General features: G+C 39.3%; 1 protein-coding gene across 1 annotated transcript; it reads left to right on the forward strand.

Annotated features, from left to right (window-relative positions):
• The first annotated feature begins 37,362 nt into the window (after positions 1 to 37,362).
• On the forward strand, positions 37,363 to 233,075 carry AR (androgen receptor). Its single transcript, NM_001308584.1, is given in 8 exon segments — positions 37,363 to 38,891; positions 155,548 to 155,699; positions 196,684 to 196,800; positions 218,909 to 219,196; positions 225,294 to 225,438; positions 231,142 to 231,272; positions 232,096 to 232,253; positions 232,920 to 233,075. Coding segments are annotated over 8 exon segments (2,676 nt in total).
• Positions 233,076 to 288,358: the final 55,283 nt, after the last annotated feature.

Raw genomic sequence — 288,358 nt, forward strand, 5'->3', positions numbered from 1 at the left:
TCCTCTATGATCCACCTCCCAGAATTCTGGAAATAAAAGCAAAAATAAACAAATGGGATCTAATTAAAATTAAAAGCTTCTGCACAACAAAGGAAAATATAAGCAAGGTGAAAAGACAGCCTTCTGAATGGGAGAAAATAATAGCAAATGAAGCAACTGACAAACAACTAATCTCAAAAATATACAAGCAACTTATGCAGCTCAACTCCAGAAAAATAAACGACCCTATCTATATAGTTCTGTTGAGGAGTCCAATAACTAATTGCATGAGATGGCAGGAAAATGATGCTTTCCAGCAATACACACTAAAAGACTTGGTTTTGGTGAATAATGGTAAACTGCTTGTTAATCAACAATGTGCTATTGTCAGCAAATGTAATGTGATGTTAGGCCATTTCAAAGGAAACAGTGTCCAGAAAGAGAGCTGACACCTATATCTTATGTGTTAATCTGCCCATGAAAGAAAAGAAAGTGAAAGTGAAGTCGCTTAGTCATGTCTGACTCTTTGCAACCCCATGGACTGTAGCCTACGAGGCTTCTTTGTCCATGGGATTTTCCAGGCTGTACCAACATTATATGCTTAGTTCTGGGCCCCAACCTCTAAGAAGGAAGTCGCATGACTGGGAGTGTGGCTATGGCTACAGTTCTTCATAGCCACAGTTCTTCATAAACATAAACTCATTTTTGGAGACGAATAACCGTTTCTTCATTTAACTTTTACAAGTTAAGATTGTCATATCCTTTCTTTTTCTGTATAATAGCAATAATAATAGCACTCCTCCATATAGGTGCTATGAGGACTAAATGAGATCATATTTGTGGAACACTTTTGCCCATGCCTGGTTGTCTGACTCTAAAATTATTAAACACTACCTTGTATAACACAGATACATCATATTATTTGATTGTCACACCGCCTTCAATTGTCACAGCACATCTGTGAAATGCATCTTTTTTATGGTCACTTTTGTTGCTATTGTTCAGTCGCTCAGTCATGTCCGACTCTTTGTGACCCTCACGGACTGCAGCATGCCAGGCTTCCCTGTCCTTCATCATCTCCCAGAACTTGCTCAAACTCATGTCCATTGAATCAGTGATGCCATTCAACCCTCTTGTCCTCTGTCTCTTTCTCCTCCTGCCTTCAATTTTTCCCAGCATCTAGGTCTTTTCCAATGAGTTGGCTCTTTGCAGCAGGTGGCCAAAGTATTGGAGCTTCAGCTTCAGCATCAGTCCTTCCAATGAATGTTCAGGACTGATTTCCTTAGAACTGACTGGTTTGATCTCCTTGCAGTCCAAGGGACTCTCAAGAGTCTTTTCCAACACCATAGCTCAAAAGCGTCAGTTCTTCGGCACTCAGCCTTCTTTATGGTCCAACTCTCACATCCACACATGACTATTGGAAAAACCATAACTTTGACTATACAGATCTTTTTTGGCAAAGTAATGTCTCTGCTTTTTAATATGATGCCTAGGTTCATCATAGCTTTTCTTCCAAGGAGCAAGTGGCTTTCAATTTCGTGGCTGCAGTCACCATCATCTGCAGTGGTTTTGGAACCCAAGAAAATAAAGTCTGTCACTCCCAGTAAAAATTGGTCATTTTATTGATGATAAAACTGAGGATCAAAAAACACAAGGACACTCTAGTAAGTGACATTAAGTGATAGCTCTGAAATTCAAACCCAATTCCAGAGTCCATGCCCTTTCCACTAAACCACACTGTCACCCTGGCAGATATGTAAATTGTCATTTAGAAATCCATTATGAAGGAGATAGAGAACATGTGCACCTATCCTTCATTCTCCAACTGAAAAAAAAATTACAGCTCTATAAAGAATCACTGCCTTTCATGAGTGAACAACATATCTATTGAGCAACTAGGAAGTCTCTTGCTTTTGAGCATATGGGAAGATTACTTTTTGGTCTCTAGCCACAGGTATTCACAGAGTATTTTTTCAACAGTTAAACTGCTCTAGGCCTTTGTTCCAGGAATCATACACACACACACACACACACACACACACACACACACACACACACTTACACACACACATAAGCCCCTTCACCTTCCCCTCATTGGAACTCCTGTTTCTCAACAGGTCACTACTTAAGTTTTGGAAGTGTAAATCAATCTTGAGGAATCCTTGGGCCAAAGGAGTTTTTTCACTGAATAAGTGTTATTCAAGTCACTGCTAGTCTACACCCTTTAATATAACAGCATTGATTTTAAGTCCATAAAAGAGAGACTTCATTTATCCATCCTTTTATTTATTCAACAAATATTAATAATAATAGCTAATACAGATAGCACCTACTAAGTTCCTTTTCACCATTCTATGGACTTTGCACCTATTAACTCATTTATTTCATATAACAACCCTATGAGACAGGTACTATTATTATCTTTGTTTAAAGATAAAAACCTTAGGCATAAGAGAGGTTATATAAATCATGTAAGGTCACACAGTTAAAAAAATGGTAGCTAGGATTAAAACGCAGGCTGTCTGGCTTTAGCACATGTCTCTCTAAACTTCCCTAAATACATGCTGAGCACTAGAATAGTTTAAGTGTTCAATTGACTCCAAAATAAATATTGAACACCCAATATGTGCTTTACACAGTGCTAATCACTACATTGAGGATAAAAGAAACATTAGACACTGTCTTCATCTTCAAAGATTCTACAGACTATCAAAGGAGAAAAAAATGAACACATGTAAAACAACATATAAAGACATGGTCATTAGAGTACTGGAATTCAGGATAACACTGACTGCGAATAGTCTCTCCTAATATCTCTATAAACCCTTGAATTGTACCAGAAATTCAATATTTTATCATCCAAATTGTACCACCCAAACCACATGTCAACCCTTTCTCCCACATCTGAAGTGGCATACAGCTTTGGTGACACATACATGCTCAAATACATCAGTAACCTTATTTTGACTAATTTTGAGATAAATTCACAAATCATTTCCTGGACTGACCCTGGTGAGCCTCTCATAAGGAAATATAAAGCATAGTATTGCTATTTGGCCCGAATGAGCACCAGGAAATACCAAGGGTTTTTTGAAATCGATGTTTTTCTTCTACTTTCACTTGGCATTCTGTGTAATTCATATATACAAGAGCCTACAATAACAGAAGGATCGTGACACACAAGGCAAGACTAGGTATGGGTATGTAAACTTTATCATAAATTACACCCTTTATCAGGAAATTGTGTCAGAAGATAATTTAATTAAAATGCAGAATTGTTTCCAAAACTATACATTTAAAATATTTTCCCTTTTAAATGTTTAAAACTAAAAGACTTTAATGGTATTTATAACTACTGAGCATTTTTCTAAGTAGTCTATGTTTTTAGAGTTTATTATCAACCATTTCAGGGTTTGGTGATCTACAGGCACTGCTTGTTTTATACATAATGGTTCATTGGAATACAGCCACACTCATTTCTTTACATATTGTCTCTGACTGCTTTTGTGCTGCACTAGTAGTGCTGAGTAGTTGAAACAGAGACTGAACAGCCCAAAATATTCAAAGCCTAAAATATTCATTATTGAGCCCTATACAGAAAAAGTTTGCCAGCTACAGAACTATTTCATTGAAAGTGTTACTATAAATCTAATAGTAACAGAGTTCAAGGCAGAAAAAGCATTGAAAATTTATCAGGATATATATACACACACACATGTATATATTGACAGCTCATTTTTATTAAATAAATTTATTTGAAGGTTAAATCCTATAATATTGAACTGGGCAAACATTACAAAATGTGTCCATAGATGTTCAATTTTATTTTTTTTTAATATTATTGTACACTTAGGAAAAAAGTCTCAAATATTTTGAACACAGTTATTTAAATCAGTCTGAGTCCTACTCTGATTCTGGGAAGTGCTCGCACATACACATTTACAGAATTACTCATGTACAGGTGAATTTTATGATCTACTTTCTTCATTTAACATTACTGCACAAATTCAAAGGATGTCAGTGCTTAGAGGTATTCATAGATTCTTGAGTTCAACCCAACCCCACTCCCACTCCAGTGTCACAATGAAGACAATGAGGCTCAGAGAGGGGAAGGGACTTGCCCAAGATCTAACAGTAACAGACTGAAGTCAACTCCATGTTTCCACTGCAATTACCTTAACTCTGTTTTATATATATATATATATATATATATGTTCCTTATATTGATAGATCATTTGAATTTAGACTTTAATGAAATTTCATGCTTAACCATTCTCTTACTTTTGTAACACACTTGGTTTCCAGATGAGAAAAATAAAAGACCCAGAAAGGCAAAGTATCTTGTCCAAGATCTCACAATAAATTAGAGGTAAAATTGGGACTAATTGCATATCTATTATCTGCAGAAAATGACAAAAGGTGACATTTGGTCCAAGCCTGCTGAGAAGAAACTAGTGGCACTCTGGGACCCATCATGTTCACAAATGAATGTCTATTTTTCATGTGATATTAAGAAACTATAGATTGTACTACTCAACCTGGCTTCTTGCCTCCTTGTGGGCAGAGTACATGAGGAACAGGTAGTTCCCAGGCAGTTTCTCTTGACAGACATGAGTGAAACAGACAAACAGAAGACCTGATGACTATAGGAATCATGAGATGGTACAGGATTACTATTGCTCCATGTTTTCTCTAAAGCCAGGGCTTCTTTCATAGCTAGTTGGTAAAGAATCTGCCTGCAATGCAGGAGATCCTGGTTCGATTCCTGGGTTGGGAAGGTCCCCTGGTTAAGGGAAAGGCTACCCACTCCAGGATTTTGGCCTGGAGACTGTGTAGTCCATGAGATTGCAGAGAGTTGGACATGACCAAGTGACTTTCACTTTCACTTTCCCTAAAGCCAGGGATCCAGACAGTAAGAGAGAAAAAACTAGGTAGTTGAAGAGTTTTTGACATATTGGCTTTGGCTTTGGGACTTGGAACAAGTCTGGTCTTTCACTTTGTGCTCTGTTAGATCTGAATTGCCCAGTATTTCTCCCCACCCCACCCCCTCTCTCCCTCTCTCTTTCATTCTCTCTCTCTCACATACAGACACACACACTATCTGCGCTTTCCAGAAGAGCCTACTCTTTCCACAGTTACCCCTTGCCCCATCTTCTCCTGGATAACTCTGATCATTTTTCAATGTCAGCTTTAGTCTTCTTGTTCATGAAACCTTCCAAGATTCCTGCAGCTAAAAATAAGCTCTACTTCATGTGAAGCCTCACAGCTCTTTCTTCTATAATTCTTTATCCTTCAGCCCTATATTTCTAAGATTGTATCTTGTACATGTGCATGTGTGCTCAGTCACTTCATTCATGTCCAACTCTTTGCAGCTCTATGGATTGTAGCCCACCAAACCCCTCTGTCCATGGGATTCTCCAAGCAAGAATACTGGAGTGGGTTGCCGTGCCCTTCTCCAAGGGATCTTCCTGATCTGGGGATCTAACCTGCGCCTCCTGTATCTCCTGCATCGCAGGCAGATTCTTTACCACTGAGCCACTGGGGAAGCCCCTGTATCTTGTACAACTAGGTCTAAATGTTTATTGAAAAACATTAATGATAGTATTTCATCTTTACAAATACTGACGTCATAGGTAGTACAAGGGTCATCATTCCCATCTGATAGATAACAAATTTGAGGTTTTGAGAGGCAAAAAGCCACATAGCTACTATGGGGCAGAGACTAGGCACAAGCCTAGTTTTTTACTTTTCTTTATTGCTCTATCTGGAGATGAACAGAAATAAGGTTTTTCTCTTCAGCAAAACCTTTGTCAAGATTATCCCAGAACTCTGAACACGCACTAAATCTCTTAAAATTTTGGAAATATGGCTTGGAACCCAAAGCTTGGGAATGGACTCAGGGATTTTTCAAGCCAGGTTGTGTTTTCTTGTGATTCTTTTTTACAGATAATATCAGGGTTGCATGGCCTGAAATGACTCTCAAGGTTATCTGGGACAAGTTTGTAGACAGAAAAACTAAATTAAGACTGACAAAAACTGAAAGTTGTGAGAGTGTTAACTGACTCTCCTCCCCCTTCCTGCTACATGTAATAAAGCCTATATAACTACACTCCCAGGAGAAAATACCTTCAAACTTCCACATGAATTAATAGTTCCACTCCAAGAGATGGGGATACCAGACAAGTTTACCTGCCTCCTGAGAAATCTGTATGCAGGTCAGGAAGCAACAGTGAGAACTATACATGGAACAACAGACTGGTTCCGTATAGGGAAAGGAATATATCAAGGCTGTATATTGTCACCTGACTTATTTAACTTATATGCAGAGTTCATCATGTGAAATGCCAGGCTGGATGAAGCACAAACTGGAATCAAGATTGCCAGGAGAAATATTAATAACCTCAGATACACAGATGACACCACCCTTATGTCAGAAAGTGAAGAAGAACTAAAGAGTATCTTGATTAAAATGAAAGAGGAGAGTGAAAAAGTTGGTTTAAACAGCATTCAGAAAACTAAGATCATGGTATCCAGTCCCATTACTTCATAGCAAATAGATGGGGAAACAATGGAAACAGTGAGAGATTTTATGTTTGGGGGTTCCAAAATCACTGCAGGTGGTGACTGAAGCCATGAAATTAAAAGATACTTGCTCCTTGGAAAAAAACCTATGACCAACCTAAACAGCACATTAAAAAGCAGAGACATCACTTTGCCAATGAAGGTCCGTCTAGTCAAAGCTATGGTTTTTCTAGTAGTCATATATGGATATGAGAGTTGGACTATAAAAATAGCTGAGTGCCAAAGAATTGATGCTTTTGAACTGTGATGTTGGAGAAGACTCTTGAGAGTCCCTTGGACTTCAAGGGGATCAAACTAGTTAATCCTAAAGGAAATTAGTCCTGGATATTCATTCAAAGGACTTATACTGAAGCTGAAACTCTGATACTTTGGCCAGCGAAGAACTGACTGATTGGAAAAGACCGTGATTCTGGGAAAGATTGAAAGCAGGAGGAGAAGAGGACAACAGAAGATGAGATGGTTGGATGGCATCACCGACTCCATGGATATGAGTTTGAGCAAGCTCTGGGAGTTGGTGATGGACAGGGAAGCCTGGCGTGCTGCAGTCCATGGTGTTGCAAAGAATTGGACACGACTGAGTGATTGAACTGAACTGAACTGAAGCCTCTCATGCTGCTGCTTTGTTGCCCTAGGAAATAAGCCAAGCAGCACTAGTTTAACTAACAAGTTTAGAATGAACATTTTCTGATGAAGAACTATCAAACATTGAGGGGTCTTGTGGTCAGGAACTAAAAGCTATGCAACTGATTTCCCAGGTACCTCTTTCTTCTGAGGCCTGTTTAGAATCAGAGCTGCATACTTGACAAAAACTAATTTTTGCAGCTGTTAGAAGCGAGGACAGCTGTGAAAAGAGTGAGCTGGATTGGGTTCTGCCTCGCGTACCACATTAAAACTCTGCCAACACCAGTTTCTAGAACCTTTCCCACAAATGAAAGTACAAAGAGGAAAGAGTCATGTGTGCTTTTCACAGGCCTGGCAGAGACTAGAAGCTTGGCACTTAGGTACTTCTTGTCTCAACATGTACCCTGAATACATTCAAAATGGAATGGCTAGAGGTTAAATGTGAGGCACTGGGTAGTTTGTTTTTTTAAAAAAACATCCATTTTTTTGGCCATCACTTCCCTAAATTGTATCTAAATTCAAATCACCAACACCTGTTCTCTTGGCAGCATGCAATTTCGGAGAGATTTGCAGTGTCCTTAGACATGTCTTTAAAGTTTCATAATACCAGTTCCTGTATTTACCATGCTCTATGGACTCAGAATTGTCAGTGTATGTTTTCAGAAATGCAGAATGGAAATGGGTCAGAGAGGATGTGAAGCTGCCAGGAGTGGCAGAAGCCCAGTATTATATAAAAATGTGTGATCCTTTCCTAAAACTATTACAATTTCATGATTGGGACTACAGATCATTAAGCCAATCCTAGGTCCTTCTAAATATAGGGTTCTTTGTGACTGCACAGGTCACACACTCATGAAGCCATCCTTCAGTTCAGTTCAGTTCAGTTCAGTTGCTCAGTCACGTCCGACTCTTTGCGACCCCATGAATCGCAGCACACCAGGCCTCCCTGTCCATCACCATCTCCCGGAGTTCACTCAGACTCACCCATCGAGTCCGTGATGCCATCAAGCCATCTCATCCTGGGTCGTCCCTTCTCCTCCTGCCCCCAATCCCTCCCAGCATCAGAGTCTTTTCCAATGAGTCAACTCTTCGCATGAGGTGGCCAAAGTACTGGAGCTTCAGCTTTAGCATCATTTCTTCCAAAGAAATCCCAGGGTTGATCTCCTTCAGAATGGACTGGTTGGATCTCCTTGCAATCCAAGGGACTCTCAAGAGTCTTCTCCAACACCACAGTTCAAAAGCATCAATTCTTCGGCACTCAGCTTTCTTCACAGTCCGACTCTCACATCCACACATGACCACAGGAAAAACCATAGCCTTGACTAGACGGACCTTACTCGGCAAAGTAATGTCTCTGTTTTTTGAATATACTATCTGAACTGGTCATAACTTTTCTTCCAAGAGTAAGTGTCTTTTAATTTCATGGCTGCAGTCACAATCTGCATTGATTTTGGAGCCCAAAACAATAAAGTCTGTTTCTACTGTTTCCCCATCTATTTCCCATGAAGTGATGGGACCAGATGACTTAAATCAAATCCCTTATGATTATACAGTGGAAGTGAGAAATAGATTTAAGGGTCTAGATCTGATAGATAGAATGCCTGATGAACTATGGAATGAGGTTCATGACATTGTACAGGAGACAGGGATCAAGACCATCCCCATGGAAAAGAAATGCAAAAAAGCAAAATGGCTGTCTGGGGAGGCCTTACAAATAGCTGTGAAAAGAAGAGAGGTGAAAAGCAAAGGAGAAAAGGAAAGATATAAGCATCTGAATGCAGAGTTCCAAAGAATAGCAAGAAGAGATAAGAATGCCTTCAGCATTCAGTGCAAAGAAATAGAGGAAAAGAACAGAATGGGAAAGACTAGAGATCTCTTCAAGAAAATTAGAGATACCAAGGGAATATTTCATGCAAAGATGGGCTCGATAAAGGACAGAAATGGTCTGGACCTAACAGAAGCAGAAGATATTAGGAAGAGGTGGCAAGAATACATGGAAGAACTGTACAAAAATGATCTTCACGACCAAGATAATCATGATGATGTGATCACTAATCTAGAGCCAGACATCTTGGAATGTGAAGTCAAGTGGGCCTTAGAAAGCATCACTACCAACAAAGCTAGTGGAGGTGATGGAATTCCAGTTGAGCTGTTTCACATCCTGAAAGATGATGCTGTGAAAGTGCTGCACTCAATATGCCAGCACATTTGGAAAACTCAGCAGTGGCCACTGGAAAAGGTCAGTTTTCATTCCAACCCCAAAGAAAGGCAATGCAAAAGAATGCTCAAACTACGGCACGATTGCATTCATCTCACATGCTAGTAAAGTAATGCTCAAAATTCTCCAAGCCAGGCCTCAGCAATACATGAACCGTGAAATTCCAGATGTTCAAGCTGGTTTTAGAAAAGGCAGAGGAACCAGAGATCAAATTGCCAACATCTGCTGGGTCATGGAAAAAGCAAGAGAGTTCCAGAAAAACATCTATTTCTGCTTTATTGACTATCCCAAAGCCTTTGACTGTGTGGATCACAATCAACTGTGGAAAATTCTGAAAGAGATGGGAATATCAGACCACCTAACCTGCCTCTTGAGAAATCTGTATGCAGGTCAGGAAGCAACAGTTAGAACTGGACATGGAACAAGAGACTGGTTCCAAATAGGAAAAAGAGTACATCAAGGCTGTGTATTGTCACCCTGCTTATTTAACTTATATGCAGAGTACATCATGAGAAACGCTGGGTTGGAAGAAACACAAGCTGGAATCAAGATTGCCGGGAGAAATATCAATAACCTCAGATATGCAGATGACACCACCCTTATGGCAGAAAGTGAAGAGGAGCTAAAAGCCTCTTGATGAAAGTGAAGCCATCCTTACTTCTTTTTTATACAGAAACCAAAACGCGTGATTCTCACATTTTAAATGTCCCTTGACAGAAAACCTGATAGACATAATGGTTAATAAACTATCATCTCCTATGTGATGATTATATTTTGCAATGTTGCAAGAAGAGAAAATACAAGTCTCCTAATGATGCTAAAGAACCATTCAGAGACTTTGCTAGTTGAGACGGTGACTTCCTAGAGACAGAGGAATTGATTAAATGATCTTTTATCAATCTTTTAAAATGATACTATTTCTGTGACCCTCGTTGACTTCTGTGATACTGACAAAGTCCAGAATCTCTTTTGAACATAATTAATAGCTCATATTGGCTTCTTGCCACTTCACATTTATTCACTGGATCAGTGCATGACTGCTCCTCTCATCCCACACAGTTGGGTCAAAGCCTTCACTAGTTAATATTTATAAAAATACTTTGAAGATGAATCCTTGGTGAAGAGAAGAAACACTAGAGTTGGATAGAACAGAGAGTTTTGGGGTGTGGACCTCCTCACAGAACTGCCTCTACCACACAATGCAATCTTTGACAGATTTTTTGTAGCTGAGTGGCTGTACTTTCCTTTGGGTGAAATAGCAAAAGCCAAGTAAAGAGACTATAACAACTTGTGAGACTTTCCCCAGCTCCGATACTGAATGCCTGGGTTGCTTTAGAAGAGGAATGTTGGCTGTCTTGTCTCTCTGGCCCATAGTACCTACCCCCTCCCTTCCCCATGCACACACCATACTCTGAAGATGGTTCTTAGTAGGGAAATACTTCATATTATTAAGTGAAGTATACTCAGCAATACTTTGTCTGTGGGCTGGCATTTAGTCTTTGTCTACACACAGAAACTGGTTTGACTGAAACCTGAAAAAAACAAACAGACACAGATCAAAAATAATAATCACAGTAGTTTTATACATACCTTTGGTTTTGATGGCTAAATAATTGATTTAACTGATTTTGTTAGCATTTTCTATCTTATTATTCTGATGATGTGAAGGCACTTGCTAGAAGTGGTGCTTGTGGGGGAATTAAGAAGTTGATTCTGAGCTTATTTTCCCCCAGGGGACACTATCTTCTCCCCTGAAAGGAAGTAAAAGGGGATCTACACTTTTAACTCCATGTAAGGTATGACTGTGGATTACTCAGAATGCCCCTCTTTGCATTAGTACCCTAACAGCGGAGAGCTGCAGCAGTATAAGCTAGACTGGGCTCTGTTTGGGGCTCTAGCTTCAGCCCAAGCCTAGGACTGGGAATATGTCCACTCAACTCTGGCTTGTCTCACCTCCCTGACCTGCCTCCTGTGTGAACTGTAGGCCAGGTTAAACCAGGCCACCTCAGTACTTGTGTCATGGGGCAAAGGCGAGGAATCTTTGTTTCTTCAGCTTCTGGATTTTTAGCAATGTCTGGCTGCCTGCATACTGTTGAAATTCAGCTGCTAGCTGTACCTTAACCAAAACCAGTTGATGCTCTTAAAATAATCTGATTTCAGAAGCTCCTCGGGCATGGCTTAAGGTCTTGTTTTGCCTTTGGCCCTTGGCTCTGGGGCACTGGAGACCTGAATTGATTTCAAAGTCATGAGAGCCTAAATAGGCTACTAAAGGCTTTTAACTGGCTAACTCACAGCCTAGTTCAACATGCACTTATGGAGCCAATTGCTCTGTGCCAAGGTCAGTACCAAGAACTAAAGGTACAAAATGGACTGGACCTAGTCCTTGCCCTTCAGGAGTTCACAGCCTATTTACAAAGCCAGAGGAGTAAACAGATTATTTCAATGTATTGTGATTAATGATAGTCAAGAGATGAGAACTTGATGTCTTGAAAGCACTGAGGAGAAGCACTCAAACCAGCCTAGAGGCATCAGGAAAGATTTCCTGAAGGAAAGTTCAACATGTAGGTTTCAGAGGAGTTAGTGAGAAAAAAAGATGAGAAATAAATATTAAAGAATGGACAGCAATAGCAATGGCAAAGGAGTGTCCAATAGCACTCTATGCTCAGGGAACCATGGAGAGTCAAGAAAATTAAAAGTACAAGATTTAGAGTGGTAAGAAATGAGAGTAGAGTGGGAGATGGATGGGGAAGTAGTCATGGAGTATTGAATATCACATTAAGGAGTTTAGCTTATATCCTAAAGGCAAAGGGAGTTAGGAGTTCTAAGCTGAGAAGATTTGTCAAAGATCACTTGGAGTACACTGAATATATGAATGAATAAACACATCTATGTCACAACTTTACCTGAAAATGTGCAGTTTTCCCAGGAGCCCACAGAATAAAGCCAGAATTCATTTGCTTTCATTCAGTTTCTATTCTCAACTCACCCTGTTCTCTAGCCACATGAAAGTCAGTCTTTTTACTCATTTAAAGCTAATGCTATTCGTTATTACTAATTGGTACCTTTATGCTTCCCTTCTCGGGTGAATTCATAATAATTCTTTGAGAATAAGGTCAATTAATATTTTCTCTAAGAAGTATTCCTTGACTATTACTCTATTTTTCCTCTGTCTTCCTGTAGGACCCTACTCATACTTTATAGCTTTTAACACAAAGTGTTGTAACATCGCTGTTCCCCTGAGTATTCCCCACTTGGCATGAGCTTTCTGAAAACAAAGAAGATGCCTTAATTATTTCTACATTCTCGACTTTACATAATTATCACTCAATAAATGTTGATTGAAAGAATGTAAAAATCAACCAGTTAAAATAGAAGGTTAGAAACAGACCTTTCTAATCACTATGGCACTGAAAGGATTTAATTGTGGGGTGTAGCAGAAAAAGCACCAATCACCAAGGTGTAAGGTGTGAGATAGGACTTGAGATTTCACTCCAAGTCCTGATGTCTACTAATTGTAGTCGTCTTTTTCTATCTCTGCACCTTGGTACTCCCAAGCTATGTATGTACCCCCCAACTGAATCCCTAAAAGTTTATCAATCTCTCTCCCAATCCAGATCCAATTCTCTAGGATTATATTACTCATATGATCCTCATTCCTATATCTTAGAGATCTAGAGAGGATATGGCAAGAGGATATATAAAACACCTGGGTTGAGAAGAAAAATGTGAAGTACTGTGATAAATGAACACTAGGAAAAATATCTAAGAGATACTTTAGAAAGCCTCACTCAGAATGGAAACAGCTTCCTCTCCCTTCTTTTCTGTCACATCTAAAGAATGATGCACAGTGGCATTTAGAGTTGTGTTGAGTTGACTTTGCTTAGCTGCAGTAGCCCATGAAAGCCCATACAAAATAGTGTACAAAGTGAGTCTTGTAAATTAAATTCCAATAGGGTACATACTTTTTCATTTGCAGTTTTTTTACATCAAGAGATCTGCTGATATACTCCAGTCTAAAAAAGCTAGATGTTTTCCTGGATTTGGTTGTGAAATCAAAGCCACAGTAACACAAGCCAGGCAAGAAAAAAAGGAATTAAACATATTAACAGGACCTTTCCTAGCTGCCTGGAAGTAAAGGGGAAAAGCTTAATAACATTTGCAAAAGGATGGCTAATAGAATGTGTTGTTATTTAATTTGCATATTTTTTATTTAATGTAAAAATGGAGTCCTGATTCTTTTCTGATTCCTTTATCACTACTTCAAACTGTAACTCTAGCCCATTTATCCTCCCAAGTTTAGACAATATTGGTTTGGCTGAGCCCAGAGAAGTGAGTGTCAGGGTTCCAGGACAGAGTGTGAAAATAAATAATAATGACAATTTAAAATGATAATATTTGCATAGTGCTTTACTATGAAAAATCCCTTTTTTGCACAAATTATCTTAATTGATTCTTATAGTAACTATGCTCAAGTGAACCTCAGGGCTTTTGCACCTGCTTTTCTTTTTGTTTGAATAGTTCTTCCCACTTATTAATATCTTTGCCTAGTTGTACTAATGCTTCAGGTCTCAATGATTACTTTAAGGTAACTTTTCTTGACTTCATTGTTTATGTTAATCCTCTCTGTTACACATTCACGACAACTGGTATCTTTCTTTGTTTCTCTATCATAATTGCAATTTTACATGAGTGGGCATGAGTATTTAATTATGATAGCTGTATAATATAAAGTTGTTGAGAGGTGGCTGCCTAGCCAGAGACTATATTTATCAGCTCTCCTAACATCCTGGAGAAAGGACAGGTTCGTATGACCAATTCTTACTAATGCAATATGAACAGACATATGTCATTTCTGGGCCACAGAAGTTAAAAAGCAGGTATGCCTTCTTTATCTTCTCTGTACTGTTCCTGCCTAGATTCTTCTGAGGCCCTAGGGCAGTGGTTTTGAAAGTTGACTGCAATGTTAGAATCACCTAGAAACTTAAAAATTTCTGATAGCCAAATCAATTCAATCTCTGTATGTGAACAGCCAGGCATCAGTGCTTTTTAAGCTCCTTAGGATATTCTAGTGGGTAGTCAAAGCTGAGAACCACTGCCTAGACATGGCTTCTGAATCACTGAAACACTTTGGAGAAACGCTGTCTGTTGAGTAAGAATATCTGTATTTCTCTCTTATGTGAACAAAAAGTAAGCTTATGTTGGTGGTGGTGAAAGTCACAGAAATTTGGGTAGTTTGTTATATCAGCTATTTTACTGTAGCTAATATATTCCTCATTGTATCTCTAGTGCCTAGTACAGAGCCAAATATAAATTAGTGCATAAGTTAAGTCGCTCAATCGTGTCCGACTCTTTGTGACCCCATGGACTGTAACCCACCAGGTTCCTCCGTCCATGGGATTCTCTAGGCAAGAATACTGGAGTGGGTTGCCATTTCCTTCTCCAGGGGAACTTCCCGACCCAGGGATCAAACCCAGGTCTCCAGTATTAGAGGCAGACGCTTTAACCTCTGAGTCACCAGGGAAGCCCCTAAATTAGTGCATAATTACTATTTATTGAAAACAGGGTATTATCTTTCTCACCTTTACACTCAAGCTCAAAGTGGTTGAATAAGTTACCCAAGTTTGCACAGCTAGAAAGCAGAAACCTGATTTTGAGCCCAGGCAGGTCTCCTTGACTACAAAATGGATATTCTTCCCACTCTATTATGATATTCCATTTTGCAGATGAGGAAACCATAAGTTTTCAGAAACACAGGCACTAACTTTACTATCCCTTATAAGCAGCAATTAGTGATGGCCTCAGGGTGGTGGGGCTACTAGTACTTAATTAGTGGTAAAAGAACAAAAAGACACTGATGGGAGTTGGCAGAAGTTGGTAGGTGTTAAGACCCTTATCTGGATCTTAGGTTGCCTGTTTCAAGATCAAGCCTGAAACTTCAAGACCCTTTTTCATGAGATGAAAAAAATTAGAATATAGTATTTTGTGGTAGAAAAACAAAGACCTTGGACCTAGGCCAAATTAAGATCTGCTTAAATGATCTCATTGACTTCAATTTCCCTGTATCTTCCAAAGTTGTCTAACGTGGCTTTCTAAAGACCATGTGCATCCTATCACCTCCATAGCTCAAAAATAAGTAATAACTTCCTTTCCCTCCCCATATCAATTCCACATCATTCTGCCCAAACCGCTACAAGACTCTCCATAAACTGTCCCTGTCACATCCAGCCAACTTTTTCTGTCAGCCCTCCTCTACACAGACTTTTCTTAAGCAAAGTGCCCTTTTCACACTTTGTACCCCATCCATACCAACTTCAGCATTCCTTCAAACTTTTCTTTATGCTGAGGCTTGCTATCTACACCACTTTGCTGATGTTCCATAACTCCAAGAAGTCATTTTATACTACTCTGGACCATATAGTATTTTTCTAGTTGCTACGTTTTGTGTGTTAGTTCCATCTCCCTGAACGAGTTTATCAACAACTTCGTTAGCCGAATACCATACCAAGTCTTCTTCATTTATGGAATTGTGGTCATTGATAATTTTCTTTACAAAGGTAGTTAGCAAGGCACTCTTTAGTACATGATCCCATTTGACAGTTACACTCATCCTATGATATATATATATTGATTCCCTATTTTGCAAAATAATTACTGCAAGTCCTCTACCTGCCAGGCACTATGCAAGGAAATTATTTCTAGCCTCTGTTTATAGATGAAGAAGCTGAAAACTTTGATTCAGACAGATACATTCACACAGTTGAAAGACAACTGATTTAGGCCTCCTCAGGTTTATCACTGTACATGCTCTATTACATGTTAGATCTCCTCTAGAGTAAGCATTCAGTATTTCTTACTTGAAATGAACTAAATTTTATTTTTATACATTTTAGGGATCTCAGTTCAGTTCAGTCGCTCAGTAATGTCCGACTCTTTGTGACCCCATGGACTGCATCACGCCAAGCCTCCCTGTCCATCACCAACTCCTGGAGTTTACTCAAACTCATGTCCATTGAGTCAGTGATGCCATCCATCCATATCATCCTCTGTTGTCCCCTTCTCCTCCCACCTTCAATCTTTCCCAGCATCAGGGTCTTTTCAAATGAGTCAGCTCTTGGCATCAGGTGGCCAAAGTATTGGAGTCTCAGCTTCTGCATCAGTCCTTGGAATGAATATTCAAGACTGATTTCCTTTAGGATTGACTAGTTGGATCACCTTGCTGTCCAAGGGACTCTCAAGAATCTTTTCCAACACCACAGTTCAAGAGCATCAATTCTTCAGCACTCAGCTTTCTTTATAGTCCAACTCTCACATCCCTACATGACTACTAGAAAAACCATAGCTTTGACTTGTTGGTAAAGTAACATCTATGCTTTTTAATATGCTGTCTAGGTTGGTCATAACTTTTTGTTGGGGGGAAAATTAATGGTATATTATTAGGAGCATTAGCAATATTGGACACCAATTGCTTGCTGGGTAGGAAGGATGTATACATAAAAATTAATAACATTGTTTATGCTCTGTTAAGTTCCAACTGAACGGCAGTTTCCCAGGCCTTCTGTAAAGAAGAAGAGCACTGTAGGAGCTTTAGAATGAATGTTCAAATCCTTGCCCTGTCACTTACTAACCATGAGAACTTATACTGAGGCTTGGAGAGAAAGAATAATCCCTACTTTGTAGAATTTTCATGAGGATTGAATAAAGTATGTATCTATAATGCCTGGAATGCTTCTCGCATGTCAATTCTTGTTTGGTTTGCTGGCATTATAGAGTGTACTTTTGAGGGTCAGAGAAGATATAGACCCAAGTGAAGAGAAATTCATTGAGAAAATTGCAATTGAGTTCCTCTTAATTGTCAGGCTCAGTGCTAGGAGCTGGAGAAAGAACAGTGAACAAAGCAAACAATACTTTTATTTTTACAGAGTGTACAAGCAAGGGCTTCATTAAATATAAGCTATGTGCCTATAATATTTAATTCCACTGAGCCTCAGTTTGCTCAATGGAATGGTAGTCATTCCCCAATATACTATATCAGGAAGTTGTGAGAACCAGATTAGATGATGTACATGGAAGCATTCTTGTGAACTGTAAATTATTGATTATTAGTATTTGTGTTCCTATTTGATAGCAAGAGGGGCTAAAAAAAATAATAATAAGTTGGTAGGTATAGATACCAGAGAATACGTTATCACAAAATCCTGACCAGACTAGCAAGAGTTGCTACTTATGCATACCAGAGTGCATATTGTCATAGAATCCTGATCAAGAGCCTGACCAGACTGGAGTGACTATGAGAAAGTCATCAACATCAAGGGCCAGCTGTTGGAGGTACTCAGGCACTTTGTACAGGCAGGGAGGTCTGACTGTCTGTAATAGTGAAAGAGAAAGCCTTTGTCCTGGCATCTAGCCACTGTTTCTTATACTCATGTTCCCACTTTCCCTGTCAGAAAGTCTATATCCCCATTGTCTTCCCAATTTTTCCCCTTTTCCCCACTCTAAGTGAATCTGCTGTAGGGACAATATCTGGTCAATGAATTCATATCGATGTGTCAATGACTGAAAGGTCTTCATGGATGATCACTTGCAAGGAAAGGGACATTGAGTTGGGGGCTAAGTCTTAAGATAAAGAAATAGAATACTAATTGGTAGAATTCTCAGGAATATCAATAAAGCTGGAGTTCCTCTGAAATCAGGTGTATAGGAGACTTAACAATAATAGAACCAGAAAATATAGGCACTAAAAGATTTCTCAAGTATGTTCACTAGAACACTACTCATTCATCTCTTCTTCTAGAAGAGAATGGGGAAGTGATGCCTAATATCCCTGGAAATCTTCAAAGCATACGTCTTTCAGGAATCATTGTTAGCATTGAGGAAGGACACAGATCTGTCAGCACATAAAGAGAGAACCATCTTTAAATATCACTAGTAAGGAGAAGGCAATGGCAACCCACTCCAGTACTCTTGCCTGGAAAATCCCATGGAAGGAGGAGCCTGGTAAGCTGCAGTCCATGGGGTTGCTAAGAGTCGGACATGACTGAGCATCTTCAACTTCACTTTTCATTTTTTTTGCATTGGAGAAGGCAATGGCAACCCATTCCAGTATTCTTGCCTGGAGAATCCCAGGGACGGGAAAGCCTGGTGGGCTGCCATCTATGGGGTCGCACAGAGTTGGACATGACTGAAGTGACTTAGCAGCAGCAGTAAGGTCCTCAGGCTGCATTAGTTGGCAAAAATGTATATTCATTACTTCTGTAGAAAAATATATTCATTTGATTGCTTTCCTGGAAACCCTCTTTGAAGGAAACTGTCACTTTTTCCAGAAGGAATGTCCCAGGCACATGTTATTGAGAGCTACCATGCTCCTACAGTGTGTCTTCTCCCTGGTAACATTTAACTGACCAAAGGATGGACATGCAACACAAGTTTTTACAACCAACCTTTATCTTGTTTTTTGTAGATTCCAAGCCAGTTTGGCTCTTAACTCTAATTGTAGAGATGTTATCAGTATCCATTTTCTCCAGGGTGGACTTAGAATGAAGAAAGTGATTTATAGAGAGGAGGAGGAAGAGGAAACATGGCAAAAGAAGCAAAGACAGTAAAAAGAAAAGAGACCTGATAGTACTGAGTCTCTTGTTCTAATTGTTTGAGGCCCAGAAGAGTCCTGGTTCTGTAAGACATCCCTATACACTTAGTTATTAATATAAATAGTTCTGTTTGTTAAGTTATTCAAATTCTCTTTTTTTCCTTATTTACCTTAACTAGGTTTCTATTATTTGCAAACATACTCCTAAACTAGTAAAGCCTCATACTTATCAAAAGCAAAGGTAACTCATTAGTGAGCTTTTATATTTATACAATTCTACCACTGTATAGGCCTTTCTTGCTTTTATTTGCCTTTTTATAACTTAATCACATTTTTAATAGTTTTTATTCTTCAGTTTTTTGATGCAGTGTATCATAGTGATTGATTTTCAGATACTGAAAAATACTTGCTTCTCTGGGATAAATTCCACTTAATCATGGTTGTATGATAATATTAATGTATTATTAGATTCAGATTGCTGGCATATTATTGAGGATTTCTGCATCTATGTTTATTAGTGATATTGGGCTATAATTTTCTTTTTTGTGGTATCTCTGTCTGGTTTTGGTATCAAGGTGGTGGTGGCCTCATAGAATGAGTTGGGGAGTTTTCGTTCCTCTGCGATTTTTTCGAATAGTTTCAGAAGGATAGGTGCTAATTCTTCTCTAAATGTTTGATAGAATTCACTTTTGAATCCATCTGGTCCTAGGCTTTTGTTTGTTGGGAATTTTCAAATCACAGTTTCAATTTCAGTCCTTATGATCAGACTGCTCATATTTTATATTTCTTCCTGATTCATTCTTGGGAAATTTTACCTTTCTAAGAATTTATCCCTTTCTTCCAGGTTGTCCATTTTATTGGTATACAGTTGCTTATAGTAGTCTTTTATGATCCTTTGTATTTCAGTGGTGTCAGTTTTAACTTCTTTTTCATTTTTAATTTTATTGATCTGACTTCTCTACTCTCTCTCTCTCTCTCTCTCTCTCTCTCTCGCTCTCGCTCTCTCTCTCTCTCTTTTTTTGGTGAGTCTAGCTAAAGGTTTATCAATTTTGTTTATCTTTTCAAAGAACCAGCTTTTAGTGTCCTTGATCTTTGCTATTATTTTCTTTGTTTCTATGTCATTTATTTCTGCTCTGGTGTTTATAATTTTTTTCCTTCCACTAACTTTAGGTTTTGCTTGTTCTTCTTTCTTTAGTTGCTTCAGGTGTAACGTTAGGTTGTTTATTTGAGATTTTCTTGTTTCTTGAGATAAGACTATATTGCTGCAAACTTCCCTCTTAGTACTGCTTTTGCTGTATCCCAGAAGTTTTGGATCATTGCACTTTCATTTTCATTTGTCTCTAGGTATTTTTTAATTTCCTCTTTGATTTTTTCCAGTGATCCACTGATTGTTTTGTAGCATATTGTTTAACCTCCACATGTTTGTATTTCTTAGTTTTCTTCTTGTAATTTATTTCTAATCAAATACTGTTGTGATCAAACTAAGCCAAAGCCTTTGATTGTGTGGATCACAACAAAGTGTGGAAAATTCTTAAAGAGATCAGAATACCAGACCAACTTAACTGCTTCCTGAGAAATCTGTATGCAGTTTAAGAAGCAACAGTTAGAAGAACTGGACATGGAACAACAGACTGATTCCAACTTGGGAAAGGAATATGTCAAGGCTGTATGTCACCCTGCTTATTTAACTTATATGCAGAGTACATCATGCAAAATGCCAGGCTGGATGAAGCACATGCTAGAATCAAGATTGCCGGGAGAAATATCAATAACTTCACCTATGCAGATGACACCGCACTTATGGCAGAAAGCAAAGAACTAAAGAGCTTCTTAATGAAAGTGAAAGAGGAGAATAAAAAAGTTGGTTTAAAACTCAATACTCAGAAAACTAAGATCATAGCATCTGGTCCCATCACTTCATGGCAAATAGATGGGGAAACAATGGAAACAGTGAGAAACTTTATTTTGAGGGGCTCCAAAATCACTGCAGATGGTGACTGCAGCCATGAAATTAAGACACTTGCTCCTTGGAAGAAAAACTATAACCAACCTAGATAGGACATTAAAAAGCAGAGACCTTACTTTGACAACAAAGGTCCATCTAGACAAAGCTATGGTCTTTCCAGTAGTCATGTATGGATGTGAGAGCTGGACTATAAAAAAGCTGAGAGCCAAAGAACTGATGATTCTGAACTGTGGTGTTGGAGAAGACTCTTGAGAGTCCCTTGGACTGCAAAGCAATCCAACCCGTCAATTCTAAAAGAAATCAATCCTGAATATTCATTGGAAGGAATGATGCTGAAGCTGAAACTCCAATACTTTGGCTACCTGATTTGAAGAGCTGACTCACTGGAAAAGACTCTGATGCTGGGAAAGATTGAAGGCCGGAGGAGAAGGGACGACAGAGGATGAGACGGTTGGATGGCATCAGTGACTCAGTGGACATGGGTTTGGGTGAACTCCGGGAGTTGGTGATGGACAGGGAGGCCTGGTGTGCTGCAGTCCATGAGGTTGCAAAGAGTCAGACATGACTAAGCAACTGAACTGAACTGAGCTGTGATCAGAAAAAAAGCTTGATATACTTTCAATTTTCTTAAATTTACCAAGGTGTTATTTGTGGCCCAGTATGTGGTCAATCCAGGAGAATGTTCCATGTGCAATTTAGAAGAGTATGCAGTCTACTGCGTTTGGATGGAATGCTGTATAAATATCTAATGTGTCATTTAAGGCCTGTGTTTCCTTATGGATTTTCTGTCTGGATGATGTATCCATCGATGAAAATAGGGTATTAAAGTTCCCCAGTATTTGTGTGTTACTGTCGATTTATCTTTTTATAGTTGTTAGTATTTGCCTTATGTTCTTATGTTGGGTACATATATATTTATCTTCTTTTATTGATCCCTTGATTATGTATTTTCCTTCTTTGTCTCTTATAACAGTCTTTATTTTAAAATCTATTTCTTCTGGTATGAGTATTGCTATGCCAGCATTTTTAAGTCTCCATTTACATGGAATACCGTTTTCCATCCCCCACATATGGTTTTAATGACTAAACTTGTAGACCAGGTGCTATTTGAACAGTTAAGAAACCTATAGAAACTGAGGCACATAGCAAGGCTAAGGTTTATCAAGGGTCAATATCAGAGCTAGAACAGATATAAAAGTGTTATGATTTTGGATTATTCATTAATTTCATTATCTTAGCCCAAATTTAAGGGGCTAGGGTTTGCACTGGTGAAAAATGCCATAGAGGTGGCAGAGTAAAGGCCAAAGATTTCCTCTAAACACCTGAGTGACAATCTATGAGCCTAAAGCTGTTAAAGCATGTGAGTATAGTCATTCTGAGTCCACAGTGGTTGGCATGTTCATTTTATGTACCATGGCACACAGTAGTTAAGAGATCATAATTTGTTGAATCAGAAGATCTTTGAATCTTGTCTATATAGCTTTCAAACTGTGTGGTTCTAAGCAAGAAACAAACCCTCTGAGCTCCAGTTCTATCATTTGTGAAATGAGATGAAAAATACCTTCTTAGCTAAACTCACAGAGTTGTTATTGTTAAGCATAGGAAAAAACTCTAAAAGTTCTAAAAGTTAAACATGTCCTAATTGTTCTGACTTTTTAACAAAATAAAAGTTCATTCAACTAATGCTGAAAATAATATGTTTGGTTATTTTCTATTGAATATTTCTTGAGGGTATGCCTAACACATAGTTGAGTACTGAAGAAAAAGTCAGTTATTTATTAAGACTTTCTGGGATTTTATCAATGGGAAAAGGACCATACAGATGATATACAAATATCATTTAGTAGTCAGGATAACATAAGCAATGGTGCCAGGTTTCTAAACCTGACTCTATCGCTTGCTAGCTGTTTGATCTCAGATAAGTTGCTGTATTTCTCCAAGCTTTATTTTTCTTTTCTAATCTGTAAAATAAGAGTAATAATAGTAGTTTTCTCATAGGATTGTTGTGAAGATTAAATGATTTAATTCACATAAAGCTGTTAGAAGAATGGCTGAATGCAGAGTAAGTGCTCTTAGTACTAAATGAATTAGTTCATGGAAGCTCTTTTAGAAGGATGGCTAGCACATAATAAGTATAATAAATATTAGTGGTATTGTAGTCGATTCCATAGACTTCTCTCTGGTGAAGAGAGCCACAACCCAGTTGTTACTAGATGAGGCCCTTTTGTTTCCATTTGAACACACAATCCAAATGCTCTTGCAATACTATATTCTTTTAGGCCTATATCCCTGTCCTGGTTTACTATCTGTGATAGGGGATGCTTTTAACAGGTTTGCAGACAAGTTTTCCAGGCACTGCCATAGCACATGCAATTGCATTTTGGCCAGCATTGGAAAGCAGGTGACTAAGGAATGATAATGTTGGATAGGAGACAAAGGACATATTGCTGATAAGCTAGTATTTGATCTTTGGTTTTGAATTTTCTTTAGTCCCAGGTTTAGGTTGATTCACAAAGGAAGACAACCAGAATTGGTATAGTTTGCAATTCTATGAGAATGTAATCTGTTTTGGTCTGTTGGAAAATAGTTTGCTTTTCTTTATGGCTTTGATCATAATAACTCATGATTCCAGTATACACAAACCTGAATCATCTATCTAAATAAAGTAATAAAATTTCAACTGACAAATATCAGAACACTATTTGTGATTCATTCAACAAAGTATAAGAATTTCTGCTAATAACTATTTACTTTCCAAAGTAAAAGAGAATGATATCCTTTCCTTTCATTTTTTATTGATTTGCATTTAAACTCAGCCAAAAAATAAAGAAACTGTTGATGTTCACAGATTGATTCATGATGGCCTAAGGAGTTAACTTCCCTGGTCAAAGGTAGAACTTAATTGGTTAGGACATTTTCTGAGGGACTTGTGAGATAATTCACACTTATCTGAAAGGGAAGCGTGTTGCAGAAGGCAGTAGCAAAGGATTGTAGAACTCTATCTATAACACAACCTCAGCTCTACCCCCTTGGGTCTTCACTCTCACTCATGCCCCAGAGAAGCTGCCAGGAAAGTGGACTCCAGAGAATTTGTCCCAGTTTCAAGACAGAGCTAGTCCAACTCTAACCAAAGTTTTCAGTTAGCTACAAATAATGTATGTCTCTGGGAAAAGGGGATCACTTGTTTATCACTGAAAATTCTGGTGTGGAAGAAAGAACTCTGACAAAGGAGAATGCTGTTCCCACATTTCTCTGCATCTGGATAGCTGAATGACCTTTGACCAGGTCACTTCAGGTTCAAAGGGAAGACTCCTTTTCTAATTAACAAAGTTAATTGTGCATGCTCTGCTTAACTCCAAAAGTTTCTATGAAAACTGGGGTATTATATGCATATATTTTTGTGAATCATATTTTCCTATGTAAAACTCACTGCTGTCAAGGCCTGAAGCTGCAGAGATATCATGAAGATAGGATGAAGACACCCCTCTTTTGTTAACTACAGAAATAACATGAATATATGATAGCTGTCGTTCAGTGGTCCATCTTTTCTAGCTTTAATCTCTATATGGAAGCTCTGCTACTATGAAAGATAGCAACGATCTCAAGCACATCTTTTGGTCTTACTCTGATTTCCCCAAAACATTCCATTCTTAAAGGCCTATATGTGATATATGTTCTCTGATTGATTGTCATTTTTCCCTTCTGGCAGCTATTGATTCCCGCCTCCTTACAAGGTAAAGCAAAAATAAATTTGAGCAAAGATTCCCTGTATATTGCTGTCTACAAATGTGTCTTCTACAATAAAAGTTGTCAAGGACATTTCTAGAGTAGAATAAGATCAGGCCTTTTTGCTGGAGAAGGGTGAGATGTGAGTAGGAAGAAAGAAAGATCTAGCTGAAATGATTTCCAACTGTTGACCTCTGCCTCACATATTTTGAAACCTTTTAAATATGGAGTTTAAACTTTGAATCCCAAGTGTTGTCCCTGGCACTTGAACTTGGGGTCAAACATCCTTAGGCATTTTGAAAAGTAAACAGAAGTATACAGATGATACCAGTAATTAACTGTTGCCTAATGCATGAGAGGCAATATGACATTCTGTTTTGTGTCTTAGAGAGTAGGCTTCAAGTTCTAGGTCTCCCTAAATATAGTCATCTTTAAAATGGGAATAATAACAGCAGTGTTTCTCTTGAAGAGCTCTTGTAAGCACATAATGGACAGATTATTATAATAATCCTTATTGCATATTCTCTTTGAGGTTTTTTTTGTTGTTATTGTTTTCACAGCAAACTGTGAAGAATAAAATTATTATTTTCTCCATTCTAGAAAAAATAAAAGGAGGCCCAAACTGGAAGATTACCAGAGGTCACATAGCACATAAATAGGAGTAGAAAGTATTTTTATTCTTCATCAAATGTTGCTATGAAACCTATTATGAAATGTCTTGCTCTACCATAGATTCAGTACTGTTCCAGCTCATCTAATGTTTGGCTTGCATACTACGGATAGATAGGGCACCTCTTCAGAGTATCAGAGAGGCCACTGAGGCATAGTGGTAAAAGATCAGTTGCTTTGTGATAGAACATCTAAATTCATAGCTGTACTGACCCTACCTGTTATCAGCTGACTTTGGAAAAATTACTTAATATTTCTGAGCCTCAGTTTCCTCCTCTAGGAAATAGAATTAACTCCTAGTCACCTGGTTTATTACACAAAAGTGATTAACAATGTCTTGTAAAGCCAGTGGATTTCTACAGAATTATCATTATTAGCAGTTAAATAGCAGATGTGTGGAAAAACCTCTCTCTTTCTATGCTACTTTTGTAATCTGCATACATTTAAAATTTTATACCTATATTTTGGCTAAACAGAACATTTAGAGCTCTTAGTCATAGTGCCTGGTAGAGTGTCTGGCACGCAGTAAGAGTTCCACACATTTGTTGAAAAATTAATGAATGGGAATGTACAAGGAGTGGGATACTGCCTGATGGAGGAGGAAGTTTTTATATCAGATATATGATATGTCAGGCTGTGATAAGTGTTTTAAAAGTGAAATAATAGAGTTATATAAATTAGTTATGATTAATAAATCAAAAAATGCTTCCCATAAAGCTCAAGATTTGAGCTGTGCTTTGAAGTTAAGTTGGATTTAGTCATGAGAGAAGCAAAGGAATAACATTTTTGTAAAAGCCAACAGCATGATCCAACATAGGCTGGCCTGAGAGTATAGGATATTTTCAGAGAGAGCCCAGGATGTCTGATATGGTTGAAGAGGTGGGGGATTGGCAGGAGAATGAGATTGTGAGAAGGTGCAGCAGAGAGAGATTAGGACCTAACTGTGATAAATTTTAAAGGTTAGGCTATGAAACTTGAACTTGAACCTGCAGGTCAGAGTTTGCAGATTGGCAGTCCACAAACTAAATTTTGTCCACAGACATGGTTTGTTTTTTTTTTTTCCTTTTGGCTGAAAACAGTTGGCCTGGATGGCGTTTTTAAACCAACTGAATTAGTTGCCAACTTTTTAAAAAATGAAGGAGATTTTACATTAAAGTCTGGAATGCTATTCTTAAAAATAATGGAACATCTGGAATACTGAGGTTTCATTCCTGCTTGGCAACAACCAGTTGGAGTTGAGTGAAGGCTGCCTCCTTGAGTTGGGACATATTTTTTCTAGTTGGCCACACTCTCCACCACCACAACCTTTTCTCTCTCTAATACCAGGTTCTCTTCACTCACTTTTGTTTAAAGAGGCTTTCAGGTCTGAAATCCCTCATATAGGCAATTAAAGTTTATAGAGAAGAGAAGCAATGCTATCAGAGTTATTTTTTAATAAAGAACCCTCTGATTCTGATTCTATTGAAGATAGCCTCGAAGAAGGTTGTCAGGGGAGAACTTAGGGCTGGAGCTGTGGGGAAAGGTAAGATGGAGGCGTCACCATTTAGGGAGGAAGAAGAAAATATGAGTTGAGAAAGTAGTCTCTTATAACTGTCTAAATGGAGAAAACAGTAAACATCTACAAATCAGCAGAAGGAAAAACTCTGAGCATTTATTCATAAGCCCCACTCTTTCCAGCCTAACTCAAATATAGATATTTAAATGATTTTTCATTCTTGTTTTAGACTGTGAATAAGCTCCTCAAAGACACAGTCCACAGTATCTCATTTATCAGGGAATCCCAAGCACAGGGCTTGTCAAGCAGTAAATGTTTAATACCCCTTCAATGCATGAATTAGAGAGATTCTCTGCTTGTAGGTGGAGAAAAGGCTTACTGCATGCCTAAGTATGCTGAAACCACAAGGGTTTCTGCAAACCCCCAAAGCCAAGCTATCTTTGGAAATAGGATTCTATTTCAGCGGAAATAGATACCATCCATTTATTCAACAGATATTTATTAAGTAATGACTATGTGCCATGCCAGATTGAGTCCTAAGGATTGGATGATGGACAGAATCAACAAGGTCCCTGCTATCAGGAAACAAACTTATAGTCTAGTGAGGAAAATAGATATTAAACAACTGAATGCACAATTAATATAATTGTATTTGCCTGAAGAACTATGGACAGAGGTTTGTAATATTGTATAGGAAGTGGTGAACAAAAAGAATCCCAGAGAAAAAGAAAAGCAAGAAGGCAGAGTGGTTATCTGAGGAGGCTTTATGAATACCAGAATAACGAAGAGAAGCAAAAAGTGAGGGAGAGAGAGAAAAGTACATCTAATTAAATGCAGAGTTTTAAAGAATAGCTAGAAGAGACAAGGCCTTTTTGAATGAGCAGTGCTTAATAACAGGAAAAAAAAAAAGGGCAAAAACTAGATATCTCTTTAGGAAAATTGGAAACATCAAGGGAGAATTCCTCCCAAAGATGGGCAAAATAAAGGATAAAAATGGTAGAGACCTAGTAGATGCTGAAGAGATCAAGAAGAGATAGAAAGAATACTCAGAAGAACTACATAAAAAAGATCTTAATGAATGGGATTATTATGATGGTGTGGTTAGTCACCCAGAACCAGACATTCTGGAGGGTGAAGTCAAGTGGGCCTTGAGAAGCACTGCTGTTAATAAAGCTAATGGATGTGATAAAATTGCAGCAAAACTATTTAAATCTCTAAAGGAGGATGCCATTAAAATTTTACATTTATTATTTCAACAAATCTGGAAGACTCAGCAGTGATCACAGGACAAGAAAAGGTCAATCCTCATCCCAGTTCCCAAAAAGGTAGTACCAAAGAATGTGCCAATCACAGGACAATTGAACTCACCTCCCATGCCTAGTAAGGTCACGCTTAAAATCTTACATGCTAGATTTCAGCATTATGCAAACCAAGAACTTCCAGATGTCCAAGCTAGGATTAAAAAAGAACTAAAGATCAAATTGCCAACATTCACTGGATTATAGTGAAAGCAAGGGAATTTCAGAAAAACATCTATCTCTATTTCATTGACTACACTAAAGCCTTGACTATATAGATCATGACAAACTGTGGAAGGCTCTTGCTGCTAAGTCCCTTCAGTTGTGTCCGACTCTGTGCGACCCCATAGACGGCAGCCCACCAGGCTCCCCCATCCCTGGGATTCCCCCGGCAAGAATACTGGAGTGGGTTGCCATTTCCTTCTCCAATGTATGAAAGTAAAAAGTGAAAGTGAAGTCACTCAGTCTTGTCCGACTCTAGAGACCCCATGGACTGCAGCTTACCAGGCTCCTACATCCATGGGATTTTCCAAGCAAGAGTAATGGAATGGGGTGCCATTGCCTTCTCCAGTAGAAAGCTCTTAGAGAGATGGAAAACTAGACCATCTTACCTTTCTTCTGAGAAACCTGTAGGCAGGTTCAAGAAGCAATAGTTAGAACCTGTATGGAACAAATGATTGGTTCAAAATGGAGAAAGGAGTATAGCTGTTTGCTGTCACCCTGTTTGTTTAACCTATACACTGAGCACATCATGAGAAATTGCTGGGTTGGGTGGGTTACAAGCCAGAATCAAGATAGGTGGGAGAAACATCAACAGCCTCAGGTAAGTGGATGATACCACTCTAATGGCAGTGAAGAGGAACTAAAGAGTTTCTTGACAAGGGTGAAGGAGGAGAATGAAAGAGCTGGCTTAAGAGTAAATATTTAATAAAACTAAGATCACAACATCCAGCCCCATTATTGCATGGAAAATAGAAGGGGAAAAGGAGGAAGTAGTGACATGGCAAATAGAAGGGGAAAAGGAGGAAGTAGTGACAGATTTCCTCTTCTTTGCATTCCAAAGTCATTGTGGCTGGTGACTGCAGCCATGAAATGAGAAGGTGATTGCTTCTTGGCAGGAAAGTGATGACAAACCTAGACAGTGTGTTGAAAAGCAGAGACATTACTCTGCCAACAAAGGTCTGTATAGTCAAGGCTATGGTCTTCCCAGTGGTCACGTGCAATTGTGAGAGCTGGACCATAAAGAAGGAAGAATGCCAAAGAATTGATGCTTTCGAACTGCAGTGCTGGGGAAGACTCCTGAAAGTCCCTTGGATGGCAAGGAGATCAAACCAGTCAATATTAAAGGAGATCGACCCTGAAAATTCACTGGAAAGACTGATGCTAAAGCTGAAGCTCCAGTATTTTGGTCATCTAATGCACACAGATAACTCATTGGAAAAGTCTCTTATGCTGGGAAAGATCGAGGGCAGAAGGAGAAGAGGGTGTCAGAGGATGAGATAGCTGGACAGCATCACCGATGCAATGAACATAAACATGGGCAAACTCCGGGAGATGGTGAGGGACAGGGAGGCCTGGCCTCCTGCAGTCCACAGGATCACAAAAAGTCGAACATGACTGGGTGACTAAACAATTTGTGAGAAAACTTCTAACAGATAAATACTGGGTACTGTTAAAACATGTAAAAAGGCAAATGAATGGAGAATTTGAGGTAGCCCAAGAGGTCTAGGATGTCTTTCTGGAAATGCTCTATGCATAGGCATTAGCTAAATGAGTAAGGAGAAAGATAAGCCAGCATTTCAGGTACAGGGAACAGCATATGAAAAGGCATGAAGAAACTACTGGGCCTTTGAGGAACTCTGAGTAAAGGCCAGTGTGAGCAAGGCTCAGAAAACAGGAGAAAAAGTGGTATGAGATAAAATCAGAGAGGTTACAAGACACCAGATCGTATAGCATCTGGTTAAAGATTTGGACATTTATACTAAGAGGAATGGAAAGCCAGAGACAGAATTTAAGTGAGTGAATGATTAGACCCAACTTAAAAACAACTCTCTACAGAGACATATATTGACAATTGATTATTAAAAAGGTTTAAGGGCAATTAAAAGGAGAAAAAGTCTTTTCAACAAATGGGGCTGAAACAACAAGACATTGATATAAAAATAACTGGATATCCATATACAAAAATCAACTGAGAATGGATCATATTGAGTATAAAACTGAAAACTATACAACTTCTAGGAAAAAAAAAAACACAGGCTTTTAAAAACATAGCTTGTGATGCTGGGTTAGAAAAAAATATCTTAAATTTGACACCAAAACCATAATCCATAAATAAATTGATACATTGAATGAGATGATGAAGACAAACTATAAATTGAGAGAAAATATTATTTCTCTTTGGAAATATCAGTCATATTTCTGATAATGAACTTGTATCTAGAATATACAAATAACTCTAAAAACTTCATAAAATACAAGTAGCCAAATATAGAAAAAAAATTGAGCTGTCTTTACCCAATAAAAAATACAAATGGCAAATAAGCACATCAAAAACTCTCTACATTATTATTCATTGGAGAAATGCAAATTAAATGAGAATTGCTTACATATCAAATTAGAAGGCTAAATTTAAAAAACTGACCATACCGAGTGTTGGTGTGGATGTGGAGGAAATGCTGGTGAGAACATAAAATAGCACAAACACTTCGGAAAACAGCCTAGCAGTTTTTTTTTTTTTTTAAATAAGGTAAATATATCCCTACTCTATTGAACATAGTGATTCCACTACTAAATATAGAGACAAGGGGGAAAAAAGTATACATCCATACAAAGATGTATGTATGTATGTTCATAAAATCTTTATTTGTTATATCCAAAAATTGTAAAGAACATCAGTTTCATCAACAAGCTAATGGGTAAACAAGTTGTGGTACATCCAACACAATGGGATAATACTTAACAATAAAGAAGAACAAATTACTGTTACACATAAAAGCTTGGATGGATATCAAGGGTATTACATGCATGCATTCTCAGTCTCTCAGTCACTCAGTCGTGTCCACTCTGTGTGACCCCACACACTGTAGCCAGCCAGGCTCCTCTGTCTGTGGGGATTCTCCAGGCAAGAATGCTGGAGTGGGTTGCCATATCCTCCTCTAATCAAGGGTATTATGCTGAGTGAAAGATGCCAAACAAAAAAGATGATAATTTCATTGATGTGAAATTTTGGAAAATGAAAACTAATCAAAATGCTAATAATTGCTTGCCAAAATGATAGTGTGTAGAGGGGTGGAGTGAGGAAGTAAAAGGGGCACAAAAAATTTTAGAGGTGATAAATATTTTCACTATCATGATTAGATGGTGATTTCATGAGTGCATATATGACAAAAGTTATCAATTTACATAACTTTAAATACGTGCACCATTTTGTATGTCAATAATATCTTTAATATGGTTGTTTTAGAAAACCCCTCTGTAATAGAAGGCCCAGAAATAGACCCATATAAATGTAGTCAACTGATCAGTGACAAAGGAGCAAAGGCAATAAAATGGAGTGAAAATAGTCTTTTCAATAAACAGTGCTAGAACAATGGTGATCTACATGTGAAAAATGAATCTAGACAGTCTTCACAAAAATTTACTCAAAATGGATCACACCTAAATGTAAAATGAAAATTATAAAATCACTAGACAATAACATAAGAGAAAACCTAGATAACTGTGTGTGTGGTGATGCCTTTTTACATACAACACCAAAGGCACAATCCATGAAAGAAAGAATTGATAAATTGGACTTCATTAAAAATTAAAAGTTCTGCTCTTGAAAGGGAGAAGGCAATGGCAACCCACTCCAGTACTCTACTCTTGCTTGGGAAATCCCATGGACGTAAGAGCCTGGTAGGCTGCAGTCCATGGGGTCGCTAAGAGTCAGTCTCGACTGAGCAACTTCACTTTCACGCATTGGGGAAGGAAATGGCAACACACTCCAGTGTTCTTGCCTGGAGAATCTCAGGGATGGGGGAGCCTGGTGGGCTGCCGTCTGTGGGGTTGCACAGAATCGGACACGACTGAAGCGACTTAGCAGCAGCAGCAGCTCTTGAAAGACAATGTCAAGAAAATGAGAGGACAAGCCAAACACTGGGAGAAAAGATTTGTAAAATATATATCAATAAAGGACTGTTATCCAAAATATGTGCTTCCCAGGTGGCACAGTGGTAAAAGAATCCGCCTGCCAATGCAAGAAACACAAGAGATGCAGATTTTATTCCAGGATCAGAAGATCCCCTGAAGTGGGAAATGGCAATCTGCTCCAGTATTCTTGCCTGGAAAACTCCATGGACTGGTGGGTTACAGTCCATAGAGTCACAAAGATTCGGACTTGACTGAGTACAACAACATACAAAATATAAAAACAACTATAAAACTCAACAAAGAAAACAAACAACTGGATTAAAAATGGACCAAAGATCTTGCTGCTGCTGCTGCTACTGCTGCTAAGTCACTTCAGTCGTGTCCAACTCTGTGCGACCCCATAGACAGCAGCCCACCAGGCTTCTCCGTCCCTGGGATTCTCCAGGCAAGAACACTGGAGTGGGTTGCCATTTCCTTCTCCAATGCATGAAAGTGAAAAGTGAAAGTGAAGTCACTCAGTTGTGTCTGACTCTAGGGACCCCATGGACTGCAGCCTACCAGGCTCCTACATCCATGGGATTTTCCAGGCATAAGTACTGGAGGGGGGTGCCATTGCCTTCTCTGAAAGATCTTGACAGATAGGCAAATAACTGTAGGAAAAAAATAGCACAGGGAACTCTACTTAATGCACTGTGGTGACCTGAATGAGAAGGAAGTCCAAAAGGGAGGGTTAAGGTTAGGGTGTATGTATGGTTGATTCATTTTGCTGTACAGAGGAAACTAACACAACAAAAAGCAACTATACTTCAATAAAACTTAACTTAAAAAAGATGTTACACATCATAAGACATGAGGGAAATGCAAATTTAAACAGAAATGAGATACCACTACCAGAATGGCCAACAATGGAACACTGACAACACTGGATGCTAGATGAGGAGCAATAGGAATTCTCATCCTTTGTTGGTGGGAATGCAGAATGGTACAGCCACCTTAGAAGACAGTTTGATGATTTCTTATAAAACCAAATATACTCTTACTATATTATCCAGCAATTATGCTCTCTGGTATTTATCCAAAAAAAAAAAAACAAAAAACTGAAAATGTATATCCACACAAAAACCTGCACCCAATGTTTACAGTAGCTTTATTCATAATTTCCAAAACTTGGAAGTAACTAAGATGTCATTCAGTAAATGAATGGATAAATAAACAGTGGTACATCCAGACAATGGAATATTATTCAGTATTAAAAAGGAACAAGCTATCAAGTAGCACTGCCTTTAAAAATAAAACATAATGAGGTGATCTTTCAGATTTATACAATGCTTTCCTGTTTAAATTTGTACATACATATAATCTTTAATTATCAGCCTTTCAAAGGTATGTATTATTAGCTGGAATTTTATAAGAAAATTTTGGAGATAATTTTGGTGCTGTGAAAGCAACATGAATTTTGGAATTTCTTCAGACCTAGGTTTGAATGTCTGTTAGAATGCCATTTATTCAATGGGCAACTCTGAGGAATTATTTCTCAGTTTATTTTTTTTTTCAGGCTTCTTTATTTATAACTACCTTCCTCACTTCTGTCCACTGAGTTTTTCACTATCACTAGTAGCCCCTTCCATACTCACCCTCTATGGAATGTAGATAAGAAGAAAACTCAAGTGAGTCACAGCACTCTAAATTGTCAGTGTTTGAAAGACTGTCAGATCCAGCATCTACCTTCTCCCCATCCCATTTCACAGAGCAAGAAATTAAGCTTACTGAGAGGAAGAGATTCATTGTCAATCTTAAGACAAATTTCTGGCTTTGAGACCTACGTTATTTCCATTCCACTTTCCTTCCCAGATAGCTCAGTTGGTAAAGAATCCACCTGCAATGCAAGAGACCCTGGTTCAATTCCTGGGTTGGGAATATCCGCTGGAGAAGGGATAGACTACCCACTCTGGTATTCCTGGGCTTCCCTTGTGGCTCAGCTGGTAAAGAATTCGCCTGCAATGCGGCAGACCTGGGTTCGATCTTTGGGTTTGAAAGATCCACTGGAGAAGGGAAAGGCTACCTATTCCAGTATTCTGGCCTAGAGAATTCCATGGACTATAGTCCATGGGGTCACAAAGAGTCAGATACCACTGAGCGACTTTCACTTTCACACTTCACTTTCCTGCCAGTCCAATTTACTTTATTAACTTTGAGCAACCTTCGTTAAAAGCTTTAATGGAACTAAAGGTTGTGTTTATTATTTAAGTAAGGTTTTCAAAGTATCTGTGCATTTCAGTTACACACTCCCATTTTCCATTACAATAAAGAATTGAGAATTTCCCTGTTACAACTGGACATCTTTAAGAATAAGACTGTGCCTTAACCATAAGAGTATCTTGTGAGACTCTTTAACAACAAAGGGGGTATATCTGGGATGTTCAGTCATTGAAGTCCCAGAAGACAATTTTTCACTTCTTCAGATAAAAAGCTCCTCAGGCTTCATTTATAGAAGTTTCATTTATAGCCCTTTTCCAAGTTCCCTTGATACTGATGAGTCAAGCTCAAATAGCAGTGAGATGAAAGACTAGTTTAGGTCCTACTAAAGTGAAACATAGAACAAATTATGTCCTTGCTTTACTGTCTTCATCTGGGAAATAGAGCAGATCATGCCCACTTATCCCTGTCTTTAATATTACTTCCTTTGGTCACTGTAAGTAAATTCTCATGATGCTTGGCTGTGAACAAGACTCTGTAGAAACCTGCAAAAAGCAGAATAGGCTCATGTGAAAAACTCCACTAGTTCTCTGGGACAGACAGACCTGCCCAGATCCAGAAGTCTAAGGATTTTAAAAGCTAGGAAGGCCCAGAGACCCTGCTGACACCAAGGGACACCTCCTTCTCTATAGATCGATCCTTTCATTTTCTCTACTCTTTGATTCCCACTTGCCTCTCCACCTTTACCCAGAGAAGATGAGACCTCTTCCATAAAAGAACAATTGTGATAGCCCACATCAACTTCCACTTCTGGCTGTCTATAAAAAGGAAGAAAAGCAGTCTTATACAGGTTCCATTCCTTGAATAATGCAGTTTGCAAGCTTAAAGTATGAAAAGGCAACTTGGAAAAGCAAGTGCCTGTATATAAGTAAATGTCTGCAAAACCCTGGACAAAATTGAGGTCTCTGTGTACATGACAAGTATTTCTAGTGTTCGGGTGTTTGCCTGCTCTTCTGAGTGATTTTCCTTTGCATATCTGGATGAGTGAGAAGTGTGTGCTTAGAAGTAACTCTAGACAGGAAAAAAGGAGGAGAAGAGGGTAGAGATTACCTTTGGTTCCCAGGCAGAGGGTTCCTAGAGCAACTGATACCACCCCACAAGGCCCAATCTACCCCTATGGAGAAATCTGAAAGGTTTCAACAAGTACAGGCTGACTTGGCCATCATAGCTAGTTCCTCAGTTTATAGGAGACCTCCTATTTGCACTTCTTGGTGGGCCTGCCCTGAACATAGTCGCTCACTGAAGGAGATCCTCCTCGTATTTCCTCTATACTTCTATCTCCCTTTCCCACTCCCTCCGCCCCCACACGTGCACAGGGTCTGTTTTGAGATTGGACTTCAGAACCAAATCTGGTAAATGCTGGCCTCTGAGAGCTCAGTGGCCCTGTCTTCAAAATAAAGCTCCAAATTAAAGCTTAAAGAGTCAGCCCAGTCGCTTAAAATCTGGTCCAGAAAAGCAAGAGATAATCGGGGAGCTGGGGTTCTCCTAGGCTAGACCAATCCTTTTCTGCCCTCACCCACGCTGCGCCAGCACTTGTTTCTCCAAAGCCACCCGGCTTTCCTGCGCGTTCAGGGGAGGGGAGAAAAGGAAAGGGGAGGGGAGGAAGAAAGGAGGTGGGAAGGCAAGGAGGCAGGCCCGGCGGGGGCGGGACCCGACTAGCAAACTGTTGCATTTGCTCTCCACCTCCCAGCACCCTCTCCGAGATCCCAGGGAGCCAGTGTGCTGCGAGCGCCGGAGGGTCCGGAGCAAGCCTGGAGGCAGAGCCAGCGACCGAGGGAAAGCGAACGAGCTAGCTGCTTCCGTGCGGGACAGGAGCCTAAGGGACGCACCGCGTCAACCCCAGCGGGCTCTGGCGACAGCCAACGCCTCTTGCACCGCGGCGGCTTCTAAGTCGCCGCCCCGGAGCTGCCCTTTCTTCTTCGGTGAAGTTTTTAAAAGCTGCTAGAGACTCGGAAGAAAGAAGGAAAGTGCCGGGTAGGACTGACGGCTGCCTTTGTCCTCCTCCCCTCCCCCTGCCCCCCCCCAGGGTCTCCTCTACGGCTGCGGCCTCTGTCTGTTCCTCTCAGCCCCCTCAACCTCCCCCGCCCCCCGCTTCCAGTCAGTCCCGCGCGGCCAGCCCGAGTTTGCAGAGAGGTAACTCCCTTTGGCTGCGAGCGGGCGAGCTAGCTGCACGTTGCAAAGACGGCTCTGGGGTGCCAGGAGACCTGGGAGCTGCTTCAGCGCTGCAGCCAGAATCTGGCTGGTTAGGCGGCGCGCAAGTCAGACCCCCTGGTTCCTCTTACTCCCTTTCCACCTCCCTTGCACGCTGCTCCTCCTTCCCACCAGTTTGTGTGGCCAGAGATCAAACGATGAAAAGGCAGTCAGGACTTCAGTAGCCAACCCCCCCGCAAAAATAAAAAAGAAAGAAAAGGGACAAAACATAACAAAGCCCCAACCAAAACCAAACAAACGAAACCCAACAACAAAGCCCAAAATAAACCAAAGAGAAATTAACCAGGCTCCTATTTGCACCTGCTTCAGTGGATAACAAATTCAGAAGGCGGAGGGTCCCCCCTACCTTCAAGAAGCATCTTTTGCCTCTACCCTACAAGTATTCAGGAACAGATTGTGAGCCTACCAGGAAAGATCGTGTTCAGCGCGTGTTTCCTCTGCACTATACTTTGAGGCTGTCAGAACGCTTTGGAGAGCTTATTCCTGCAAGTTTCCTTACCAGGAGCTTCCCGCAGGTGGGCAACTAGCTGCAGGAACTACGCACTGCAGCCTGTTGAACACTTCTCAGCAAGAAAAGGGGAGCAGGATAAAGGAATTAGGTGAAAGATTGAGCCAAGCTTCAGGATGGAAGTGCAGTTAGGGCTGGGGAGGGTCTACCCCCGGCCACCGTCCAAGACCTATCGAGGAGCTTTCCAGAACCTGTTTCAGAGTGTATGCGAAGTGATCCAGAACCCGCTCCCCCGGCACCCTGAGGCCTCGAGCGCAGCACCTCCCGGCGCCCGTTTGCAGCAGCAGCAGGAGACCAGTCCACGGCGGCAGCAGCAACAGCAGCAGCAGAGAGAGGATGGCTCTCCCCAAGTCCAGAGCAGAGGCCCCACAGGCTACCTGGCCCTGGAAGAGGAACAGCAGCCTTCACAACATCACTCAGCCCCCGAGGGTCACCCGGAGAGTGGCTGCGTCCCAGAGCCCAGAGCTGCCTCGGCTGGCGGCAAGGGGCTGCAGCAGCCGCCGCCAGCACCTCTGGATGAGGATGACTCAGCTGCCCCATCCACGTTGTCCCTGCTGGGCCCCACTTTCCCCGGCTTAAGCAGCTGCTCCACCGATCTTAAAGACATCCTGAGCGAGGCTGGCACCATGCAACTTCTTCAACAGCAGCAACAGCAGCAGCAGGAGGCGGTATCCGAAGGCAGCAGCGGGAGAGCGAGGGAGGCCACTGGGGCTCCCGTCTCTTCCAAGGACAGTTACCTAGGAGGCAGTTCGACCATCTCGGACAGCGCCAAGGAGTTGTGTAAGGCAGTGTCGGTGTCCATGGGCTTGGGTGTGGAGGCATTGGAGCATCTGAGCCCTGGGGAGCAGCTTCGGGGGGATTGCATGTACGCCCCGCTCCTGGGAGGTCCACCAGCCGCGGTGCGTCCCACTCCTTGTGCCCCCTTGGCTGAATGCAAAGGTTCTCTGCTGGATGATGGCCCGAGCAAGGGCACTGAAGAGACTGCTGAGTATTCCCCTTTCAAGGCAGGTTACACCAAAGGTCTGGACACTGACAGCCTGGGCTGCTCTGGCAGCGGCGAAGCAGGGGGCTCTGGAACACTTGAGCTGCCATCCACCCTGTCTCTCTACAAGTCTGGAGCACTGGACGAGGTAGCAGCTTATCAGACTCGCGACTACTACAACTTTCCGCTAGCCCTGGCCGGGCCGCCGCCCCCTCCACCACCTCCCCATCCGCATGCCCGCATTAAGCTGGAGAACCCGCTGGACTACGGCAGCGCCTGGGCGGCCGCTGCAGCGCAGTGCCGCTATGGGGACCTGGCGAGCCTGCATGGCGGGGGTGCAGCAGGACCGGGCTCAGGCTCACCCTCAGCCGCCGCCTCCTCTTCCTGGCACACTCTCTTCACGGCCGAAGAAGGCCAGCTGTATGGGCCAGCTGTATGTGGCGGAGGCGGGGGCGGCAGTGCAGGCGAGGCAGGGGCTGCAGCCCCATACGGCTACACTCGGCCACCTCAGGGGCTGGCGAGCCAAGAAGGTGACTTCTCCCCACCCGATGTGTGGTATCCCGGCGGCGTGGTGAGCAGAGTGCCCTATCCAAGTCCCAGCTGTGTCAAAAGCGAAATGGGCCCCTGGATGGAGAACTATTCTGGACCTTATGGGGACATGCGGTAAGTCTCTCCTCCTAAAAATGTTTTTAAGCCTAGAGTCAGCCCTCTCCTCCCCTCGCAAACATTCTGTTCCTGGGCGAGCTTAACAGAGTTTCACAGAAAGGGCCTCTTTAAATCTGGAGCCTTCCCTGGACTCTTGGCCTGCCAAAGATTGACCTTTGCTCTCTGAACCCCAACTGTGTGCCCCAGCCCACACCGCTGTGAGTCCTGGATGCTGGTGCAAGCCTTTCTAGATTCCTTGACTTGACAACTCTCTACTAAGCCTCCTAAAATCTCACCTGACACTTGTTACTCCATGTCCTGCCGGCTCCAAATTTAAATCCAGTTCCAAGGGCCATTTTATGAAATAAACCCTTTTAAGCCCTCCACTAATTTTCCTCTCCCCTCCCCCAATCAGAGACCCTAGACAAGAAATGTGGGCACTTTCTCCTCTTAAGGTCTGTTAGGGTTTGCCCCTCCAGCTTGTCTTGGCAGGTTAGAGGCAAAATGACTGGCCCAAGCTTTTCTCAACCCGCTTCCTCCAAAGAGATGAAAGGAAGAATGGGATTATGGGAACAAGGTGGTCTCTGGGTTGGAAGGCCCGCTGTGTGGGAAGAAGAGGTGAAGTCCCTTTGCTGGCAATAAGGAGGACTTGCCCCAGGGTTGGAGGTCAGGAGACAGACTCCAACCAGCCACAATTAGAGCAGGCAAAGGTAGGGGAAAACCAAATGACAAATTTCCTCATAAACGATGGGTAAGATTTACCCTCACAGTTTGACTATGTTGGAACTAGATGGAAGAGTTGGATTTCTCTTGTAAAGTGTTTATTTTCTGTATGGATTACAAAAAATCCACAATTCATACTTTGAGTTTGCATCAGATCTATAAGGAAGAGAATGTTCTTTTAATGAACAATTTAACCAGACTTGAGTCTGACTTACAAAAGTGTTGAGGGAAAAGTTTAAAAGGATTTCCTGCTATTGCTCAGAAATCTGCTTTTGTGAAGGGAAATATTCTTCACTGTATTCCTTCATTTTAAGGATATACTTGCATTTTAAAACATAATAACAAATTGGGTAAGAACTGTTAAGGATCTGTGAGCCTTACTCTTGCCCAAGAGTTTTAATTAGGCTATGAAAAAAGTGGCAGTCAGTTTCATCTTGCCTGTTACAGTTTCTTCCTTACTACAACTGAGCTTTTTGGAGACCAAGAAGCTTTTTAAATTTTATAAAAAATTAAAGATTTTTTCCTGAGCAAACTAAGATATTAGTTTATCTCTGTGAGGGAGGGAATATTAACTGGGGAACTAACTCCTCAGAATTTCTGGGTGTTGATGTCTTATGGACTTGAGTCTTGTTCTGAGTTTCTGTAGCTATTTTCTTTACCTGTGACATTTTCAGTTTATTAGCCTTTAGCATGTTTGTTTGGAGACTTAAACCAACAGCTTGCTTCCTTTCGCTGATGCTTCTGTTCTTGGAAGATTGATAGCACAATGTTAGAAAAGAAAGAGGAGAATAGGGTTTCATAAAATATTATTTCCTGGGCTAGTGAAGAAACAGCTTCTAACCAGGCTTTGCATTTTTTAGGTTTTTAAGGTTTGGCTTACAAGATTTTCAAAGGGTTCATTTATATTCTCAGTCTTTAAAAAATTTTTTTGCAAAGTGGGCATACTGTGGGACAAAAGGTCTTCATTTTATAAGAACAGATTCACTTGCTAGAGTATTTACCTACCCCCCCCCAAATGCCCCAAGGCTGTTGCTTGTCGGCAGAGCTTTCTTTTTGATGTGAACGGTTTGTTTGTTTTGTTTTGTTTTGTTTTGTTTTTGGCGGGGCGGGGGAGGGGGTGGAATGTATAAGGTGCTTCATGACTTGCCTAGTCACTGGAACCGTCCCTTTTCTGTATGCCTCCCACAACATCCAAGTAAGTAACTCAATTAACAGGGAGAATATGAATGATTCCACGTTAAGGAACGTGTGTGTTTTCAAAGGCATAACCTGAAATTTTCAGAAAGTGGCTATAGAGAGTTTTTAAAAAGTTCTTCCCATCAGGTGTGCAGTAAGCTAGGTGATTTTATCTCAGATCTTCATGGAAAAACTTCTCTATTTCTAAAACCTGCATGAATTAATGACCTCAAATCGTGAGAAATCAGTAGTAACCTAAGAAAGCACAAGATTATTTATTCTCTCCTGGTTTGTGATTGCTGCATTGGTTATAGGAGTCTAGTGAGAGGTAAAACTGGTGTTTCTGTCTTGTGAGTTGACAAAGATTTTTCATTTGTAAGATATAGAAAATCCTCAAATTGGGTTTTTGAAAATTTATCAATTTTATCATAATTCAACCAGCCCCAATCTAAAAGTTGATATTTTTTTACTTTCTCTTTCTCTCTAACATTTTATAGGGCACAATTTGGTGAAGGGAAGGAATTTTTCTTAAGTCAAAGCTGGAGCTTCCACTCTCTTTGTATTACATACATTATATGCCATCTTTCAGTTAAAAATCTCAACATTCTAGAGACTTTCAATAATATGTTGGATTCCTCCCTTTTCCAATTGTGTGTGAACTTCTGGAATAATTCAGTGTTCTTATATATCTACAATGTTTCTGTCAAGAGGAGAACGGTCTTAGATGGTCCCTTTTTAAAATATATATATATATACATATATATATATATATTTTAGCATGTGGTTTGAGCTGCGGAAGGAATAATAAAAAGTGATAGGGTTGGTATGAAACCCTGATAATATTTTATGAAGTTTTCTTCTTTCAGAGATCAAACAAGACTACAACTTTGTTAATTGACCATTGTCTCACTTGACAGAAGTAAGGCCCTTTATATCCCAGCAAATAGCATAATAATATGACAAATATTTGTTCTTGGAGATGAAACCAAGGGAAGCCTATGTAGGAATTAAAGTTGGGGTTTAAATAAATTATCCAGATGCAAAAAGAACGTTTTAATTTTTCTGTTGATAATTTGTTCTGGTCTTCATAATAGGTAGAATTTTAGTAATGCTTTAAAACTGGCAAATCCTGCCTTTCTCCATTAGTTATTTCAAAAGAGGTCATTTTATTAATTCCCCTTTCTATCTACTTTCATCCCTGCAGTTATCAAGCAGCTTTTTTTTTTTTTTTTTTGCAAGGAGCAGTTTGTCTGTTTGGTAAATCTGAGTTTTGCTTTGGGAATGACGCTATCTGTCTATAGACCTTCAGAAGGGTCAATATGTTGGGAAGAAGCATCCTTTCTTCATAGTCAGCAAATAACTGGTGAGATCTCTCTGGGTACCAGTAATCAGAACTCAAGCACCAGATAGTCACACAGGGTGGTACCCCATTTAGAAATATGTTCAAGATGTAGTGATAGAATTCTCTTAGTTGTCTACAGAGTATCTCAGCTCTGCCGAAGGTTAACATCAGTGAGAGATATTTTTGAAAAAGCTGTCCAGTTGCAGGGTCACTTAAGGGTGCTTTCTTGCCAGTGTTAATTTTATGTCGTGAGACTTCCATTCTTTTTGAGCTGTAAACTTGGATATTAATATATTTAATTTGCTGGCACATATGATTTTCTTTTAAAATGTTTCCCCCACCCTTACCCCAGTGGTAATCTTCTTATCTGGTATACATATGTGCATTTAAACCAAACAAGTCTTTAGTCTCCTGACTCTTACTTGTACTGTGTCTGCTCTTGGTGGGATTATGTGAGTTGGAGTTAGGGACATGGGCAATTTTACTATTATTGATATTTATGGTGATATCAAGACCACCAGTTTCATTCGGAACTCTGCTAAGCAGGGAGCAGAACACTGGCTCAGTGTGGTAAGGAAGGAGCTTATTTTATAACCAGACCTGAAATCATGATTCTGAAAAAATAGAGAGCAAATAAAAATCAAGTTTTGTGAGGTTGGTTGGAGAGGGAAAAGGAAACCTCTCCCCACCCACTACCTCCACCATTTTCTCTTTGTCTGCAGCTTCCTTAAGTGCTGCCTGTCCCTGATTTTCTTTCATTCTACTCCTTTCATGCTTTTGACATTGAAATATAGACTCTTCTTTCTACTTTTCAGGATATTTTTCTTATTATACCTGTGGCATGCTCCTAAAGAATATTTTTTAATCTAGAGAGTAGCAGATCAGATCAACCCCAGCACCTTTCTTTTAAGACTAGATGACTTGAGGAGATTGCAAAATGAATTACCTTGAGGTTAGAGCCTAATTCAACAGTTGCTGAGGGAGCTGAACTAGATGCTTGAGGACTTGGTGATTTAATGAAGAAATTTGCTGGCTGCTCTTTGTCTTTTGTTCCCTGTCTCTGTCTACTGGCTATTTTGGCAACCTTTTCTCAAAACTTGAGAAAAGCTGGACCTTCCCACCTCTGAGACAGGTCTGTGTGGGTCAAATTTCTGCAGGGCTTTCACACGCCAACACCTAATCTGTATGTGATGGTGCTTGCTAAAGGTGTCCGGCAGGGATAATGTGGTGAAGCTATATGTAAATTAATCATTTAAAACAAAGAAAGGTATTAATAAAGTAATCTGCCACGGAATTTGCCTGCCAGCATTACATCAAGTTCTGAAATGTTGAACTCAAGAGTAAGTTACTGTCATCCGAGACATAAAGTTGACCTTTTCCCCCCTCATTGCTTGTAAAACTCCATACAGTTATCAGTACTTATTGGATTTTGTGATATTGAAGAGAATTATGAAATCTCACATTTATATAGCACTTTTTTCAGAGAAAAGGCCCAGCATCTTCCAGTTTATAAACTAGCACTCATGTAAGTTTGAGTAAGCCAGAAAGGTGCTTAGTGAACATCCCTTTATTAGTTGAGGGAGTAGAATTTGTTGCATTTTCTATAACATTTGTTTATCATGTAGATAAACCTCTTTAGAGTGACACTTCCCAACTTTTTTTCTTAAAGTTTCCCACTTGACAGATGATATTTTTACTCAGTAAAGTCTACATTTGGTGGCTGCTGCATAGAGATTTATGTCCAATTTCTGTGTTTTATGCATAATTTCTTGCACACTCATGAGTGTTGCCATCCCTTCTCTCTCACACCGATTCCCGCTGCCATCTGACAGGGCAGAGCAGTGGTGAGAGTGGCTAATCTGGACAAGCATATGCTGGTTACTTGAGAATGCTGCCAATTTAGATCATGCAGTACTTGAGTTTTATTTTTTTAATCAACATCTTTATTGAGACATAATTCACAATAAATAGTGTAATTCACCCAAGTATATAGTTCAGTGGTTTTTTTTTTTTTTTAAATATTCGGAGTTGGGCAACCATCACCACAATCAATTTTAGAACATTTCAGTCATTTACCAGTCAAACCCCACCCTAACCATGAGCAACTATCAACCAATTGTCTACTTTCACTCTCTATGGGTTTGGTTACATTTCTTATAAATGGAACCATGTAGTACTTAGTATTTTGTGACTAGTTTCATGTAGAATAAATATTTCAATGTTAACCTATGTTGAAGCACATCTCAATACTTTCCATTTTATGCATGTACCATACTATCTATGATGGACATTAGAGTTGTTTCCACATTTTGACTATTATGAATAATACTGCTATGAACATTTATGTACAAGTTTCTTTTTGTGAACAAGTTTTTAATTCTTTTGGCTATATACCTAGGAGTAAAGTTTCTGGCTAATATGATAACTCTTTGTTTAACCTTTTGAGACTCTCCCAAACTGTCTTCAAAAGTGGCTATACCATTTTACAATCTCATCAGCAATGTATGAGGGTCCAATTTCTCCACATCTTGCCAATTATTTTTATTTTTCAAACTTTAAACTTTTTACTTTGTATTGAGGTATATATAGCCAATTAACAAATATGTGGTGGTTTCAGGTGAATACTGAAGGAGAATAGAGAATAGGGAAGTGAATAGATACATGTGTATATATGTATTATCCCCCATATATTCTCTGGATATATGCCCAGAAGTGGGATTGCAGGGTCATATGGTAGCTCTATTTTTAGTTTTTTAAAGAGCTTCCATGCTGTTCTCCATAGTGGCTGTACCAACTAACATTCCCACTAACAGTGTGGGAGAGTTCCCTTCTCTCCACACCCTCTCCAGCATTTGTTTGTGGATTTTTTGATGATAGCTTTTCTGGTTGGTGTGAGGTGATATCTCATTGTAGTTTTGATTTACATTTCTCTAATAACTAATGATTTTGAACATCTTTTCATGTACCTGGTCATCTGTATGTTTTCTTTGAAGAAGTGTCTATTCAGGTCTTCTGCTCATTTTTTGAGTGGGTTGTTGGTTTTGATGCTGTTAAGCATCCTGAGCTGTTTGTAATTTTGGAGACTAATCCCTTATCGGTCACATCATTTGCATTTATTTTCTTCCAATCTGTGGGTTATCTTTGCATTTTGTTTATTGTTTCCTTTGCTGTGCAAAAGTTTCTGAGTTTAAGTAGGTACCAATTTTTTAATTTTTGTCTTTATTTTCATTATTCTGGTAGATGGATCATAAAAGATGTTGTTGTGCTTTATAAATGTCAGTGTTCTACCTATGTTTTCCTCTAGAAGTTTTACAGTGTCCAGTCTCACGTTTAAATCTTTAATCCATTTTGAGCTTTTTTTGGTGTGTATATGGAGTTAAAGAATTATCTAATTTCATTTTTTACATTTGGCTGTCCAGTTTTCCCAGCACCATTTGCTGAAGAGACTGTGTTTCCAATATGGTGTAGTCTTGCCTCTTTTGTCGTAGATTAATTGACCATAGGTGTATGGGCTTATTTCTGGGAGTTACTGTCTTTTTAATCCCTGTGTGAAGTGGATGTCAAGAAGTATCTCCGAGTGGCTTTGATTTGCATTTCATAATGACTAATAATATTCTAATAATATTAGGCATCTTTTTATGTGCATATTGACTGTATATACTCTTGTCTTTGGTCACTTTTAATTAGATTATTTGTCTTACTCTTATTGAGTTGTAAGGGTTTAAAAAATATATTCTAGATACAAATCCTATAACAGATTATGATCTGTGAATATTTTATCATATATGTTCATTGTCCTTTCACTTTCTTGATGGTATTCATTAAAGAACACACAAACTTCTGAAGCCCAACCTATTTTTTTGTATGTAGCTTATGATTTTTGTATCATGCCTAAGAAGGCTTTACTTAATCCAAGGTCACAAAGATTTACACTGAGGTTTCCTTCTAAAGAGTTTTATAGTTTTGACTGTTAAATTTAGGTTTTTGTTCACTTCTGACTTAATTTTTAATGTAAATATCTAGCCACTACAGCACCATTTGTTGAATCTTTCCTTATGTAACTATCTTGGCACCCTTTGTGTAAAATCAGTTGACTGTAAATGTGAAAGGTTATTTCTGGACTGTGGGCTATATTACATTGATCCTATACCAATACCACAGTGTCTTAATTACTGTAAGTTTTTAATAAGTTTTGAAATTAGTGTGAGTCTTCTAATTTTATTATTCTTTTTCAAGATTGTTTTTGAATACTGTGAATTTTTAAAAATTTCTCTATGAGTTTTAGGATCAGCTTGTCAATTTCTACAGAAGTCATTTGGGATTCTAATAGAAGAGGCCAATAGAAGAGGTAGATAAATTTGGGAAATGTTGCATCTCCACATGAAGTCTTCTGATCCATGGCCACAGAATGTCTTTCCATTTATTTATGTCATCTTCACTTTTTTCAACAGTGTTTTGCAGTTTTAAGAGTATAAATATTGCACTTCTTTTGTTTAATTAATTCCTCAATATTTTAATTTTTGATGCTATTATGAATACAATTTTCTTAGTACCTTTTAAATTGTTCATTGCCAATGTATAGAAATATAATTGATTTTTTGAAAATTGATTTTATATATTGCAAGCTCCCTGAAACTACCTGAGTTTTGAATACCTCTAGGATTTAAGAGGCAAAAGGTTTCTGTTGCTGTGCTGAAAATTAAAGCATACTTTGTTTCATCTGGTATGAAGGATGCATAAGGACACTGTTCTCAACTTTCCTCAACTGTGAATTAGAATCTAAAATTTTCAGGTCATTAAAGAACAGTAGGAAAGGAACATATTAATAAGGTTTATGCAGTTAGTAGTTCTCTTTTTTGTATTTGGATTTGGGAACTACTAGCATTTGGATTTGGAGAAGGCAATGGCACCCCACTCCAGTACTCTTGCCTGGAAAATCCCATGGATGGAGGGGCCTGGTGGGCTGCAATCCATGGGGTCGCAAAGAGTCGGACACAACTGAGTGACTTCACTTTCACTTTTCACTTTCATGCATTGGAGAAGGAAATGGCAACCCACTCCAGTGTTCTTGCCTGGAGAATCCCAGGGATGGGGAAGCCTGGTGGGCTGCCATCTATGGGGTGGCACAGAGTCGGACACGACTGAAGCGACTTAGCAGCAGCAGCAGCATTTGGATTTGGGAACTACAAGCAAGGGGGTGAGGAATAATAATTTCTATGCAGAAAACTAACATGAAGAGGTAACAGATGCAAACTAAACCAAAGAAATCACTAGCTAACTATATTTGGCTTATGTTTGAGTTTGTGTATTTATGTATTTATATGTTGTCCCTTAGATGAAGTAAATGCCACCACTCCTTCTAGTGTGTATTTGTAGATGAAGAAGTGATTCATTTACTCTCATATAATTTGGACTTTTTTTTCAGGAATGCACTCCATAACCATAAATAAGAGATAAAATTTACCTATAAAGGGATTGAACTTTGGTCTCATTAACACTCTGGGCTAAGGGTCATAACTAATCAGCTATAGCTATTGTGTCCTGAAAATGGTAAGTAAACTGCAGGCCACTTAAGAAGAGGTCCTATTGTGACCTAGTTGTCTTTAGAGATGACCTTAATAAACTGATTTTAAAAAGTATTCATCAATCAACTACTTTTCATTAAACACCTGCTATATGCCCATCTGTGTACTAGTTGGAGATCATGGTAAAGGGAACATAATTCAGTGAGAATCTCAAGATTGCTGCCCTCAAGGAGTTTATAGCTATTAAAACCAAAACAAAGAATAGCAACCCATGATACCAGTATGATGAGATGTTGGATTATGTGTTGTGTATTTTTTGAATGTAAATATTCAAAAAAGAAATGGATCGCCATAGGTGGAAGTGGTTAACAGTATTATCTATCATTGCTTCTTATCCTATATGAATTAGGTTGGGATATGGTTAAACTCAAGCAATAATTATAGATCTTGATGGATATTTCAGATACCAGAAGGTAGTATTTCTGGAAAGACAATGGTGAGTGAACTGGAGTAAGGGGTTGGAATCTATTTCTGTTTTTTCAATAGTGCCACACCAGTCAAAGTTATTTACTAGTTTCTTTCTCATTTTGGGCTATTTTGTTGCACTTGCTGAGAACATGTTTTAATGTCTCTAACTGCAATATATTAGGAATTAATTAAAATTGAGGGTGATGAAAAGGTCTAACTTTGGCATGAGAGGCAATAAAGATGCCCAGTGTGGTGATCAGATCAAGAATTATTATTCGGTTCTCAAGTTTCACATTGATCATGGTGGCTTGCTTTGAGGTTCTGTAGAAATGGAGTTTCAGGGTACTGGTTAAGGGAGGGAAGCAAGAAGCACAAATCAAACAATTCTGGGAGTAAGGGGAATATGAAAATTTTTTTTTAATAAGGCTTTTGCTAAATCAGATGATGTAGTTTTAAAATGACACGCTTCTTAATTATGGGTTTTGTTTTCTGCAAGTTGAGTAGTTTCTTGCTTGTGGAAGTGTAGTCCCACTATCTGGACGCTTGGGGGACTGCAAGTGTCCTGTGACAGATTTTCCCTGGAAACAGTTGGACTCCTTTGGTGGATTCAGCATATCACAGGAAAACTTGAGCCAGAACCTCCTGGTACCAGATAATAAATAAGCTACAGTGGTACTTATTATTTAATTTGGGATGTTCTTTTCCAAAGTACAAAACATTTTAGTAGCACTATTTAACTCCTGTCACCTTTCTCTGAATGTGGAACAGGAAGTAGTGACAATGGACATATTCCAATAACATTTCACAGTCTACAGAATGGTTTCATATTCCATTATTGCATTTCATTCTCATTTCTATCCTATACAAGGAGTCAGATTTACTTTATTTTAATACTCTTCATGCTATTATAATTCTATCATTCCCATTGCAAATATTATGTTCAGAGAAGTTAAGTAACATGTCTAAAGTCAAACAGCTGCAAGGTAGCAGAGCCAGGATTTTGGCCCCACTCTTTGTTCCTCAAATCAAGTGTTCCTTTTTTTTCTACCACACAAATTGCTCACCTCATAGATAGGAAATAGGAGAGTCAGAGAGGCAAAATAACTTTAACTAGTATCACTAGAAATTCGTGAAGCTCATAAGGCTCCTGGGTCTTTTATCCACTTGCTGGACTGATAGGTTGGGTTGTATGGGCATTTAAGTCGCTGACAGTCTTGCCATCCTACTTTATAGACCGCATTATTTGACAAATACTACACTAGGCACCATTGACACAACAATGAACAAGGCAGATGAAAATTCCTCCCATCATGGAGTTTACAAATTAGTGAGAGGAGACATGTAGAATATATCTGATGGTGATAAATGTCATGAAGAATAATTTAGCAGAGTGTGGGGAACATATAATGATAGTGGAAAGAACTATTTTACATTTCTTAGTTAGAAAAGGCCTTACTGAGAAGGTGATATTTAAGCAGTGACCTGAAGGGAATTAGGAAGTGAGCCATAGGGATATTTGAAATTAGAACATTTCAGGCATAGGGAACCACAAGTAGAAAAGGTCAGAGGCAGGAGCATACTTTGTATGATGGAGAGTAGCATAGAGGCCTGGATGGAAGTTTAAGTACTAGAAAGTGATGAGATGAGATCAGAGTTAATGAGAGATTTCTCAGGTCTTGTTTAGGACTTCAGTTTTTACTCTGACATGGGGAGTCATTGGAAGGTTTTGAGTAGAGGCATAACATGAACTGACTAATACTTTAACAGATCCCCTTCTTCAAAATATCTACCATTCTTTGATATTTTATACATTTGTTTGTTTACTTATTGTTCCTGTGGAGAAAATACCGAAAAAATGAAGGGGAAGCAAGGAGACGAGGCTGCTGCAGTGATCCAGGTGAGAGATTATGGTGGCTTAGACCAGAGATTATTGGTAGAGGAGTTGAGACACTGGATTCTTGATTGGTCTTCATGGTAGAGCCTACAGTATTTACTAACAGATTAGATACTCATTGTGAGAAAAAGAGAAAAGTCAATGCTGATTGTCAAGCTTTTAATCTGAGCACTTTGAAAAATGTGACTACCATTTACTGAGATGATGCAGATTGTAGGTAAAGCTGCTGTATGTGTGTGTTGGTGGGGTAGGAATCAAGAAGTTGATTTTTGATGTACAAAGTTTGAGTTATTTGGTGAACATCCTATTGTCTTCTTTTCAGTTTTCATGCAGTGCCCTTATCTTTCTGCTTCTCAAGAAAATTAAAAGAGATCTTAGAAATCATCTTTTTGGTGATGGACAGGGAAGCCTGGCATGCTGCAGTCCATGGGGTTGCAAAGAGTCGGACACAACTGAACGACTGAACTGAACTGAACTAGAGATCACCTCGACCTTTGTTGCCCCATCCCTTCTCCCTTTTACTTTATACAGGGCTAGAGAGGAGTGGAGTCTTGTCTAGGGTGAAACAACAAGCTGTCAGGATAACTAGATCGTAGACTCAGTTTTCCTGGATTCTAGCTTGGTCCTTTAATAAGTGTTATTCTGAGACCTCATTTTGGGGATACAGTGAGTTTCTTCTCCTTGCCCAAATGTTATACCAGGTAATTAAACTAAATAATGAATAAAACCTAGAACATCACACAAGTTGGCTGCTGCCTCCAATCAAACCAAAATATTGCTATTATGTTTTTATTGAACCACACATGAAAATAAATTATCTATGGTAAACACAGTAAGCAGATTTTAAAGGTCTTTGAACTTTGATCTGAGATGAAACTTACAGAGATCTGGAACATAAATGGCCTGAGATTGTAGGATATTAGAATTTATTAAACATGGGAGGCCATCTTGTCCAGTTTGGTCATTTTATGAATGAGGTTCCTGAGGCATAGAGATGGGAATTAATTGACCAAAGTCACACAGAAAGCTCATTTCTTTGCTCAGAATCTATTCTTAGGGTTGGCTGTCTGTTGCTTCTTTGGAAAATTCTATGTTGGAAAAGTGCTTACACACTCAGAACAAAGAATTATAATAGCAATAATAATGATAGTGCTTACTATGTGCCAAATTTTGGAGGCTTACATGGGTTAACTAATTCTCACAAAAACCTTGGCAAATAAGCTCAGAGAGGTTAAGTGACTTGCCCAAAGGTCATGCAGCTAGGAGTTAGCAGAAGTCTGGCTTGTAACTGTGAGGTTCTAACTACTGTTTAGTACTAACAGCTTCTCAAATTAGCTAGTCATTCACCTCAACTATCACAAGAGACTGGTGACTTGTCATTACGCACTGACCCTATTATAGTCTGCTGATCCTCATGGAATAGCTAAGTCCTGGAGATTAAAGTGGAGGTGGAGGGACATAAAGAGGGTGATGGAAAGGGGCTAATCATTTATAATAAGGATTGGAAAGCAAAACAATAGAAATTATTGAAAAAGCTCAAGGTGGTTAAAAATCTCAGAACCTACTAGAAACCTGGACAATTCAATGCCTGCTGAAATAGGAGAGAATCTGACGTAAGAAAAATAAAATAGTTGATTTTTTGAAGTCAGGAGCTCTTTTATGTGTTTTACCTGTGTTGATTCATATAATTCTCAAAATAACTTTCTGAAGTGAGTATGATTATCATTGTCATATTACTGGTGAATGAATAGGAACAGAACAATTAAGTAACATGCCCAAGGGTATAGAACACGTAAGTAAAGGAGCCTATATTAGAAGATAGGTAGCTCAGCTCCAAATTTATATAATTTTTTACTACATTTAGGGAAATGAGTGCTAGTCATATTATAAAACTTTTTAATGCAGAAACATTGTGCCTGAGCTTTAAACATTTGAGCAACTCGTCCTTAGAATACATTAGCTTCTTTTAAGGACTTTTAGGGGGAAAGGAACTTATCCAATGGTACATGGTAAGTAATTAGGGGAACCAGAGCTTAAAGTTGAGACTCCTGACTGCCAAACCTCTTTGCATTTTATCACTCTGTTTCCATTTTCGGGCTGACTTGTCTCCCTCTATTCTACCTTCTGTATTGCCCTGCTTCTCACCTTTCTTTAAAAATTAACTTTCTGCATCAGCAAGATTGGACAGAGAATAGGGAGAATGATCAGAATTCATGTCCTACCAGACACTGGACAAAAGGAACAAAAGCATCAGGAAAAAATGTCAGCACATGGAATTTGCCCTAAGTAAGAAAGGGAACTTCCCAGTATGAAAAAAAATGCTGCCTCTGTTCTTTTAGCCCAAATGGCTTGTGCAGGATCCCATAGGAAATCATGAATGTAGTTGTCAGGTGACTTTTTTGTTACCGTGGAGATGAAAGGATACTGTGAACGTCTGCTTCTCTCCAGATTTTTTTTAAAGGAAAATACAACTTTCCCACTCGTATAAATGACAACCAGTTAGGTATTTCTCTTGAAAATTAGCATTACATAAGAGAAAGCATCTTTCCAAAAGTGTCTTATTGGTCCCCTTCTCTGAAGCATTGACCAACTTCTAATTAGGTGATGAGATCGCATAAACTGAGAGTTGGGAGTAAGATGGAAATTCTTGATATTTAACGTTTGGGTACAGATAAGATTCCAAAACATATTTTGAGTCTGTTTACCTATCCCTCTTTCCCTTTCATTTTTGTTTAAAAATACAAAGGTTAGCAAGTGGGTAGTCTGTTGGAGTTTCCAGTTGTTCACTTGAAAGATTTGTTTAATTAGCCCTTTTTTAGACCAAGTTAGACTGAGATATTTAAGTCATCAACTACTTAACTACTTAACCACAAACCTTAACCATACTCATATTTTCATGCTGTTTGCTTTGGACACCTGCTAAGCCTTGCTGAGGTGCTAGATTGAGTTGAAATATTATATCATCAAAGATGACCCCACAGTGTCTGGGAAAAACTACACTGGATGCTTTGGGGATTAAGGTGGTGAAATGATGTGTTGTTGTTTCCCAAAGCTTTCTCTGTCATTCCCCCTCCCTGAGTTCCAGTCTTTATCACCTTTTGCCTTGACTAGTGCAACAACCTCATGCATGCTCTCCTTAGTCCTCTGTGCTGCTCTCTGATTCATATTGTATTCATCCTACCAGGTTAACCTTCTCAAAGTTCAGTTATAACATTGTTAGTATCTTCCTTTAAACATCCATTAGTCTATAAGCTCCTTGAGGGTTAGAACTCTGTTTATCTCTGTATTCTCAACACTTAGCACAGAGGAAATCTTGCTGAGAAGTTATGCAATGCATGTTTGAAATTGCAGCTCCTCTCCATTTGCTTATAGGTTAAAATACAGATGCTTTAAGTCTGGTGTTCAAAGCTTTTCATGATCTGGATTGCTTTTCTAGCCTCAATTCTTATAATTCCCCTGCAAAAATCTTTTAACTCCAGCCAAATAGATCTGTCACCTTAAACCATCCTCACTCTTTTTTTTTTTTTTTTTGAATTTTTTTGTTTTTCCTTTTATTCCTTTGGCCTTGAAGGCTATCCCAACTCTAATACTATCCATTCTTCTAGCCTTAGCTCAGAAACAGTGTCATATGAGATGAAATTTCTCATCCCATAATCCATTGAGAATGTTATCTATATGACATAATATGGTTAAAAGAACATAGGCTTCAGTTTTCTTCACCTGTAAACTAAGACTCAAAATGTGTAAATTGTAAGACTTTTGTGAGGAGAGAATCAGATGACATGGGGGAGGTCAAGTGTAAGTCAATAACTAGTACTTACTATCTTGTAGATTCAGCCCTTTATCCCTTCTCCATTGATATGGTACTCAGTTCTTAAATTATAATTATTTTTGTGTTTCTCATATATCTTTTCAAATTGTGCCCTCTTTTAGGGCAAAAGTTGTTTCATGGATATATTTGTGTAAGTTATACAAAACACATAGCTTAGAGCTTGTTACATAGTAGGTATCCATAAATATTTATTTATTGAGTTTCAGTCAGTCAACCTAAATGCCAAAAACAAATATGGTTCATAAGTTCGATTAATAGAAATATAGAATCCAGAATAAAGGAAGTGAATTATGGTCAGACCATATTTACAATGTAGTGTTTAACCCCATTATTCATGGGACATCTCCTCTTGTAAAGCATGGAGAAGCTGAGATGCTGAGTTGGATGTGGGAAAGGAGGCAGGGAGCAATGGATATAAATATTGTCTCAGTATATATAAAGAACTGTCATGGAATAAAAGGAGTTCAATATTTTCTGTAGTATCCCAAACGGCAAAACCAATGAAGATAGACTACAGTTCAGTCAAAGGAAGACATAGTAGATTCACCCTATATCAGAAGTTTTCAACAAATACCAAATGAGTTTTGGAGTGTGTGTGTGTGTGTGTGGGGGGGCGGTTTATCAAGTTAGTTGCTAATATTTCACATAAAGATTCAGGTTTCCAGCTTTGGAAATGAAGATCTGGTATTATTGGAACCACATTCCTGCATGGCAATGACCAGCTGCAGGTGAGGAGTGAGGTACTCCTCTAGATGGAGCATGCATCCATATACTTTTCAGTTTGCCCAGACACTAGCTTTATTCATTTAGGTTACTTGTATTAAGTAACTCCTAGGCATTTGAATTTGCTATCTCTGTGAGATCAAGGACATGGGCAAATTTTTACATCCATCCTTACCCCAAGGGCTTTTCCTCCTCATTTAAGAGGAACTAAAGAAAAGTACAAGGGACGCTGCAATCAAATCTGACCTGGCTCTCAGTTCTGCCACAGCCATTTTTCACATGTATGACCCTGAGTGAGTAACTTAACCTCTGAACCTCAACTCCTTCATTTGTATTATGCTCTCCTCACAGTATAGGGGCCTCACTGGTAACTCATCTGGTAAAGAATCCTTCTGCAATGCAGGAGACCCCAGTTTGGAAGATCCCCTGGAGAAGGGAACAGCTATGCACTCCAGTATTCTGGCCTGGAGAATTCCATCGACTGTACAGTCCACGGGGTTGCAAAGAGTTGGACACAACTGAGTGACTTTCACGCCTCACAATACACCATTAAGACTAAATAAAACAGCTTAGATAAAGGGCATGTCATTTAGTAGGTGCTGAAATATTAGCTCACTTTTCCTTATTCATCACATTCTTTATGTCCATTGGGAGTATCACTCTTAAGTAGTAAATTCACTCTTATTGAAGGTGTACAAGAAGAAGCTGGAATCGGTGGAAAGCATGTAGACAGGGAAGAGGTTGGGACTCACATTAGATGACTTCCACAGTTGCTTTCTAGCAATTTTAAATTTAAATATAAAATCCCTATCAGTAACTCCGAAATGTCCATCTGGATTATTGTAGACATACCTCACAGAGGTAGGGATTTTTAATAAACAACAGAGAGGATTAGGACTCTTGAGGAAAAAGTTGGGGTCAGGGTTAAAGTATAATATATTGAGGTTCAGACATAGGTTTTGGCATCTGACAGATTTTAGTTTAAATCTCGAGCCTGACAGTTACCAACTTTGTGTTCTGGGCCACTTAATTTTATTTTCAGTTTCCTCATTCATATAGTGAAGATGTTAATACTTCTCTCTTTGGATTCTTGTGAAGATAAGTGAGATAATGCATATAAAAAATCTTGATCAGTGCCTGGCCCAGAATGAAAACTTGATAAATGGTTCTCCTCCTCCTTGTCATTATTATTATTATTTCATTAGACCAGGAAAACTTGGGAAAACGTGTAGCTAGACTCTGACTAAATTATATGAACCTTTCCTCAGGCCACTGCTGCCCCTTCTTCCCCTCCACAAAGCTCTGTCTCCAAAATGCTTTGGCTGGAATGTAAGTGTGAGGTCATTGCAGATAACGGGAGCATGATTTGCTTTAGTAATGAGTTATTCAGTTACTTCCCTCAGCCCAGCTGAAATCTTTTACTAGTTGACACTTGTTTCAAAGTGCAAGACTGAGCTGGTCTGAGAAGACAGGGAAAGTGAGAAGAACCCCCCTCTCAGCTAGAGGTCATGGTCTTCCACAGGGAACAGGACGACCCAGTGCAAAGGGTCTGGGCTCTTGGTGAGTTTGGAGCCCTTACATTAAACCATTTGCCCACATAGGTCCCCATCCCCCACATAATCACTGGGCAGGAATTTCCTTGACTCTTTCCATGGCCTGGAACCATCCCCCTTCTCATCCTTGTGCTCTACACAGCTGGCAAACAGCAGACAGCAGAACAAAAACAAGCCTCTTACCATACAGAGCGAGCTCATAGCAATGCTGACTTTGCTTGGGAACCCAGTGTTAACAAAGGACCTTCCTGACTGCCTCTCCAACACCCCAAACAGATTAAAACATTTTTTTTTACTGTGTCTCAGAGCAACTCCTTGCCTGGGTATATTTAAAGATATGCTGAGTCACTGAAGAGCAGGCTGGCATATCACAGGAGGCAAGGACTATACCCTAGTTTATGGGGGAGTAAGTTGAGAGGTGAAATCTGGCTTCCTCCAATGGGGATGGGCAAGATCACCCACTTCTAGCCCCCATGACTCTAGAGAGCATCTATTAAGACTTCTTAGTCTATCACTTTGGGTTTCCTTCTCAGTTTATAAAAGCATAAGGATGAGAAGGAGGGAACACAGGTACCAGTGCGTCAGCTACCTAAAAATCATAAAGCTTCTTTCTGCTATAGGTAGCTGAAAGCAATGTATATCTGAAAACACCATTTTTATCTCATGACTTACATAGCCTCCCCCTCTCCTTCTATCATGCCTTCTCTCTCCCATCAGAATCTTCCTTACAACCCTTCGCTTTGCTGGTCATAGGAGCCAGAGTGGATACAAAAGGGCTGCTTCTTGGATGAGCTTAAAAGGTTAGCATTAAGATTTTTTTAATCAGTGGTAGCAATAGCTTGTTCAGGCAGCCATATCCAGAACATATAAGAAATCAGGTAAGCCAAAGTTTGTTTGAAGCTGACAGCAAACCTAGGCCTCTGCCTTCCTCCCTACCACCTTCTATTACTGGGGTATAATGTATTTATGCCCAGTTGCTCAGTCATGTCCAACTCTTTGTGACCCCATGGACTTTAGCCTTCAAAGCTCCTCTGTCCATGGGATTTCCCAGGCAAGACTACTGGAGTGGGTTGTCATTTCCTTCTCTGGCTGATCTTCCTGACCTAGGGATCGAACTTACATCTTTTGTGGTTTCTGCGTTAGCAGGCAGATTTGTTACCACTGGGCCATCTGGGAAGCCCCTAATTTATACAGTTCAGTACAGTTTAGTCACTCAGTCGTATCTGACTCTTTGCAACCCCATGAATCACAGCACGCCAGGCCTCCCTGTCCATCACCAACTCCCAAAGTTCACTCAAACTCATGTCCATAGAGTTGGTGATGCCATCCAGCCATCTCATCCTCTGTCGTCCCCTTCTCCCCCTGCCCCCAATCCCTCCCAGCATCAGGGTCTTTTCAAATGAGTCAACTCTTCACATGAGGTGGCCAAAGTATTGGAGTTTCAGCTTCTACATCAGTCCTTCCAGTGAACACCCAGGACTGATTTCCTTTAGGATGGATGGACTTGTTGGATCTCCTTGCAGTCCAAGGGACTCTCAAGAGTCTTCTCCAACACCACAGTTCAAAAGCATCAGTTCTTTGGCGCTCAGCTTTCTTTACAGTCCAACTCTCACATCCATACATGACCACTGGAAAAACCATAGCCTTGACTAGATGGACCTTTGTTGGCAAAGTAATATCTCTATTTTGCAATATACTATCTAGGATGGTCATAACTTTCCTTCCAAGGAGTAAGCGTCTTTTAATTTCATGGCTGCAATCACCACCTGCAGTGATTTTGGAGCCCCCCAAAATAAAGTCTGACACTGTTTCCACTGTTTCCCCATCTATTTGCCATGAAGAAATGGGACCAGATGCCATGATCTTCGTTTTCTGAATGTTGAGCTTTAAGCCAACTTTATTATTATTATTATTTTATTTAAATTTATTTATTTTAATTGGAGTCTAAGTGCAGGATACAGGATGCTTGGGGCTGGTGCACTAAGCCAACTTTTTCACTCTCCTCTTTCACTTTCATCAAGAGGCTTTTTAGTTTCTCTTCACTTTCTGCCATAAGGGTGGTGTCATCTGTATATCTGAGGTTATTGATATTTCTTTTGGCAACCTTGATTCCAGCTTGTGCTTCTTCCAGCTCAGCGTTTCTCATGATGTACTCTGCATATAAGTTAAATGAGCAGGGTGACAATATACAGCCTTGACGTACTCCTTTTCCTGTTTGGAACCAGTCTGTTGTTTCATGTCCAGTTCTAACAGTTGCTTCCTGACCTGCATACAGGCTTCTCAAGAAGCAGATCAGGTGGTCTGATATTCCCATCTCTTTCAGAATTTTCCACAGTTTATTTATATATGTTAATTTCAGGTTTACAACATAATGGTTCTATACTTGTATATCCTTTCCCTTTTGGATTCAGTTTTAGATGGTTTTCAGAGGATAACGTAGCTGGCTTTGTTATATCCAATTGATATGAGAAATGGTAGAGGACTGAAAAATAGGAATGAAGCCATTGGATATGTTTGCGATTAAATGAGTCCAATTCCTAAGTAGTATAAAGTGCTTGAAATTTCACGAAGTACTTTCAAGCACATTGTCTTCTTTGGTTCTCAAAACCAAATTGGAGGTAGTCACAACATGGATTAACATCCCCATTTCACAGATGAGGAAACTGAGGCTGGAGGCACTTGAGGGACATTCCACAGTAATTTAGACAGTAAACAGAAGAACCCAGATTCGGACCATGATAGAAGAGTCTGGTGGGCTACAGAACATGGGGTTGCAAAGAGTCAGATACAAGTGAAACAACTGAACACACACATTTCTGGTTGTAATTTTTTTCAAATTCACTGTAGAGATTTGCTATTGAATAAGTGAATGAATGAGTACATATTTGATTTGAAGCATTATTTTCAATTAAAAATTTTCCCTATTATTTGGGGATCAGCATTTTAATTCTCAGTAATCTCAGTGTGGTCAAATGAAAAATATTTCATTCATTAAATTGCTAATTTATTAGTTTACTCACTAATATATTTCCTGAATGCCAACTTTGTAACAGACCCTGTGCTGGATTCTGAGGATAAAAAGAGAAATGAGCCAACATCTCAGATTTCAAAGATCTCAGACACTGGGGACTGATATCTCAATAGTAAACATAAGAGCAGATACTTACAAAATGCTATTACCAAAATTTCAAGTCATATCCCTCTTGCATAGTGAGTATGGCCCTCCTAAAAATGGGCATGTCTTTCATTTTGAGTATTGAATATGAAGCTTTATGACTAACTACTTTTTAATCTAATACTATTTTCCTAAGAACAGAAGTGACAGTTTCAGTCTGCGTGTGTGTGTTGGGGGGGGTGGGGTTGTGGGTTGGTGTGTGATGATAGATTGAAACTTAGGGATTGCTACCTAAGGGCTATGAAGGTGCTTAAGTTGTTATAGTGAGTTCCAATCTTGTATGTATGTATTATATAGAGGATTGGGGTGACAAGGATTGTTGTATGAGAGTTGATCTTAGTTTTTTTTTTTTTTAAGTAACTGGTCAGCAGAACTAGAGCATCACTATTCCACTTGTTTTGACAACATGATACTTAAGCCTGTTTTCTAGCATGAATAAACTAATTATGATCAAATATTATATTTTTGAGCATCTTCCTCTCAGTGCTAAGTGTATGTTAGATGTTGTCAAAGTATTTTCTTATTTAATATTTAAATTAAATCTTTAAAGAGCTGTCTGATCCTAGAGAGTTCTTATTAATTCCACTTTATAGATGAGGTTAATGACTTGTTCAAGGTCACACAGTGAGTACCTTGGTGGATTTGGGATTTGAATTTCAATTTTCAGCCTTTTGTTCTCTGGCCTCACTGCTGTTTTCGCTATTCTACAGACTTCAGTTTTATTTTTTTAGAGACCATTAAATCTACTCTCCATTAGCCAAAGCTTCTTGCCTCCCTTCAACATTATTCTTCTCTAGAATATTCTTAAGAAATCCTCAGAAAATGGTTTACAGCCTTCATGGATACTGTGACCCAGAGCTTAATCCAGGCTCTTAAGTGCCTTGGTTAACTGTAAAATGGAAAATCAAAGTCATAGCTAATTCAGGAAAAATTAGTCTGGGATGTGAATTTCCTGGGCAGCTTGTCATCTCTATTTTACTTCCTTAGCTTCATAAACTTACCCACAGTGTTCTCTTGAGAACTAACTGCAATGAAAATGATGGAGAAAGGCTTCCTTCCCTTCTTTTCCAACAGCCCTTCAGCCAAGTGCCACATCCTCTCCTGCTTCCCTATTTTCTGTGCAGACCTGATGGTGGGAGTTAGACATGAGTTCCTTTCAGCCCTGAGTTGATGCCAGAGTTTTCTTTTCCTCTTGCTGGACCAAAGTGGAAGAAGACATTGAATGATTTTCAGGAGGACTATGAATGAAGAAAAAGGCAGAGGTACATGAAAGAACAGTGAATGTATGTTTCAAATACCACGATTTGTATCCAGACTTTGTTGGTTACTATCTGTGTAACCTTGGACAGGTTAACAGTTGTGAGTCAGAATTTTCTCATCTATAAATTAGAACATACATTCTAAGTTTATAGATGAAAGGGTAAGTCTAAAATTGTTTCATATACTCAGAAATGGCTTATATATTCGAAGTGTTGCTTTTTATGATCACAAAATAATGCTATTCTTCAGTCATGAAACCTTGTCCTGTTTTTTTGTAAAACCCTGAACACATGTGGCTTAAGGGGTGAGTCTGCCCCTGTACTAGCCACATTATAATTGGAGTAACTATGGGCTAAAGGCAGTGGAGTACTTTAGCACTGAGAAAATATAAAAAGAGAGTTACACATTCAGGGGTCAGCAAATGGCAGGTAAAGAAGATCAAGTCCGTCTCTCACTCTCCAAAGCCCCTCTTTATTTATTCAGTCTTAACATTTGAAGCTTGTTTCAAGCAGGCATATCTATCCGGGCTTTTTTTTTTTCTTATTTAGTATATAACAGGCATTTGTGGACTTGGTGAAAAACATTACTCTCCTTTCCATTTCTAAGGATTAACTGTGCTTCTCCTCTAAATATCAGTTAAAAACAGTGAGTTCAAGGGGGTGAGCTTATCTCAAAGAATCAGAGATTATCAGAATTTAGAGGGGACTCTCAAAAGTCAGTATCTTTTTTTATGGATTGGGAAGGAAAAAGGATTAGACCTAGTTCACAAAACTTATTGTAATTCATTCAGGTTGGAAATCAAGGGGTGCTACTCCCACATCAGTACTAGATACACTTTAAGGTCCTTTTCAGCTCAGATGTTCTGTAATCTCCAGATGTTCAAGCTGGATTTAGAAAAAGCAGAGGAACCAGAGATCAAATTGCCAACATCCGTTGGATCATTGAAAAAGCAAGAGAGTTCCAGAAAAACATCTGCTACTGCTAAGTCATTTCAGTCATGTCCAACTCTGTGTGACTCCATAGACGGCAGCCCACCAGACTCCCCTGTCCCTGCGATTCCCTCGGCAAGAATACTGGAGTGGGTTGCCCTTTCCTTCTCCAATGCATGAAAGTGAAAAGTGAAAGTGAATTCGCTCAGTCATATCTGACTCTTAGCGACTCCATGGACTGCAGCCTACCAGGCTCCTCCGTCCATAGGATTTTCCAGGCAAGAGTACTGGAGTGGGGTGCCATTGCCTTCTCCAGAAAAACATCTACTTCTGCTTTATTGACTATGCCAAAGCCTTTGATTGTGTGGACCACAACAAACTCTGGAAAATTCTTAGAGATGGGAAAACCAGACCACCTGACCTGCCTCTTGAGAAATCTGTATGCAGCTCAGGAAGCAATAGTTAGAACTAGACATGGAACAACAGACTGGTTCCAAAAAGGAAAAGGAGTATGTCAAGGCTGTATATTGTCACCCTGCTTATTTAACTTATATGCAGAGTATGTTATGAGAAACGTTGGGCTGGATGAAGAACAAGCTGGAATCAAGATTGCTGGGAGAAATATCAATAACCTCAAATGTGCAGATGACACCACCCTTATGGCAGAAAACAAAAAAGAACTAAAAAGCCTCTTGATGAAAGTGAAAGAGGAGAGTGAAAAAATTGGCTTAAAGCTCAACATTCAGAAAACTAAGGTCATGGCATCTGGTCCCATCACTTCATGGCAAACAGATAGGGAAACACTAGAAACAGTGGCTGAATTTATTTTTCTGGGCTCCAAAATCACTGCAGATGGTGATTGCAGCCATGAAATTAAAAGACACTTGCTCCTTGGAGGAAAAGTTATGACCAACTTAGACAGCACATTAAAAAGCAGAGATATTACTTTGTAAACAAAGGTCCATCTAGTCAAAGCTATGGTTTTTCCAGTAGTCATGTATGGATGTGAGAGTCAGACTATAAAGAAAGCTGAGTGCTGAAGAATTGATGCTTTTGAACTGTGGAGTTGGAGAAGACTCTTGAGAGTCTTGAGAGTCCCTTGGACTGCAAGGAGATCCAACCAGTCCATCCTAGAGGAAATAGGTGCTGAATATTTATTGGAAGGACTGATGCTGAAGCTGAAACTCCAATACTTTGGCCAACTGATCCGAAGAACTGGCTCATTTAAAAAAAAACCCTGATGCTGGGAAAGATTGAAAGCAGTAAGAGAAGGGGATGACAGAGGATGAGGTGGTTGGATGGCATCACTGAGTCAATGGACATGAGTTTGAACAAGCTCTGGGAGTTGATGATGGACAGGGAGGCCTGGCGTGCTGTAGTCCATGGGGTTGCAGAGTCAGACACGACTGAGTGACTGAACTGAATTGAATATCCATGATTTTGACCCTTGCTGTAATACATTGGGTATGGTGGGATCTGAGATTCCAGCTCTAGCTAAAGTGGAAATACGTCCCTCTCCTCCCCTTTGCTTTTTACAGGGACCTGGAAGTTGGAAGAACTGTGGTTATCATATGTAATAGTTTCATATCACTATCCTCATTAAAATCACATTTGTGAATTTTGAATTAGCAAAGAAATGATTAGCATGGGGAGGGCATGTTTGTTTATCTGCTCCCTTCTATCTCTCACTTTCTGCATAACAATAAGGTTTTTCAGCTCTAATTTTCCAAGCTACTCTCTTTTCCTCTGGGTTAAGAGCAGAGAGGGATTCCCCAAGGTTATCTGTTTCATCTTATTGCCTATGCAAAAGCCTGCCTACAAGGTGCTTGAGGCCTCCTTTTAACAGGACCTTGTACAACTACATCAGGGAAATGAATGCAGAATGGTCCTGATATTTCTTTTCACTTCCTGGTATGATACTCTGGCCTCATATGTGCAAGGTTTTTGGCTGAAAACTTGAAACACAATGGTGAGTGTTGTAAGTTTTGGACCATGACCTGTAAGATGCAGCCACATCATTACCCATTAAGTGCACAGATCAGCTTGCTTGTTAAGCTATCTTAGCATTCAGTGGTTTGAGGAAGATCTTCACCACCAAGATAATCATGATGGTGTGATCACTCATGTAGAGCCAGACATCCTGGAATGTGAAGTCCAGTGGGCCTTAAGAAGCATCACTACGAACAAAGCTAATGGAGGTGATGGAATTCCAGTTGAGCTATTTCAAATCCTGGAAGATGATGCTGTGAAAGTGCTGCACTCAATATGCCAACAAACTTGGAAAACTCAGCAGTGGCCACAGGACTGGAAAAGGTCAGTTTTCATTCCAATCCCAAAGAAAGACAATGCCAAAGAAGGCTCAAACTACCGCACAATTGCACTCATCTCACATGCTAGTAAAGTAATGTTCAAAATTCTCCAAGCCAGGCTTCAGCAGTACGGGAACCAAGAACTTCCAGATGTTCAAGCTGGTTTTAGGAAAGCAGAAGAACCAGAGATCAAATTGCCAACATCCGCTGGATCATCGAAAAAGCAAGAGAGTTCTAGAAAAACATCTATTTCTGCTTTATTTGCTATGCCAAAGCCTTTGACTGTGTGGATCACAATAAACTGTGGAAAATTCTGAAAGAGATGGGAATACCAGACCACCTGACCTGCCTCTTGAGAAACCTATATGCAGGTCAGGAAGCAATAGTTAGAACTGGACATGGAACAACAGACTGGTTCCAAATAGGAAAAGGAGTACGTCAAGGCAGTATATTGTCACTCTGTTTATTTAACTTATATGCAGAGTACATCATGAGAAAGGCTGGGCTAGAAGAAGCACAAGCTGGAATCAAGATTGCCGGGAGAAATAGCAATAACCTTAGATATGCAGATGGCACCACCCTTATGGCAGAAGGTGCAGAGGAACTAAAAAGCCTCTTGATGAAAGTGAAAGGGGAGAGTGAAAAAGTTGGCTTAAAGCTCAACATTCAGAAAACTAAGGTCATGGCATCTGGTCCCATCACTTCATGGGAAATAGATGGGGAAACAGTGGAAACAGTGTCAGACTTTATTTTTCTGGGCTCCAAAATCACTGCAGGTGGTGATTGCAGCCATGAAATTAAATGAAGCTTACTCCTGGGAAGGAAAGTTATGACCAATCTAGATAGCATATTGAAAAGTAGAGACATTACTTTGCCAACAAAGGTCCGTTAGTCAAGGCCATGGTTTTTCCAGTGGTTATGTATGGATATGAGAGTTGGACTGTGAAGAAAGCCGAGTGCCGAAGAATCGATGCTTTTGAACTGTGGTGTTGGAGAAGACTCTTGAGAGTCCCTTGGACTACAAGGAGATCCAACCAGTCCATCCTAAAGGAGATCAGCCCTGGGTATTCTTTGGAAGGACTGATGCTGAAGCTGAAACTCCAATTCTTTGGCCACCTGATGCAAAGAGTTGACTCATTGGAAAAGACCGTGATGCTGGGAGGGATTGGGGGCCAGAGGACAAGGGGACGACAGAGGATGAGATGGCTGGATGGCATCACCAACTCAATGGACATGTGTTTGGGTGAACTCCGGGAGTTGGTGATGGACAGGGAGGCCTGGCGTCCTGTAATTCATGGAGTCACAAATAGTCGGACACTACTGAGTGACTGAACTGACTGACCGTGTAGGTTGGGGATTGTGGTGGAGAGTGAGAAATTCATTATTATTAACATGAAAAAAGCACTTAATCTCCTAAACCAAGGCTACTTTTCTCATGCATTTTGGCCTTGCCTGCAGGCCCCTTAGGGGCAGTAAGCAGCATACTTGTCTTCCAGTTTTCAGCCTTTGTGCACAGAATAGGTATGAGTTTCTGCCCATGTACTCTGACTTGATGATTGTATATAATTTTGTCTCTTTATGTGAATTCCTTTCTGAAGAGTTGTGGCACAGAAACCTAGAAGCAGCATCTAACTGTGCTTTGCTGGTGGGACCCTGTCTCTTCTTTTGTACTTGTGTCTACAAGTTAATCATGCATCTTACTGAATCAATGTGCCCCTGTCTCTTTATCCATTCTTCTGTTCTTGTGTCTCTGTGCTTTCTGTATTTTTTCCTTCTGGGTTTGGACATGTATCTATCTTTGTGGGCATCTCTGACTCCAAGCCCGTGGGTCACTGCTTCTATGTATAGAGCTCTTTGTTTCTGTCAGTGTATGAATATCTATCTCTGACTATGTTGCCAGAAGGGGGCCCTCTTCCAGGGCCGGAAAGTGGGCTCCTGTCTAACACTCAGAAATGAATTGTCCGAGGAGACACATGTGCTGACAGAGCAAGATATTTTATTGGGATAGGGCACCCGGGCAGAGAGCAGTAGGATAAGGGAAACCAGGAGAACTGCTCTGCCATGTGGCTCTTGGGTTTTATGGTGATGGGATTAGTCTCTGGTTATCTTTAGCCAATCATTCTGACAGAGTCCTTCCTGTTGCTGCACACTTTGTTCAGCCAAGATGGATGCCAGTGAGGATTCTGGGAGGTGGTCGGACATGTGGTCTCTTTTTGACTTTTGCTGAACTCTTCAGGTTGGTGGTGGCTTAATATTTCCATGTTCCTTACCAGGAACTCCTGTCATAAAACAACTCATGCAAATAGTTACTATGGTGCCTGGCCAGGGTGGGCAGTTTCAGTCAATGTGCTTCCCCTAATAACTGGGATTTCGAGTGCCTATGCAAGCTTGTTATTGAGATGACCATTTCTGTTTGTCTATTGGCCCTTTTCAAAAGGCTAACAGAGTTCTGCAAAATTCAGACTTAAAATAGAAGAAAGTAGGGAAAACCAATAGATGGAGAAACAGTTCAAACAGTGTCAGACTTTATTTTTGGGGGCTCCAAAATCACTGCAGATGGTGACTGCAGCCATGAAATTAAAAAATGCTTACTCCTTGGAAGAAAAGTTATGACCAACCTAGATAGCATATTCAAAAGCAGAGACATTATTTTGCCGACTAAAGTCCATCTAGTCAAGGCTATGGTTTTTCCTGTGGTCATGTATGGATGTGAGAGTTGGACTGTGAAGAAGGCTGAGTGCAGAAGAATTGATGCTTTTGAACTGTGGTGTTGGAGAAGACTCTTGAGAGTCCCTTGGACTGCAAGGAGATCCAACCAGTCCATTCTGAAGGAGATCAGCCCTGGGATTTCTTTGGAAGGAATGATGCTAAAGCTGAAACTCCAGTACTTTGGCCACCTCATGCAGAGTTGACTCATTGGAAAAGACTTTGATGCTGGAAGGGATTGGGGGCAGAAAGAGAAGGGGATGACTGAGGATGAGATGACTGGATGGCATCACTGACTCGATGAACGCAAGTCTGAGTGAACTCCAGGAGTTGGTGATGGACAGGGAGGCCTGGCGTGCTGCGATTCGTGGGGTCTCAAAGAGTCAGACACAACTGAGCGACTGAACTGAACTGAACTGAACTGATTCAGCTATGAATTAAGTCAAATCCCTTATGATTATATAGTGGAAGTGACAGACAGATTCAAGGGATTAGATCTGATAGAGTGCCTGAAGAACTATGGATGGAGGTTCATAACACTGTACAGGAGGTGGTGATCAAAACCATCCCTGAGAAGAAATGGAAAAGGAAGAATGGTTGTCTGAGGAGGCCTTACAAATAGCTGAGAAAAGAAGAGAAGTGAAAGGCAAAGGAGAAAAGGAAAGACATACCCATTTGAATGCAGAGTTCCAAAGAATAACAAGGAGAGATGAGAAAGCCTTCCTAAGTCATCAGTGGAAAGAAATAGAGGAAAACAATAGAATGGGAAAAACTAGAGATCTCTTCAAGAAAATTAGAGATGCCAAGTGAACATTTCATGGAAAGATGGGCACAGTAAAAGACTGAAATGGTACGGACCTAACAGAAACAAAAGATAATAAGAAGAGGTGGCAATAATATACAGAAGAACTATACAAAAAGGATCTTAATGACCCAGATAACCATGATGGTGTGATCACTTCCCTAGAGCCAGACATTGTGGAGTACATAGTCAAGTGGGCCTTAGGAAGCATCACTAGGAACAAGGCTAGTGGAGGTGATAGAATTCGAACTGAGGTATTTGAAACCTTAAAAGATGATGCTGTGAAAGTGCTGCATTAAATATGCCAGCAAATTTGGAAAGCTCATCAGTGGCCACAGGAATGGAAATGGTCAGTTTTCATTCCAATCCCAAAGGAAGGGAATGCCAAAAGATGCTCAAACTACCACATAATTTCACTCATTTCACATGCTAGCAAAGTAATGCTCAAAATTCTCCAAGCTAGACTTCAACAGTATGTAAAATAAGAACCTCCAGATGTTCAAGCTGAATTTAGAAAAGACAGAGGAACCAGAGATCATATTGCCAACATCCACTGGATCATAGAAAAAGTAAGAGAATTCCAGAAAAAGAATCTGCCTCATTGACTACGCTAAAGCCTTTCACTGTGTGTATCACAACAAACTGGAAAACTCTTCAAGAGATGGGAATACCAGACCACCTTACCTGCCTCCTGAGAAACTTGTATGCAGGTCAAGAAGCAACAGTTAGAATCAGACATGGAACAACAGACTGGTTCCAAATTGGGCAAGGAGTACGTCAAGGCTGTATATTGTCACCTTCCGTATTTAACTTATAGGCTGAGTACATCATGTGAAATGCTGGACTTGATGAAGCACAAGCTGGACTCAAGATTGCTGGGAGAAATATCAATAACCTCAGATATGCAGATGACACAACCCTTATGGCAGAAAGTGAAGAGGAACTAAAGAGCCTCTTGATAAATGTGAAAGAGGAGAGTGAAAAAGCTGGCTTAAAACTCAACATTCAAAAAACTAAGATCATGGCTTTGACTCCCATCATTTCATGGCAAATAGATGAGGAAACAATGGAAAAAATGACAGACTATTTTCTTGGGCTCCAAAACTGCTGCAGATGGTGACTGCAGCCATGAAATTAAAAGATGCTTACTCCTTGGAAGAAAAGCTATGTCAAACCTAGACAGCATATTAAAAAGCAGAGCCATTACTTTACTAACAAAGGTCCCTCTGGTCAAAGTTATGGTTTTCCCAGTAGTCACGTATGGATGTGATAGTTGGACCATAAAGAAAGCTGAACACCAAAGAATTGATGATTTTGAACTGTGGTGTTGGAGAAGACTCTTGAGAGTTCCTTGAACATCAAGGAAATTAAACCAGTCAATCCTAGAGGAAATCAGTCCTGAATATTCATTGGAAGGACTGATGCTGAAGTTGAAGCTCCAGTACTTTGGCACCTGATGCAAAGAGCTAACTCACTTGAAAAGACCCTGATGCTGGCAAAGATTGAAGGCAAGAGCAAAAGGGGATGACAGAGGATGAGATGGTTGGATGGCATCACCAACTTGCTGGACACGAGTTTAAGCAAGTTCTGGGAGTGGGTGATAGACAAGGAAGCCTGGCATGCTGCAGTCCATGGGGTTACAAAGTCCATGGTTGTACAAGACTGAGCGAATGAGCTGAACTGATTAGTCCTTCCCTGTGTATTTGCTTCTCTGTATGTCTTTTTCTTTGCCTCTAATGTTCCTGTCTTTGCGTGTCTTTTTATGTATATATTTTGGTGCATCTGCCTACTTAGTTCATGCTTCTCTGGCCTTGTATACCTGTGTTTTGCTTTTCTTGGTCCTTGTATGTTTCTGTATGCATCATTTGGAATTGGCCTCATCTTTTTGTGCATGTGCCTTCATTTAGTTTCTTTGGAAGAACTGTCTTTGTCATCTGTTGTCTATGGTTGTCTCTGTCTGTGTCCCTGGGTGTATATCTGACTGTATGTTTAATGGTCCATGTATCTTTCTGTTTTTCTGTGACCAGACATTTCCATGTATCTCTCCGTGTTGGTGTCTGTTTCATGTATTTTAGCTATATGCCTGTTCATATGTACCCATTGATTTCACAAGATGCCCATCTGCTTTCTGAGGAATCTACTAGACTATTTTGTGAGATATCACAGATGTGCTGAATTTACTTACTGCTTATTTTTGGGCTTGACAGCCACCATGGTACATAGGTGTGCATTGTTCATGTATGATGTAATTGTTCATGTGTGATGTCAAATTGGTTCTCAAGGCAAGAATACTGAAGTGGTTTGCCATTCCCTTCTCCAGTGGACTGCATTCTGTCAGATCTCTCCACCATGACCCGTCCATCTTGGGTGGCTCCACACGGCATGGCTTAGTTTTTAACCCAGGTCGGTAGGTGCCCAATATGCTACTGGAGATCAGTGGAGAAATAACACCAGATGAGACGGTTGGATGGCATCACCTACTCAGTAGACATGGGTTTGGGTAGAATCCGGGAGTTGGTAATGGACAGGGAGGCCTGGCATGCTGTGGTTCATGGGGTCGCAAAGAGTTGGACATGACTGAGCTACTGAACTGAACTGAACTGATGTCAAAGATTCATTTAAGAATTGTGCACGTTGTTTCTTTATTGACAGGACACCTTGTCTGGAGAATTATTGGTAAATGAGTGGTATTTAAATTGCAAACCTTTTCAAGCTAATTTCACTGTGTCAGTGAAGTAAATTTGAAACGAGTGGCTATATAAGATATTATGTCCTTTCAGAAAAACTCAGCATACTGATGCTAGAGAAGGGTTGTATTTGTACTGTGAAGTCTTATTTGTGATGTTAATTATTGGGTTAGAAGGTGTTACTTTCCTGGTTTTGTTTGGGTTTTTTGTCTTGAGAAGTTACTACAGATAGATCTAAGGTGGACATGGAGCACAAAGAGAATAGACACAGTGGAGAATGAAAAATGACAGATGGATGGACATGTTCTTCATCTGTATGAGTGAGATGGGGGCTCAAGATGGAATTCACAGGAAATGGAATGATGAGGACCATAGAGAGAAGCTTAGCAGAATCCCATCTTTCCTTGTCCTGGGCTCCTGTGTCTTTCCAACAAAGGCAGTGAGGGAGAAAGCATGAGGACGAGGCCAGTTCTCCTTTTTTTCTGGTAGAAGGTGATCTCGTGTATTTAAATTTTAAATTTTTTGTGTCTCTTTCTTTGCTTGATGTACTCTTTTTGGTGTTTGTTCTTCTACTGCAAAAAGGAAACTTCCAAACCCTGTTCACCTGTTTATTATACTTGTTTGTATGCAAGATATTAAAGAGAGATTATTAAATGTCACCACCACTGTCATACAAACTTATCCACTGATAGGGGTAGGGACACTTTATGACAGTTCTGCGTGCATGTGTGCTAAGTTGCTTCACTCATGCCGAACTCTTGGTGTATGTATGTATGGACTGTAGCCTACCAGGCTCCTCTGTCCATGGGATTCTCCACGCAAGAATACTGGAGTGGGTTGCCTTTTCCTCCTCCAGGGGATCTTCTCAGGGATTGAGCCCACGTCTCATATGTCTCCTGCATTAGCAGGTGGGTTCTTTACCACTAGCAGCACCTGATAATACCCACTTTCCCCAGATTACCTATGATCCTTTCTAGGGGCAGCCATGATTTTTCTATTACCCTTTGTTCATTTGTTTAGTGTATACGTGTGCTATGCTTAGTTGCTCAGTTGTGTTTGGCTTTTTGCAACCCCGTGGACTATAGCCCACCAAGCTCCTCTGTCCATGGGGTTCTCCAGGCAAGAATACTGGAGTGAGTTGCCATGTCCTCCTCCAGGGGATCTTCCCCACCTAGGTATCAAACCCAGGTCTCCTGCCTTGCAGGTGAATTCTTTCCTGTCTTAGCCACCAGGAAAACCCATGAAGACTGGAGTGGGTAGCCTATCCCTTCTCCAAGGGATTTCTTCTTGACCCAGAAATTGAACCAGGGTCTCCTGCATTGAAGGCAGATTCTTTACCAGCTGAGCTATTAGTATATATGCAGAATTCTAAAGGGTATAGTTTGCTCTCAATTATGGTAAGCCTTGCCAAGGAAGCAGTCAGTAGCAGAGGACTAGGCTCAGTGGTAACAGCTGAGTTACCTAGGAATATTTTAATCCAATCCTCCTGTAAGATTATAGAAATTTTTACTGAATGTAAAATAATGCAAATAACAAAACCAAGGGGTAAAATCTATCATATTTTATAATCCAGATGTGAATTTTTCTTTTGTTACATTGATTTGAATACAGAGAAGTCTGTCATCCTGGCTAGAATGTGCAGTCTACATATAAACCTCCATTCTTGCCAAACTTGATAACATCAAATCTTGATTTCCTCACTTGCATAATGGCCATAATAAAGACTAACTCAGTAACTACCAAATGATTGCACATGCCAAAATTATTTAGAGAAAAATAAGAAAAAATTAGGAAAATGGATAGATATTTTATAAAACAAAATTTATTAAAATAATATTCTGATATGGTCTTTCACAGCAAACCCTGGTCATTTTGTTTTGTTTTGTTTAGAAAAATACTGAATGGGTTTTCTAAGGAGAGAGAGTATTCTGTTGAGGGAGAATCATGACTTTTCTAAGATAATACATTCTAGATAAAAACAATATTTTATACATATGACATAAAGTGTCCAATTTTGTTAATCAACAAATATTTAAATGATAGCTGTTAAGACGTCAGGTGTGTAGGGACTTGTATTATTATTTTCAATCTTTTGTAAAAGAAAAAGTCCAAATCAGAATATCAAGCGAAATGCCATTTGCAAAAATATTATTATAAATATACAGTATACTAACACATATATATGGGATTTAGAAAGATGATAACTATAGCCCTGTATGCAAGATAGCAAAAGAGCCACAGATGTATAGAACAGACTTTTGGACTCTGTGGGAGAGGGAGAGGGTGAGATGACCTGGGAGAATGGCATTGAAACATGTATAATATCATATAAGAAATGAATTGCCAGTCTAGGTTCAATGCAGGATACAGGATGCTTGGGGCTGGTGCACTGGGATGACCCAAAGAGATGGTATGGGGAGGGAGGTGGGAGGGGGGTTCAGGATTGGGAACTCATGTACACCCGTGGCAGATTCATGTTGATGTATGGCAAAACCAATACAGTATTGTAAAGTAAAATAAAGTAAAAGAAAAATATATATATATACTGTTCATATCCTTTAAAAGAATGGAGGTCTTAGGTGTTGGTCCAATTACTGACAGAATATTAAATTTAAAAAACTTAGTATGTAAAAGGAAAAGGGAAGCTTTTTGGAACTTATTTTGATTTACCTTGAAACAATCCAAAAAAATTTTTTTCTATTTTCTTTTTTCAGTTTCAGTTCAGTCACTCAGTCATGTCAGACTCTTTGCAACCCCATGAACCACAGCACGTCAGGCCTCCCTGTCCATCACCAACTCCCGGAGTTCACCCAAACACATGTCCATTGAGTCGGTAATGCCATCCAACCATCTCATCCTCTGTCGTCCCCTTCTCCTGCCCTCAATCTTTCCCAGTACCAGGGTCTTTTCAAATGAGTCATCTCTTCACATCAGGTGGCCAAAGTACTGGAGTTTCAGCTTCAACATCAGTCCTTCCAATGAATATTCAGGACTGATTTCCTTTAGGATGGACTGGTTGGATCTCCTTGCAGTCCAAGGGACTCTCAAGAGTCTTCTCCAACACCACAGTTCAAAAGCATCAATTCTTCTGTGCTCAGCTTTCCTTATAGTCCAACTCTCACATCCATACATGACCACTGGAAAAACCAGAGCCTTGACTAGACGGACCTTTGTTGACAAAGTAATGTCTCTGCTTTTTAATATGCTGTCTAGGTTGGTCATAATTTTCCTTCCAAGGAGTAAGCATATTTTAATTTCATGGCTGCAATCACCATCTGCAGTGATTTTGGAGCCCAGAAAAATAAAGTCAGCCACTGTTTCCAGTGTTTCCCTAGCTGTTTGCCATGAAGTGATGGGACCAGTTGTCATGATCTTAGTTTTCTGAATGTTGAGCTTAAGCCAACTTTTTCACTCTCCTCTTTCACCTTCATCAAGAGGCTCTTTAGTTCTTCTTCACTTTCTGCCATAAGGGTGGTGTCATTTGCATATCTGAAGTTATTGATATTTCTCCTGGCAATCTTGGTTCCAGCTTGTGCTTCCTCCAGCCCAGCGTTTCTCATGTTGTACTCTGCATATAAGTTAAATAAGCAGGGTGACAATATACAGCCTTGACATACTCCTTTTTCCTATTTGGAACCAGTCTGTTGTTCCATGTCCAGTTCTAACTGTTGCGTCCTGACCTGCATACAGTTTTGTCAAGAGGCAGGTCAGGTGGTCTGGTATTCCCATCTCTTTCAAAATTGTCCACAGTTTATTGTGATCTGTTTTGTTAGTGTGATGGAAGCTGGATTTCAAGTTGAAAGTAGATCGTTAGACTGCAAGGTAAGCCTTGAGCCTTGAAGAACAAAAGTAATCAAACCAGTGTATCAAATCACTTTTCAAGAAGGAAACTCTGCCATGTGTTTGGCTAATTCACTATGTCATGGGTATTCAAAAAAAAGTTTATATCCTCAAATCAGCATTCTGAAATTTGTTCCACTATGCTCAAATGCTTTCCAGGACCAACTTACCTTATTTATTGCAAAGTGATATATGTGTAAAGTGCTTTGACATTCTAATCCTCACAATCACCCAGTGAGGTGGGTAGTAATCTTAGTGTCCATTTTATAGAAGAAGAAATTAAGACTCAAATATATAAACTATGCTAGGGTTCTACTGCTAGAATGTTTTGTAGTAAGGATTAGAACCTAGCTCATAGTCAGTCATTTTCCTATAAATATTAGTTTTATAATTATGTGGAAGTCTGTTCACCAACCATGGCCTCTGCTTTCTGAGGTTAACCATTCTACAAAACAGAGACTGGAAGGTCATTTAGATGAAGTGTCTGGACTTTCAGAGGGCTGTGAACAATGACCAAGTAAAAGAAAAGCAAACGGAGACAACTGAAATACTGACACCTTCAGAAAGTACTTGTGTAACTTTCAACCTTAGATAATTTGGCTTTGCATAAGAAAGGTGGAGTAAGATGGAGGAACCAGTTCTTTTCTGGATCAGCATCTTTTTATCTTGCTCTTCTGAAGTCTGGGCCAACAGTCTTATTTGTTCTGAATAGCCCTGTAATGTTTCTCCATTTGAGGACAGCAGAGTTAGTACAAATGGATTGGTTTTCTGGGTAGCACATAGAGGACTGTACTGACTGGCTTTTAAAAGTTCTTCCTAACTCTGAATCTGTGATGTTTTCTCAGGATCAACAGATCAGGTCTGTGAGAACATCTCCATTGCTTTTGTTTTTAACTGCAAGGCTGCAAGCTGACCCACTGGGGATATAGACTGACGTTCTCACCCCACCACCCTTTGACAGATGTTGTTAACACCCTCTCATTGTATATAAGGAGACATTGAGGCTCAAAGTAGTAAAGGGAATTTCCCAGGGTCATGCAGATAGTTATTGCCAGAGTAAGTATCTATTTCAAATTTGTAGAATAGGTAGTTTTATCTCTGGTGTTTTAGCTTATTGTGAAAGTCTTAGAAAAGATCATTAGAAGTAGCACTTAAAGTATAATTGCTCCAATTAGTGACTAAAGATCCAGTTAAAAGTAAGTTATTGTCATCTAGGAGCACTTTGAGGAGAAGAACTTTTCCATAGTATTTGTCAGTAATGCTTTCTTATTTCATGCTTCTCTTGGGATTGTTGGTCTAGGGCAGTGTTTCCTGAACATCATTCATTCTCAGTGAACTTGACCTTCACAGGTTTGACCCTGCATACCATTTCTACTCCTCTGTACTTAATATATTTTTTCTTGACTTGCCTTTTGCACTTAATAAATTTATTAAAAAAAAAACTTTCACATCAGTATTGTACATGAGAAACCAATATTTCCTCCCCTACTTAAAAAACAGATTGTAGAAAATTTCAAAACTACATACACAAAATTAGAACATCCTAATGTACCTTTACACACCTATCCTTAGGTTCAATGGTTATCAACATTTTGCAGTTCTTGTATCATCTATTCCCTACTCACTTTTTTTTTTCTTGCTACAGTGTTTTAAAACCAATCTCAGACTTATTTCACCTGTAAATACTTCAGTGTGTATATTTAACAGGTAAGGACTTTCTCTTTTTAACATAACCATAAAATTATCACCACACCTAAAATAATAATAATCTCCAAATATTATCTAATAGTCTGTGAGAATCTGTGCTCTTAACATGCTGATTAAAATAAATGTATAACTGCTAAAAAAGTTTATTGAGGTGCCACTTTAATTCCTCCCATGATCTTACCACCAGTATACATTTCACAGTTGAGGAAACATTGCTCTGAGTATTACAACTATTGAAATGGATAAAATTCATTTCCATTCTCTATTTTCCTCATCTGTAAAACATGATGGACATGTAGGAAAGATGATCTCTAAGGCTCTTGCCAGCACATTAGGACATATGTCCTTCTCAGTGGTGATTTACTTTACTTCAGCTCTAGAAGGCCTATTGGACACCACCCGTAGAAGGTAGTTTTAAAAACAAAACACAAAAAGCACTAGTGACTAAGTGTGTTCCTTCCTGACATGTCTTCTTGATGGTAATGAGTTCTACCTTTTCCTCAGAGTTGAATTTGGCTTTCATTCCATTCTATACCCACCTTCTCAAACAACAGAAGCAGCACCCATTTATATACTTTCCCATAAGATATTCCTGAAAACACCTTTTGTCAGAATGGAAATATATTCAAGTGCCTCAATGACCCACTTGACTAGTTAAGATGTGTGTGTGCTCAGTGCTCTCAGTTTTTGCTTAGGCCCACTCCCTAATCTGCTGAGGACTTCTGTGTCACTGAGCCAGGAAATATCTGTCATAATAGCTCACTTATTGCCTCTCAACTTTCCTTCACTGACTTTGTAGCAGAGGTTCTCATCTTCAGAACCTTGGCAATAGTGTTGAGTTATAAAAGCTTGAATCAAATGTAGTATTTCTAGACATCTCCCTATTAGTTCTCAAGCTTTAGAAGATAAACTCTCTTACAGAAGCTCTACAGTTAATCCAAGTAAAGGAAACAATGTCAATAAAGCAGTCTTTATTCTTACAGGTGTGGGAATTGCTGGGATGGAAACAATTAGCCTAAGGCCTTGTGATTACCAGCAAAACTCAGAGCCGAGTATTTTACTCCTCAATATGAGGCAAAGGCTACAAGCTTAAGCTTCTGATTTTTCAGTAGTGCCAAAAAATATTAAGCGAAATAAGGTAACTAGAAAGATAAATCCAAATAATAGAGCCTATTTTCTTTCTTTCTTTGGGGATGATGTCTGACTCGTGACATTCAGAAAGATAAAGGAAAGACTTTTTGTAATCAAAAAAGTACAGACAGCATGGATTTCTACTAATTGCACTGACAGGGTCCTTATGGGATCTGGGTCTACTTTCAAGTGCATTGGATGTAGGTAGAGAAGGAAGATCTGCTGAGATTATAACAATTGGGCAAAGAATTAACACATTTTTGAAAATCAAAAAAATAACTTATTGGACAGTGCAGAAGGCATGGTGAGGGTAGTGAGAAGTATTTGTGTTATTTTTTAAAAGGAGATGGAGCAAGAAAAGGAAAAACTGGGTCATCCATCCATTAAAAAGAAACCTTGAAAGAGATCCAAATATCCTTGGCTTCTTAAACATGATAAGTGTTTGTTTGTTTTTTTCCCCACTGACAATTGTAAAGGTCAGAGAGTAAAGTTCTCTTTTCTATTGCAAAATGTTGAGAGGATGTAGAAATAATTGTAGGTAGCTTAGCTCTGGCTGCGGGCAAAACTTTTACACTATGACTTCAGAATCTGTTTGAATTTATGCAATATGTGCCTATGCCAAAAACTGTGAATTATCAAAATGGGATAGCATTGCAAATGGTAATGCTTTTGTTTAAAAGAAGAAATGAAATACCTGTGGTTAGATACCTAAAATAAGGCAGTAAAGACTTTTAAAAACTTCGGTGCTAAACTGAGATACTGAGAAGGGCTTAATATGGAAGAGCCATCATCTCTTCCCTCCTTGTAAGTCAGTTGAGAAGACACTCCCATTAGTATCTCAGAAATGTATCAATAACTTCAAATGTTATCTCCTTTACCCCTTAGCCTTGGGTATCTATTTGGAATGGGCTATTATACTAACCATTCTGTTTATGTGGTTTGTTTCTGCTTACACAGAAAACTATGTGCATTGTTTTGGTAAATACAAGCTCATTTTTTTTTTCAACTAAAGCTTTAATTGTTTAAGTTTCACATGAATTGGCAAGGAAAAGAACATCTTGTCGAAGCAGAACGAAAAAACAAAAGAGTCAAAGAATCATATTTGAAATGTCCAAGAAACTTGTGGGGTTTTATGTATATTACACAGGAAAAAATTTTCTGTTGTCTGGTTGCCAAACCATTGAGATCAGGAGACTTTGAATGTATACCAAAAAATGTTTGCTCTATCTGAAAGAGAAATAATTGCACTTCTACATCAGTAATACGGCTGCTGACCATAGTCTTCATGGAGAATTGGAATATGGGTATTTTGGAATCTCTGGTTTTTAGTTCAGCCCTCCACTAAATTTTCTTTTTCCTTTGGGACTGTTGATGTAAAAAGTGATGACAGCCATGTCCCTGTTTGGTTCCATTGTGTAGTTTACAAATAGAATTCACTGTAAACTGAACCCAGCCCTAACTTCCTTGGCATTATACTCATCTTCTGCTGTGCCTGTTGAGGAGCTGCCCTATTAAGCATGTGCTGTGCTTAGTCACTCAGTCATGTCCAGCTCTTTGCGACCTCATGGACTGTAACCCACCAGGCTCCTCTGTCCATGGGGATTCTCCAGGCAAGAATACTGGAGTGGGTTGCCATGCCCTTCTCCAGGGAATTTTCCCAACCCAGGGATCATACCCAGGTCTCCCGCCTTGCAGGTGGATTCTTTACTGTCTGAGCCACCAGGGAAGCCCCCATGTTAAGTATCAGTTCAGTTCAGTTCAGATCAGTCGCTCAGTCGTGTCCGACTCTTTGCGACTCCATGAATCACAGCACGCCAGGCCTCTCTGTCCATCACCAACTCCCGGAGTTCACTCAAACTCATGTCCATCGAGTCAGTGATGCCATCCAGCCATCTCATCCTCTGTCGTCCCCTTCTCCTCCTGCCCCCAGTCCCTCCTAGCAGCAAAGTCTCTTGCAATGAGTCATCTCTTTGCATGAGGTGGCCAAAGTACTGGAGTTTCAGCTTTAGCATCATTCCTTCCGAAGAAATCCCAGGGCTGATCTCCTTCAGAATGGACTGGTTGGATCTCCTTGCAGTCCAAGGGACTCTCAAGAGTCTTCTCCAACACCACAGTTCAAAAGCATCAATTCTTCGGCACTCAGCTTTCTTCACAGTCCAACTGTCACATCCATATGGCACAATAAGGCCAGGGAATTGTGTTCATAAGTCAAATAATCAGCTGGTACCTTGGGAGATATGCTTTAAACACCTATTTCCCCTTCTTTATGAAATTTTTCTTTGAAAATAAAAACATATAAAAGTGGAAAAACAGGCTGGTCAGAACCCTCCTCCCAATACTTAGCCAAGTTGAGGTACTCTGGTCTCAGTCTCAGAGGTCATGTTTTCAGCAAAGTGGCCACCAATAGTGGATGATTTTATTTTATAGAGTTTGGTTTTTGGAGCTGGTGTGCTGAGAGGCAATAAAGAAGGTTATTCTCAGGCAAATGGGCTAAAAGGGATTGATTGTTGGTGGAAATTGCAGTCCTTCTGTAGTTCTCTCTTCATTGTAACATCTGGCTGTTCAACCTTTATTTTCTTTTCTACTTTTTCCTCTCTCTCTATAAAAAATGGTGATATATTTTCATACAAGGCATATTGCTTTTTTATAGCTTTGCTGATATAAAATTTATATACCATAAAGTTCACCCATTTAAAGTGTGCAGTTTTTTGATATATTCACAGAGTTGTGCAACTGTTATCAAAGCTAATTTTAGAATATTTTCATCACCCCCCCCCCCCAAATTCTATACCTATTCGTGGTTACTTTTCCCATTTCTCCTATCTTCTCCAGCCCTGGGTGATCTCTATTGATTTGTCTTTTCAGGATATTTCATATAAATTGAATCATGCAATATGTGCTGTTTGCATCTGGCTTCTTTAGGTTGGCATAATGTTTTCAAGGTTTAGCCACAGTGTATTCATAGAATGTATCATTTTTATGACTGACTACTATTCCATTGCATGAATGCACTACATTTGTGTATCTTTTCATCAGTTGATGGACATTTGGGTTATTCCCACTTGTTTGCTATTATAAATAGTGCTGTTATGAACGTTTGTGTGTATTTGTGTGAGCATATGTTTTCATTTCTCCGGGATATATACCTAAGAATGGAATTGCTGTGTCATATGGTAATTCTGTGTTTAACCTTTTGATGAACTGCCAGGCTTTTCCTAAGCAATTGTACCATTTTACATTCTCACCAGCAATGTATGAGAATTTCAGTTTCTCCACATCCTAGGCAACACTTGTTATCGTCCATTTTAGTTTTTTGTTGTTATTAATTGCTATCCTAGTGGGTGTGAAGTAGTATCTCATTGTGCTTTTGATTTGCATTTCTCTTTTTTTAATATAAATTTATGTATTTTAATTGGAGGCTAATTACTTTAAAATATTGTATTGGTTTTTATTTCTCTTGACAGTAATGTTGAACATCTTTTCATGTCCTTACTGGCTGTTTATATATCTTCTTTGAGGAAATGTCTATTCAGATCTTTTACTCATTTTTAATTGGGTTACTTTTCTTTTTATTATTGAGTTGTAAGATTTTAAAATATATTTTGGATAACTTTTGTCTTTTTAAGGATGGTAACTTAGAGTTATATGATACTTTTTAGCTGTTATTTGTGTGGTCCTACTGGTGTTACATATTTTAGCTGCATTAGCCACTTTGCTGAATATGAATGCCAGCAGAATCTAAGTGACCTTGGCTTCCCTGCTGAGAATGCAGCCCAGGAACAGAAATTTATCAGAAATGTATCAGAAATGTGCCATTTAAGCCCCCACTCCACCCCCACCCTAATCTGGGACAAGGAGAATCTACATTTAAAAGTCCATGTCTTTGGTTGTTTTATTATTTGCTTTAGCTTGGTTGAATCTGAGATCTTTTCTTTTTATTTTGCCTTGTGCAGACTTGAACAGGGAAGGAAGGGCATAAGAAATTGTGATAGAAAAGTGTGTAGGTTTTACAGGTCAGTTGGCTGAAGAAATCTCTCATTTTAAGCACTGAGGTACTGATTAGACCTACACAAATTCATTTTTGCTTTGTGTGTGGTTTCTATGTACAATAAAGGGAAAGTGAAAGTGGCTCAGTCATGTCCAACTGTTTGCGACCCCAACCCAGGGATTCAGGTTTCCCATGTTGCAGGCAGATTCTTTGCCAGCTGAGCCACAAGGGAAGCCCTCTATGTACCATAGACATGAAGAATACTCCCACTTTCTTTTAGCAATTTATATTGGTGATTTAAAAATAAAATAACCTTTCTGGCTTACTTCACTCTGTATAATCAGCTCCAGTTTCGTCCACCTCATTAGAACTGATTCAGATGTATTCTTTTTAATTACTGAGTAATACTCCATTGTGTATAAGTACCACAGCTTTCTTATCCATTCATCTGCTGATGGACATCTAGGTTGCTTCCATGTCCTGGCTATTATAAACAGTGCTGTGATGAACATTGATACAGTATACTAACACATATATATGGAATTTAGAAAGATGGTAATGATAACCCAGTATGTGAGACAGCAAAAGAGACACAGATGTATAGAACAGACTTTTGGACTCTGTGGGAGAGGGAGAGGATGGGATGATTTGGGAGAATGGCATTGAAACATGTATAATATCATGTAAGAAACAAATCGCCAGTCTAGCTACGTTCAATGCAGGGTACAGGATGCTTGGGGCTGGTGCACTGGAATGACCCAGAGAGATGGTATGGGGAAGGAGGTGGGAGGGGGGTTCAGGATTGGGAACTCATGTACACCCGTGGTGGATTCATGTTGATGTATGGCAAAACCAATACAGTATTGTAAAGTAAAATAAAGTAAAACAACAACAACAACAAAATAATAATAAAATAACCTAAAGTGGAAAGTCATGGAATTCCACATAAGAAAAAATTTGGGAATTACACAGACCCGAATTTCAAATACTGTTTTTTCTATTTCTTAGCTGTGTCCTTACACAAGCTACTTAGCTTCTCTGAGTCTCCATTTCTTTATTGGTGAGGTATATGAAAACCTACCTTCTCAAATTGCTGTGAGGAGGACTAAATAAGATGATGTATGTAAAGTGTCTACCACATATGAAGGGCTTCTCTGGTGGCTCAGATGGTAAAGAGTTTGCTTGCCGTTAAGGGGACCTGGGTTCAAGCCCTGGGTCGGAAAGATCTCCTGGAGAAGGAAATGGCAACCCACTCCAGTATGTGTATATACCAGTATGTGCATGTGCCACATATGTGCTCAGTAAGCTAGTCATTATTTTTTGTATTTGAGGATAAGGACAAGTGGGTTTATTAATGGGCAACTGTATATTGGTGGTGGTTTAGTTGTGTCCGACTCTTGTGATTCCATGGACTATAGCCTGCCAGGCTCCTCTGTCCATGGAATTCTACAGACACATTTGAGTCAGTTCTAATGGGGTGGACGAAACTGGAGCCTATTATACAGAGTGAAATAAGTCAGAAAGAGGAACACCAATATAGTATATTAACGAAAATATATGGAATTTAGAGAGATGGTAACAATGACCCTATGTAGGGTCGTCTCTAAAGAGACACAGATGTAAAGAACAGACTTTTGGACTCTGGAGGAGAAGGCGAGGGTGTGATGATATGAGAGAATAACATTGAAACATGTATATTACCATATGTAAAATAGATGACCAGTGCAAGTTTGATGCATGAAGCAGGTCACTCAAAGCTGGTGCTCTGGGACAACCCAGAGGGATGCAGTGGGGAGGGAGGTAGGAGGGGGTTTCAGGATGGGGGGACACCTGTATTCATGTCGATGTATGGCAAAACTGCCACAATATTGTAAAGTCATTAGTCTCCAATTAAAATAAATTAATTAATTAAAAAAAAGAATACTGGAGTAGGTTCCTATTTACTTCTCCAGGGGGGATCTTCCCGACCAAGGGATTGAACCTGGGTCTCGGGTCTCCTGTATTGCAGGCAGATTCTTTACCAACTGAGATTCAAGGGAAGCCCCAACTGTACATTGGTGCTACAATTTAATCTGGAATGGTAGCAGAGAGTCCATAAAACACAATAGGCTGGGAAAATGAAAGGACTTTTAGCATTTATTCTCTCCTTTATCTAGGCATATGTGCTCTGTAGCTTTGTTGTTCAGTCACTCAGTTGTTTCCAACTCTGCAACCCATGGACTGCAGCATACCAGGCTTCCCTGTCCTTTACCATCTCCAGGAGTTTGCTCTAATTCATGTCCATTGAGTCAGTGATGCCATCCAATCATCTCATCCTCTGTCGTCCCCGTCTCCTCCTGCCTTCAAGCTTTCCTAGCATCAGAGTCTTTTCCAGTGAGTCGGCTCTTCGCATCAGGTGGCCAAAGTATTGGGGTTTCAGCTTCAGCATCAGTCCTTCCAATGAATATTTAAGGTTGATTTCCTTTAGGATTGACTGGTTTGATGTTCTTGATGTCCAAGGGACTCTCAAGAGTCTTCTCCAGCACCACAGTTCAAAGACATCAGTTCTTCGGTACTCAGCCTTTTTTATTGTCCAGTACATGACTACTGGAAAAACCATAGCTTTCACTATATGGACCTTTATAGGCAAAGTAATATCTCTGCTTTTTAGTATTCAGTGACTGGGAAAATGAAAGGACTTTTTGCATATATTTTTTCCTTCATCTAGGCATAAGTGCTATGTAGCTATTGACAGTTTATTCTCCTGGTAACTTCACTTTTTTAGGAGACAATTAGCCAGCAGAACTTTCTCCTAGTGATAATCTCTTACATTTGTAGATTGTTTTGTGTTTTTAGAAGTTTAATGTTCCTTGTTTCATTGTCCTCTCATAAACAGCCTCTGAAGCAGATGTGTGGTCCGTATCAATTCCATTTTTCAGATGAAATGACTGAGGCTGAGAGACACTTAGAGATGTGTTTAAATTCACCCAGCAGCTCAGTGACAGAATCCGAACCAGAATCCAATTCTTATTTCCCAACATACCCCTTTTTTGACTCATTATGTTATACATAGTAGGAATGCATTATTTTGCCAGCTTGTTATCTTCAAGATCTTTTCAGTGGCTTACCTTGGGCAAAAATTTTCACGGCTCTGCATCTATTAATGTACCTATAGAATTGTCATTGAATATCTTAATACCCCAGGTGGTCCTGGTGAACAGTTTTGCCTTCAAAAGGACACTGAAAACTGGAAAGAACTGCAGAAGAGTAGGTGCACAGACCTCATTTTTAGAGCTGATAGATTTCCTACGTAAGCTATTTGTAAGGCTACTTTGTATTTCCTAAAAGCACACTTCAGAAGAGTGTTGTGAGATCAAAATGGACATTTTGAATGAAGAAAAGGCTTTAAGCATGTGTAAAAATGTAGATGATTGTCTTGCACTATTTTCTTTAATGTCCAGCAAACAGTCCTTGGAATGTCATTTCAACAAATCTTGTATAATGTAGAAGATACTGTTACAAATTTCTAACACAAAGCTCATAAATCTTCAATTCTCTATTGTCCTGGGCGCATAAAGGAAAATTTATGAGCTTCAGGTTTCTATGTAGCTATTAAACAAAGCATATTTAATCCAGTTAGAGCTCACACTGTCTCTCACTTGCATGCTTGTGCTGTTCTTTCTCTTGCTCTCACTCTTCTCCTTTTTGGTTAAAAACAATAAATAAGTTTGTTTTCCTTTAGATGTCATCAATGCAAACATTGTAATTTTTCATTTATTAGCTCAACCCCTTTAAAAAAAGTGGCAGATTGGAAAAGTTGAATTAGTTCCTTCTGTGAGTGTTGCTGTGGGTCTCTATGTAGGTTTGCTTCTCTTTCTTAAAGGTGGCACATGACCCTGACAGCAAAGGTGGGGTGGTCATTTTTTTGTCATTTTTGATCTTACCTCAGCCACAACTCAACAGTTCTCACACATAGTTTTCATAGCCTTTCACTCCTTAACTCCACAAGAGTTCTTAATTCATCTTAAGCAGACAGATGTCTTTTTCCTAAAGATCCTGAAGGAACAAAAAGCCATCTCCAGGGGGAAAACTAGTACCTCAGAGTCCTGACAGAAATCTGTTCCCAAATGCTAACTGAAACTCTTTCTTTTCCATTTTCCTTTTATAGTGCTTACTGGGGCTTTTGGAGAAGAATATATAGTGTATATTTCCACTGTTCACCCAGACCTCTTTGCCACTCAAGAAATCCTATCTCCACATTCATAGATCCAGGGGAAAGTTCATGGAAAAGGGAGAAGTTGAGCTATACCTTAAAGTTTGGAGATAGACGTCAAAACAATAGGTATAAGAGAAGCTCAGGGTCTTTATAGACCATGGCTATGGCTTATATAGATGAAAGTGAATCACATAGGCTCTGGAGATTTTGCATAAAGATTCTGGAGATGACATTGCAGAAAAGTAGGCTGGAATCTTGTTTCTGAAGGAACTCCTGTGAACTCTTATTGAGAGAGTACTTGACTTAGGTTCAGACAGATCTGCATTTGACTACAGGCTTTGTCACTTACAAGAACTTAGTTAAGGATTGTTTCAACATAACAGATTGTTTATGGGACAAACACTTAATAAATGCTCAAATCCAAGAAAATTAACTGCCCTGCTTTCCTGTTGTTAGATGGTCCCCCTTCATTGAATAACTTTGGAATTGTTGATAACCTTTTCCTAGGAGTCAAGAGGTAGCTTAGGGAAAATGGAAGAAACAAAGAGGCATATTCTTATATTCTCTCATATTGTCTTTCAACTCTCCCAGGCTTATTTGTTGGCAAGTTTGGTTTTGTAATTCTTTTTGTGTTGAATAGGTTTCTTTTTCTATGCCTTATGAGTTGTTCTGTGAGCAGCAGTATTTCTAGATCTCAGATGACTTTGTTGTTCGTTGTTCAGTTGCTAAGTCATGGCCGACTCTTTGTGACCTCATGGACTGCAACATGCCAGTCTTGCCTGCCCTTAATTATCTCCTGGAGTTTGCTCAAACTCATGTTTATTGAGTCGATGATGCCATCCAGCCATCTAATCCTCTGTTGCCCCCTTCTCCTTCTGCCTTCAACCTTTCCCAGCATCAGAGTCTTTTCCAATGACTCGACTCTTCGTATCAGGTAGCCGAAGTATCGGAGCTTCAGCATCAGTCCTTCCAGTGAATATTCAGGACTGATTTCCTTTAGGATTGCCTAGTTTTCTTGCTGTCCAAGGGACTCTTAAGAGTCTTCTCCAGCACCACTATTTGAAAGCATCACTTCTTTGACACTCAGCTTTCTTTACAGGAGGCAGTGACTAAAACCATGCCAAAGAAAAATAAATGTGGTTGTCTGAGTAGACCTTACAAATAGCTGAGAAAATAAGAGAAGCAAAAGGAAAGTGAAAGATATACCCAACTGAATGCAGATGAATTTGGAGGGCATTAACTCATAGTTGTACATTCATGATGGCTCAGACAGTAAAGCACCTGTCTACAATGTGGGAGGCCTGGGTTCAATCCCTGGGTCAGGAAGATCCCCTGGAGAAGGGGATGGCAATCCACTCCAGTACTATTGCCTGGAGAATCCCATGGACAGAGGAGCCTGGTAGGCTACAGTCCATGGGGTTGCAAAGAGTCAGACATGACTGAGTGACTTCACAACTCATAGTAGTCACACTAAGGTCTCTTCAGCAGTGAGAAATTCTCTCTCCTGTGAAAAAGTGCAAGAATTGATAGCAAAATATCCATCTGTATTATGCGTCTCAAAATTCCTTATCATTTAGAATCAGCACTATTAGGAATAACAATAAGCAGTATGGGTTGAATTTCTGAGGGGTGGAATAGATCATGATGTGATATAACTAGTTATTTGGCTTCTTTTATAAACATTATAAATTACCTTAACTCTAGCAATCACTTGGCAATCCATGATGAACATTAGTATGATTCAAATGACTGGCCTGGTCAGTTCATTGTCCATGTAAAGGCATATCCCTGGAGTGAAATATCTGAGTCTGAGGTTTCCTCACGCTGAGGTAACAATGCATTGTTTAATGAAGCCAGGGTCATTCGAGACTTTGAGTCCTTCCTGAGATACTTCACTCCTCTTTCTCCATGACCACAGTCTATACCTACCACCAATAATCAGCTTTAGAAATCACATACAGTAATGGTCCCAAGTATTTAGATATAGGGAAAAGATGTGAATGAGTCACAGTAGCCTATGGGCAGTGATTAGCCCACAGTACAGCCTGTTGTACAGCTCTGTTGTACTTAAAACATAGGAATCAACACCTATATTGTATTGATGATAACAGACACTCTATAATTCTGCATCCTAGCTTGTCTTCTGTGAAGAATTGACACTGTTAGTGAAGGGTATCTTTGGTATCTATATACATTCCTACCAGATCTCCAAGACATTCCCTTTGTTCCCTTCTTGCAAGTCCTCCTTGCACTCAGCTGACTATCCACTATTCCTATTATGGCTCATAGTGGCTTCTCTCCAGAGAAGGGAATGGCATCCCACTCCAGTAGTCTTGCCTGGAAAGTCCCATGGATGGAGGAGCCTGGTAGGCTGCAGTCCATGGAGTTGCAAAGAGTCGGACCCAACTGAGTGACTTCACTTTCACTTTTCACTTTCATGCACTGGAGAAGGAAATGGCAACCCACTCCAGTGTTCTTGCCTGGAGAATCCGAGGGACGCGGGAGCCTGGTGGGCTGCCATCTATGGGGTCGCACAGAGTCGGTCACGACTAAAGCGACTTAGCAGCAGCAGCAGCAGCAGTGGCTTCTCTCAAAGGCACTTGCATTTTAATAGGGGATTCTTAAAGGATAGAGAAAACTCAGAATCCCAAATGGAATTTTAGGAATTGGCAAGTGTATAGGGGTAGATATTTTGAGAGAGAAGAATCTTCCATGTACCACTCAAATCATGGCTGGAGATGATAGCCTTTTCTACCTCCATATAAGAGCATTTTATTTCCTTCCAACTGATCCTCCTTTCCCATAAGCATCTAAACATACACACACTGTCTGCTTCAGTCACATGAAACTTCTTTTTCCTTTCACTTCTCTGTGGGTTTGCATTTCTTTTCCTTCTGCCTAGCAAGTTCGTTCCCCCTTTTCACCTGGCAAAATCCTAGCTCAGTGTCACTTTACTTACCTATGTCATATTTTTAAAACATTTTCATTTATTTATTTATTTGGCTGCTCCATATTTTAGTTGTAGCATACGAAATCTTTCATCTTCATTGCATTGTGCAGGGTCTTTTAGTTGTGGCGTGTGGGATCTAGTTCCCTGGCCAGGGATCGGATCTGGGCCCCCTGCATTGGGATCTTGGAGTCTTAACGACTAGACCTCCAGGAAAGTCCCTAAAACACCTTTCATACTTCTCTTATCACATCTCTGCTGTTGAGTCTATTCACTCATCAGTTATACCTCTACAAGAAAAGAAATTGACCTCTCTACCTCTGGGCCTCATATGCTTGACATATACAATGCACTCTGTGAATGATTGAAGGTTAAGTGAATTAGTTAATGAATGACCTTCACTCTTTCAGGTGCCCAGCTTTTCCCCCTGAAAAGAGGAGCCAAACAAAAATTAATTTTGAAGGATGAAGTTAGATTGTTAATACCTGCATACACAAACCATCTATTATTAAGGCATTATGGAGTTACATAGTTCTTGTATTCTGCTCAAATATGGTAAAGCCTACTCTAGACCCAACTGTTATAGAGTTAATCCTCACTGTATTGCTTCTCTTTAAGGCCAAGGTTAAATATGACACTACCCTATTTTATGCCTTGTTAAAAGGGTAGAAATTCACCACTTTCAATTCCAGCTCATTTGTTGATTTCTTGGACTTGCCAAATGAAAATATTAACACCCCTGCACTCCTCTGTAGCTCTGTCATTTACAAGATCCTTCCATATCCATTATCCTGCTTAATACTTAGAATGACTCTATAAAAAGGCATTCTCATTTTTTCAGGTGAGGAAACTGAGGTTAAACTAGGTGAGGTTACTTCTCAAAGATAATGCAGCTGGGAAGTGGAGGAGGCAGGAGTTTAACCAGGTGTTTCTACCTCTTTTATTTCTACCATTGCTCTTTTTATTAGACCACTGTGGATCAGCAAGTAGACAGTAAAATCAGGTGAGGAATGGAGTGCCATGTGTGATGTTTGCCTAAATGTGTACATCCTTGCTGGAAGGTGGTAATGATTTATGCTTAGTAAGTATTCAGTAATGTTCATTTCATTTTTTGGCTACCCATATGCTTCCCAGCAGGAAGGCAAGCTAGGGCAAGTGTAGACAAACAGCCATAAAGTTTGAATCCTTTCCTTCAAAGTGGGCTGCCTACTTGAAAAACATAGTTCTTGGTGATGGAATATGACTCTAGTATATATTTTATTTCATTACTGCATCTATATGAATGGCATTTTCCAAAAAAGTCTCTGAAAATATTATTGAGCCCCCAAATATTTTCTGATGTAGAGACTAATGAGCATCATCACCACATTTGGCAGTATAGGGAATTCTACTAAAATACTTCTGGGAAGGTGGCATGGTACAATGGAAAAAACTTTGGACTCTGAAAATAATTAGATTTAGTTCATAGTCACTCACAGTGTGACCCTATGTAAATTATTCAGCTTCTCTGAACTTCACTTTTCTCATCCTTTGAGTGGAATTATAAAACCCCATCTTGCTTGACTGTTGTGAGAATGAAAATAAGATGCAGCACCCAGCACAATGAAGCCACTTGGTAAACTATTTCTTTCCTACTCCACACCACAGCCCTGTTCTCCCAGCCATTAGTTACCCACCAGTATACATTTAGAGGTTGGCCTACTGCTTTATGCTGAAATGCACAGCTCTTTCATGGACTGATTATCTAATTTTCTTTCTTCCAGAGCTCCCTAGGCACCCCCCCCCCCTTGCTACTAGGGGCTCCCAAAGTGGGTAGGTACAGGATGTTCTGAAGAGTATCAGAGGCTGTTACTCAATCTCCTGGCTAGAACTCCTAATTGCTCTTTGCACGCTCCATATGAAGGCACACTCCAGGTCTTGGAGCCCATGTATGCGTCATGCATTGCACTGCCTCTTGTACCCAAATCCATCTCAAGGGTGAAAAGACCAGGCTCAGACTTGTCCAGGGAGTAGATTTCTCAAGCTGCCATTGTCCCCACATCATTTGATTAAAGGGAGCACTTTAAACTCACTGAGCTTTATTTATACAGACTAGAATCAGAGTGATTGGTAGTGCCTTCTGTTCTCAAAGTATCCCAAAGGGCTTTGCAAGGCAATATGACAAGCACCAAAGCCACACAGTCCAGTGCAGCGGCCGCCACCCAACACAATTAGTCATGCCCAGCCTGGGATCATCAAGCCTGTTTTTATTGGACGAGCAGAGAGGGAGGGAATGTTAGCTGGCAGTTTCCCTATGTATCCTTTGTGAGAGTGCCCTTGGCTCTTCAAATTTCACCTGAATAACCAGCTCAGGCAAATTTGTTTCTATCAAAAAGTAGAATGTGATGATGCCAAGCTGATGCCATAGTAATGCCTCAGCTTGACCAAATAGGGTAGACATTGCCTCACAATTGGTTTTTGTCCTTTACTTCCTTTTCTCTCATCTGTTCTTTTTCCATCTTTCTTTCTTATTCTTTCCCCTTCCCCGTCTCCAACATGTTCTCAGGAAAAGATCAGACAAGTGGTAGATGGTGTGTCATTTTAGGGTGATCCCTATTCTGTCCATCTTTTTTCTTTCCTCATTATCACACCATCGCTTTTCCAGCAAGGAAGCTTTGGAAGTGAAACTGCAATAGCTCCCTGGGCTTCTTTCCCTTTAGTAGCACTCAACACACTTGTAACTACTTGTTCAAATTTTCTTATTACACTAAGGTTCATGAAGGCAAGAGCTATGTCCTCTTGTTCACCTCTCTATCTTCAGTACTTCATAGGCACATAAAATAAACCCTCAAACAATGTTTGTTAACTATAGTTAAAAAGTTTTCAAGTGCTCCATTGTTTACATCTTATCTTCTAACTCTCCCCACGATTTGTAGGTTACTTTGTTCATTTCCATATCCCACAGAATACACTTTCACTCATGGCCTTGCAAAGAGTATGTATATTAAAATGAAATAAACTCCCCTCATCTAGACCTTCTAATTGGTTTGTGTTTGAGACTGACTTGAATTGGCTTTTGTTCTGAATACCAGTCAGGTCCTCTTCCTGTTGTAGTCACCTCTGTCTTCCTTGGGAGTCCAGGAGGGAAAAATTAGTCATTGATAACTTTTTGAGAGCAGACTAAAGTTAAATGAAAAAGTGAAAGCATTAGTCATTCAGTACTGTCCAGCTTTTCGTGACCCCATGGACTATAGCCCCTCAGACTTCTCTGTCCATGGAGTGCTCCAGGCAAGAATACTGGAGTGGGCTGCCATTCCCTTCTCCAGGGGATCTTCCTGACCCAAGGATAGAACTGGATCTCCTGCACTGGCAGGCTGATTTTTTACCGTCTGAGCCGCCAGGGAAGCCCTTGAAAACTTGAATCAGTTCAGTTCAGTTCAGTCGCTCAGTCGTGTCCAACTCTTTGCGACCCCATGAATCGCAGCATGCCAGGCCTCCCTGTCCATCACCAACTCCCAGAGTTCACTCAACTCACGTCCATCGAGTCAGTGATGCCATCCAGTCATCTCATCCTCTGTCATCCCCTTCTCCTCCTGCCCCCAGTCCCTCCCAGCATCAGAGTCTTTTCCAGTGAGTCAACTCTTCGCATGAGGTGGCTAAAGTACTGGAGTTTCAGCTTTAGCATCATTCCTTCCAAAGAAATCCCAGGGGTGATCTCCTTCAGAATGGACTGGTTGGATCTCCTTGCAGTCCATGGGACTCTCAAGAGTCTTCTCCAACACCACAGTTCAAAAGCATCAATCCTTCGGTGCTCAGCTTTCTTCACAGTCCAACTCTCACATCCATACATGACCACAGGAAAAACCATAGCCTTGACTAGACGGACCTTTGTTGGCAAAGTAATGTCTCTGCTTTTCAATATGCTATCTAGGTTGGTCATAACTTTTCTTCCAAGGAGTAAGTGTGGCTTACTCCTTCTTGGCTGCAGTCACCATCTACAGTGATTTTGGAGTCCCAAGAAATAAAGCCTGACACTGTTTCCACTGTTTCCTCATCTATTTCCTATGAAGTGATGTAAACTTGAATAGGTTGAGCCTTTCCCATCTGCTTAGCAGTGATCACTGCTGGTGCCTTGCTAAAATGAAAATTATAGGACTGCCCTCAAGGCAGACAGGCCTAAAATTAAACATGCAAGCTGTGTTTTTGCTGTGCAGGCAGGTGGGATTCAAGCAGCCAGTTTCTCTTCTTTTTCCTCCCTTGCTTACATAGCCGAGAGGTGGAGCCAAGCTTCTGGGGAAGGAGCTTGATTGTGGAGCATGCCCAATGATTCCTGGCCCTGGCTGGGTGACTATTTGCTATTCCCAGGTGGTGCTAGTGGTAAAGAATGCACCTAGCAGTGTATTAGGCATAAGAGATGTGGTTCTATCCCCAGGTTGGGAAGATCCCCTGGAGAAGGAAATGGCAACCCACTCCAGTATTCTTGCATGGAGAATCCCATTGACAGAGGAACCTGACAGGCTGCAGTCCATAGGGTTGCAAAGAGTCATACACGCCTGAAGCGACTTAACACACACAGAGAGAAACTTAGAACACATTGGGATTGACAGCCTCGTTTAAAGTTTCATATTTTTAAGAGAAACTTGAGGCTTGAAGGAACATTTCTCCCCTGCTTAAGTTGATTTTTGAGTGTTTTAAAGCTACAGTTTTCACACTGTGAAACACTTGTTCCTTTCTTGTTTTGGTTCCTTCCTGTTCCCAGGTGTTTGATGATCTGCAGTTGTCTCATAATTGCTCCCCCTGGTCAGGTGTTTGGTTTAGGTTGTAAAGCAATATGGAAATTCAAGAACTAAGTTGTAGTTGGGGAGGTAAAGTCTTCTTTCCTTTCAAGGCTAAGCAGAAAGAAGAACTAAGAACTCAGAGTGAAAAGCCTTGAATTGTCACAGATATCACTGGCAAAGAATAATTCTTTGCTGTAATAAGAATTGCTCAGATCTTCTCATCTGAAGATTTTGGTTCAAGGCCTTGCCACACCATTTAATGATCTCAGGCATGTGATTTAACCTTTGAGTTTTCTTAATCTGTGAAATGGGAATTATGACAATAATTATTACCTCATAGGAGTTGATGGTAAATAAATAATTCAGTAGGGAGAGAATTGAATCAGATAATGAATGAGGAAATACTTTGTAAATGACAAACTGGTATTATGATCTAAAAAGCTATTCTTATTTTCCCTTCATACTCTTCTCCTAACTTTCAATTTTCTTGCCTCTTGTACAGCATGGATGATTTAGGTGTGATTGTGGACAGAGGAACGGACTAGGTGACTTCTTAGGCTCTTTCCTAGTTTAAGAGTTTGTAAACTATACTTTTGTCTACCCTTCCAGACTAACCCAAGTTGAAAAATCATCTTTTAAGACAGAGTAGAAATATGGAACTTCTAAATCTTGATAATGTCTCAAAGTGTAATTGGAGATAGTGCTCCTCCATTAAGTTCTGTTGTCTGACCATTGTGCAAATAAATAGTAAAATGCAAATAACAGGAAACTGGCTGAGTTCTGAGTCCTATTTCTGCTTGGAGTAATGATAAGCCTGTAATAGTGTGACATTTGATTTGCCTTTTTGCCAACTTCACACTTATCCCAGAGTTGTCCTTTTGCATTTTATGTTGGAGTTTCTTCCAGGTATCATATTAAACTTTAAGCCAGCCATGTGTATCTGTATGGGCCATGGCCTGAAAGAAACCATCTTGAAAGGGAAAAGTCAAAGCTGTGGGCAAGAAGCAAGCATGACATTAAAAGTATTTACTCTAAATGCAGCAAATTTGGTTCCCTTCTGTGGCAGATGAAAGTTGAATCCTTAAGGTGGGCTTGTTGGGATAGGTTGTACCTCTTACTGAGCACCATGAACCCTCCACATCCCCAGAAATGCTTAACAGGGCTCTCTGAGAAGGAATGCTCCTAAAGATACATGCATATTACATGAAGGTAGACAAAGAAAATAATATCTTAGAATTGATTACATAGAGTCCCCAGAGGGGCTTGCTTCAAAATGAGCCATGAGATGAAAACTGCAACCTAAAAGAGCATCTTTGCAGTAGTGCCAACTCCCCAACTTCCTTTGAGTTGCCATCACCCCTCCTTTGTTTCTACTGTTGACACCGCTTGTAAAATAATGTCTTCCTCTAAATAAGCAGAAGGTATAATCCTTTAAATGACTAAAGAAGAGCTCTCTAGAAGAACCCACAGTGGGAGTATTTTCTTCATATAAGGGGTGATTCTCTTTATAGAGGTAGATTAGAGGATTTGGGAAGAGGCATATTCAATATAGAGCTTCCCTGGTGGCTCAGATGGTAAAGAATCAACCTGCAATGCAGGATACCTGGGTTTGATCCCTGAGTTGGAAAGATGCCCTGGAGGAGGGCATGGCAAAAAGTTTACTAATAAAGATAAGTTGGGTTTTTGTTGACTATAGATTCCCTCATAGCTCAGTTGGTAAAGAATCTGCCTGCAATGTAGGAGACCCAGTTTCAATTCCTGGGTTGGGAAGATCCCCTGGAGAAGGAAATGGCAACCCACTCCAGTATTCTTGTCTGGAGAATCCCATGGACAGAGAAGCCTGATAGACTACAGTCCATGGGATTATAGGAGTTGGACATGACTTAGTAACTAAACCACCAACCACCACATGCTGCTGCTGCTGCTGCTGCTAAGTCGCTTCAGTCATGTCCGACTCTGTGTGACCCCATAGACAGCAGCCCACCAGGCTTCCCCATCCCTGGGATTTTCCAAGCAAGAACACTGGAGTGGGTTGCCATTTCCTTCTCCAATGCATGAAAGTGAAAAGTGAAAGTGAAGTTGCTCAGTCGTGTCCAACTTAGTGACCCTATGGACTGCAGCCTATCAGGCTCCTCTATCCATGGGGTTTTCCAGGCAAGAGTACTGGAGTGAGGTGCCATTGCCTTCTCCAAACCACCACATAGGTTTATTAATAAAGATATATTGGGTGTTTGTTGTTCATTCAGCCACTTTAACTTTATGTGGAGATGTGTGGATATGTGTCCATCACCTGCAGCCTCCATTGCAGGTTGGAGCTGGCAGAGACATTGGCTAAACAATATGTAAGTGTACAAACTATAGATACTTCTCATACTAAGCAAACACAATAAAAGAAAGTGAAGATTACACAAATAATTAATTAGGAAACGATTATCCTCATTTTCATTTCCTTAAAAGATTTTGAGTAAGATTCCTTTTAAACAGGAAGCTCCCTGAATACATTTCAAGAATGGCTGGGAGTATATACATTTACCTTTCTAGGAATTGTATTAAAAATACATGTTTCTGCAATGTATAGAGGAAATGTGCTTCCATTTGTATACATTTGGCATTCTTGAGAGACTGTAAAATTAACTTATTGCATATAACATCATTTTTCTTGGTGATTTCTTGTCTTATCAATATTCCTAAGGAAAACTTTATTTAGTGTACTAGATGTGATGGATAAGACTAAAGATAAATTTATTTAAATTAGGTCATTATCAACTATTTATAAAGATTCTGTGATTTTCTTATCACTGGAAAGTTTTGAGCATATCCTAAGGGAAATAGTTACACACTGTACTAACTGTGTTTCATTGAATCCTAACTAGTAACTGATTTTGATGCCTCTGGTTTTGATAGCTTAGCTGTGTGCATAAGTGAAAACTAAGAAAGCCCAAGGAAATGCCACTCTAGCATTTCTATTTAAAAATATAAAATAAAAAGTACCAGGAAAAATGAATATAACCTAGCTACCCAAAAGTCTATAACTCTTTTACTTTGATAATTATACTTCGGGTGATTCCCAGATGATTTAGGAATCAAAGTTCTAATGTTTCATTACTGTTAAGATTATTCTTTTTTGTTTACTTTTCACTTTAGTTCTTTAAATGTACAGCACCTTCATTTTCCTTACTCAGCCTTTTTCGCATTTGATTTCTTTCAAATCTTTCACTTTTTCATTGAAGGTTAAATCATCTTTTTGGAAATGCACCTTTATCTTTAGTTTCTTTTGATCATTTTCCTTACCCAAACTTCTGAACTTCTTAGACTGGTGGCTTTGGGTCTCCTACAGTTGTTTCCAGTAATAAGTATTCTTTAAGTGATTTCTTAGTTGTTCGATTTTTTTTTTAATTTAAACTGTTTTGTTAGGCGATGTGATGAATGTTATGTAACAAATGTAACAAACAATGTTATTTGTTATGAATGTTACACTATTTCATTAAACAATGGCAAATACACATGTAGTTTTCTTAAGTTATGTTTTTTCCTCAAAAAGTCAACTAATGTCTTTATAACATTGAACATATTTTTGCAACTAGTTGATCAGTTCAGTTCAGTTGCTCAGTTGTGTCCGACTCTTTGCAACCCCATGAACTGCACCACGCCATGCTTCCCTGTCCATCACCAATTCCCAGAGCCTGCTCAAACTCATGTCCATCAAGTCAGTGATGCCATCCAACCATCTCATCCTCTGTTGTCCCCTTCTCCTCCTGCCTTTAGTCTTCCCCAGCATCAGGTTCTTTTCCAATGAGTCAGGTGGCCGAAGTATTGGAGTTTCAACTTCAGCATCTGTCCTTCCAATGAATATTCAGGACTGGTCTCCTTTAGGATGGACTGGCTGGATCTCCTTGCAGTCCAAGGGACTCTCAAGTCTTCTCCAACACCACAATCAATTCTTCAGCACTCAGCTTTCTTTTTAGTCCAACTGTCACAGCCATACATGACTACTGGAAAAACCATAGCTTTGACTAGATGGACTTTTGTCAGCACAATAATGTCTCTGCTTTAATGCTGTCTAAGTTTGTTATAGCATTTCTTCCAAGGAACACTAGTAGAGAGATGATTCTAAATTTAGAAGACACATAGTATATTTAAGGAAGTAGTTAATTTTTTTCATATTAATTTTCAGAAAGGTAACTGATTCTATTTGCTTAAGTCCAGGCATCAAAAGCCTTTAATCAAAGAGAACTGAGGAAAGATTCATTTCTTTTAGATCTTGTGACTCTTTGGGAAGAGAACAATTTCCACAATAATGGACAAATTATAGATAATTGGAGCTGTTTTTTGCCACAATTTATGTAGTAAACAGCAGCTACCCCCAAAAGGATGGTCTTTGTAATATTTTTGTTTAATGGAAATAGATAAAACATTTTATTTTGAACAACAGACATAAATGTTTCAACCAGGGGAGCAAACAGGAATATGTTAATAATGTTAATTTCAGCATTAACAAACCAAACAAAAACCTTACAATTGAGGTTGTTTTCTAAATTATAATAGCAACAAAAATCACTACATAAATTTCATCCAAATTGGTGTGGAAAACTTAAAATATTGGCTTATGGGACCAATTTAGTCATCATCTTCTTCTTCCTATATACTGATAACTAGGAATTGAAATACTTCCCTATTTTTCTAAATTCCTAAATAATTTCACAATGTAGCATGTGGTAGATTCCAAAGGAAGACAGTTACTATTTCAAATCTGCACACGTTGCAGTTTTGATTTAAACTAGAATATCTGTTAAATTATAATGTGCCTCATCAGAGCTTAAATCTGCCTTTCTTAAAACATTCTGAGCAAACAGATTACTTGAATGGTCTTAGCTTGAACAATGCACAAAGTACTGTAGAAAGATTGTTGATGGGTATTGTGTCAAACTAACTCTGGTAATTAAAGATTTAAAAAACCCTCATACTGATTATTAAAAAATTCAGCATGAGTTTGAGGATAAAGAATCATGGCCTGCCACAGCCTGGTTTTTTTTTTTTTTTTTAAGAAACTTTTTTAAAAAGCTATGGACCATATTATTTATAGATGCTATGGAATAGTACTAGTTATAATCCTAGTTTCATAATTCTGTCTTTATACTTCAGTCTAACTCAGATGAAGTTTATTTTAAATCTAAATGATCTTTTTTTACCTTTGTTTATTATTTTATTGTAAGCTTTCCATGGAATTTAAAAATTCATGAGAAGGGCTTTTGATTTCACTAGGTCATGAAATTTCTGATTTGGTGATGGATTTAAGAGAGGAGACTGTTCCATCTATTCACTTAAATTCAAACAGTGAAAGACCTCATCTGTATAACCTAATTACTGTATATAAAATATTTTTCTTATGCTTTACTAATCTTATGGATTTGAGAAACCTCCACTGTTTTTCCTGTTTGCTCTGGGTACTCTTCCTTTTTTTTTTTTTTTTTTTAGTGTCTCTAATTTGTCTTCAAAACGTAAAGATAGGGAATAAAATGCTATTAACTTGCTATCAGCATAATTTAAATAAATCAGAAAGACAAATGTATTTGTCATTTATATGTGGAATATAAAGCTGAACTCGTGGAAACAGAAACTAGAATGGTGATTTCCAGGGACTGAAGGGTGAGAAGAATTGGGAGATATTGGTCAGAGAGTATAAACTTCTTCCAGTGATAAGATGAATAAGTTCTAGAAATCTAATGTACAGCATGGTGACTATAGTTAATAAAACTGTATTATTTACCTGAAAGTTGCTAAGACAGTAGATCTTAAGTGTTCTCACTAAAAAATAAAATGGTGAGGTGATAAAGGTGTTAACCCTATTGTAGTTGTCAATTCACAACATATACATGTATCAAATCATCTCATTGTACACCTTTAACATACACAATGTTATATGTCAATTATGTCTCAATAAGTTGGAGAAAAATATTACTAGTTTTATCATGTAGCTTAGTGATTCTCATTGAGGCCAATTTTGCCCTCCTGTTCCCAGGATATTTGGCAATGTCTGGAGACATTTTTGGTACAACTGGGATGGGAACAGTGCTCTTGGCATATCCAGAGATCCTGCTAAACATCCTATAGTGCACAACTTAGGCCCCCACAAAAAAGAACTACCTGGCCTCAAATGTCAATTGTGTAGAGACTGAGCAATCTGGGTATAATTGAATCCAGGAAACTTGGAGTGTAGTCTCAATTCTGCTACTAACCACCAAGTCATTTAACACTTCTCTGGGCCTCAGCCTCCTCATTGCAAAATGATAAATTGAGTTACATGATCTTTAATGAATTTTTCAGCATCAAAAGCTTAAAAACCTATGAAACCTCATGATTGTCTCTTTGTTATCAGAAAGAAGGGTTCCTTGGCGACTCCAAGTTTTTCTTTGTTTGGGTAGCCTTCCAGATGATGTATTTACTTTGTTTTACAAGTAATTTTTATTTTTTGTCAAACTAATATGTAGAGATATCTATATATCTAGATATCTTTAAAGCCTTTTAAAATCTGTTTTACACAAATCAGTTTAAATATAAATCTTATTTTATTATTTTGAATATCTGATTTTTAAGGTGGTTTAAAAATCTTCTGTATCATACTTATGCCATTAAGCAAACAGCACACTTTAAGCGTATTGTTTACTTTGAAAATTCTGCGTGTGTTCGGGCTATGTGTATTCAGTTCTCCCACACAACCGTGTAAGAAGCTAGTCAAAGGGATAATTGGATTATCATGGTACATGATAATCTTCACATACTCATTTTAGACACATATAGATTAGTGAACACCACACATTATATGTCATTTCTCCAGAGAAACTGGTTGTATCATTCCTGCAGAAATCTCACTTAAAAAAAACACATGTGCGGATGTTTTCTCAGGCAGTTCAAGCAGTAAAGTGGTCCTTACTTTGTACTGAAAAGTAATGATTCCTTTAAGAGCAGCTGTTCTGGTTCTTCCTGTCTATCTTGGTACTGTATGCCAATCATTGTTCTATGCACTAAACCAATAGCTAGATTTTATATTGTGCCTTACAGCCACATCACACCCATTTTACAGGGGAAGAAACAGAAGTATGTGAATTGCCCCAAATTACATAGCTGAGAAGTAGTTTGCTCAGTGTGGAAAGTTCTTCAAAATGTCATTTTATCGATTTGATATTTGTACACCTGAAAGTAATATAATAGTGTGTGTTAATTATAACTCAGTTTTTTTTTTTTAAAAACATTTCATCAAAATATTGGAAAAATCTTCTGGCATCTCGTGAGCAGGGATCAGCAAACTTTCTCCTGTGTCCCAGATAATAGATATTTTAGGCTTTGTGGGTCTGTCACAGCACTCAAATTTGCTATTGTATCACAAAAGCAGCTATAGATAGTACATAAATGAATGAGTATGGCTATGTTCCAGTACAACTTTAGAAAAAAATATAGCAACCTGAAATTTGGCATGTAGGCCATAGGTTGTCCATCCCTGCTTCTGAACATTCCTTAAGGTTTTATGACCCTGCTTGGTATATACATTTGCCCTCCATTTTGCACTTTGGGAGCATAGCTAAGTTAAAACTTGCATTAGATACTTTAGTAAGAGCACACTTAAAACTCTGGGCTCTTCAGATTACCAGAAATTAACCCCCTGAATTATTCTACCACAGCCTAGGCACTGATCTGATTTGCTCTATTCTAGCCCCACCTTTGGCCCTTTCACAAAAGCTGACACACAGACTTTCCAGAAAGCTATTTGATGTGGAATGCAAAACAGTTGGCTTATAGTAGCCTATGACTATCTATTCACTGCCCTGGTAACTTTTTCCCAGGTGAGTAGGTGCCCTGCCCTTCCTTCACAGAGCTTTTTGCTAGTCATGGCATAGAAATTGTGGATATCCTTTGCTTTGGGAATAGATATGTTCCAGCAAGCCTGGCTAGAAAAGGGAAAAAAGAATTTTCCAACTATCACTTTGTAATTGGACATGGATTCATTTGGATGAAAATCATCTTAGCAGACCAAATACACTTTTGGTGAAAGACAGCCTGTTGCAGGAAGAGAACACTTGGGCAAGATTTTGAAGTCTTAGCTGCCATTACTACCAACTTAACCACAGTGTTTATGGCTTTGGGCAAGTCACTTCCCCTCTGTGAGCCTTGGGTTTTTCATCTTTGAGATGGAGCTAATGGTTACAATTATTCCTCAGGGTTCTTCTGAAAACTAAAGGAGATAATGGATATGAAAGTGGCCCAGCACTCCCACACGTAAAAATGATGGAATAATTGAGATGAGTGGACCATTAGTCCGAAAAAGTGCTGAAAATCTACTGCTTTCACTTTTATTGCTTTTTTGCAACACTTTGTAGTAATTAGTTTCTATTAAATTAGAACAGTAATCCTTGGCTCTTTGATGAGTTTACCTATAGTAAGGGTACCAGTTTACCCTTAAAACATTAGTTCAAATTTTTTTTTTGTAATGCAGAGTTACTTGGGTCTGACTGGAACCACAGTCCTCATAGCCGCCTTTCTTAGTCATTCTGTCCTTCATCTCATCTTTTTTATACTTTCTTTTCTACCCAAGACAAAGTTTAAGGCAAATAATATCCTGCTGTGATCTTAAGACAAGCATGATGATAACTTACCCACAAGACATTTCCTGAGTGCCTAATTGTGTGAAGAACAGAGTAGAATCCTTGGTCTCAGAGAACTCAGTCTAGATCTATGCTGTCCATTATGTAGTCACTAGCAACACACAACTATGGATCACATGAAGTGTCACTAGTTCTAATAGAAATGTAAGGGACGGTGTAAGAGGTGAAGAGAATTATCCAGTGGAAGGTATTCAAATAGATGAGGATTAGGTGTTTATTAAAAAAGAGGGCTATAAATCATTAAGGAAAGTAGTATGTGTGACATTACTTGCTCCTATATTCTTTGCTCACCTATTTGTGGCATTGATGAATGTATCTCATCTCTGTGTTATATAGGTAAAGTTGCTATGTAGATACCATATTTTTTTAACTTTCACTTCTCACACTGAATACCTACATATCCATAAGAGTACAGGACAATGGGGGACAATATGGTTCTTTTGCTACATGGAAAATACAAGAGGTTCAGTGGATAGATTCATGTCACAGTGAGCTCACCACTGAAATTAGACCCTGAGAATGGGTTTGATTTAAGTGGCTAATTAGGAAGCTGGATTTATTTCACTTAATTCAGGAAGCTCATTTGGGCAATTTCTATGTCACCAATAATGTGATTGAATGAAAGAGCCTATGTTTGTCTTCCAGTTACTACAGTGTAAGAGCCTTGAGGAGGGAGACAGATTTTTGTTCATCTCTGTCTCTCTCCTCCTGTGCATAGCACCAAACAGGTGCTCAATAAATACTTATTTACACTATGAATAATAGGAGTCCATGAAGTTTACTATTTGACAAAGGGACATAATTGTAAAGGCAATTTTTACTACTTAGAGCTACATGTCAATTTTCATTTTAGAGATTCACTATATTGATTATTTCAAAATAAGTTTGAAACTAAATGACAAGTCTGAAAGATGAAGTGATTTTACTTATTTTATTTTTCTCAAACATGATTTTTGCATGTCATTGTGCAGAGAAATTGTTAAATTATGGTATACTTGTAATATGGAATATTATATAGCCATTAAATCAGGAAGATATGCATATACTGACACACTGCATTGTTGAGTATATTACCATATGTAAAATAGTGTGTGAAGCAGGGCACCCAAAGTTGATGTTCTGGGGCAACTCAGAGGGATGGGGTGAGGAGGGAGGTGGGAGGGTGGTTCAGGATGGTGGGACCCATGGCTGATTCATGTTGATGTATGGCAAAAATCACCACAATAGTGTGAAGTAATTAACCTCCAATTAGAATAAATAAATACATATTTTTAAAAAGAATATTTCAAATCAATTTGTTAAGTATCATCTGAGTTTGTAAAAAAATAAAATCACTACATTTGAATGTACATATGTACATATGTTTATATGTATATAAGCAAAGCTTTGGTAGAGTATATCTCACGTTTTTCTTAAAGTGGATCCTCCTGAGGAGTGGGATGGAAGAGAGCTGGGTCTCAGTGTTTATATTATACACCCTGTATTGTTTGAGTTTTAGAACAATGATTATGAATTACTCATGTAATTTAAAAAATTGTTTTAAAATTCTGGTACTAAAATTAGAGCAGGTCAATGCAAGTTTTAAACAAGGCAAAAGTAATTAGGAGAGAACAAATAGATCTCCGACTGAATTAGGCATTGGGGTACATGTTTGTCTATTAGTTCAGTGATGATCACTTACAAAAGAAGATTCTTCAACAAATGCTACCTAGTTCTTTAAGATAATTTTTCTAATGACATTGTTTTTGGGTAAAATGATGTATTATGTATTTTTAGTTATTTAAGTTTGAAGTAGGCGTGCTGCGATTCATGGGGTCGCAAAGAGTCAGACACGACTGAGCGAGTGAACTGAACTGAACTGAACTGAAAGTAAATCAAATGGTTATTTCAGGCAGGTAATCATCAAAATACATGGAATAATAAGAGGTTAACAGGAGTTCACAGTCTGTACCTTTTTCTTGTTATTCATCACTTAAGGAATAAAAGCACATTTTGGGCACCCTGTAAGTTTTTTGATACTAAAAGCTATGTATCTTGTAAAAATTTATTTATATCTTAGAATTAATAATTTAGGATATAGAATTTAAATCATAGTATTTCAGAGTTGAAAGAAATCTTGAACACCATCTACTCAGTCCAACCTATATGACACTTGAAATCTCCTTGCAGTAGGAAATAACAAATACAGAGTAGGCATTCAACAATGTAGTTATTTAATTATTCAAAGAAGAGATTTTTTTGAGTCTTACTGTATAGTAGATGCTTTTAAATTATTTATAATAAAAATTTAGATTATTGCTTTGCTCTTTATAGACCTGCAGAACATTGTTTTTAAAAAGTTTCTTTTTCAGATTCAAATGTTTACACTATGGACTCCTTCATTGGATTCATTTTTTAGCTCTTTATCAGCAAGTGTAGTTTCTTGAAAGGTACACCTTTAACCCACAAGAATAGTGTAGAGAGGTCAATGAGAAGTAGAACCATATACAGATTCAAATGAATGGGAGCTTGTAGGTAACTCAGTCCAACTCCTTCATTTTATCTATGGGTGAGCCCACAGACTGGCAGAGACTTGCTCAAAGTCACACAGTATGTCAGAAGAGGACTTAATTTGGTCTGTTGCCTTCTGCTTTAGTGAGCTTCTTGTGCTGATATTCACACAAGTTTCAAGTCCCCTTTTGCATTATGCCTTGACCATAGTAATTTGTCCTGAAAAATATGGCAATAAGTTATGTATGGGTAGATTGCATGAATATGTATCATTCCCATGATTATGTTATATGGCATGACTGACTTTAAGAAGGGTCTAATCATACAAACTTTTTAAAAGCAGAGACTTTTATTTACCAAATAATAGAAGAGAAAGAGATTTGAATCTTAAAAGTGATTTTATGCTATTCTCTCAAATCATTCCATCCTCGCCTTCTCCCACAGAGTCCAAAAGACTGTTCTATACATCTGTGGCTCTTTTGCTGTTGAAACATGTATATTATCATATGTGAAACAGACCACCATTCCAGGTTCGTTGCATGAGACAGGGTGCTCAGGGCTGGCGTACTGGGATGACCCAGAGGGATGGTATGGGGAGGGAGGTGGGAGGAGGGCTCAAGATGGTGAACACATTTATACCCATAGCTGATTCATGTCAATGTATGGCAAAACCACTACAATATTATAAAGTAAGTAGCCGCCAATTAAAATAAATAAATTTTAAAAAGTGATTTTATGGGCCAATACTGGCTTGAAGATAGAAAGAGCCACATGGAGAGTAAAGTGGCTTTTAGGAATGATCTCCAGCTGACAGCCAGCAAGAAAATGGGGACCTTCAATCTAGAACTACAGAGAAATAAATTCTGTCAACAACCAATGAAATTGCAAGTATATTCTTACCCCAGAATCTCATATAAGAGACCAGTCTGGTTCACCTTGATTTTGGCCTTGTCAGACCTTGAGCAGAGAACCCAACTGCTCCCACCAGGACTTCTGACATACAGAACTTTGAGATAATAAATGTCTGTTATTTTAGTCTTCTAAGTTTGTGATAGTTTGTTATGCAGCAATATAAAAATTGAAACATGTACCATGTGGTCTAAGGTAAGCCATTTATCAAATTTATGTGCCTCAGTTTCCTTTTGCCTGTCATATTGGAAGTAATCTATACTGCTTTGAAATTGTAATTGTGAAGTGTGACTCCCACAGTAATGAGACATATTATTTATTTTAGTGTTATTACTAAGAACAATTTTATTCTCCCAGGCCTGTAAAAATGCTTTTTCACACATGAAAAAAAAAGTAAAGGAATATAATTGAACCCTACATAGAATTTCCCACAATGTGATCTTAGGATAACCAGATCATATACCTGCAGTTCTACTGTAGCAGAGAAAATATGGAACCTGTAAAACTGTTCATTCATATCATATACTTATTGAGAACTCAGGCTGTACCTGTCACTGTAGTAAACTCTGTAGATGATATAAAAGGGAAAAGAATAAGACATGGTCTTGGCTTTCAAGTAACACATAAGGTAGTAGAAGAGAGAAGATATGGAGTCATACTAGCTATACTCCAAGTTAGGCATTGCTCGATGCTTTGAGATGAACAAACAAAGTTTGTTGAGAGTTCAGAGAAGGTTGCTTATGAACTAACTGGGTCTTGAAGAACAGTGAGGATTTGAATAGCAAGGGACAGAGAAGGAAAAGAATTCTAGCTTGAGGGGAGAACATAAGCAAAGATAGGGAATAACAAGTAGTTCAGTATAACTGAAGGGTAAGAAGCATAAGTATAACAGGAAATGAGTTTAGAAGAATATATTGGGGCCAGATCATAGAAGATTGTGATTTCTGTGTTAAGGAATCTGGACATTATCATATGTTTTTTGAACAAAAGAGTGAGCTGATCAGATTTATAATTTAGAAAGAAAATTCTGTCAGCCATGGGGATAGGGGTTGCTGGTGAAATTTAAAAGGCAACTAGGCTGACTAGAGAAAGGCAATTTAGGAAAGAAAGAAAGGAAAGATGATAAAATCATGACTTAGGAGAGGGGTTAGAGGAGAGAGGAGTCACTGAGGAAAAATGGACACAGCAAGGAGGCAATGATCAAGAGGTTTGTAAAGTGCTGAGATAGGTAGAAGGCACACAGCTAGGAAATATCAGTCAGGATGATGGTGGAGAACAGAAAGAGTCAAAGAAAAGAACACTTTTATATGCAATGTGACAGGAGCAGCATTTGCATCCAATATCCAGCTGCTCTTTGTTTGTTTGTTTTTTTAATTGGAGGATAATTACTTTACAATAAAATTTGTACAATAATTTGTGATTTTTTTTTTTTTTGGCCATACATCAATATGATGTATAGATATACATGTGTCCCCCCATTCTGAATTCCCCTCCTACTTCCCTCCACACCCTATCCCTCTAGGTTGTCACAGACCACCAACTTTGGTTGCCCTGCTTCATGCATTGAACTCACACTGGTCATCTATTTTACATATGGTATTGCACATGTTTCAATGCTGTTCTCCAAAATCATTCCACCCTCGCCTTCTCCAACTGAGTTCAAAAGTCTGTTCTTTATGTCTGTGTCTGCTTTACTGCCCTGCATGTAGGATTGTCTGTACCATCTTTCTAAATTCCATGCTGCTGCTAAGTTGCTTCAGTCGTGTCCGACTCTGTGCCACCCCATAGATGGCAGCCCACCAGGCTCCCCCATCCCTGGGATTCTCCAGGCAAGAACACTGGAGTGGGTTGCCATTTCCTTCTCCAATGCATGAAAGTGAAAAGTGAAAGTGAAGTCGCTCAATCATGTCCAACTCTTTGCTACTCCATGGACTGCAGCCTACCAGGCTCCTCCGTCCATGGAATTTTCCAGGCAAGAGTACTGGAGTGGGGTGCCATTGCCTTCTCTGCTAAATTCCAAATATATGGGTTAATATACAGTATTTGTCTTTCTGTTTCTGACTTACTTCACTCTGTATAATAGGCTCTAGGCTTCATCCATCTCATTAGAACCGACTCAAATGCATTCCTTTTTATAACTGAGTAATATTCCATTGTGTACATGTACCACAACTTCCTTATCCATTCATCTGTCAATGGACATCTAGGTTGCTTCCATGTCCTAGCTATGGCAAATAGTGCTCCAATGATCATTGGGGTACATGTGTATTTTTCAATTCTTGTTTCCTCAGTGTTGATTGAAGGCTAGGAGTTGGGGTATAGTATAAGTGTGTTTCAGGCCAGTCAGTTCAGTCACTCAGTAGTGTCTGACTCTTTGTGACCCCATGGACTGCAGCACGCCAGGCCTCCCTGTCCATCACCAACTCCCAAGGTTTACTCAAACTCATGTCCATTGAGTTGGTGATGCCATCCAGCCATCTCATCCTCTGTAGTCACCTTCTCCTCCCACCCTCAATCTTTTTCAGCATCAGGGTCTTTTAGAGTTTCAGCTTCAACATCAGTCCTTCCAATGAATATTCAGGACTGATTTCCTTTAGGATGGACTGGTTGGATCTCCTTGCAGTCCAAGGGACTCTCAAGAGTCCTCTCCAACACTACGGTTCAAAATCATCAATTCTTCTGTGCTCAGCTTTCTTTGTAGTCCAACTCTCACATCCATACATGACCACTGGAAAAACCATAGCTTTGACTAGATGTCTGGACCTTTGTTGACAAAATGATGTCTCTGCTTATTAATATGCTGTCTAGGTTGGTCATAACTTTCCTTCCAAGGAGTAAGCATCTTTTAATTTCATGGATGCAATCACCATCTGCAGTGATTTTGGAGCCCCCCAAAAAATAAAGTCAGCCACTGTTTCTCCATTTATTTGCCATGAAGTGGTGAGACCAGATGCCATGGTCTTAGTTTTCTGAATGTTGAACTTTAAGCCAACTTTTTCACTCTCCTCTTTCACTTTCATCAAGAGGCTCTGTAGTTCTTCTTCACTTTCTGCCATAAGGGTGGTGTCATCTGAGGTTACTGATATTTCTCCTGGCAATCTTGATTCCAGCTTGTGCTTCATCCACCCCAGCGTTTCTCATGATGTACACTGCGTATAAGTTAAATAAGCATGGTGACAATATACAACCTTGATGTACTCCTTTTCCTGTTTGGAACCAGTCTGTTTTTCCATGTCCAGTTCTAACTGTTGCTTCCTGACCTTCATACAGGTTTCTCAAGAGGCAGGTCAGGTGGTCTGGTATTCTCATCTCTTTCAGAATTTTCCACAATTGATTGCGATCCACACAATCAAAGGCTTTGGCATAGTCAATAAAGCAGAAATAGATGTTTTTTTCTGGAACTCTCTTGCTTTTTCAATGATCCAGCAGATGTTGGCAATTTTATCTCTGGTTCCTATGCCTTTTTTATGTGTGTGTATATACACTGCTTCTGGGAGTGAAAGTGGGCTGCAGATGAGGCAAGGCCACTGCAGTGAAATCTAAGCCATCAGCACTCACCTGCTCTATAGAGAGGCCTTAGAAATTTGGATCAGTTCCCTGGGCTTCACCCATTATAAACAGTCATATAGGATGACTCTGTTTCAAAATGCCTGAAGGTTATTTTTCGAATCCACATTTATTTGTTCTGAGTCTATTCTAAAAGATTTTCTAATTCTCTGCTTGACACATGGCATGTATAGCCTGATCCATTGGAAAATAGGTAGCACTTATAGGATAAAGCCTTGGGAGACTTCCCAAATAAAATAGTCTATTGAAGGATTTGTAACATATGATCCCAGGACTGCCTATATGGTCTCCTGTGTGGCAAATGCAGATTCTTGGGCCCACCTTCAGTCTTAATGAGGCTCAGGAATCAACATTTGTATCATACACATATCTGTTTTCAGTAAACATAAAAATTCTTTATTTATTCTTATTTGTTGTTTGAAATCTCCAAATAAATTAGTCATTGTGCCAGAATAATCAAAGCAATTATGATACTGAATATATTTTTCTGAATGACACCTTCTCCCAGAGATTCTGATATATATATAGTGATATATATATATATGTACACATACTGATATATATATATATCCCTGCATCTATCCTGTTTGATAATTAAAGTCTAGACTATTTACCTAAACAATGAGAATAGGATCCCTTACTGCTGTAAAAAATTCTTTCTTTATTCTCAACAAATTATGTGTGACTAACAATAGATCAAATTAACCTTAATGTTAGCATATTCAACCACTGCCTGAAGAAATTTGGTCCTGACCTTAAAAGAAACTAAAGAAAAAAAAAAAGAAAGAAAAATTATCCTTTACATTTCTCTTTTTTTTTCTGTAAAATTTTTATACTTGTTCAGTTGCTGAGTCATGTCCAACTCTTTGTGATCCCATGGACTGCAGCATGCCAGGCTTCCCTGTCCTTCACTATCTCCCAGGGTTTGCTCAAACTCACGTCTACTGAATTTGTGATGTTATCCAACCATCTCATCTTCTGTCACAGCTTTCTCTTCCTGCCCTCAATCTTTCCTGGCATCATGGTCTTTTCCAATGAGTTAGCTCTCCGCATCAGGTAGCCAAAGTATTCAAAGAGATCAATTTTTATACTACTAGTAGAACAATTGTCACTGCGAGTCACCATTGTCTGCTTCCAGAGAAAGAGGCCTGACCTGGTGATGGCAACCATGCCATGTTTTCTGAACATTCATTGCAAGGTTGATTGTCATTTCCTCTTTAGAATGGTCTCCTTCACTTTAGTTCCTCAGGGACCAGGGTGGATAAAGGAATTTTAAGGGTTGGAACTGGTTACGTAAAATCCTGAAATAATTAGGATAGGAGCTGTTTCTTTCGGATTGAGTTAGGTAAGAATCTCAATGCACTGGGAAGCACTTCAGCCTCAGGCATTCCCAAAGGATTCTTCTAGTGACCTGTATTATAGGGGACACTGTTAGAATTCCCTGTTAATTTTAAGGGAAGATGTATGCCGAGTGTTGGGATGACTCACCCTTTTTGCTTGGATGGTTTCACTTTCACTGTGGACAGATAGACTCTGCATAGGGCCAACTTGCTGTACACGTGTGTTCATCACCTTGGAGCCTTCTTTATGAGAAAGCATTTGTGGAGTGATTTGGCACTTTGTTTTACAACCACTCCTCAGGCTGCAAAATGGTAACCTGGCCTCTTTATTTGTCTAAGAAAATCAGTTTTTCTCCTTGTCTTCATTGGCTACCAAGCAGCAAAAGAATAACTCAAGGAAGCCTTATGATTTTCTTCCATCTGTCTGTCTTGAGACCATTCAGGAATTGTGCAGGAACACCAAATCTAAAGTTTATCAGTTTGTATTTGCCCCAACTGGACATGTGATTTTCTGTTTTTTTTTGTTTTGTTTTGTTTTGTTTTGTTTTGTTTTGTTTTTTTCAGATAGCATAACTGACAGATAATTGGTACTTCTTCACTGAGGTGAATTAATTCAATGAGCTTGCTTGCCATGTAACAGGCACCTGTGCTAGGCATTCTCTTAAGGGAGATGAGACAAATTTCTGTCCTCTTGGTATTTTCAGTCTGACAGGGTACACAAACATAAACAAATAGCTACTTTTTAAAAATGTCATAGTGTATGTGGATATAACATACTGAAATGTGAGGGAAACATACTGAGGGAGTGATAATGGTATGTTTCCAGAGGGGGTCAAGTTGAGGGAAGAAGGGTACTCTAGACAGAGAAACTAGCAGAGAATCATGCTAGTACATTGAGTTTGAGGGAATGGCAAATAGCCCAGTGTTTCATAAGCAGAATGCTGGTAGTTATTAGGTTATAAGGGGCTTTGGATGTCATCATGAAGGCTTTGAATTTATCATGTGGATACAGTCTCAGAAGACTTAAAATAATTTTTTAATTAATGCAAAAAATAATTTTGAGCAATTCTTATGTACAAGACACTGCATGAAGTGAGTATTACCTTCTAAGACATTAGTTTTCTCCACTGAGGTTGGGTTGTTTTTAGTTTGCATGTCCTTAGAAAGATTTTAAGTAGAAATGTGACCCTGAGATTTTGCACTTTAGAAAGATGACAGTGGTGAAACTAGAGGTAGTGAGGCCATTCAGGAAGCTACTGCCTACACTAGTCTGTATATGGGCAGAAAAGGATGGGCAGTATGGTTTTTTTTATTGTTCTAGAGATTTCAAATACATAAAATTTGAATAAAATAGTTCAGGCATATAGTTAACATATATGAATACAAAAAAACTACATGTTGTTTTTGAAAAAACTTGAAACTTGGAATTGGAATATTAGAGTTGAAGCCCTGACACTATTGCACTACTTGTGAATCCATAGGAATCTTGCTCTTCTTTTTTTTTTTATTCAATATACATTTATTTAATTGGAGGTTAATTACTTTACAATATTGTATTGGTTTTGCCATAACCTTAACTATAAAATGAGAGTTTGAAATTTGCTAATTACTTCCTAGAGTTATGGGGAACAATTGAGATAATACATGTGAAAGAGTGTACTTTACAAATACTGGTTATTGAGGTAACTGTTACTAAATATACTGGATATTGTGCCTATCTCACAGAACTGTTAGGAGCATCAAAAGGAATAATGGATTTGAAAGCATTTGGTTAACTTTAAATGTGATTCAAATGTTAAGAATCAATGAAAATAATAAAGCAATACATTCTACATCCAGATGTTCTATCTCCACTGTGACTCATGTACTCATTCAGAACTGTGCAGATGAATCTCCACTTAATATTCACAGGCTGGATCTCACATGTAATAGAATGGGATCAAAAGATTCTATGCATTAGCTTACCTCCTGTCAAAGTTTGGCTATGGGATTAACAGAGCACCTATTCTACATGGAGAAGGAAATGGCAACCCACTCCAGTATTCTTGCCTGGAGAATTCCATGGACAGAGGAGCCTGGTAGGCTACAGTCCATGGGGTCACAAAGAGTTGGACATGACTGAATGACTTCACTTCACTTCACTGTTCTACATGAGCTGTCACAGACATTGTGCTCACATTCAGTTACCTTACCTGTGTACATGCTAAATTTGGGTACAGGCCCGAATGTCCAACAGAAATTCTAAGTTTCCTTATATTCAAATTGACCAGATACAAATCATCAAGTTTTGTACCTAGCAAGGCCACAGGTTTTTCAACAGATAGCAATCACCATTGAAACCAGGCATAATCTGGAAATCCATTTTCATATTGCAAATACCTTACCAGGCAGACCTCACCATGGTGTGCTGTTTCCAGTGGAATTAACAGTCACTTGGAAATTCTGCCTTTATCTATGAGATTATAGACAGAGGGGAAAAACCAGAGCAGCTGCCATTGTTACTTTTAAAATTCTTAGATAAAGACACTTGCAAACTCTTCTATTCCACTGTTCATTTCACCAAGTCAACAGAAGCCCTGCAGTAATTCTCTCTCCATTCTCTTTTATTTTAATTTCATTGGAACTTAAGTTACTCTGGCTTTTGGTTCTCCTTGTTGTTCAGTCGCTAAGTCATGTTCAACTTTTTGTGACCCCATTGACTGCAGCACACCAGGCTTCCCTGTCGTTTATTATCTCCTTGAGTTTTCTCAAACTCACATCCACTGAGTTGATGATGCCATCCAATCATCTCATCCTCTCTGCACCCTTCTCCTCCTGCCCTCAATCCTTCCCAGCAACAGGGTCTTTTCCAGTGGGCCGGCTCTTTGCATCAAGTGGCCAAAGTATTGGAGCATCAGCTTCAGCATCAGTGCTTCTAATGAACATTCAAGATTGATTTCCTTTAGGATTGACTGGTTTGATGTCCTTGCTGTCCAAGGGATTCTCAAGAGCCTTCTCTAGTACCACAATTCAAGACTCAATTCTTCGGCACTCAGCCCTCCTTATGGTCCAACTCTCACATCAGTACATGACTACTGGAAAAACCATAGCTTTGTCTGTATGGACATTTGTTGGCAAAATGATGTCTCTGCTTTTCAATATACTGTCTAGGTTTGTCATAGTTTTTCTTCCAAGGAGCAAGCGCCTTTTAATTTCATAGCTGCAGTCAGCATCTGCAATGATTTTGGAGCCCAAGAAAAGAAAGTCTGTCACTGTTTCCAATGTTTCCCCATCTATTTGCCTTGAACTGATGGGACAGGGTACCATGATCTCTCTTTTATGAATGTTGAGTTTTAAGCCAACTTTTTCATTCTATAGTTTAACCTTCATCAGGAGACCTTTTATTTCCCCTTCACTCTCTGCCATTAGAGTGGTATCATCTGCATACCTGAGATTGGTGATATTTCTCCTGGCAGTCTTGAAACCAGCTTGTGATTCATCCAGCCCAGCATTCCGCATGATGTACTCTGCATAGAAGTTAAATAAGCAGGGTGACAATAGGTAGCCTTGATGTGCTCCTTTCCCAATTTGGAACCAGTCCATTGTTTCATGTCTGGTTCTAACTGTTGTTTCTTGACCTGCATACAGGTTTCTCAGGAGACAGATAAGTAAGGTAATCTGGTATTCCCATCTCCAGAAGAATTTTCCAGTTTGTTGTGATCCACACAGTCAAAGGCTTTAGGATAATGAAGCAGTAGATGTTTTTCTGGAATTCCTTTGCTTTTTCTATGATCCAGTGGATGTTGGTCATTGAGCTCTGATTCCTCTGCTTTTTCTAAATTCAGCTGGTACACCTGGAAGTCCTTGGTTCACATACCATTGAAGTTTAGCTTGAAGGATTTTGAGCATTACCTTACTAGCATGTGAAATGAGGTCAATTTTATGGCAGTTTGAACATTCTCTGGTGTTGCCCTTTGAATTTTCCATATTTGCTGACATACTGAATGCAGTGTTTAACAGCATCATCTTTATGATTTTAAATAGCTCAGCTGGAATTCCATCACGCCCACTACCTTTGCTTGTAGTAATGTTTCCTAAGGCCCATTTGACTTCACACTCCCATTTGACTATCATTGATCATGTCATATTTTTGAACTGTTACTTTTGAGGACAAGACATTGTGAAGAGTATGATTGTCTGTCTCTTTACTCTTGACAAAGAAAATTAGATCATTTAAAGAGATACTCTATTGGCTGAATTGATGAGTCAGTATTAGTGAACCTAATGCATATTCAAGAATTTTGTATCAAAAGAGTTGAAATTCCAAGCTGTAGTGTAATTTTTAAAAAAGTTTAAGATGGAAAAATAACAAAAGAAAATTAAAAATGTGTAAAAGTTGTCACTAGTTACCTAATCACCCAGTTAAAATTATCTTTCATGTTTATACAAACATTTAACCTTTATAATTTTGTGTATTTATCCATGTAACCTGTGTTTCTATATCTGCTTTATATAAAACATGTTTTTGTCATGGTTTAATTATTTTATATTTTGTCTTTTAAAATTTCAGTTCCACAATCTCATTAGCCACAAATAAGAGCTCAATAGTGTCTTAGATACGGTTTTGGACTGTGCAGCTATATAACATGTCAATCAACAGAGAAAGTTCTATAGGGGAACATGTGTTGCCAATGTCTAGTCACTAAGTTGTGTCCAGCTCTTTTGTGACCCCATGAACTGTAGCCTCCCAGGATCCTCTCTCCATGGGGCTTCCCAGGCAAAAATACTGGAGTGGATTACCATTCCCTTCTCTAGAGGATCCTCCCGATCCAGGGATCAAACCTGTGTCTCCTGCATTGGCAGGTGGATTCTTTACCACTGAGTGGCCAGGGAAGACCATAATGAAGTATGAAAAGTGAAGTCACTCAGCTGTGTCTGACCCTTTGCCACCCCATGGACTGTAGCCTTCTAGGCTTTTCCACCCATGGGATTTTCCAGGCAAGAATACTGAAGTGGTTTGCCATTTATTACTCCAGGGGATCTTCCCAACCCAGGGATTGAACCCAGGTCTCTCGTACTGCAGGCAGACTCTTTACCAGCTGAGCCACCAGGGAAGTACAGCAATAGAGTAAATTTGCCATAATATGCTAAACCATTTTTCTATTATTGAGTATCTACCCTCCAGAGACGCTTGAAGGGCTCAAACAAACCTTGTGCGCACCAGGACCCAGAGACCCCAAAGAGAATGAGCCAGAACTGTGTCTGAGTGTCTCCGGCAGAGATATGGGTCAGTAGTGCACTCATGCAGGGGCAGGGGCTCTGGGTGCAGTAGACTTGGGTATGGCATAAGCCATTAACCCTACCATAGAATCACCAGAACTTATGCAGGACTGATGAAACAGACTCTTGGAGGGCACAAACAAAAGCTTGTATGCACCAGGACCCAAGAGAAAGGAGCAGTGACACCACAAGAGACTGACCCAAACTTGCCCGTGAGTGTACAGGAGTCTCTGGTGGAGGCGTAGGTAAGCGGAGGCCTGTTGCAGGTTGGGGGCCCTGAGTGCAGCAGTGCCTGCATGGGACCTTCTGAAGGAGGTTGACATTATTTTCATTACCTCCACCATAGTTTGGCCTCAGGTCAAACAACAGGGAGGGAACACAGCCCAGCCCATCAACAGAAAATTGGATTAAAGATTTACTGAGCATGGCCCTGCCCATCAGAACAAGACCTAGTTTTCCTCTAAGTCAGTCTCTCCCATCAGGAAGCTTCCATAATCCTCTTAATTTTCTCCATCAGAGGGCAGAAAGAATGAAAACCACAATCACAGAAAACTAACCAATCTGATCACATGGAACACAGCCTTGTTTAACTCAGTGAAACTATGAGCCATGCTGTGTAGGGCCACCCAAGACAGACGGGTCATGGTGGAGAGTTCTGACAAAACGTAGTCCACTGGAGAAGGCAATGGCAGACCACTTCAGTATTTTTTTCTTGAGAACAACCCCATGAACAGTATGAAAAGGCAAAAAGATAGGACAATGAAAGATGAAATCTCCAGGTTAGTAGGTGCCTAATATGATACTGGAGATGAGTGGAGAATTAACTCCAGAAAGAATGAAGAGATGGAGAGAAACCAAAAATAACACCAAGTTGTGGATGTGACTGGTGATGGAAGTGAAGTCCGAGACTGTAAAGAGCAATATTGCATAGGAACCTGGAATGTTAGGTCCGTAAATCAAGGCAAATTAGAAGTGGTCAAACAGGAGATTGCAAGCGTGAACATTAACATTTTAAGAATCAGTGAACTAAAATGGACTGGGATAGGTAAATTTAACTCAGATGACCATTTTGCTACCATGGGCAAGAATCCCTTAGAAAAAATGAAGTAGCCATCAGAGTCAACAAAAGAGTCTGAAATGCAGTACTTGGATGCAGTCTCAAAAAAGACAGATTGATCTCTATTTGTTTCTAAGGCAAACCATTCAAATCACAGTATTCCAAGTCTACGCCCTGACCAATAATGCTGAAGAAGCTGAAGTTGAACGGTTCTATGAAGACCTACAAGACCTTCTAGAACTAACACCCCCAAAAGATATCCTTTTCATTATAGGGGACTGGAATGCAAAAGTACGAAGTCAAGAGCTACCTGGAGTAACAGGCAAATTTGGCCCTGGAGTACAAAATGAAGCAGGACAAAGGCTAACAGAGTTTTCCCAAGAGAATGCATTGGTCATAGCAAACACCTTCTACCAACAACACAAGAGAAGACTCTACACATAGACCCCACCAGAAGGTCAATACCGAAATCAGATTGATTATATTCTTTGCAGGCAAAGATGGAGAATTTCTATACAGTCAGCAAAAACACGACTGGGAGCTGACTGTCGCTCAGATCATGAACTCCTTCTTGCCAAATTCAAACTCTAATTGAAGAAAGTACGGAAAACCAGTAGATCATTTAGTTCAGTTGCTCAGTCGTGTCCAACTCTTTGCAACCCCATGAATCGCAGCATGCCAGGCCTCCCTGTCCATCACCAACTCCCAGAGTTCACCCAGACTCACGTCCATTGAGTCAGTGATGCCATCCAGCCATCTCATCCTCGGTCGTCCCCTTCTCCTCCTGCCCCCAAGCCATCCCAGCATCACAATCTTTTCCAATGAGTCAACTCTTTGCATGAGGTGGCCAAAGTACTGGAGTTTCAGCTTTAGCATCATTCCTTCCAAAAGAAATCCCAGGGCTGATCTCCTTTAGGATGGACTGGTTGGATCTCCTTGCAGTCCAAGGGACTCTCAAGAGTCTTCTCCAACACCACAGTTCTAAAGCATCAGTTCTTTGGAGCTCAGCCTTCTTCACAGTCCAACTCTCACATCCATACATGACTACTGGGAAAACCATAGCCTTGACTAGATGGACCTTAGTCGGCAAAGTAACGTCTCTGCTTTTGAACATGCTGTCTAGGTTGGTCATAACTTTTCTTCCAAGGAGTAAGCATCTTTTAATTTCATGGCTGAAGTCACCATCTGCAGTGATTTTGGAGCCACAAGAAATAAAGTATGACACTGCTTCCACTGTTTCCCCATCTATTTCGCATGAAGTGATGGGACCAGATCCCATGATCTTTGTTTTCTGAATGTTGAGCTTTAAGCCAACTTTTTCACTCTCCTCTTCCACTTTCATCAAGAGGCTTTTGAGTTCCTCTTCACTTTCTGCCATAAGGGTGGTGTCATCTGCATATCTGAGGTTATTGATATTTCTCCAGGCAATCTTGATTCCAGCTTGTGTTTCTTCCAGTCCAGCATTTCTCATGATGTACTCTACATATAAGTTAAATAAGCAGGGTGACAATATACAGCCTTGACGTGCTCCTTTTCCTATTTGGAACCAGTCTCTTGTTCCATGTCCAGTTCTAACTGTTGCTTCCTGACCTGCATACAGATTTCTCAAGAGGCAGGTCAGGTGGTCTGTATTCCCATCTCTTTCAGAATTTTCCACAGTTTATTGTGATCCACACAGTCAAAGACTTTGGCATAGTCAACAAAGCAGAAGTAGATGTTTTTCTGGAACTCTCTTGCTTTTTCCATGATCCAGTGGATGTTGGCAATTTGATCTCTGATCCCTCTGCCTTTTCTAAAACCAGCTTGAACATCAGGAAGTTCACGGTTCACGTATTCCTGGAGAATTTTGAGCATTAGTTTACTAGCATGTGAGATGAGTGCAATTGTGCAGTAGTTTGAGCACTCTTTGGTATTGCCTTTCTTTGGGATTAGAATGAAAACTGACCTTTTCCAGTCCTGTGGCCACTGCTGAGTTTTCCAAATTTGCTGGCATATTGAATGCAGCACTTTCACAGCCTCGTCATTCAGGGATTATACAGTGGAAGTGGTAAAGGGATTCAAGGGATTAGATAAAGTGCCTGAAGAACTATGGACAGAGGTTCCTAACATTGTACAGGAGGCAGGGTTCAAGACAGTCCCCAAGAAAAAGAAATGCAAAAAGGCAAAATGATTGTCTGAGGAAGCCTTACAAATAGCTGAGAAAAGAAGAGAAGCACAAGGCAAAGGAGAAAAGGAAAGATATACCCACTTGAATGCAGAAGAGCAGGAGGGATAAGAAAGCCTTCTTCAGTGATCAACACAAAGAATTAGAGGAAAGCAATAGAATGGAAAGACTATAGATGTCTTCAAGAAAATCAGAGATACCAAGGGAATATTTCTTGCAAAGATGGGCACAATAAAGGACAGAAATGGTGTGGACCTAACAGAGGAACCCAAGATATTAATAACAGGTGGCAGGAATACACAGAAGAATTGTACAAAAAAAGACCTTCATGACCCAGATAACCACAATGGTGTCCTCATTCACCGAGCCAGACATCCTGGAATGGAAAGTCAAGTGGGACTTAAGAAGCATCACAATGAATAAAGCTAGTGGAGGTGATGGAATTCCAGTTGAGCTATTTCAAATCTTAAAAGATGATGCTGTGAAAGTGCTGCACTCAATATGTCAACAAATTTGGAAAACTCAGCAGTGGTCACAGGACTTGAAAAGATCAGTTTTCATTTCAATCCCAAAGAAAGCAATGCCAAAGCATTACCAAACTACTGCAAAATTGCACTCATCTCACACGCTGTCAAAGTCATTCTCAAAATTCTCCAAGCCAGGCTTCAGCAGTACGTGAAATGTGAATTTCCAGATGTTCAAGCTGGATTACGAAAAGGTAAAGGAACCAGAGATCAAATTGACAACATCTGTTGCATCATCAAAAAAGCAAGAGAATACCAGAAAAAAATCTACTTCTGCTTTATTGACTATGCCAAAGCCTTTGACTGTGAGGATCACAAGAAACTCTGGAAATTCTTCAAGAGATGGGAATACCAGACCACCTGACCTGCCTCTTGAGAAATCTGTATGCAGGTCAAGAAGCAACAGTTAGAACTGGACATGGAACAACAGGCTGGTTCTCAATCGGGAAAGACTACATCAAGGCTGTATATTGTCACCCTGATTATTTAACTTTTATGCAGAGTATATCATGGGGAATGCTATGCTGATGAAGCACAAGCTGGACTGAAGATTGCTAGGAGAAATATCAATAACCTCAGATATGCAGATGACACAACCTTTATGGCAGAAAGTGTAGAGGAACTAAAGAGCCTCTTGATGAAAATGAAAGAGGAGAGTGAAAAAGCTGGCTTCAAACTCAGCATCCAAAAAACTAAGATCATGGCATCTGGTCCCATCACTTCATGGCAAAAAGATGATGAAACAATGGAAACAGTGATAGACTTTATTTTCTTGGCCTCCAAAATCAATGCAGATGGTGAGTGCAGCCTTGAAATTAAAATGCACTTGCTCCTTGGAAGGAAAGCTATGATAAACTTATACAGTGTATTAAAAAGCAGATTGATAACTTTGCCGATAAAGGTCCATCTAGTCAAAGCTATGGTTTTTAGTAGTTACGAATAGGTGTGAGAGTTGGACTATAAAGAAAGCTGAGCACCGAAAAATTGAAACTTTTCAACTGTTGTGTTGGAGAAGACTCTTGAGAGTTTCTTGGACTGCAAGGGTATCAAACCAGGCAATCCTAAAGGGAATCAGTCCTGCAGATTCATTGGAAGGATTGATGCTGAAGCTGAAACTCCAATATTTGGCCACATAATGTGAAGAACTGACTCATTGGAAAAGACCCTATTGCTGGGAAAGAGGAGAAGATGACAGAGGATCAGGTGGTTGGATGGCATCATCGACTTGATGGACAAGAGTTTGTGCAAGCTCCAGGAGCTAGTGATGGACAGGGAAGCCTGGTGTGCTGCAGTCCATGTGGTTGCATGGAGTCGGACAAGACTGAGCAACTGAACTGAACAAGAATTTGAATAAATATTTCTCCAGAGAAGATATACTAATGAAAAATGCTCTATATTACTAGACACTAAGAAATGAAAATCAAGATCATAGGGAAATATCACTTGAAATCCACTAGGATGGCAGTAATAGTCATAATCATAATTATAGTCATATGGAAAATAAGAAGTTGTTGTTCAGTTGCAAAGTCGTGTCTGACTGTACTACCTAATGAACTGCAGCATGCTAGGCTTCCCTGTCCTTCACCATTTCCCTCAGTTTGCTCAAAATCGTGCCCATTGAGTCAATAATGCCACCTAACCATCTCATCTTCTGTCGCCTCCTTCTCCTCTTACCTTCAGTCTTTCCCAGCATCAGGAGCTTTTTCCAATGAGTCAGCTTGTCGCATCAGGTCGCCAAAGTATTAGAGCTTCAGCTTCAGCATCAGTCCTTCCAACGAATATTCAGCGTTGATTTCCTTTAGGATTGATTGGTTTGATCTCATTGTTGTCCAAAGGACTGTCAAGAGTTTTTGCCAGCACCACAGTTCAAAACCATCACTTCTTTGGCACTCAGCTTTCTATAAGGCCCAGCTCTCACATCCATACATGACTCCTGGTAAAACCATATCTTTGACTATACAGATCTTTGTCAGCAAAGTGATGTCTCTGCTTTTTAGTACACTGACTGATTTTGTCATAGCTTTTTTCCCAAGGAGCAAGCATCTTTTAATTTCATGGCTACAGTCCCAATCCTTAGTGATTTTGGAGCCCAAGATAATGAAATCTGACACTATTTTCACTTTTTCCCCATCTGTTTGCCATGAAGTGATGGGACAGCATGCCATGATCTTTGTTTTTTGAATGTTGAGTTTTAAGCCAGCTTTTTCACTCTCTTCTTTCACCTTCCTCAAAAGGCTCTTTAGTTCCTCTTCACTTTCTACCACTAAGGTGGTATCATCTGCATATCTTACATAGTTGTTATTTCTCCCAGCAATCTTGATTCCAGCTTGAGCTTCATCCAGCCTGACATTTCACGTGATGTACTCTGCATAGAAGTTAAATAAGCTGTGTGACAATACACAGCCTTGATGTACTCCTTTCCCAATTTGAACCAGTCTGTAGTTCCATGTCCAGTTATAACTGTTGCTTCTTGTCTTACATACAGCTTTCTCAGGAGGCAGTTAAGGTGGTCTGGTATTCTCATCTCTTTAAGAATATTCCACAGTTTGCTGTGATCCACACAGTCAAAGGCTTTAGTTTAGTCAGTGAAGCAGAATTTGATGTTTTTCTGGAATTCTCTTGTTTTTCCTATGATCCAGAAATTGTTGGCAGTTTGACCTCTGTCTGGTTCCTGTGTCTTTTCTAAATTCAGCTTGTACATCTGTAAGTTCTTGGTTCACACATTGATGAAACCTGGCTTGAAGGATTTTGAGCATAATCTTGCTGGCATGTGAAATGAGTACAGTTGTATGGTAATTTGGACATTCTTTAGCATTGCCTTTCTTTGGTATTGTAATGAAACCGACCATTTCCAGTCCTGTGGCCACTGCTGAATTTTCCAATTTTACTGGCATTATCGAGTACAGCACTATGCTATTAATAGCATCATCTTTTAAGGTTTGAAATAGCTCAGCTGGAATTCCCATCACCTCCACTAGCTTTGTTCGTAGTAATGCTTCCTAAGGCCCACTTGACTTTACACTCCAGGATGTCTGGCTGTAGGTGATTGACTACACCATTATGGTTATCTTGGACATAAGAGCTTTTTTGTACAGATCTGTGCATTCTTGCCACTTCTTCTTAATCTCTTCTGTTTCTGTTAGGTTTTTACCATTTTTGTCCTTTATTGTGCCCATCTTTGAATGAAATGTTCCCTTGGTATCTCCAGTTTTCTTGAAGCGATCACTAGTCTTTCCAGTTCTATTGTTTCCCTCTGTTTCTTTGCACTGTTCATTTAAAAAGGTTTTCTTATCTCTCCTTGCTATTCTCTGGAACTGGAGTCACAAAGAGTTGGACACAACTGAGCGACTAAGTACAGCACACACTGCATTCAGTTGGGTACATCTTTCCCTTTCTCCTTTCCCTTCGCATCTGTAAAGTATTGCAGCTTTTTTTGGAATACTTTCTGGAAATTTCTCAAAAAATTAATAAACATGACAATTCACTCTTAGGTATATATGTACAAGTATATAGGAATTTCATTCTTAGGTATATATCAAGATAACTAAAAGCATATGTCCACTCAAAAACTTGTACATGTTCATAGCAGGTTTATTAATTTTAGTTAAATAGTAGAGATGACTCAAATGATCAACTAATGAATAGATAGATAAAATGTGATATATCTGTTTAATATAATATCACTCATCCATAGAAAAGAATGAAGTACTGTTATTTGTTACAACTTGATGAACCTTGACAACAGTAAGTTAAGGAAACAAGTTGTGAATAGCTACATATTATATGGTTTCACTTATATGAAATATCTGGAATGTGCCAATCCATCAAGCCATAAAGATTCAAAGGGTCTTTGATGAGGGGATGATGGAGAGTGACTGCTAATGGGTATAGGTTTTGTTTTGGGGTGATGAAAGCATTCTGGAATTAGATGGTGATATTTGTACAACTCTGTAAATGTGTTAGAAACATTGAACTCTATACTTTAAATGTGTGAACTTCATGGCATGTATATCTCAGTAAAACTGTTAAAATGATTGTGTTCCTACCCCTCCCCACACCATGTTTTTATTGCATCATTCTGTATTGTTCTCACTTATGAATTTTTTCAAGTGACATTTTACTATTTGCCAGTGATAGCCTCAAAAGACAAGGTCTGCAGCCTGATCCTGTTTCCCTGACTCATAGAATTCAGTTGCAACCTTTTGAATGGATATGAAGACTTTGATAAAGACTGAGTTATAGCAAGTATAAAATATGGCAATTTTGGTATATATGGAATGGATAAACAGCAAGGTCCTGTGGGCATAGCACAGGTAACTATATTTGATATATTGTGATAAACTGTAATGGAAAACAAAATGAAAAAGAATATATATATGTATAACTGAGTCACTCTGCTATATAGCAGTAATTAACATAACATTGTAATTCAACTAAACTTCAATAAAACATAAAATTTAAAAGAATATGGAAGTTTTGTTATCTATATGTAAATCTATACGATATCAGTTCCATGGTAGAGGGGCTCATTGCAGGAAATGTGCTTTCTCCATTATCATAAGTGAAATTCAGCATATCTTATATTAAAACTGTCAATTTTTATTACATTTTATAAAAGTATGCTTTTTTCCCTTCTAAACCCCAAGCAATATCTTTCATATTTTTTTTTCAATTCTAGCAAACCACCCTAGCTTATCAAGGAATAAAAATGGAGTTTCAAGATATAATTGCATTTACTTCTAACAATGATATGCAAGTGGAATTAGTGTAAGTCTTTCAAAATTTCTGAACATCAGTGACTACTTGATGCCAAGCTTTATTTTGGACTTGTGTGATACAATGAAGGAATAGTCAAATAAATCTAGCTGCTACTTTTTGCTGTGTTTCTTCCAAGTTGCAGGACCTTAGGCAAGTTACCATGTCTCAGTGTGCTTCAGTTTCCTCTTCTATCATCTCTACCATGCAGTGTTGTAGAGAGTATGCTTATGATGATTGATATGAAAGTACTGAAAACATTTACTGCACATAGATGATGGTGACAACGATGGCAGTGGAGGCTCATTTTGTTAATGCATATTACATGCCTGACATTGTGCAGAACACCTAACATGGATTAGTTTACTTAATCCACACAACAATCAGGTGGGTAGACATTGATATCGCAGTTCATACATGGGAAACTGTCCTTACCCAATGTGTATGACTATAGGTATCACAGTGCTGGAGTGTGGTGAATCCTAAGTAAAATATTGGCTTCCTTTTTTCCATAAGCATTTATTTTTGCTGTTTTTTTAAATTAATTAATTTATTTTAATTGGAGGCTAATTACTTTACAATATTATGTTGGTTTTTGCCATACATTGACCTGAATCAGCCATGGGTACATGTGTCTACCATTCCAAAACCCCATCCCACCTCCCTCCTCATCCCATCCCTCTGGGTTGTCCCAGTGCACTGGCTTTGAGTGCCTTGTTTCATGCATCGAACTTGGACTGGTGATCTATTTCATATATGGTAATATACATGTTTCAATGCTGTTCTCTCAAATCATCCCACCCTTGCCTTTCCCCACAGAGTCCAAAAGGCTGTTCTTTATATCTTTGTCTCTTTTGTTATCTCACATATAGGGTCGTCATTAACATCTTTCTAAATTCCACATTTATGTGTTAAGATACAGTATTAGTGTTTTTCTTTCTGACTTACTTCACTCTGTATAATAGGCTTGTTTCATCCACCTCATTAGAACTGATTCAAATGTGTTCTTTATAATAGCTAAGTAATATTCCATTGTGTATATGTATCACAATCTTCTTGTCCATTCATCTGTTGATGGACACCTAGGTTGCTTCCATGTCCTAGCTATTGTAAACAGTGCTGCAATGAACATTGGGGAACATGTGTCTCTTTCCATTCTGGTTTCCTCAGTGTGTAGGCCCAGAAGTGGGATTTCTGGGTCGTATGGTAGTTCTATTTCCAGTTTTTTTAAGGAATCTCCACACTATTCTCCATAGTGGCTGTACTAGTTTGCATTCCCACCAACAGTGTAAGAGGGTTCCCTTTTCTCCATACCCTCTCCAGCATTTATTGTTTGCAGACTTTTTGATAGCAGCCATTCTTACTGGCGTGAGATGGTAACTCATTGTGGTTTTGATTTGCATTTCTCTGATAATGAGTGATGTTGAGCATTTTTTCATGTGTTTGTTAGCCATCTGTAAGTCTGTTTTGGAAAAATGTCTGTTTAGTTCTTTGGCGAATTTTTTGATTGGGTCACTTATTTTTCTGGAATTGAGCTGCAGGAGCTGCTTGTATTTTTTAGATTAATTCTTTGTCAGATGCTTTGCTTGTTTATTATTTTCTCCCACCCTGAACGCTGTCTTTTCACCTTGCTTGTAGTTTCCTTCATTGCGCAAAAGCTGTTAGGTTTAATTAGGTCCCATTTGTTTATTTTTGCTTTTATTTCCATTTCTCTTGGAGGTGGGTCATAGAGGATCTTGCTGTGATTTATGTTAGAGAGTGTTTTGCATATGTTTTCCTCTAAAAAATTTATAGTTTCTGGTGTTAGATTTAGATTTTTAATGTATTTTGAATTTATTTTTGTGTATGGTGTTAGAAAGTGTTCTAGTTTCATTCTTTTACAAGTGGTTGACCAGTTTTCCCAGCACCACTTGTTAAAGAGATTGTCTTTTCTCCATTGTATATTCTCGCCTCCTTTGTCAACGATAAGGTGTCCAGAGGTGCATAGATTTGTATCTGGGCTTTCTGCTTTGTTCCATTGTTCTATATTTTTGTCTTTGTGCCAGTACCATACTGTCTCAATGACTGTAGCTCAGAGACTGCAGTCAGGCAGGATGATTCCTCCAGTTCCATTCTTCTTTCTCAAGATTTCTTTGGCTATTCAATGTATTTTGTATTTCTATACAAATTGTGAAATTATTTGTTCTAGTTCTGTGAAAAATACCGTTGGTAGCCTAATAGGGATTGCATTGAATCTATAGATTGCTTTGGGTAGTATACTCATTTTCACTATATTGATTCTTCCAATCCATGAACATGGTATATTTCTCCATCTATTTGTGTCCTCTTTGATTTCTTTCATCAGTCTTTTATAGTTTTTTATATATAGGTCTTTTGTTTCTTTAGGTAGATTTATTCCTAAGTATTTTATTCTTTTCATTGCAATGGTGAAAGGAATTGTTTCCTTAATTTCTCTTTCTATTTTTTCGTTGTTAGTGTATAGGAATGCAAGGTATTTATGTGTAGCAATTTTATATCCTGAAACTTTACTATATTCATTGATTACCTCCAGTAATTTTCTGATGGTAGAGTCTTTAGGGTTTTCTATGTAGAGGATCATGTCATCTGCAAACAGTGATTGTTTTACTTCTTCTTTTCCAATCTGGATTCCTTTTATTTATTTATTTATTTACTTCTCTAATAACTGTGGCTAAAACTTCCAGAACAATGTCTAATAGTAGTGGTGAGAATGGGTACCCTTGTCTTGTTCCTGACTGTAGGGGAAATGGTTTCAATTTTTTGCCATTGAAGATGTTTACTGTCTGTCATATAAGGCTTTTAATATGTTCAGGTATGTTCCTCTATGCCTGCTTTCTGGAGAGTTTTTTATCATAAATAGGTGTTGAATTTTGTCAAAGGCTTTCTCTGCATCTATTGAGATAATGATATGGTTTTTAGACTTCAATTTGTTAATGTGGTGTATCACATTGATTGATTTGCTAATATTGAAGAATCCTTGCATCCCTGCAATAAAGACCACTTGGTCATGAGGTATGATCTTTTTAATATGTTGTTGGGTTATGTTTGCTAGAATTTTGTTGAGAATTTTTTCATCTATGTTCATCAGTGATATTGGCCTGTAGTTTTCTTTTTTTGTACCATCTTTGTCTGGTTTTGGTATTAGGGTGAAGGTAGCCTTATAGAAGGAAATGGCAACCCACTCCAGTATTCTTGCCTGGAGAATCCCAGGGACAGAGGAGCCTGGTGGGCTGCCATCTATGGGGTTGCACAGAGTCAGGCATGACTGATGGGACTTAGCAGCAGCAGCAGCAGCAGCCTCATAGAATGAGTTTGGAAGTTTACTTTCCTATGCAATTTTCTGATAGAGTTTGAGTAAGATAGGTGTTAGCTCTTCTCTAAATTTTTGGTATAATTCACCTGTGAAGCCATCTGGTCCTGGGCTTTTGTTTGTTGGAAGATTATTTATTATAATTTCGATTTCTGTGCTTTTCCCACTCTCCGTCTAAGTCAGTTGCAGATGCTGAGAGACCACTCTGTTTTTATGTGTGTATAGCACAATCATCTAGGCAAATTGTGACTAGGACATTTAATGAAAGTCGCAGGCAACCTGGTATTACTAGCCCTATCAAAGCTCCCTAGGTGACTCTAGTCCTCATTGGCTAGAATATTGTCCTTTTCAGCATTCAAAATGTGCAGAAAGCAGGAACCATCACATTTCAGATATACTATTTCTTCATCATGTAGGAAGTACAGAAAATAAATTTTATCTCTCCAGGGCTAAGAGAAGAAAAAAATCATATCACAGCCCTGTCCTAATGACTTCTTAGAGGATGCAGTTAATTTTCAACTGACCTGATTATGTTTCTTGTAGCATGATGTTCCTTTCTCTTTCCTCTCAGATGCCAATTCCTATGTATCTCCTTGCCATGGCTGTTTGTTGCTGGGAGAAAACAACTGAATCTTGCTTTTAGGTGAAAGTCGAGGATAGTTTAGCTTCTTTTCCAGGATTATACAAACCTAGGTTTCTAAAAGCTGTGTTAATGTGTTTTTTTACTTGTTTGTGCACTCATTCATCCATCTGTAGATACAGTAAATATTTGATAAACAATATAAGAGCCAAGTCATGGGAACAGAAGAGTGAGCAAAGCAGAGTTTCTTCTACTCTCAAGGAACTGATAAAGTGAACCATCATATACCCTGGTCCTCGTTTGAAGGCTAAGTGTTTGGTGTTCTCAGTGTTATGATCAAATAACAACTAGCCCAAGTTTCATCCTCCTTCAGAGATAGAGCATTATTAAACCAAGTACTCAAGAGTTAGTCATTTGGAGACGGAATCACGGAAGATTAGAAAACTAGTGCCAGGATTGAGGCAGCAGAAAGGAATGAGCATGGAACATACAGTCAGAAGTTATTGTGCCTAGGCCCAGCTCTCCTGTTCACTGGCTAAGACATTTAGCTTTTCTGCCTCTTTTTGCTCATCTGGAGAATGAAGTTAATGGAAATCTCTCCATATCAGGAGTATTGGGAAATTAAATAAAATACTTCTTAGTCACTCTGTATCCACATACTGTGCTGTACTTATCAATATCTGAAATTATTTTGTGATTCTTTATATACTTGTTCATATACCTCCCCTAAAATGGAAACCTTCAAAAGGCAGTCAGTGATTTTGTCTGACTTGTTCGTCACTATATCCCTAGTCAGATTGTGCCTGGTAGGTACTGGTTTATGATAGATACTGAATAATTTTTTATTGACAAAATTGATGATAATGAATGTGAAGATATTTTTGCATTTATTAAATGCTATACATATAATCATTGGTACAAAAAAATTTAATCCAACCACTATGTTTTATATATCTCCAAAGACAATTGGGTATATAAGAGAGAGTGTTGGATTAAAAATTAAAACCAGAGTTCAATATACAATCCTGCTACTTTCTAGCTATTCCACTTCAGACAAGTTACTTAACCTCCCTAAAGTTCCCTTAACGCTTTCATTTTCCTCACTGAATGGCTATGCAGATATCACGAGATAATGCCTGTGCTTTGCCTACTTAAAATGCTCTGCAAATATAGGTTTATAAGATGAGAAAACTGAGACTCAGGAAAAAGGTAACTGGTCCAAGGTCATGCAACAAGTTACTGTCAGAATTTATAGTGGAATCTCAGGCTCCCAACTCCTATTCTATTATACTGAGAAAGATTCAAGAGCAGAAACAGTGGAGGAAAGTAGATAGTGGTCAGGGATAAGGGAAAGCAGGGTCTGTCTGACTGACTCTGTCTCTTCATGATAATGGAAAAGTGGAACTTAGAAGGTAATGTGTGAGAGACCACATGATTATTCTGCAGAACAGAAAGAGCTTGTTCATCAAATTGAACTCATTATCTATGTTTATCTAACAATGATAGTTCCATCAACTCTTTACCACTTCACTTTTACCTAGTTCAAAAAGATGTCAAAACTGACACATTTTCTTTCTCAGGTTTTACCCTAGATTACATTTTGTTTAGCTTGTGTTTACCTGTAATATAGGAAAAGAATAAGCCAAGGTAAGAGTATGTAGAGATACCAATGGAACATTTCATGCAAAGATAGGCATAATACAGGATATAAATGGTATGGACCTAAGAGAAGTAGAAGATATTAAGAAGAGGTGTCAAGAATACACAGAAGAACTATACAAAAAAGATCTTCATGACCCAGATAATAAGATGGTGTGATCACTGACCTAGAGCCAGACATCCTGGAATGAGAAGGCAAGTGGGCCTTAGGAAGCATCACTACAAACAAAGCTAGTGGAGGTGATGTCATTCAAGTTGAGCTATTTCAAATCCTAAAAGAAGATGCTGTGAAACGGCTGCACTCAATATTCCAGCAACTTTGGAAAATGCAGCAGTGGTCACAGGACTGGAAAAGGCCTGTTTTCATTTCAATCCTGAAGAAAGCAATGCCAAAAAATGCTAAAACTACCATACAATTGCACTCATCTCACACAATAGCAATGTAATGCTCAAAATTCTCCAAGCCAGGCTTCAATAGTACGTGAACCATGAAATTCCAGATGTTCAAGCTGGTTATAGAAAAGGCAGAGGAACCAGAGATCATAGCCAGGACATGGAAGCAACCTAGATGTCCATCAGCAGATGAATGGATAAGAAAGCTGTGGTACATATACACAATGGAGTATTACTCAGCCATTAAAAAGAATACGTTTGAATAAGTTCTAATGAGGTGGATGAAACTGGAGCTGATTATACAGAGTGAAGTAAGCCAGAAAGAAAAACACCAATACAGTATACTAACACATAGATATGGAATTTAGAAAGATGGTAATGATATCCCTGTATGTGAGACAGCAAAAGAGACAGAGCTGTATAGAACAGCCTTTTGGACTCTGTGGGAGAGGGAGAGGGTGGGATGATTTGGGAGAATGGCATTGAAACGTATAATATCATATAAGAAGCGAATCGCCAGTCTAGGTTTGATGCAGGATACAGGATGCTTGGGGCTGGTGCACTGGAATGACCCAGAGAGATGATATGGGGAGGGAGGTGGGAGGGGGTTCAGGATTGGGAACTCATGTACACCCGTGGCAGATTCATGTTGATGTATGGCAAAACCAATACAATATTGTAAAGTAAAATAAAGTAAAATTTAAAAAAAAGTGTCAACATCTGTAGGATCATTGAAAAAGCCAGAGGGTTCCAGAAAAACATCTACTTCTGCTTCATTGACTATGCCAAAGCCTTTGATTGTGTGGATCACAACAAACTGGAAAATTCTTCAAGAGATGGGAATACTAGACCATCTGACCTGCCTCCTGAGAAATCTCTCTGCAGGTCAAGAAGCAGCAGCTGGAACTGGACATGGAACAACAGACTGGTTCGAAATTGGAAAAGGAGTACATCAAGGCTGTATGTTGTCACTCTGCTTATTTAACTTATATGTAGAGTACATCATGCAAAATGCTGGACTGGATGAAGCACAAGCTGGAATCAGGATTTCTAGGAGAAATTTCAGCAACCTCAGATATGCAGATGACACCACCCTTATGGCAGAAAACAAAGAAAAACTAAAGAGCCTCTTGATGAAACTGAAAGAGGAGAGTGAAAAAGTTGGCTTAAAGCTCAACATTCAGAAAACGAAGATCATGGCATCCAGTCCCATCACTTCATGGGAAATAGACGGGAAAACAGTGGAAACAGCAAGAAACTTTAATTTTTTGGGCTCCAAAATCACTGCAGATGGTGACTGCAGCCATGAAATTAAAAGATGCCTACTCTTTGGAAGGAAAGTTATGACCAATCTAGACAGCATATTAAAAAGCAGAGACATTACTTTGCCAAAAAAAGGTCCATCTAGTCAAAGCTATGTTTTTTTCCAGTAGTCATGTATGGATGTGAGAGTTGGACTATGAAGAAAGCTGAGCGTTGAAGAATTGATGTTTTTGAAATGTGGTGTTTGTGAAGACTCTTGAGAGTCTCTTGGACAGTAAGGAGATCCAACTCGTCCATCCTAAAGGAAGTCAGTCCTGAATATTCATTGGAAGGACTGATGGTGAAGGTGAAACTCCAGTACTTTGGCCACCTGATATAAAGAACCGACTCATTTACAAAACCCTGATACTGGGGAATATTGAAGGTGGGAGGACACAGAGACGACAGAAGAAGTGATGGTTGGATGGCATCAGTGGCTCAGTGGACATGACAGGGAAGCCTGGCGTGCTGGAGTCCATGGGGTCACAAAGAGTTGGACATGACTGAGCAACTGAACTGAACTTAACTGACTAAAGAGCATGTAACATTTGCTATTTTTATTGAGGACAAAGGAAAAAGTAATCTGAGGGATTTTGATTAGATATGAAGAAGAGTTTCTGGCTAGGATGTGAGCTATACTGTGATCAAATTGACACTGTAAAATCCTTGGTATATTTTAAAGAGCTTTTAGTGCATCTGACATAGGCCATGTGCTCAGATTATAGCCTGCTATGCTCCTTCGTCCATGGGATATTCCCACCAAGAATAGTGGAGTGGGTTGCTATTTCCTTCTCCACTGATACAAGTTCAGTTTAGTTCAGTTCAGTCGCTCAGTCATGTCTGACTCTTTGCGACCCCATGAATCACAGCACGCCAGGCCTCCCTGTCCATCACCAACTCCCGGAGTTCACTCAGACTCACATCCATCGAGTCTGTGATGCCATTCAGCCATCTCATCCTCGGTCGTCCCCTTCTCCTCCTGCCCCCAATCCCTCCCAGCATCAGAGTCTTTTCCAATGAGTCAACTCTTCGCATGAGGTGGCCAAAGTACTGGAGTTTCAGCTTTAGCATCACTCCTTCCAAAGAAATCCCAGGGGTGATCTCCTTCAGAATGGACTGGTTGGATCTCCTTGCAGCCCAAGGGACTCTCAAGAGTCTTCTCCAACACCACAGTTCAAAAGCATCAATTCTTCAGTGCTCAGCCTCCTTCATAGACCAACTCTCAGATCCATACATGACCACTGGAAAAACCATAGCCTTGACTAGACAGACCTTAGTCAGCAAAGTAATGTCTCTGCTTTTGAATATGCTATCTAGATTGGTCATAACTTTTCTTCCAAGGAGTAAGCATCTTTTAATTTCATGGCTGAAGTCACCATCTGCAGTGATTTTGGAGCCCAAAAAAATAAAGTCTGACACTGTTTCCCCATCTATTTCCCATGAAGTGATGGGACCGGGTGCCATGATCGTTTTCTGAATGTTGAACTTTGAGCCAACTTTTTCACTCTCCTCTTTCACTTTCATCAAGAGGCTTTTGAGTTCCTCTTCACTTTCTGCCATAAGGGTGGTGTCATCTGCATACCTGAGGTTGTTGATATTTCTCCAGGCAATCTTGATTCCAGCTTGTGTTTCTTCCAGTCCAGCATTTCTCATGATGTACTCTGCATATAAGTTAAATAAGCAGGGTGACAATACACAGCCTTGATGTACTCTTTTTCCTATTTGGAACCAGTCTGTTGTTCCATGTCCAGTTCTAACTGTTGCTTCCTGACCTGCATACAGATTTCTCAAGAGGCAGGTCAGGTGGTCTGGTATTCCCATCTCTCTCAGAATTTTCCACAGTTTATTGTTATCCACACAGTATATGTTAACAGTGTCTTAATTAGAACTCAAAAGTTGTTCAGGGTCCATCTTGGCCTTCAAATTAACATGCTACTTGAAAGGCAACATTGGTGGTTTTCAAATTTTGGTCTTTGGCCAAAAAGTAAGTGGAACAGAAAAGAAAGAGAGAAGAGAGTTAATTAGGAAATTCTCAGGCAGCATCTGGGCTGGACACTGGAAATTCATCAATGAAGAGTGGGAAAGACATACAAAAATGTATTATTTGTAGTATAAAACATTACAAATATTCTGAAAGCCGTAATAAGTTGGGGACATGATCATATTCCATGTAAGGGATGCAGGATCATGAAGGGCTTCATAGGGTAGGTGATGGCCTCTTGAGCTGAGACCTGAGATGTGCCAAGGGAGAGAGATGGTTGGGGGCAAGATAAGTTCATTCCAGATAGAGGGAATGGTAATGTAAGCAAAGACACTGGGGTGTCAAACAGCAGGTTAGACTGGAGAACCGAAATAAGGTAGTACTTTTGGGAGGTCATTTGGATAGTGTTGTGGAAGTGGTGAAAGAAAGAGATAGAAATAAGCCTTGCATACCAAGCTAGTGCTTTGAATGTGTATGCTGTAGGATAAGCATTTTTCAGTGCCTACCCAAGAAGATTGCTTAAGCATTTTATAAAATTATAAACCCTTAGGTCTTACCTGTAGCTGCAGATTCAGAAGACTCTGGGCTAAGTAAGGGTGGGACAAAATCTCTGTAAAGTTGTCCCTCACTGTCCACAGAGGAATGGCTCTAGAGCTTCTGTGCATATGAAAATTCATAGATGCTCAAGTCCATTGTATAAAATGGCATAGTATTTGGATATAATCTATGCACATCCTGAAGTATACTTTAAATCACGTCTAGATTACTTATAATACCTAATGGAATGTACTGTGTTACTGTGTGTATGTATGCTTAGTTGTGTCTGATCTTTGTGACCCTGCGGACTGTAGCCCACCAAGTTCCTCTGCCCATGGAATTTTCTAAGCAAGAATATTGGAGAGAGTTACTGTTTTCTACTCCAGAGGATCTTCTTGACCCAGGGATTGAACCAGCATCTTTTGTGTCTCCTGCATTTGCAGGTAGATTCTTTACCACTGTGCCACCTGGGAAACAATATGATGTAAATGTTATATAAATTGTTGTACATATAGTGTAAGTTCTATATAAGTGATTTCCAGTATGCAGCAAATTCAAGTTTTGCTTTTTGGAACTTTCTGGAATTTTTTAAAGAATATTTTTGAGCTGCAGTTGGTTGAACCTGTGGGTGCAGAATTTGAAGATATGGAAGGTCAATTGTATTGCTAAGTAGCTACTCAAGGAATTATGATACATCAGTGAATAAGGCCACTACTGTAAACCATGGGGAGTTCTGAGAACTCTTAAGAAGGAGTTACATAAACAAATATTTTAGACAGAATTCCTCTGTGATCCAGTGTGTTTTGTGGATTGGAGAGCATCAGACAGTATGCAGAAAGACTTGAGTAAGAGCTGCAGTTATTTTGAAGGTTGATGTGTGTGTGTGTGTGTGTGTGTGTGTGTGTGTGTGTGTGTATTTGTGTGGCAGGGTATGACTTAGGTAGTAAAATTAGCAGATACTAGTCACTGATGACTGGATATGGGTAGTTCATGGGATACAATGGTAAGTGTATTATATTAAATACAAGATGGCTTGTAGTTTTCTGGGTGGAATCATTGGAGACTACCATCCCCTGTGAGAAACTAAGGTCTAATAATTGATCTTGTAGTTAGAGAGACCTGAGTTCAAACCTTACAACCATCATTTACTGTCTGTGGGTCTTGAGCAGCATGTGTTAGCTGTTATTATTATGCCATATGTTGGGATAGTATACTGGATTGAGATGAGGTAGGGGATTTTTATTCCCTGCCAATGACACCCTCTCCTCACAATCAAAATCAGTATTTTAGGTTGGGGAGCAAAGCACTTTCCCAAGTGTCAAGTTAATACCTAGCCTTGTCTTGCCTTGGGGCAGGCCTTGTACTTTGTGTGTTTAAGAGAACAGGGTAAGACCTGTTGCTGGTGAGTGTCTCAATGGAGCTGTTTCCTTGGAGCTTGTAGGTTCTTTTGGCCGACATGAAATGCCTAACCTTGGATTTCCCAGTTGTGAACTGAGCTTGAAATCTCATCAGCATTTTATTCCTCCCCATGTTGTGCCTGCTCTCATCGTGCTATCTTCCTTCTTTGGGTTTCTGAAGCCCTCAGACACTGCTGAACATTTTCACATTTCTTAAGCTACATTGTATTTTCGCTGCCTCAGACCAAGTCACAAAAGTACTTTAAAGATAAAGTTTTTTTTTCAGTGCTTTCATAAGTTTTTCACAAAGGATAGCAGTGATTGCTTCTTCTCTGCCTTAACCAGTAGTATCTGACAGTGTAGGAGGCAGTATGGTGTATTTCAGAGCTCACTGAACTAGGAGTTAGATATCCTGGACTCTAGTCCTGAGGAGAAGTTGTGATGGCATGAGAAAATTGGCGATAAATGACCTTTTAAGTGTTCCAGGCCCTTTTCCATGTTATCTGACATTTGTCAGAAAACTCCTTTGAGGCTGGTATATTGTTTTCCCCATTTTGTAGATAATGAAACTGATGGTAGGGCATTAGGTTCATTTTGTGCCCAACATCACATAGCTAGTGATCAGTAGTGTATGTGTGTGTGTGTGTTTGGTCAGTTATACAGTCATGTCTGACTCTTTGTGACACTATGGACTGTAGTCCACCAGGCTCTTCTGTCCATGGAATTTTCCAGGCAAGAATGTTGGAGTGGGTTGCCATTTCATACTCTAGAGGCTCTTCCTGACCCAGGGATCAAACCCACATCTCTTGCATCTTCTGCATTAACAGACGGATTCTTTACCACTGCATCACCTGATAAGCCCCAGTGATCAGTAATAGATTCAAATCCAAGTTTCTGGGCCCCCAAAGCCTTTTTTTTTTTTTTTTCATGTGACACTGCAATTTACTATAAAACACCATTTACTCTGAGCTTTAAAAAAATTTTGTAAAATGGATGCTGTGACCTTTGTTTTGTATAATGATAAATCTTGTAAAACAAGACTTAGAATATGGGACAGCAGTATTTGTATCTTTGGGTCTTTAATGTATTCTAAGTGCCTCTCATAGTGTCTGCCACATTGTAGCATGCATGTGTGTGTGTGCTAAGTTGTTTCAGTTATATCTGACTCTTTGCAATCCTATGTACTGTAGCCTGACAGGTTCCTCTGTTCATGGGATTCTCCAGGCAAGAATACAGAAGTGGGTTGCCATTTCCTTTTCCAGCCACAGAGTAGAGCACTCAATAAATATTTGCTGATTCTTTCTAATAAGAAGAAGGTAGTTTCATAATGGATGAAATACATTTTGGGAGCTGCTATACTGTTTAATGCTATTACTATTTTTTTGAAGGGTTCTGGAATATAGCTGCGTGACTGATGTTGGTCATTATATAGATTTTTCATAGGTTGGCTATTCTAGACACTAGGTCCTATGAAAACTTAGTGTGCAGAATATAACTAGAAATATTGTTCTACATCAGAATTCTGGCATAGGAATCATAATATTTGGGTTCTAGTCTCAAGCCCAGCTCTGAAAATTTTTTTCTCCAGGTCAATTCTCTGTACTTTCTCAGCCCCCAAATTTTCTCCCTGAACAATAAGGAAGTTAAACTACAGGAAGGAGTTTCAGCCTTGATTGGAAATTAAATTACTTTGAGGAGCTTTGAAAAATTTGGATTCCCAGACTCCACCCTAGTTAAATTAAATCAAAATTGGGATTGTGGGGAGATGCATTGGCATCTCCGTTCCCTGGGAAACTCCTCTAGCAATTTTACTGTGTACCCAGGCACCCCACTCCAGTACTCTTGCCTGGAAAATCCCATGGACAGAGGAGCCTGGTGGGCTGCAGTCCATGGGGTAGCGAAGAATCAGACACGACTGAGCGACTTCACTTTCACTTTTCACTTTCATACATTGGGGAAGGAAATGGCAACCCACTCCAGTGTTCTTGCCTGGAGAATCCCAGGGGCGGGGGAGCCTGGTGGGCTGCCGTCTATGGGGTCGCACAGAGTCGGACACGACTGACACGACTTAGCAGCAGCAGCAGCAAGGATGAGAAACACTGGACTAGATGATCTCTCAGAGCCATCCAGCCTTGACAGTCACTGAGAAGCAGTGCCATATAGATAGCATGGTGAACAAAGTGTGGGTTTTGAAGTTAGTCAGATATGCATTTAAGTCCTGACTTTTCTACTTTATTAGCTGTGTGATCATGAAGAAATTGTTCAATGCCTCTGGCTCTTCTTTTTAAAATATATTCTACATATTCTGCAGTAGTGGTTGTGGTGATTATGCACTTTCAACAGTGCTTAACACACAGTATACCTTCAGTAAATAATACTTTTAGTATCAGATTTCAAATGGAGGCTATAAGGAAAATATTGGTCTAGTAATATTTGACAGGTAAATTAAAATCAAGTTGTTTTCTCATTTTCTGCTTTCTTGGCAATGGATTCTGGAAACAAAGAATGTGGAAACAGCTCTCAGCCCTCAGATTTGATGACACTGCAGAAAGGAATCTGGCTAGTTCTTATGTGACCAATTGGCTCTGATGGCTCAGAAGCCATTGGGAAGATTTTGGCTCACAAAATACTGCAGATGTAACTTGGGAATTATAAGGACATGACTGTAGTAAGGAGTCACTGTTCAGCCCCATTTCTGAGAGTGATTTATGGGGAAAAGGACAGCCTTGACATTTTGGTGGGGAACACTGATTTTAAAAAAATGTGTTGTTGTCTTAGCATGCTCATCAGTGCTAAAAACTGCAGGAAAATGGAAATCACAAGTAGGCCTATAACTGCCTGGTGCATAGCGATATATTTTTCTATTTGTCATTGTGCATTGTGCAAAGCAGTCTCTGAATGTCAGGTTTGAGACTTGAGTATGCATTAGAGCGATGGGCATCTGATCTATTCTAGAGTAACTGATGAATATGTAAAACATCTAGTCTGGTTAGTAATTGGGTATAGTAAATGGTAGCCTTTACTCCCTGAACCCTTCAGGCAACACACACATTTTCTGACTCTAGAGTAATCACCATCTTGGCCCCTTTTATAGCATTTCTCTTGCTATATCTTGCATTGATCATTCAGATACTTGTCATGGATCAAAATGAGCCCATGAAAGCTCTTAGAGGACACGGGCTGTGTCTTTCTCATCTTCATGTAACCACCATTTAGCAGAACTCTCCATAATATATGAATGTTATGAATTTTTGAATGGGTGAAAGAAAGTATTAGCAACTTCTTCCCCCCTTTCTGATGTATGTTGAGGATTAGTGTGTGTGTGTGTATTGGAGGAGGAGTGATTCTTGTATCACATGAAATATAAACTGACTTGGAAAACAAGGCTTCAAGAATGTTAAAGTGAATACTGCCATAAATCTACTCTTTCTTAAAATCAACATACACACTAGAAAAAATTGTGAATATTAACTTTTCCAGAATTCTGGAAAGGAAAAAAAGGCTTGCAACTAATTCGATGAACATTTATTCAAGTAAATCTGCTGTATGTTCTCTGATCATAATAGAAGTAACTAGGTATCACTACCAGAAGAAAAGCTGTGAAACACAATCCTAGATAAACAATGGGTCAAACAACAAAAAAATCACATCAGAAATAAGAAAATAATTGAGGTAAATAAAACAAAATTGTAACATTACTAAATTAATGGGATACACATATGCTAAAGCAGTATTTAAAGAGAAATTTGTAGCTATGAATGCCTATTTCTAAGGTCTGAATATTTTTATCCCCACATAAATCCATACATTGAAATCCTAATGCCCTATATGATGGTATCAGAAGTTGGGACCTTTAGGAAATACTAAGTATATGAGCATGGCACCCGCATTGAGTGGAATTATTGCTCTTATAGAAGGCCCCAGAAAGCTTGGTTGTCCTTCTGCCATTTTGTAAAGGAAATCAATCCTGAATATTTATTGAAGGACTGATGCTGAAGCTGAAGCTCCAATAATTTGGCCACGTGATGAGACAAGCTGACTCATTGGAAAAGACCCTGATGCTGGGAAAAATAGAAGGCAGGAGGAGAAGGGGACGACAGAGGACAAGATGGTTGGATGGCATCAACAATTAAATCAACATAAGTTTGAACAAGCTTTGGAAGTTGGTGAAGGACAGGGAGGTCTGGCATGCTGTGGGGTTGCAAAGAGTTGGACATGACTGAGCAATGAACTGAACTGATTACCAATCCTTCACAAACTCTTCCAAAAACTACAAGTGAAAACACTTCCTCCAAAATTCTGTGATTCTCAAAAACTAAAGATATCTCACACACAAATATACACACACACATACACACAAACTAGAGATCATTTTTGAACATAGATTTTTAAAAAGTTCCTCAACAAAATAATAGCAAACTAGCATCAAACAAAGAGCAGTATAGTGACCAAGTAGGGTTTATATCAAGAATGTAAAACTGAGATTTATCTCAGGAAGGTAAGATTAGAAAATCAACTAATAAGTATAATGCACTATATTTAAGAGAACAAAGGCACCATGATCATCTTAATAGATGCTGAAAATAATTGGAAAAATCTCTAATACTTTCTCATGATTAAATTAGTAACAAGGAAAAGTAAAAAACTTGCTCTAACTGAAAATGGATATCTATGAAAAACCAGCAGCTATCATAATTACAGGGATTCCCTGGTGGCTCAGTGGTAAAGAATCCTCCTTCCATGCAGGAGCCACAAGAGATGTGGGTTTGATCGCTGGATCAAAAAGATCCCCTAGAGTAGGGCATGGCAACCCACTCCACTATTTTTTTTTTTTTTTGAGAATCCCCTGGACAGAGGAGCCTACCAGGCTACAGTCCACAGGGTCTCAAAGAGCAGACATGACTGAAGCGACTTAGCACGCATGCATGCATCATATTTAAGAGTGAAAGAATGAAAGATTTCCCTATAAGAGCAAATCGAGGCAAAGATGTTCGCTGTCACCATTTCTATTCACCAGTGTATTAGAGAATATAGCCAGGGAAAATAGACAAGGAAAAGAAAGTAAAAATCATCCAGATTGTAGAAGAAGTAAGAAAAACATTTTTATTAAGATGACAAATTTCTAGAAAGATTCAACCTGCCAAGAATGAATCAAGAGAAAATAAACAGTTTGCACAGATTAATGACTAGAAGTGAAAGTGAGTTTGTAATAAAAACAAAAATCTTCCAGCAAACAAAATCAGGACTGGAGGACTTCATAGGTGAATTGCTACAAGCATAAAAGGAAAAATTAATACTATATTCAAAATATTACCAAAAATTGAAAAGAATGAAAGACACCCAAATTCATTCCAGGAGGCCACCTTTACAATGATACCAAAAAAACAGACAAAGACAGTATAAAAAAGAAAGTTCAGTTCAGTTCAATAGCTCAGTCATGTCTGACTCTTGGAAACCCCATGGACTGCAGTGGGCCAGGTTTAGGATGGACTGGTTTTATTTCCTTGCAGTCCAAGGGACTCTCAAGAGTCTACTCCAACATCACAATTCAAAAGCTTCAATTCTTCAAGTTCAGCTTTCTTTATGGTCCAACTCTAACATCCATACACGACTCCTAGAAAAACCATACCTTTGACTAGATGGACGTTTATCTTCAAAGTAATGTCTCTGCTTTTTAATATGCTGCCTAAGTTGGTCATAGTTTTTCTTTCAAGGAACAAAGTCTTTTAATTTTATAGCTGCAATAACCATCTGCAGTGGTTTTGGAGCCCAAGAAAATAAAGCCTCTCACTGTTTCCATTATTTTCCCATCTGTTTGCCATGAAGTGATGGGACCAGATGCCATGATCTTCATTTCTTGAATGTTGAGTTTTCAGTCAACTTTTTCACTCTCCTCTTTCACTTTCATCTAGAAGCTCCTCAGTTCCTCTTTGCCTTCTGGCATAAAGGTTGTATCATCTGCATGTCTGAGGCTATTGATATTTCTCCTGGCAATCTTGATTCCAGCTTGTGCTTCATCCAGCCTAGCATTTCACGTGATGTACTCTGCATAGAAGTTAAATAAGCAGGGTAACAATATACAGCCTTGATGTACCCCATTCCCAATTTGGAACCAGTCCATTGCTCCATGTCTGGTTCTAACAGTGCTTCTTAACATGCATATAGATTTCTCAAGAGTCTGGTATTCCCATCTCTTGAAGAATTTTCCATAGTTTGTTGTCATCCATACAGTCAAAGGTTTTGGTATAGACAATAAAGAAGTAGATGTTTTTTCTGGAACTCTCTTGCTTTCTCAGTGATCCAACAGATGTTGGCAATTTGATCTCTGGTTCCTCTGCCTTTTCTAAATCCAGCTTGAATATCTGGAATTTCGTGGTTCATGTACTGATGAAGCCTGGCTTGGAGAACTTTGAGCATTACTTTACTAGTGTGTGAGATAAGCTCAGTAGTTTGGTAGTTTTAACATTCTTTGGTTTTGCTCTTCTTTGGAGCTGGAATGAAAACTGACCTTTTCCAGTCCTGTGGCCACTGGTGAATTTTCCAAGTTTGCTGGCATATTGAGTGCAGCACCTTAACAGCATCATCTTTTAGGACTTGAAGTAGCTCAACTGGAATTCCATCATCTCCACTAGCTTTTTTCATATCGATACTTCCTAAGGCCCACTTGACTTCGGACTCCAGGATGTCTGGCTCTATATGAGTGATCACACCATCGTGGTTATACGGGTCATGAATATCTTTTTTGCATATTTCTTCCATGTATTCTTGGCACATTTTCTTAATATTGTCTGCTTCTGTGAAGTCCATATGCTTCTGTCTTTTATTGTGCCCATTGTTGCATGAAATGTTCCCTTGATATTTCTAATTTTATTGAAGACAACTCTAGTCTTTCCCATTCTCTTGTTTTCCTCCATTTATTTGTATTGATCACTTAGGAAGACTTTCTTATCTCTCCTTGTTATTCTTTGAAACTCTGCACTCAGGTGGGTATATCTTTCCTTTTCTCCTGACTTTCGCTTCGCTTCTTTTCTCAACTATTTGTAAGGCCTCCTCAGGCAACCATTTTGCCTTTTTGCATTTCTTTTTCTTGGGGATAGTCTTGATCACTGCATCCTGTACAATGTCACAAACCTCCGTCCATAGTTCTTCAGGCATTCTGCCTATCAGATCTAATCCCTTGAATCTATTCGTCACTTTCACTGTATAATAATAAGGGATTTTATTTTGGTCATCCATGAATGGTCTAGTGGTTTTCCCTACTTTCTTCAATCTACTTCTGAATTTGGCATTAAGGAGTTCATGATCTGAGCCACAGTCAGCTCCCAGTCTTGTTTTTGCTGACTGTATAGAGCTTTTCCATCTTCTGCTGCAAAGAGTATAATCAATCTGATTTCAGTATTGACCATCTGGTGTTGTCCATGTATAGAGTTGTCTCCTGTTAACGTTTGTCGTGCTTCATTTTGTACTCCAAGGCCAAATTTGCCTGTTACTCCATGTATCTCTTGACTTCTTACTTTTGCATTCCAGTCCCCTATGATGAAAAGCACATTTTTTGTTTTTTGGTGTTAATTCTAGGAGTTCTTGTATGCTTTCATAGAACTGTTCACCTTCAGCTTCTTCAGCATTACTGATCAAGGCATATACTTGGATTATTGTGATATTGAATGGTTTGCCTAGGAAATGAAGAGATCATTCTGTCGTTTTTGAGATTGCATCCAAGTACTACATTTTGGACTCTTTTGTTGACTATGATGGCTACTCCATTCCTTCTAAGGGATTCTTGCCCACAGTAGTAGATATGATGTTCATCTGAATTAAATTCACTTATTCCTGTTCGTTTTAGTTCCCTGCTTCCTGAGATGTCGATTATCACTCTTGCCATCCCTTGTTTCATCACTTCCAGTTTACCTTCATTCGTGGACGTAACATTCCAGGTTCCTATGCAATGTTGTTCTTTACAGCAACAGACTTTACTTCCATCTCACATTTACACCTGGGCATTGTTTTAGCTTTGGCTTAATCTCTTCATTATTTCTGAAATTGTTTCTCTACTCTTCTCCAGTAGCATATTGGGCACCTACCAACCTGGGGAGATCAGCTTTCAGTTATTGGTCAATTCTTTGATGAATATAGATGCAAAAATTCTCAATAAAACATTAGCAAACTGAATCCAACAATATACAAAAACCATCATGCACCATGATCAAGTTGCATTTATTCCAAGAATGCAAAGATAGTTCATCATTCACAAATCATTCATTAACTTAGGGAAACAAAACGATGAATAAAAAAGTAAAATTGTCACCATTTGCAGACGACATCAGAGAAGGCAATGGCACCTCACTCCAGTACTCTTGCCTGGAAAATCCCATGGATGGAGGAGCCTGGTAGGCTACAGTCCATGGGGTCTCTAAGAGTTGGACATGACTGAGCAACTTCACTTTCACTTTTCACTTTCATGCATTGGAGAAGGAAATGGCAACCATTCCAGTGTTCTTGCCTGGAGAATCCCAGGGATGGAGGAGCCTGGTGGGCTGCCGTCTATGAGGTCGCACAGAGTTGGACACGACTGAAATGACTTAGCAGCAGCAGCAGCAGCTTTCTTTATGGTCCAACTCTCACATCCATACATGACTACTGGGAAAACCATAGCTTTGACTAGATGGCCCTTTGTTCGAAAAGTAATGTCTCTGCTTTTTAATACGCTGTCTAGGTTGGTTATAGCTTTTATTCCAAGGAGCAAGTGTCTTTTAATTTCATGGCTACGTTCACCATCTGCAGTGGTTTTGGAGCCTAAGAAAATAGTCTGTCATTGTTTCCCCATCAATTTTCCATGAAGTGATGGGACCAGATGCCCTGATCTTCGTTTTTTGAATGTTGAACTTTAAGCCAGCTTTTTCACTCTCTTATTTCACATTCCTCAAGAGGATCTTTATTTCTTCACCTTCTGCCATAAAGGTGGTATCATCTGCATAACTGAAGTATTGATAGTTCTCCTGGCAAACTTGCTTTCAGCTTGTGCTTCATCCAGCCCAACGTTTATCATGATGTACTCTGCCTTTAGGTTAAATAAGCAGGGTGATAATATACACCCTTGACGTACTCCTTTCTCAGTATGGAACCTTTCTGTTGTTCCATGTCTTGTTCTAACTTGTTTCTTGACCTACATATAGATTTCTCAGTTAGGCACATAATGTGATCTGATATTCTCATCTCTTGAAGAATTTTCCACAGTTTGTTGTGATCCACACAGTCAAAGGCTTTGCTGTAGTCAACAAAGCAAAAGTAGATATATTTCTGGAACTCTCTTGCTTTTTTCTGTGATCTAACAGATGTTGGCAATTTGATCTCTGATTCCTCTGTCTTTTCTAAATCCAGCTTGAACATCTGGAAGTTCATGGTTCATGTGCTGTTGAAGCCTGCCTTGGAGACTTTTGAGCATTGCTTTGCTAGCGTGTGAGATGAGTGCAACTGTGTGGTAGTTTGAACATTCTTTGGCATTGTCTTTCTTTGGGATTGGAATGAAAATTGATCTTTTCCAGTCCTGTGGCCACTGCTGAATTTTCCAAATTTTCTGGCATATTGAATGCAGCACTTTAACAGTATCATCTTTTAGAATTTGAAATAGCTCAGCTGAGAATTCCATCACCTCCACTAGCTTTGTTCACAGTGATGCTTCCTAAGGCCCACTTGACTTCAGACTCCAGGATGTCTGGCTGTAGGTGAGTGTTCACACCATCTTGGTTATCTGGGTCATGAAGATCTTTTTTGTATAGTTTTTCTGTATATTTCTGCCACCTCTTCTTAATATCTTCTGCTTCTCTTAGGTACATATCATGTCTGTCCTTTATTGTACCCATCTTTGCATGAAATATTTCCTTGGTATCTCTAATTTTCTTGAAAACATCTCTAGTCTTTCCATTCTCTTCTTTTCCTCTATTTCTTTGCATTGATCACTGAAGAAGGCTTTCTTATCTCTCCTTGCTATTCTTGAAACTCTGCATTCAAGTGGGTATATCTTTCCTTTTATCCTTTGCCTGTAGCTTCTCTTCTTTTCTCAGCTATTTGTAAGGTCTCCTCTAACAACCATTATGCCTTTATGCATTCTTTTTCTTGGGGGTGGTCTTGATAAATCTCCTCTGCAATGTGCTGACTCTCCATCCATAGTTATTCCTGTACTCTGTCTATCAGATCTGATCCCTTGAATCTATTTGTCACTTCCACTGTATAACAGTAAGGGATTTGATTTAGGTCATACCTGAATGGTCTAGTGGTTTTCCCTACTTTCTTCAGTTTAAGTCTGAATTTGGCAATAAGGAGTTCATGATCTGAGCCACATTCAACTCCTGGTCTTGTTTTTGCTGACTGTATGGAGCTTCTCCATCTTTGGCTGTAAATAATATAATCAATCTGCTTCTGGTATTGGCCATATGATGACTTCCATGTGTAGAGTCATCTCTTGTGTTTTTGGAAGAGGGTGTTTGCTATAATCAATGTCTTCTCTTGGCAAAACCCTGTTGGTCTTTACCATGCTTCATTTTGTACTCCAAGGCCAAATTTGCCTGTTACTCCAGGTAACTCTTGACTTCCTACTTTTGCATTCCATTCATTATGGTGAAAAGGGCATATTTTTTCAGTGTTAATTCTAGAAGTTCTTATTGGTCTTTATAAAACCATTCAACTTCAGCTTATTCAGCATTATTGGTTTGGGCATAGACTTGTATTACTCTGATATTGAATGGTTTGCTTTGGAAACCAACAGAGATCATTCTGTCATTTTTGAGATTGCACCCAAGTATTGCATTTTGAACTCTTTTGTTGACTATGAGGGTTACTGCATGTCTTCTAAGGGATTCTTGCCCACAGTAGTACATATAATGTTCATCCAAATTAAATTCACCCATTCAAGTCCATTTTAGTTCACTGATTCTTAAAATATCAATGCTCACTTTTTCCATCTCCTGTTTGACCACTTCCAATTTACCTTGATTCATGGACATAACATTCCAGATTCCTATGCGATATTGTTCTTTACAGCATCGGACGTTGCTTCCATCACCTGGATCTTTTACCATTCATTTGTTTGGGACTTTTTGTGTTTTCTGGACCTTAGTGTCCTCTTCCTTTCCCCAATTAGGGAAGTTTTCAGCTTTTTTTCTTCAAATGAGCTATATGCCCATTTATCTTTGTCTTCTCTTTTTGGAATCCCTATAATGTGATTAGTTGTATGCTTTATGTTTTCCCATAGATCTTTTAAACTTTTCTCATTTAGATATTTAAATTTAAATTATTATTATTTTTTTTTATCTTCAGCCTGGATGATTTCCACTAGTTTATATTCCAGTTTGGCGATTCATTCCTTTGTACCACCTAATCTATGGTTGACTCCTTCTAATCTATGTTTTATTTTAGTTGTATTCTTCAGCTCTGTTTGATTTTTCTCTATATTTTCTATATCTTTTTAAAAATTCTGTTTAACCATTCTTTTCCCAAGTTCATCGAGCACCTTTATTATCATTAACTTGAACTCTTTTTTGGATATATTGTTTATCTCCATTTCATTTAGTTCATTATCTGAGGTTTTGTCTTGTTCTTTCATTTGGAATATATTCTGTCTCCTCATTTTACCTAATTTTCTGTTTTTATTCTGCTTTTTAGGCAGATCAGTTATTGTGTTTCACAGTCTTGGTGAAGTGATCTAATATAGAGAATGTTCTATGAGATCCAGAAGCACTTCCCCTCTGTTCATCAGAGAAATATGTTTTGATGGTGCCCCCTTATATATGTGTGTGCCCTTCTGTTGTGACAAGGCTGACTACTGTGGGAATGCTGGTAGGTGTGGTTGATTTCTAACTTGGTTGGCTGCCAGGCCTTCCTTTGTGCAGTGGCTCCCAGCATGATGGTGGGTGGGGCTATATCCTGACTCAGCTGGCAGTGTGTCCAAAGGCTTCCTGGGGCTAGTGCCAAACCCTGATAGGCAGAGCTTGGCCCTCGTATGGCTGGCTTCACATCCTGTGAGGTTCCAAGCCTGGTACCAGCTTGTGGATGGGGAGGGCTGAGGCTTGGTGCAGCTTGTTCTGTGGCCCCAGGAGTCTTGGTGCTGGTGCTGACTGACTGGTGTGTGGAGTTGGGTTCTGTTGTGAGAGTATTTAGCATTGTTAAGATGGTAATATTTTCCATGGATTCAAGGCATGTTTCTCAAAATCCCACTGTATTCTCAGCAATGATGTAAGCTGCTTTACCTCCAGAATATCATGGAATCTTCATAGCGGTCTTGTGAGTTCCATATTTCTTCATACATTTTGCACATGAAGAAATTTAAGCAAAATTATTTGTTCAGTGACTTATTATAAAATGACAAAGATGACCATGAAAACCATATGTTCTACCTGTTTACTTTCCCATTTCAACAAAAGGCATCACTAAAGAGAATTTGAGAGATATAACATAAACTCATGTAATACATTTAAAAGAAACCATGACTGTTTTCTTGAACAGATATTCATCAAATTTCAGATCTCAGGCTGTCAGGGGAAAAGAGGCTTACTACTGAAATATCCATTATACCCTCAAAAAAGTAGGTTCAAGCCATCTGTGAAGAGAAAATAACTTTGAACTCTTTGATTTTTATCTTAGAAATTCATGTAAAGTTTTCATTATATTCCACAATGTCATTAATAAAAACATTTTAATTATTCCACATGAGGAAAATATGATGCTCTGTAAAGATATTTGGTGGTTTCCTAAATCCTTTCTTGTTTGAAAAGTACAGAGGTATGTAAAAAAATGATACAGTTTCACATATATAGCCTTTTGCTCTTCTCTCTCCATCTGTATTTGCTATTCCTTAAAAACACTGTATTGGATTTCCCTGGTGGCTCAGATGGAAAATAATCTGCCTGCAATGCAGGAGACCCAGGTTCAATCCCTGGGTTGGGACGATCCCCTAGAAATTGGAATGGCAACCCACTCCAGTATTCTTGCCTAGAGGATTTCATGGACAGAGGATCCTGGCAGGCTACAGTCCATGGGGTCTCAAAGAGTCAATCATGACTGAGCTAGACTAACACTTTCACTAAAAACACTGTATAGCCAAGAACAATTGTCCTTTTTATTTTAAGACTAAAAGAGATTTCATTTTTTATGGCACAACACAAGATAATGGCACACTAGACTTACAATACAGCCACCATGTGACAGGCATAGAGGGAAAGGGTTAACATTTGTTATTCAATATAAGTCTCACAAAAGCCCTAAGGGCAGAAAATATCCTCACTTTTTAGATAAGGCAAGTTGATCTCAGAGAGCCTAATTACTAAGCCCAAAGTTCAGTGGTAGAGGCAAGGTTTTAACCCAGGTCTGGCTTGCTCAAAAGCCCTACTGATTTTACATTCTCTCCCAAACAGGGAAGACTGGTCTGTGACTTTTACATTTCATCCTGGTTCCATAGTCATTGAGGATCTTTGCTTACATTAGTCAGACTCCTTAAGGTATCTAAAGTATCCTCAAGTCTGAGAGACAAAGAGAAAGAAAGAGATAGAGAAAGGCAGGGAGACAGAGATCCAGAAAGATAGAGAAGGAGTGAAAAAGAGAGGAAGGGAGAGAGACACAGGGAGGGAGGGAGAGAGAGAGACTGAGATTATAACTAGGTGCAAAGGGTTTCTGAGCCCAAGTTTCTCATGGTTGAGCTGGCGTTTGTAAGCCTATAGCTTTCTAGTAATCCACTTTCATTTAATTAATCGTGAAACCATTGGAGAAAAGCAAATCATGTTCTTGTTTGGAAAATTTCCATTTTATGTGGCAGGACTTTTGTTTCAGACTTCATAAAACTAAATGTCGCACATTGGGATAATAAATGAGCACATAACCCAGGGGTGGTGGGAAAAAACACAATATTGTGTGAAAATTCTGCCCTTACTTATTCTCAAAGGAAACTTCTGCTGTGCTTCTAGTTAGAGTTATTTAGGGATGTGTTAGAAATTTCAGAGGTTGTTCTTTTAGTCTTTTGTTTTTTAAATTGTGTTATAGCTACACAAAGGAATACATGTAACATTCAAGTTACTTATATAGTATGATAATAAAACAACATTCATGAACCCCAATTAAGTAATGAGAACATTAACATTTTTATTGTCCCCAACCTAACCCTTGGACTTAGAATGGTGCCTAATATGTAACGGGTGCTTAATACATGTTTTTTACTGAATGCATAAATCAGTTTGTACCTCCCTTCATTATATCATTACCTCCTCAGGGATAACCACTATGCTATATTTGGGGTTTATTACTCCCTGGAATTTTTATGTTTTTCACGTATATATTCCCAAATTACATATTGCTTGCTTCTACTTCTTTTTAAACTTTATCCAATTGAGTCATATTGTATGTAGGCTATTATGAGTTATGTTTTCTTCCTGCAACATTAGTTTGTGAAAATTCACCTCTTTGTAGACTTACTCTGTTTCTTGTCATTGCTGAATTGTATTTCATTGAATGAATATGATATAATTTATTCACTCTTTCTCCTGTATCATGTCTGCTTCTATAAACAAAGCTGCAATGTCCATTTCTGCACATACTTCCTGGTACAAACATGCATGAGTTTCTCTGGAATACAAACATGGGAGAAAGACTGCAATCGGAATTTTCATTTCCAGTGCCAGAAGAATGGCAGTATTCCCTTTGTCAGTGCCAGTGGGAATCCTACTGGCATGGTAAGGTCATATCTCAGGCTTCTAGCCAAAGTGGGTTATAATTATGAAAAGTTCAAATTGTAAAATTAACTTATTTCTCCTACTCTTCCACATCCTTTACAGGTTTTTTTTTTCATTTTAAATTTATTTAATTTTAATTGAAGGGGAATTGTTTTACAATATTGTGTTGGTTTCTACCACACTTCAACCTGAATCAGCCATCAGTTCAGTTCAGTCACGTAGTTGTGTCCAACTCTTCACGACCACATGGACTGCAGCACTCTAGGCCTCCCTGTCCATCACCAGCTTCCAGAGTTTCCTCAGATTCATGTCCATCGAGTTGGTGATGCCATCCAACCATCTTATCCTCTGTCATCCCATTCTCCTCCTGCCTTCAATCTTTCCCAGCATTGGGGCCTTTTCCAATGAATCAGTTCTTCACATCAGGTGGCCAAAGTATTGGAGTTTCAGCTTTAGCATAAGTCCTTCCAATGAATATTCAGGACTGATTTCCTTTAAGATTGACTGGTTTGATCTCCTTGCAGTCCAAGAGACTCTCAAGAGTCTTCTCCAACACCACAATTCAAAAACATCAATTCTTCAGCACTCAGCTTTCTTTATAGTCCAACTCTCACTTCCATACATGACTACTGGAAAAACAATAGCATTAACTAGATAGACCTTTGTTGGCAAACTGCTTTTTAATATGCTGTCTAGGTTGGTCTCATAGCTTTTCTTCCAAGGAGCAAGCATCTTTTAATTTCATGGTTGCAGTCACAATCTGTAGTGATTTTGGAGGCCAAGAAAAGAGTCTGTCACTGTTTCCACTGTTTCCCCATCTACTTGCCATGAAGTGATTGGACTAGATGCCATGATCTTTGTTTTTTGAATGTTGTATTTTAAGCCAGCTTTTTCACTCTCCTCTTTCAATTTCACCAAGAGGCTCTTTAGTTCTTCTTTGCTTTCTGCCATAAGCATAATACACATAAAGATCTGTGTATTTGAGGTTATTGACATTTCTCTTGGCAATCTCAATTTCAACTTGTGCTTCATCCAGCCCAGTATTTCTCATGATGTACTCTGTATATGTTAAATAAGCAGTGTGACAATATACAGCCTTGACGTACTCTTTTCCCAGTGTGGAACCAGTCTATTGTCCCATGTCCAGTTCTAACTGTTGCTTCTTGACCTGCATAGAGATTTCTCAAGAGGCAGGTAAAGTGGTCTGATATTCCCATCTTTTTAAGAATTTTTCAGAGTTTGTTGTGATCCACACAGTCAAAGGCTTTGACTTAGTCAATAAAGCAGAAGTAGATGTTTTTTCTGGAGTTCTGTTGCTTTTTCTATGATCCAACAAATGTTGACAATTTGATCTCTGGTTTCTCTGCCTTTTCTAAATCCACCTTGAATATCTGGAAGTTCACAATTCACGTACTGCTGAAGCTTGGCTTGGAGAATTTTGAGCATTACTTTACTAGTGTGTAAAGAAAGAAAGAAAAGAAGTGAAAGAAAGAAGAAAGTGAAGTCACTCAGTCGTGTCCGACTCTTTGTGACCCCATGAACTGCAGCCCACCAGGCTGCTCCATCCATGGGATTTTCCAGGCAAGAGTACTGGAGTGGGTTGCCATTTATTTCTCCAGGGGATCTTCCCAACCCAGGGATCGAACCCGGATCTCCCGCATTGTAGGCAGATGCTTTTACCGTCTGAGCTATGAGATCAATTGTGCAAGTAGGTTGAACATTCTTTGGCATTGTTTTTCTTCGGGATTGGAATGAAAACTGACCTTTTCCAGTCCCATGGCCACTGCTGAGTTTTCCAAATTTGCTGGCATATTGAGTGTAGCACTTTCACAACATCATCTTTTAGGATTTGAAATAGCTCAACTGGAATTCCATCATCTCCTCTAGCTTTGTTTGTAGTGATGCTTCTTAAGGCCCACTTGACTTTGCACTCCAGAATGTCTGGCTCTAGGTGAGTGATGACACCATCATGGTTATCTGGGTCATGAAGATCTTTTTTGTATAGTTTTAGATATACATATGTCCCCTTTTTCTTCAACCTTCCTCCCACCTCCTACCATTATCCCACCCCTCTAGATTGTCACAGAGCTCTGGGTTGAGTTCCCTGAGTCATACAGTAAATTCCCATTGGCTATCTATTTCACATATGGTAGTGTATATGTTTCCACGTTACTCTCTCCATACAACCCACCCTCTCCTTCTTTCCCACTCCCCTTTTCCGTAAGTCTGTTCTCTGTGTCTGCATCTCTATTGCTGCTGTGCAAACAGGTTCATCAGTACCAACTTTCTAGATTCCATATATATGTGTTAATATACGATATTTGTTTTTCTCTTTCTGTCTTACTTTACTCCATATAATAGGCTCTAGATTCTTCCACCACAGTAGAATTGACTCAAATGTATTCCTTTTTATGGATGAGCAATATTCAATTGTATATATGTACCACAGCTTCTTTATCCATAGTTATTTTTATCTGAGGTGTGTTTCATTATATTCATATCTTATAAATCAAGTGTTAGTTACTCAGTCATGTTTGTGACTCCATAGACTATAGCCCTATAGGCATCTCTGTCCATGGAATTCTCCAAGCAAAAGTACTGGAATGGGTAACCATTTCCTTCTCCAGAGGATCTTCCGAACCCAGGAGTCGAACTTGGGTGTCCCGCATTTTTGACAGGTTCTTTACTGTTTTTATTTATTGGGAAGCCCCAATAAATAAAATGATTTTTTTCCATCTTGGAGTATTGGCTATAAATTTGATTGATTCGATTCTTTTAAATAACTTGTATTTTAAATTTTAATATGGATGAAATTTTCTATTTTTAAAGTCTCTAAAAGGACCACTTATTTACTCTATGCAGGCTCCCAGTTTGTTTATCTAATATTTACTTTTCAGTCATATAATAATAGCTACTGTCATTATTTTATATATACATAACTATATATATATGCATGTATATACATATATATTTTGTTTATCTAATATTTACTTTTCATTCATATAATAATAACTACTGTCATTTTACATATGTAAATATCAGTTCAGTTCAGTCACTCAATGTAAATACATATATGTATTTGTATATACATACATGCATATATTTATACTTTTAAACTTGGACAAATTCTGGGAGATGGTGAGGGACAGGGAAGTCTGGCATGCTACAGTCCATGGAGTCACAAAGAGTTCGACACAAATTGGCGACTAAACAACAACAACATACCTTTCAAAAAGCATTTCTATCTTTGAGGTACTTTCTCATCTGTAGCAGTATACACTTTGCTTTATTATATAATCTGCTATGTTATTATACAGTTCTTTGTTTCCTGTCTTTCTCCTGTAGTAGATAGTAAGTTGCTTAGAAGCAATGTTCATATCTTGATCATTAGTATATTCCCAACACCTAGACCTGTACCTGGTCCATAGGATTTGAGTTGAACCTATCTACCTAATTTAGACCTTCAATTTCATAATATGGTTAGTCATTGGTTACAAATCTATGCTTTGCAGTTGGACTTACCTAGGATGGTAACCTGGCATTTCCACTTACTAGAACAGTGATCTTGAACAAGTTTACTGAGTTTTCCTGAGCAGCAGCTTCCACTCTTATAATATAGGGATGATATAGAACTACCTCACACAGTTGTTGGGAATATTAAATGTGATGATATATATGAAATGGCCTGGCACATAAAGTGCCTTAATATTACATGTCCTTCTGATTTTACTTGAACTGTTTTTATTAGTTATAGAAGTCATGAAATGTAAGAAGATGAATAATAAATCAATTTTTTAATGACAATTTTTACCCAATGAAATGACATTTTTAGCCAAAGGAATGATGTTCTTGGCTTTTGGCTCATTCATATATGGGAACTGAGCTCTTTTCCTGTGGAACTCATGGCCTTCCTAGTCTTATTTTGGTGGATAGACTCCTGCTGGCTTGGGATGAATTATAGGGGAAAAGATAGGCCACCATAATCAGCTGGTGGGTTTGCATATCAGCAGAAGTTTCTGAGTGTTTTCTGTTGTATTTTGGCTGTGAATAAAGGCTAATATTTGTCTCTTAGAGATAAAGTGCTTGTCAAGTGTAGCCTGAGTGAAAGCCTTCTTTGCACTTGCCCTGCCAAGGTTTCTCACTTAGGGTTGAGAGGAGCATAACATTTCATGCTTTTTTGGGGATTCTGATGGTTCTGCTGAGTATGATAATCAAAGAATCATGGGTAGAAAGTGAAGGTGATTACTGAGAAGACAATAGGGTAATGGACGCTGTGTTAGATTTTAAGTCAGAGATTCCTGTACTTGATTTCAAAAAGTTTTGTGCTTCTCCACTCTCAGTCTGAATTTCTTCATTTGATATAATAATAATAATAAATGTTTCACAGTGGTGTTTTGAGGAGTTGAAATCATGCAACACAGCAAACAGGCTATCATTAGAGCTATTTTCCTTCCTTCTTGCCTTAGTAAAAAAGAAGTACTCATAAAAATGGTGACTGACTCTAGGTCCATCCACATTACTATAGATGAACCAATTTTGTTCCTTTTATGGCTGAGTAATATTCCACTGTGTATATGTATCACAGGTTCTTTATCTACTCATCTGTTGACGGACATTTAGGTTGCTTCTATGTCATGGCTATTGTAAATAGTGCTGCAGTAAACATTAGGGATACATGTGTGTTTTTGAATTATGGTTTTCTCAGGGTATATCCCCAATAGAGTAGGATTGCTGGGTCATATGGCAGTTATAGATTCTTAGTTTTTTAAGGAACCTCCATACTCTTCTCCTCAGTGGTGTATCAATTTACATTCCCACCAACAGTGCAAGAAGATTTTTGTTTTCTCCACATTTTCCTCAGCCCTTATTGTTATACAGAGTGGAATAAGTCAGAAAGAGAAAAACAAATATATATTAATGAATATTTATGGAGTCTACAAAGATGGTACAGATGAATCTGTTTGCAGGGTAGGAATACAGATGTAAACATAGAAAATGGACATGTGGATACAGTGGGGTAAGGGAGGGTTGGATGGATTGGGAGAGTAGATTGACATGTATACACTACTATATGTAAAATAGATAGCCAGTGGGAAGCTGCTGTATAGCACAGGGAGCTCAGCATGGTGCTTTGTGAGGACTTAGAGAAAGTGGGATGGGGGTAGGGAGGTTTGAGAGGGAAGGGATATATGTATTCATATAGCTGATTTACTTTGTTGTACAACATAAACTAACACCATATTATAAATCAATTATACTCCAATAAATAAGTAAAAGCAAAAAAAAGTAAGTAAAATAGTGGTTGCATTCTTGTGGATAAGAGAATAGGCAGTTGTCACCTACCTGTAGCAGATTGACCCAGGAAACCACATATGTTTTGTTTAATGATTAGACATAAGACATAGGAGAGAAAAAAGTTGACCTTTGAGTAGTATGAACCATGTTCCCTTTATTTTTGAATTTATTACTGTGGGAGACTAAGATCTACCTTTCCATTAAGGTTTTAGGATTGGGTTTTTGGCTCTCTCTTTCAGGCCACCTGGAAGGACACAGACATAGATCCTCTTGGAGATAGACAGTTAACTAGATGACCTTTGAAACTCTTAGACCAAGGAACATGAGTATTCTAATGGCTAAGTGTTTAGAGGGTTGCCTGAAAGATTTCCAGCATCACTGTGCATGAATGTATCCAACATTAACTGCTACTTTATGTTATAGAATGGAAATGGGGAAATGTCCATGTTATCTAGATAGACTCCTCAGGAAAGAAAGGGAATGGAAAAAAAAAAAAAGACTAGCATGAAAATACTAATTGTAATTCCTCACTTCTGTATTCATTACAAGAGCTTTTTATCCTTTTGGCTTATTTATACTTCTGCTCACACAAGTAGTTCAGTAGGCTGGGTAATATTATTCCTACTTACAGATGAGAGTAAGGCTCAGAGAACTAGAACAAAGCACATCAAACTGCTTTGATGCTTAGTCTGGTATCACCATAGGTCTCCTTTTGGATAAGTAAGGTTTTAGGACTGAGTTAATACCATTTAATTACTCTGAAATTGTTTCATGACCACTACCTTAAGTTAGAGACGTTTACCTCAGGTTTCTGCCTTCATCCGTCCCTCATGCAGACATAGCCCAAGGGATTGGCTGATTTCAGAAAACTTCTCAAATCCTTTCATAGGATCCAGAAGGGCCCTGTCCACATGATAGGAAACCCTACAAAAATAATCCCTAGGAAAAGTCCAAGGAAAATTCAGCTTCACACTGACTCTGTTAAGCAATAAATAATAATTTACACATGCAGTTTAATCTTGAAGATTCAGACTTATACCTTCTTGTTTCTGCCAACTACTGACATGTGTTGCATTATTTCTCTTGGGTCTTTTCAGTTTGGAGACCACCAGGGACCATGTTCTGCCCATCGACTATTACTTTCCACCCCAGAAGACCTGCCTAATTTGTGGGGATGAAGCTTCTGGCTGTCACTATGGAGCTCTCACTTGTGGAAGCTGCAAAGTCTTTTTTAAAAGAGCCGCTGAAGGTAAAGGATCTTGGACACTCACTGTTCTCTCCCTTTCTCTTCTAAAAAGAGACACCAGTCTATCAGGACTCAGGATTTTATGATCTCTGGGACAAAGTCACTGGCAGTGTTGGTTCAAAGAACCTAAGAGCCTTAAAAAGTCAATTTTCATACTTGCTGGACCCCTGTCTTTGGCAGCCTTGTTAGTACAGGCAATGAAGTTGGTCCCAGCTGGTGCTTGGAGCTTGGTGGGTCCTAGGAACAAAAGAAAAAATTAATGATTTGAAAAGATTTAATTTCCTCCTTGCTTGTGTTCCATTCTCCTGCCTAGTGAGGGAAAAAATGTCCTTATTAGAGAGGTTAGAAGTGGAGAAATCCAGACCAAGTCCCCAGCCTGTACTCTGTGGTGAATACAAGACTATTCCTTAGTGAAGGCTTCCTGGCCTCGGCCCCAGAAAGGAAGTGTTCTCACTGTTCAGCAGACCATCAGTCTATGCACCTGCTCCCTCCTGCTGTTGCCTCCTTGGGGCCTTTTTGCATTAATAGCTCCTAGGTAGATAAGTATCCAAAGTGATAAGAAAGTTTTATTCTCTCCCTCAGACCCTGTTCAATAGCTCATAACCCTAAGCTAAGTTGTATCTTATATTTGGCTAAGTGGCCTCAAAAACTGGCTCCTCAGTATTATTTAGCTTAAAATAATTAATACCTGCTTAGCCCCAAGAGGTGTTCAGGTTACATCTTACAGCAGGAAGACCTCCTACACTTCCAAACCTCCTATATATGCTATTGCCTCCTTCCTTTCCAATCTCCCTAGGCTTAAGCCTCCTACCCATCCACTTCACTCCCCATCCTGTACTAAGTATTCCTTCTTGAAAGCACACTGATGAATAGCTTCTAGACAGAGATGCTCTGCTCTGGGAGCAGACTCAGTTGCTAAACACCAGTATCTACTCCTGCCTCCACTTCTCACAAAGGAAGTACTTCCTGCCAAGACATTTTTCTTCCTTCTCACTGGCCTGGAAACTTTAAGTCAGAACTGAAAGAGACACCCTTTCCTTATATAAAGCTATAATCTCTGAGGACAGTCTTAAAAGTGGCAGGTATATTGGCCACACCTTTCAGCAGGAATGTGGTGACACCCATCAGAGGACAGCAGAAGCACCACAGAGTTCTTGGCAACTAGAGAAAAATTAGAAAGTGTGTGCTCTTTAACTGGTCTCCCTATTGATAGTCAATTGGAATGATGATTATCTTTTCACCATTTTGGCCAGGTGAAAGAAATACCTATAAAATGGAAACCTATCTTGTTGTCTTCTAGTTCCCCAGGCAATAAGAAGACAGATACCATTTAGCATTAAAGAAAGCACGCTGCATGTTCCACCCATAACCCTGAGTGACACATTGCTACTGCTTAAACTGAGCAATATGAGGTCCAGTGCCCCAGTGCCCAGGCATAGGCAGTTTGGAAAGAGACAGAGATCAGTGTCTTCGTTCCTTAAGATTACTCACAAAAGGATGGTTGTCAGAAAAGGAAATGAGGAGTAGCGCCAAAGATTTCAGATCACCCCAATATCTCCAGTGAGAACCTGCCTCTTTCCCATACCTTGGCTTCAGTTAGGCCCTATCTATAGAGCAGAAAAGGAACCATAGCACCCATCAAAAGCAATGTGTCAGTAAGCCCAGACAGCACAGTAATAGCAACTATATCCGATGGGAAAAGAGTTCAGGAAAGTAAGCGAAAAGCAAATTCAATAGTTAGATAGATTAGATTGTATTTGATGCTGCCTCTGGGTTTTAAAAATCTGGGTCACGATATTGTTGTTTTTGGAAAACTGTAGAAATGATCAACTATATTGTGAAAGGGAAGATTTTGCTGTCATAACATATTCCACATGGGAGCTTTCTACAGAAATGAGGGCTGAAGGAGGGAGGCAGGCAGAAGGGCAGCTGGCAGGGCTGCTTGGGAAGAGCTCTACTATTATGTGGATCTTGGACTATTTGAGACCAAGGAAGCTGGGAGAGGGGTAATCACTCAAATTGCCAAGCATTTGGAAATCCAGCAAGGTCTCAAAATTCTTCAGACCCTAGAATCACTTGTTAGAGAAAGTTGGTAATATTTTCTTTGAAAAAATGAGCCTCTGTGAGCTCATGGAGCCAAATGCTCTAAACTCCTTGAAATATTAAAATCTTCAGTGGATTCTTTACAAAACTATCTAGCCCATTGGTTCCTTTGGAATGCAAACCCCAGCTTCCATTTCTGAGCCCTTTGAGGGACAGGAGAAAGTGATTTAAAAAACATGAAACAAAGCAAAAAGAAAAAAAGTATTGGTGTTTTCTTTTACCTTTAAAGTTTGGTGGCTGCAGTTTACTGCCATTATTATCTCTATTTGAAGGCAGGGGGCTGTTTTATTACCTGCAGAGCATTTATTGATTTTTTTTTTCATTTTTACAATGCATCTTTATTGCCCAATTGGCCTTTCTAAAGGTGATTCTGAATCTGCCTTGTTGAAACTTGGAATTCCACCTGTCTTGGAGGGAGTGGGAGAACAAATCTTTTCTTCCTAATTTGTTTGTTGTTGTCAGTTAACTCAGATGGAGTATTCAGAGTGTTGATTACCACTTTATTCAGGGTTTCAGAAATCTTTGGACTGGGCACAGGTACAAGACTTAAAAGCCTGGCACGTCAGAAAAAAATCCATTTCTAGCTTTGGTAGTTCATAAACCATGAGGCTTTAATGCTGTCATTGGTGCAAGACTCAGCAGAGTCTATTGTAATCTAGCCAGGTTTTCCTGTTGAGGAAGAAGAGAAGAGAGCCTCACATTTTCTCATTGTCAGTATTGCTGGGAGTTTAGGGTGAAGGTGAAGCTAGTCAAGGAAGAATCTGCTTATTTGGGGATTAAAAATGATGATAAAAAACAACTGTAGGCCATGGGGGTTAAAATCATTAAAACCTGCTTGATGGAAGCTTATTAAAAGAATGTGTGTGTGTGTGCATGTGTGTGTCTAGGTATGTGCTGTTGAGAGGATGGTCTCTGGGTTTGAAACAAGCATGTAGAGAATTAGCTAGTGGTGGTGGGTGGGATGAGTGGGAAGGTGAAAGGGAAGGCATGTTGGATGTTATCAAAAAGACCAGGAAGTCAAAGGAAGGTGATATCCTTGAGCAGAGTAGAGGCTCAGAGGGGGTTTAGTTTTGTGACATTGGCTAAGAAAATTTCCCTGTTGGGACCTCAGTTTTCCCTGTCTGTAAAATAAGGGAGTTAAACTAAGATACTTTTAAAATGCCCTTTCAGCTTAGACTTTTTATGACAATTCTACAAATAACAAACACCATCACTGTTATTTCAGCAAACATGTGCGTTTATACCTGTATGCACATTTGGTTTTGCCTTCCTAAAAGATGGTGAATCCTAGCTCCCATCTCTTACAAAAACCAATCTTCAGATGAGGATAGAGCCAGCTCAGAGAGTGCACTGTGGATGGGCTGAGTTAAAAGTCAGGACTCAGATTCCCTCTTCTCCCGGCACTATGACCATGGCTGGATAACTTCCTTTCTTTTCCATTTTCTCATCTGGAAAATCAGGATATGAATCCTCATCTCTACCTCATCATGTTTCAAAGAGGGTTAATTAATTCATCATGTGCATTATGTGCTCAAGAATTTACTATTTTTCAGACATTTTCTAGTAAAACATTGGAGATTGTACATCCATTTGTTTTGTATGCATGGAGCACTGTTTGGTACACATCATAAAATTGAAACTGTAGTTTACATTCTGAACTCAAAGAATTACACCATCCTCACTGATGTTTACAATATGTCCCAATTTAGTATCCTTGGCAAATTTTATATAAGTATGGCTTTGATTCTCTCTCTCTCCCCAGGTTTCTGTGAGGGAAGAAATGTAAGTGAACCCTTATTGAACTCTTTCTGTCCTTTAAATCTACTCTTTCCCACCTCAACTCATGTGGAATCGAATGTTACTTCTTGTTTGGAGTCTTGCAGAGAGTTTTTGGTGCATATCAGTGTCCTCTTCACTCCCTGACTTTAGGAGTAACATTTCCCAGGGGCAAGTTAGCTATGTTGGGAGGATCTAATTGCAACTTTGTGTGTGCATGCTAAGTCGCTTCAGTCCTGTCTGACTCTTTGCAACCCTATGGGCTGTAGCCTGCCAGGTTCCTCGGTCCACAGAATTCTCTGGGAAAGAATACTGGAGTGGGTTGCCATTCCCTCCTCCAGGGGATCTTCCCTACCCAGAGATGGAGCCCAAGTCTCTTATGTCTCCTGTATTGGCAGGCGTTTTTTTTGTTTTGTTTTGTTTTGTTTTTGTTGTTTGTTTGTTTATTTTTTACCACTATCTCCACCTATAAAGTCCTACTTGTAACTTCAAAAGGGCCTCCATCGGGTGTCTTTGGCCAAGAAGTTGACTGATCCTTATTGCATGAGTCTTAGAGATTTTTTTTTTCACAAAGCTCATAGTATCTTTTATCTGTCTCTGATTTTTTTTTAATATCATAGCCAGACTTTAATTAGGGGTCAGCAAACATTTTTCTGTAAAGGGCCAGATAGTAACAGACTTTGTGGCCTATATAGTCTCTGATGCTATTATTCAACTCTGCCTTTGCAGCATGAAAACAGTCCTAGACAAAACCAATGGGTGTGGCTGTGCTCCAGTAAAACTTTATGGGCACTGAAATTTATATTTCATTCAGTTTTCACATGCCTTTAAATACTATTTTTCTTAATTTTTTTCAGCTATTTTAAATCTAAAATTCATTCTCAGTTCTTGGAGAATGAATTTTCCAAAAAGAAAAAGCACATTAAATTTGGCTTGTGAATTTTTGCTGTTTGTCGACTCTTGCTTTAGATGGTTACTGGTCTGCTTACAAATCTGCGTTGTAAATTTGGCTCTTTCTGATCTCTGTTGTCTTAGTAACTCTCTAGATTATCTAATTTTAAACATTCTTCTGATATGGCCAGTGAAAGTTTGTATACCTTGCTTCCCTAGAATGCTTAGGTCCTGAGCATTTTTTCACTAAATGGGGGGGGGGGGGGAACATTCTTGGAATGCTAGAAGAAGATACTTTTTTCTGATGATCTGGTATATCACTCAACCTTGCAATACCCAGAGGAGAAACTGAAAATATTCCACATAATTTTTAGGCTTTTGTACTGTAACCATGTGGATAATTATAAAATATGTATGAGTGAATTTGCTGGATGCCACATAGTAAAGTCGCTAAGTTGTGTCCGACTCTTGCGACCCCGTAAACTGTAGCCTGCCAGGCTCTTCTGTCCATGGGATTCTCCAGGCAAGAATACTAGAGTTGGTTTCCATTTCCTTCTCCAGAGGATCCAGGAGTCGAACCCGGGTCTCCTGCATTGCAGGTAGATTCTTTACCGACTGAACTATGAGGGAAGCACTCGGATGCCACATATAACCCAGATAGTATGAAAGAAGGTATATTTGAGGACTATCTGGTATAAAGTGTTATGGAAAAGTTCTCTGTCTCAGAGAAAGTAGGGCCCAGGTGGCCAGCTGAGTTATGAATTTGCCATATATTTCCCTATGATTATTTGTCTTTACACATTTGTTGGCTTAATTCTCGTCTTCCTCATAATAGGACTAGACCACAGGCCTGCAGAATAAATAATTTAGCTCTATAACTCATTCTAGTTGATGCCCACCCAAGTCTCTTATTAGAGCCCAATTTGGGGGCCATGTCAAGAATTTGCCATTGCTGATATATAAGGCCCTGTGGCTGATAATTTATAGCAAATGCATTTAATGAAACAATGATTAACAAGGAGTTTCTATGTCACCTGCAAGGCCGCGTGAGTCCATTGTCTCCCTTTACCTTGCCTTACTATTCCCAAATATGTTCTATTTTTGAAGCCCATCCATATATTGCAGCCAGAAGTTTTTGTTTTTGTTTTTGTTTTTTAATCCCCAGAGAATCTCTTTGTAATTATGAAACTCTGGGTGGTAGATTTTAGCAGTTGGCTGCTATTGCACAGGTAAATGTCAGACCCACTTTTTCTTCAGAGGTAGGAGTTACTTCTTATTTCTGTAGTCTCTAGTCTAGTCCCATGGCAACCAAAACACTGTCCCTCATAACAACTGAATTCTGGGAGAATTCATTATTTCAAAAAGCAATCTCTTCAGTTATAATAGCCATGTGTGCATACTTCTGGAAGCTATTATTCAAGTGTTCACACTCCTCTTCAGAGCTAGCAACTGCTCTCAGAATTCCAAGGAGGCAGGTAAGTTTTGTACCTTTCAGAAGAGAGCACAGAAAAGGGAACTTCCCTCTATCCAGAAAAGGAAACTGAGAGTTGGAGTTAATGATTCTTTTTTTTTTTTTTAGTGTTTATTATTCCTTTTATTTTTTTTTAATTTTTTAAATTTTAAAATCTTTAATTCTTACATGCATTCCCAAACATGAACCCCCCTCCCACCTCCCTCCCCATAACATCTTTCTGGGTCATCCCCATGCACCAGCCCCAAGCATGCTGCATCCTGCGTCAGACATAGACTGGCGATTCAATTCACATGATAGTATACATGTTAGAATGTCATTCTCCCAAATCATCCCACCCTCTCCCTCTCCCTCTGAGTCCAAAAGTCCGTTATACACATCTGTGTCTCTTTCCCTGTCTTGCATACAGGGTCATCATTGCCATCTTCCTAAATTCCATATATATATGTTAGTATACTGTATTGGTGTTTTTCTTTCTGGCTTACTTCACTCTGTATAAAGGGAGCAAGGATTAGAATTCTCAGTCCATTTATTTCCAGTCCATGTTGTGGCTCCTGATGCATCCCATTGGAATTACCACAGCTTCTGGCTACACTGGTGCCTATATTTTACTGAATACTTCATAAGAACTGGCCTGGTAGTAATCTATCTTGTGTTCAGTCAGTATATATTTGCTGGATAATTACTACACATGGGATATTAGGCTCACATACTCAAGATACAGATCCTTCCTGAAGGAACCTATTGATCATAACCCTGGACACCTTTAAATTTCTTCAGTCATATTTCATTTCCATCTGAACTTCCCAACCACCTGGAACAGGGGGAGAGGTCATCCTCCTGATTTTCCATGTAAGCAAACTGATTTTTTTTTTCAGTTAATCAACAGTTAGTTAGTGAAGTGGTGGTAGTTTAGTTGCTAAGTCCTGTCCAACTCTTTGAGACCCCATGGCCTGTAGCCTGCCAAGCTTCGTCCATGGGATTCTCCAGGCAAGAATACTGGAGTGGGTTGCCATTTCCCTCTCCAGAAGTAAGTGGAGCATCTGGATTTAAAGCCAGGTTTTCTGGGTCCAAAGGTAGCAGTCACTCTCTTATGGCACAGCTACCTCTCAAATATATAAACATACTAACCTAAAGCAGAAGGAAAGTGCAAACAAGAAAGACAACAGTGAAGGGAAACAACAGAATCAGAAATTAAAGAAGAAAAACTTTAAGTACTATGGGGAGAAACCAGTGAGTAACACTAACATCACAGGGAATGTTCTTCCTTAAAACAAACAAACAAACTTATAATAGCTAGTGGTTCATGAGAAACTCTTCATTAGTTAGGGCCAGTGACAGGCACTCCAGTGTTCTTGCCTGGAGAATCCCAGGGATGGGGGAGCCTGGTGGGCTGCCATCTATGGAGTTGCACAGAGTCGGACATGACTGAAGCAACTTAGCAGCAGAAGCAGCAGCAGGGGCATGTGAGTGATAGTCTTTCCACTAGCTGCTAATGTTCAGAGGAAAAGTTCTGATTCTGATGAAACCAGGGTCAGTATCTCCTTAATTCACTCTCATCACAGAACCACAGAACAGGGAGCATGATTTAACACCCAGGCTCATGAGAATTTTAATTCTCATTGCCAAGCTGAAGAACTCAGACAGTATGTATTGATACAAATATTAGAATCATGTTCCTAGACTCTTTGCTTTGAGCCTACTTGGAGAAGTATACCACAGAATGTTTTATATGGGGCCAGGAGAAAGAAAACTCCATTCCCCTCCTCTTTGATGTCATAAACCAGAAAATATTGTCTTTCAGGACAGGGCTTAAAATTCACAGAGACAAAATCGTGTTCTCTTTTGTCAAGGTTTTTATTGTCCTTCCTCTCTTGGGATACCTGATAGTGTGGATGGACCATGATTTCACTGTGGTACCTGGATGTGGGCCCTGGAGACTGTGGACCTCTTACAGGTTCATAAGTTAAATAATCACATTTCTATAGTTCCATGTTCACAAGTTCCTTCACTTTCTCAGCATTGATTCAGCCAAGAGATATTTACTGAAAAGACTTAAAAGATTCAGTGCTTTGAACCACAGGATCTTTAAATGCTAACCTGCTAAAAATTAAAAGAAAAGAACTTAAAAATCTAAAAATTTGACCAAGCTATTTTTTAAAGAGGAAACTGAAGCCCAGAGAGAGAGGAAGTGACTTTCCTAGGTTCATAGAACATATAAATGGCAGAAATGAAGGTTTTCCAGTAGTTTCTTATTTCTTGTCTGAGGAGTTCTCCAGCCTCACAGCTTCAGAGATTGTTGCCTTGGCACCTCCAAGAATTATGTGAGGCAACAATAAATCTTTATCTTGACTGCAGGGATAGCTAAAATGACTATTTGATGGCTGGCACTTTACCCAGATAACATCCGTTTATTCAACACAGTCGGTGTTTATTTGTTGTGTGCACTAGACCTACACAAGGCACTGGAAATAAGAGATAATAACAAAAACTAGTTATTGCATACTCAGTAAGTATTAGTTGTTTTGTAGACATTTTCTCATTCAGTCCTCACAATAACCCTATGAAGTGGGTATTATCAGTTGTCCCATTTACAAATGAAGGAATTGAGGCACAGAGGAGTTAAAGTGACTTGCTCAAAGTCGTATGACTTTTTAGTGACTATAGAGTGAACATGGCAGTTTCCCACATAATGGGCTTCCCAGGTGGCTCAGTAGTGAAGAATCCTCCTGCCAATGCAGGAGATGTGGGTTTGTTCCCTGATTCAGGAGTATTCCTTTAGAAGGAAATGGCAACCCACTCCAGTATTCTTGCCTGGGAAATCACATGGACAGAGGAGCCTTGTGGGCTATAGTCCATGGGGTCACAAAGAGTCAGACACAACAACTTAGTGACTAAACATCAACAACAACAATAGTCTGCCAGGTACAAAAGATAGGAAGTGAACTCTAGGAATATTGAACAGACTGCCCAAAGACAGGGCTGCATGAAAGCAGGATACTTGTTTAAGGAACATTCTGGAGTCCAGAGATGGTTGAGGAACCTCATCAGATGCAACAGATCCCCTGATCAGCCATCAATTGGCCTTTTATGCCTGTTCCCCACCCCAACCTTGTGCCAATGCTGAGCTGTACATCGCTATCCTACTCTACTTTCTGGGCCTTTTGGAAGCATGCTTCTATCTAGATAGTAGAATGAAATGCAGTGAAAGAGGAGCAGATTCTATCTACCATTCCTTCTTTTCACTTCAAAATTCCATTTAAATAATGAAAGTGTTGAGCTAAATGATCTTGAATATTTTAGCAATAAATCTATAACAGCCTAAATCTTTTTAACAATAAATCTCTAAAATTTTATGGATACTTCAGATATTTCCATTGGCCAGCCATTCACTTATAAGCATCAACCTTGTAAAATAGACCCAAGTTCAATCCTGACTCCAAATTAGATAGATATTGGGCCTTGAGCAACTCGTGTAACTTTGTGCCTCTGTGAGGATAGTAATAGGTCACAGGGTTATTGTAAGAGCTAAATAATATGTAGCATAGCTCATATTAGCACAGCCCAATAAGTTTTTATTCCATCTACTGAAATGGAGCTATGGTCATTAGTACACATACACTTATGATGTCCCTTGGGTAGCATAGAGGAGAGGTGGCAGATAGTATTTATGGCAGTTCCCTGGTAAAGAAGGCCTTCGGTTGGTGTAAGGTTCTCAAACAACCACTTATCTTCAGTGTTACTTAATTGGTGATCTAAAGGTCCAATTGCATTTGTATAAGAACATAGCAAAAGTTAATCTCTTCCTCTTTCCTCTTTGTCTCCCAGGGGCACTATGAATAACATTTCCCAGAAAGCCCAGCATGCATGTGTCCATTCCCTCTCTTGACTTTTGGGCTTTGAACATGAAGGTGTCAGAGCTCTCTGTGTATTTTTGTCTGCAACAAGATTTGTCTGACCTCCCTGGTAAATTCAGATCCACAGCCACAGGCCAGGAGAAAAGCTAACAAAGTTCATAAATTATCCTCCACATTCTTCAGCCATTGGTTTCCCTCATCTAGCCAGAGGTGTGTCTTAAAAGTATGTTGGGGCCAGATTCAATAGAAACCTGAGCCAGCACCTGTGTAAATACAATTTTAAAGCTTCTTTTCCTGAAGCCAGATGGGTATTTTTTAAAACCAAGCTGGGTTGTATTTTATCTAGAGTACTGTCTCCTACATTCTTAGTGCTTTGGACCCTTTCGAGAAATGTAGTCTGGTTGTACTATTATTGCTTTGTTATTTGTGAGGGAGGGGCATTTCTTTCAAAAATCAGATAATGCTTTAGTGTGGCCTGTGACTTTACTGTATATAAAATGAAACTCTGCTCATGATTCATCATTCATTCTGCTTCCCATAGATTGACATCCATACCCACTCTTCAGTGTCAGTCCTATTAAAAGTCAGCCAGCCCACATGTAACATACTGCTGCTGCTAAGTCGCTTCAGTCATGTCCAACTCTGTGCAACTGTATAGATGGCAGCCCACCAGGCTCCCCCATCCCTGGGATTCTCCAGGCAAGAACACTAGAGTGGGTTGCCATTTCTTTCTCCAATGCATGAAAGCAAAAAGTGAAAGTGAAGTCACTCATTTGTGTCCGACTCTTGTGACCCCATGGACTGCAGCCTACCAGGCTCCTCCGTCCATGGGATTGTCCAGGCAAGAGTACTGGAATGGGGTGCCATCGCCTTCTCCAATGTAACATACTACTTATCACTAACTCCTAACTGAATCATCTTTAGATCTTGTCCAAAACCCTATATATAGAGAAGGGAGGTTAACATCTTGCCTAGGGCCTGGAGGGGGCTCATCAGTAAGTGGGTATCCAATCCTTGACGTCCCTTAGTTCTGCTCAGCTTCAAAACAGAGACAGGATCCTTCATTTATGTTGCTTATGATTAAAGGCTTCCTGCTTCCCAATGTCCTGCAGGGCCTCTTCTGCCACCCCACCTCTACAGCCTCCATGGCTCTCTAGAAACTTCTGTAATCATGTCACTCAGAAGATTTTCTTGTCTCTTTTGCAATTTCAAGAGGACTAATCAGCAACATTTGGTAGCTAAATAATCTGCCTGCAGTGCGAGAAATGTGGGTTCAATCCCTGGGTCAGAAAAATCCCCTAGAGAAGGAAATGGCAACCCACTCCAGTATTCTTGCCTAGGAAATCCCATGGACAGAGGAGCCTCATGGGCTACAGTCAATGGGATCACAGAGAGTCAGGCATGACTTAGCTACTAAACAATAGTTAGCAAGTTTAGGTTAGATTGTGCTTCCATGAGAGCAGAGATAGATGCAGGAAACAATAGAAAGGACTATTGAGATGTGGAATAATTTCTCACCTAACTAGTTAAACCCTGCAAAAATAAAGTGTTTTTTACTTAGAAGCCTTATTGATATAGGAGTAAAAGACTTGATTTGAGTCCAGTGTTTGTTAACTCTGTGATCTTGGGAAAATGACATGTCATCCCTGAGCTTTAGTTTTCTTGCTTGTAAAACTGGGATAATGATGACCACTAGAAAAATTCTAAGGATTACATGAGATAAAGTAACTAGAAGTTTGCTTACATAGTGCCAGACTTCCTAAAAAGGTGAATCAAATAATGTTGACAATGCCTCTTAATGTGTGAATGAGAAATCAGCTCCATGTCAAATTTCAGCATGTGTTCCAGTGGTCCAATTATTTCACTCTAGAAATGCAGGTATAAGTTAAATAATTCACCTGTTGCTATTTACATGGATAGTTTGATAGTAATTATTTTTAGACATATGACATATTTCAGACATAAATCAGACTGTAATAGTTTTGCAGCTTTGTAGACATATTCATTCCCAAGTACCAAAGACCTAAAAGGAGTTCGCTAGAGCTGTGAAGGATAGAACAGAGATAGGCAACACAGGGCTCCCAGGTACCTGTCTCTTAGTTAGAGGGGACTTCAGACTATAGGCATTTGTGACTCCAGTGTCAGGGAAGAAGAGCTAGAGGTAGACTAGAAGAGGAGGAAGAAGAGGAAGAGTAGCTTTTACTCATTCATTTTGTTAAAAGCATGCATATATTGTATGAGTCCCTGTATGAGTCCAGAGATGAGTGTGAGATGGCCCTGTCCTCAGAGAGCCTCTGGTCTAATGGACATACCCTCCAAGGTCAGCTAAAGTTTTATACTACAAAGGGTATTTGAGTGCAGCAGAAGCAGCATGATGGGACAGAAGAGAGAAAAATCTACAGGCATAGCTCCCCATACCTAAGCACAGCTCTGACCAAGATTGGCACAGTTTGAGGGACCTATTCCCATCAGCAGGTCTGGAAGCCTTATCAACAACAAAAGGTAATGATGGTAATAATTATAGCAGCTAATATTTACTGAACATTTTCTTTGTGTTAGATGCTATACTAAATGCTTGCTTAATCTTCACAACAATGTTATGAAGTAATAGATATTCTTACAACCCTTATTTTACAAATGGGGAAACTAAGACTCAAAGACTAATAGAATAGGGAGGGAACTAACTCATCTCAATTCAACAAACATTCAGCATCTACCGTATGCTAGGCCTGTGCTAAGTGCTAAGGAGAGATGAGTAAAATATATTCTCAGTCCAATGGGAGCAAACCAATAAGTACACAGTTAGGTTAATATATTTCAGGCCTTCTGCTTGATGCTGGAAACTCACTGATGAATGACACACAGTTTTACCTGCAAAGATCTCAAAGTTTACTGGGGGATATCAGTGTGGAAACAAATATTATGTTCTGCTGAGAGAAGTGTCATAAGGGTAAGTGCAAAATGGAAAAGAGATTGTACAACAAATGATTGGTTTAAATCAGAGCCCCAAGGAAGCATGCTCACACTTTACCCTTCTTTACCTTTACTCAGACTTCTCCCCCCTCTGCTTCAAGTGCCTTTTCTTAAGTCCCACCTTCCTTCAAGGCTTCACTCAAGTCCCCACTCCTCCATGAAGCTTCCACCCCATCAAAAGGCATCCTATTCTTTCCTGTACCCCCTCTCTTTTGCTCATGTCAACTTGACCCAATCTTTACTTGGTAATCCTTCTTCCTTGTTAATCTATCCATTATGCTTCTATGGGGTCATAGGGAAATGCCAGAAATTTAGACACATATCCAATAAGAGGAGGGTCAGTCTCTAAGAGCAAGCTCTTTTATGATTCTGTGAGCATTTGACATCCGTGTTGCTAGAATCACCTGTGAATGACCTGATCCCTCTTTGGAGCAGAATGTGATTGGTGTATTGCTTCGAGGAGACTGTCATTGTTCTGGAAAATATTCTGAAGTTTGCTATCACCAGTGAATATGCACAGAGAATAGAGCCTGCAGATAAGCTGTCCTCTGATTAGCTTCAGACATGTTCCAAGCAGCTAGGGTGTAGTAGATTTAGCCTTAGGAAATTCACTTGACCTTTCTAAGCCTCAGTTAATTCATCTATAAAATGGAGGTAACATAGTGGTTGAAAAAGCCAAAGGAAATGATGCTTGTGAAAACAGTGTGTAAACTGAAAATTATTCTTTGAGTATTAGTTTCTGGGAGATCTCCTTATCATCATTCAGGACAATCATGCCTATGTTATATAAATACTTGCCTCTGACATCTCTGAAAACCCTTTGCAAAGAGTTGTCTGTAGGAGAAACATTTTAATTTGCAAATTGCTCCTTTATTTGCATGTACATAAAGTACATCTGCAGTCACACCAGAATGATTACCTCTTTGAAATACCTCTCAAGAATCCTCAAAATAAATTTTATCCCCCCACCCCCCCGGCAAATAGTCTATCACAAAGATAACCTCCAAATTCACTGACAGTATGTCCAACCACTTTTACAAGATATATGGTTAGGTAGATAATTTTATTTATACAGGTAATTATTTTCTTCCAGCAAGTGAGTAGTAGCTAGAAGATGGCCAAGAGAGGCCATGAGGAGTGCCTTTTTTTTACAGCTCATTTTTGGGTCTTACTTGCAAGGTTACTAAAGGTCTGTGCAGATAAGTTGCAGTGTTTATGGCAAAAGCAAAACTCACTCTAAAAGCAAGTCCTTGTTTCATTGCTTAGTGTTTTTAATCCCCAGCAGACATGACTTTGATCTGGCACTTGGCAGCATGGCAGGTTCCTAAGCTGCTGTATACAAATTGCAGGGGAACAGTGATATTATCTGAATGAATTCATTTGTTGTAAATTATAAATATATGGGCTTTTTCTATTTCATCACCCTCAAAATTTATCTGTTTTTCCCAATGGAGCCATCTCTTGGCCTTTAATATGCTCCCTTTGAGCTCATGGGCATTGCTGCATGGCTAACATATGAACCTTGAGAAATTGCTTCCAAGGTCCTTTTCTTTATTTTATCTTGATACTGAAGCTACCAGAGTCAGTAGTGACTGTGGTGGGCTGACAGTGAAGTGGCAGCAAACCAAGCTTTGTCCTCTGGCTTCCCTTGACCCCTTCTATCCATCATCCAAGAGGCTCCACGCCAGCATTCCACAGAGCAGCCTCACCAAAGTCACTAGGACTGAAGGGAAACCAGGATTTCAGTCATTATAGAAGGAAGGAATGGAACTTAGCATTTATTAAAACTACAGTTCTCTCTTTGTTGATTCTTTCCACTCCAGAAAGATAACTACTCTTTTTAGGAGACTTTCAAAACCTCATAAGCTTCTACGACTTGGGCTGCTTCCTTAAGAAGCACATTTCAGAAAGATGTCATGGCCAACAAAATATTAAATCAATCATTCATTCACTCATGCATTCAATTAGTATAAACTGATTTTTTTTTTGCCAGACACCAGGAATGACAAAAAGAGTACTTTTAATCCTTGTATCCTTCACAATTTAATAAAGATAGCCATTCTTTCATTTTATAATGATCTGCTACATTTCATGCACTGCTGCATGTCTTTACATGGTAATGACACAAGAGAATGATAGAAAAGCTGAGTGTGGATCTAACCACTCTCAAGGCCCCATTATGAAATACTGGATTTGCAATTTTAAAGAACTATTTTGAAATGTTACCCCATGGCACTACAGGTTATAGAATCTTGCTGTCACAAAAGGCAAGAACATAGGTGATAATGACATGAATTAGATGAAAAGTTGGGAAAAGTTCATTTTGTTTTAGAAAAGAGTGGTGGCACTAGTGTTAAAGAACTGACCAGCTAATGCAGGAGACATGAGATCCCTGAATTAGAAAGATCCCCTGGAGGAGAGCATGGCAACCCGCTCCAGTATTCTTGCCTGGAGAATCCGATGGACAGAGGAATCTGGCAGGCTACAGTCCATAGAGTTGCAAAGAGTTTGACAAAACTGAATCGACTTAGCACACATCTGCATGCACACACACATGCACACACACACACGTACACACACACACTTTATGCATGCATCATGTCAGAATAAACCACTACTAGAAAAAAGAAAGCTAGCATGTGACTGTAGGCAAGTCGCTGAATATCTCTGGACTTCTGCTTCTGTATCTACAAGGCTGTTAATGGTATTTGCTTTTTCTACTTCATGAGTATGTTGTGAGTAATGTATAGAAAGGGATTTGCTCATGTTACCACATCTTACATTGTATGAGATTGATTTCAGGACCTTATAAAGGTAGACCTACCTTCATTAATGACTTCCAGTGTCTTTAAAGACCTCTGCAGACTTTATATTAGGTCATTTGAGGTACAATTTACAAGACACTCTTGATCTTCTTTTCTGACTCCTATTATTGGCACCAAAAAGCATGGTAGGATTTTTTTTTTAAGAGCCTTCCCTTGTGGCTCAGATGGTAAAGAATCTGCCTACAATGCAGTAGACCCGGATTTGATCCTTGGGTCAGGAAGATCCCTTGGAGAAGGGAATGGCAACTCACTCTAGAATTCTTGCTTGGAAAATCCCATGGACAGAGGAGCCTGGTTTTTTAAAGATAAAATTCACATGCTACAATACTCACCCTTTTTAGCTGTTTAATTCCTTGGTTTTAGTATGTTTAAGAAATCGTGAAAACATTACCATTATTTGATTCCAGAACATTTTCATCATCTCAAAAAGATACTCTGTACCCATTAGCACTTACTCCCAATTTCCCCTCCTTTCAATCCCTGGAAACTGCTAATATTTTCTGTCTCTATGGATTTATAAATTCTGAACATTTACCTCAGTGGAACATTACATGACATCTGTATCTGGATCCTTTCACTTAATATGATGTTAATCCATGTTTTCGTATGCATTAGTATTTCGTTTTTTTCTGATTGAATAATAATTGTTGGGTTATATGGGGCTTTCCTGGTGGCTCAGGTGGTAAACAATCTGCCTGCAATGCAAGAGACCTGGGTTCCATCCCTGGATTGGGAAGATCCCTTGGAGAAGGGAATGGCTACCTACTGAAGTATTCCTGCCTGGAGAATTCCATGGACAGAGGAGGCTGGTGGGCTATGGTCGATGGGGTAGCAAAGAGTTGGACACAACTGAGTGACTAACACTTGCACTTTCATGGTAACTCTACGTTTAACAGGGACTAAGGGTTTTCTTTCTTTTTTAAAAAATGAGACTTCATTTTACATTTCCATCAGCATTGTATGAGGGTTTGAATTTCTTCACATCTTTACCAACTCATTATTATATTGCATTATTATTTTTTTTATTATTATACAAATCCTAGTGGGTGTGAAGTGGTATTGTATTGTGGTTTTGATTAGTGTTTATATAATAGCTAATGATGTTATGCATCTTATCATATGGTTTTTGGGCATTTGTGTATCTTCTATAATCAAATTACTATTCATTTCCTTTCCCATGTTTTGACTGGATTATTTCTTTTTTGCTATTGACTTGTAAGTATTCTTTGTGAGTTATAGATACAAGTCTCTTATCAGATATATAATTTGCAAACATTTTCTCCTATTCTGTAAAACTGTCTTTTCATTTTTTTGATGGTATCTATTAAAGAATAAAATCTTTAATGAAGTTCAGTTTATCCGTCTTTTTCCTCTATTGCTTGTGTTTTGGTGTCTTATCCAAAACTTTATGCCTAATCCAAGGTCACAGACATTTACACTTATGCTTTCTTCAAAGAATTTTGTAGTTTTAGCTGTTCCATTTGGGTTTTTGATCCATATGGAGTTGATTTTCTTTTTTTTTTTAGATGATGTGAGGTGAGAGGCGAACTCCATTTTTGCATGTAGATAACATGCTGTCCCAGAATTATTTGTTGAAAAGAGTATTGTTTCTCCATAGTCATCTTAGTATCCTTGTTAAAAACTATTAATCATAAATATATGCACTTATATCTGGACTTTCAGTTCTGTTCCACTGAACTATATATCTTTCCTTATGAAACTAGTACACCATCTTAATGACTGTAGCATCATAGTAAGGTTTGAAATTGGAAATTGTGAGTCCTCCAAATTTGTCCTTCATTTTCAAGATTGTTTTGACTATTCTAGGACACTTGCATTTTCATATGCATTTTTGGAAAACCTTGTAATTTCAGGAAAAGTGATAGCTGGGTTTTGGTAGGTCAGAGTGGGGAGTTTTGTCATGTTAACAATATTAAATCTTCACATTCATGAACACAAGACATCTTTCCATTTATTTAGTTGTTCTTTAATTTCTTTCAATTATGTTTTGTAGCTTTCCATGTACAAATTTCATAGACTTTTTATTAAATTTATCCTTAAAGACTTTATTTTTTTTGATGCTTTTGTAAATGGAATTGATTTATTAATTTTATCTTGGATTACTCATTGCTACTAAAAGGTAACTAATATGTATATATTGATCTATTTTACAGCATTCTTGCTGAATTAATTTATCCACTCTAAGTTATTTTGCGTATTTTTAGAATTATCTTTGTATTAGATAAAACAGTCTGTGAAAAGAGATAGTTTTCTGTCTTCTTTTCCAATCTGCATGTCTTTTATTTCTTTTTCTTGTCTAATTGCCCTGACTAGAACATCCAGTACAATGTTGAATAGAAGTGATGAGAGCTGACATCCTTGTTTTGTCCCCAGTCTTAGGGGGAAAGCTTTCAGTCTTTTACCATTAAGTATGATGTTAGCTCTGGGTTTTTCATAGATACCCATTATCAGGTTGAGGAAGTTTCCTTCTAGTCCTGGTTTATTGAAATATTTTTATCAAGAAACATTGCTGGATTCTTTTAAATGCTTTTTCTGTGTCTATTTAAATCGCATGTGATTTTTGTCTTTTATTCTGTTAAAATGTTATATTACATTGATTGAGTTTTGTTGTTGTTGTTGAACCAACCTTATATCCCTGGGATAAATTTCACTTGGTTATGGGGTATAAACCTTTTTATGCATTGCTTTTTGGTTTGTAAGTATTTTGTTCAGATTTTACCTCCATATTCTATTCATTAGAAAACGTGATCTGTAGTTTTCGTCTTGCCCTATCTTTGTCTCATTCTGTTATCAGGGTAATAATACTTTCAAAATAAATTGGAAATTGTTCCTTCATCTTTTTGTTCCTCTTTCAGAAGTATTTGTGAAGAATTGGTATAAGTTCTTCTTTAAACATTTGGTCGAATTCAGTAATAAAGCCATGAGTCCTTGGACTGTTCTTTGTGAGAAATTATTATTATTGCTACAATTATTATTATTATTCAGTATCTTTGTTATAGGTATATTCTGACTTTAGTTTTGAGTCAGATTTGACAGTTTGTTTCTTTCTAGTAATTTTCACTTCATCTGTGTTACTCAACTTGTTGGCATATAGTTGTGGCATTCTCATATAATTTTTGTTTTTATTTCTGTAAGATTTTGTTTGGTAAAAATGATTCAATAAATTACCTTTATTTCCATAGTATTCTCTCTTCTTTCATTCCTGATTTTCATAGTTTGAGTCATGTTTTTTTTTTTTTTTTCCCCTCTTGGCCAGCCTATTAAAAGGTTTGTCAATTTGTTAATCTTTCCAAAGAACCAAAATTTGGTTTTGTTCATTTTCTCTTTTGTTTTCTGTTGTCTATTTAGTTTATTTATGTCTTTATTTTTTAATTCATTTATTTTAATTGGAGGCTAATTACTTTACAGTATTGTATTGTTTTTGCCATACATCAACATGAATCCACCATGGGTGTACATGTATATTTTTAAATCATTTTTCCTTCTGCTTTTTCTTTTTTTAGTTTACTTGCCTTTTTCTAGTGTCTTAAGATAAAAGATTACGTTACTTATTTGAGCTGTTTCTCAGCAGCTGTTAATAATGTACATGTACTATAAATTTTCTTCTAAGCACTGCTTTTATTGAATTCCAACAGCTTTGGCACGTTGTCTTTTCATTTCAATTTATCTGAAGGTATTTTCTTATTTCCCTTGTAATTTCTTCTTTGAACAATTGATTGTTTAGGCTGCATTAACTTTCACATATCTGTGAATTTCTCAAACTTCCTGATTGCTAATTTAATTCTATTAATACTTTTTAAAAGAGAACATCCTTTGTATGATTTTGGTCCATTTGAACTTAAAGATATTTGTGTTAGGCCTTAACTATGTTCTTTCCTGGAGGATGTTCAATGTTCATTTAGAAATACGTATGATGGTGTTTTGGGATAGAGCATTCTATAGATATTTGTTAAACCTGATTTTTATAGTGTTGTCACTACTTCCCTTCTCTTATGTTCTGCTTACTTATTCTATTCTTATTGAAAATTAGGTCTTTAAATTTCTATTATTTAACCATCTATTTTTCCATTCAATTCTGTCAGTTTGTACTTCATGTTTTTCGGGCTCTCTTGTTAGATTCTTATATGTATAACTGTATGTCTTCCTAGTGAATTTGACTTGATACTGTTACAACATGACCATCTTTGTCAACAGTCACAGACTTTTATCTTCATGTCTATTCTGTCTGATAGTAGTATACCCACTTCAGCTTTCCTTTGGTTACTGTTTACATAGAATACTTTTTCTGTTCTTTTACTCTCAAAGTGTTTGTCTCTGAGTCTATGGTGTCTCTTGTAGACAGCGTGTAGTTGTATCTCATGATTTTTTCCAATTCATTCTTCAAATCTCTGTCTTTTAATAGCAGTGTATAATACAATTACACTTAATTACTTATTAGGCAGGATTTACACCTGCTAAACCGCATAGTTTGTTGTTGCTGCTGTTTATTCTTGTCTTTGTTATTTGCTTGTTTAGTGAGTTTTTAAAAACTAATTCTAAATGCCTGGGAATATGTTGAAGCTTTTCAAAACCTCCAGTGGATATTTCATTTCTTTACTTCTTTTTTTAAGCTCTTTGGTTAGCTCATTGTTTGCCACAGTTGTTACCACCAACTCAGCCAGCCTTGATCTTCGGCATTTGTCTCTGATTATTTTCTACAAACTCCCCCAGGGAAAAAGCTATTCACACTGGCAAGCTCTGAGTCAGGTTAAATAAACATAGTCTTGAAAATGGAGTCTTTCAGGGAATCTTCAGACAGGTCAAACAGTAACAGTTCTTTGAGAAAGGGGCTTTAAAGGAGTTCCAACCCCTTTCTGTCTCCTCCAGTGATTACCAATCTGCTCGTTTTTACCATCATTGCAGACTGTTGGTTTTCATGGTAACTATGGAGCTGGGAGGGGATGATGGGCAATAGGGCAATTTTAAATATCATAAAGCTTTGAATAAATCCTCTTCAGATTGATACAAGCATTTGATTTCTAGAGTTCTGAAAATGTTTATTCTGACCATCTTTTGGCCAGTTTTATAATTTATTTCATGGAGGAGAGAATTTTAGGAGTTCTTCACTTCATCATTTACTCTGACACTACTTCAGTCTAAAATGGTTTGATCGAGCACTCCCCAACATGTATACCCATGGCTGATTCATGTGAGTGTGTATGGCAAAAACCACTACAATATTTTACTTAGCCTCCAATTAAAATAAATTAATTAATTTTTTTAAAGTGAATATCTACAGTGTCCAGTAAAAAGACCCTGAGAGTTACTTGGATTTTCAGGATCTTTCTGCTGTTACTGAGGTCATGACCCCAATGTTGTTTTTTGTTTGACAAGCAAGAAGAAAGATGTTTTATGCATATGATATACAAATAAAAGCCAGACCATGTTCTCCCTCTACTCAGAATCCTCCATTGTATCCCAATCTCACTCATGGTAAGAGTATTTGACCTATAAATTGATGGCCTTTATGATCATAAATGATCTCTTCTGCTGTTAGCTCTTATAGCTGTAGCCACACTGGCTTCTTTGCCAGTTCCCAAACGTGATAAGTATCCTCCCACATCAAGGACCTACATCATCTGTTCCCTCAGCCACGAATGCTCTTCCGTTTAATACTTGTGTGGCTCACTTTCACTTTCTTTAAGTTTTGGCCAAGCATCACCCCAATGAAACCTGTCTTCACCACTCAAAATCATTGTCACTAAGCATTCCCCATTCCATTTACTAGGTTTTTTGTTCATGGCACTTGGCACTTTCTAACATACAAATTAATTTTGTCTAATTTATTATATGCATTGTTTATTGTCTGCTTCCTTCCCTCTTTCACATCCCGACACACATTAAAATGGATATTAGTCAAGATAGATTTGTGATTATTTGTTCAGTGATATATCTCAAGCATCTAAAATATTGCTTGGTATAAATATTTAATAGATATCCAATTAATTAATTCTGCCTTAATATTTCATCTGTCATATGGCAAAGAAAACAATGTTTATTATATATTCTGCTACTTAGTAGGTGTTTAGCCATTTTTCATTGAATGACACAATGAATACCATGCTCCATTTCTAACCCTTTATTTTTCTAGTATTTTCAGGTAAGTGAAAGTGAAAGTCATTCAGTCATGTCCAACTCTTTGGGACCCCATGGACTATAGTCCATGGAATTCTCCTGGCCAGAATACTGGAGTGGGTAGCCTTTCCCTTATCCAGGGGATTCTTCCCAACTCAGGGATCAAATCCAGGTCTCCCACATTGCAGGTGGATTCTGTACTAGCTGAGCCACAAGGGAAGCCCAAGAATACTGGAGTGAGTAGCCTATCTCTTCTCCAGCACATCTTCCCAACGCAGGAATCGAACCGGGGTCTCCTGCATTTGCAGGCAGATTCTTTACCAACTGAGTTATGAGGGAATGTTCAACCTAAATGAATTTTCCCAGATAACTGATCTCCAAAAAGTCTAGGTTTTGATATTTTTATGTATCTCTTCATGTAATGGGTACAGTGGTTTTCATTGCCATCCAGAACATAGCAGAGTGACTGTAATTTAACATTTTTGTTGAATCTTGAAAAACTATGGAAAAATAATCAAAATGAGCGAATATACTGTGAGGCAAAGATTTCATCTCTTACTTAACTGTATAAGCTTTGACAATTCTGTTAACCATTCTCAGCTTCAATTTCATCATTTGTAAAATGATAATAATAACTTCTCTGAATTGTTGTGAGGTTCAAGCAAGATAATGCATAGGGACACTACCTATAAGTTTTAAAGCTACCAACAAATGCAAGGTGGAGTTGATATAAATGTTTATGATTTAGTAAGATGATGAATACATGTAAACTGTTTCCTAGTGGTGAGTGCTTAGGAAACAGAAGGAGTACAGTCAATATGAGAACAACTAAACCTGAATAACATCAGCACTACCTGTCATTAGTTGAAGATTATTTTACATTCCTAATGTTCTAGGGTGAGCCTCTTTCAATACTGGAGTTTTGCAAGTCTTTTAGCCCTAGATTGTTAAGAGTTTTTGATGTTTTGCATGTTTTGGAGCCAAAGATGACTCCCATGTTTCCTAGGAAAATCTCTGATGCCGTTGGTGCTGAAAATGTACTCCAAACTGCATAGACTCTCAGATACCTAGAGACCTCTGAGACAGCGAAAAAAAGAACAGAAAGTTAAACTTGGTTGTCAGCTCATATTCCTCAAGTTGGCCAGGCTGGGATTTTTTTTTGTTTGATTGTTTTGTTTTGTCATTGTTGTTTGGTTTTCATTAAGGAACGCTTAGCAACATTTACCTTTGGATTTTTCTGACTTTTCAAATCACAAATGGAAAGGAGTAATGTATTTGTTTCTTTTTAGAGGAATTTTAAGATTAATGACAGATTTCTCACATTGCCAGTGACCATTATTTTTGTTTGTAGTTCAGTTGATTTCAACATTTTCAGTGAGAATTGTTTGGGGGAACTCCAGTATATGGCAGGAAAATACATTATCTTTATGGCAGATTGATGGCACGTGTGGACCTTTCTTGATGAATGTAGTATCCCTGCTTTCTTGTTGGAAAGTTGGAAAATAAAGCTTTTAAGTAAGCACTCAGTATTCCTTCTACAAAGGGTTTGTCTAGTCAGAGGTGTGGCTTTTCCAGTAGTCATGTATGGATGTAAGAGTTGGACTATAAAGAAAGTTGAGTGCTGAAGAATTGATGCTTTTGAACTGTGGTGTTGGAGAAGACTCTTGAGAATCCCTTGGACCACAAGGATATCAAACCAGTCAATCCTAAAGGAAATCAGTCCTGAATGTTCATTGGAAGGACTGATGTTGAAGCTGAAACTCCAATACTTTGGCCACCTGATATAAAGAACCGACTCATTTGAAAAGATCCTGATGCTGGGAAAGATTGAAGGCACAAGGAAAAGGGGACAACAAAGGATGAGATGGTTGGATGGCATCACCAATGTGATGGACATGAGTTTGAGTAGGCTCAGGGAGTTGGTGATGGACAGGGAAGCCTGACGTGCACTCCATGGGGTCACAAAGAGTCGGACACAACTGAGTGACTGAACTGATTCCTTCTACTGCCCTGCGAGCCTCCAGCTGCTATTTTCCTGATCAAGTCAAACTCTTTTGGTAGTTATAAAAAGAAAAAATACTTTTTTTTAATAGAAAGGTAAATATAGAGTGGAATGGAGCCAACGTATTTGGCTCCATCTAAGGCAAATAATCTGGCTTCCCTGATAGCTTAGTTGGTAAAGAATCCACCTGCAATGCAGGAGACCCCAGTTCGAGTCCTGGGTCAGGAAGATTCGCTGAAGAGGGATAGACTACCCACTCCAGTATTCTTGGGCTTCCCTTGTGGCTCAGATGGTAAAGATTCGGCCTGCAGTGTGGGAGACCTGGATTTGATCCCTGGGTAGAGAATTCTATGGACTGTATAGTCAGTTGCAAAGAGTTGGACATGACTGAGCGACTTTCACAGCAAATAATTCAGAGCAAAATGACTTTAAAAACTCCAGTGTTGAAGGAGGCTCACCCTAGAACATCAGGGATATACAATAAATTTCAACTAATGACAAGTAGTGCTGATATTTTAAGACTTAACTGAATATTTTAGTCTTTGATGACAAACAAGTTATTAATTTCACACTTTGTTTCATCCATTAATCTTGGCTCTTTCCAACCAGCATGCCTTTCAAATACATCATTTCCTTTACTTGGTATTCTCTACCTGTGCTTTGTTAACTTAGTAAATTCTTTTTTCATAAAGATTACTCCTTAATTCTTTCATTTTAAGAGTTTAACAACATTCACAAGTTGCATTTCTCTTACTATACAGTTTACTTTGTTGTTTTTCGATCGTTAAGTCATGTCCGACTCTTTATGACCCCATGGGAGAGCACACCAGGCTCTCCTCCACTTTCTTCTGGAGTTTGCTCAAATTCATGCCCATCGAGTAAGTGATGCTATCTAACCATCTCATCTCTGCCTCCCCCTCCTCTCTTTGCCTTTCATCTTTCCCAGCATCCTAGCATCCCATTATTTTGTCTTCTGGTGATATTATATAAAAACTGCTATTTTGCCCCATTCAGTATACATATTCTAGGTCCTTTTTTTTTTTTTTTTTTTTTTACTCCTTGACTCCTCTCTTTTTCTCTTTCTCTTTCAATATTTAGTGAATGCCTATGAGGGCCAGCCATTGTGTTAGTTGTTTTGCACACTTTGTTTCATTTACATGTCCCAGCAGACCTGTAAGTCTATTTTACTGTGAGCGAAACTGAAGTCCAAAGAAATCAAGTTACTTACTCCAAGTCCCATCTAGTAAGCAGGGATTTGAATAAAATCTGTGGAACTACAATGCCCTATTTTTTCTCTACTATACTATACTGGCTCCTTTCTCTATAGTTTCCAGTGTTTTCTGAGTGTCCCATGTCAATCTTTTGGTACATTTGTGGGGCTTTCCTAGAGTCAGAGAGGAATTTCAGCTTCTTTGTGCTCTGAGTCCATCACAGGGTGATTTCCTAAAGGGAAGAAACTCAAAACAATGTTTGGGAGAGATTTGGAGAAGGTGGCTATGAAATAATTGGGATACAAGCTCACATCTTCCCTTCTGCAACCAGGAATACTTCCACCATCACAGGCAATGTTGAGCCCAGTGAGGCAGCACTTGGTTGGGGGTGGGGGATGGTAATGGCCTCTCCAGCTTTTCTTGAAGCTGTCACATAGATCAGTAGGTCTTTAGTGGGGCCCAGGATAGGGTTTTTATTTCTATAAACCTTTTATTGTCTTTTTCTTTTCTTCCTGTCTCTTTTTCCTTCTAGTTCCTGCCTCTTCCCTGACGCCTTCCACTTATCTTCCCCTTTCTCCCTTTCTTCCTTCTCCTCCTCTCTCTTCTTCTTCCTTTCTTCCTTTTGTTTCTCCTCCTCCTCTCCCTCTCCTTCTCCCCCCTACCCCTGTCATTACTTTTGTCAAGAGGCATGAAAGTGTTTTGATATAGGATACACTATAATCTTGATAATTATCAATGTTTTTTTTTAAGTTTTAGTAAGTCAAATCAGAATAGCACTCATAAAGGGAGTATAAGGAAGGTGTGCTTGAGCTGCAGATTCACTTTCAGTTTTCAAATCTGATCTTAGGTGACCGTTATTTCTAAAACTATATAGTAAGAAAACTCTGAGGTAAATGCTTTATTATGGAGCACTTGATAAATAAATAACATTAAGCACAGTCCTTGAGTGCTGCACAATAAAGATTTCAGCAGTAACCTCAACCTTGATCTGCTCTTTCCACATTCCATATGATTCCAGCAAAGTCATACCATTCAAACAACTCTTGTTTACCAAGTACCTAGAATTTCCCAGATGTTGTGCATATATTATTTTAAATGTCCATGGCTTCCCAAAGGTGATTGTTATGATGCCCATTTTACAAAGGGGAAAATAGATTCAGAAAGGTTTATGATATTTGCCAAAGCTTATGCTATGTCCATGGGCTTCCTGGTGGCTCAGCAGTAAAGAATCCACCTGCAATGCAGGAGACACAAGAGATGCTGGATCAGTCCCTGGGTCAGGAAGATCCCCCAGAGAAGAGCATGGCAACCCACTCCAGTATTCTTGCCTGGAGAATCCCATGGACAGAGGAGCCTGGCAGGCTAGTGGCCACAGGGTCACAAAGAGCTGGACACAACTGAGCAACTAAGCACACATGCACATGCTGTGTCCCTAACTAGCAAATGACATTGCTGGGACTCATAATGCAATCCCTCTGATTTCTAACTTCCTGTTCTTGCCACCACACCATATTTCTTTGCCAACTAAGAAATAGCTAAGAAAGGTAATAGAAGCTTCATAGTCTATGCCTATAGTCTCTTAAACTCTGGGCTGAGAATTAATTTATTGAGAGATTATTGAATTCTCCTCATTGTGCTCCTCCATCATTTTATATACGAAGAAACTGAGTCTTAATAGAAAGTATTGACTTGCCCAGCACCTCACAGTGAGCCTTTGTAGTTAAGCCATGACTTACACCTCCTTGCCTCATTCCAGAATTCTCTCATCCTCTTTTGTATTATTGCTATTTCATGTCTATTCATTCTATCACCCACTAGATTGCAAGCTTTTAAAAGGCAAGTGTTGTGTGTTTTTTTTTTTTTTTTTCTCTTCTACAGACTCAGCACAGGGTTTGACTATTGGGTTTTCAGTAGACATTTATTAGTAGACTAACTTGTTGTTGTTCAGTAACTCAGTTGTGTCCAACTCTTTGTGACCCCATAAACTGCAGCACACCAGGCTTCCTTGTCCTTCACCATCTCCCGGAGTTTGCTCAAACCCATGTCCACTGAGTCAGTGATGTCAATAGTATTATAAAGTTATTGACTAGCTTATTTTGTCAACAGCAGGAGTACCATCTCTGGCCTTATTAGAGTAGCAGCTTCTCTAATTATACAATATGGTGAACAGGCAACCACCCTTTGTGAGTGGTGACTCAATAAACTGGGAACTAGGATGTGCTTGGGGGCGCCTTGTTTTGGTTTCCTCTCTGAACAAGCCCCTTGTTGTATAAGTAGGGATACCAAAGCCCAGAGAGTATAAGTGATTTATCTCAAGGCAACAGGGAAGTTTATAACAGAGGTTTGACTATTTTAAGTGTATTATTTATTTAAATTAAACAATACATGCATATAATTCAAAAATGTTAAATCAAAAAAGGTTAAAGAGTGAAAAATAATTCCAACTCCCCACCATTCAGGCATGCAGTTCTCTTCTTCAGAGGCAACCAATAATTTTTAGTTTCTTGTATACATAGTATATTAATTTATAAGCACATAAAAATATGTCAATTTTGCCCAGAGAATTTGTGTTCTGTGTTGTTTTGCATCTTTTTCCCACTTTACTATGTATCTTGGAGATTATTCTACTCAGTGTATACAGAACTGCTTCATTTTTAAATGGCTGCATTATACAACTCTATCTACTGATGATCATTCGTCTTGTTTCCAGTCTTCTGCTATTATAAACAATGTTGCAGAGAATATTCTTGTATATATGTCATGTCACACATGTATGTGCTGGGTTAAAGCATATATACATTCTAATTTTGAAAGCTTTAGTCAAATTATCCTCCACAAAGATTGTAAGATTATGCAAAATATGAATTTGATAAAATTTATAAATGAAATAGTTACTGTTGATTTTACAAAATAATTATTATCTTGACCTTACAGCACTATTCAATACCAAGTTTCTTTAAATAATAAATCCCCACTGTATACTCAAATGAGAATTCAGTTAAAAAGAAATATGATTTATACACTACTGTCCAGGAAAACTTCTATTGGGTGAAGTATGTGAAGATAGCAATGTTTCTAAAATGCAATTCAGACTATATAAACTGTACTTTTAATCATATTACCAGGCCCCAGAGATGTGTTCGGATGAAAGTAAATGGAGAAAAGGACAAGGTGGTCATATTCAAGTAGAAGAAAGTAAAGCTACCATGAAGGCAGGACTGGTATTGTGCCAATAAACTAGATCTCTGACTGTGAGGGAGCAGAGTCAGTGGGAAGCTTTGATATTTGTAGTGTCCATTAGTATTCCAAAATATAGACACTCAGCATAACAAACATCATCTTCCAACAATACAATAGAAGATCTAACACATGGACAGCACCCGATGATCAATATCGGAATGAGATTGATTATATTCTTTGTAGGCAAAGAAGAAAAAGCTCTATACAGTCAGCAAAAACAAGACTGGGAGCTGACTATGGCTCAGATCACGAACTCTTTATTACCAAATTCAGACTTAAGTTGAAGAAAGTAGGGAAAACCACTAGACGATTCAGGTATGACCTAAATTCAGTCCCTAACGATTATAAAATGAAAGTGACAAATAGATTACAGGGGTTACATCTGATAGACAAGAGTGCCTGAAATACGATGGACAGAGGTTCCTGATATTGTACAGGAGGCAGGGATCAAGACCATCCTGAAGAAAAAGAAATGCAAAAAGGGAAAATGGTTTTCTGAGGAGGCCTTATAAATAGATACGAAAAGAAAAGAAGTGAAATGCAAAGGAGAAAGGAAAGCTATACCCATCTGAATGCAAGGTTCCAAAGAATAGCAAGGTAAGATAAGAAAGCCTTTCTACGTGATTCATGCAAAGAAATGGAAGAAAACAATAGAATGGAAAAGACTAGAGATGTCTTCAAGAAAATTAGAGATACCAAGAGTACATTTCATGCAAAGATGGGCATGATAAAGGGCAGAAATGGTATGGACCTAACAGTAAAAGAAGATATTAAGAAGAGGTGGCAAGATCACTCACCTAGAGCCAGATAACCTGGAATCTGAAGGGAAGTGGGCCTTAGGAAGCATCACTACTAACAAAGCTAGTGGAGGTGGTGGAATTCCAGTTGACCTATTTCAAATCCTAAAAGAAGATGCTGTAAAAGTGCTACACACAATATGCCAAGAAACTTGGAAAACTCAGCAGTGGCCACAGGACTGGAAAAGATCAGTTTTCATTCCAATCCCAAAGAAAGGCATTGCCAAAGAATGTTCAAACAATTGCACTCATCTCACACGCTAGCAAAGTAATGCTCAAAATTCTCCAAGTGAGGCTTCAACAGTACGGGAAACATGAACTTCCAGATGTTCAAGCTGGATTTAGAAAAGGCAGAAGAACCAGAGATCAAATTGCCAACATCCATTGGATCATTGAGAAAGCAAGAGTTCCAGAAAAACAAAAAAATCTACTTCTGCTTTATTGACTATGCCAAATCTTTTGACTGTGTGGATCACAACAAACTGTGGAAAATTCATCAACAGACCACCTTACCTGTCTCCTGAGAAATCTGTATGCAGGTCAAGGACCAACAGTTGGAACAGGACATAAAACAACAGACTGATTCCAAATTGGGAAAGGAGTACGTCAAAGCTGTATATTGTCACCCTGCTCATTTAACATATGCAGAGTATATCATACAAAATGCTGTGCTGGATGAAGCACAAGCTGGAATCAAGATTGCTGGGAGAAATAATAACCTCAGATATGGAAATGACACCACCTTTATGGCCAAATGTGAAGAAGAACAAAGACCCTCTTGATGAAAGTGAAAGAGGAGAGTGAAAAAGTTGACTTAAAACTCAACATTCAGAAAACGAAGATCATGGCATCCAGTCCCATCACTTCATGGGAAATAGATGGGGAAACAATGGAAATAGTGACAGACTTTATTTCCTTGGGCTCCAAAATAGCTGCATATTTTGACTGCAGCCGTGAAATTAAAAGACGCTTGCTCCTTGGAAGAAAAGCTATGACCAACCTAGACAGCATATTAAAAAGCAGAGACATTACTTTGCTGACAAAGGTACATCTAGTCAAATCTATGGTTTTTCCAGTAGTCATGCATGGGTTTGAGAGTTGGACCATAAAGAAAGCTGAGCTCAAGAGAATTAATGTTTTTGAACTGTGGTGATGGAGAAGACACTTGAAAGTCCTTTGGACTGCAAGGAGATCAAACCAGCCAATCCTAAAGGAAATCAGTCCTGACTATTCATTGGAATTACTGATACTGAACCTGGTACTTCAATACTTTGACCACCTAATGCAAAGAATTGACTCAGTGGAAAAGACCCTGCTTCTGGGAAAGATTGAAGGCAAGAGGAGGAGGGGATGACAGAGGATGAGAATGTTGAGTGGCATCACCGACTCAATGGACATGAGTTTGAGCAAGCTCAGGGAGTTGGTGATGGACAGGGAAGCCTGGTGTGCAGACCATGGGGTCCCAAAGAGTCGGACATGACTGAGCAGCTGAACTGAACTGAGACAGTTTTATGAGGACCAGTTTTAAGCTACCAGTCAGCATTGACTGTAAAGTTGTGAAGAGATGCTCAGAATTGTTTCTAATGAATCGCTACAAGCCAACTCCAGCACAAGACTGGACAGAACATAAGGGGAGACAGCTTGACAACATAAAACTTGGGTCTGACCAAATCTCAGATGACCTTGACAGAAGTGAACTGCCTATTCTTCATAGTGTTTTCCTTGATGAGGTTGGAACTTGTAATTCTCCAAGATGGTCTTTCCAAATCCCATATGAAGAACATCATCTGTTTGATGCTCCCTACACTGTTCATCTGAGTGGACTGAACTTCAGCAGTCTCCTGAGAAGCAAGAAAAGAAAAAGAAAAGTGTTTTGTGAGTTGTCAAATGCTATTTCAATGTCAAACATTCATCCAGTTATTTTACCTGGTGTCACCTGCAAAACTACATAAGCAATCAACTCACTGTCCAAGGCCAACATCAGCTGTTCTCTCCCTTAGCTGCACATTAGATAAAATAGGGAGGTGTTTAAAAATATCACAGTGCCTACCCTTGCCCCCAGTCAATTGAATCAGAACTATCAGGAGTGAAACTGGGCATAAGTATTTTGTAAAGTCTCCCTAGGTGATTCTGGCTTGTAGCCAAAGTTAAGAATCACTGCCTTGCACAACCTGGTTCTACAGTCAAATCAACTTAACCTACCACCTCCCCTCCCTTACGATATGCCAGCCACACAGGCCACATTGCTGTTCCAACAGCACATCAAATTCATTCATGACTTTAAGGCTTTTATTTGCTATTACTTCTCTTGAGAATTTTACATGTCTATCTCTGTTATTCAAGTTTCATCTCAAAACCTCATCCTCAGAGAATCTTTTCCCACTGTACAAAATAAGCTCTCCTGTTCTATCACAGCACTCTGTTTTATTTCTTTCATTTTATGTAGCACCATCTGAAAATATCTAAGTTATTATCACTCATTTATTGCTTGTCTTTTTCCACCAAAAGTTCACCTAGCTTAAGGGCAAGGCCTTTGAATTGTTCGCTGTTGTTTTCCCAGTTGCCTAGAGTTATGTTTGAAACGTAGTAGATATACACTCAAAGATTGTCCTTTAACTATCATAGGATAGTTACTAAACATCTTCTATGGTTGAATTCAATGATGTCTTCAAATATTTCATTATATTAAGGGTTTAACTGCATAGCATTGTGTTCAAGGCTGTTTATGACCTAGCCACCATCTAATTTGTCACCTTCACCTCCTACTTCTGTATTCTTGAAGCAGGAGGTCTATATGAAATACAGTAGACAAGAAAGATGGTCTAGGACTGAATATTGCAGGGTTTTCTTTAACAGAGAAATATGTGTGTATGTACTGGGGGCAGGAAGCACAGATGGAATGCTTGTGACCAGGGGAGGGGCCAATGAAGAGAACAGCATAGTCATAAGAGAGTTGCTCTCGAAGTGAAATGAAAGACAAGATAGAGTCAGCAACATTATACATAACTCATCTCACGTATCTAATACTTCCCTACTACAAATCGCTTTCACATACATTCTATATAACTTGTTTTGTAAAAACTCTAGGATGTAGACAATGCCATTATTTTTATCCTCATTTTTTTTAGAGAGTAATCAAAGCTCAGACTTGCCTTAGACCATTTGGAGCTGGGGTTTGACACTTAACTGTTCTGATTGCCAGTCTAGTACTCTTTATATTTCTGTTTTGTGGAGCTTGGGCCAGACTATGGAAAATCCAGAAAGCCAAGAAGAGAAGTGTGTGCTTGATTCCTATCACCCTCGCTAGAGCTAACCATAATGTTGAAAAAATCAGTAATGATCATGGCTTTATAACCACTCCCAAGAAGCCTTCCCATTGAGCAGTGGCTGAGGGGCCTGGCTGAGGGCCCATTCATGGTACTGGTTTAATGGCCATCTGTGTTTCTGGGTCGGTGGGACAGGTAATGGAATGGTTAAATCCTTAGAATCACAAGGACTCAGCTACCTTATAAGTCCTTCTCATAAAAGACCTGCCCTTTGGCAGAGCACAGACCGTGTTGTTTAGAGTCATCTAACCTATTCCACAGGTCCAAAGATAGTATTCTAGGAGGAAAAAAAAAAAGTACTAGAAAACAATAATGCTTGGGATTACTTTTCATGGAAGAGAGCCCTTGAGTGATTAGGTCAGAGGTTCTACACTGTCTCAGCCCCAGAGAAATAATGTCCATAGGATATGTGACTGTAAACAGGAGCTGGTCTCCCTTCAGTCTATGTAGGTCACTCAGGAAAGAGACACTTAGCTACTTGTTTCTATAAAGTGTTTTTGTTTTTCAGACAAAGCCTTTAGGGTCAAGAGAGTTGAGATTGGAAAAACAAGATAGAAATGCAGACTGGCTTTATCTCTCCTTGAGTCACACTCAGGTGGACTCTGAGACTCTCAGCACAAGTTCTAATATGAATAGAAGACTTCTGAGCCTACCTTCCATAGTCTTCTACTGTTCTCTTATGCCCAAGATTCCCTTCTAGTTATAGATCAGGGGTAGGGGGTGGTGCAGGGAAGATCAAGAGAGAAGTAAAAACATACAGCTGGTCTCATAGTGATTCAGTGAGACAGCAGGGCTGGTCCTTAGGTCTTTCTCCTTCTTGCTCTGTGCTTTTTAACTATTCAGTGCTACCTCTTTCTTTTAAGTATAGCGTCAGGGCCCAGATGAGAAAAGATACCACACTGACAAAGACAAACATCTATATCACAGGTCATACAGACCTGGCTTCTGATTCTGCTTCTGCCACTTATTAGCTGGTGACTGTAAGTGAGTCATTCAGCATCTCTGAGCCTTATTTTCCTCAACCTTAAAATAAGAATAGCAGTTATCAAAAAGAATTTTTATAAGAATTAAATGAGTCAACATCTTTGAAGTCACCTAGAATAGTACGCAAAGCACAATGGGTTACCTCCTCTCTCCATTGCTTCCCCCAGGAACTTCAAGTGTTACTCTTCCTTGACACTAGGAAGAGGCAGTGAGTAAATGGAGAAAATACAGGACAAATAAGTCATATGAGAGGCAAATAAAATATTTTTTTGGTTATAGTGGTTCAGTAGAAAGCATATGGTAACCTGTATTGAAACTGGGATATATTCTTTGGTATCAATAGGCACTCTGTATCTTAGGTTTCCTCATAAATTGAAGATAATGGCCTGTACCCTCCCTACTCTGAAGGAAGGCTCAGCCAGATAATGAATATGAAAATGACTTTGAAGTAATAAAGGAAATGTGCAAATAATATTGTGGGCAAAAACCCGAGTTTTAGTGGTATCATTGTCATTGACTCATTTAATCTTGGTCAAGTCCACTCTGCTTTCTGGATCTTGATTTCCTCATCTGTAACATGAGATGTGAGAATTGGACTGTGAAGAAGGCTGAGCGCAGAAGAATTGTTGCTTTTAAACTGTAGTGTTGGAGAAGACTCTTGAGAGTCCCTTGGACTGCAAGGAGATCCAAACAGTCCATTTTGAAGGAGATCAGCCTTGGGATTCCTTTGGAAGGAATGATGCTAAAGCTGAAACTCCAGTACTTTGGCCACCTCATGCAAAGAGTTGACTCATTGGAAAAGACTCTGATGGTGGGAGGGATTGGGGGCAGGAGGAGAAGGGGATGACAGAGGATGAGATGGCTGGATGGCATCACTGACTTGATGGACGTGAGTCTGAGTGAACTCTGGGAGTTGGTGATGGACAGGGAGGCCTGGCATGCTGCAATTCATGGGGTCGCAAAGAGTCGGACATGACTGAGCGACTGAACTGAACTGAACTGAAAATGAGAGCGTTGGACTAGATGATCTCAGCAGATGTCATTGCCTCTTCTGATATTCAAGAAGTATATTATTTAAATAATAATAGGTAAGATCTACATAATGTCTTATGCTTTGTTATTTTATCTACTTATCTATTACCAGTGTGAGGATAGCACTGAGCTACTAGAACTGCTAGACTTGAGATAGACATGAATTCTTATTTCTTGTCCTTACTTTGACATTGACTCACTGTATGATCTTAAGCAAGTTTCCCGCCTCCTCCCCCCATTTTCGGACTCTAAGTTTCTTAATCTGTGAAATAGGAGATAGGAAGGTTGGACTAAGTCAAGTAGATTTCTAAACTTTTCTGCAAAGCCTTAGGGAGTAAAAATGATACCATTAGATGATATAATGATACCATCATTAGATAATGATCAATAGATAAGATCTATATAATGCTTTACGCTTTGTTATTTTATATCTACTATCATACCACAGTGATAAAGCTACAGAGAAGGGGAGAAATGGAGAGATCTAGCTGGAGTTTTAAGTTTCCTATGCTTGCTTCAGATACATTAGATTTAATTTTCATCTGTTATGTATATGGGGCCTGTATGTAATGTTTCATTTGTGGAAAAAAAAAAAAGGTTCATTGCAAAAGAGAAAATAATTTGAATAATTTCTAATGTATTAAGTTTTAAAAGTTGGGTTCAATAAAATACGTTGTTTGATAACACCATTTTGTTGTTTTAATGAAATAGTATATTGTGAATATCCTTCGAAATTAAGAAAAAAAGACATTGACTTCACAGTGTTCCCTTGCATGAATATGGAATAATTTATTTAATCATTCTCATAATGTTGGACATTTACATTTTTCCAATGCATTTGTCCCTTGGTATCTGCTGGAGATTGGTTCCAGGAGCCCCAGTGGATGCCAAAATATGTGAATGCTCAAGTACCTTATATAAAATGATTTAGTCCACCTGAAACCATAAAACTCCTAGAAGAAAACAAAGGCAGTACACTTTTTGTCATCAGTCCTAGCAGTTCTTTGTTGAATCTACTTCCTTGGACAAAAACAACAAAATAAAAAGAAAATACAAATGAGACTACATCACACTAAAAAACTTTTGCATAGTAAAGGAAATGGACAAAACAAAAAGGCAACTTACTGTCTGGGAGAAGATATTTGCAAATGATATGTCAGATAAAGGATTAATATCCAAAATATATAAAGAACTCACACAACTCAACATACATTTTTAAAAAGCAATTTAAAAATGAGCAGGGGACCTGAGTAGACATGTTTCCAAAGAACACATATAGATGACAAAAATGCACATGAAAAGATACTCAGCATCACTAATTATCAGAGAAATGCAAATCAAAAACACAGTGAGATGTCACTTCACTTCACACCTGTTGGAATGACTATCACCAAAAAGACAATAAAAAACAAGTGTTAGAGAGGATGTGAAAAAAAGAGGACCCTCATGCACTATTGGTGGGATTGTAAATTGATACAGCCACTATGCAAAAACAGTATGGTTAGTCCTCAAAACATTAAAAATAGAACTACCATATGATCCAGCAGTTCCACTTCTGGGCATTTATCCAAAGGAAAAGAAAACACTAATTCAAAAAGATATATGTATCCCTGTGTTCATTGCAGCATCACTTATAATAGCCAAGATATGGATGCAACCTAAGTGTCCATCAATAGAAGAATGAATAAAGAAGATATAGTGTATGTATACTTAGCCATAAGGAAAAATGAAATCTTACCATTTGCAACAACATAGATGGTCTTGGAAGGCATTATGCTAAATGAAAAAGGTGGACAGAGAAAGGTAAATAGCATATGATTTCACTTATATGTGGATTCTGAAAAATAAATGAAACAAAACAGTACCAAGAGCAAACTGGTGGTCACCAGAGGGGAGGAGAGTGAGGGGTTGCGAGAAATAGGTGAAGAGAATTAAGAGATAGAGACTTCCAATTATAAAATAAATAAGTCACAAGGCTGTGATGTACAGCATAGGGAATATCATCAATAATATTGTAATAACTTTGTATGATGACAGATGGTTACTAGACTTATCATGGTGATTAAGTCCTAAACTATATAAATGTTGGATCACTATATTGTACAACTGAAACTAATATAATTCTGTATGTCAACTGTGGGGTTTCCCCAGTGGTGCAGCTGGTAAAGAACCTGCCTGCCAATGCAGGAGACACAAGAGATATGGGTTCGATCCCTGGATCAGGAAAATCCCCTGGAGAAGGAAATGACAACCTGCTCCAGTATTCTTGCTTGGAAAAATTCCATGGACAGAGGAGCCTGGAAGGCTACATACAGTCCATGGGGTCTCAAAGAGTCGGGCACAAATGAGCATGCACGTGCAAACATGTCAACTGTAGTGCAATAATAAAGAAAAAAACCTTGAAAGACAAATAATAAAAATACATTGTAGGATAAATGCAGTTGAAATTTTGATCCATGATTGGTTGACTCTATGGATGTGAAACATGAATATTGAGGGCTGACTGGTTTCCCTTTTTATATAATGATAAATAGAACTACATTTTGGTGCTTAACCTTGCTATTTTCTTGTAAAAAAATCCAAAAGTGGAATTACTGATTGAACTTTGTGTGAATTTAACTTTTCAGATATATGGCAAAATTGCACTCTAAAAAGTTTACACACCCACTAACAATACCTTTTCACCATTAATTAGTAGTAAATGTTCACCAATCTTCCTTGTGAAAATGATGTCATTTCATATTTTATAATTACTAATAAAATTGAAATTGTACAATTTTCATATGCTTATTGATCTTTGGTATTTCTTCTTTTATTTGCCTGTTCATGTCTGTTGCCCATATTTTCATCATATTACTCATCTTTATATATCAAGGAGATTAACCACTGCTTTTACATACTTGATACCAATATGTATTTTTTAGTTCGTGATTGCCTTTTATATTATTATGTTTGTTTCATGTAAGAAAACTTAAATGTTTTCAAGTCTATCAGAATTTTCACTTACATATTCTTTATTGTCATGTTCTAAAAATCTCCTTTCAATCTTCAAAAATTAAAAAAAATGTTCACCTACAATATTTCAACATCTAACAATATTTCAATAATTCCTTTTTTCGTTTGTTTTTCTATGACATATTTAATCCATCTGGAATTTATTTTGGTTTCAACTGGTAATTTAACTTTATTATCTTTTCCAAATGAGTAACCAGTTGTTCTGACACCATTTAATGAATAAATCATCCTTTGCTGATTTATAATGATGTATTGCATATGCAGTCTGTTTTTGACTTCTCTGGTCTGATCAATCTATGCTGGAATGAATACCAAACTGTAGTAACCATTATGGAGTTATAATACTGGTAAGAAAACTCTCATTACTTTTTTTTTTTTTTCAAATAATATCTTGGCAATATCACACGTTTTATCCTTTTAGATAAACTTTAGGATTATTTTGTCAAAATTTTGTTCAGGTTTGTTTAAATTTGTAGATTTGACTGGGAGAAAAGCTGGCATCCTTGAAGTATTGCATCTTCCCATCCAGGAACACTGTACATCTTTCCATTTAATTCCAGTCTTCATTTACATACCTCAATAAAGGGTTTGGGGGTCAGAGCTACAAGGAGACAGATACAGAGTTTCCTGGAAGTAAGAGCCCTATAATAGAGTCTAGAAATGAAGTGGACTAAAGTTTAAGAAAAAATGGGTCAGGGATGCTATAGAGGAGATTCAAGCTTTGTATGGAGTAGAGATGGTGTGACCAATGCTTAGTTATTTCTGATATGTGAGATTCATAGCCTTATGCACTCTGATATGGAACAAATAAATGGTGTGGTGCCAGGCTGGTCAATTTCATTTTAATGAGCATCATTTTCTTCAGCTATATAATGAGGTATGTTGTAATCCCTGTTATACTTAATTTGTACAAAATTGTTATTAACTTTTGCAAGCTAATCAAATGGGATGGATTTTTATTTCATATTATTAAATTTATATATTTTATTATTACTTTATGTTATATGTTATTTGTGCTTAGTTGCTCAGTCGTGTCCTACTCTTTGTGACCCCATGGACTGCAGCCCATCAGGCTCCTCCGTCCATGGGGATTGTCCAGGCAAGAAAACTGGAGTGGGTTGCCATGCCCTCCTCCAGGTGACCTTTCCAACCCAGAGACTGAACCCAGGTCTCCCACATTACAGGCAGATTCTTTACCATGTGAGTCACCAGGGAAGCTGTATAATATAGTAGATTGTAGATGTAACCTTTACATGCACTGAGAAACTGAAAATTCATGTGACTCCCTTTAATGGCATATTTGCTTTATTGCAGTAGTCTTGAACCACACCTGTAATATCTCTGAGATGTCTTCAGGATTGCAGGAACGCTGATTCTGTGAGGGTGTCCCAGTTCTAGAACATTCACAGCACTAGAAATGAACCCACTAGAACTGGTACAGGGCCTGCCTTCTAGGAGTTGGCACCCAAAAGCTGTATGGCGGTTATCATAGCACCATCCTTTCTGTACACATTGCCATCCTCAGTTTGAAGCACAAAGAAGCTGTTTGCAAATTATGTGTTCTGTTTATACAAATAAAATCTTGCAGTATGGTAGAAAGATTGTTGGCCTAGAGGCCTTAATTTTTTCATTGTTGAATGAAAGTGATGATAGTACCTACCTCAAAGCATTGCTGAGGTGATTTATTTAAATAGCACATGTAAATCCCCTCACATAGCCTTGTGCATAGTAAATGCCTATTAAATGGTAGTTTTTCTTCCTTCTGGTGCCTCTAATTCAGTGTTCTTCAGTCAAGTCACCTCCCCAGAACTCATCCTTGGAATGAAAATGTTGTTTTGGGGTGAACTTTAACAGTTCCTTCAAGCCCAGCATTTTGGAGTCCTTTGACAAAGGGAAGAAGAAAAGAGAGGGAGGAGGGAAAAGGAAATTTTGTAATCTGGTTACACTGAATCTCCAGCATAAAATAACCTACTACAATAGATGAGTTTTCTGTGAAAGTTATGTACATTTTAGGCTGAGTGAAGAGGGAGGAAATCTGAGCTGTAGCTAAATTTGTGGGTTCCCCCCAATATCAAATAACAATTGTTCTTCAATTTTTCTTTCTTTTCCCTACAACAAACATTCTTCCACTGCCAAAAGAAGCCTCCTGAAAATCTTGATCTATTCCATAAAGTAAAGCATGACAGCAAATGAGAAAAAAAAAAAAAAATACCAAGGACTTGGAGAAAGAAAGGGGTGGGATGAGGGGAAGAAAAATTTCAAGCTGGGGACAGGACAAAGAGCATAAGTTCTGCATGTTTTAGATTTCTGCTAATAACTCTATGTGCCTCTAGATCTCTCCATTCAACTTCAGCATTCATTCAGTCAGTGTTTATTAAAGACCTACTGTATGCCAGGCCTGTGTGAGGAGCAAGGAATGAAGTATGTGTTTTTGAGTGGAACTTCATGTTTTTCTTTGAACAGCTATGATCCTACGGATTTCTGAGTGTGAGAATGTGTATGGTGTGTTTGTGTGTATATATTTCTGTGTATCTCTCACAACTTCACATGTACATGACAGTGATTGTTTTTCTTCTTCTATCTTCAGAAGACTTCCTTTCATTTGCTGTGTTTACAAAGAGTGGGCTTTATCTCTTTGATTTTTATACTCTGAAAGCTTGGTGGTATGATAATTAACTTTTTTAAAAATTTATTTATTATTATAATCGGAGGCTAATTACAATATTGTGGGTTTTGCCATACATTGACATGAATCAGCTATGGGTGCACATGTGTCCCCCTGTCCCGAAACCCCCTCCTACCTCCCTCCCCATTCCATCCCTCTGGGTTGTCCCAGTGAACTGGCTTTGAGTGCCTTGTTTCATGCATCGAACGTGGACTGGTCATCTATTTCACATATGGTAGTATATATGTTTCAATGCTATTCTCTCAAATCATGCCACCCTCGCCTTCTCCCACAGAGCCCAAAAGTCTCTTCTTTATATCTATGTCTCTTTTGCTGTCTCACATAACAATTAAAAATCACATGGAGTTCTCTTTTATAGAAGGATTATCTGTACTTGTATTATGAAAAACACCCATGTTGTGTCATCCTAATAAAGGAGGTATTTAGCAGGACCTGAACTGTCCATCCCTTTGAAAAACACCTATGAAAATCAAACAATACAGCATTGAATTAAATCATCCTGGTGTGATAGAGTTTTGTGATTGAATGGTATGGGACCATTCCCTATCCACCTCTCTCATTGGGCAGGATATGTCTTCACACCTTTTCTTTCTAGAAATACTTTCCAGAGAGGCTCTAGTGACACATTAACAGGGCTGTCTACTCTTATATTTGTTCTCCCAGGAAAACAGAAGTACCTGTGTGCCAGCAGAAACGATTGCACCATTGATAAATTCCGAAGAAAAAATTGTCCATCTTGTCGTCTCCGGAAATGCTATGAAGCAGGGATGACTCTGGGAGGTATGATACTTTTCTTCCTCTTTTTCTTTCTTCCTTTCCCTCCCTTATTCTCTTATTCTCTCTTTAAACCAGATTTCCTCTTTGATGCTTCTAAGGAGGCCAGCCATGCTCTAAAAACAGGCTGACCCCTTCACATCCAACGTGGCCATCAGTCAGCTGGTGCTTTTCTTTATCCTTAAACATGCTACACCATACTGTGGGGCTCATCATAGGAGCAGGAGGTGTGAAGCAGGGATCAGGACCCATCAGAGGATGAGTGAGTATGGGCTTGACTTGAAGGGCTTCCCAGGGGACATAATGGTACTGACCTTATGTTGTTAAATGATGGCTAGAATGAGAGAACTAAGGAATTCAGAACAGTCACAGGCGCAGGATGACCCAGGCACAGGCTGGCCCTGAACACCCAGGAATATTCCTCGGTTAACTGCTGCCTGTGTTGTGGAGCTGGCCACCTGGAATGAAAAGCTGCTTTTCTTTGGAATCAATGACTAGGCTGCCAACCAGAGCCAATTTCCTATCCCACATCTTCCAGGGATGAGCAGGCCTTTTAATCATTTCCCTTTCTTTACAAATCTATTGACAATTTCCAAAAGCATTTTTTTTTTTTTAGTAACAGAGTAGTTTGACAAAATGAAGATACAGCTCTTTCAAGGTTAATCCTCCATCAAAATGCTCTCTGTCCTCTAGTCTATGTCTACCATGATTGTTGTCACCATTACAGAAAGATTTAACTGACACTTACATTTTCCCCCTTCAAATTCCTATTTCTTCATGTTTGCATCTGCTCACTGCCAAGTTCCTTCCTACCACTTGCCACTTCCCAAAAGATGCACCTTTCATGAGAAAAGTAAGCTTATTAGTTTACTTTGATTTGGAAATTTGAAGAAAGACAAGCCTGTTTCTGAACACCTGAAACTGTGGCCTCATACCTGATTACTTATTCTCATCCTGGAAAATCCAAGTTCTTATAATTCTGCCCTCTCCCCTCCCCTTCTCAAGACTGATTTAGAGTACTTGTTTATCATTGGCTTTCTGCAAGGTGCTCAATATCTTGTCTGCCTATGTGCATATTTACAGAAATCAACATGGTAGTTTTCTAACTTCATGTGGGTAGCTGTATCCTTGCCTCCTTGAAGGCTAGTAATATTCTTTAAACAGACCAAAATATTAAAAATGAATTTATGCAGGCTCAGTTTGAGACAACCTTTCAACTAGTGTCTAGTACTCCTAGACTTAGCATGTAGATGCTCTACAAGTGGTTTTCCAGGCAACCACATCAAATGAGATTCAAATATTTGAGAAAAATAAACTTTATTCTTCTTTGCTTGGCCCACTACAGAGAAATCCTACAATTGTGGCCTACAGTGAGGAGGAAAACACAGGGCTGGGGGTAGAGGGAAAGTGCAGAAGGATAGCCAGGAAAGTTGTCAAAGGAGTTGTCAAGATGAAATATTCTCCATATGAATCTTGTCACAACATTCATGGTGGTGGGATCACCCCAGGGTGAGGATTCTGATACACTCAACTCTCAATTATTTAGCCCTCTCTGAATTATGTATAAGAGATTGAGGCTTCCAGATAGAGAGCCCCTTAGTTTTCCATTTGCTGATACGAATTGCAAACCTGCTTTAACACAGGTAAAGTTTAATGATAATAAAAGTCTTCATAACATTTGGGCCCAAATCCTAAAATTAGTTTCATGTGTCAGCTAATATCGTCCACTGTAAAGCGTCTATAACATGATTATAGTGAATCTCTTGTGAAAAGAAGTATATATATAATAGACAATTTCACTAGTCCATATAGTAGTCTAACATAAATCTATAAATTAATTTCTTGAAGAGAGTGGTAAAGTAAGTTTTCAAATTGATTTATTAAGGTATTCAAATTTGAATGAGCTTGGTCAACACAATGAAAAGCTGAGAAGTGCTGTGGCTGGCTCTGGTTTCAGTTCCCTTTTTACATTTACTGAATGTCTCCTATGTACAAGGAACCATGCTAGGCAATAGGGCTTCAGGCAGGCAAACTTCAAGAAATGTCCACAAGATACTAGGATTCTTGATGTTTTGTAAATGGTCTTGCCTTGGGAGTAAGGCAGACCTAGGTTAAAGGCCCAGCACTATTATTCACTGTTCCCCCTCTAAGCTTCAATTTCTTCATCTGTAATTTAGACATACCATTCTCACAGAGCTGTAATAGGGATCTGATAACATGATGAATGTTAATATCCTTGGTAAGTGAAAAAGTGCTAGACAAATGTAAGGATTTATGATAGTAAGGTCAGTGGTAATTTACCTGGTAAAGCTGTTCACAGCACTTCCCAGTTGGCTTTAATCCTGAGTTACTCGGCATGCCCTATAATATGTAATAGCTCCAACAGACAGAACATTACCAGAAATCATCTCAAAACAAAAGTGTTATCAAGATCCTGCTTGAAAGCCAATTCTAATAATTAAGGGACTCATACAGTATATTCAAGTACCACGTCAATGAAAACCTAAGTATTTACCCTCTTAGATACTATTGTTCGGGAAACAAACCTTTGCCTTTTGCTAAACTTATCTTCATAATCCCTGCTTCCCTGCTGAAAACCCCTCCCAAGTTTATTTTTATCTTGCAATTTCAGTGTATACTACAACTTTACTCAAATAATGGAAAAAAAAAGCAAACATCAATACAGTGATCCTTTTGAATATTCTAATAATAGACTTCCTTTTTCATAAGATGTGGGTTTAGCATCAACATTTTGATCACCTTGAAGGAGGATTTATATAATTTTGTTTTATTTTTCCTATCACTCAATTCAAAATTATATAATATATTCCAAAATGGCAACTAAGAATGTGGTTTTGGGTAATTCCTTTCTCCCCTCTGGTAATGAGCTTCACCAAGGACCTTTTAGGAACTACCATTTTGTGATTCTGTGTCTAAGCTCACAGAGAAAGAACTGTAGTTGTGACAGTCCTTTTTTTTGGATTGTCTATTCACTGTCCCAGAAATATAGATTAGTCTAGACTTGTGTACTTTGACTTGCATAGTGACTTTAGCTACCTCTAGTCACACCTAAGTAAGATATATCAGGTGTATGGATGGTTATTGTATGGATAGGTTATTGATGGAGTGGAGGGCAGAAGGGCTGTCTTTGTATCTTAGAGAAGCTGGCACTCTGCAACCGATGGCTGCTTGATCTTGATGCCCCAAGGTCTCTAATTTAGCTTTCTCTGTAGTGTTTGGTAATGGAATCTCCTCAAATCAGAGATACTTAAAACACATACGCTTTTGTTTTTGCTTCCAGGCCTCTATACCTGTTGATTCTTATTGTTTTAGCTGTTCTTACTGTTTCTGAAAGGATCCTGGAGGTGGTTGGATTCTCAGCATGGTTTACTTAAAGACTACCTCTAGGCTCTCAACTGCTCATCTACAACAGGGATAGGCTTTTCTTTGAACATGATTTGTTTCTTCCTGCTTTGGAAAAACCACATGTCACTAATTGCTTCAATAATCTAACCTTCTTGCCTACTCTTCATTTAGGAATTTCTTTTTTAAATGTAACTGTCCAAAGATGCACTTTCTTTCTGATAAATTAACTTCTGTTTTTTTCACAGTTAATAATTTAAGTAAATAGAGTCACCTCACTTTTCTCTGTACTCAATGATATACTCCCAGATTTCAAGATGGAATGAGAAAGAAAGAATTACCTTTACCCACCATATTCTTCCCTGGCCCTTCTTTCTTTCTCATTTGCTTTCCTTTTCCTCCCAAAACATTATTCATTTATCTGTTAAGCAACTCTTGAATTCTCAACTTTTAATAAATGGCATTGGCCCCTGCTTATGCCCTCCTCTCCTGAACCATGGAAGATGGTAGGCCTTTTAGGAATTTCAGGTAACAGCCAAACCCAGATGTGGAGAAGAAACATGAAGCCCCAGAACTTGTTAGAATCAGAAGTATGCAGCATTTTCTTGGGGTTACTCTAACATATTTGAGAAGTCTCATTCCTTCTAGGGGGCTAAACTCCACACCTGAGACTCAAAACTATTAACAGATCTGCAGGTTTTAACAACCTCCATGATTCTCTAGTTGAGAGGATATCCTGGTCTGATGTTACCATGAGCACTACAAAGATCCTTATCATTTTCCAGTGTTGACAAGAGTCTTGATATCAGCTCTTTCATCATTCCCCATGCTCATGGGCAGGCCACCACTGCTACTTCTGGATCAGATGCCTTGGATGCAATAGAGTGATTCCAGTGCTGAAATATCACTCAGCCTGATTCTTGAAGAGACAAGTTTCACATTTATTCATCTGTCTATCCATTCATCCTTCCAACCAGCCAACTAGCTAGACCTTTCATATTTCCATCCTTCCATTCATCTAGTTATCCATTTAACAAATATTCCTTGAGTGCCAGCTATGTGCCAGTTTCTATAGTAGGCATTTTGGGGGAACATAGATGAATAAGATACAATCCCTGCCCTCAAAAAGTTAAATAATTGGAGACAGGCAGTGATAACTAATACAGCTTAACCTTAAAGAATAAATAGGAAATTACTGGGAAGAAGTTGAGTGAGGTGGAATAGATGCAGAGAGACATTTTAAATAAGCATCGAGGTTTTGAGGAACAACACAAGTATTAATAGTTTAATGTAGCCAGATCTGGGCTTCCCTGGTGGCTGAGATGGAAAAGAATCTGCCTGCAATGTGGGAGACCTGGGTTTAATTCCTGGGTTGGGAAGATCCCCTGAAGAAGGGGATGACAACCCACTCCAATATTCTTGCCTGGAGAATTCCATGGACAGAGGAGCCTGGTGAACTATAGTCCATGGGGTCACAAAGAGTTGGACACGATTCAGTAACTTAACACTTTCACTTTTACTTTCATGGACAGATCTGGGGAAATAGGGAAGGCAAGCTGAAACCACACTGAAAATATACTTGGTTATTATGCTAAAAGGTTTGACCTTCAGGCAGTTGAAGAGCTATGACATGAGATAGACATATTCACATATCCATTTTATTTGCGTGTTTGTTTTTTAAGAGAATTAGCTTAGAGAAGGCAATGGCACCCCACTACAGTACTCTTGCCTGGCAAATCCCATGGATGGAGGAGCCTAGTAGGCTGCAGTCCATGGGGTCGCCAAGAGTCGGACATGACTGAGTGACTTCAGTTTCACTTTTCACTTTCATGCATTGGAGAAGGATATGGCAACCCACTCCAGTATTCTTGCCTGGAGAATCCCAGGGATGGGGGAGCCTGGTGGGCTGCCGTCTCTGGGGTCGCACAGAGTCGGACACAACTGACGTGACTTAGCAGCAGCAGTGAGGGCTTAAGTTTTATAAAAGGAGATAGTAGGCCAGGTAGTAAGAGAGAAAGAAGTTTCTAGCATCAATTTTGTTAAACATCTAGGTTTACAGCTTTGGTTCCTGGAGTTAGTTGCCTCTGTTCAGATTGATACCTGCCAGTACTGACCACATGCATAAGCCCTTCCCTTATACAAGCCTATTGCCTTGATCTAGGCCAGTGCTTCTTGGTGTAAGTTCTGAGAAAAGTAGTTCTGTAACATGATACATGAAAATTTATTTTTATGATTGAATAAGTTAGGAAAACCTGCATATTATAGTCTTGATCAGGAATATTTACAGTGCATGTTATCACATCACAGACCTTGTCAAATATTGCAGTAAAATAACCTGAGGAGCTTAGTAACTCAGGATTCCCAAATTTATCTCACAGAGAGAAACCTGTTTTTATATAACACCTGCTAATATCCTATAAAACTGATGTTTTCTGGAATGTACTTTGGAAAACTTGGTTATAGATAAATACTCTATCCTATAAGGAGATGATACCACTAGCCCAGGTCATACATTTATAGATGTATATATCTACATGTATATTGCTCACAAGGAGAATCAATTAAGAATGACTTCATGACCAAGAGCCAACAATCTTCACCACATCTCAAGAGTATGCACCAATGCCTTCTAAAACAACTAAAGTAAACCATGTTGGGTATGTAGTATTATTGTCATATGCAAAGGATAAGATATAATTCAGGCCAAAGTAGGGTTACTAAGTAAATTATCCAATGGTCATAGGTACATATTCCTTACCCAAGGAGCATGCTAGATACATTATTTCTGAGAAACATGATGACTTCTAGCATCATGCAAAGTGATTACTAAATATTTTGGCTATCTACCCTAAAGTTTAATAGTCCTTTTTCTCTGACTAGCATTCCAACATCCACCCAGAACTTCATCATGGTGCTACCACATACCTTCATTATTCATATCAGAGGCCAAGAAATCACAGATTTTAAGACTTTGGGTTCTACTGCCCACCCAATGATTGAATCCCCTCAAAACCCCTTTCAGCATGCAGCAGAGTATTAAGTATCATAAAGACTCAACAATGTGGAACTCATTTAACAGAATTTCTTCCCTTCTACTTTGACTCTTTAGATTAGAGCCCTAAAAGTCTCTAGGTTGGAGATGCAAACAGTAAGTCTCAATTCTGAGAAATGCTACTCCCCACACACATTTCTTAGATACTTAGATAGTCCTACAGATCTGTATAATTGAGGCATGCACAGAGGAGTATAATTGCCATATAAATTTTTTTAAATATAAATTTATTTATTTTAATTGGAGGTTAATTACTTTACAATATTGTATTGGTTTTGCCATACATCAACATGAATCCACCACAGGTATACATGTGTTCCCCATCCTGAACTCCCCTCCCTCCTCCCTCCCCTTGACATCAACATGTACATGTGGCTCAGCAGTTAAAGTTTCTGGTTTTCTTTTTTCTTTCTTTGTTTTGGTTTTGTGTTTTAGGAGGTCCTCTGTATAGTGGAAATAGCTTGATGGACTAGGATACAGACAGGCCTTGTTTATCGTCCTAGCTCTGCCACTTACTATCTTGATGACCTTGGGTAAATCATTAAATTTCTCTGAGCCTTACTTTCCCCAGCTCAATTTCCTAACTACATTATGGGAATAATAAAATCTTCCTTACAAAATTGTGGTAAATTTATAAAGAAACTAACACATAGTAGGTACACAATAAATATCACTGTACTTCCTTTTTCAGATAAAAATTCATCTGTGTGCTCCCAGTCACCACTGGAGCCTGTACTCTTTGCTATAGCAGTGTGGATTTTGGCACTGGTTCCTTGTTCTCCAGTCTCTGAATTTCCCTTGAATTAACACTTGTAATCTGTCCTCCAAAGCCAATATTACCATCTTCCAATTGGTTACATACATATTTGGTGACATATTGGAGAGTAAAAGGTATTTTTCTCTCTAATTGTAGTTCTCAAGTGAACTTTTATATGGAATTACCTCCAAACCACATTGTCTGGGACAGCATATATACGCTGTAGTCTGTCTCTGAATATTTGTTTTTATAGAACTATGGTTAGAAGTAAATAATTTTCTCTGATCATCAAAATTGATGATATCTGGTTCTGAATAAGTATCTCACTTGTAAAATCACCACTTAAAATCCTTGAGTTTTTAAAGTGTAATAGCAGCAGATTTTATTGTTGTTTACTCTTGCTGTGAGAGCTCCAAATTCCCTCAGTTGCTTTTGAGAGAGTAAAATGATGTCATAGGCAATATTTTTTGAAGGTACTAGGCGGAAAACTAAGAGTACACAGCACACAATAGGTCATATATACAAAAGCAGGTATTTTCCAAATATAACAATTTAGAAAAAAAGCTTTATATGAGCTGATAATATAACTGTTTGTATGAAAACCTTTTACTTTTGATTTAAGAAAAGTGCCACTTGTTCTTACAAATTGGAGAATGTATTCCTTAAGATCAACAAAAGTGTTTAGAATATTTTCTTATTGTCCTGAACTTCTACATAGACAATTTACCTGGGAAAGATACTTTTTTAGACTTTTGTACATCCTTTGGGATCATGTTTATACGAAGTAGAACTAAGAGGAAAATACACAACCATCCAGAAACCAGTAGAGCCTTCAAATTGTCTATTACCAATAATATCTCCATGACAATGGGTATATAGAAAGTAAACTGCAAATGGCATGGCTACCCTGGATCACCTCTTTTAGAACCAAGTTCCATTCTCTTCAGTCCATTTCATCCTTGCTACAGTTTTTAGATCTCTTAAGCCTGGCATAGAATGTATTTCTTTCCACTGTTTAATACCCCATTGGACCAGTGGTTCTGTGGCTGAAGTGAAAATTCATTGTTGAGGGACATTTCAGACTTTTAACAGTCAGCAATTTAAAAAAATGTAAGCACCAATCCTGAAGAAATCACCTGCAAAAAACTTGGACTGGCATTTGGAACTAAAAAGAAAATCTGGATCTTGACCAAGACAAAAGTTCACCAGCCTGGGCCTGCACAGTGTGGTGTATCATGCTGACCACAATGAAACTGGAAGAGACTGAGGACTCTCACCAGGGTGGAAAATGAGGCATAGAAGCTTTGATTAGTGAGCTGTTAGGTGCAGAGACATTAATTTCGAAGCACTCCCATCTCTAGGATGAGTAATAACGCTTGTAATATTATGGGATTGTTTGGCTACTACAAGAAATTCAGAAGACCAAATAGGGCGTCTTTGTTGGCCTCTGAGTGGCTATAAGGAGACTGTTAAATTTCACCTCCCTTCTCTCCCTCCATATCCTTTCCTCTCAACCACAACCACCACTTAATTCTTGCCGAAGAGTCACATACAAACACATATATGTCCTTTAGTATATTGATCAATAAAGCAGAAAAGAAAGAGAAAGAGGAAAAGCCCCCAAAACTCCAAATAAAGAATTTCCCATTTCTCAGCCTCACTTCTGTCTTACAGGTAGATAGGAAATGAGAAGAAAACCTCTAGTCCAAAATGACAGGCACTCCTTCTCCCCAACTTTGCATTGCTGCCTCCTACATCCGAGGATTTGACTCAAGTATCTGATTATGGAGCCAGCTAACATGCTAACATATCTTCAAGTTGCTACGTTCACCATATTAGAAAAATTTCAGGTTAGATACTGCAAACATCTCATAATAACCAGACACTAAAGAAAGGCTGACCTGATCTGCCTTATTCAAAATGAGGGTTCTAGAGGATTTTATTGGATATCCCGGAAACACCTGGAGCGAGACTTGGGGACTTAAGCCCCTGCTCCTCAACTCTGATGTTGGGGCTGGGGACTACTCTCTTAGTTGATTCTCCTCCCAGTGAAGCTGATGGTATTTCCCTACCTCATAGCTATGTGAGGACTAAGTAGTAGAGTTACCAATTCATGTAGCCATGACTATTATGATTGTTGTTTTCTATAATATGACTTGGTATTAGCAGAGGGCCCTTTGATTGTTTTTGATCATATATGATGGCATCAGGCACTGACTCAAGTGGATGCATTGAAGCTCTGGTGCAGGTGCTTGCTTTCCAGTGTGCTACTGCTACAAAGAAGCTTAGCTAACAGGACTTAAAGTGCTGCTTTGAACAAGAAGCCACTGTCCCTATCTGAGGCTCCTGTGGTCATTTTCACTTGGTTATTTTATAATTCACAAGTTTCCTCTTACCTCTATTTTGCTGGACCTCTGCCGTGGAGCTTGATCGTAACCTTAGGCTCCATCATTGAGCTGAAGGTAGTAGCTGATCCATACAAGTTCAGTAAACAAAGACCATATTTAGACTCCCCTGTAGGAATACCTCCAAGAAGCCAGCCAACAAACTCTTCAGACCAGGAGAGTACAATAAGACATTCTTTTTCTCCCTATTCTCAAAGTTAATGTGACTTCCCTTTTAGCAGTGCACACACACTTGAAATTTTCATGAAGTGAAAGAAGGCAAAATCTAAGAACCAGTGCCTACTTTCTTGTTTTCTATTGAAGTTAAGATGATAGAAGAAAGTTGATAAGATTTTATGTCTTAACTTCTAGCTTTAGTGCCCCACACTATTCACTTACATCGTACACTTGCTTCTCCATCAAGTGTGATGCTTTGTTCTTCTCCCAGGCCAGCCTCAAACTTTGCATTGATGTAAGAGGAGAGAGCCTTAGAATTTACAATATTTTGCTATGCTCTGTCTCTGCCTCAGAGACTTCATATTGAAGCTAGCTTCCTTCTGGTGGATGTGGAATCTTTGAGGCCAGGGGCTGACAAATGTGAGGGTCAGAAGCACTCTTCCAGCCTTACCTGGAGCCTGCATTTTCCACCCTCTTCCTCCTCCTCTCTCCACCTACACACATACACACACACACACACACACACACACACACACATCTCTCTCTCTCCTTCCCCTGACTAAACAACATGCTGGAGAAAAACCAAGGAAAGACTTCAAGGAGGGAACAGAATTAATTTCCCCCTCTTTAGGGCAGAATTTTAATCTCCAGGCCAACAAGAGTTCCCCTAATGTGAATCGAAAGGCTAATGTGGTTTATTTTTTAACTGCTTTCTATTTGTTTGAATGTTGTGTATTTTTGCTAGCGAATTTTCCTTTAATAAAGCCATTAATACACCAGTGGTATTTTCTTATTTACAACAGACTGACAGAATTAATGCTGTTAACATTGGACCTTTTTTCTTTTTCTTTTTTCTTTCTTTCTTTTTTTTTTTCCTCTCATTTGCTTTCCAGGTCATGCTGACCTGTTCGGCTTGGACTGTTTCACATTTGTTTTTAATGTCAGTTTAAATGTAATTGTAAAAGCATGTATGCTCTAAATTCATGTAGTTACTTTTTCCAGTGGAAAAGCCTGATATGTGAAACCATTTCCAGGCTCTGCAATTTCACATGAGCAGGTTTTGGGTAATGACCTTGTGCCCCTCACCCAGAATGGTATCTGGACAGTGAACCTCTTTCTTCTGGCTCAGTAGTCAGAGAGAGGAGACTTGGAAATATTTTCTGCCAGATCCTGTGCTTTGGCAAGCATGTGCAGCATTGCATATCATTCTATTATTAATTACGTTTACTCCTTCATGAACTAAAAAACATTAGACTAAATTGTCCAACATAAACCTTGAAAGATAAAATTTGGTATTCTTTTCCCTGGCTATCCCTCTGACTCAGGATTGGAACTGGGAGAATGGGGGCATGAGTGGAAGGACCAAGAGCCTTCTTGCCTGGGAGAATTTGGCCTATACTTGTTTGTGTACACTTACACTTGGATGCAGCCCCTACTAATCTCTCACTCCATGCCTGCCAAGAACTGGCTCTGTTCCCTGTCTCTTATCCCTGTCCTAGTTATTCCCCACTCATCTCCAGCTGACCCTTCTCCCCACTAACGTGCTACCCTACCTGATAAAATTAAAAGAGTACTACCCGAGAAGTCAGGATACCTGATTCTAGTTCCTGCTCTGCTACTATCTAGCTGTGTGACCTTGAGAAAGATTTGGCTTTGGCCTTCAGCCTACTCATCTTTAAAATGGGGATTAGTTTCAATAGGAAAAGAAGAAATAGACAAGATTTGGGGCCTTCAAGCATCTTGTTAGCAATGGAATCTTTTCTTCAAACAAAATCTGATGCAGAGCCCAAAATGAAGATACAGAATAAAGCACTGCTTTGAAAGAAGGCAGGGTTATTGGAGTCACATGATCACCCCACTTTGCTTCCTCTCAGGGCCCTTTAAAAATCTTTGGGGCTCCATTACTGCAGTAGATTTATGTCTGGGGGAACTTCCTATTTGTTTCTCTCTCCTAATTGGTTTAAATCCCTGTCAAAACTCTGTATGTTTCATAAGTTAGCTTTTTCAGAGAGAAATTCGTCTACTTGAGATAAAAGAAATGACATGTAGTAATGTAGGGTTTAGCAACTAGCAAGAGAATAAGAGGCATCATGTATTGTCTTCCAGAATATATTCTGTGCTAAGCACCTTACATGTATTCTCTTAGGTAAAGTTATAACAACTCTGTGAGGTAGATCTTATAATTATCTTAGGATTCTTAAACCTGTCAGTATGGCCCTCAATCTTTGGCTTGAGACCAGTTGCCCAAGATGGAAGGCAATATTTTATAGGTTGCTACCCTAAACAGCTTTTCAGAATGTTGTCTAGCTAGAGATTCATTCTTGGAAAATGTCATAGCCTGCCCATTGGGATACACTTTTATAAAATTCAGAGCACTTTCATTGAGATCATCTCACTTTCTCCTAATAATAGTCTTATGCAGTAGTGTGATCCAATGAGAAAAGTGAGGTATGGAAGGAATCAAGGTATACGTTCAAGTTCAGATACCTCATAAGACTGTGACTACCACTACCAATAATAAAAATCCCTTTATTGTGAGTACCATTTTAGAATTCTGATGTCATCATTGCATTCTGCCTCCTTTAAGTTCAATGAACTTTTTCACCATGCTGTGGGCTTGGAGGGTTCTTCTGGTGGTGCTGAATCTTCCCTTTACTCTCAGATACCACCACAGTGTCTATATTCCTCATTAGCAGCCTTATTAAGTAGGTGCTAATAGTTTTCCCAATTTATAGATGTGGAAATTAATGTACAGAGAAGCTAAGTCTTGCCCAAAGTCACATAGCTAGTGAACAATTGAACCAGGCTTAACCCTGAGGCAATGACTCCAGGTTATTTGCTGTTAACTACTACACTTTATACATATATCAAGAAACTAAAAGCAAAAGAAGGAAAAGGATATTCTGGAGATCATACAGTGGGCTCCCCTGGATCTTAATCCAGTGTTCCTCTGAATATCTAAGCCTAAAGTTGTACAATGAGATCCCCTGACTCTAATCCTAGTGGATGGAAAGATGGTTGGCATGATTTAAGCCAAAGGGCACAAATTGGTTTTCCACAGGCCAGAACTGACTTGCAGAATTTTGTTTCTCTAGCATAAACAGACTTAGACTTCCCCTAGGCAGGACATCAATCACTTTCACTGTCCCTAACCCACCCTATTTATGTTTACTAGATTGTTTTAACTCATTTATGTATCTGTCTGACTAGTGAAGATATTGAAGCTCATGACCCATAGATTTAAGTATTATAATATATAAGCACCTGTGCGCACACACACACACACACACACACACACACATAATTGCAAACAGTCACATAAGTACAGCCTAGTCTGGTTTCACAAAGAATTTGAAGCTCTGCACCAAATGTACCTTTGTGTTTAGTCAGCATTTAGAATTACACTTAAGACCTGAATTCAGTTTTATAGGCAATTATGTGCTGAATAAACTCAGCTACTTTTTTTTTTTTCATTTCATAATGTGTCACTCTTCCCTTCTCTGCCATTTCTGGTACTCTGTTAATCCTGCTGTCCCTCCTTCCCCATATCCAGGTTTCATTTCTTGTAGTCCAGTCATTCTCTACTCTTCAGGAATGGATGGAGAATTAAGGAAATCATTTTGGAGGGCTCACTAGAATGTGCCAGGCATTATCTCTCATTTAGTTCTCATAAGTGTCCTAAGAAGTAGGCGGTGGTACCCCCATTTTACAAATGAGGAAACAGAATCTCAGAGAAACTAAGCAATGGGCTCAAAGTTATTAACCTAGTAACTGATGGAGCTGTGGTTTGAATCTAAGATTGTCTGATTCCAAAGCCTATTACCTTGCCAATACCACACTTTTTGTAAAGAAAATGTATTAGTTTTCCGCTTCTGCATAACAAGTTACCTCAAATTTAATACCCATTTATCAGCTCACAATTTTGTAAGTCAGAAGTCTGACACAGCATGACTGGATTCTCACCTCTTTGTCTCACAAGGATGAAATAAAACTATTGGCCAGGCTTCATTCCAATCTGGAGTTCACAATCCTCTTTGAAGCTCCTGTGATTATGTCAGGATTCAGTTCCTTACAGTTGTATGATTAAGGTTTCTGTTTGCTTTCTGGCTGTCCATCAGAGGCTGCTCTTATTTTCCAGAGGCTTCCCTCATTGTTTTCCCTATGAACCCCTCCAGTGTCAAAGCCTGCGATCTCCCATATGTAGAGTCACCCTGAGTCCATGAACATCTCTCCAAAAAGAAGCCAGTACCTTTTAAGGCTTATATGACTAGGTCAAGCCCATGAAGCATAATCACCTTCAAAATTTAACTGACTTGTGACCCTAACTACATCTATTTCTTTCACAACAGCACCTATATTAGTGTTTGACTAAATAACTGGAAGAAGGCATGTGTACGCCAGGCATGGGGAACTTGGTGGCTATTGTAAAAGTCTATCTATCACAGGAAGTCATTTTATGCTTCAAATTCCATGGTGAGATCCTAGGAAGAGAAACATCTTTGACCTTAGGGAGAGGAACTTGGACTTTCTAAGACTTTGGAAACTTCACCTCACCTTGCCTGTTCTCTGTCCATAGATGAGAAAACCTCTATCTTGAGGTACCAAGGAATGAGGCTATAATAGTACCTAATGGTCACAGTGGCTGTAGAAGCTACAGATTAATCACATCTACTTCTTCTGGGGAATGTACCTGGTTGGAAAAATCATTCTCTATTGTTGTAGAAACAGCCCTCATAGGGGTCTAATGCCACTAGGCTGAAAAGTGAATTCCCAATAACTTCCAGGCAGCAGGATCCAGGCATCATTTAAAGGACTCCAGTTTCCTAAATATCAGGTACAGACAAGGACATGCCTTGCCAGTGTCCCTTTCTTGTCACTGTTTTGATCTATGATTGAAAGACAGGGAAGAGATGAAAAGCAGCTCACACACTATTAGAACTCCCCACCTTTACTGTCCCCTTTATCCAGGCTTCACTACTCAATTTGAGCAAACCAATGGGTCTCTGCCACAACACAGGGGCCTGTCGAGCCTGTACCTGGCATGCAAGAGTTAGATCTGGCTCTGGGGCTCAGGTGCACGAGACACAAAGGGTGTGGGGGCAGCCTTCATGGATGAAAACAAGGCCTTGGGCATTGAGTAACAGCTGAGACTAGCAATCCTCATTGTCCAGCATTCCAAGTCGTCTAGCAACATGCTGGCCTCTGCTGCAGACAGAGAACAGAGGATTCCCAGGCAGAATGAATGGAATCTGATTTCAATTATGTTCAGTACAGTCACTCTCTTTAGGCAGAGAGGCCAGAACACCTGGTGCAGCTTGGGCCACTGTGGCCGCAGGGACAGCACATTATACAGGTCCTGGAGGCAAGTGGGAATGCAGCTTCTCTTCCTCAAGCAGATGCCCTATAGGTCTAAAGGAGGAAGATATGAGAATACCAGCCAAGTTTTCATTAGCACTATGCAGAGAAGGGGAATTATTCTATATTGATGCATTCCCCCTCCCCCAGAGTCTCTACACATATTGAACTGGCTTGTAATGAGTTTGCTTAGGTCCATGAGTCATCACCCCACTGAGATCTGAATCATTGGTGGGAGAGTCAAGGTGACAGAGTCTGTACCTTGCTAATTGCATCAGCACCAACCGTTCCATGTGTCCTTCCACATTTTAGAAAAACCAGGGATTCATTTATACACTGTTTATGTGATTTTCTTTTATCAATAACCTAAGTAGGGCATGACAAATGAGACAGCTGCCCCAGAGTACAGTCTACATTCACAGCACTATTCCATAGAACTTTGTAAGATGAAGGCTGTGTTCTGTATCTGTGCTATCTGGTGTAGCAGGCCACAAGCAACACGTGACTTTTGAGCACTTACACTGTGGCTAGTTTCCCATCAGGAAGCTTCCATAAGCCTCTGATCCTTCTCCATCAGAGGGCAGACAGAATGAAAACCACAATCACAGAAAACTAACCAATCTGATCACATGAACCACAGCCTTGTCTAACTCAATGAAACTATGAGCCATGACGTGTAGGGCCACCCAAGAAGACGGGTCATGGTGGAGAGTTCTGACAAAACATGGTCCACTGGAGAAGGGAATGTCAAACTACTTCAGTATTCTTGCCTTGAGAACTCCATGAACAGTATGAAAAGGCAAAAAGATAGAACACTGAAAGAGGAACTCTCCAGGTAGATAGGTGCCCAATATGCTACTGGAGATCAGTGGAGAAATAACTCCAGAAAGAATGAGGAGATGAGCCAAAGCAAAAACAACATTCAGTTGTGGATATGACTGGTGATAGAAGTAAAGTCTGATGTGGTAAAGAGCAATATTGCATAGTAACCTGGAATGATAGGTCCATGAATCAAGGCAAATTGGAAGTGGTCATACAGGAGATGGCAAGAGTGAACATCGACATTTTAGGAATCAGCGAACTAAAATGGACTGGAATGGGTAAATTTAACTCAGATGACCATTATATCTACTTCTGTGGGCAGGAATCCCTTAGAAGAAATGGAGTAGACATCATAGTTAACAAAAGAGTCTGAAATACAGTACTTGAATGCAATCTCAAAAATGACAGAATGATCTCTGTTCGTTTCCAAGACAAACTATTCAATATCATGGTGATCCAAGCCTATGCCCCGACCAGTAATGCTGAAGAAGCTGAAGTTGAACGGTTCTATGAAGACCTACAAGACCTTCTAAAACTAATACTCAAAAAACATGTGCTTTCCATCATAGGGGACTGGAATGCAAAAGTAGGAAGTCATGAAATACCTGGAGTAACAGGCAAATTTGGCCTTGGATTACAGAATGAAGTGGGGCAAAATCTGGTAGAGTTTTGCCAAGAGAACAGACGTCATAGCAAACATCTTCTTCCAACAACACAAGAGAAGACTCTACACATGGACATCACTAGATGGTCAATACCAAAATCAGATTGATTGTCTTTTTGGCAGCCACAGATGGAGAAGCTCTATACAGTCAGCAAAAACAAGACCAGGAGCTGAATATGGTTCAGATCATGAACTCTTTATTGCCAAATTCAGACTTAAACTGAAGAAACTAGGGAAAACAGCTAGACCATTCAGGTATAACCTAAATAAAATTGCTTACACTTATACAGTGGAAGTGACAAATAAATTTAAGGGACTAGATCTGATAGAGTGCCTGAAGAATGATGGATAGAGGTTCGTGCCATTGTATGGGAGGCAGGGATCAAGACCATCCCCAAGAAGAAGAAATGCAAAAAGGCAAAATGGTTGTCTGAGGAGACCTTACAAATAGCTGTGAAAGGAAGAGAAGCAAAAGGCAAAGGAGAAAAAGAAAGTTATACCCGTTTGAATGCAGAGTTCCAAAAAATGGCAAGGAGAGATAAGAAAGCCTTCCTCAGTGATCAACCCAAAGAAATAGAGGAAAGCAATAGAATGGAAAAGACTAGTGATGTCTTCAAGAAAATTAGAGATACCAAGGGAGCATTTCATGCAAAGACGGGCTCAATAAAGGACAGAAATGGTATGGACTTAACAGAAGCAGAAGATATTAAGAAGAGATGGCAAGAATACACGGAAGAACTCTACAAAAAAGATCTTCAAGACTCAGATAATTATGATGGTATGATCACTCACCTAGAGTCAGACATCCTGGAATGCGGAATCAAGTGGGCCTTAGAAAGCATCACTATGAACAAAGCTACTGGGGGTGATGGAATTCCAGTTCAGCTCTTTTAAATCCTGCAATATAATGCTATGAAAGTGCTGCACTCAATATGCCAAGAAATTTGGAAAACTCAGCAGTGGCCACAGGACTGGGAAAGATCAGTTTTCATTCCAATCCCAAAAAAAGCAATGCCAAAGAATGCTCAAACTACCACACAATTGCACTCATCTCACACATTAATAAAGTAGTGCTCAAAATTCTCCAAGCCAGGCTTCAACAGCATGTGAACCATGAACTTCCAGATGTTCAAGCTGGATTTAGAAAAGGAAGAGGAACCAGAGATCAAATTGCCAACATCTGTTGGATCATCAAAAAGGCAAGAAAGTTCCAGAAAAATATCTGCTTCCGCTTTATTGACTATACCAAAACCTTTGTGTGGATAACAAAAAACTGTGAAAAAATTCTTCAGGAGATGGGAATACCAGACCACATTACCTACCTCTTGAGAAATCTGTATACAGGTCAGTTAGAGCTGGACATGGAACAACAGACTGGTTCCAAATAGGGAAAGGAGTATGTCAAGGCTGTATATTGTCACCCTGCTTATTTAACTTAAATGCAGAGTACATCATGAGAAACACTGGGCTGGATGAAGCACAAGCTGGAATCAAGACTGCTGGAAGAAATATCAATAACCTCAGATATGCAGATGACACCACCCTTATGGCAGAAAGTGAAGAAGAACTAAAGAGCCTCTTGATGAAACTGAAGGAAGAGAGTGAAAAAGTTGGCTTAAAACTCAGCATTCAGAAAACTAAGATCATGGCATCTGGTCCTGTCACTTCACGGCAAATAGATGGGGAAACAATGGAAACAGTGACACACTTTATTTGTTTTTTGCGGGGGAGGGGTCTCCAAAATCACTGCAGATGGTGACTGCAGCCATGAAATTAAAAGACGCTTGTTCCTTGGAAGAAAAGTTAGGACCAACCTAGACAGCTAAAGCAGAAAGGTCCGTCTAGTCAAAGCTATGGTTTTTCCAGTAGTCATGTATGGATGTGAGAGTTGGATCATAAAGAAAGCTGAGCGCCGAATAACTGATGCTTTTGAATTGTGGTGTTTGAGAAGACTCTTGAGAGTCCCTTGGACTGCAAGGAGATCCAACCAGTCCATCCTAAAGGAAATCAGTCCTGAATATTCATTGGAAGGACTGATGGTGAAGCTGAAACTCCAATACTTTGGCCACCTGATGGGAAGAACTGACTCATTTGAAAAGACCTTGATGCTAGGAAAGACTGAAGGCAGGAAGAGAAGGGGATGACAGAGGATGAGATGATTGAATGGCATCACTGACTCAATGGACATGAGTTTGAGCAAATTCTGGTAGGTGGTGATGGACAGGGAAGCCTGGTGTGCTGCAGTTCATGGGGTTGCAAAGAGTTGGACTGGACTGAGTGACTGAACTGACTGAATGACTGAACTGACTAAGTGAGACTAAGGAAATATTTTATTTTATTTTAATTCATTTAAATATCCACATGTGTCTAGTGGCTGCTGTGTTGGACAGTGCAATTCTAAAAGGAGCTCAGAGAGGCAAGTACTGAGATATAGTAGAAATTAATTAGTCAAAAAGAGGGCTAATATGGCACAGGAAACTCTGGATTAGGAATAAGAGCCTCTGCTCTGCCGCTTGGTGACCTCACTCTCTCTGGCCTCAGCCTCCCCATCCTTGACGTGAAATGTTGGATTAGCAACAGAAGTCCCAAAATAAAGGCTATGACTTGAATTTAACTTTGGGATACAGATGAGTTTTTTGTTTGTTTGTTTGTTTTTTACAGATGAGTTTTAGGAAAATTTGTAAATATTATATGAATGTCTTCTGACAGTATGTGTATATGTATGTGTATGTGTACATGTATTGTAGGTCAAGCATTCACTTTAGTTCACCAGAGTTCCCACCATTCTCCTATAAACACATATCCAGAGAGACAGAAACACACATACACAATGTGTTATATGTGTAGACACTGAAGGTTCACATTTTGTGAACCCCCTGGATATGATGAGTTCTAAGGACCTTTCCTATTTTGTTATTTTATGAATCACTAAGCCACTATAGTTCCAGTCACTATATGTTCCCCAAACGTATTTCTGCTTTAGGTATCCAGCCAGAGGACTCTCATAGCTTTCTACCTTTTCCTTTCTGGATTTGATGCTATTATAGTTACTGAAGTTTAGGGTCAAGGGTGAGGGAAGAAGGCAAGGAGGATATAACCCTAGTCCCACTCCTCAACTTTATTAGGCCAGAAGTAGAGTTTAAGGCTCCTTGGGGTAGGCAGTATTATATAGTAGAAAGAACATTGGCTTTACAGTCAGACTACATTAAGATTTTTAGATTCTGTTTCTTGATAGTTGTGTTAGCTCAGTTTACTCACTTGCAAAACAGAGATAGGAAATATTCCTCACCTCCTAAGATCATTGTGGAGTTAAATGATATAATATGTTTATGAAGTAAGGTATATAGAAGGCTGAGAAAAAAGTACTTATCCTTATATCTCTTAGTTTGCTCAGGCATAGGGCTAATTATATTTCTGTCCTTTCCCAGGCTAAAAGGGGAACTACATGGCCTGGCAACTTCTAAGCTCATAGTCAGAAAGTGCCAGTGATGGGAAAGAGAGTGTCTACCTATAGAAACTGTACTAGAGGAGCATATCCAGTAAGCACTATCAGTCTATAGAGCTGCCTACATGAACCTGTGTCAACAATGGTTTCACCAAATGACAAGATTATTGTGGGGGCCAGGCCTCTAGCTCCGGGGCAAGATAAGCTTAGCCCTGCCCATACCTTCCAGCTTGTGCCCTTGATGGGAGGTGGGAGTTGACAGTGGGTGTGCATATCTCCTTATTACTGACTGTGCCCAAGCCTTGCAGAAATGATTGTTGGACAAGGTCATCTTGAACTCTGTGTTAATTTTCCAGGCTCCCTTGTTATTTTACCCTGAGTTCTTCATTGTGCTCCTCTTGTAGCACCAATCCCTCTATTTTCTCCTCCTTTATCCTGGTTGTTAATCCAAACATGTGATTCATTCTTTCATTGATTTACTGAGTTGCACTATGATTGAAGTTTGCATTGCAAGACTTATTTTTCTAATTAAAGCTGAAAGCCAGTTCCAGCTAAGTATCTTTTTTTTTGCACGAGCCAGAAACAGATCAGCAACAGGTTTTGTTGTATTCATCCATTAAAACTAAGCAATCAGCTTCTCTCTTTGTTGTATACCTTTTAAAATTTATTATTATTATTTAAAGGGATTATAGATAAAGTGGTTTATGATCTGCCCCAGTGCAACTGTCTATGCTAGACATCAGAGTTATGACCTTTTCAATTATTTATATTTCTGCCAATATAAATGCTAAGGAAAATAGCACAAAGTAAACATCAGGATGCTCAAAGACCTCTAAATTATGTGTATGAGAGCATGGAGGGGGATGGTTCTTAAGATTTGGATTTTAGATTATTGTTGCTTTTTAAAATAACAAATGGATGCTTCCTAGCACGGTTCCCATTTTACAGGCAGATTATAAAGGCAGGGACATTCTGTTATTTCTTTAATACAGCTGGGGATTTCAGACTTCAGCTTCCCCCTCTCTCCTTTACTAAAGAAAAAAATCAATATACGTGTTGCAATGTATGTTCAACTATGAGTGTAAATATCTAACAATAACTTGGGTTGTTTCAGTTAAAATGAGAAATGCTGCAACACCAGAAAATTCCCATTTATTTACCCCAAAGTGGGATGATAGAACAAGTCTAGTCCTTCTTCAATAGATCTGCCTTTCTGGTCTCCTCTCCTAGCAATCTGCTAGACATGATGGACATAGACACAAGTACATCATTCTCTTTTTTTAAAACATTCCATATTTGTTATCACCGTGTGTGATAAGGCCCAAATTTCTTAATATGTTATACATGTTCCTTCAAAGTCAGATGCCATCATTATTTTCAACCTCATAAATAGCCATTCTCCCCACACATAAAATATACACTCTAGCCACACTGGTATCTGTTTCCCTTAAACCCTTAGTGCTTTTGTTTATGCCCTTTCCATCTGTCTCTGCCTGGTGAAGTCCTTGCTATTCTTCAAGGTCCAAGTCAAATGTCACCATAATCACTTCCTGACCCAACCTATGCACAAAGATTGTTACCTTCCTCTTTTGTTAATGCCCCTGTTATAACATTCACCAGTTTGACATTTTCTAACTGATAGATATTTTAGTGGGCATTTATTTTTCCTCTCCCAAACTGGTTAGGGCCCGTGTTCTTTCTGTCACTCAAAAGTAAGCCTTAACAATGGATATCTGTTGAATGAATGAGTGAACCATGAATATGTTAGTAATGATTTAATTAAAGATTCAAAGTATGAATACTGGAGACCGTATTTAGGCAGAGCCCAATCCAAAGATATACTAGGTATGTCTGGCAAGAGGATAAAGGCAAAAGCAAGATATGAAGGTTTGAGTTTAGTAGGAATTTAGAATGATGAACCATTCATTCAACCAGTGGTTAAAATGTATACTTGTCCTTAAGGAGTTTAGAGTCTGTGATCAGGAAAAATGATCATACTTGTTTTCTTAGCTCAAGCAGCTTTTCTAACAGGGTAGTTGTGCTGTGTGTTTTTTGCCACTGATAATAAATCCAACTTTCCCTTTTTTCCCAAAAGCCCGGAAACTGAAGAAACTTGGGAATCTGAAGCTACAGGAGGAAGGGGAGGCTTCCAGTGCCACCAGCCCCACTGAGGAGCCAGCCCAGAAGCTGACAGTGTCACATATTGAAGGCTATGAGTGTCAGCCCATCTTTCTGAATGTCCTGGAAGCCATTGAGCCAGGGGTGGTGTGTGCTGGACATGACAACAACCAACCTGACTCCTTCGCAGCTTTACTCTCTAGCCTCAATGAACTGGGTGAAAGACAGCTTGTACATGTGGTCAAGTGGGCCAAGGCCTTGCCTGGTAAGTGGGGGCATGGGATATGGGATATCATATTTAGTGAATGTTCCTTTGGGCCATGCACCACATCTGTTCCTTTCCCATCTGTTAACTCACCATAACCTTGTGAGGGGAGAGAATGGTAAAAATCCCCATGTTTAAAATAAGGAAATTCAAAAATCAAGAAAAACAGCATTACTGAGTATCCCATATGCCTCACATCAGCACACAACAATCATGTTCAACCCACAGATTTAATCAGCAAGTTTCCTCATAATCATGGATCACACAGACATACATATCCTTATATGCTTTAAGATGCTTTTCTACATGTACATACACAAGTTTACTCCAAAGATAATCTTGAACCTAACTGATAATCTGTTTTCACTATTAGTTAGGACCCATACCATGGGAACTCTTATAATATGGTATGGTAGAAGGAACATGGGGTTGGAAGTCAGAATACTTGGATTCTAGCCTTAGCTCTGCTGGTAACTCATTATGTGACCCCCTTCCCTTTCTTGGTCTGTTTTTCCATATGTATAATGTGTGAAAAGTGGTTTGGACTGCATTAATAATTTTCCAGTTTTACTTCAAGGGAATTCCCTGATAAGTGCTCTTAAAACTATCTTAGGGAATTCCCTGGAAGTCCAGTGGTTAAGACTCTGTGCTTTCACTGAGGGCATGGGTTCAATCCCTGGTTGAAGAACTAAGATCCCACAGGCTGCAGGGTGTGACCAAAAAAGAAAAAAAATAAAATAAGGATTTTATTAATCCTTAATAAAATAGGATCATCATAGTGGAAGGGTATATTAAGTGATAGTGAAAGAAATATGAAGTGTTTGTCTAACTTCTGCAAGTTTACCTCCAGTGATGAGGAACTCACTTCCTCCCTTGGCCATCTGTTGTTTGAAAAGAAATAATTATTCAAATATTAGAGTTTAAAGAAGCCTCAGAGATCCTCTATCCCATATGCCTCACATCACATCCAATGATTCACAAATGTTCCTTTAGCAGCCAAACTCTTTATTTCTCAAAAACATGGTACACATCCAAGTGGAGCTGGTTGATTTAGAGCCAGTGCCTCTCCCTCACTATGCCTAGAGAAGCCTCAAATCACTCTTGCAGAATCTTAGGGCTCTAGGGAACACAATGTGGAAACAAGTGAAGCATAAACTCTTTAAGGATTCTCTTAATCATAAACTTCCATGATTGAAAGGTTCTTCTGAATCAACAACCAAACCTCTTCTTGTAGAATCAAAGATTAACCCGCCATTTAATAACTGCCAAACAGTTGGGAATTTATATTGAACAGAGCAGTTTCATATATATTACCTGATTTGATCCTCATAAGAATTCTTTAAAGTAGGGATTCTTTTCCCTATTTTATAGATAAAGAATGAAGCTGTGAGAGTTGATGTTTGCCCTGCAGTTGCACATTCAGAAGATAGCAGGGCCAGAACTTGAGCCCAGGTCTCCTCCTAACTCCAAATTCCCTCCTCATCAAATTCTACCCAATAGTCTGTGTAGCACCCTTGTAGATCTCTAGCCTTGGGTTTTACAATGAGGGAACAAGTTATCCAAAGCCAGTTGGGTCATAACGTGAAAGACATTGCATGTTGACTGTCAAGCTCCGTTTTTGTCTTTCCAATTCACAAGGCCCAGATACAACCACCAGATTTATGGGGTCACTGAGTCGGGCACGACTGAGTGACTTCACTTTCACTTTTCACTTTCATGCATTGGAGAAGGAAATGGCAACCCACTCCAGTATTCTTGCTTGGAGAATCCCAGGGACAGAGGCGCCTGGTGGGCTGCTGTCTGTGGGGTCACACAGAGTCGGACATGACTGAAGCGACTTAGCAGCAGCAGCAGCAACGCCTTCTTAGCTTGGAAATCTGGGGTTGACTAGCCAATAAAATCCCTGGGAAGAAGGCCCAAGGATACTGTCTGTGCCAAAAACAGAGTTCACACAGGGAGGAAAAATACAAATAATAATAACAACAAAATTAAAAGTTGCTTTAATTCTTATCAGTTATTCAGCTGAGTGTCTTGATGTTATATGTCTAACAGAGATTCTGTTAGACAATACTTTGGCCACCTGTCACAAAGAACTGACTTATTTGAAAAGACCCTGTTGCTGGGAAAGATTGAAGGTGAGAAGAGAAGGGGACGACAGAATATGAGATGGTTGGATGGCATCACTGACTCAATGGACATGAGTTTGAGTAAACTCCAGGAGTTGGTGATGGACAGGGAGGCCTGGCATGCTGCAGTCCGTAGGGTTGCAAAAAGTCAGACATGACTGAGCGACTGAACTGTGCTGAACTGAACAGAGATTCAGTTTAATCTTTCCAAGCAGTTGCCAGACACCTAATTGTACCATGTTATAGGCTACAGACTTTTTCTTACATATGATTCCACTTAATCCTTATAGCAGTTCTATGAACCATAGGGGCTTTTACTCCCATTTCATATGACAAGATTCATAGTGGTAAATTAACTTGTTCCACTTGGTGACTTAACAAATACAGCCATAGCTTGAGCTCACACCCTCTGATTTCCAGTCTTAGCAATAACCTAGTGCAAATCATTATGACAGAATTTGTGTAACTTGAAGTCACTGGATTTTCTCAGCCCAACCTCCAGGATAAGCTGTTTCCTTACATTAACAAGTCTGCAAGTTAATATCAGTTCACCATCCATCTTGTCCAAGGAAATGATCTCTGATTCTGAGTCATTTAGAAGAATAGCCTCAAAAGAAAGCCAAGTACCATATTCATTAGAACTGTTATTCCTGTTATCAATAATCACCTACTAATTCAAGTTATTTGCTCATTGAACAGACTGAGCTCTTGTCCTTTGAGAGGCACTGTGCTGGTACCTACTCATATAATTTTGATGTGAAGTTTTCTTTGATAGTGATAGTACATGTAAATTGCCTTGTTTTGCACCAGCACATTAATAAATGATAACTATTGAGAGATAGTGAGTAGATTGTATGTACACAGTATATTTATAATCAGATGTATCTGGCTTGGCATCTTAGCTATACACTGTCGTGACTTTGAGCAAATCACGTGTCTGCACATGCTTTCATTTCCTTGTTTGTAGAGATGGTAGAGCAGTTGCTACCTTGCAGATTGTTATCAACATAGAAATTCTGTATAAAGAGTACAACAGCTGGAACATAGAAGAGTCTCTGTAAATAGTGGGTCATTATTATAAAGCTTGAGAACTAAACCACTAAAATCATTTTAAACTGCCACTAACTTTGCCTAGAAGTTCATTCATAGGTCCCAAAGATGAATTGTCTTCTTTGAAGACCTTGGCTGTCAGGTGCACTAAAGCAGCAAAGATTTCCTAATTGACCTTTCTTTAGACATGTTCTTCCAGAGGTTTCTGCTCAAGATTGCTAAGAAGTGATGTTGGTTGGATTCTGCTGAGAAAACAGAGTCTCCAAGAAACTGTCTCTGCTCCCTAACCTGTTTGGTGTGTTTCAAAACTTGAAAATGACTTCTCTCTGTTTTTCCAAAACAGCCTGATGCACTGCCAAATAGGAGTTGAGTGAATGTATGTTGAAGGAAACCTGTAGGCTGAAGCTAGTGTTTCCTCAACTCATGCCTTGACAGCCATACTATCTAAGCAGGTCTTTTCAAAGGCTGGACATTGGAGAACAGAGTTAGGTATTATAATGAGATTAGACCTGTAGGAAACTTGGCCTGCTATGTTGCTGATGTGTACGTAGTAATTAAGTTTGAGTTCTAAGCAGCTCTCACTAAGGATCACTAACTAGTATTAAGCCAAACTAAGCTATCCCATTTTTCTCCTATGTTAGTTCTCTGACATCTCAGTGAAGGAAAAAATCATTAGTATTGATGACTTCCTTCGTACTAGTACAGTTTAATCCTCATACCTCCATGAACCCTCATATTCACACCATCACCATCCAAGGCTTTCTTTGATTCTCACTGTCACCCACCCCAGAGGTTCAAGGTTCAAACTCCTGGACCCCTCCCAAAGAGATTCTTGGATGTTATGTGCTTGACCCTTGCTTTTTGTCTCCTACTGGAAAGAGTCCATCCCAGGCATTCTATTCTACACAAGGGCTTCAGGCAGGAAATACTCTAGTGTCTGAAGCTGCAACTAGTTTGTTAGCATATCATTACCAGTGAAGGTGGGAGGCACTTGCCTGGGAGGTAAGATTGCAGTCAAGGGTGGTGCTGTGAGGAACTCTGGCATCCCTGATGTCTGGTAGACTTGGGACCTAAAGGGGAATAGAGTGTGTGTGTGGCAAGGACCAAACAAACAGAACAATGTATCTTGATAGCTTAGATTTCAGACCTGACCCTATGGCTAAGAAAAACTTGTGACCTTGGTAGTTTCGAGCTGTGACTTCTCTGGCCCTCAGTTTCCTTAATGACAAAATGAATGTCACATTGCCCACACTCCAGGGTAATTGTGAGAGTTAAATGAGGTCATCATCAGGAAAGTTAGAAGCATTATCTAAATTTATATAAGTATTCCTAATAAGGTATAGCAAAACAAAATTTTAGATAATTCTGGATCTGTGAGGGAGAAGATAAATGTGGTACTGTTAAGAGATAAGCTCTGATGTGATACTCTAAGTATCCAACTGTTTGGAAACCTCCAGGAGAGCAGAGCAATATCTGTTCTACCTATGTACTATTTGTGGAGGCAGCATTTGGGAACCTCTGTTCTCTGAGTTTAAGGGAGTAATTTGAAGATCATCTAATTCTCGTTTTATAAAATGAAAAAAAAATGAGAGTCCTTAATCCATTTAATTAATATTTCTCAAACTCCTACTCAAATACCTGAGCTGTATTATATACTAGGGAGGAAAAAATGAAAAAAGGGGATGGTCCCTGTCTTCAAGAAGCTCTAAGTCTTGTGGAGTAGACAGATATGTGCACAAATAAATTCCAGTGCAGTGTAATGAGTACTATAATTAGATAGAACTACTTAAGATTCATTAGGGTGGTAAAAGAAGAATCAATAGGTCTTCTGCTTGGATGTGTTGAAAGAGGCTTCACAGAGAACGTAGCCTTCCAGTGAATACTTGAAAGATGAGTAGGCATTTATCAGATGGAAAGAATAGATGGAAGGGAAGAATACACTTGAGGGAAAGACAACTGCCTGTGCAGAGACAGCAGAGATTTAGAGGCATGAAGTATGTTATGTGTGTTCAGCAAATTGTGGGTTTTTCAGAATAGCTAGAACCTAAATTATGAGAAGGTAAATGATAAGAAGTTAGTCTAAGAAGGGAGGTCATAAAGAGCCTGTTTGTGCATACATAATGGCAGTTGGCAGGAATGGCAGTAGAGTAGGAAACTAGCAGTGCCAGGTACTTGTTGAGTAGAAAATAATGGAGAGGAAGTGGGAGGCAGGAAAAGGATTGGAGAAAAGAGATGAAGCCTGAAGGTGAAAAAGGAGAAGGTGTGGCTGTCAAAGGCATTTCACCATATGCTGATATGTAATAGTATCCCTTTTCCAGGGTTGTTAGAGGGTACAAACAAGATTATAGCTAGAAAAGAGCTTTGTAAAATGAAAAATGCTGTTCGTGTGAGAAAAATGATTATTACACTGCATCTTCAGAAAGGCAGTGAGCCTTTCTGAAGATCAAGAGCATGGGCTTTGGAATCAGACCGGCTTTGGAACTTGATCTGCCAGGTACTAGCCTTATGATCTTGGACAAACTCTTTAACTTTTCTGTGACTCACTTTTACTGATTTACAGACTGGGCACGATAATATACACTTTATTGGATTGTTGTGAGTATTACGTGAATTAATATAAGTAATATACTTATAATAAAGTTAATTCATTGTAAGCAGTCAGTGTTAGATTATTATTCTCTTCCAATGGGCAGTGCACTTTTTGCCTCCATTACCATCTCTTTCGAGCAGCTTGATGAATTAGGGAGCACAAATAATTATCCCCACCATACACTTTGTTCTCCTCTTACTCCCCATCATTGATGGTCCCTGGGTCTCCTCAGGGGCAGCCCGAGTACCAGAAATTCTCAGTCCAGCAGAGTCCCAGACTTCACTTAGACCATCAGTACTCAGTCTGACCATTGCCTCTGTCCTATCTCCAGGCTTCCGCAACTTGCACGTGGACGACCAGATGGCAGTCATTCAGTACTCCTGGATGGGGCTTATGGTGTTTGCCATGGGCTGGCGGTCCTTCACCAATGTCAACTCCAGGATGCTCTACTTTGCCCCTGACCTGGTTTTCAATGAGTAAGTGCTTATGGGCCCAGAATTCACATAGACACAGACCTGGTTCGTGGCGATGACGATAATGGAAGTAATGGTGAGAGTTATTTCATTTGACCTTTATATGAGACAGTAGAGACCTAGCCAACCTATTCAGTCTAAAGTGGCTTTGCCTGGCTGGAAGGCCAATGGATAGGAGGGAAGGGGGGAAGGCCATCACTTTACCTGATCAAGACACAATCCTGGTAATTTGGCAGTGCTTCTGACCTGCTTTTAGCTTATCTCAGACCCTCATGTCAGGGTCCTTCTTCACTCTGGGCAACATAAGGAGTGAACAGAAACACTCTAGATCTGAAGGCTGAAGCTCCCTTGGTCCGTTTGCTACCACCAAAAGCTACTGCCAGTCACCTTTTGTTGAGAAACTCCTGTGTGCCAGGACTATACTAGATATTTTCCTAATTTTTTTCTCATTAAGTCCACATTTTAATGGTGAAATCAAGTTATGATAAAATATTTTTTTTAATGGATGGGGGAAATTATGCTCAACAAAATAGTGATTCATCCAACAATGTTAAACAGTGCATGTTGGCAACAGAATTCACAGTATGACTGTGTAACTCCCAGCTTTTATACTGCCTCCTGATGGTAAGTGATGAAGAAGAGCAACTCCACCATTTTCTGGCATGTGACCTTGGCCCAATCAGTTCCTTCTTCTTAAAAACAAGTTTAATTAATACTTGCCCTGCCCACCAGCTCTATTTATCCTTCATAAATTTAGCCAAGAGCTCAAATTTTAGAAGCATACTTTTCTTAACTGAAACCTCTGTTGTATTATTTCCTACATCATTGTCTGATTAACAGTTTCCTCAGCTGTTAATAAAATAAAACTTTCTTCAATGGTTTGTTATGACAACTAAAATAGGAGCTAATGGATGTGAAATGTCTGGCTCAAAATGGGCAAGAAATAAAAAGAAGTACCCTTCCAATATTCTCTTTTCCTAGTAGTGATAATCTTTTCTGTGTCTCTATTTGAGGTCCCCCATGGTATTGTGAATGTTGTTGTTCAGCTGCAGGAGTCGTGTGTGACTCCTTGTGACACCACGGACTGAAGCACGTCAGACTCCCTTGTCTTTCATTATCTCCTAGAGTTTGCCCATCTCATCTTCTGCTGCCCCCTTCTTCTTTGCCTTCAGTCTTTCCCAGCATCCGGATCTTTTCCAATGAGTCAGGTCTTCATATCAGGTGGCCAAAGTATTAGAGTTTCAGCTTCAGCCCTTCCAATGAATATTCAGGGTTGAAAAGAGACACAGATGAATAGAACAGTCTTTTGGACTCTGTGGGAGAGGGAGAGGGTGGGATGATTTGGGAGAATGGCATTGAAACATGTATAATATTATATAAGAAACTAATCGCTAGTCCAGGTCTGATGCAGGATACAGGATGCTTGGGGCTGGTGCACTGGGATGACCCAGAGGGATGGTACAGGGAGGGAGGTGGGAGGGGGATTCAGGATGGGGAACATGTGTACACCCGTGGCAGATTCATGCTGATGTATGGCAAAACCAATACAATATTGTTAAGTAATTAGCCTCCAATTAAATAAATTTAAATTAAAAAAGAAATAATAAAAATATGGAAATATTGGGAAAAAAAAAGATTGATTGGTTTTATCTCTTTGCAGCCAAAGGGACTCTCAAGAGTCTTCTCTTGCACCACAATTCAAAAGCATCAATTCTTTGGCTCTCAGCCTTCTTTATGGTCCAACTCTCACATCTGTACATGACTACTGGAAAAATCATAGCTTTGACTAAACAACTTTGTTGGCAAAGTGATATCTCTGCTTTTAATACACTGTCTAGGTTTGTCATAGCTTTCCTTCCAAGGAACATCATCTTTTAATTTCATGGCTTCAGTCACCATCTGCAGTGATTCTGGAGCCCAAGGAAATAGTCTGTCACACTGCTTCTACCTTTTTTCCCTTCTGCTTGCCATGAAGTGATGGGACCAGATGCCATGATCTTTGTTTTTTGAATGTTGCGTTGTAAGCCAGCTTCTTCACTCTCCTCTTTCACCTTCATCAAGAGGCTCTTTAGTTCCCTCTTCACTTCCTGCCATTAGAGTGGCATGATCTACATATCTTAGGTTGTTGATATTTCTCCCAGCAATCTTGATTCCAGTTTGTGATTCATCTAGACTGGCATTTTGAATGATGTACTCTGGATATAAGTTAAATAAGCATGATGACTATATACAGCCTTGTCATATTCTTTTTCCAATTTTGAACCAGTCTGTAGTTCCATGTCTAGTTCTAACTGTTGCTTCTTGACTTGCATATAGGTGTCTCAGGAGATAGGTAAGATAGTCTGGTATTCCCATTTCTTTAAGAATTGTATGTAGTTTGTTGTGATCCACATAGTCAAAGGCTTTAGCATAGTCAGTGAAGCAGTAGTAGATGTTTTTCTAGTATTACCTTGCTTTCTCTATGATCACTGAATGTTTGCAATTTGATTTCTGGTTTCTCACCATAGAGAATCCCTTTGGTCCAGGAATGAATTGACCTTTCCTTTCCTCCAGCCCTCTAACCCAGAAGAACCTTAAAATAAAATCTACAGGCCAGTGGTTCCTCCCATTACAGCAATGCCATATGGGGGAAAATAAGTGTCCCCAGCTGCCCTCTTCCAACTCAGCCAGCCCTGGTAGTCAGAAGCTAAGAATAACCAATGAGCTTTTGGCACAACCTGCTTTATGGTTTCCAGATATCCAAAGAGGTACCTATGATGCCATCTTCTGGGTCAGGCCTTAAAAAGCCCTCTTCCTGTTCTCCTTTTCCTGTGCTTCAGTGATTAAACCAACTACTGGGCACCTACCCCATCCAGAGCCCAAAGACCTTTGAACCTTTGTAAGGTGATAATTGGCTATTTTCTAAATCTTCATTTCTTCTTCCACCTCTGTATATATATGTGGCACCCTACCTCAGCTTTCTAGTCCACTTCCATGCACCTCATCAAAAGGTACTATAGGATTCCACACTAGGTCTGGGTCCTCCATGAAGGCCCAAGGCTCCTGAAATATCAGGTCCCCTTCCTCTTATAGAAACTGACTATGTTAGAGTTGTTAAAACCCCTAGAATCATCTAAACCATTGCTTCTCAATGGGGATTGACTTTTCCTGAGAAATTGTTTTTCATTGTGTAGTACATTTTTGCATGTTGGAATATGTTTAACATCCCTGGTACCTGACTCAGTTCAGTTCAGTTCAGTTCAGTCACTCAGTCGTATATAACTCTTTGTGACCCCATGGACTGCAGTATGCCAGGCTTCCCTGTCCATCACCAACTCCTAGAGCTTACTCAGACTCATGTCCATTGAGTTGGTGATGCCATCTGACCATCTTTTCCTCTGTCATCCCCTTCTCCTCCTGCCTTCAATCATTCCCAGCATCAGGGTCTTCCAAATAAGATCCTAGTCACTGTGACAGCTCATACTGCCCGCACACACTAAGGTGGCAGTACCCCTCCAATTAAAAGCCATCTGTTACTGCTAAATTCCTCAAGGTACTAATGGGGAAACTGATACCCAAATAAAGAGACAGGGACTCTGGGCCAACTCATTTGCTGATCTCTCTGACACCAAACTTGTCATCAACCTCGCTTTCTTCTTTTCTCCTCTGCTCTTTGTAGAGAACATAGTTTGTGAGAGTAACGGGCCTGAACCCTAGCTGTGCAACCTTGGGTAAATCACTGAACTTCTCTGAACCTTATTCTCCTCATCTGTAGAACAGTGAATGGTATAACAATGGCACCTTCCAACGTATCATTTTTTGAGCAATTATTATGTGGCAGGCACTGTGCTCCATCATTTTTTCTAATATTCATCTACTCTCTTTTAATCTCTCCTACCTCTGCTCACCTCCTGGATTCCATCCCTGCACCTTGTTTTCTACCTTGCACTTTCTATCCCTTTCTTTCCATTAGCTGTCCCCCATTCTATTTGCCCTTTCTCCTCATGTCTTATTCCTTTCACCTTTGAATTCCTTCCCTTGTCTTTCTTCCCTCCTTTCCCTACTGTCTCTGTTCCTGGGGCCTTCAGCAGTGTTATAGCAATCCTTCATGTCAGGATCACAATTTCAGTGGTAAAAATACTGCAGTGTTATAATCAACAAAGGCTTGGAAGTGCAGTAGAGCCCAGAGCAAGGCCATACCCCCAAACTCAGCAGATCTTATTCAAAAATTCTCTAGGAAGAAAGAGCTTGGAGCAGCACTGTTCTGGGCAATGATTCGTGATACTACCCATGGTGGCTCACATGGTAAAGAATCTGCCTGCAGTGTAGGAGGCCTGGGTTCAATCTCTGGGTCAGGAAGATCTTCTGGAGAAGGAAATGGCTACCCACTCCAGTATTCTTGCCTGGAGAATCCCATGGACATGAGGAGCCTGATGTGCTACAGTCCATGGGGTTGCAAGAGTCAGACACCACTGACCAACTAACACTTTCATTGTCTAAACACTTCCTTTTTCTAGTTGGGCTCCAGCCTGCATTAAATGCTTCTACACTATCTGCTCCTTCTTTTCCCTCTTTCTCTAGGCCAGCCAAGATCTCTCTGAGATAGGATTCTGAGCTTCCACCCAGACAGTATCAGGCCTGCTCAGCCTGTCAATGAAGCTAGTGGTTTGAGGACCAAAATGTCAAACCATAAGCTTCAAGCCCAATCTCAGTGGTCTTTTCCCTCACTACTTAAGTGAGTGTCAAATTCCCTTTCCTTTCTCTATAAGATATAAAATCAAATTCTCTCTCTCCTCCTCCCTGCCTCTCTCTCTCTCTGTCTCTCACACACACATACACTCATACACACACACACACACAAATTCTGATGTGTTGAAGACTAGGAAGTTCTACTAGCAGAAGAATGGTGTATCTGTGTATCTTCTCTTACAGGCTTGTCACAGTCAGTCATGGAACAGAGATGTTGCTCTCCCCAAGAAGCTATCTAAGCCGTGGCTACATCTCTATATAATTTATGGGTGATAATGTGATGATCTGTTCACAAGTCACTATAATAAAGGCAGCTCATACGTTTTTATAACTCCCACACTGTGGTAAGGAACAGCTAGTATATGAAAGAGTAGGCTCCCCTTCAGCAGGGGATATTTAGATTGGATATTCAGAAATACTTTATGGCTGATTTGATAAGCATTGAAACTCATTTAAAGGGGCAATGGGGAATCTCCTTTTCTGGGAGTTTTTAAAGAAATAATGATATTTCTAGTATAGTATGTGTGGACACTTGGGAATCCTGGTATCCTTATGTCAGGAGTTGATTTCTAAGGCCTGTCTCTTAGAAATCCTTCAAGTTTGAATGTCTCGGAGGCAGGTTCTGTCTCTGGCTGTAGCTGCAATATTAGAACTGTAGTCAGGGAGACCATGTGCCATTGTATTCATTTGGTTAGGCTTTCCTTTCCCTGTCTCAGGAAACAGGAGGGGTATGGGGACTTGAAAACTCCATGTGCTAACCCATATCCTGGCCAGGGAAGATGAGTAGTTATCAAGATACCATGATTTGGGGGGAGGGGGTGGAGAACAACCTGTTCCTTGTCACTGAAGCACTAGCAAGAGAAACATCAAGCTCCTCTTGGAGAAACTGGAAAGGGGAGGGCACCCACAGACATTCTCTCTGGGTTTATTCTAAGCCTTCTCTTACCCCTCTTTTTTCTCTGTGTATTTCCTTCCTAGGTACCGCATGCACAAGTCCCGGATGTACAGCCAGTGTGTCCGAATGAGGCACCTCTCCCAAGAATTTGGATGGCTCCAAATCACACCCCAGGAATTCCTGTGCATGAAGGCACTGCTGCTCTTTAGCATTAGTAAGTGCCTGGAAGGGTAGAGAGTGCCCCTAGGGGGTATAGGGGATCAGAGGAGAGGTGCTTTTTCATTAAAGGATTATCAGGAAGAAGCCAGATCCTGAATATTTCCCTTCTTCTTTCACCCCCCCTCCTCCACTCTCCCTTAGCATCTTTTTCCCTAACAAGGATGAATTTCATGGCTAGAGACCAATTTCTTTGCTTTAATTCAAAACCTACCCCCAATCTTTCTCTGGGACAAGGCCTTTTTGGCTAGTTCTATCAGGTCTCTGAATTTTTCCATAGCTTCTACCATAGAAACAGGCAAAGACTACCTTATATTTCTTGTAGGGTAGAAAGAATTTCTTCTTCTGCCAAAAAAGACAAGGTCTATGTAAGAAACTCAGACAAGGCTTATTTGGCAGCCAAGGAATATTTCTTTAATATCTTTTCTAAGCAGAGTGCTGTCTTAGCCCCTATGGGGGAGAAAGGAGATAAAATTTGATATTCAAGGCTACATATTTTAATTGTCTAATTCAGAACTGGACTGTGGATAATGTAAAACCAAGAAATGTATAGATGTGAAGACCAGAGAAAGGAAAGGCTCAGTAAATTTTATTTACTGGATGCCCTACAGACTGGGTCCAGCTAGCCTTCTCCCTAAGACCTTCCTGGCAGACTTCCTCAAGGCCCCAGGCATATAGACCTCAAGTGACAGGAAGCCAAGTCGATGGCTCCCTCCTTGTGGGGGTGGGGGTCAAGTTTGTGGTCAGAAAACTTGGTGCTTTGTCTAATGCTCCTTCGTGGGCATGCTTCCCCTCCCCATTCTGTCTTCATCCCACATCAGTTCCAGTGGATGGGCTGAAAAATCAAAAATTCTTTGATGAACTTCGAATGAACTACATCAAGGAACTTGATCGTATCATTGCATGCAAGAGAAAAAATCCCACATCCTGCTCAAGGCGCTTCTACCAGCTCACCAAGCTCCTGGACTCTGTGCAGCCTGTAAGCAAACAATGGAGGGTGCTTTGTCAGGGAGAGTAGCCTGATAGAGCCAAGTGATAATATGCTCTTCTAGGGTCTGGCACCACCTGTTGGGAGGTGCTTCCATTCCCCTCTGGCTTTGAGTGTGGTCCAGGAAGAAAATCCAGTGAAGAAGAAAGGAACACAGGTCACAGTGTCCCAGCTGGATGTTGTGAAAGAGGTGGAGGAGTTGAGAACAGAGCAACTGGGACTCAGAGAAGGGGCTTAGAGTAGATAAGTTCTTTAGGCAGACAAAACAGACCTGGATGTTTCCCCCTCTTCCTTGAGTCATGTGCATGTACGTTTGTGTGTGTGTGTGTGTGAGAGAGAGAGAGAGAGAGTGTGTGTGTGCGTGTGTGTGTGTGTGTTTGTGTGTGTGTGTGTTTGTGTGCTGGGGAAAAGGAACACCCAGTCCTGAGTCAGAGAGCTTGCAGTGGTTTAAGAGATCTCTTGGGACCTCTCAGTGACTCCCTGGAGACAATTTAGTGCACATGTGTGTGTATGCACTCACACAAACACACACACACTCACAGAGCCCCGAGGACATAAAAGGAAGGAGGAGGAAATCAAAGCCTGTGGGGGGGACCCTGACAAGAAGCCAACTCCTTGTCAACCCTGTTTTCTCTCTCTCTTATTGTCTCCCTGCAGATTGCACGAGAGCTGCATCAGTTCACTTTTGACCTGCTAATCAAGTCTCACATGGTGAGCGTGGACTTTCCAGAAATGATGGCAGAGATCATCTCTGTGCAAGTGCCCAAGATCCTTTCCGGGAAAGTCAAGCCTATCTATTTTCACACTCAGTGAAGCTTTGGAAGCCCCCATTTTCTTACCCCACCTCACTCCCTTTTTCAGATATCTTCTGCCTGTTTTAACTCTGCACTACTTCTCTGCAGTGCCTTGGGGAATTTCCTCTATTTATGTACAGTCTGTCATGAAGATGTTCTTGAATTCTATTTGCTGGGCTTTTCTTTTTCTCTTTTCCTCCTTTCTTTTCTATATCTCCCTATCTGACTCTCCCATGGCACTTTTAGACTGTACTCCCTGCTGTGGCTCTTATCTGTGTTTTGAATGCTGTTGTATTTCTTTAAATCTGTGATGATCCTCATGTGGCACAGTGTCAAGTTGTGCTTGTTTATAGCACTGTGCTGTGTTCCAGCTACACAAACGTTTACTCACCTAATGCCACGTGAAGTTTAGAGAGCTAAGAGTATCTGGGAAAACAAAAGACAAACAAACAAAAACACACTAAGGTTTTTCCCTCTTAAAAAATATTAAAACAGAAATTACCAAAGAGGCCAACAGTAACTAGAATAAGGTGAAAATTCCAAGCCCATGGGGAGTCACTGCTTTTTTTCCCCAAACCCTCTCTCCCTGGGAGACTTTATTTTCTGCCAATGGCTATTGCCATTAGAGGGCAGGCTGACCCCAGAACTGAGGTGGATGGGGGGCAGATTTAAAATAGGACAGATGGATCACCAGTACCTGCCCACAGCCTTGGCCCCTGAGAGCTAGGCTGTTCAACTGCAGCACAATTCATGGTACTGAAAAATGTGCTTCATGTTTGAAAACCTGTCTGTTGGGAATGCCTCCCCACACCAGTCCCTTTTCTCTCGCATCCTCTGCCTCCACCCTCAAATTGACTTTCAATATCTTTTCTAAGAGCTTTGAACTGAATGTTCTCTTTAGCCAAAACTTGGCCACTTCCACTGAAGAATCAGACCAGCAAGAAGGAGAGGGAGATCTGACCTTTTGTAAGGCCCCATTCTGATCCAGGTCTGCTTTCCCATTTGTGGCCCAGGGAGGAGCCTGGGGCTAGAGTCAGAAGAAAAGGAAGTGGTGGCTTGACTGTTCTGCTTAGGACACTGAAGATTTGATCCTTCTTTGCCTCTACCTTTAAGAGACCTGAATGTTTTCTTCCTGACTCCATGCAGCTGCAAGCATCATCCATCCTCCCTTCTGTGTTTTCGGAGCCTGAGCTTCACCAGACTTCATTACAGCCACAATGGTGAAACTTGTCCACTCCTTGGGCATGTTTAGATTCTCTGCTAAGAACTCCCACCCTCAAGAAGGCTAGCAAGTCAGCAGTCTTGATGTCTATCTCTAGATGCCAGTAGGCTCAAAGACTTCTTACATTATGTCTCTCATCAACTGAACTCTCAGAACTCTGAAGACCTTAGACAAACTGGAAAGAAGCATCAACGGGATTGGACAAGCTGGGCGTCTTGCCCTTGTCCCCCAGAGATGACACCTTCCCACCAAGTGAAGAATGCCTACTTCCTCCTTCAGAGCAGCTAAAGGGGCTACCCAGATCTGTGTTGAAGAGAAAACTCTGTTACCAAGGTGAGAAAAAGGAAGGCACTAGAAACAGAAATCCTGTAAATGCTCTCCTTTCCATCCAACACATCCACCTGCAGAAGTCAGGGGAAGAAGAGAGAAGAAATCAAGAGAATACAAACTAATAAATTAAAAGTTTTCAGAAGCAAAATCTAAAGCCAGATGGGCACCATCTGGTGAGTTTATTCACCATCCTTCTCTGCTGCTGATTCTGGGCTCTAATGTTGGCCATACTCACTCAGCCACCGTTGTTGCTGCCTCTCGGCCAGAGGAAGCTGAAATATTGAAACTACCAAACCATGGCCTCCTTTGGAAAGGTCTGGTTGATGTGGCTCTGATGGGCTGCCACCTATGAACTTGGTGTGTTCCTGGGACACTGGTTTCATATAGTCCTTTGGCACTCCTTTGTCCTGTTGACTTTGTCCCCCAGTCACGAGTACTGGGGAATGCCTACCTACTTTCTTATCTTGGCCACTGCCTCTTCACATAGCTCTTAAATTCATCTGCTAAACAGCAAATTAGAGGCCAGTTACCAAGCTGCCCGTTTCAGCTAGTTCACTCTACTTGTTGAGAAGATAGTTTCTGAGTGACATGATATGATCTACATGGGTTTCCTCCCCTGATTTCTGCTGATATTAATAGCCAAATGAACCTGCAAAACAGCTTCTTTAAATAACAAGGGAGAGGAGAACTTAAGATGTGTGTTACACCAATCCAAGTCTGGTGGACAAAACTAAAGCTGACAGGTTCTCTTTATAGGGTAGGATAGAACAATTCTGCTTTTCTTTGTTATGACACCATTTGGTTTATATAGGCTTACAGGATCACTTTTAGCTGTTTTAAAGAGGAAAAAAAATCCACCACTCTATTCATTTAAACTAGGTTACTTTTTAATAGTTCCTTTACATCTGTTTTGAAATGATCCTCATCTTTTGTGGTACATGGATTTGAGTATATTATTCTAATACCTCTCCTTGTAAATACTAGATGCTCTCCTTTCCATTTCTCTGGCTATCAAAGTTTTCATCTTTATAGATTTCCCAATCGTGACTCTTGTCTTTATGAGTATATGTTTTTCACTTGTGAAAGCCAAAAATCAGTGAAATGGCAATGTAATTAAAAACAGAAACAACTAGATTACTCTGAACTCCCAAATGGCAAGACAAGGAGAAAATGGCCTAAACAATTATTTAGGTGTAGTGTTTTTGCACTGGGCTTCCCTGGTGGCTCAGATGGGAAAGAGTCTGCCTGCAATGCGGGAGACCCAGGTTTGATTCCTGGGTCGGGAAGGTACCCTGGAGAAGGAAATGACAATCCACTCCAGCACTCTTGCCTGGAAAATCTCATGGACGGAGGAGCCTGATAAGCTACAGTCCATGGGGTCGCAAAGAGTTGGACACGACTGAGCGACTTTACTTTCACTTTTGGCTTCACTTTCAGTGAGCAAAAGAGATTTTAGCTTAGCTTTGTCTCCCACAGATGAAAGGGGGATTTTTATTTTCTTTTGGCCATTGTTGTTCCAGCCAGCGTAATTGACAGAAGTCTCATTTTGCATGCACTCTGCTCTACAAACAGAGTTGATATGGTTGGTACATTGTGCTCACCTTTGAAGGATCGGCCATCCACACCCATTCACCTGTAAAGATGAGGATCACTCACCAGACAAGCCATGGAGACTATCCCCGAAAAGGTTTGTGGTGCTCAATGGGGATGGAGAGTGAGGAAGAGAAAAAGAAGGAGCACCAGGGAGAAAGTCCCATCTGTGCTGGGCAGCAGACAGCTGTCAGGTTCATAAATTCTGTGGTCAAGGAAGAGTCGTGTGGCAGTTTCAGCTCTTGCTCATTGGGCAGCTTGCCCAGCCAGGCCTGGCCTCTGAGTTGAAATGCGGGTTGGGTTCTTTGTTCCATAGCTTTTCTATGCCACAGACAGTATCTTTGTTCTTGGAGAGTTCATTATTTTTTTAACAAGAAAGAAGATTTTTGAAGGATTCTGTCATATATCTTTGAAAAAAAAGAATCAGTAATACATATATTTTTATATATGTTAACTGGCACTTAAAAAGGTGGGGGGGAAAGAGTTTCACTCTGTCCTTTGGGTAGTTGCTGAAGTGATTTTCCAGGTTGAGAAATAACACGCTGATGCTAGAATCCCTCTCTGTTCATACTCTACTTCTATATACATATATCCATATATAGCAAGAAATATTCTATTTGTACTTCAAGAGAAAATAGGTCCACCACCCACATGATATTGATACTACACAAATGATCTAATGTTAAGCATCAAGTAGCTTCTGAGTATTTGTTTCATTAGGCACAGCACAGACATGGCCTTGTCCTCTTTTCTTTCTTGATACTGGGCATGACTCAAAAGTATAAGCCACTCCCTCTACTCCCTCTCAGTCTTGTGCTAGGGTTGCACTTCATGAGAATCTCTTCAGACAGCTTAGTAACTATCCCTGCATGGTTCCTACATGGCCCTGGGAAGACAAGAGGTTGAATACTATTTTATGGCAGTTGCCAGGTGAGAGGACACTGGGCCCAAGGGAGGTGACATTCATGCTCAACTATATGTAGGGGGTCATGAGAATCAGGAATGCTAAAACACAAGATCCAGTCCCAAACTTAAAATAATCCATTTATCATGTGCACTATCTTATAAAAGGAAGTTTCTACCCTTGCTGCCTTTTATAGGCAGGTCTGTTCTCACCACTAATTTCTTTGAAAATCTGTGAAAGCAGTTTAAAAAAAAGATATAGAGACCAAAAAAAAAAAAATGACAGTGCATCACATTATGTAACCAAAGATTACACTGTATCTGCTAATTTACCAAAATTTTTAAGGGCAGGGAGGGAGCAAACATTAGTGCCTCTTTGGTAACCTATCCAGAAACAGACTAAAGGACTTTGCTGGTGACTGACTTCTAAGAGTTTTGTGGGGTTTTCCCCTCCACAATATACATATTTAGAACAGTGGAAGATAATTTTGAAAAATAATGGGATTATGGGTCCTTCAGTAAGTGATTTTTATAAACAGAACTAGCTTTCCTTTCATGTAGTAGTTGCTGAGCAAATTCTTAAAGCTCCATCATTGAATGGTTGGAAATGGAGCTGTCTTGGCCACTGTGTTTGCTAGTTCTGATGTTAGCTTATCTGAAGATGTGAAGCCCTTGCTGAGAAGGGAGCATTTAAAGGATTAGATTTTGCACTAGAGGGACAGCAGGCAGAAATTCTCATTTCTGCCCACTTTGAATGGCACAAAAAATTTCTCTGCAGTTTAAGGCAGAAGGTTGAAATATATTGTAAATGAGTATTTGTATCCATGTTTCAAAATTGAATTATATATATATAGATATTATGTGTTCTAATAGCTTTACCTCTCTCTGCACCTTTATATTTGGTTCCAGGTCATAGCTAATACCATGTACTTGTAAGAGAGACCGCAGCTACATTTTAGAAGCTCTCTCAGAATGGAAAAGACACCTGGGTTGATCAGATAACCAAGAGATCTCTGTTCCTATTGAGGCCTGACTCAGGCCTTGCAAAGGAACAAAGAAGGGAAAAGGGTAGGGTACATTATGTGTTGCACTTTACTAGCCCAAGACAGATGAATGTGTAAAGGGTGGTGAAGTCCCATTGAAACGGACTGGGATTTACCATAGGGAAGGCCCATACTTGGGGGCAAAGACCCACCGAAATGATTAGCCAGTGGCCCCCTAATGGGACCTGTGCAGCTGGAAGAAGAAAGGGTATTCTTTGTTCTTCATCACCCCAGTGAGAAAAGGGCAGTTTCCTGCACTTGGGAACCTGGAGCAAGTGCTCCATTTCAAACAATTCACTCACCTGCGATTGAGGTGCTCTTGCTACTGGGTGTCTATGTGCTCTAATTCTGATTTTGGATATGTTCTGTAAAGATTTTGACAATGAAAATGTGTTTCTATTTGTTAAAAAATTATCAGTGTACTAGAAGTAGTATATCTGTAGGTACAGGTCCATCTCTGCCCACAGGTAGGGATGTTTTTCTTCAGAGATTGACACTGGGGTCTGTTGCCCAGAGCCTCCCAATCCTTAACCTTTTCTAGGTGAAGGCAGGAAAATCCACAATTAGTCACTCCTCTAAAAACACTTCAGCTGAGGTAACAAACCATTCAGAATGTTCCCATTCCAAAAATAAGTGGTAAGTATTTTAATTTAACAGGTAAAGTTTTAAAGGGAAAAGTAGCCTTTGACTCATCTTTGATTTTTCCTCATTAGATTTGGCCATAAAATAAATGATACACATTGATTGGTTTCCAACCCCAATTCAGTTGAGCAAGAGTACTGGTTCCTTTCTTTATCCCACTTCTCTCTTAGCTTTCTACAGAATTAAATGAGAAGCTATGGTCTGAGTAGCCCTTGTGGTTTAAAACAGTTTGCACATGCATTACTTTAAAAGGCTGTCACATAGCTACAGATTCCATTGGCCACCAATACTGGAACTCACACCCATTCCCAAAGGAAAAGAAATTCTGGAATGATACTGCTTCTCTGCTGGTGCCCTCCTGGGCTAATGCTTCACATTTTGGAACTCTGTTCCTTGTACAGTAGATAAACCAAGCCTGCAGTCTCTCCCAGTTTTAGCCCTTGGTGTTGTACTGCAGTGATGTGCCTGTGGGGTTGTTCAATCCCATAAGCCACTCAGGTGCTGAGAGTACCCACCATTGGGATGACCCAAGCTACAAAAATAGTTTCTCCCCCCATTCATTGACACCTTTCTGCTTTTCCCTAGACTGGAGTATTGATTAGGGAGTGCCTCAGACATGACATTCTTGGGCTGTCCTCAAGATTAATTTGGCAGCAGAAGAGAGCAGATTATGTAACCAAATGTAAGAATTTACTTTATGCTGAGGGAAAAATTTAAAAGAAAGAAAGCATCATATAAAGTTTTTTTTTTTCTTTTAAAGAAACATTCATTTTGCTTGAAACGTCTTTCGATGGGGCTTCAGTTCTCACAACGACACTTGGCCTCCACTGGGCAGCAGAACCAGCCCCAAGCACTAGTGTTCTATTCTCTTTTTGTAATCTTGGAAACTTTTGTTGCTCTAAATACAATTAAAAATGGCAGAAACTTGTTTGTTGGAATACATGTGTGACTCTGGGTTTGTCTCTGTCTCTGCTTTCAGAAATGTCATCCATTGTGTAAAATACTGCCTTGCTGGCCTGCCAGCTAAAACTTGGCCACAGCCCCTGTTGTGGCTGCAGGCTCAAGTTATTGTTAACAAAGAGACCCAAGAAAAGCTGCTAATGTCCTCTTATCACCATTGTTAATTTGTTAAAACATAAAACAATCTAAAATTTCAGATGAATGTCATCAGAGTTCTTTTAATTAGCTCTTTTTATTGGCTGTCTTTATTGAAGTCGAGCTGGTATCATGCCCAGTGACTTTTTAATGCTACTTTGATTTTCATATATTTTTAAAAATCTTTGCACAGGGGTTATAAATTTGTCCTGCTTTGGCCTTTAGCATAGTTTGACCTGGGACCACCAAAATATCAAAGGGTCTGTGCTAGCAAGCACAGATGGACACTGGCTGCCCATTACAACATCTCATCAGAAAACCTGAGTTTGTCAGGAGAAAGCTACACAAAACCCAGCTGTTCACCCTCATTCTCATCTTCGTGGGAGCATAAAATAATTGGAGGCTTCACAGCCCAGTTCTTGCCAAGCTTCAGATTAAGCTGGGCATGTTCACATCCTCAGTGGTTTTCAGGGCCAATATCATCCTTGACCACCAATGTAAAACCTGAGCCAGCCTTCTTTAGGGTTTACAAAAGTTCAAGCAAAGCCTCTTCCCATCTCCTCTCAGTGTGAATACTTAACGAGATCCTAAATCGAACTCTAGGCTTGAGATACAGGCCATCAGTGAAGTGTGACAGATGTGTTAAGGAATAATTGGAATAATCTCAGTGTCCTCACATATAATAGGAGTTGTCACAGTGCCTCTTTACTAGTCCAGCTTGGGGATTCAGTAAAAATGTATATGATCCAACTGGTGGGCTTATTGCTGTGGCTTTGATCCCTGCTAAAATGCCAGAACCCCTGGGGGGGATCTTACATTGAGCCATGTTTATCATTACCTCACAGTAGATGCATTTCTCAAACTTTTATGGAGAGCAATGCTTGATAGAGAGGAGAAGAAAACAAGAGCTTCTTAGGATGTGTATTTGTGTGTGTCTAAGTAAAGGGAGAGAATATGAATGTTTGTGGGTTGTGTGTGGAAGTCAAAGTCTGCCTCCAGAAGAGTCCTATCTGACCATTGCTTAGTTCCGCTTCTCTTGGATCTACAGAGAGTGACCTAACAGCCACCCTACCTGGTTTCATTGACCACTCAGCTTGTGATACAGTAGTTATCATCATCATAGATTTTCCAAAATTATAACAGCACAGAGGTCAGGGGTAAAAGGTCACCTAGTGGATTAAAAAGAGCCTGGAGGCAGGAGTCTTATATGTGACTTAATCATGATCATATAGTGTATAGCTAGGATTCTGGCCTGCTGATTCACTATATGATACTGGGCAACCCTCTGCCCTTTTCTGGTACTTTAGTTTTCTCATCTATAAAATGAATGTGCCTGAAGATATGAAATAGAACTAGAAGAGATGGAGAGCCCCTTCCAGTGTAGATACTACAGTTATTGCAAACTACAGCAACACTTTAAAAAACTGTAACATAAAGGGGAAAGCAAGGGGCCTATTATTATCCCTAGAACACATAGTTTTGTAACTAGAATTCTGATGTTTTGTACTCAATAAAAATTTACCAAACACCTGGGGCAGGAGGTCAAAAAAAAAATTGAATCCTGTGTAATAGATGCTGTCAACCCCCTTGATGGATGGGGATACTACTCAAAAGTAAAATAATTTGTTTACCATTTAGATAATCTCATAAATAGCAGAGATAAGTAGGATTTAAGCCACAGCCCATGCTTTCAGTGAGTTTACAGTCTATTAAATACTTTAGACCAGGCCATTCCAGGACTTAAACCCATCACATCCATCCCAAACCCTCCCACATCTATCCTCCAAACAAGATTGTACTAACCCTTGATTTGTAATTATTGCCTTTTAGAGCTAGAAGGGATCTTAGATAGCATCTAGCCCAAATTTTACATTCTTCACATGAGAAAGTCCAGGCACAAAACTGTGGCAAAGGACTAGCTCTAGCACACCCAGCTCACAGCCTCTTCATGTGCCTGCAGGCACATCCCCTTGCATACTGGTGCAGAGCCTTAGTTAAAGAGCCTCCACTTTTCATCTGTGGTTCCCATGTACACAGCCCAAGGATCTCTACTCCAACTGCAGTACCTACTTTACTGACTCTCAGAGGTTTTCTTCCTGTCACTGCAGGAAAGAGTGAGATGAGAGAATTACTGGGGGAGCTGGAATAGGAACTGTAGAAGCAGTGAGAAACATTCAAAAGACACACTGAAGTATGAAAGCTTAGTTTTCTGAGTTAATAGGCAGATGCTGACAATTTGAATCCTCAGATTCTTCTGCCACCATTTTTCAGGCCACAACTTCCCCTCTTCCTTCAACTTCTCTCCCAAGGTGCTTCAAGCAAGAAGACCATTTGCAGAACTTTGAGTGCCAATCAGCAAAACTACCCCAAAAACTGACTTAAGCCAGACTCTATGCAAATAGTCCCCCAGTCCACATTGGAGCGCTTCAAATCTAAGACCAAAAAAGAGGTCAACAGAGCAGAAAGGTGCTGTGGGTGTCACACATTTACCACCTGAGCAGAGATGCTTGTCCCCAAAGGAAACAAGTCCTGATGCCTAAACACAGTGCCAAGAGTAGATAATTTCAAAAGTTGGACTAATAGTATGAGAGAATCCCACCACCTCAAAAGACTCCTGGGACTCTTCACAAGGGACAATATACAGTTATATGATACATTTGTTCTTTCATTTATTCAACTATCATTTGTTTGTTTAACCACTATGTAATTGACATAAGAACAAAATAGACATGGTCTCTGTCCTCATGGAACTTCTAGTCTAGTAGGACAGACGGACACAGACAATTGTAATGAATGCTATGGTAAGAGAAGGTATGCTAAGGTATGCAATATTCTGTTGGGGTGCAGAAGAAGGGTGCCTAGCCCAGTCTAGTGGGAAGGTCAGAGAAGACTCCTTAGGCTGTGTCCAGGCTGTGATTCAAGTTCAATGAAGAAAGGGTTGAAGGGGAGAAAGGGGCATTCTTTCTCAGGCAAGAGACAGCAACCTTGCAAGGGAAAAGACAAATAGTCTAGCCTGAGTGAAAAAGTTTGAAAAAGAGGGTGATTGTGAGAGAAGAGAATAGAGAAAGAGGCAAATGCAAAAGTCAGTGAGTGAACATGTATCACACTGAAGAGTTGAGCCTGTATTTCAAGGTTAAAGGAGAGCTATATAAATCCTTGCCACCATTTCAGTTCCCAGACGAATGATTTCATCTATTCCTCATAACATCCTGAATTCAGGCCGACCAGAGATTGAGCCTATTTTGCAGATAGGAAAACTGACACTCAGAACAGTGATGTGATTGGCCCAAAAGCTGTTCTGAATAATTAACAGTCCTAAGTCTGAACTGGAAGCCCTGAATCTCCTGATTTCCAGTTTTAGGCTGCTCACATTAGAACGATCTATCAAAAACCTGGAGCTGGTATAACTCTTTGAATGTATTCAACAGTCTCTGTGGTGACAGCATGCACTGTTTACTATGCCACATATACCTGCCATGGCCTTCCTGCATGCATGCTAAGTCGCTTGAGTTGTGTCCAATTCTGTGAAGCCCTATGGACTGTAGCCTGCAAGACTCCTCTGTCCATGGGATTCTCCAGGCAAGAATACTAAAGTGAGTTGCCATTTCCCTCTCCAGGTGATCTTCCTGACCCAGAGATCAAACCCATGTCTCTTACATCTCCTTCATTGGCAGGCGGGTTCTTTACCACTAGCAACACCTGGGAAGCCATGGTCTTCCTGAGGTGACACTCACTGGCACTAGTTTTAAAGATGGCAGACAAGACATCCCAGAGAGGATTATTAGCAGTTTCATAAGGGATAGTTGATGCTGTGGGAAGCCTGCCAATTTGGTGCTCTATGGATGTGGGGCCTCATTCATTCATCCAAATAGGAATGTCAAAGAAGATGCTGGACAAAAGTATATAACATTTCACCTTCCTAGAGGTAATGATATCTGACTCAGGTCTTGAACAATGACATGAAACTTCACAGGAGGAAATGCAGCTGAGCAGGCAGGAAAGAATATATGTATTCTGCTTTGGAACAAAGCAAAAGGAACTAGTAAGAAGTAATAGTTGGATGAATCTGAGCAAGGTTCCATTGTGAAAAGCCTGCATGTCCTGCAAAGAAATGAAATTTCTTCTGTAGGCTAGTCATTCTCAGTTAAGATATGTGAAAGATAATGGCCACATGTGTAACATTCTCTCAAGGGAGCCTCCAGGATTATATGCAATACCTGATACATAACTATCATTTAGTCCCTTTCTCTCCCGCTTAAGAAAGCAAATATGAATACAAGTGAGATTGACAATATTGAAGGGAAAATCTTGAACTTCCTATAGTATAACTAAGAAAGAATTCTACCAGTTTCAATGCTTAGGATATTATCAATATGCTACTTGCCACACCTAATAAGTAATGAGAGAACACCAGTTGAGATAACTAAGGACTTTTGAACAAAGCTATAACATACTTAGTTTCAGGATTTGAAACTTATGTTAAACCATATTGTATAAGAATACAATAAAAGGTGACACAGAGATTGACTCAAGGGAATAGTGATAGTAGTAGTAGTGGTAAATGTATTGAGCATACACTATGTGAAAAGAAGTGCTAAAGCAAAGATCTTTATATTGTGTCTTACATAATTCTTACATTAACCCTATAAGTTGAGCACAATTACTCCCATAATATAAATGAAGAAACTGAGTCCCTGACCCAAATTATTTCTGGCTCAGACCCAAGATTACTTCTAAGTAATAAATCCTGAACTCTAAAGTATGTTTATTGTCAAAGCCTACAGTTTTGATCACTGCCATATAGTTAGTTTGCTTGTTTTATTTATTTGTGATTTTCTCAGTCTTTGCATAGAGGCCCAAAGAACTGAAAGCAGGCTGCATTACAGATAAGAATAAGGAAATAACAAATGGAATTGTCTTTACAACTACCCATCTCAGGAGTGAAACTGTTGTCTGGTATGAGCCCATGATTTCTTCAGAGCAGCCACCTACTCCCCAAACTTCAAATGAGTACTTTTGGGACGAAAAATTGTCTTCTCCAGCCTTACCATCTCCCAAATGTCTTTCCAAGCCTCTTGCTTTCATTTCTGTCTCTGGTTAGAGATCGCTGGAGTACAGCAATTCACTGGGTGTCCACAAAGCCTATGAGCATCTTTGTCTATAAAGGCATAGCGGCATTGGATAAGAAATCAGAATACCAGCTTCTGCCATTAACCAGCAGGTGAACTTTAGCAGTCCTCTACTTCTTCTGGTCCGCAGTGTCCCCATCTGTAAAGCAAGGGAGGTAAAGACTAGGCTGGTTTCTTCTCTTATATGCCTTTTTAGATTCTGTGAAAGTTTTGACTAAAACCAGAATTTTGTCAGTCTGGGAATTTCCGGCTTTATCTCACTCCAATGCCTGTAATCTTATTCCTATATTTTAGAATTTCTACCATAGAAAAAGCTTATAGTTTTTGCTGTACTTGCAAATGTCCAGTCATCAGAATTTTTGGCAACATACTCAGTATTACACTGCTTGTGTTCCACAACAGCCTCCACCCTACAGCATGCCACCTTGCCTAAGACACCTGCCAGTCTCACTGATAGTACATTTCTACTAATACTTCTTGGATCATTCTGTACCTGGTCAATTTTGATATGGACCAGAGACTCTGATAGATATATCTCTTATCAAGAATAAACATGGGCAGTTGTGACTGTCTGGGGAGTCTCTGAGATGGAGGTGGTATGGACTTTATTAATGGTTCAGATCAGAAACCAGTGTATAGGCAATGCCACTGTTGTTGTTCAGTCGCTAAGTCATTCCCAACTCTTTTGAGACCCCACAGACTATAGCCTACCAGGCTCATCAGTCCATGGGATTACCCAGGCAAGAATACTGGAGTGGGTTTCCATTCCCATCTCTCACAGATCTTCCCAACCCAGGGATCGAGCCTGTGTCTCCTGCATTGGCAGGCAGATTCTTTACCACTGAGCCACCTGGGAGACCCTAGGCAATGCCATTATATAAGCACTAATGGACAAGAGACCAGACCAATGTCTTCCTTTTGGGAACAGAGCAATATATTCTATTAGTCTTCATTTTTGTGGTTCCCTTCATGTGAAATGATAGCCTTCTTTTCTGCCTAAGTTAATCTTTCTTACCCATTAAGGGCTCAGCTCAAAAGCCAAATCCAGTATGTTTTCCTGATTTCCTCACTGGGAAATCAGTTCTCTCTCCTTTTAACTTTCAACCTCCTTCCCCTAAGCCCACACTATTGCTTTGGCTTGCACTTAGTTGTAACAATAGCAATCCATTGTCATTTAAATAGTGCTTTATACATAATAGAACTTTGATATCAGCTATCTCATTGGAGACTCACATGAACCCTATAAGGAAAGTGCAGCAGGAATTATTAATATTCCAATTAAATATGTGACAGGAAGAAAGCATTATTATTTTAGAAGCTGGCTAGAGACTTTATTTCTAGCAGTGTGTTTTACTAGATACCCTGAATGACCATCCCAATGAAATCAATTAAAATATAAGTTAAAATATAAAATGAATATTTTAAAATAATATTTTAAAATTCACTTTTTAATTAGTATGATAATAAAAAAAATCCATGGTCAAAAAGAAAGTTAAAGCAGGAACTCTGGAAGTAATTGAGTATCAAAGCCAAATTTGAATTTCTACATTGATGACTGTGGTTTTCAGTCCTAATTCAAGATACTAATGACATCTGAAAAACCAAAAGATGAGATCCCAGATTGGCAGTTCTTACAGATGATTGACACAAGCAAATCCTCTGTAGAAGAATGCAACTTTCATTTAAGCCTCAAAAATTTCTATGTATAAAATTCCAAAGAAAATGAACATCTCACAGTAAAAATTTACAAAATATACAAAGAAACAAGACACCCTGTGTAACAACCTTCAGAAACAACAAACATCATAATCAGACCTACAGACCATAAAATATAAAACCATCACATTTAGAATATAAAATTTACTTTATGTAAAGTGATTAAATGTCTTTATAAAGTAGTTAAAATAGAAACAAGGAAGAACAGAGTATAAAGAAAAAAAAGCATATTAGAAAAATAATAAAATAGAATCTCTCAAACTAAAAAATAGAATAGTAGAATTAAATATATACTGATAAATTAGAGAACATATATATACCACTAAAGAGAGAATTAGGGAAATGGAAGATGGATGCAAACAAAGTATCCATAATATATAGCATAAAAAGTGGAAAATATCAGAAGTTAGGAGATAAGAAAGTAGTACAGATAAACCTAATATATATCTAACTAGATCTAATACTAAGAAAGTAGTACAGATAAACCTAATATATATCTAACTAGATCTAATACATATATCTAACTAGACTTCCAGAGCACAATCATGGAGCGGGAAAAAGGCAACATTCAAAGACAAAATAACTGAGAATTTGTCAACATTGTTGAAAGACATTCATCTTTAAGACCTACAGTCCTGACAAATCCCAAGCTAGACAAATAAACGAAATTCACATGAGACACATCACAGTGATGTTACTATAGAATGCTAAAGAAAAAGAATATTACAAAATCAGTCAGTGAGGGCAGGAAAACTTGAACAAAACACTAAAAATAAATTATATTAAGTATCAGTTAGAACTGGACATGGAACAACAGACTGGTTCCAAATAGGAAAAGGAGTACATCAAGGCTGTATATTGTCACCCTGCTTATTTAATTTATATGCAGAGTACATCATGAGAAACGCTGGGCTGGAAGAAGCACAAGCTGGAATCAAGATTGCCGGGAGAAATATCAATAACCTCAGATATGCAGATGACACCACTCTTATGGCAGAAAGTGAAGAGAAACTAAAAAGCCTCTTGTTGAAAGTGAAAGAGGAGAGTGAAAAAGTTGGCTTAAAGCTCAATATTCAGAAAACGAAGATCATGGCATCTGGTCCCATCACTTCATGCGAAATAGATGGGGAAACAGTGGAAACAGTGTCAGACTTTATTTTGGGGGGCTCCAAAATCACTGCAGATGGTGATTGCAGCCATGAAATTGAAAGACGCTTACTCCTTGGAAGGAAAGTTATGACCAATCTAGATAGCATATTCAAAAGCAGAGACATTACTTTGCCAACAAAGGTCCATCTAGTCAAGGTTATGGTTTTCCAGTGGTCATGTATGGATGTGACAGTTGGACTATGAAGAAAGCTGAGTGCAGAATTGATGTTTTTGAACTGTGATGTTGGAGAAGACTCTTGAGAGTCCCTTGGACTGCAAGGAGATCCAACCAGTCCGTTCTAAAGGAAATCAGTCCTGGGTGTTCATTGGAAGGACTGATGCTAAAGCTAAAATTCCAATACTCTGGCCACCTCATGCAAAGAGTTGACTCATTGGAAAACACCCTGATGCTGGGAGGGATTGGGGGCAGGTGGAGAAGGGGATGACAGAGGATGAGATGGCTGAATGGTATCATCGACTCGATGGACGTGAGTCTGAGTAAACTCCGGGAGTTGGTGATGGACAGGGAGGCCTGGTATGCTGCAATTCATGAGGTCACAAAGAGTCGGACACGACTGAGCGACTGAACTGAACTGAATAATAATAGTAGCAGAAGAGAGTGGTAAATGACTTTTGATATACTGAGAGAACTCTCTACCCAGCAGAACTATCATTCAAGTTAAAATAAAAATGTTTAAATCAGATCTTCCATAAAGGCAATTCTAAGTGACGTACTTCAGATATTTGGAGAAAGATCTTAGATAGAAGATTTGAGACCCTAGAGTTAATAGTGAACAAAGGTATTCATAAACATGGATAAATCTAAACATACATTGACTATAAGCAAAAATACTGTGATTTCTATCTAATATTGTGAGAAAAGAGCAAGATAGAATTAATTTGGAAACTGCATATATATTGATAGGGAGTCATTACAGTTATAAAAATTAAGTCCTTAATTTGCTAAGAAAGAAGATAAAGATACTCACTAACTTTATTTTTATCCAGTTATTTTATTTTTCCAATTTTATTGAGATATAATTTACACACAGAACTCTGTAAGCATATGATGTACAGTGTACTTGAGTTTCATATATTGTGAAATGGTTAACACAGTAAGTTTAGTTAAGATCCATCATCGCATATAGATACTAAAAACTGCTTTTTCCTTTATATGATGAGAACTCTTAAGGTCTACTCCCTTAACAATTTTCAAATATACCAAATGGCAATCTTACTATAGTCATAGTATAGTCATACACCCCCAGTACTTACTTATCTTATAACTGAAAGTTTATGTATTTTGAACACGTCCATCCAATTTGCTTGCCCCTCACCCCTGCCTCTGGTAACCACAAATTTGATTTCTTTTTCTTTGAGTTTGGTTGGTTTTTGTTTTGTTTTATTGTCTTTTTTTTTTTGTTTCTTGTTTTGTTTTATTTACATTCCACATATAGGTGACATGTATTTGTCTTTATCTGACTGATTTCACCTAGCATAATCCCCTAAAGATCCATTCATGTTGTCACAAAAGGCAGGATTTTCTGTAGCTGCATAATATCCATTGTCTATATATACCACAACTTTTTAATCCATTTATCTGTCAACAAATAGTTAAGTTTATTCATATCTTAGCTATTCTAAACAATGCCTCTATGAATGTGAGGGTGAAGATATCTCTTCAACATAGTGTTTTTGGATATATCCCCACATGTAGAATTGCTGGACCATCTGATAATGCTATCTTTAGTTTTTTTAAAAATCTCCATACTATTTTTAATGTTTTGTATATGGGACTGTTTTCTTTATTTCTTTTCCAGATTTGTTGTTAGTGTATAGAAATTCTTGTTATATGCTTATTTTATATCCTGCAACATTATTGAACTTGATCAAATACAATGGCTTTCTGTTGCAGTCTTTAGGGTTTTCTATATAGAAAATCAGGTCATTTACAAATAGAGACAATTTTACTTCTTCATTTCCAATTCAGATGCCTTTTCTTTCTTTTTGTTGCCTGACTGCTCTGGTTAGGACTTCCAGCGCTATGTTGAAAAGTGGTGGTGACAGTAGGTACCTTTGTCTCATTCCTGATCTTAGAGGAAAAGTTTTCAACCTTTCACCACTGAGTACAATATTAGCTGTGGGCTTGTCATATATAGCCTTTATTATGTTGAGGTATGTTTCTTCTATATCTAAGTTGTTAAGAGCTTTTATCATGAATGGATGCTGAATTTTGCTCCTTAACTTTAGACTTTATTGAATCAAATATCTACATAATATTTTTGAAAATAATAATCAGAAAGTTTGATAGTCACAGAATGGAAAATATACACTAGGCAAATACCAACCAGAGAAATCTTATTTATTTATATTATTGATAGACAAAATTATATGACAAAAGCATTACTACAAATAGATAAGTTTGTATTGATAAAAAGTCCAGTTTACCAGGAAGAGACATCATTTATAATTTGTATGCCTTTCATAAAAAGGCCTCAAAATACATAAAGCAAATAGGAAATGACACAGTTAACAGTCTTAATATATAGTAGGTGATTTTAACATATTTCAGTCATAAATTGACAGATTAAAGAGACTAAACATAATAAGGATAACAATAAGGAAAAGTTTTGAGCCACAAAATTAAACAAAAAGATTTTTTTGTCATATGTAGAGCTTTAGACTCAACATTGGGGACTGTATATTCTTTTCAAGCACATGTAAAACATGTTTGAAAATAGTCCATGGGCTAAGCCAAGGGTCAGGAAACCATAGCCCTTTGGAGAAAATCAGCCTGCTGTATGATTGCTTTTTTCTTGTTTAATAGCTTTATTGAGATACAACTTACATACCATGCATTTCTCTCATATAATTCAGTAGATTTAATAGATTCACTGAGTTGTGTGTCCATTGACACAATTATGAAACAATTTCATTGCACCAAAGGAAGCCCCATACCTCTTAGCTATCACCATCTGATCTCCCCATACCGTGTCCCTCCAGCCTAGGCAACCAATAACCTACTTTTCTCTTTGTAGATTCACCTACGCTGTACATCCTATATAAATGGAATCATAAAGTGTTTGTCCTTTATGACTGACTTCTTTCACTTAGCTTAATGTTTTTAAAGTTCATCCATATTGAAGAAGGTATCAATGTCATTAGTTTTATTGTTAACAGGATTTCATTACATGGACAAACTGCAGTTTGTTTATCTATTCATCAGTTGATGGATAATGGCCTGTGTATACTTTTTGGCAGCTATGATGTATGCTAACAACACTTATGTATAAGATTTTGTGTGGACATCTGTTTTCATTTCTCTTGAGTATATACCTATATGTGAAATTGATATATCACATGGCAACTCTTTGTTTAAAATTTTGAGGAACTGCCAGCCTATTTTCCATAGTTGCTGCAACAGTTCACATTTCCACCAACAGTGTATAAGGGGTGCAAATTCTCCATATCCTCAGCAGCACCCAATAACTTTTTTTTTTTATTGCCATTTTGGTGGGTATGGAGTAGTAGCTCATTGTGGGTTTGATTTTAACTTCCTTGATGGTTAATGGTATTGGCCATCTTTTCATGTGCTTGTTGTCCATGTGTACATATTCTTTTGAGAAACATTCATTCAGGTCATCTGCCCATTTCAAACTGACATGTCTTTTTATTATTGAATTGTAACATCTTTTATATATTCTAGATATAAGGCCCTTATCAAATGTATCATTTGCAAAAATTTCCCCTTATCCTGTAGAATATCTTTTCACTTTCTTGATAGTATCCCTGAAATGCAAAAGTTCATTGTGATAATGTCCACTTTATTACTTCTTTCGTTGCTTTTGCCTTTGGCATCAAATCTAAGGTATCATTACCCTAATTCATGGTCCCAAAGGTTTATGCTTATCATTTCTTTTAAGAATTTTACAGTTTCAATTGTTAAATTTAAGTCTGAGTTAATTTTTATACATAGTGTGAGGTGGAAGTCCAATTTCATTATTTGGTATGTGGATATCTGGGTGTCCCAGCTCTGTTTCCTGAAAAGATTATTTTTCCCCATTGAATTTACTTAGCACCCTTGTCAAAAATCAATTGAAAATATATTTAAAGGTTTATTTCTTGACTCTCAATTCTATCCCATAGCTCTATATGTCTGCCCTTAAACAAATACTATATTCTCTTGATTACTGCCGCCCCATTATATCACCATATGAATGAAAATCCTACAACATGCCTTCTGTCAAAATCCCCTTAATGACTCCTTCCCACCCATTTCTTCTCTAGGGCTCAGGATAAGATATGCCCACATGGAAAATTAATTTAGTTGGTTCCAGGTCCTCATTCATTTTCATTATCCTTCCTTCCTCTCTAATTTTATCTTTCATTCTGTCTTTGTCTCTTTTTCCTATCTGTTCCCTTCCCTCTCAGTTGCCCCACCTATCTCCTTCCCTCTTTTTTCTCCCTTTCCTTTTATTTTTTCCTATCTTTTTTCTCTGTCTATTGTTTTTCCTTCTCTTGATGTTTTTTTTTTTTTCTTTACCATTTTACTGCCCATTCTGCTCTCCCCATTCAGTCTTACTCTCTCTCCAATCTCAATCTCTCTCTTCCCCTAGTCTTCAGCTGTGAGCTCTCCTAGGTCCCGTATTTTAGAATTTTGCCAATTCCTGCTAGGTGCCTGTGCAAAACCATCCAAAGAATGTAGTTAGCTTTGAATTGTACGAGGGCCAATCTCTACATCAAAGAGATCTCAAACATTGCTCCAAATATTTCAATTTAGCAAATATTTATAGAGAAACCACATATATCAGACATGCTCAGTTTCATTATGCATAATTTCATTGACTCTTCACATCAAATTTGAAAAGAAATAAGGAGCTATTATCCCCATATTACAGACAAGGATCTGAAGTGAGAGTTGAAGTTCATTGAAGAAAAGAGGCATGACAAGAATTGCATATGAGAATGAAGATTTGTGTCTGGTTCCATAATCCATGCTATTTTTACTGTGCTGGGCTGGGAATGATCACTATCTATCCCCAAGAGCTAAAACCGAGAGTAGCAGTAGAGCATAAGTATAATGATAGGTTGGAAGGGAGAGGAATAGCCAGGTGTTGTATAACCCCTAGTTCCCATCCTGCCCAAGTTTCCAGCCAAATTTTGCCACATCCTTGACTTCATTCTCAGACCTCTTACTGCCACAAGTCCTTAGCCAGTCTTGATCAAGGAAGAAAGAGTCTCAGAATTTTTATTCCTTTCAGTGAATGCAGCCTGGAAAGAAGTTAACACTCCTCAAACTGAGACCTGACATTGGGTTACTATGTTATATCTACCACTTCCACTAGTCTTTTGCTGCTAGTTGAATTTGACACTTGGTGGGTGAGGAGTAAGACAGAAGCATCTGTGTAACCCTTAAGATTCAGTATTCTGTCCCCTTACCTCATGGTTGTCCAATGCATAACCTTGGCCTCTTTCCTAGTTATCTTGCTTCACACATCTATAGGCCTGGAACTCTGAACACATGGTCATATCTACCTCCCAATCCAGCCTTCCTCCTCTTACAGTAGTTTTCACTCCTGTGCCTTCCATTCTTCCCATCTGTTACCCACAGCCAAGTCTTTCATCACTTATCATGCAAGATGTGTAGTAGCCTACAACACTTCTGCACTGACTTGTCAAGACCAGGCTACCTGTATCTACTAGGCCCTAAAATTGCAGTCAAGATAGTCTTCCCTCAGGTTATCTTCTTCCTACCAGGCCCACATCACCAAGGTCTTGGGGACCCTGGAATTCTTGCAACTAAGTCATGAAGAAATCAGCCTTAAATGAAGGTTTGAGCCTGATCTCCTCCCCCACCACATTATCTTGCTTCTACAGCCACAATCCAGACTGGAATTAATTAGGTAGTACATGTTTTTCAGGTACAGCATAACCTTTCCATGGGGAACTCTGACTGACAGATTCTAATTTATAAGCTTTATTCCAGTGCATAGGCAAACACTGCCATGCTCAGACTGTATCTTTTGAAGGTTATAGCATTTAAATCCTAAAGCTCTTAATTTTATTGGAAATGGGAGAAAAAATGTCATACAAATATTTCATTTTGAAGCATAATGATTTCAACACACACCTCTTACTGCAGTAATTGCCACCCACCCATTTGCATCATAATTTGATAGTCAGTTATAGAAGGGCCTAACTCGCCATTATGTCTGTTTTTGGTGTCTTAAAGCAACAGAAGTGGGCTTCCTCTACCCCATGATAGTTTTCAGAATATTAGCTTCCCTGTATACACATGGGAATATTAGCTTCCCTGTATACACATATTGGGGGTGAGGGAATGTGTATACACATATTGGGGGGTGAGGGAGTTCCTTTTGATGCAAGTTTAGCATTTCAGTGTATTAAGTGTAAACTAGGATATCCTTCCAAATATACTACAGCCATTGAAACTTATTCCTGGGTTAGAGCTCCCTGGCAGGCTAGCTGGCAGAAATGCTTTGCTCATTCCATCCTAGATGAAGTAAATGTTGCCTAGAAGGAAAAGAAGAAAGAGAAACCAACAAGCGGAAGGGCACAAAGAGTTTGGAACTAAGAGAGCTGAAGGGAGAGAGCTTGGAATCCTAAGAGGGCCACTGGACAGAAAACTCCAGTGAGAAAGGCTAAAAAGTGAGACTGGGGGCAAAGACTATGCTGGTTAAAGCAGGAATGATATGAGAATGGAATAGGAAGTAGTGGAGCAGATGTCTGGGTAAAACATGATTCAAGAGAAAAGGCTGGAACAAGCAAACTGGAAATGATAGAATAGAAATCAGAGTTGGAAGAGCTGCCTGAGGAGCAGTTCTAGCCAAAATTCTGGTGGTGGCATTCAAACCTACAATGAGTAGCCATATTTCTTGGAAGATGACAGGGGAAGAGTGAACCACTCAACTAGAGGTTAGTTTTTAATAGTCAGAAGTTTGGCTTGAACTTCCTATCAGAGTGTATACACATGTGTCACTACAGTGGCAGAATTTATCCTTGTCAGTGCAACAGGCCCTGGATTTGTCCACTAAAACTTTGCCCAAAGGGGAGGTTATAAATAATGACTTAAGAAGCCAACTGTTGAAGAGAAAAGGGTTGGAGATGCCTTTCTTACCTTTTAATTCCATATGGAGTCTTCTCTTTGGCACCCCTTCTCTTCTTCACCCCAAGAAGTCTTCATTATAGTCAGACATACCCATCTTCCAGCTCCATTTCCATCACCAGATGACAGTGGATAAGTCACTTTATAAGCTTTAGATTCCCTTTCTGGAAACTAAAAATAATATCACAATGTTATCATTGAGGTTTCTCAGCATTAAGTGAATTTAATGCAACCCTCTCTCCTGCTGACCAGGAAAGAGCAGTACAGTAAACCCCAAGATTATAACACCTCTTATCCTTTGCTGCTGGGTGGTCTGGGCTTTGGGTCAAATTGTTCTTCTATTGGACAAGTGGAGCAAGGGTCTGATAACCCCTGTCACATTGAAGATAAGATAGATGTTAGGGTAATGGAAAAATTACCAGAGTGAAGGCCATCCTCAAGTGGAAGTGGAAAAGAGATAGCAGCTATAAGTATGTCCAGTTCAGCTGAGAGCTCAGCCTCTTTACTACTTCTACACTGAAACAGAAAGTGTCATTGATCTACATCAGGTGGGAGTTGTCTGGTTCTGAGTCATCCAGTTTTTCTGACACCTGGCACAAATCCTTCTCCCTCCCTCTTCCCTGGCTCTACTCTACTCTTTGGAATAGCTATAGGAATGATTCTTTCTAGGGCTCTACTAGGCCTCCAGATTTCCACTTTCTTTACCAACATTTGTGGCCATGTTAGTGAGGGTGCATGTGTGCATGCTAATTCACTTTAGTTGTGTCTCACTCTTTGCCACCCTACGAACTGTGGCCTGCCAGGCTCCATTGTCTATGGGATTCTCAGACAAGAATACTGCAGTGGATTACCATGCCCTTAGCCTAGATTTTAGTAAATATGGGAGAGGGCACTAGAATTTGTAGAATGCTGAGCATATTCTGAACATAGCCAAATACATTACATTTGTTATCTCATTTAATCTGTGCAAAGGTCTTTCAGTTCAGTTTCACTTTCAGTTCAGTTTATATCACTTTCAGTTCAGTTCAGTCACTCAATCATGTCCAACTCTTTGCAAGCCATGGACTGCAACATGCCAGGCTTCCCTGTCTATCACCAACTCCCGGAGCTTGCTCAAACTCATGTCCAGTGAGTCAGTGATGTCATACAACCATCTCAGCCTCTGTCATAATCACTTTACAGATGAGAAAAATATGGCAGATAGGAACATGACAAACTTATGAAAAGTCACATAGTTAAGAAGCTACAGAGTCAAGATTTTAGCTTTTTGACCCCAAATCCAATGCCCTTGCCACTGTGAACACCTCTGGGAAAGCCTAACCTTCAGTTTCCACTACAGTCAGGCCTATGTAGCAAAAAGTCCCCTTCTGATTTCATATATTCATAGGCCATCACTTATGGTGGAGATGAGGAGACAATTACAGATAACTTTCTCTCACACTAAGCATTCTTTTAGTTTTCATGCCTCAGCTTAGATAATCAGGGAGCAGGTACTGATAACTCCTATTTTCACTGTTATTCCATAGATCTCTCAGCTTCTCAGTATCTGCTTGAATAAGCTGCCTTCTCTGACCTGGACCAGATGCCACAGTCCAGAATCCTTTCTTTCTCATTCCCATCCAGTTGCCACTATCCCTTGTAAGACCAGCTGTCACTCTTATTCTTCATCTAGAGACCCCTGGTAGGCAGACAGGCAGAAACACCCCGATTGTTCCAGTCTGGATGGAGTAATTGCTGCCTGGAAGGAAAGAAACCTTAGTCTTATACCCACGGATGCCAGAAATGAAGCCTAAAGTTCCACCTCCTGTGCCCTTCATTGTTTTCTGTGTGTGAAGTTAGAGTTTCTAATAAGGTAGGCCACCAAAGTTAACTAATTTCTGCCATTTGACTCTGACCTGGCCCAAACTAGTACCCTGGAAGAATGGTGAACTAGCCATGCCTGAGAGCTCAGTCACAGCTGCGCTGGGAGCCCACAGCTTGTGTCTGGCCCATTCCCTATCCCTGCAGTTTTATTAGCTTCATTTTTTTATGTGCTTTTTAACTTCCTGAATGCAGCCAAAACCAACATCAAATAACTTCAAGGAACACAAGTTCATGATTTCTCAAACCCCTAGTGCTCAGCCCCCCAAGTCACTTACAGGCAGGGTGGGTAGAATGCACCACAGTTTTCCCCTTGCCTGTCTTTTTAGAGGGTGGAGAAGACTGCTGCTGTTCTGTGAGCTATTCTCAGACACTGCCGCCTCAGAACTCACTGAGAGAGACGGTTTCGGGTCACCATAACCCAAAGAGCAGGAGGAGGGAAAGGGAGGGGGGAGAAAACCCAGCCAGCAAGCAATCCTCAGATTCCAGCCTCCCTGAGGCCATAAGTGCTGGGCCTAATAGTCCTGGCCAGTGCCTGCTGGGAGGGACAGTTGGAGAACCCAACCCCCTGCCTGTTTGCCTCCTTGCCTTACTCACTGCTTTTCTTCCTTTCTCCTATTTCCTTCCAGGGCCAGCTAGGAACTAGCATTCTAGCAGGCCTCCCAGATGGGCTTCAAATCCCAGGCACACCAAGGGATTCAGCAGTCCTTTCCCTTGAACTCTTAGTGAAGCCAAGAGCTGCAGACAGGTCTGGGAAGTTTCCCATCTCTGCAAGCTTGGCACCAGGCCTGAAATCAGATGCAGAAGCCAAGCTGCCTGTGTTGAAGGAGTTCCTCAGCCTAAAGAAATTCAGAAAACAAGTTCATATTATGGCTTTCCTGAACCCTGCTGCTAGGAAGTATAGGCAGGACTCTTGGAATGACTGGACAGAGCTTGGGCCTGTTAGTAGATCCATGTGCTCTAGTCCTGAGTATGTATATTTGAAACATTCTTTTCCTTCCTTGGTCTCAGAATCTCCCAGAAACATAGCAACTTCCTTTGATCATATTCTCTTGAAGTAGAAACTTTCTAATTTTTTGAAAATAGATTAATATGTTGATATTTTGCTTGTTAAGACTTTGATGAAGAGATTTTTGAAATAGCAATGTAAAGCAAGGCCATATGACAAAAGAAAGGCAATTCTAGAACTTTTTTTTATGCTTGCTCCCTTAGCAAACAAAGACTTAGGCCCTGCTTCTGTGTCCCACTACTCCATTAGAATCTGCCTAAATCTTTGCTGATCTCATCTGTAATGTGGACAGAAGGTCTCTAGATACCCGACTACCTTAACACTCTATTATTATTTAGCCTCTGAGTGTTCTTTCTTGCCCTTCTTAATGAGAATATTTAATAGTTTAATATTTTCCTTTGTGCATAATTATGAATCTATATATTTATGAAACCTCCATCTCTATCTATCTTCCTATTTATCTACTTACCTACCTACCTACTTACTTATCTGTATTAAGCATAGCATCTAGTATATGAGTTTCTTAAAAACACTGGGGCTTCCCTAATAGTTCAGTTGGTAAAGAATCCACCTGCAATGCAGGAGACCCCATTTTGATTCCTGGTTTGGGAAGATCTGCTGGAGAAGTGATAGGCTGCCCACTCCAGTATTGGGTTTCCCTGGTGGCTCAGTTGGTAAAGAATCTGCCTGCAATGTGGGAGACCTGGGTTCAATCCCTGGATTGGGAAGATCTCCTGGAGAAAGGAAAGTGTACCCACTCCAGTATTCTGGCCTGGAGAACTCCATGGACTGTATAGCTCATGGGGTCGCAAAGAGTCGGATATGACTGAGCAGCTTTCAGTTTCTTACAATTAACTAGATGACAATTCTTATTTTGATTATAATCACTTTTTGTGGGCCCTTTTTTCATAAAATAAGCTGAAAATGTAGGTTAATCTAGAGACAGATCAGATAATATAGAAATTCTTATTCAGATCCCCTATTTCCACACTGATCCCCCCCTCCCCCTAACATTGAGAAGTCAGAGACAGGAAAAGAGAAACTTGAAGGAAGCTCCAGGCAGTCTTGTGGCTTCTAACACAGCAGGGAGAAAGGCAAGAGAGGAAGGATTTAGGGCACCTTCCCATCTATTTCTCTTCATTTATCAGGTTATATCAGAAGTTCCCAAGCTTCCTTGGTTACCAATGCCCTTAGCATCTCATTATTTTTTTTTATAGTGTCTGTAAGCCTAAAGAAATATCCAATAGTCCCATTTATTAGATAGTCAAGTTCAACCAAGTTGAAAAATTCATGCCATAATAACTTAGTAGCTACTTGGAAATGATACACATATATTAAAAGAGAAATATTGATACACATGTTAATATACAGTAATATATAATTTTATTTCATTTTAAATAATCATATTTTGGGCAGTGTATAATTTCTTAGATCCTTGAATCAGTTGATATGACTACTTCCATTTCCTGTTCCATAAGGATTTTCACACAATACTTGATTTTATCCTGACAGCCATGAAAAGGAATGTTGCACAATGAAATGTTGAAATTTTTAACTATCTCAAGCTAATAACTTGCAGGATGTCTTAAAGATGTCAAGTACTACTGTGTTTCCCTCAAAAAATTAAAATGTTACATGCCCCTGTGAGTTCACTGTGGTACCCTGAAGAACCTCAATTCATAATTTAGCAACCCCATCATTATATTCTTGGGCCTTCTTAGTTGTAACTGCCTCGTTTTCCCCTCCATTGGCTGAAATGTCTTTTCTTAGCTCTGTTTCACCAGCATGTCCTTTGTTGCAATTGCAATCCAAGATAAAATAAAAAGTATGTCTATATCATCCATAAAATTACTGCTGAAGATGTGGTCCATTTGCCCCTTCCACTGCATTGAGCTGGGATTTTTTTTTTTAATTGCATATCTGACTTGCCCATCAAAAAATATTTTAAATTTCTGATAACAAATATTTTAAAATATTTGTTGTTTTAAAAATATTTTAAAACCTGATAACAAGTGACGGTAAGAATATAAAAGGAACTCTCATATACTGCTGGTGGAAATACAAATTGATATCAACACTTTGTGAAGACGTTTTGAATTATTTATTAGAGAGGGACATGTTGTTCAGTTTCTAAGTTGTATCTGACTCTTTGTGACCCTATGGACTGTAGCCCACCAGGTTCCTCTGTCCACAGGATTTTCCAGGCAAGAATACTGGAGTCAGTTGCCATGCCCTCCTCCAGGGGATCTTCATGAACCAGGAATTGAACATTTCCTGCATTACAGGTGGATTCTTTACTGCTGAGCCATCAGGGACGCCCAAGAGTAGAGATGACAGAGAATCAAATCAGTAAACTTGGGGATGAAACAATATAACTCACATAATATGTATAACAGAGAGAAAAATGAATATGTGGAGACCTGTGGGACAATAACAAAAGATCCAACATTTGTATCTTTGGGATCCAAGACATGGAGGACAAAAGAAAGTGATACATTTTTAAGTACTGATAGGAAATAACTGTCAACCTAGTTTTCTATATCCAGTTAAATTATACTTCATTATGCAAGGAAAATAAAGACATTTTAAAATGAATAAAAATTGAGAGAATTTGTCATCAGCAGACCCAGCTGAAAAGAATGGCTAAAAGTTTTCTGCGTATAAAGTAAATGATGACAAAAGAAAGCTTTGAACCATTTAAAGGAAAGAACATTAGAATGGGTAAAACTAGGGATGACTATAGTAGACTGTCTTACTTCTCATGAGTTTTTTAAATCAATATTCATAAGCAAACCAAAAAATCTAAAATCTGATATAGTGCTCAATGTATGGAGAAGAAATACTTAACAAATTATGTTTTTAAAGTGGGGGAGATAAAAGCATCTAAAGAAAGTAAAGTTGATGCACTTAAATTGAAATAATGAAATGGTAATAACAGAAAACTGTGATAAGTTATGTAGGTATGTCAGTATCTAGAGCCACCACTAAGAAAATTATACAAAGTGATGTAATAAAAAAACACACTATAAATAAATCAAGATAGAATACTAAAAAATGTTCAAGTAACCCAGAATAATGTTTATAAAGAGAGAGAGAATGGGAACAGAAAGCAGACATGTATACTATCATGTGAATTGAATCGCCAGTCTATGTCTGACGCAGGATGCAGCATGCTTGGGGCTGGTGCATGGGGATGACCCAGAAAGTTGTTATGGGGAGGGAGGTGGGAGGGGGGTTCATGTTTGGGAATGCATGTAAGAATTAAAGATTTTAAAATTTAAAAAATAAAAAACTAAAATTAAAAAAAAAAGAAAAGAAAGAAAGCAGAGCAACCAAACAGGAAAAAATACGACAGACATATATCAATAATTATCTTAAATGTAAATCGTCCAAATATAATTGAGACAAATATTCCCAGAATGAAAAAATAACTTATGCAGTGAAATACTTTCTTTAGGAAACTCTTTAAATACAGTGACATCACTACGTTGAAAGTAAAAGCATGGAAAAGATATGCCATATAAACATTAAGTTAAAAAGAACAGCTAATAATATATGATGAAGAACAATTCAGAGCAAAAAAATTACTAGAGGGACTCCCCTGGTGGTACAGTAGATAGGAATCTGCCTTCCAATACAGGGAACAGAGGTTCAATCCCTGGTTTGGAAAGATTCCATATGCTGTGGAGCAACTAAGTCTGTGGGCCACATGCTCTGGAGTGAGTGAGCGAACTGCAACTTCTGACCCTGCATGCTGCAACTACTGAAGGCCATGTGCCTAGAGCCTGTGCTCTGCAACAAGAGAAGCCACTGCAATGAGAAGCCTGCACACTGCAACTAGAAAGCAGTCCTGACAGTTATATACATTTCATTCTAAAAATGTTCATGGATTACACAAATCATTTTTATGCAGCTTTCTACATACATGCTATGTATCATAATGAAAAAATTACTTGAAATATATATTGGATCATTTTTATTCACTTGCTTAAATTTCTCCATTGATTTCCTTTGTACATAAGATGAAATCCAAACTCCTCAACAAAGCTTATGGGGCCTTCTTCACCTATCATTTTTCTCCTTATGTTATGTGGTCCTGACATTGTTTTTGTTGTTCAGCTGCTAACTCATGTTTGACTCTTTGCAACCTGGTGGAGTGCAGCACACCAGGCTTCCTTGTCCTTCCCTGTCTCCTTGGGTATTCCTCAAATTCATCTCCATTGAATCGCTGATGCTATCTAACCATCTCATTCTCTGCCACCCCTTCTCCTTTGCCTTCAATTTTTCCCAGCATCAGGGCCTTTTTCAATGAGTCAGCTCTTTGAATCAGGTGGCCAAAGTATGGGAGCTTCAGCATCAGTCCTTCTAGTGAATATTCAGGACTGATTTCCTTTAGGATTAACTGGTTTGATCTCCTTCAGTCCAAGGACTCTCAAGAGTCTTCTCCAGCACCACAATTCTAAAGCCTCAAGTCTTGGGTGCTCAGCCTTCTTTATCGTTCAACTCTCACATCCATACATGGCTACTGGAAAAACCACAGCTTTGACTATACAGACCTTTGTCAACAAAGTGATGTCTTAGCTTTTTATACACTGTCTACGTTTGTCATAGCTTTCCTTCCAAGGAGCAAGCATCTTTTAATTTCATGGCTGCAGTCACCATCTGTAGTGATTTTGGAGCCCAAGAAAATAAAATCTCACTGATTCTACTTTCTTTCATTCTATTTGCCATGTAGTGATGGGACCAGATGCTATGATCTCCACTTTCAAATGTTGAGTTTTAAAAGCCAGCTTTTTCACTCTCCTCTTTCACCCTCATCAAGAGGCTCTTTAATTCCTCTTCACTTTCTGCCATTAAAGTCATATCATCTACATATCTGAGGTTGTTGCTATTTCTCCCAGCAATCTTGACTCCAGCTAGTGATTTATCCACCCAACATTTTGCGTGATGTACTCTGCATAGAAGTTAAACAAACAGGCTGACAATATACAGCCTTGACATACCCCTTTCCCAGTTTGGAACTAGCCAGTTGTTCCACATTCAGTTCTAAGTGTTGCTTCTTGACCCACATACAGGTTTCTCAAGAGACAGGTAAGGTGATACGTTCTTGGCATAGTAAAGTTTTTTTTTCAAGTCTTCCCACCACAGGATTTTTGCATGAGCTTTTCCATCCACTTGGAGAGTTAGTTTTAGCACTCTCCCTGTCCTTCACTTACAGATTTAACTTAAACCTCAAAGATTTTATCAAATTCAGTTATATGCTTTTTCTCCCTTATTAACACTTTCTTAATTTATAATAAAATATTTTAAATATTTTGAGTACGATCTGTGTCCTCCTTAACCCCTTGACCTCCAAATCATAAACTCTGTGACTAGAATCCTATTTACCTTGTTTCCTACAGTGACTAGAACAGTGCCTGGCATCTAGGACATTCTCAGTATGTGTTTGTGGAATCAATGGAACAAAATTTCATCATGTCACCTTGTGTTACTTTTGGAGGTAACATACTATGCTATAAAAACTTTTACAATGAAATTTATCAAATCTTGATCAAATATTGATTCTATCATTTACTAGCTATTGACTTAAGGCAGGATTATTTACTTCTCCGTTCCTTAATCTCATCATCTTCAAAATAAAACTAATAATTCTTATCTCATAAGGTTGTCACAAATTTGAAAAACAGTATTTTATGTCAAGATGCCTACCATAATGGTGAAACATATGAAGCACACAATAAAATTTTTTCTGCATGAATTCCCTTTCCATTTAATCCAGGAGAAGCTTTGTTACTCCTAAACAACTAATTTTCTTTTAACAAATATGGAAAATATATAGTTCACTATATGTCCCTTTTTCTCTAGCCTCTAGAAAGCTCAAGCACTAAACTTCTAAGTGCAAGTAGTACAAGTGCTTCAGTAACACTAGATAATCTCTAAGGACACTTTCAAGTCTCTCTCTTCTGGTTCTTTTCAGGACAGTACTCAGTATAAAAGAAGAACATTTGTTAAATAAGCCTCTGTAAACTTACTGAAACTTTCAACTACATGCTTTGCAAACATGGAGCAGATGGTTGCCTATTGGAAGGGCTGATGCTGAAGCATAAGCTCCAGTGCTTTGGCCACCTGATGCGAAGAACTGACTCATTGGAAAAGACCCTGATGCTGGAAAAGGTTGAAGGCAGAAAGAGAAGAGGGTGACAGAGGATGAGATGGTTGGATGGCATCACCAACTCAATAAACATGATCTTGGGCAAACTCTAGGAGATGGTGAGGGACAGAGAAGCCTGATATGGTGTAGTCCATGGGGTTACAGAGTCAGACACAACTTTCAACAACATGATCTGATAGGCCTAAGCAGGGTTGCAAATATAGTTTTTCATTCCCATGTTTATACATTTACAGATGATGTTTCTGAGACAGTATTTAAGTTCTGTAGAAGAAAGTGGTATGATCAATTAGTGATTTGTACACAAGCACAGAATGGGGTATTGTTGTTCAGTCATTCAGTTTTGTCTCTTTGCCACCCCCTGGACTGTAGAATGCCAGGCTTCCCTGTTCTTCACCATCTCCTGGAGCTTGCTCAAACTCGTCCATTCAGTCAGTGATGCCATCCAATCAACTCATCCTCTGTTATTTCCCCCTCCTCCTGCCTTCAATCTTTCTCAGCATCAGGGTCTTTTCCAATGAGTCAGTTCCTTGCATCAGGTATTGGAATTCCTTGCATCATACTATTGCTAAGTATTAGAGCTTCAACATCAGTCCTTCCCCTGAATATTCAGGGTTGATTTCATTTAGGATTGACTGGTTTGATCTCCGTGCAGTCTAAGGTACTCTCAAGAGTCTTGTCCAACACCACAGTTCAAAAGCATCACTTCTTTGGTGCTCAGCCTTCTTTATAGTCCAACTCTCAAATCCATACATGACTACTGGAAAAAACATAGCTTTGACTATACGGACATTTGCAGGCAAAGTATTGGGTAATGAGGCATATTTACTGCATGACGATCATTTCAGATCTTGTCATATATCTTCCCAATACCTGACCCAAAGACTGAAATTCCATTGTTCATGTTTCATACTTTTGGGAGGAGCCAAGGGAACAACCTGAGACTTATTAGCAGGCCTCATAGCAATAACTGATTGAGAGCCAGCTGACACCTGATAATAATGGCACATAGGATAAGACTGGCTGCTGAAAGTTCATGGCATGGAAGAGAAATGAAGTTTCCTATCTGCCTACTATATTCATTGCTTCTCTGGACCTCCTGGGCTACCCAGTCTTTAGAAGCCACTACACAGAGGTAATTGCTGGTAGCCACTATTCAGAGGCTGCTATTCAGAGGCTGGATGGCATCACTAATGCAATGGATAAGAATGTGGGCAAACTTCAGGAGATGGTGAAAGACAGGGAGGCCTTGTATGCTACAGTCCATGGGATTGCAAAGAGTCGGACATGACTAGGCAACTGAACAACAATGACAATGCAGAGGTGATAGAGCTGGAATTGACTCACTTTGGTCCTTTAAATCATGTCAGGTTCTAAGGCAAGTCATATGATGCCTTTGGGCCTCAAAGAACAAAAGACTGTAGAAAATAATATATTGACAACCTTGTTTCTACATACTGGCTAGGAAGACTTCCCTTCTTCTCTCTCTTACCCTTTCCCTCCTTCCTTCCTTTCTTCCCTTTTTTATCACCTCTTCTCTGCTGTCCCCAGTCATCTCCCTGACTTCTTTTATACGGTTTCCTTCCTAAATCCTTGGGCTTCCTAGGTGGTGCTAGTGGTAAAGAACCCATCTGCCAGTGCAGGAGACGTAAAAGATATGGGTTTTATCCCTAGGTCAGGAAGACCTCCTGGAGGAGGGCTTGGCAACCTACTCCAGTATTCTTGCCTAGAGAATCCCCATGGACAGGATAGCCTGGTGGGCTACAGTCTATGGGGTTGCACAGAGTTGGACATGACTGAGCTACTAACACTTCCAAAATCCTTAGTCTGTGTCTCCTCTAGAGCCATCAGGATATGTCTCTAGTTACCTTCACACCCTGGGTCCTTTTGAAGAGTTTTGATTCAGGAATATTTATGATTTATAGATGCCATGTGATTACTCTCCTCTTGCCTGAGACTCAGGGCAGGTTAGTATGGTCTTCTGCCCTCATTAAAGTAGGAGATTTGTGAGGGAGAGATGGTGTCTTGCTCACACAGGGCCTGACATTGAGGAGGTGATTACTGAGTGAACATATTTAGACTGAATGAATGAATGAGCTGCAAGAAAATTTAATAGTCATCTAGCTGAAGCCCCTGGTCTGTATTTTATTACATATTGTATTACAAATGAGGAACCTAGAATCAGAAAAGAGAAAGGTTACACAGTGACTTAGGGGAAGAACTAAGGCTTAATCCTAATCCTTTAGATCTTCAGACAAGGGCTTTTTTTTGCTAAAGAAAACACAGATGTTATGAATTTAAGCCTTGGCTCTGCTGCTTTCCTAGCTGTGGTAACTCAGTCCTACAGAGAATTTCAGTTTCACTCTGCAGCTATTCTCAGTGCACCCTCACTTCCTGTCTGTTGGGGCTGCCTGCCTATCTAGCATGCAACAGAGAAATTTGACCTGTGCTACTCCATAAGGCAAAGCTAGGGCAAATGAGTGACATTTAACGGAGAGGCAAATTTAGATTCAATTTAAAGAAGAATTTTCTAATAACTTAGATATCAGTCTAGCAACAGCCTGGATAGACTGCCTTGTAATGTGGGCATGGTCTCAATTAATGGGATGGGGACAGAGGCTGGAAGGCCCTTTGCTAGGGGCTTTGGAGAGCGGGTTCTTGATTCTTCCATCTCTGAGATTTGATTAATTCATAAGTTTAAAAAAATCTTTAAAAATCTTCCAGTGGCTCCCACTGCCTACCTTGGTGTTTCTCAAAGTGTGGTTTATAGACCCTCTGCATAAGCATCATGTGAGGCACCATGTGGGACCCAAGCCCCATCCTATGCCTACTGAATCTGAATCATTGGAGAATGGTATGTAGGAATCTGAATGTTTACCAAATTCCTTGGCTAGCTCCTACCCACTTTAGGAGCTTATTTGCACTCCAGAACCTGCACCATTTTGTCATATTAAATATTGACTTCTTTCCTTCCTATCTGTGTTTCCATAGCTCACCCAAACATTTACTTTTCCTTTCAGCTTTTTCCCAGATGCTTAGCCTTGTGACCTTTGGCAAATTACTTAATTTCTCTGAGATTAAGAAGCCTGGCATATAACACATGTTCCTTATATCTCAATTTCTTTCTGCCTTTTACTTCCTTCTTTAGTGTTCTTTTCCATTTTGGACCCTTGGTTTTAAACTCCTTCTTGTAATTTGTCATGATCTCCGGTACACTGATTCTCCACTCCCCTACCTGTTTTAGCACATGTGTGTATATACACACACACACCAAAAGTTAAATAAAAAGGAAAGAAAAAAATCAACATAATTGAGAATCATCTGAGTACTTATTATACAGCAGACCCTCTGATAGGCACTGTAGCTACAAAGATAAATATATCATGGTCTCTGCCATCAAAGTGATCACTTTTCAGCACAGGAACATTCACATATACAACCTGTTCATCCCACACCCAGAATGCTATTGGAGCTGAGAAAGAGGGATCATGTATTCTGAACTGCATGTGAGAAGGAAAGAGAATCAGGGAAGGCAGTAAGTATCTACAGGTCAAATTTTCAGAGAACCAAGTAGTGTGTGAAGAGTGGAGAGATAATATTCAGGTCAAATAGCAAATGTATAGCACATTTGGGGAATATTGGCAGGATCAGTGGTTTGGAAAGTACCCTGAGTGTGAGGTACCTGAATGCTCTCCAGATGGAGATGGTAGGTAGATAGATAATATCTTTCTGAAGTTTAAGAGTAAAGTAGGACAGAGTTCAGTTCAGTTCAGTTCAGTCGCTCAGTCATGTCCGACTCTTTGTGACCCCATGAATTGCAGCACGCCAGGCCTCCCTGTCCATCACCATCTCCTGGAGTTCACTCAGACTCACGTCATTCGAGTCCGTGATGCCATCCAGCCATCTCATCCTCTGTTGTCCCCTTCTCCTCCTGCCCCCAATCCCTCCCAGCATCAGAGTCTTTTCCAATGAGTCACCTCTTCGCATGAGATGGCCAAAGTACTAGAGCTTCAGTTTAGCATCATTCCTTCCAAAGAAATCCCAGGGTTGATCTCCTTCAGAATGGACTGGTTGGATCTCCTTGCAGTCCAAGGGATGCTCAAGAGTCTTCTCCAACACCACAGTTCTAAAGCGTCAATTCTTCGGCTCTTAGCCTTCTTCACAGTCCAACTCTTACATCCATACATGACCACAGGAAAAACTATAGCCTTGACTAGACGGACCTTAGTCGGCAAAGTAATGTCTCTGCTTTTGAATATACTATCTAGGTTGGTCATAACTTTTCTTCCAAGGAGTCAGCGTCTTTTGATTTCATGGCTGCAGTCACCATCTGCAGGGATTTTGGAGCCCCAAAAAATAAAGTCTGACACTGTTTCTACTGTTTCCCCATCTATTTCCCATGAAGTGATGGGACCGGATGCCATGATCTTCGTTTTCTGAATGTTGAGCTTTAAGCCAACTTTTTCACTCTCCTCTTTCACTTTCATCAAGAGGCTTTTTAGCTCCTCTTCACTTTCTGCCATAAGGGTGGTGTCATCTGCATATCTGAGGTTATTAATATTTCTCCTGGCAATCTTGATTCCAGCTTGTGTTTCTTCCAGTCCAGCGTTTCTCATGATGTACTCTGCATACAAGTTAAATAAGCGGGGTGACAATATACAGCCTTGACATACTCCTTTTCCTATTTGGAACCAGTCTGTTGTTCCATGTCCGGTTCTAACTGTTGCTTCCTGACCTGCATACAGATTTCTTAAGAGGCAGGTTAGGTGGTCTGGTATTCCCATCTCTTTCACAATTTTCCACAGTTGATTGTGATCCACACAGTCAAAGGCTTTGGGATAGTCAATAAAGCAGAAATAGATGTTTTTCTGGAACTCTCTTGCTTTTTCCGTGATCCAGCAGATGTTGGCAATTTGATCTCTGGTTCCTCTGCCTTTTCTAAAACCAGCTTGAACATCAGGGAGTTCATGGTTCACGTATTGCTGAAGCCCTGGATTAAGGACAGATAAACATGAAGGTAAGACTTACAGCTTTGAAATAGGAAATATCAGAGGGTTAAAGTGAGTGATCAGGGAAAGGTCTAGTTTTGAGAGGTCTTTGTTTTGGAACTCTGATAAGCCCAGAGAAGCTTCTGGAACATTTCTTAAGAGACACAGATGTATAGAACAGGCTTTTGGACTCTGTGGGAGAGGGAAAGAGTGGGATAATTTGGGAGAATGGCATTGAAACATGTATAATATCATATATGAAATGAATCGCCAGTCCAGGTTCAATGCATGACACTGGATGCTTGGGGCTGGTGTACGGGGATGACCTAGAGGGATGGTACAGGGAGGGAGGAGGGAGGGGGGTTCAGGATGGGGAACACGTGTATACCTGTGGCGGATTCATGTTGATGTAAGGCAAAACCAATACAATATTGTAAAGTAATTAACCTCCTATTAAAATAAATAAATTTATATTTAAAAAAATAAAAAGAATTCTTCAGGTCTCATCAGTGCTTCCCTAGCCTATGCAGTATTAGTTAGAAAAAAAAAATCCTTTTTAGGCAAACCCATTACATGTTCTTTCAAAGAACACAAAGTTGTCCCTTTTGGGTGGATGCAGCACTATAAGTCAACAGTCACCAGATAAGACAGTCAATGTCTCTAAACTAAGCAACTTTGTTGTCTAACAAATAGTGAAACCCTACAATGTGTCTTTGAGTATACCACCACCAGGAAGGTGGATGTAGGTGAAAAATGTCTTCAGGTACCCATCTGGCCTTCCCTTGGAGGGGGCTTCAAGTCCTTTGCTTTTGCTGGAAAAATTTGAAATTTTCCCCAGAATTTCATGGTTCTCATTCAAAGGCCACAGGCTTTGGGATTTGTGTTACTTCACCAGAGAGAAGTTTCCCTGAGGAAACTGTAGAATAATTCAATGAAAAATGTTGGGGTTTTGGTATCATTTTAATAACCACTCAATAGAATAATCCTGAATGATCTGCAGCTCTTCTGTGATGTTCATCTTTTTCTCCCTCAACCTTGTGACTGAGTAAAAGGACTTTGTAGCATCCTTAAAAGCCCAGCTACTCAGAGATGAATTCAGATTTCCTGGATCTAGGCCATATAAACATGCTGCTTGGTCAGGTTCAAAATCACTGAACAAGCTGCTACCTGGTCAGACTCATAATCCCTGAGTGACACCCCTGGGCTGGAGGCAAAATGTAGGTGATCCAGGAAGGAAACTTAATGCCAGAGTTGGGCACCCAGAATAGTACCACAACAATTGTAAAAGGGAAACAAGTGGCACTTGTTTGAGGCTAGGGCTAAAGCCTCAATTTAAAGTCATGCTGGACTTACAGGTCAGGTCAATGGATTCTAGCTGTTCTTAGAGAATAAGATTAGAATAAGGCAGCCCAATAGGAAAAGTTCAGGGTTCTTTGTTGTCTACAGCTGCTCTATGAGCTGTGTGCCACATCTTCTCTGCCTAAACCAGAGAGCTGGCTTGAGGAACAGCTATGCATGCAGACCACATTCCTCTCCCCCACCCTTTTCTTAGCTAGGATGAGCATGTAATTAGACACTGGTTCTGCTGACAGGAGCTGTCAGCAGCAGAATGGGTTGCTGATAACAAGGTATGTCAAATAGGCTAGTGCTGATACTGACATACAGAATCCAGTGGAGGTTGATTAAATTTTGTCCACTGGCCCATGCACTAGGACCCAAATGCTGGTGAATACTTTGTGCCAGCTTTGGTCTGTGGGGCTTGCTATGTGGGAATAAACCCTGTCTTGCCACAATTCTCCTTGGCAGGAATATGCTCCAGACTACAGGTCAAGAGCCTCAGGTTATAACTATGGCTCTGTCACATATTTAAAATATGGCCTTTAGCAAGTCGTTTCCTTATCTGTATCCCAGTTTCTCCATGAATAGCATGACATATTTGGACCCTTCTAGTTCCATTGTTTCATGACTTCCCAGAGACTCTGACTTGGCCTATTCTACTAGTGTCAGGCCTTTCCCTCTCTTTCTCCCTCACTTCCTACTCCCATCACCTGCACATTCTTTAGAGAAACTTCTTGCCTTAATTTGTGGCATTATCTATCCCAGGGAAAACTCCTGTATTTTAATGAGTCTTTATGAGGTAATACCTTAAACCAGTGTTTTTCAAACTGTGGGTCACAGCAAAATAGTAATTATGATTATGAAATCAACAAAATGAGCAACAACTGGCCCTTCTTAAAAACAAAATAGAATAAATAGAAAGTATTACAGTGATTGTACATACTAAAGATACTGAAACTTTTATATTTGATCAAATATAAAGCTGCCAATATTTAGCAATTTTGTCATATAAAAGCTTCAATCCACAAGTACATGAAAATATATATATGAAGATACATGCAAGTAGACACACAGGTGAAAGCATTCATTGGTTCACTGTATAAAATGAAATTTTTACTGTGGGCCAAAATTAGAAATGTTTAAAGACACAGCCTTAAACACAGGAGATGGCTAGAGGTGAGCCATAGGTAAATCACTGGGGAAATGATTTTGGGCATAGGTCTTTTGGGATTCAGCACTTCTCAAAGAATGACAACAACTCTCTCTTATCTGTAGAGTCTTCCAGTTCTATTTATACACTAGTTCTGGTGTATTTTAGGTAGTCCTAACCTCCCTGACAAGACAATGGAATGTATTCAGGGGACCTTTTCAGCAGAATCATATCTTAGAAAGGAAAAGCTCAACTGGGCCTTCTAGGATTAGTGAAATGTGGCTTCCATCTTTGGTCCTCAGTATTTGCTGAGCCACTAGACTCCATTCATTCTGGTGCTCCCTACAAGTGGTAATAACAAACAGGACACTCCAGAACTCTCAAGGGACAGGTAAAGTGGTCTGGTATTCCTATCTCCTTAAGAATTTTCCACAGTTTGTTGTGATCCACACAGTCACAGGCTTAAGTGTAGACAATGAAGCAGAAGTAGATGATTTTTTTCTGGAATTCCCTTCCCTTATGATCCAATGGATATTGATAATTAGATGTCTGTTTGGTTCCTCTGCCTTTTCTAAAACCAGCTTGTACATATGAAAATACTTAGTTCATGCACTACTGAAGCCTAGTTTGAAGGATTTTGAGCATTACCTTGCTAACGTGAAATGAGCACAATTGTGAGGTAGCTTTAATATTTTTGACATAGATCTTCAGGATCGGAATGAAAACTGACTTTTTCCAGTCCTGTGGTTACTGCTGAGTTTTCCAAATTTGCTAACATATCGAGTGTAGCACTTTAACGACATCATCTTTTAGGATTTGAAAAGACTCAGCTGGAATTCTATCACCTCCACTAATTTTGTGGTAGTGCTTCCTAAAGCCCACTTGACTTCACACTCCAGGATGTCTGGCTCTAGGTGAGTGACTACACCATCATGGTTGCCCAGGTCATTAAGACCTTTACTGTAGAGTTTTTCTGTATATTCTTGCCACCTCTTCTAAATCTCTTTTGCTTCTGTTAGGTCCTTGCCATTTCTGTTCTTTATTGTGCTCATCTTTCCATGAAAATTTCCTTTAATATCTCTAATTTTCTTAAAGAGATCGCTAACCTTCCCCATTCTATTGTTTTCCTCTCTTTCTTTGCATTGTTCATTAAGAATGTCTTATCTCTCCTTGCTATTCCTGTAACTCTGCATCCAGTTGGATATATCTTTCCCTTTCCCCCTTAGTTTCCACTTCTCTTCTTCCCTCAGCTATTTGTTAAGCCTCCTCAGACAACCATTTTGCCTTTTTGCATTCTTTTTCTTGGGGATGTCTTGATCACTGCCTCCTGTACAACGTCATGAACCTCCATCCATAGTTCTTCAGGCACTCTGTCTACCAGATCTAATCCTTTGAATCTATTGATCACCTTCACTGTGTAATCATAAGGGATTTGATTTAGGTTATACTTGAATGGCCTAGTGGTTTTTCCTACTTTCTTCAACTTAAACTTGAAATTTGCAATAAGGTGCTGATGATCTGAACCACAGTCAGCTCCTGGTCCTGTTTTTGCTGACTGTAAACAGCTTCTTCAAAGACTATCAGTCAGTCATGTCCAACTCTTTACGACCCCATGAATCACAGCACGCTAGGCCTCCCTGTCCATCACCAAGCCCCAGAGTTCACTCAAACTCACATCCATCGAGTCAGTGATGCCATCCAGCCATCTCATCCTCTGTTGTCCCTTTTCCTCCTGCCCCCAATCCCTCCCAGCATCAGAGTCTTTTCCAATGAGTCAATTCTTCGCATGAGGTGGCCAAAGCATTGGAGTTTCAGCTTTAGCATCATTCCTTCCAAAGAACACCAAGGACTGATCTCCTTCAGAATGGACTGGTTGGATCTCCTTGCAGTCCAAGGGACTCTCAAGAGTCTTCTCCAACACCACAGTTCAAAAGCATCAATTTTTTGGCCTCAGCTTCCTTCGCAGTCCAACTCTTACATCCATACATGACCACTGGAAAACCATAGCCTTGACTAGACGGACCTTTGTTGGCAAAGTAATGTCTCGGCTTTTCAATATGCTATCTAGATTGGTCATAACTTTTCTTCCAAGGAGTAAGCTTCTTTTAATTTCACGACTGCAGCCACAGACTATAATTAATCTTATTTTGATTTTGACTGTATGGTGAGGTCCATGTGTAGGGTTGTCTGTTGTGTTGTTGGAAGGGGGTGTTGCTATGACCATTGTATTCTCTTGACAAAACTCTGTTAGCTTTGCTCTGTTTCATTTTGTACTCCAAGGCCAAACTTGCCTGTTACTCCAGGCTTCTCTTGTCTTCTTACTTTTGTATTCCAATACCCTGTGATAAAAAAGACATCTTTTTTGGTGTTAGTTCTAGAAGGTCTTTTAAGTCTTCATAGAACCATTTTACTTCAGTTTCTTTGGCATTAGTGGTTGGGGCATAGACTGCTGTGATTTCGAATGGTTTGCCTTGGAAATGAAACAAGATCATTCTGTCTTTTTTGAGATTGCACATAAGTACTGAACTTTGGACTCTTTTGTTGACTATAAGGGCTACTTCATTCCTTCTAAGGGATTTTTGTCCACAGTAGTAGACATAATGGTCATCTGAGTTAAAGTCTCCCATTCCTGTCCACTTTAGTTCACTGATTCCCAAGATGTTGTTCATTCTTGCCATCACTTGCTTGACCACATCCAATTTACCTTGATTCATGGATTTAACATTTCAGGGTCCTATGCAATATGGTTCTTTACAGCATCGGACTTTACTTTCACCACCAAACACATCCATGACTGGGCATCATTTCTGCTTTGTCCCAGCCTCTTCATTCTTTCTGGCACTATTTCTCCTCTCTTCTCTAGTAGCATATTGGACACCTTCCAACCTAGGGGCTCATCTTCCAGTGTCATATCTTTTTGTGTTTTCATGCTGTTCATGGGGTTCTCAAGGCAATAATATTGGCGTGATCTGCCATTCCTGGCTCCAATGGTCCATGTTTTGTCAGAACTCTTCACTGACCCTGTTTGTCTTGGGTGGCCCTGCACAGCATGGCTCATAGCGTCATTGAGTTACACAAGCCCCTTTGCCACAACAAGGCTGTGATCCATGAAGGGTTATCCTTAATATAACTTAATTGTTCCTAAGATAAAGGGGGACCTTAAATCTTTAATGACCACAACCTGGTGTTAACCACATAAATCAACTCCATAATTGTGGGAGATTTAATTTCTTGGCTGAAATCTTCCTTATTGCTCTAAATGAGCTTGACTAACTTAGAAGAAGATGGTGATTGCAGCCATGAAATTAAAAGATGCTTACTCCTTGGAAGAAAAGTTATGACCAATCTAGATAGCATATTGAAAAGCCGAGACATTACTTTGCCAACAAATGTACGTCTAGTCAAGGCCATGGTTTTTCCAGTGGTCATGCATGGATGTGAGAGTTGGACTGTGAAGAAAGCTGAGTGCCAAAAAATTGATGCTTTTGAACTGTGGTGTTGGAGAAGACTCTTGAGAGTCCCTTGGACTGCAAGGAGATCCAACCAGTCCATTCTGAAGGAGATCAGTCCTTGGTGTTCTTTGGAAGGAAAGATGCTAAAGCTGAAACTCCAATGCTTTGGCCACCTCATGCGAAGAATTGACTCATTGGAAAAGACTCTGATGCTGGGAGGGATTGGGGGCAGGAGGAGAAGGGGATGACCAAGGATGAGATGGCTGGATGGCATCACTGACTCAATGGACATGAGTTTGAGTGAACTCCGGGAGCTGATGATGGACAGGGAGGCCTGGCATGCTGCAATTCATGGGGTCGCAAAGAGTCGGAACTGACTGAGTGACTGAACTGAACTTAGAATAAATTCATATTTTATTGCCAGGGTCAGAGCAGCTATTATTAATTGGCCAAGTAAGAAGAACCCAGCTAGTAATATTAAGATAGCCTAAATAGAAGTGAACTTTCTTTCTTCTGAAAAATTTTTGAAGGTCATCCATTTAGAGCCTTGGAGTGGACAAATCCACTAAAGTAATGTAGAAGTACTAGACACAGATAATTGGCCAAAACCCACCAACTGGATTGATTAAAAAACAAAACAAACAAACAAAAAAAACTAGCACAGGATTGTGTCCATGATAGAAAATATTTGATCTATATGCAAAGGTGCAAGAAGTCAAGAAAACATTATAAATGACTACACAGATCAGGTCCAGCATCTTGGGTAAGCTGTCTGCTTCTGATGTCATCATCTTATCCTAGTGTAGTTGTAGTTCAGACAGCCCTCTAAATTGTCTTTTCCAGTATACATAATCCCATGTTACAAGTCCCAAATTTATTGAGATAAGGTTCAGAAACAAAATTTAGAGTGTCTTTTTATTAATTCAATTAACTTTACATTAATATAGCATAACAGCAAGGAACTATCTAGGAAGTAAGACAGTAAATGCAGACCTACATCAACAAAACTGGAATTAACGTCCACTGAAACATGATCTTTTTCTTTTCAAAATTATCCCCATTTCTACCAAATATATCAAAATTAAGACTAACCTGTTGCAAAGTAAGTCTGGTCTCAAAAAAACTTGGCCTGATAATTTATATAACTATAATTGATATAGACTTTTGCTTACTGAATTTTTTTATAGTCTTAGACTGAACTTAAAAAAAAACTCTCATGGCTAGGAAGGTCACACCAACCAAGGGCTTATCACATATTTCACCTACCAATCTAGGTGAATTCCTCCCTTTATAATGTCTCCAGAATATCTTGAGATTTCTGTACCTGTTGGTGAGATAGCTTTCCTAACTTATCTGATAAATCTGCTGGAAACCTAAGAGTTTACAGTCTCTGGAGGGAGCAGATAGAGAAAAAAGATAAATGTTTCAATTCTGCTTACAAAAGTATAATTTACCAAATTACTGTGTCATAATAAGTTTAAGGAAAAACTTTTCATTACATCTATAAAACACAGTTTCAAACCAGTAATTTTCCAGACAGAAACCATAAAAATTATAACCATTTTCACCAGTTCACTCAGTCTTGTGTAATTAATTCTTTTTTGTTAACAGTTTTACAAAACCATCAGGTTTTCCCATTAGGATTCTTTAATTTCTTACCCAGTTCAGCATTACTGGCTGAAAGTCAGAAAATTGTATTTATCCTGAAGTTCTTTCTGTTATCCATCTTGAAGAAGAAGCATTTTTACAAAGAAATCAGAATAAAACTACAACTGTCTATAATGACAAAGATTTAAGAAAGCACATTTAAAATCTGATTACAATTCAGTTAACAAAATAACTTTGTTACTGCTGTGACATACAACACTTTCAGATAATAAGTAGAATTATGACTGATAACAATTTGCCAGAACATGTCAGAATTTTAGGAACTTCATATGAATTTGAGAATATCTATATTAATAACATTTACCATTCACCATAACCTGAGAAGATTTATTACTCATTTGACAATACTTCCCATGTAATTTAATGTATCAAATTAACCTAATTAAACCTAGTTTAATAACTCACTTTGGAATGTTTCAAGGGCCCCTTGAAGCATCCCAAATTTACCTAAAGGTCAAAGGCTTTATTAAATTTTGATTTAGGAAGTTTTTTCAATAAATATCCAAAAGGTTTAAAACACTTAGTCAGATAGGATCATAGGTCACTTGGAAAAAATATAGTTTTTCACTCAGCAAAAGTAGCAATAAAAAATTTATGGCAAAACCAATACAAGATTGTAAAGCAATTTGCCTCCAATTAAAATAAATACATTTATATTAAAAAAATTCAAAGGCAAATACAGAGTCGTTCACTTAAAAGTATAATTACTTAAAACATGTTAACAAAGGCAGTTCAAAATCTTAAGAAAACTTAGTACCGTGCACAAAATTCTTCTCTCAGAATCCACTTTCCACAAACATTTCTGTAGCTGTCACTTAATTTGTCCATTAAAAAAAAGTCACCTGTAAGTCAGACCTACTTCCTTTTCATTCAATAAAATGCAACTCAATTTCTCGTCTTTTTTTTAATTGGAAGCTAATTACTTTACAATATTGTATTGGTTTTGCCATACATCAACATGAAACCGCCACGGGTGTACACGTGTTCCCCATCCTGAACTCCCCTCCCACCTCCCTCCCCATACCATCCCTCTGGGTCATTTTACTGAAAACACATATCCTTATTTTCCTTAAGAAACAATGAACTAACTTTTATATTAGCATACTTAAGATTGGTGAGTATAAATATCAGTGATAATTTCTTCCTTTTTTAAAAAATATAAATTTATTTAATTGGAGGTTAATTACTTTACAATATTATATTTGTTTTGCCATACATCAACATGAATCTGCCACAGGTATACACGTGTTCCCCATCCTGAACCCCCTCCCTCCTCCTTCCCTGTACCATCCCTCTGGGTTGTCTAAGTGCACCAGCCCCAAGCATCCAGTATCATGCACTGAACCCGAACTGGCAATTCGTTTCATATATGATATTATACATGTTTCAATGCCACAGTGATAATTTCTAAAATACATTCACTTTCTTATAGAGAATATGTCAGGATGGCACCAAACATATCCATTAATTGTTCAAAATACCTTTAGTTTCTCTGTAAGAGGAAGCCAGTGGTCAGTAGTTAATGTTTCAGTATCTTATTTTATTTGTAAGTGATATAGCTATTCAATCATCTTCCATCACTTAATTTAGCACAACCCTACAAATTCGATTTACCAAATTCTGTATAGAATGCAACATAGCTACTCTTAATAGAGTTTATTTAAAAGCTCTTATCTCATTTACATTTTCCTCCCTTAAAATTTTGTTCTATTATTTACTTTCCTTGCTAACAAATTTGTAACAGATATAACAAGATTTTATTTAACTTATATTAAATCTAAGCACACTGAAATTACTATACTTAATATCATATTTAATGATTGACTCAAGACATGTCTATATTAGTTAGATCAACAAACTTAAACAAAACTCCCAAATACCAATTTAATATTGAATACTTCCCAGTTCACCTGAAACTGAAATTCATTTAGCTTGATTTCTCTTGTATTTAGAATTGTTTGATTTGTAGGCACTTACTTTTCTTTTGTTTGGTGATGTTGTTTAGTCCCTAAGTCATGTCTGACTCTTTTGTGAACCACCAAGCTCCTCTGTCTATGGGATTTCCCAGGCAAGAATACTGGAATGGGATGTCATTTTCTTCTCCAGGGGATTTTCCCAACACAGGGATCTAACACGTGTATCCTGAATTGGCAGGCAGATTCCTACCACTGAGCCACCAGGGAAGCCCATTTAATTTGTTTCAGTTCAGTTTTTCAGTAATGTCCGACTCTTTGCGACCCCATGAATCACAGCACGCCAGGCCTCCCTGTCCACCACCAACTCCCAGAGTTCACTGAGACTCACGTCCATCAAGTCCGTGATGCCACCCAGCAATCTCATCCTCGGTCGACCCCTTCTCCTCCTGCCTCCAATCCCTCCCAGCATCAAAGTCGTTTCCAATGAGTCAACTCTTCGCATGAGGTGGCCAAAGTACTGGAGCTTCAGCTTTAGCATCATTTCTTCCAAAGAAATCCCAGGGTTGATCTCCTTCAGAATGGACTGGTTGGATCTCCTTGCAGTCCAAGAGATTCTCAAGAGTCTTCTCCAACACCACAGTTCAAAAGCAGCAATTCTTCAGCATTCAGCCTTCTTCACAGTCCAACTCTCACATCCATACATGACCACAGGAAAAACCATAGTCTTGACTAGATGGACCTTAGTCGGCAAAGTAATGTCTCTGCTTTTGAATATGCTGTCTATGTTGATCATAACTTTTCTTCCAAGGAGTACGCATCTTTTAATTTCATGGCTGCAGTCACCATCTGCAGGGACTTTGGAGCCCCCCAAAATAAAGTCTGACACTGTTTCTACTGTTTCCCATCTATTTCCCATGAAGTCATGGGACCGGATGCCGTGATCTTCGTTTTCTGAATGTTGAGCTTTAAGCCAACTTTTTCACTCTCTTCTTTCACTTTCATCAAGAGGCTTTTTAGCTCCTCTTCACTATCTGCCATAAGGGTGGTGTCATCTGCATATCTGAGGTTATTGATATTTCTCCTGGCAATCTTGATTCCAGCTTGTGTTTCTTCCAGTCCAGCATTTCTCGTGATGTACTCTGCATACAAGTTAAATAAGCAGGGTGACAATATACAGCCTTGATGTACTCCTTTTCCTATTTGGAACCAGTCTGTTGTTCCATGTCCAGTTCTACCTGTTGCTTCCTGACCTGCATACAGATTTCTCAAGAGGCAGGTCAGGTGGTCTGGTATTCCCATCTCTTTCACAATTTTCCACAGTTGATTGTGATCCACACAGTCAAAGGCTTTGGGATAGTCAATAAAGCAGAAATAGATGTTTTTTCTGGAACTCTCTTGCTTTTTGTATGATCCGGTGGATGTTGGCAATTTGATTTCTGGTTCCTCTGCCTTTTCTAAAACCAGCTTGAACATCTAGAAGTTCACAGTTCACATATTGCTGAAGCCTGGCTTGGAAAATTTTGAGCATTACTTTACTAGCATGTGAGATGAGTGCAACTGTGCCATAGTTTGAGCACTCTTTGGCATTGCCTTTCTTTGGGATTGGAATGAAAACGGACCTTTTCCAGTCCTGCGGCCACTGCTGAGTTTTCCCAATTTGCTGGCAAATTGAGTGCAGCACTTTCACAGCATCATCTTTCAGGATTTGAAATATCTCAACTGGAATACCATCACCTCCAGTGGCTTTGTTCATAGTGATGCTTTCTAAGGCCCACTTGACTTCACATTCCAGGATATCTGGCTCTAGATGAGTGATCACACCATCGTGATTATCCAGGTCGTGAAGATCTGTTTTGTACAGTTTTTCTGTGTATTGTTGCCACCTCTTCTTAACATCTTCTGCTTCTGTTAGATCCATACCATTTCTGTCCTTTATCGAGCCCATCTTTGCATGAAGTGTTCCCTTGGTATCTCTAATTTTCTTGAAGAGATCTCTAGCCTTTCCCATTCTGTTCTTTCCCTCTCTTTCTTTCCATTGATCGCTGAAGAAGGCTTTCTAATCTCTTCTTGCTATTCTTTGGAATTCTGCATTCAGATGCTTATATCTTTCCTTTTCTCCTTTGTTTTTCACCTCTCTTCTTTTCACAGCTATTTGTAAGGGCTCCCCAGACGGCCATTTTGCTTTTTTGCATTTCTTTTCCATGGGGATGATCTTGATCCCTGTCTCCTGTACAATGTCACGAACCTCATTCCATAGTTCATCAGGCACTCTATCTATCAGATCTAGGCCCTTAAATCTATTTCTCACTTCCACTGTATAATCATAAGGGATTTGATTTAGGTCATACTGGAATGGTCTAGCGGTTTTCCCTGCTTTCTTCAATTTAAGTCTGAATTTGGCAATAAGGAGTTCATGATCTGAGCCACAGTCAGCTCCTGGTCTTGTTTTTGTTGACTGTATAGAGCTTCTCCATCTTTGGCTGCAAAGAATATAATTGATCTGATTTTGGTGTTGACCATCTGGTCATGTCCATGTGTAGAGTCTTCTCTTGTGTTGTTGGAAGAGGGTATTTGCTATGACCAGTGCATTTTCTTGGCAAAACTCTATTAGTCTTTGCCCTGCTTCATTTCACTTTCCAAAGCCAAATTTGCCTGTTACTCCAGGTGTTTCTTGTCTTCCTACTTTTGCATTCCAGTCCCCTATAATGAAAAGGACATCTTTTTTAGGTGTTAGTTCTAAAAGGTCTTGTAGGTCTTCATAGAACCATTCAACTTCACCTTCTTCAGCGTTACTGGTTGGAGCATAGACTTGGATTACCATGATATTGAATGATTTGCCTTGGAGACGAACAGAGATCATTCTGTCATTTTTGAGACTGCATCCAGGTACTGCATTTCAGACCCTTTTTGTTGACCATGATGGCTACTGCATTTCTTCTGAGGGATTCCTGCCCACAGTAGTAGATATAATGGTTTCTAGGCCAATTCAATTACAGCTTATTTACAAATCAACTTCAGCAATGCTATCCAAAGAGAAAGACATACTGAGACATACATATATTCACGGAGACACAGCTAGAGGTGTACCTTCATTTTCTAAACTTAGTCATGAATCAGATATGTCAATATATAATTCACAAGTTTATAAAACAAAGCCACAAAGAGTCAGACATGACTGAGTGACTGAGCATGCATGCAGTTTATAAAATATATTTTTAAAGGCTTCATTCCCTCTTTTCTTTTTCTTTGCTCTAGTAATTAGAGATGGTCTACATAAGTGACCCTGAGTCCTCTGGTCTCAAGGTACAGGGAGCAAAAATCAGGTTTTCCTAATTCAGACTTGTTTCATATATATATATATATATATATATATATATATGTATATTTAGTCAGATCAGTTCAGTCACTGAGCCGTGTCCGACTCTGTGAACCCATGTCCTATAGCATGCCAGGCTTCCCGGACCATCACCATTTCCTGGAGCTTGCTCAAACTCACGTCCATGAAGTCAGTGATGCCATACAACCATCTAATCCTCTGTTGTCCCCTTCTCCTCTTGTTTTCAATCTTTCCCAGGTCTTTTCCAATGAGGAAGTTCTTCTCATCAGGTGGTCAAAGTATTGGAGTTTCAGCTTCAGCATCAGTTCTTCCAATGAATATTCAGAACTGATTTCCTTTAGAATTGATTGGTTTTATCTTCTTGCAGTCTAAGGGACTCTCAAGAGTCTTCTCCAACATCTCAGCTCAAAAGCATCAATTCTTCTGCACTCAGCTTTCTTTATAGTCCAGCTCTCATAACCACAATGACTACTGGAAAAACCATAGCCTTGACTAGATGGACCTTTCTTGGCAAAGTAATGTGTCTGCTTTTTAATATGATGACTAGGTTGGTCACAGCTTTTCTTCCAAGGAGCAAGTGTCTTTCAGTTTCATGGCTGCACTCACCATCTGCAGTGATTTTGGAGCCCAAGAAAATGAAGTCACTTTCTGTTTCCATTGTTTCCCCATCTATTTGGCAAGAAGTGATGGGACCAGATGCCATGATCTTAGTTTTCTGAATGTTGAGTTTTAAGCCAACTTTTTCACTCTCCTCTTCCACTTTTATCAAGAGACTTTTTAGTTCTTCTTCACTTTCTGCCATAAGGGTGATGTCATTTGCATATCTGAGGTTATTGCTATTTCTCCCGGCAATCTTGTACAGCTTGTGCTTCATCCAGCCCAGCATTTTGCATGATGTACTCTGCATGTAAGTTAAATAAGCAGGATGGCAATATACAGCCTTGATGTACTCCTTCCCCAATTTGGAAACAGTCCATTTTTCCATGTCAGGTTCTAACTGTTGCTTCTTGACCTGCATACATGTTTCTTAGGAGGCAGGTAAGGTGGTCTGGTCTTCCCATCTCTTGAAGAATTTTCCAGTTTGTTGTGATCCACACTAGACTTTGGCATAGTCAATAAAGCAGAAGAAGATGTTTTTTTCTGGAACTCTCCTGCTTTTTGTATGATCCAGTGGATGTTGACAATTTGATCTCTGGTTCCTCTGCCTTTTCTAAATCCAGCTTGAACATCTGGTAGTTTTCAGTTCACGTACTGTTGAAGCCTGGCTTGGGGAGTTTTGGGCATTACTTTGCTATCCTGTGAGATGAGTGAAAATGTGCAATAGTTTGAACATTCTTTGGCATCGCCTTTCTTTGGGATTGGAATGAAAATGGACCTTTTCCAGTCCTGTAGCCACTGCTGAGTTTTCCAAATTTGTTGGCATATTGAGTGTAGCACTTTCACAGCATCATCTTTTAGGATTTGAAACAGCTCCACTGGAATTCTGTCACCTTCACTAGCTTTGTTCATAGTGATATGTCCTAAGCATCACACTCCATGATGTCTGACTCTAGGTAAGTGATCACACCATCATGATTATCTGGGTCATAAAGATCTTTTATGTATAGTTCTGTGTATTCTTGCCACCTTTTCTTAATAGTTTCTACTTCTGTTAGGTCCATACCATTACTGTTCTTTACTGTGCCCATCTTTGCATGAAGTGTTCCCAAGTACCTCTAATTTTCTTGAAGAGATCTCTCAGTTCAGTTCAGTAGCTCAGTCGTGTCCGACTCTTTGTGACCCCATGAATTGCAGCATGCCAGGCCTCCCTGTCCATCACCATCTCCCAGAGTTCACTCAGACTCACGTCGTTCGAGTCCGTGATGCCATCCAGCCATCTCGTCCTCGGTCGTCCCCTTCTCCTCCTGCCCCCAATCCCTCCCAGCATCAGAGTCTTTTCCAATGAGTCAACTCTTTGCATGAGGTGGCCAAAGTACTGGAGTTTCAGCTTTAGCATCATTCCTTCCAAAGAAATCCAAGGGTTGATCTTTAGAATGGACTGGTTGGATCTCCTTGCAGTCCAAGGGATGCTCAAGAGTCTTCTCCAACACCACAGTTCAAAAGCATTAATTCTTTGGCACTCAGCCTTCTTCACAGTCCAACTCTCACATCTATACATGACCACAGGAAAAACCATAGCCTTGACTAGACGGACCTTAGTCGGCAAAGTAATGTCTCTGCTTTTGAATATACTATCTAGGTTGGTCATAACTTTTCTTCCAAGGAGTAAGCGTCTTTTAATTTCATGGTTGCAGTCACCATCTGCAGTGATTTTGGAGCCCCAAAAAATAAAGTCTGACACTGTTTCTACTCTTTCCCCATCTATTTCCCATGAAGTGATGGGACCAGATGCCACGCTCCTCTAGTCTTTCCCATTCTACTGTTTTCCTCTAATTCTTTGCGCTGATCACTGAGGAAGGCTTTCTTGTCTCTCCTTGCTATTCTTTGTAACTCTGCATTGATATGGGTATATCTTTTCCTTTCTCCTTTGCCTTTATCTTCACTTTTTTTTCTCAGCTATCTGTAAGGCCTCCTCAGACAACCATTATATATATAAAATTTTTTGTTTTTCTGGCTGACTTTCTCTACTGGTTGCAATTAAACTGATTGGGGGTTAGCTAACCTAGAGTGGCATTGTGTACTTAACTGGCACAATTGAAGTTTCATAGTTTTTGTAAATACCCCTCTTTTTTTTTCTTTTATTAGTTCTGAAAAGTTGGTAGGCCAGTGTAACAAGTGTTAGTGTATAGCTCAGAACAACCTAGATTATCTTTTTGACTAAAATAGCCAAATCCTCATCTAAGCCTTCTAAAAGTCAAAATTAAGCAAAGCATCATTTTGATGGTTAGAGAATGACTCAGGTGTCAAACTAGAATATTGCTTAGGTTTTTGTTTTTATAATCCTCCTTTGCTGGAGAAAGTGGAGCAGCAGAAGGCGGAAGGGTTGTAAGAGAGAGAGAAAAAAAAAAGCATCTGGCCAAGTAATTCAGATAGAGGAGGATACCTTGAGTGAGAGACAGCTGATGACAAACTGCTAGCAGTCTTTTTGTTGTTGTTCTGATATAGTTTCAAGAGAAGCTTCTAGATAGCAATCAAAGTAGGCATTCCATTCAATCTGTTTGATCTTATGGCCACTTTAACTATGTGTGCATAAATATTAATTTTGGAATATGAAAAGAACCCAAATTTGTTCATTTTAGGTGGGGATCTCCTTTAGTATAGTCTCCCCAATTAAGTAAGTACTTTCAAGTATAAGTTTTTTACATGTATAACTTTGGGTGAGGTGCTAACAGGCTGGCTTTCTGATGCTCCTTGTTAAAGTATCAGATCAGCCTCTTATCTAACCACTCAGCCCAGACTACTCAGTCTCCTATGGCTGAGCAAATCCTGGTATGTTCCAACCATTCCCTTGGGTGGGTATTCCCTTGGTATTTTTCAACACTCCCCCCCCCCCATGCAGTATTTTTCAACTGGAAGGGGACAGGTAACATGCTCCAGTGCCAAATAAAACTCAAGATCTTCAACCAATATGGGAGATTTGAGAACAAGGAGGTGGATTCTTGCCTGGAGAATCCCAGGGATGGGGGAGCCTGGTGGGCTGCCGTCTATGGGGTCGCACAGAGTCAGACATGACTGAAGTGACTTAGCAGCAGCAGCAGCAAAGGGCTGTTGCTGGTACCAAGACTCTGGTTCCTCACATAGTTTAGGCAAAGGAGGAAGTCTACTCTGGATCCCTCGTGGTCACCATAAAACTGCTGCCTTAAAAAAAAAAAAGCACAACATGAGAGTTGCAAGTTAAGTTTTATTGGGGGCAAAATGAGGACTGCAGCCCAGGAGGCAGCACCTTAGATAGCTCTGAGAAACTATTCCAAAAAAGGAGGGGAAAAGGTCAATATATATATGATTTTGGTAAGGAAGGAATACATGCAACCAAGCACATATTTTCCCAGAAGGTTTCTGCTGGTCTCATGAAGCTTCTGCTAGTTACAAGAAACAGTCATCACCATGGAGGATTTTACTGCTTTTCTGGATATGGGGAGATATAAGAATTGGGCTCATAAAATTGGCTTCTGAAGATATTTAACTGTCTGAAGTCCTATCCTACCATTTTTCCCCAGACAGAGTACCTCATTTCTGCTCTTCAGTTTGAACTCCTTTCAGCGCATATTTGAAGGCCATCAGTTACAGCAGCACATGACTTAATCCTTGTACAAATAGATAGGTAGATAGCAAACACCCATGGCAAGTGCTAATTTGTAGTTGATAGATTTTAGAATTGTTAGACAAGAAATTTAAAATAATTACAATTAATATGTAAAAGACTAATGGTAAATGTAGACAGCATTCAAAAACAGGTAAGTACTGAAAGTAGAGAAATGGAAATTCTAAGAAAGAATCAAAGGGAAATTCTAGGAATTAAGAATTCCTAGAAATTAAGAATCAGTAGAGTGGACACAGCCAAGAAAAGAATCAGTGAGCTTGAAAATATGTCGACAGAAACTTCCCAGTGTTAAAAAGAATACTACAGGCCCAAAATGGCATCATTTATGCTGAAGTGTATGATACTGAACCAGACTTAATACTTAACCTAATTGCAGTTTTTATCTTCCCCAGAAATGTAATCTTAATCAGTGTGAAATTTTGTTGTCAGCACAATTGGAGGTAACCTGTCACAGGAGCCCTCTTTATGTGCCAGAGGAAGAAGAGACAAGCTGTGCAATGAAAACCCATACTGTTCCCTTCCCCCAAAGGATTTCCTGACCCCAAATAATCTTCTTTTCTTTTACTAATGACTTCCTTGCTCTATCGTCCTTTTCGTAGCAACTCTCCATTTTGTACCACTCTTCAAGGTGCCTTTTCAGTTGCTAGACAGCATGCTGACCAATTCATGAATTCTAAAAAAAGCCAATTATATCTTCAAATTTACCTGATTGAGTTTTTTTTTTTTTTTAACCAGTTGGTAGCAGTAATGGAAAAAACACAGGATGTGGTGCCCTGTTGACACTTTTGAGTCCAATGTCTTTCTCACTGTTTCTCATAGCCATTGGTGAATTCCTCTTGGTTTGAGTTCTGCTTTCTTTGTGGTAAGCTCCCAATCTAATTGGTTTTCTATAGTTCTCTATTTTGAGTGGAAAATCCTAGTCACTTGATTTTTTTTCCCCTTGTTTAGTTTGTATCTCCACGTTTGCTTGAAATCCTTCCTCAGATTCTACTTTGAGAACTAGTGGCAGCAGCTGCAGTGCTCCATTTTCTTGGAATCAGTCTGCAGCTCTCATTCTTTGGGGCCTGCTGGTTTACTCCACCCTCCAATCCTCAGGTTCCACATAGGGAACGCTTGATTGTTGCTGGCCTGACTTGGACTGGGTTCAACCTAAAAAACAGACTATGTCTGGGATTAGACTGGGTCCAATTTAGGCTATAGTATTGTTTAAATCCTGGCCCTTGGTTTTGTTCCTGGATTCCATATTGTGAACTCTTGATGGATAAGTTTGTGGTTCCCCATTTGTTTGGAATCATTCCCCAGGTTCCATGTTGGGAATTGTTGTGGCAGCTGCACTTCTCCATTTTTGTAGGATAAATATCTATTCTTTGAGGTCTGTTGATTCAATCTTTTCTGCAATTTCTAGATTTTTTGGTTTTTGATGATTTCTGTTAATGAGCACATAAGGTAAAGGCTAAATGGGAATCTCAGAAGTGAAAAAGCTACAAAAATCGGTGGGCATGAGACAAGCATTTAAAATCTGACAATACTAGCCACCTCAAGAAGACTCCCTTGATTAGATAACTTGGTCACAAAATAGGTTATATTGACACTAGGTCACACACCAACCTCAAGAAAATTTCTGTGCACTGTAAAGCACCCCATAATTCCCAACCCTGTGGCATATCACTCTTAGGTATTAGTTTGGCCCTGAGAAACCCAAAGTGAGCACAAAAAAATGGGATCATTTATATCCAAAGATTTGAGTGCACCATCTTTCAGCACACCTGCTTATTTTATGTTTAACAATTATAGTCCTAGAAGCTGCAGTATCTAGCAAGATGGTAAGATTTTACTATTAATAAAGATAATCTGGAATTACAATGGCCATTATGAGTAATGTTCCAAATAGGTAAGATAATTTTAAAAGTGTACCTAAAACTGGGCCTCACAAATCGAACAGACAAAATGAAACACTTATTTAAATGAGTATGCAGAAGACTCCAGAAGTTTTTAAAGTTCTAAAATAATCTCATTGAAAGATTAATTGCCAAAAGTACTGAAAAATTAAATACACAAAAAGTACCTGAAACAACACCTAGGCATCCCTCATTTCACTGTCCTAGGGGTCTATTATCAAAACACTAACACCAAACTTAATGTCTGTTATAATCAACTTGGATACTGTAAAAGAGAGTGTCCTCAAAAGCACTATGGAAATTCTTCAACA

The sequence above is a fragment of the Ovis aries genome, chromosome X (genome assembly GCF_016772045.2).
Source record: "Ovis aries strain OAR_USU_Benz2616 breed Rambouillet chromosome X, ARS-UI_Ramb_v3.0, whole genome shotgun sequence".
Taxonomy (NCBI): domain Eukaryota; kingdom Metazoa; phylum Chordata; class Mammalia; order Artiodactyla; family Bovidae; genus Ovis; species Ovis aries.